The following is a 288,358-nucleotide window of genomic DNA, read 5'->3' as shown; positions in this document are numbered from 1 at the left end:
CGTGAGGTCTCCACAGTACATCGATGTTGTCGCCAGTGGTCGGCGGAAGGTGCACGTGCCCGTCGACCTGGGACCGGACCGCAGCGACGCACGGATGCACGCCAAGACCGTAGGATCCTACGCAGTGCCGTAGGGGACCGAACCGCCACTTCCCAGCAAATTAGGGACACTGTTGCTCCTGGGGTATCGGCGAGGACCATTCGCAACCGTCTCCATGAAGCTGGGCTACGGTCCCGCACACCGTTAGGCCGTCTTCCGCTCACGCCCCAACATCGTGCAGCCCGCCTCCAGTGGTGTCGCGACAGGCGTGAATGGAGGGACGAATGGAGACGTGTCGTCTTCAGCGATGAGAGTCGCTTCTGCCTTGGTGCCAATGATTGTCGTATGCGTGTTTGGCGCCGTGCAGGTGAGCGCCACAATCAGGACTGCATACGACCGAGGCACACAGGGCCAACACCCGGCATCATGGTGTGGGGAGCGATCTCCTACACTGGCCGTACACCACTGGTGATCGTCGAGGGGACACTGAATAGTGCACGGTACATCCAAACTGTCATCGAACCCATCGTTCTACCATTCCTAGACCGGCAAGGGAACTTGCTGTTCCAACAGGACAATGCACGTCCGCATGTATCCCGTGCCACCCAACGTGCTCTAGAAGGTGTAAGTCAACTACCCTGGCCAGCAAGATCTCCGGATCTGTCCCCCATAGAGCATGTTTGGGACTGGATGAAGCGTCGTCTCACGCGGTCTGCACGTCCAGCACGAACGCTGGTCCAACTGAGGCGCCAGGTGGAAATGGCATGGCAAGCCGTTCCACAGGACTACATCCAGCATCTCTACGATCGTCTCCATGGGAGAATAGCAGCCTGCATTGCTGCGAAAGGCGGATATACACTGTACTAGTGCCGACATTGTGCATGCTCTGTTGCCTGTGTCTGTGTCTGTGGTTCTGTCAGTGTGATCATGTGATGTATCTGACCCCAGGAATGTGTCAATAAAATTTCCCCTTCCTGGGACAATGAATTCACGGTGTTCTTATTTCAATTTCCAGGAGTGTATTAATTCAATAATGGGTAAGAACAATTATTCCATTGGCGAAGCTGCATGTTGAGATGTACTGATAAATTCTAAGGTATCATTAGTGCACCTCGTCGTGTAACTTCCTGCATCTACATCTGTATAGATACTCTGCAAATCACATTTAAGTGCCTGGCAGAGGGTTCATCGAACAACGTTCACAATTCTCTATTATTCCAATCTTGTATAGCGCGCAGAAAGAATGAACTCCTATATCTTTCCGTACGAGCTCTGATTTCCCTTATTTTATCGTAGTGATCGTTCCTCCCTAGGTAGGTCGATGTCAAGAAAATATTTTCGCATTCGGAGGAGAAAGTTGGTGATTGGAACTTAGTGAGAAGATTCCGTCGCAACAAAATACACCTTTCTTTTAATGATTTCCTGCCCAAACCTGTATCATTTATGTGACACTCTCTCCCATATTTCACGATAATACAAAACATCCTGCCTTTCTTTGAACTTTCCAATGTACTCCTTCAGTCCTACCTGGTAAGGATCCCACACCATGCAGCAGTATTCTAAAAGAGGACGGACAAGTGTAGTGTAGATAGTCTCCTTAGTAGGTCTGTTAAATTATCTAAGTGTCCTACCAATAAAACGCAGCCTTTGGTTAGCCTTCCCCATGACATTTTCTATGTGTTCTTTCCAATTTAAGTTGTTCATAATTGTAATACCTAGGTATTTAGTTGAATTTAAGGCTTTTAGATTAGACTGATTTATCGTGTAACCGAAGTTTAATGAGTTCCTTTTAGCAGTCATGTGGATGACCTCACACTTTTCATTATTTAGGGTCAATTGCCACTTTTCGCACCATTCAGATATCTTTTCTAAATCGTTTTGCAGTTTGTTTTGATTTTCTGATGACTTTATTAGTCGATAAATGACAGCGTCATCTGCAAACAACCATAGACGGCTGCTCAGATTGTCTCCCAAATCATTTATATAGATAAGGAACAGCAAAGGACCTATAACACTACCTAGGGGAACACCTGAAATCACTTCTGTTTTACTCAATGACTTTCCATCGATTACTACAAACTGTGGCCTCTCTCAGTGGTATTGATTGATTCCTAGACCAAAAATCATTTTTTAGTATCAGAAGATGCTGTTATCTGATTTAATCAAAAAAGTATATTTTTGTTGATATTAACTCTATGGCGTGCAGAAAAAATTAGTATTGAGAAGAAAAACGGTTTGAAATTTTTGTATCATATTATGTTTGCAAAGGCAGCTGATTTCATTTATACATCCCTACATATGAAATCGATTTCAAATTGGACTATAAAGCAGCCCAAATACAAAGACATCCAGTATAATGTTAAATAAGTTGTTTATACTTACCTCCAAAAGGCTCCTTACAAAGATCAACACTTGCAGTAATAATGGTTGTACCCTTATTTCCACAAAATGTGGAAAAAAAACTAAAAACTACAGCAATTTTGGAAAACAAATCAGCTGACGTGAAAGTAGAATATGTTACAACAGTGCTGCCACACTGAACCACCATCCCAAAACCAGGGTCATAGCAATCTGCTTGTGCCACATATATATTTGAAAGTAGGATGGCAGTTAATGCTGTGAGAATAAGAGAAGACAACTGGGATAGTCAAATAGTAGCTGAATGGATGCAATGGGATTCTGTTAACATAGGGTCTGACGATTGTCCATAAATTACATCAAAAGTTTTTGCCCACAAATTCTATAGTTTCCTGTTTGCAATGTCACAAAACTAATAAAGCTTCAGAATAAACATCAATATTTCATACAATTTACAAAAGTACATGTGTTCTTGAGAAATACAAGTTGAATGAAGACAGCAAATACTAGAGAAACAATTGACATTAATAGGTTTCAGCTGAATAGTTCATTAAAATACAACTTTGAGAAATAAATGATAGTAAATACAGTTGAAACTATTTACAATCAAGGCAGATATGATGTAAGAATAGTCACAGTAGATACTGTAAGTTTAAAGCAATTATGAGAACTGTGTCCCAGTAAAAATTTCACAGAATTGTTGACACTTTCGTGACTTGACAGCCTAGCCCGCCACCAGCAGTGGAGGGTGAACTGACAATGTTAGCCAGTTGTACTGGTAAAATTTCAGGAAAAATTCTTAAGCCAAATGTCCTGCCTGAGATAAAAGCCAACAGGCAATATGTCAAATAACCTTGAGGTGGATGCTCGGTTCAGTTACACCAAACAACACCTTATTATCAGGAGTTCATTTATTCACCTCTTTACACAAATAAGGCTTACAAAGAACTGGATGGCAGAACTGCACAAAGATAATGTTTAGCTTAGTTCAAAGACAATACTCAGATCAATACTGGTGTCGACCTCATCGGCGCCACATAGCCCCCCCCCCACCGCGGCAGTATGGAGTACTCTTGAGAGGCCGGGGGGGGGGGGGGGGGGGGGGAGGAGCGACTATGGCGTTGGGAGGGGTGGTCTGCAGGAGCCGGACCACGGTCAACTCAACAGCGTCGTCGGGGAGCTGTGTGGGTAGATGCCGTGAAGGAAGGTCCGGCCACCGGATCTGGAAGTTGGAAGTTGTTGAAGCGCGACATGCGTGCTAGTCTTGCAGCGACAGGTAGGCCGGCGGTTTACGGGAGGAATGGAGCAACGATGACGATGTCTCCGGTGGGACTAGCAAACACACGAAGCATGTCCAGGTCAACGTCGGGCGAGAGGGGAACACATTTCACCAGGTGGCAGGGAATGGTGGAGGTTGTGTCATGAGCACCAGATGAAGGGAAACACACGACGAACAGTGTGCCATCGCGTAGTATTATAGAGATGTTGTGAGTTATGTCCGGGGGGGACAGGCACAGACACCTTGAGCGAGGGCACGTTCAAGATGGGGGGGCGTGAGAAACCTCGACAGGGTGAGGCATGCAACGGAGGAGAGATCGAAGGGATCAGAGAAGGGCCCGGCGGCGAGGGCGTGATCATAGGTAAGCTCGACGTGGGGAATATGTGATCACTTGATGGAGTGTGTGAGACCGGATAAGAGGGCGAGGTCAGAGAAGAGCTCAACGATTGAAGCTGGAAGTGACTGAGTCTGTAGGTCCGATGTGGGGGGAGTGGTCGGAGCGTTGTGAGCCACGACAGTGAGTGGCGTGGTCGTGACCTGAAGGGGGGTAGAAGCGGGCTCGACATGAGCAGCCTTAAGTCTGTTGAGAGAGACTGTAACAGCTGAATCTTTTATCTGGATGTCATAGGTGTTGGCCGAGTGCCGGAGAACTCGGTACGGGCCGGTATATGGAGGTTGGAGGGGAGCACGGACAGTCTCATCTCGGAGCATGACGTACTCGCAATTGTTCAGAGATTTCAGGACGTGAACCTTAGGGTGGGAATAGCTGGCGGGCGGAGGTATGTGGAAGTTGATGAAGTGGCGTCTGACGCGGTCCATGAAGGAAGGTAAGTCAGACTGAGGGAGAGAAGCGGAAGACTCACAAGTTCGCCAGGGAGAACAATGTTCTGGCCGTATATGAACTAGGCTATTGTGCCTTTGAGGTCTTCCTTATAGGTCACACGAGTGCCGAGTAGCACAAGGGGAAGGGCCTCCATCCATAGAGAGTCGTGGCATTGAAGAGCCGCCTTGAAAGTGCGGTGCCAGCGCTCAACTAGCTCGTTACTTTGCGGGTGATATACTGTGGTATGGATGCGCCAGATGCCGCAAATGTTACAAATCTCGTTGAACAGGGCCAACTCAAATTGTCTGCCCTGGTCAGTGGTGATGATGGCTGGACATCCGAAACGCGATACCCATGACTCGACGAAAGCTCAAGCAACAGTTTCTGCCATGATATTGGGAAGGGGAACAGCCTCGACCCAGCGACTTGTTTGGTCGATAGACGACAGAACATAATGAAAGCCGTTAGAGGGGGGGAGAGGGCCGACAATGTCAATACGAATATGCTGGAAACACCCAGGAGGAACCGAAAAGTCGCCGAAGGGGGGGGGGGGGGGGGGCGGGGGTGAAGGCTGCTTTTTAAGGTCGGAGAGGCGCTCGGGACAAAGTCGACATGGTTTACTGGAAATCGGGGGGCCTGGCATGAGGCGAAGCTTGTGAACCGTGCCACTGGTGATGACGGAAATGTTGCTGGCGGCATGGGAGGCGCTTTGTTTACAATGTGAGGTGGGCAGGGCAGGCGAAGCGAGGTCGTGGTGTTCGGAGCCACTCGGCGGATCCAACGGGAGCTGAGACGGTGAAATGTCCCAAGAGTCAACGTGACAAGATGGCCGCTGGCCCGAAGCAGTGGCACCGTGGTCGGGTGAGCTTGGTAGAGCTCATGAATCGTTCGTGAGTCCATTGTCCGAGGGCGCGGCCTGTGGCAGCACGGTAGCGGGCGAAGCACTAGGCATGAGTGCCCTGTTTGTGTTATCAGTGGCGGTCGCATGGCGGTGCGCAGGAGCCGAAGTTGCATAGTTTGAGGTGCTGTCCGCTAGGGGAAGGGTAGGAGCTGTCAGTTCGGGAACACGTGATGTTCATCGCGCATGCGCACTCATGTCTGGCCGAGTGTCAAATGATGCCGTGTTAGGGGGGTGTGGTCCTGTGGAACTGTCAGTACACGTTATGGTAGACTTGATAGCACAGTTGCGACGGGTAGCGGGAAGTAAGCACATGGAGGCTTGATTGCTGGGACTAGAAGCAGATTCGGCGCACTTACTGACCTTGCTTTGTCCTTGCTGCAGTGTCTGTAATTCCTTTGCTGCATCAGAGAGCTGGAACTGAGTTTCGTGGAGCCGGAGTGAGAGCTCGAAGCTTTCCTTGCATAGGCGAGCAACGTTTTCAAGCTTGACAAGGCACTTGGGCGTTGTTTCTTGGAACGTCGTCGACAGAGACGAGCATGCACGGATGAGATGAGCCCGGACTGACGTGTCACAGGGGGGTTTGCTCGACGGAGCACAGGGGAAGTGAGTTTTGGACGGGTGACGAAACACGGTGTTTCACGCTAGGTCTGGTGAAAGTTTGTGGTCTTGCAAGAAGTCAATGCCTTGTATAGGTTCCTCAATATTGCACACTAAAAACATCCACTTGAGTTTGCAGTTTGCGGAGAGTGAGACGACGTGGGAGGTTGAATCCGAGCATTGTAGTTTAGTTGAATTCACAGCTTGCAGTGAAGTATGATGAGGGTGGATGTTCAACGACACTAAGGACGTAGGCAACAGTGAAACATCAGCGCCTGTGTCCATTAGGAAAAAGTATCCCAACGAAATGTCTTTAATACAAAGTCGTCCATAATTATCCGACTGTTCCCAGACAGAATGGAGCACTGGGAGGTGACTGTCATGTTGTGCGCAGGAGGTGGCACCCGGACCTACCTGTGACTGGCGTTTGGGAAGCAGCAGTGTGGTCTGCAGTTCCATGCTGCCTCACCAAACCGTGTGTGGAAGTAACAGTATGGGATGAGGAGCCTTAACCTGAGACTTGCCAGGTAGGCAGTGGCTGGCGAAATAGAGCAGTGATGCATTATGTAGTTTGTCAACAATTGTCATTCGTTTGCTCGAAAGGTTTGGGAGACCTCTGAGCCAGAGCAAAGCGGATGTGGGGAGGTAGTTTATCTGTCCAGATGGCGAGGAGAGCTGTGTCAGAGAGTAGATCGTCGCTGACCAGGACCCGTAGCCGTCTCCAAAGTTGTGAAGGTTTGTCATTGCCTAGTTGCTCGACGTGGAGCACTTGCCTTATTGCTGTCTCAGTTGAGTGCGCAAGCCAACGTAGAACTGTCTTTTTGGCTAGAGTGTACCAGGTAGCTGAGTCTGGGACGTCGACCAGCAATCAAGTCCTACTGGTCGTGCAGGTGGGTGATAAGGCACAGAAGTCTGGTTGATTCGTCCAGTTTGAAATGGTCGAACACTTTGTCCACAATTTTCAACCAGGTTGTTGCCCTGTCGGGATTGAATGGCAGCAGCATCGGTAAGCATTGTAGAACGTTCGGAAGAACAGGGTGAGTTGAATTCATCGGGGAACTGCCTGAAACGAGCTGCTGTTGCTGCAGTAGTCCAGGAGAGTGTGTCTCCAGGGTATGTGGCGACGACGGCTGGCCGGTGGCAGCATGAAGGTGACACGTTGTGGTTGAGCGTGATCCGTCGCGACGTGGAATGCCGACGCGGGTGAGACACCGTAATGTGTCGATTGGCGGTTGTGGAAGTTCAACACATTGCGGGTGTGTTTGGATTGACGTGTCACGGAAGACCGACACGGATGAGGCACCGAGATGTGCCGAGAACAGTAACACAAGTTCGACTGGAGCCGGTGCAGAGGCGACAGATGAGAAAAAGTTCAAAGTTTGAAAACACATGCCAGTCTGCGGAAAACTCGACGTACAATCAGAGTCGGAGCTACCTGTGTAGCAGGGAGGCTGTGGAGGTGGGGGCTGTCCAGAAGCATAGTGAGGAATGTTGGGCGGAATGTGTGAATGTTCACTGTTCATAGTCACTTCACTCATAACGGTGTGCGAGGAAGGTGAATCTCGTGGCACAAAACACTGAGGCGTAGCAGTAGGATGGATATGGAGGTCAGGCACAGATAACAAGCCATTGCTTCTGTTGCAGGCTGAGGTATTGAAGCAGGAAGGCATGTGCTGATGCTGAACCGAGGCAGGTGCGGGCGTGGTCGGATGCTGAGGAGGTTGACCTGTGAACAAAGCAGTTCCGGCCATGTGGCATGAATCCACGTGGTACTGCACGGACTGCGGCGTGGCAAACTGTTGTCCTGGCGGTAGTAGGTTATCCGACGAAGCATTTGCAGAAATCGGCATTGATCCCGCACTGCACGGAGATCCGTCAGAGGTAACTGCACCGTCGATGAGGGAGGGCACATGTGGTGGGAACAAAGGCATCTGATAGCCGGAATCATGCTCACTCCTAACCTCACTTACTGCTGCAGGCACGAAAACGTCTGGCGAAATCAGCATAATCATCGAGTGAGAGGCATCGTGTTGCAGTCCTGGCGGGTGTACATCGCCCGCAACATAATGCGTGTCGATCACAAAATGCAGCGTTAGGCATTGGGCCAAAGCCATTGTTCAAATGTTGTGTTGATGTAATACACATGAAAATAACTGACGCAGAGGCTGCGGACACAATAAAACGGCAAAAACGGAAGACATTACAACTTGGGGTCACCAGTGAGGTGGATGCTCGGGTCAGTTACACCAAACAACACCTTATTATCAGGAATTCATTTATTCACCTCTTTACACAAGTAAGGCTTACAGAAAACTGGTGGCGGAACTGCACAAAGATAATGTTTAGCTTAGTTCAAAAATGATACTCAGATCGATACTGGTGTTGACCTCATCAGTGCCACAGCCTGCTTTGGCAATGGCAGCAGGTGTAGAGACTGAAGTGACAGCTCAAGGTTGGCCTGTATCTATTTATATACCCAGAAGTATTGCTAGTGATATGGGGCACATAATGGTGCTGATCTCTTAAACTGACAATGTCATACTCCATACAGGATATAGTTCATAGAGTTCTAAGGATGGTTAAAAGTAGCAACATCCTTCAATAACTAATATTTGTCGGTTTTTATTGAAATAATCGGCAACCAGTTAACTGGTTTCAGGCACCATGTGCCCTTTTTCGGAAGGCTTATTGCGATAAAGTTGTTATGCATACAATTTATGGTCTTTCCTTCCTGCATTTACTGAAAGGGGGCCAGGTATAGGCAGAAGATCTGAAGATTGGCAGCTGATGTTGTCAGCTTTTTACTGTTACCCCTTTCATTTGTGCAATATGGCAGCAAATACACAGTTCCATACCTATTTTGGTGACAGAATACTTCACCAAAATCAGCACCTGAAATATCTAGGTATTACAATGGACCATACACTGCCCTATAGAAAGGATATGGAAAACTGGCAGTTATATACAAAAGTAGGAGCAACATCCATCATAAGCTGTGTGGAGCAACGTGGGGTTCCACTACTGAAACTGCGCTCTTTAGCTGTAGGACTAGTCTGCTGTCCTGCAGAATGTGGTGCTACGGTGTAGCTCAGTAACACACACACAAATGCTTCATGCACAGCTGAACAGCACAGTGAGAATTATAAGTGGTACTCTAAGATCAACCCCCACAGAGTGACTGCCCATATTGAACAACGTTTTGTCCACTGGTCCTCAACAAAAAGCAGCTCTTCTCAGTGAGTTTAAACATGTATGAGGCAACTCGAAACTCCCAGTCCATCAATATATGGTTATCCTAGAATGAAACTGGATTTGATCAAGAAAACCATCTGTGGAATTGTACATGTCTCAGTTCAGTTTAACAGAATAATGGGAATGAGACTGGACAGAGGCTGGTCTTCTGCATTGCCAGTACTTGCTCTGCATAAGGCAGAAACCAAATAACCATATCATAAATAAATAATACTGAAAGAGTGATTACAAATGGAGGTGTATCTAACTAGCCATCAGTGTAATGTTCACACCTAACAACAGGAGGGAGTAATGGACTGAATATGACATGTAAAATGGCCTGCAGATCAACAGAGAATTAGCCTCTAACATGAGCCCTGGGTTAAATAGCAAAGTAACAGCATGTGTACTGATGAGGCAAGAAAATACAAGTCATTGGGTAATGAATACAACACAATTTATTCGTAAAAGACCTACAAATACAAGTTACCAAAATAATCATGCCCAGTCTGAAAGCTAGTGACAGTATCCAGAGAAGCATGAAAACTAACCAGAGCACATATGACAGGTAAACAAAGTTTGCTGTGAGGTACGTCTGTTGTAATGCAGAGCCATGCCATGGTGATCCTGTGCCTCTGGGAAAGCTGCACCACTTCCTCGCCCATGTCTGAAAAACTGCCTTCCTACTTTTTTTTTTTTTTTTTAATAAAAATGAATCATCATTGAAAAACATTATGTACATGAACTATATTGGGATGCAAGAAATAAAATGTATCATTACAAAAAATATTACTGATTGATTGTGTAAATTCTGCTATAAAACAAAGTCCATGTCTTCTTGTTTATTGGAGCTACTGTGCATTAATTTTAGTATGATGTATAATAAAGAACAGATTTTATTTGCTTCTCATAGATTATAAATGGTGCATAAATTATTAGTTACACCTAAGTGAAAAGGGCCTGTAAATAACAGTTGAGAAAATATCAATTTTCAATATTTGAATTTTTATTACAACTTCACTTTGAATTTCCTTTCTTTGAGCAAAGTAAATTCATTGATTATGTAATTGAAATCACATTTAGCTGTTCACATTTGAAAATTTGCTTTCACCTACACCCACTCTCGAACTTAACTAGTTTCTTATCATATTTCAACGATACACACACATAAAAGACTGTAGTAATTGGCAAGCTTTTGGAGCCAGTGGCTCCTTCTTCAGACAGAAGGGTTGAAGAGGAAGGAAGAAGGATGAAGGAAAAGGACTGGAGAGGTCTAGAAAAAGGAGTAGATTTCAGGAAAGTCACCCACAATCAGGGGAGACTTACTGTACAGGATGAGAAAGAAAGACTGATTGTTGGGGGACTGCATCAGACAGGATTTGAAAACCAGAGCTTAAAGATGGAAGACAGGGTAATATGCAAGACACAGATTACTACTAAAACATTGTGCACAAGTTAATAAGCGCAAAAAGCTAAGTGCATTGTACGTAACAGAGGTGGGAGGGGGGTAGTGAAAAATAGACAGGAAAGACAGTGAAAGATGTAGGAAAACTAAAATGGAGTGAAGCAAAGAGAATTACAGTGAAGGAATGCTGAGATGAAAGAAATTAACGTAAATTAAGACCAGGTGGGTGGCGAGAACCAAGGACATGTTGTAGCACTAGTTCTCACCTGTGGAGTTCTGAGAAACTGGGGTCTGGAGGAAGAATCCAGATGGCACATATGGTGAAACAGGCACCGAGGTCATGAATTTCATGTTTTAGAGCATCCTCTATATAGTGAGTTGCCAGTATGCACCGCTGCCACTGCCCATTCATCCAAATTGATAAATTGGTGGTAGTCATGCCAATGTAGAAGGCTGAACAGTGTACATAATAGCTGGTATATAACGTGTCTCCCTTTGATTGTATATGTTTTGCCAGTTACAGGGCTATTGCAGGTGGTGGTAGGAGGGTGCATAGGGCAAAGTCTTGCAGTGGGGATGGTCACAGGGGTAGGAGCTGTTCTGCGCTCATAGGCAGCACACCGCGCCTGGTATATGTGGTGCTTGGGGACCACAGCACAGCTATGACACCTGAGAATGGGCTAATAACAGTCTGAAATCGGTTGTGTGAAAATAAGGTAATTTACAACTCAAGCGGTATTTTCAACCTCTACTATAATGCTCAGTTGCAGATGTTCTGCCAACAGGATTGTTTCTATAATATGTTCAGGAGACCACTGTTTTAACTCTGTGCACTCTGTAATGTAGACTAGAGCATCCCATGTGCTCTTATTTAAATCACCCCCATTAGAGTGGTGAGCATCCACAGAGAATTACAAGAGTCGTTCCAGGAACAATGAGGCTGCTAACCAACAGTTATGGTATACAGGGTGATTATAATTAAAGTTAAACTTTCAAAACGCTATAGAAATAACAACATTGGTCAGAATGACATCAAATTGCAACAGAATATTATCAGGGAAGGGGGAAAACATATGGCAGAAGAAAAATATAAAAATAGTGTGAAAATTGATCAATAGATGGCGCTGTATGCATCAGAATGCATAAATGAAAACACCTGTCATGCACATAACCCATTGAAGTTGGTATAAATACGCTGGGTCCATGGTCTTTCCTCCTTTTGCATCTGCGACATTTGCCATGGCTGTCTCAATGTAGGACGGCACTCTGCTTGTGAAGCCATATTACAAGAATGACGACTGTGCACGCATCACTCAGCAGAAGTTCTGGACACTGAAGGGTTTGAAAAAAGGCATTGGGTCCGATGACTGCCGTGGGTCTGGAGAAAATGATTCGGAACTTCGAAAAGATGGGTTCTTTTGGTGTGCAACCTGGTATAGGGAGGAAACAAATTGATCTGACATCAGTGGAAGTGGTGGCCACAGCAATGCAGGAGGAGATGAATGGTGGCATGCAAATGTGTAGTGCACGGAGAATTGCCCCAACATAGGATATACCTGTGAGCACGGTGCTAAAATTCCTACGAAACATTCTTCTTTGCTATCCATTCTTAATTATCCAGGTACACAAGTTGCTTCCTGCTGGCCTGCCAGCAAGAGAAACCTTTGCTTTAGAATTTATTGCTCACATGGAAGTGGACAATGATTGGCTGTGGGAGGTTTTGTGGACAGGTGAAGCCCACTTCCATCTGATAGGATATGTCAATACACAGAATTGTAGAATATCAGCAATAGAAAATCCACACACAAAGCAACCACTATGACTACATCCTTAAAACATTGCTGTGTAGTGTGGGTTTATGGCATCATTTATCATAGGGTCATATTTTTTCGAGGAGACATGTGCTTCTGGTCACGTTACCTGTGCCGTCACTGGTAAGTGCTATGAGTGTCTTATGCCCAACCACATCGTTCCAGCTCTCCAACAGTCTGGATGTGTGGGTGGGATCATTTTCATGCTAGATGGCACACCTCCGCTCATTGCAAATCCAGTTAAGCAGCTTCTGAAGCGCCATTTCAGAAATGCTAGAATTATCAGCCACCATTTTCATACAGCCTGGATGTCCCGATCACCTGTTCTTAATCCGTGTTACTTCTGGCTGTGGGACTATCTAAAAGATGTGTTCAGTGTTCCGACTGCAAACTTAGCTGCATTGAAGGCATGCATTGCACAACAGATTCTGAACGTGATGCCGGAAACACTTTGATCAGTCATGGAGCATGCTGTTTCTCAGTTTCAACTTGTTGCAGAAAATGGTAGATAGCATAGTGAACATGTTTTGCACCAGTCACATGGAAATTAATAATCCAATTTGATTTTGATTGGTGCTTTGGTTTTTGGTCTCATGACAATTAAAAACTGATGTGATTGATACTTTTTACCCAGTTTTTGGCCTCAGGACAATTATAAACTGTTGCGATTGATGCTTTTTGTATAGTTTTTGGCTCCAGGACAATTAAAAACCGTTGTGATTGCTTTTTATACAGTTTTTGGCCTCAGGACAATAAAAAACTTATGAGGGTGATTCTTTTTATGTGGTTTTTGGCCTCAGGACAATTAAAAACCAATTTTTCCCATCCAATGTGATATGACCTTGCCGTGGTAGATGGGCTTATGTAACTAACAGTATCACAATTGTACATCCATGCACACTGAATAATACAGTTTGTTTAACATCAAATGTACACCTTAGGCATTGTTGTATGATTCATTTCTCATTTGTAGTCAACCACTATTAAATTATGGTGCTTACAGTGCCATCTATTGCTACATTTTGTAACTATTTGTTTTTCCTCTGCCATTTGTTTTCCCCCTTCTTCGATAATATTCTGTTGCAATTTGACATCATTCTGACTAGAGGTGTTATTTCTACAGTGGTTTGAGTTTAACTTTAATTATAATCACCCTGTCCATTGAAACAAAAAGTGTGGTCTCATTTAAATAAGCATTACAATACAAAACTATTCTTTGCATGATATTTTTTAATCTCTTCAGGGTGGACTGTTTCCATCATCATTTCGCTCAATTTGTTTATAAATGAATCACTGTCATCATCAAAATCATTGTCTCTCTCATTTACACATAGACATTCCTCTAAAACTCTACAGTCTCTTCCTCAGAAAGGCTTGTGTATAGAACTAGCCATTTCATACCTATTAACTTGTACACAATAATTACATGCTTCCTCTGAACACAGCTGCTACAGTTTCACACCGAGTTAACACAGGGTTCCCTATATGGCAGTATTAGTTCCTTGTATGTAATATAAAGCAAAGCACATCATACCTGTGACATTGTACACTGTGAAGTCATGGTTCGAGCTGCATGCAATATTCCAATTAGTCTTCTTCTCTACTGGCAGAACTTGAAAGCAGCAACTGGTTGCAGAACTGCTTGTTGTGACAGTAACATTGTCATCTGTTGACAGTGAGCAACATTCATTCAGTCTGCTGCACCTGAAATTGAACAACTTAATTTAGAGACATTTCTTGTGGGGGCTCAAACTTGGTTAAACATTCTACATTAGACACAGTGTACAAATGTTAGTAAGGCCACTGAGATTATCAGACACCATGCAGCCCAGAGTGAAGACAATGCACTGGAATACACCAGCAACCATCCTTGTCACCATTACAGCGCCAGGCAGAATAAACGCTGGAGACTTTCACAACAACACTATAGTGAGTTCCAACAAGCCTAAACTTACTTCTGGAGGAGGTGGAGCAGATATTACAACACAAACATAATATTCAATCATTTTATTAAACTTAGAACAATGTAAAATACTTAACTTTGAGACAATCCAAGTACACAGGAATGCCTATGTATTTGTTACTGTTGCTGTACTTGATAACTTATCATTTGACATAACACAGAATGATAATCCCTTGTGGCAAACCAAGATTCTTCTTGACAGCAGTCAATATTTTCGCTATCGTACAGGTTTGTACATTCAGTGTTTCTCTGCTACACCCTGCACTCATACTCAGTTAATGAAATTTAAAACTGCAACACAACCCTAAGATATGTTCACTTTTGCTAAGGCAACTCTATACCATCACATTCTCACTAAAATTAAATAAAATTACCTAAATTTTATATATGATTGCATAAGGATACTTGATGAGGGTAATTTACTCCTACCTGTCTGCATCTGGAAATATTTCATTATTGCCTGGAGAAAGGTAGGAGGCAACCTTACTTTATCATTTTAGCTACATCTTTTGCTCTTGATTGATGGTAATTTTTTTAAGAAACTGCATACGGGTAAACATCAAAGAAAAAATTAATTAAACAATTTTAATTAAAATAGCTGTGCACAGTATGAAGTGGCAACCTGCAGCACATTTCATTTATTTATACATTATATTGTATAAAATATACTTTTTATTAGTAAACTGGATGAGGGAATGTCCTTTTAAGTGGGATCTTAAACTAAGAGCTATCATTCAAGGCATTATATGACAAGATATTAAAAACAGATGAAATTTTGTAATCTTTATAAGATCCATTTTCCATTTCACTTATTATTCTATCAAATACTTTGAAATATCCTAGCTCCAACAATTTACCAGTGACGATCAAATATGCTTCACATTGATCCATCTCTTCAGGCATCCTCCTCACCTTCCTCAACCTTTTAACAACAATATATTTCTTCATGAAACTGCTTGGATGGAATGACACTGTGACAATGGGACGTGTTTACAGTTGGAGGCCGAGTGATGGGCTTTTTCCTGTGGACATCGGCAGGCGAACTCACCTTTCTCTGTCATACAGCCTCATCCTTTATACTGGTACCTCCATAGAAACCACAGAGTTACAGCATATGATATGACATGTTGTGGGGGGAAGGGGGGATGTATGTCACTTACAGTGCTGCTCTTGTGTAAAGCTTCCTGGTTGGTGTGTTGTGCTATTGGTTACTACATCTCTTACTATCTTTCAGACAGAGCACATGGACGGAAGTGCCTCTATTTGTGTTTCTTGAGTATTAGACAAAGGGATGCTGCCTTTTTCTGCCATTGTGAAGTCAGTGCTGGTTGAGAGACTAGATAAGGGATCCACAACGTTGTCCATGCTTACAAGAGTTATGTTCAACAGAGGTCTGGAAGCATAGGAATTGAGTGAGTTCAGTCAGCCTTCTGGAGATAGCTCTGGTATGACAAAAGGGACCATGTAATTGGTCTCCTGGAGTGGGCCTCTGTAGGCCCTGACGCAATGGCAAAGGGTGCTGTTGAAGTGGTGGCAAAAGGTTTGTCTACATCCAATGGCATATCTAAGGGGGGGGGGGGGGTGCTTCTGATCACCTTAAGGCCTCCCTCCCCCCCCTTCCCCAAAATGTGAAATTATAGACATGTTTTTATTACATACCTGCACACAGTATCATAATACCAAAGTAGAAAACAAGGGCTAACAATGCCTCTGCTTCAGTATGTGAAGTGGGTTGTATGCTGCTACAATATGCCAATAACAGATTGTTTCCAAACGAATCTCCACACAAAAGAGAATCACTAATAACTGGTGTGGTTGTACATTGTGAGCTTTTTTTTTTTTAAGTATTAAAGCTTATTTATTTAAGTAACATGCTCCATTACATAGTAACATTACTTGTTTTCAGATTGCTTTTAGTAACATTATCAGTGTAACTTCCATGGTGAATTAAATACAAAGTTTACAAGCTCAGTCTCAGCATATTAATGTTAATGAATACAGAAAAAATGCACATTATAGAGGTGGGACACATTGTTGGAGCATGCACTGACCAGGAAATGTTCTAGTTTGTTTCATACACAACACTCTGTACTACCAAATTTTAAATTGTTGATAGAACAATGTCTTGAAAACTGTGTAATTGAAGCTAGTGTAGTGTAGTTTTGAGAGCTAACACAATACATCACAAAACAAAAAATGGAAACATTTTAAACTACTTCTCCAAAAGATGATGACTAGAAGAAATTCTGTCTTCTCAGGCTGGACAGTTGCCACTGCTGCTGTTTCCAAACAATAGAAGCATTATTGCTAATTCAAAACGACCTTTGTTGGTCCTGAAGGAAAATCAACATATTTCATTGACACATCAAGGCCTGACAGTCTGCCACCAGGCTGTAAGTATGATAGAAGTGATTGTTTGCTATCAAATAATGAAAAAGTTGATGACCACACGGAACTAAAACATTTCCTAAACCTTTTAGCACTCAACACAAGTTACAGGATTCCCTTCACTTTACAAAAGTGGCCAATATTAAATGCAATATCAGTAGCCTGGATAAATATTTTTGGCTAGTATATTCTCCCAAAGAGAATGCTGTCTTTTGTAAGCACTCTGCAATTTTCATAAGACAAATTCAGGTAAAGTTGGTCATCAAAGTATTGGAGCCCTGTTAACCTCACAAGTTTTTGAAGCTACATTCATGTGAGCAACAGTTAACATAAGGCTGCTGTAACTGATGGTGACAATTCTGTTCACATCATGATGAACAAGAGAAAAGATATAAAACATTGCCTGGACCAAGGCAAGTTAGAAAAAGGGGGGGGGGGGGGAGGGGGGAATTGCATAGTCCCTATCATTGAGGCAGTTATTCAGTTATTCTCTGTGTACATAAGGAGATTGCATTAAGGGGACACAGGGACTTCAGGTTATTCAAGTTGACAAACAAGATGAGAAGAACATGGGTAGCTTTCACAACATTCTAAAATATTGTGCAAAAAGTGATGAGAACCTACAAGCAAGTTTGGAAGGAACTGGTAAATGTAACAAGTACATTAGTGCCCCAGTCCCAAATCAGATCATCAGTTGTATCACTAATCAATATCAGGAAGGATTGTTCAGCACATTAATGATAATTAAGGTTTCATGTTTCTTGTGGATGAAACTGCCGGTATAGAGCAACTTTCTCTTTGTGCCCATTATATTTTCTCAGACCTCAATATTCATAAAGATTTACTGCAATTTGTTCCAGTGTTTGATGTGACTGGCAAAGAATTAGATGGATCAATAATTGAAAACTTTGGTTTTGGTTTTGATGTGTCGTTTTCATGAAGACAGGGCTATGACACTGCTGCATCCTTCTCGGAAAAGGCCCATGGGGCTCATGAATTCATACAACAAGACTACCATTTAGCTATATACTCTCATTGTTTAGATCATCATTTGAATTTGGTCATCACTGACACATAAACATTCACTACAAACACTGGAAATGGCACGTAATTTCATTGTAATACCAAAGGGTAGGCAAATATGAAATGATACCCTTGAATTATTAACTGATGCAATGTACTACACTCACTAGATGAATTGAGTGTCTTTTCAGCACACAAGACTTCAATGAAATATAAGGTTGTGTTGTTTCAACTCTGGGGAAGTTTCAAGAATTTGACAACAAGGTCACATCCCACAATGCCATGATTCTGTTAGCAGCCATTACAAAGGGAGATTTTGTCATCTGCTCTGTTATACTTTCTGAACTGTTTGCACTGGGTGAGTCCATCTGTCATCAATTTTAGTACCAAGATGTAGATTTTACAGAGTTAATCAAGAGAACTATTAGTAATGAAGGAAAATGCTGGTGATATGTTCAGCTGGCTTTTCTTAGAATCCAATGAATTAGCTTCAGCCAGAGGAGTTGAAATCAAGCAGACACACATTTCTACCAAGCAAGCATATCATGGATATCAGGATACTGGTGATTAAGTCTTTGTTCATACACTTTCTGGATGCCTCCATTAGTTCACTGCAAGATCAGTTCTTGACACATTGTGAACTTTTTAGCAGTTTTAATTGCCTTCTACCACAAAAAACTCAAGATACAGGTATCATCGATGGAGTTACAAAACTCCATTCATTTTATGTTTCAGATCCATTAGTTGCCACTTTAAGAATGACAATGGCTGAGTTAAAACTCTTTCGTCAGTAAGTGAGTCCACTGGAGCAGTTGCCTCAAAACACAATGGAAGCTTTATCTGTCTGCAACAATCAGATCTATCCTAATGTGTTTTGGTTTCTGCAGCTCTTGGCAACTCTACCAATGACAACAGCCACAAATGAGCACAGTTTCCGTGCTCTTAAAAGAAGTGAGACATGACTAAGAAATACAACTAGCTAGACATATCTGAATGGGCTCACCATAATGATGATTCATTGATAAGAAAGGATTGATGTCCAAAGTGTAACAAGTGATGTGCCAAAGCAAAGAGACCACCATCTTCCTTTTATATTTCAAATTTCTAGTAAATGGTTTAATAATTAGTTCTGTTTATAAATATTAAAGTATCAGACAAATGCAGATTTTATATACTTCAAAGTAAATTAACATAGCACTAGACTATAAAAATAGGCAGGTAATAGAATTGGTGAAGAGAATTCTCTTAGTAAATGGATGATGTTTTATTAAAATAATTCAAATTTCATAGCTTCAGTAAATTGTTTTCATGATGTTATTAGTGTTCTAATTATACAAATGTAAACCAGTGATGCACTTTACTTTTATAATTATAGACATTAAATTAGTATGGATTAATAAATTTAACCTTCAGTTTGAACTATTGTAAAATGAAAGGCGCCTCACCCCCAACCACCAAAAATCAAAACTGTAAATATGCCACTGTCTACATATATAAACATACTCCACAAGCCATTGTATAGTGCGTGGCAGAGGGTACCTTGTACCAATACTAATCTTTTCCTTTTCTGTTCTACTTGCAAACAGAGTAAGGGGAAAATTACTGTCTGCATGCCTTCATACAAGCCCTAGTTTCTCATATCTTATCTTAATGATCATTACATGAAATATACATTAGTGGCAGTAGAATCATTCTGTAGCCAACTTCAAATGCCAGTTCTTTAAATTTTCTCAGTAGTTTTTTACGGCATTGGATGGATGAAGGAACACCACTTTAGAAGGCCTGAGGAGGATCTTGGGTAGTGCTACCTATCATCATACCCTGACATGAGGGACATCCTACCCAAGATCCTTGCCACCCTAAAGTGGTGTTCCATTGCTGATGCATCCAGCACTTCCTCTTCCAGTCCTGCTACAGGCTTATTCCACCCCATCAGAGGCTGGGCTACCTGTTAAAGAAGCCATGTCATATACCAGCTGTGCTGCAATCATAGCACATCTTTTTATATTGGTATGATGATTAAACAGCTATCCACCAGAATGAACAGCCACTGCTAAACTGTGGCCAAGAGCTTGGTAGACCACCCTGTGGCCCAACGTAACATGCTTGGTTTCAATGGCTGCTTCACAACCCAGACTATCTGGATCATCCCCTTCACCACCTGCTTTTCTGAACTGCACAGATGGGAGCCATCCTTACAACACTTTCTCCACTACTGAAATTATCCTGGCCTCAATCTATGCTAACCTTCTGTCCCCCCCCCCCCCTTTCACCTTCTTCCTATTCATGTCCCCTCACCTTCATTGTGTGCTGACCTCTGCCAATGCACCCACCTGTTTTCCCCCTTCCCTGGGCCTAACTCCACCCCCCCCCCCCTCCCCCGGCACTCTTCTCATGCCTCCATCTGCTTCTTTCACTCTCCAACTCTCCACCAGACAGTGCTCTTCTCTCCCACTTTCTGTACGCTGCTATCCCTCCCTCTTCCTTCCCCCATTCCAGAGTGCCACACAACTTGATAGTTGCAGTTTGTTCTGAGCTGCCAGAGATGGCAGTCATGTGTGTTTGAGGTGCGCTTGCTTGTGTGAATTTGTGTGTTTTCTTTTGTGAGGAAGGCTTTGGCCAAAAGCTAAATGCGTTACAGTATTTCCATTGTGCCTGTCTGCAACTTGACACGTCATCTTTATGGTCGGAAGCAATCTATCCTTTTCGCAATATTGTTGAACCTACCTGTAAAAAATTTAATATCAAACTTCTGAATTGCTTCAGTGTCTCCCTTAAATCTGGCTGGATGGGGTCCAAAACACTCAAGCAATACCTGAGAATGGATTACACTAGTGTTCCACATGCAGTCTCTTTTACACATGAGCTAAATGTGCCTGAAATTGCCCCAATAAACCAAAGTAATCTATTCAAGTCACCTACTACCATCCTTACATGCTCATTCCATTTTATATCACTCTGCAACAATACACCCAGATAGTTAATTGTTGTAACTGTATCAAGCAGCACTTTAACATATTTTTCCTACTCATTTGCATTAAATTACTTTTTTCTACATTTAGTGCAAGGTGCTATTCTCAGATCAACTAGAAATTTTGTCTAAGTCATCTTGTATCCTACTAAAGTCACTTGACAATGACACCTTGCTGTACACCACAGCTTCATCAGCAAACTGGGACACTACTGATGGTATCCACTCTCTTTCAAGGACAACATGCTGGGTTTTCTTACTTAAGAAGTCTTTGAGAGACATATCTGAGGACCTATTCAATATGCTCAGACCTTCATTAACAGCCTGCAGTGGGGCACTGTGTCAAATGTTTTCTAGAAATCTAGGGCTATGGAATCTGCCTGTTACCCATCATCTATGGTTCAAAGGATATCAAGTGAGGAATGCATAAGTTGAATCAACCAATGGAAAGTCTGTGATGGAATAACAACAATATTATGAAAGGGATAGATTGCTACTTACCATATAGCAGAGATGCTGAACTGTAGACAGGCACAATGAAAAAGTTTCTGTACATTTAAGCTTTTGACTAAACAGATTTCTTCCAAAATAGACAACACACACACAAGCACCATTCTCACATACATGACCATGTTCTCTGGGCTCTGTGGGTGGGCTGCTACTGCACCTGGTAGGAGCAGCAGTCTGTGGTTGGTAATAGGGGTAAGGAGGAGGCATGGGGCTGGGAGGAGGAGGGGGGAGTCTACTGCTGTGTAGGGACATGGTGGGGACAGGACAGGGCTGTTAGGGGTGTCAGAAGGATTTTTTTTTTTTTTTTTTTTTTTGAGGGGGGAGGAGAAAAGTGGTAAAAAAACTAGTGGATGCATGGGCTGAGTAGGAGACTATGTGTGCTGCAGTGGGAGCAGGGAAGGGGATAGGTAGGTGGAGGATAGAGACTAGGGAAGTTGATGCCAGGGGGTTTATAGGAATGATAGGAATGTACAATATATTGCAGGGAGAGCTTCCACTTGCACCGATCAGAAAAACTGGTGTTGTTAGGAAGGATCCACATGGCACAGACTATGAAGCACTCACTGTAGTGAAACACATTGTGTTGGGCAGCACATTCAGCAACTGAGTGGTCCAGAGGGCCTTGGCCACAGTTTGATGGTGGCCACTCATGCGAACAGAAGAACGTGTAGAAAGCAGCACAGTGGCTGCAGCTTAGCTTGTAGAGCACATGGCTGCTTTCACAGGTAGCCCAGCCTTTGACTGAACAGGAGATGCCTATGACTGGACAGGAACAGGTGGTGGTGGGAGGATATACGGGACAAATATTGCATCTAGGTCTATTGCAGGGATGTGAGGGAGGGGATGGGAACAGTGTTGAATACAGAAGGACCAGGATAATGCCTAGGTTTGGTGGGTGGCAGAACACCACTGTCCACATTTCAAGGCTTGAATCCCAGACAGAGAATGTGATTAAGTACTTCAGTCCTGACTGGTACTGAATGAAGAGAGCAGTGCTCTTTGTGGCCGGATGGTGGGAATGTAGGATTTGGTATGGACTGAAGAGAGGATAATTCCACCCTGTGAAGACCTCAGTGAAACCTTTTGTCTATTTGGAAAGGAACTGCTCATCACTACCAATATGACAACCAAGGGTGGCAAGGCTGTAAGGGTTAGAGGTCTCGATACGGAATGTGTGACAGCTGTCAAAGTGTAGGAATTACTGGTGATTGGTAGTAAGCTGAGCTTTGCATTAGCAACACTTTCTAAATCTGAGCTGATTTGTAGACAGAAGCTTTTTGGGCTCATGGAAATTCATTATATTCAAACTCAGAATATGTTCAAGAATTCCGCAGTGAATCAAAGTAAAGGATATTGGTTTGTAACTTTGCATTTCCATTCCTTTACCTCACGTTATATACGCGTGTCACCTGCACTACTTTTGAGTCACTTGGAACTTTGGGCTGGGTGAGAGATTCATGATGAATGCAAGCTAAGTAAGGCACCAGTGCCATAGGGCAATGTCTGTAAAACCAAATTAGGATTCCACCCAGACTTGGCAATGCTTTTGTTTGTATCTCTGTGCCAGGGATGCCTATTACTATGTCTTCCCTATGGGAATGTCTTATATTACCACACCAGACTGGTCAGTGAATGGCTGGATTAAGCCTATGACCAGCATGGCAACTGTACATTGAATCAGAATTTTCTGAAGTACTCCTCAGATCTTTCCCTAAAGTATAATGGTGAAAGTCATTGTATCCTTATGCATTGATCTTTTACAGACACATGACTTTCTACTAACTTTAGTTTGTCAACATTTGCATGTTCTTTTTTGAAGCAATAGTGCAGTAGTCTCTGCTTACTCATCATTTTCTGAATTTTGTTATTAAACCCTGGTGAGTCCTTTCCATCCTTAATCCATTTACTTGACACATACTTGCCCAGAGCATGATTTACATTCAGTTTCAACTTTGCCCATAATTCCTTTATGAACATTGTATTGGAACTAAGTAATGTCTAGCCATTATCTAAGTGAGATGCTAACAACTGTGTAACTGCTCCTTCTAGCAAAACTATCTCCTAGCCTTCTTCATGGATTTATTAACTTTAGGAACCATTGTCACTCTTGACATCATGTTCACTATCTTTGTCTCCATATTGATATGTCAATAAGGTCAAGCCTGTGTGTTGCTACAAGGTTCAAAATATATCCATTGCATGTGGGATGTCAAAGTGGTTGCTCAAGGCGGTTTTCAGAAAATATATGCAAAATTACTTCACAAAGCTGTCTGTCAGTTTTCACTCTACAATGAATCCATAGATGCTCCAGCCTATACTCAGTAGGTCATAGTCACTTACATTTAATACTACATGATCTGAGTATTCTACATCTACATCTACATCCATACTCCGCAAGCCACCTGACGGTGTGTGACGGAGGGTACCCTGAGTACCTCTATCGGTTCTCCCTTCTATTCCAGTCTCATATTGTTCATGGAAAGAAGGATTGTTGGTATGCTTCTGTGTGGGCTCTAATCTCTCTGATTTTATCCTCATGGTCTCTTTGCGAGATATACGTAGGAGGGAGCAATATACTGCTTGACTCTTCGGTGAAGGTATGTTCTCAAAACTTTAACAAAAGCCCGTACCGAGCTACTGAGCATCTCTCCTGCAGAGTCTTTCACTGGAGTTTATCTATCATCTCCATAACACTTTCGCGATTACTAAATGATCCTGTAACGAAGTGCGCTGCTCTCTGTTGGATCTTCTCTATGCCTTCTATCAACCCTATCTGGTACGGATCCCACACTGCTGAGCAGTATTCAAGCAGTGGGCCAACAAGCATACTGTAACCTACTTCCTTTGTTTTCGGATTGCATTTCCTTAGGATTCTTCCAATGAACCTCAGTCTGACATCTGCTTTACCGACGATCAACTTTATATGATCATTCCATTTTAAATCACTCCTAATGCGTACTCCCAGATAATTTATGGAATTAACTGCTTCCAGTTGCTGACCTGCTATTTTGTAGCTAAATGATAAGGGATCTATCTTTCTATGTATTTGCAGCACATTCCACTTATCTACAGTGAGATTCAATTGCCATTCCCTGCACCATGCGTCAATTCGCTGCAGATCCTCCTGCATTTCATTACAATTTCCATTGTTACAACCTCTCGATACACCACAGCGTCATCTGCAAAAAGCCTCAGTGAACTTCCGATGTTATCCACAAGATCATTTATGTATATTGTGAGTAGTAATGGTCCTATGACACTCCCCTGCGGCACACCTGAAATCACTCTTGCTTCGGAAGACTTCTCTCCATTGAGAATGACATGCTGCGTTCTGTTATCTAGGAACTCTTCAATCCAATCACACAATTGTTCTGATAGTCCATATGCTCTTACTTTGTTCATTAAACGACTGTGGGGAACTGTATCAAATGCCTTGCGGAAGTCAAGAAACACGGCATCTACCTGTGAACCCGTGTCTATGGCCCTCTGAGTCTCGTGGACGAATAGCGCGAGCTGGGTTTCACACGACCGTCTTTTTCGAAACCCATGCTGATTCCTACAGAGTAGATTTCTAATCTCCAGAAAAGTCATTATACTCTAACATAATACGTGTTCCAAAATTCTACAACTGATCGACATTAGAGATATAGGTCTATAGTTCTTCACATCTGTTCGACGTCCCTTCTTGGAAACGGGGATGACCTGTGCCCTTTTCCAATCCTTTGGAACGCTATGCTCTTCTAGAGACCTATGGTACACTGCTGCAAGAAGGGGGGCAAGTTCCTTTGCGTACTCTGTGTAAAATCGAACTGGTATCCCATCAGGTCCAGCGCCCTTTCCTCTTTTGAGCGATTTTAATTGTTTCTCTATCCCTCTGTCGTCTATTTCGATATCTACCATTTTGTCATCTGTACGACAATCTAGAGAAGGAACTACAGTGCAGTCTTCCTCTGTGAAACAGCTTTGGAAAAACACATTTAGTATTTTGGCCTTTAGTCTGTCATCCTCTGTTTCAGTACCATTTTGGTCACAGAGTGTCTGGACATTTTGTTTTGATCCACCTACGGCTTTGACATAAGACCAAAATTTCTTAGGATTTTCTGCCAAGTCAGCACATACAACTTTACTTTTGAATTCATTGAACACCTCTCGCATAGCCCTCCTCACACTCCTTTTCGCTTCGCGTAGTTTTTGTTTGTCTGCAAGGCTTTGGCTATGTTTATGTTTGCTGTGAAGTTCCCTTTGCTTCCGCAGCAGTTTTCCAACTCAGTTGCTGTGCCACGGTGGCTCTTTTCCATCTCTTATGACCTTGCTTGGCACATACTCATCTAACACATATTGTATGATGGTTTTGAACTTTGTCCACTGATCCTCAACACTAGCTATACTTGCAACAAAACTTTTGTGTTGAGCCATCAGGTACTCTGTAATCTGCTTTTTGTCATTTTTGCTAAACAGAAAAATCTTCCTACCCTTTTTAATATTTCTATTTATGGCTGAAATCATTGATGCCGTAACCGCTTTATGATTGCTGATTCCCTGTTCTGCATTAACTGTTTCAAATAGTTCGGGTCTGTTTGTCACCAGAAGGTCTAATATGTTATTGCCACAAGTCGGTTCTCTGTTTAACTGCTCAAGGTAGTTTTCAGATAAAGCACTTAAAAAAATTTCACTGGATTCTTTGTCCCTGCCACCTGTTATGAACGTTTGAGCCTCCCAGTCTATATCCGGCAAATTAAAATCTCCACCCAGAACTATAACATGGTGGGGAAATCTACTCGAAATATTTTCCAAATTATCCTTCAGGTGCTCAGCCACAACAGCTGCTGAGCCAGGGGGCCTATAGAGACATCAAATTACCATGTCTGAGCCTGCTTTAACCGTGACCTTCACCCAAATCATTTCACATTTCGGATCTCCGTCAATTTCCTTCGATACTATTGCACTTCTTATCGCTATAAACATGCCTCCCCCTTCACTGTCCAGCCTGTCTCTGCGGTATACATTCCAATCTGAGTTTAGGATTTCATTACTGTTTACGTCTGGTTTCAGCCAACTTTCTGTCCCTAGTACTATTTGGGCGTTGTGACTGTTTATTAATGAGAGCAGTTCTGGGACCTTTCTATAGATGCTCCTGCAGTTTACTATTAGCACATTAATATTGTTATTCCCTGTTGCATTTTGCCGACTCCTACCTTGCCGCATCTCAGGAGGCATCTTGTCGGGACTAGGGAGGGAATTCTCTAACCTAAAAAACCCCCATGTGCACTCCACACGTACTCTGCTACCCTTGTAGCTACTTCTGGCGTGTAGTGCACGCCTGACCTGTTCAGGGGGACCCTAAATTTCTCCACCCGATAGCGGAGGTCGAGAAATTTGCACCCCAGATCTCCGCAGAATCGTCTGAGCCTCTGGTTTAAGCCATCCACTCGGCTCCAAACCAGAGGACCACGATCGGTTCTGGGAACGATACTACAAATAGTTAACTCTGATTCCACCCCACAACCGAGGCTTTCCGCCTTCACCAATTCCGCCAACTGCCTGTACAAACTGAGGATGACCTCTGAACCCAGACGGCAGGAGCCATTGGTGCCGACATGAGCAACAATTTGCAGTCGGGTGCATCCAGTGCTCTCTATCACCGCCGGCAGGGCCTCCTCCACACCTCGGATGAGACACCCCAGCAAGCAAACAGAGTGAACACTGGCGTTCTTGCCTGACCTTTCCGCTGTTTCCCTAAGGGGCTCCATCACCCGCCTAACATTGGAGCTCCCAATAACTAATAAACCCCTCCCCCCGTGTGCCTACTCGGACCTTGCTGAAGATGCAGCCACATGTCCACTCACAGGCAGAGTGGGTGATGCCACACGGCCAGCCTCCACATTTACCCTCTGCCTTGTGCACCGCGAATGCCGCTGAACCCGCCACTCCCCTTGGGGAGAGGGTGGCTCAATCGCGCCCGGTACCAACGAAGAGGTCTCGACAGCAGGGACAGTGGGTGAAGCATGTAACACCCGGGGTGTACCACACGATGCACCAGACCCCCCACTGCCGCTACACTCCGGGGCAGCAGCCTGAAGACGGCTGACTATGGCCATCAACAAGCTCAGCTGTTCGCGAACAGTGGCCAGCTCCTCCTGCGTCCGTACACAGCAGTCACACATCCTATCCATCCTAAGGAATCAATTTACTATAGAGAGTTAATCAACTTTTAACTAGACTGCTAATTCACTAAAGGCAGCTGATTGTTGACTAAACTGTGATTGCTAGCCACTTCTTGTAGAAAACAATGAAAATAGCACTACTTGTCTCTGGACTGTATTGAAAACAAACACTAGTACTAATGGCACTATGGTTGACTAAAGGGACTCTCTGACTGTATTCAAAACAAACACGAAATCTATGGAACACTATTACTAGCCACTGAGCCTAGACTTTCTTTGAATGATTCTAAAACTCTCTGTGGAATTGGGAGGCCAGTTAAAACATTTGATCATTGAGTTCATCTAGGCCCATTACTTAAGTCCAAATAACTTCACAGTTAAACCCAATTTCAATGTCATTAGGCACAATATTTCTCTTGACTGCAGAGAATACTCCCATTCTGTGAGGTCTAATTTGTCCTTAGGAGATTTATTCCATGCCTTGCTAAATATTTCAGAGCTTTCTACTTCAGCCGTCTCTTGGTTCTGAAAATAATTCATGGACAGCAACTTTACTGGAGGGCAGTAAATTCAAGAATTTCATTACAAATACTTCAACAAGTTACCATTAAAATTTTGACAGAAAAATTGTCTTTATTTTGTACACTGATTTTGCTCTCTGCAAATCAACTGGTGAGTGTTTATCGGTGGACCAAAAACTAATACCTAACCTAAAAAAAAAAGCCATGTGAACTCCACAAATACTTTGCTACCAGAGTAGTTGGCTCCATTTTTTATTGCACCTTTGACCTATCAAGGGGAGTCTGACAATTCTCCACCCCAAAATGCAGGCTGACAAATCTAAAGCCAAGACCATCTGAAATCAACAGAGCCTTTGATTGAGACCCTCCACTCAGCTCTACACCAAAGGATCTCGATCAACTCTGGATACAATTATGCAGATTCTGAGCGCTGCTTGCACCCCACAAGTAAGACCAGTAGTCCCTTAAATCTGCTGACAGCCTCAGAACTCAAGCAACAAATGTCATTGGTGCTGATGTGAGCCTCAGATTACTGCACCCCGCACACCCTCAATAGCCACAGGCAAGGCCTCTTCCACATCTCGAATGAGTGCAACCCCCCACCCCCCACCCCCTCCCTGCCCAGCAGCAACCACACATTGGATTTCTTTCCAGTCCTGATGCTATTTCCCTTAGAGGTTCCACAGCATGCCTGAATGGGTGAGGCAAGATGGCCAGCCTCCACATTGATTGTCTCGAGTGACACAAACACATTATGTCTCACCAGTTGCCCTGTGTTGAGGATGGATCCTCCATATTGTATGGAAGGCTCTTTGAATGCTGTTATCCTGTGGTACTGGGGCACCCTTGAGCATCCACCACCTTACCTGTGAGTAGGTGCAGGTGGGTAGGTTACTCACCAGGTGCCCCTGCTGCACACTTACTTCGAATGTGCGAGCCACTTTGCCACCTCCTCCTGTCTCCACTTGGCCAGGATTGTACAGTTGCTTAGGGTACTGCCCAGATGCCTGACTGCCCACGTGTCAGCTGTTTACCCACATCTGCTCATGAGTGCCCAGCTGGAACAGCCTGTTGTGTGGCATTGGGTATTGTCTGGTAAGGACTCAATTTTGGAGCCAACACAAGGAAAAGCTCTCTCCATCAACAGAGAGAGAGAATATGGCAGCCACATGTCTCTCCGTTGATCAGGGGCCCATCCAGATTGTTGGCAAAAGCTAATTGCCTATACGGCAATGTACTGTCGTCAGGTCACAAAGTATTGATTGCAACAGGTGAAGAGTTAGGGGCCACCAACTATCCAGAAGCTCTGCTGCAGTTTTATTATATGCTGATGCAGCCCTGTAGTTTAGCCTGTGCCAACACTGCCCATTGGAACATGGCTGCTGGGAAGCACCGCTCAGCTCACTCACAGGCTGACACAACTAATAGGCTGCCTACCAGGTAAGCATTCTGCACCTGTGTGAACCTCTTAGCTACCCCTGCTCATGGTTCTGAGACCAGGACAGCCCAGTCATATACATCTCTGCCCAGCTGCCTCTCTGCCCATGTGTCAGCTATTTGATGACCCCTGCCCACAGGCAGACACTTTAGTTGGAATAGTCTACTGTAGGAGCTTGAAAAGACAGGTAGAGCATCTTAAGTGGGTACAGATTAGGCAGCTGCTTTCATCTTTCCTTCAGAAGTACTAAGTATATGCTCAAATTCATCATATGTTTGAGTTTGGAATGGGGGTGTCAATAAATGCATGATACTACATTGTGTGCAGAAATCCGAGAAGACTGATGTAAACTGAGGGCTGTTATTGTGCTTGGGGGTTCCTCTATGGTAAAAAATTACCCCAAAGCCTGGGTAGCTGTTTCTGAAATGATGTGGCGATGACTGATGTACAGAAATTTAAAGTAGGTGTTTACAATGATGATCCTCCTTGATCTGAGAAATGGACCAGGAGAAACCAACATGGATGAGTCTCACAGGTCTTCTGGTGGGTTGGTCATGACGAAAAAATGTTTGTTGGTTTCTGACGGACACAGTGTAAGTAAATATTTCTATATCAAAGTGGATTTACTATATTATTACCAAATTAATACAGCAGTTGCTGATGTGAATTACTGCATTCCTTTGTAAATAAGAAAGGTCTGATTTGCCTTCTGCTTTTTGTCACTTCTCTTCCAGTTCTCTCTTGCAGCAGCAGATTAGCATATAAACATCCTTGGAGTTACACCTAAAAAGTTTGGTAATAATTACTACTTTTGTCCAAGTTTCATTTTTAGATCACTGTTGTTACCTTTTGTTACTAATTATATGAAAAAGTTATTCTATTTCATTGTAACTGAGGTGGCTGAGTGATTCAAAGTGCTACAGTCTGGAACCGGGCAACCGCTACGGTCGCAGGTTCGAATCCTGCCTTGGGCATGGATGTGTGTGATGTCCTTAGGTTAGTTAGGTTTAGGTAGTTCTAAGTTCTAGGGGACTGATGACCTTAGCAGTTAAGTCACAGTACTCAGAGCCATTTGAACTGTTGTAACTGAAGCTGGAACGAGATCATTTTGGTGATGTATCAGTTTGTGCACCAATTGCATGCCATTACATGCAGATTTGCACACACAGAAAAGTCAAACCTTTGCAATGTAAATTTATCATACCAAGTACAATTCTTGTTGCTCAATGTAACTCATCTTAGCTACTTGCCAACTATGATTCACAGCCAGACAACCAGCAAACCAGGTAATTCAATTAATTACATCAGACCATTAGAAGTCTTAATACATTGTTATTACTCTGTTCAGTAATGCTTTTCATAATTTTTTTTTGGTGGGGTGAGTTATATTGGCTATATTACAACAGGATTTTTCTTTAACATGACCACATACATGATAAATTGTAGGAAACTAATTTTCTCTGCCACATAATTATAGTTATTCTTTATTTCTTCATGGAAACAATTCATGGAGTATGATGAGACAATAATACATTAACACTAACAATACCAAGGCATTTTCCATAATGGAAATTTCCAGGGGAAGGTGGGGGGCTACTTTATGATCACCCCAAAAAAAAAATTAAAAAATACAAAATTCGTTAATTATTGTTGAATTATATTAACAACTTACATTTTAAAGAGATATTGTTGTGTAAGTAGGGTGCAGAACCCAAAAATATCTTTTAGCACACACTTGCAATATCAACACCTCCCAATAAAGTGTACTACTGACTTCATGACAACCACAAAACATTTTAAAAATTCAAAATTCGTTCATTTTTGTTCACTTTTACTCTCAAAACACTTCTTAAAGAGATATTGATGTGTGAGTATGGCCCTGAAGCTCAAAATACTGAATATGACATTCATTGGGGAAAGTGACATCTACTACTGAGATTTAAATATTTGGGGTGAAATTTAACTAAACATTTAAAACGCATATGGAATCTGATAAAAAAATTCATTAAAAACTACAAATATGTTTTTCCATTATTTTAAACTATAAAGTAACTGAATAAATTACTTTTGTTTAAATGGTGGGCATAAAGGACTCCCCCCACCGCACCCCTCCCAGTATTGCGAGAGTTGAAGAAGAATGTAAAAATTATATCCATACAGAAGTAACTGAGTAAATGGATAAGGTAGGTAGGAGAAGAGATACTGGCAGAAGTAAAGCTGTGAGTACCGCATTTGAGTCCTGCTTCGGTAGCTCAGTTGGTAGAGCACTTGCCCGCGAAAGGGAAAGGTCCCAAGTTCGAGTCTTGGTCGGGCACACAGTTTTAATCTGCCAGGAAGTTTCATATCAGTGCACACTCCTCTACAGAGTGAAAATCTCATTCTGAACACACAGGGTGTTCATAAAGTCCGGAAACACTTTCAGTTATTTATTGCACAAGTACTAAACACTGTACAGATGTCATACATATCGTATTTTCAAGAGAAACTCTGAAAGTTTTTTTTTACAAACATTTGATATGCGAACCATGAGTGACCTGGCAGATGTCAATACTGTAATCGAATTCTTGCCATACCCGTCCCATGGCATTGTTGACAGTGGCAGTTGCTTCCTGTATTCTCTCCCGGAACTTTGCTACGTCATGTGGTAGAGGTGGTACATACACCAGATCTTTAATATGTCCCCACAGAAAAAAGTCACACGGAGTGAGATCTAGTGATCAGGGAGGACATTTCATGAAACAGCTGTCCCCTTCTGTAGCATGAGCGATCCATTGATGCGGCCATTCCATGTTCAGGTACCCACGAACTTCACGATGAAAATGGGATGAAGCCCCATTCTGCTCAAAGATGAATGGAGAGTCCGATTGCATTTGAGGCATCAGTCATTGCTGCAACATGTCCAAGTAGGAATATCCAGTGACAGTGCTCTCAGCGAAGAAGAATGACTCATACAGTTTTCGACGTGACAAGGCTCAAAAAACATTTACCTTTGGGGAATCACGCTCAAATTCAATGCATTCATGTGGATGCTTTGTACCCCAGATTCGACAATTATGCCTGTTCACTTTCCCATAAGTGTGAAAAGTGGCTCTGTCACTAAAAATTAAGCTATCAACAATGCCATCCCCATCCTCATTCAATTGTTGTAACTGTGAACAAAACTCAAAATACTTCTCTTTGTCGTCATCATTGAGCTTCTGCACTACCTTCAATTTGAATGGTTTCATTGACAACTTCTGTCACACGACTTTCCACACTGTCATTGGAGCCATTTTGAGTTCACAGGATGCATGACACACTGCTTTCTTTGGACTCCTTATGAATGTTTCTCGTATGTGATCCACATTCACTTCACTCACATTGGGACGTCTGCTTCTCTTTGCTGCATACAAGCAACCCGTCATAACAAATTTGTTGTGCCAGTGGTAAATGGCCTTCCTTGTTGGTAGCTTCTTACCGTACTTGGTTCTAAACATCTGTTGAACAGCTGTAGCACACTTGTTTTTGTCGAACTCCAATACACATGAAGCTCACTATGCACCTGAACTCGCCATGTTTGCGACTAGTGCTGACAATTGGCAAATTACCAAACTATGGTGTGGTGGTATACATGAGAAAAAAAGAAACTTTCAGGTTTTCTCTTGAAAATGACATATGTATGATATCTGTACAATGTTTGGTTCTTGTGTATAAATAATTGAAAGTGTTCCAGGGTTTATGTACACCCTGTATATAATGAAACCAGAAAAATTTTAGATGTCTGCACGTCATTGTAAAATAACAGGTAAGGAGGACTTTCCCTCTTCTCCAAGTATAGAGTACTCATACAGAATTTTCCATTTGCTTTAAACTTTTAATGGTGTTTAGACTTAACAATAATCAGTAGCTTAGTTGAGCTAGATGGCTGAAATCATCAAACAAGTGCACTTAATAGTGCTGCAATCCTCGAATGTTGAATTTTGTTGATGCCATATTCGAGAACATTCAGTTGTGTGTCATCATATTTTTGTTTATATAAATTCACATATGTGAATTCTGTCATTTTGTAAATGTTCTGGTAAAGATAAGGAATTCAATTAAGATGGAGTCCAAAAATTTACAGGAGGTAGAATTTACTGATGAGAGTGTTGCACATGCTGTAGATACTTTGGGTGGCAAAAGTAAGTCACATTTGTGAAAAGAAAATTAAAATTTACTGTGATAATCAAGTGTTAAGCTTTTTGTTGTCTTGCAAGTTACTTCATCTGCACTCTGCATGCTGGTCCTTGTTTCTACAAGAGTACTGTTCTGAGGTTATTCCTATTTCTGGTAAGAATAAAATTGTGGCCGATGCTCTGTCACAATAACCTCAGGGATGACCAGAATACACAGAACTTATTGAGTAATCTAATGACTACCATATTCTACTCATGAAAGACAGCTATTATAGACAATTCTACATAGATATGTGCAGCAACATGGCAGAACTACAGAATGCTGACCCACATTGCTTAAACTAAGTCCAATAGGGAAGATAAAACAACACTACACATTGCAAAATATAATATTTGAGGTGATAAAGCAATGCTTGTATCTGTTTTACCATTCTGGTGAGAATTTAGAGTAATATGATGGAATATAGTGAAGCAATTACTTTAGCAATTAGTATTCTGTCTGTTACGTAATGAGAGTAAAATTTGCACACAATGCTATGATTTGTTACTGTGAAGTGTACTTCTGTAGGTTCATTTTTTATATTAGGAGCAAATCAGGTGTTTATTCCTTAGATAATAGAGTAATGAGGTATTTATGCATAACTGAAGTAATGAAGTAATAATGAGAATCGTGTTACGTAGGGTATTAATGGCTAGGGAGCCTGTCTTTGGAGGAGGGTTATTATTGATAATGCACTTCTCTAGATAATAAGGCTATAAATGGAAGGATATGGTGGAACTAACAGAAATGAATGAATAATATAATGCTAATTATATACATGTAAGTGCAGTTTTGTTGTACTGAAAATCTGTTTCAGCTAGGCAACATTTGGTACTATTTATATTTTGTGATGAAAACAGAAAATTAACTAAGAGAATAATATTTTGATGAAGTACTACTCATATACTGCTACATATTGGTTTTACATGTTATTGGAAATTGCTATTTGTGGTATGGTAAGGTAATGGTGATTCATTGAAGAAAAAATATTTTTGCTAATTAACTGGTAACAGAAACTCAAAGGTAATACGAATATTCTGACAAGAGTGGATAATTTAGTGGCATTTTGGGAATTTCATGAGGATAATTTTCTGGTTGAGTGAAGTTAGTAATCCAATTTGTGTGTGTGTGTTTGTGTGTGTGTGTGTGTGTGTGTGTGTGTGTGTGTGTGTGTGTGTGTGTGTGTACGATGTAACTGGACAGGTAAAAAATCTGCTCACTAGGCAGTGACAGGAGAACACACATATAAAAGCTATTACAGTTTTCTAGCTTGCGGAGCCACTGGTTCCTTCTTCTGGCAGAGGGGTTTAAGGGAAGGAAGAGAGTTTTTGGAAAAGAACTGGTGAGGTTTAGGAAAAGGGGTAGAGTTCAGAAAAGTTGCCCAGAACACCAGGTGAGAGAAGACATACTGGATGAGACAAGAAGGAAAGATTGATTGTTGTGGACTCCACCAGAAGAGATTTGAAAACCTGAGATCTTAAAAGTGGAAAATAGGGTAATATGTAAGACAGATATTATTGCTAAAACATTGTACATGAGATAATAAGAGTGAAAAGCTAAGTGTGTTGTATCTGTTAAAGGTGGGAGGGGGACAGCGAAAAATAGACAAGTCAAAAAATGAAAGGTATAGAAAACTAACACGGAGTGGAGAAAGGAGTAGTTACTGTGAAGCAATGCTGAGACAGAAGGAATTAACATAAATTAAGGCCAGGTGGATGGCAAAAACCAACAACATGTCTTAACACCAGTTCTGAGAAACTGGTATTTGGGGAAAGAATCAAGGTGGTTGGTATGCTGAAATAGGTACTGAGGTCATGACTTTCATGCTGTGGGGCATGCTCTGCAGGATATTGTGTGTTGCCAGCATACAACCTCTACCTATGCCAAGCATCCTAACTAATAACTTGGTGGTAGTCATGCCAATGTAAAAGGCCATAAAGTGTTTACACAACAGCTGGTATATGACATCTGTTGTCTCACAGGTGACTCTTCCTTTGATAGTATATCTTTTTCCAGTTGCAGGGCTGGTATAGGAGCTGGCACGAGAATGCAAAGGGCAAATCTTGCAGTGGGGTAGGAGCCCATAAGATAGGGAGATGGGTGCAGAAGAAGCGTAGGGTCTGATAAGGATATTGCAGAGATTGGGAGGGCAACGAAAAGCTATTCTCAGTATGGTGGACAAAATCTCAGACAGAATTCAGGGCATGATTTTAGGAGGTCATAGCCTTGTTGTATTAGCTGATTAATACAGTCAGACCAGGATAATGCCCACTGGCAAGTGGTGTACTAAGTTGTTGTTTGGAGGGATGAGCAGTACCATGACTGGATGTGATGGCCCAGGAAATGTGTTTAGAATTAGGCTGGTGCAGTAATGACATCCAGTGAAGGCTGAGATAATGGTGATGTATTGCTGTATAGAATCTGTATCTGAGCAGATACATTTGCCTCAAATGTCAAGTCTGTATGAGAGGGAACATTTGACATTGAAAAGTTGGCAACTGTAAGAACGTAAGTACTATTGTTTGTTCGTAGATTTAATCTGAACAGAAGTGTGTAGCTGACTTTTTGTGAGGATGTAACTATGTGAAATTTAATTGTGAGGATGTATTTAGAGATTCCAGGAATTTTAATGAGTCAGCCTGACCATGGCTACATATGGCAAAGATGTCATCAATGCTTCTAAAACAAACCAGGGGCTGGAAGCTTATGGATCCCAGGAAAGCCTTCTCCAAATGACCCATGAAAATGTTGTCATAGAAAGGATCCATTCTGGCTCCCATGGCTGCACCCATGATCTGTTTGTATGACTGCTCCTCAAAAGTCAGGTAGTTGTTCACAAGTATAAATTTGATTAAGGTGAGAAGGAAGGATGTCATAGGTTTGGAATCAGGTGAGTGTTAACTGAGGAAATGTTCAACAACAGATTGATCTTGTATGTGGGAAATGTTGGTATACAGGAAGGTGGCATGAATGGTAACAAGTAAGGTGTATGGTGGGAGTGGGACAGGCAAAGATTTCAGATGATCTAGGAAACTGTCGGTGTTTTAATATAGGATGGATATCTTTGTACTACGGGTTGCAAGTCTTGATCAACTAATGGAAGATATATGTTCAGTAGGTGCTTTGAAGCCACCAACTACGGGACAGCCAAGATGGTTGGGTTTGTGGATCTTAGAAGGTAGGTAGAAGGTGGTGGTGTGTGTTTTGGGCTGCGTAAGAATTTTTATGGATTAAGACATTAGTCCTTGTGAGGGGCCTCAGGTTTTAAGGAGGGACTGCAGATCCGTTTTAATCATAGGGATGGGATCTTGATGGAAGATGCTGTATGCAGAAGTGTCAGACAGTTGGCATAGAACTTCCACCTACATACCACCATTGGTCAAGTACCACAGTGGTAGATCCCTTGTACGATGGGAGGATAGTGATGGAGTCATCAGCTTTTGGGGAACGAAGAGCCTGGAGTTCTGCAGAAGACAGGTTGGGGCTAGTTGTAGGGCCTGAGGGAGGCTTCTGAAGCAGTTCTGGATGTGAGGAATTCTTGGAAGGCTAGTAAGGGATAATTTTGAGGTATCAGTGGCGCATCAAGTTGTGATTGTGCCCAGAGGTCAGCTGTTGGAATCATTTGGGAATGGATTGCAAAGCGGTATTTCCAGTAGACATTACATATGAAGGAAAGCAGGTCTTTCACAAAAGCACCATGATTAAATGCAGGTTTAGGGATGAAAGTGAGGTCCTTGAATAATACAGATAATTCATGAGGGGAGAGTACTTTAGATGAGAGACTGAGAACACTGTACTGTTGGGATTGGTTCTTGTGATTATGGGTTATTATTGGTCCAGGAGGCAGTGGTGAAGGCTGGGGGATGTTAAGGAGGTTGTCCAAACTTGGTATGCAGGAGAGGAGTCATGATTGTTAGTGTGGCCGTTTAGGAAGCTGCAGAGGAACAGGAACAAAAACACCACTGTTGAGGTAGTTTGGGAGAAGGTAGGATAGTTAGTTTCAAATACAGCAATCTCTTGCACTTACCCAGCTAATCTGCAAATTTCCACTCCACCAGACTTCTCCCCTTCTACAGAACCCTGCAGTTATCTGCCCCTCATATTTCATTGGATGGTGTCATCTGCCAAGCCAACTTGAAACTGCAACACCATGCCAGACTTCACCTGAAAAATACTATCCCACCTTCTCCTAAATTACCTCAACAGTTTTTCCCTTCCTGTCCCTCTACAGCCACATTGTCAACCACCACTCCTCTTCTACAAACCAAGCTTGGCCAACCCCCTTAATGTCCCCCAGCTTTCACCACTACCCCCCAGACCAAGAATAACTCATAATCACAAGAACCAATCACAACAGTACAGTGTCCTCAGTCTCACATCTCCCAAATTATCTGTGTTATACAGGAGTCTCACTTTCGGCTCTAAATCTCCATTTAGTCATGCTGTTTTGGTGAAGAACATGCTTTCCTTCACACATAACACAAACTGTAAATATCACTTTGCAATCCAATCCCAGACCAAAGTCCAACAGCAAACCTGACATTGAACCCTGCTTTGAACAATTCTGACCATGGTCCACCATCACTACGTCAAAATCATTCGTTAAAAGCCTTCCAAGAATTTCTCATGTCCAAAATTTCTTCATGGCCCTTCCTCAGGTCCCTACTACATGACCCTAACCTGTTCTATGCAGAACTCCAGGTTCTTCATTCTCTAAAAGCTGATGACTCCATCATTATCCTCCAGCTGCCAACGTAACTGACCAACAGGAGTATGTAAGTGGAAGGTATAACCAGCTGTCTGACACCTCTACATACAGCATCTGCCATCAAGATCCATTCCTGTAATTCATTTAGGATGAGTGGGCATAGCAGAAGGTGTATACTGGCAACACACAATATCCTGTTTCAGAGCATGCCTCACAGAATGACAATCATGACCTCAATATCTGTTTCACCACACAAACATCTGTATTCTTCCCCCATACAGCAGTTTCTCAGAACTCCACAGATGGGAACTGGTGTTACAATATGTCCCTGGTTCTTGCCACCTGCCTGGCCTTAATTTATGTTATTTTTTTCAGTCTCAGCAGCTTTTCACAGTAGCTATTCCTTCCTTCACTCCCTTTCAGTTTTCTACACTTTTCATTTTGTGATCTGTCTATTTTTTGCCATCCTCGTCCCAATTCTATCACAAATAATTCAAGTAACTTTTCCCTCTAATTACCCTATGCACAATGTTTCACCAATAATCTCTGTCTAACATGTTACCCTATCTTCTAAATTTGAGCTCTCAGGTTTTCAAATCTCATCTGGTGCAGTCCATAATAATCAGTCTTTCTTTCTCATCATACCTGATAAGTCTCTCCTGAACCAGTGTTCTGGGTGACTCTTCTGAACTCTACCTGTTTCCCTAGTGATACAGATAGCTGTACAATAGGAGCATCCAGGACAGAGGGCTATCTGTTGAGAGGCTGAAGAATGGCAGCAGCGTTTTCAGTAGTTTCAGGAGCAACAGTCTGGATAATTGACTGATCTGGCCTCGTAACATCAACCAAAATGGGATTGCTTTGCTGGTACTGCTAATTGCTAAAGCAAGGGGAAACTACAGCCATAATATTTCCCAATGACATGCAGCTGTACCCTATGGTCAAATGATGATGGCATCCTCTTAGCTAAAATATTTGGAGGTAAAATAGTCCCCTATTATGATCTCCAGTTGGGAACTGCTCTGGAGAATGTCGCCATCAGGAGAAACGAAACTGGCATCCTACAGATCAGAGTGTGGGATATTGGAGTTCCTGATTTAGCAGGTAAGTAGACAATCTATAAATGGAAATGGATAGGTTGAAGTTAGATATAGTGGGCATTAGTGAAGTTCAATGGAAGGGAACAGGACTTCTGGTCAAGCAATAACCGTGAATAAGAAAATAGGAATGTGTCTAAGCTGCTATGAATAGTATAGTAAATGCTTTGTTCATAGCCAAGACAGACACAAAGCTCACACCTTCCATAGCAGTACAGGTTTATATGCCAACTAGCTCTGCAGATGATGAAGAGATTGAAGAAATGTATGATGGGATAAAAGAAATTATGCAGATAGTTAAGTGAGACAAAAATGTAATTGTGATGGGGGACTGGAATCCAATAACAGGAAAAGAAAGAGAAAGAAAAATAGTAGGTGAATTTGGAGTGGGGGGAATGACAGAGGAAGCCAATTAGTAGAATTTTGCACAGAGCATAATTTAATCATCATTAACACTTGGCTTAAGAAACATGAAAGAAGGTTGAATATGTGGAAGAGACCTGGAGAAACTAGAGGGTTTTGGATTGATTATATAATGGTTTGAAAGAGATTTAGAAATCAGATTTTAAGTTGTGAGACATTTCCAGGGGTAGATGTGGACTATGACCATAATTTATTGATTAGCAACTGTAATTTAAAGTTGAACAAATTGCAAAGAGGTGCGAAATTAAGGAGATCAGACTTGGATAAGTTGAAAGAGCCAGAGATTCTTGAGAGTTTAAGCAGGAGCACTGTAGAATGGTCAACTACAATAGGGAAAAGGAATAGTAGAAGACAAATCGATAGTTTTAAGAGATAAAATGGTGAAAGTAGCAGAGGATAAAATAGGTAAAACGACTAGGCCTAGTAAAAATCTTTGAATAATACTTGAGATATTGAATTTAATTCCCTCCTGGGTTGCCGCCTTGTCAGAGGTACCTTCAATGCCATGTGGGAGGGCTTGAGTGTTCTGTTGAAGTCAAGAGCTGTGCTGGCAGTAGCTTAAGTCGCCCAAGCTGGAGTGGTCTTGACAGAGGAGCCAAAGAAAGTGTGTCCCACAACATAGGACACCGAGACCTCTAGGTGCATAGTGAAGCCAACTTCCCCAAAGTTGAGACTTAGCTATGGCATGCATGCACAAGGACAGGGAATTTGTTATACAGAGTAACTGTAGTTTTGTATATGTTTGTGAAATAAAGTAGTGGTAAACTGTAATATTCATGTTTACAGTACATAGACATTTTGTGCAAAGTACGGATTTAAAACACACACACATGATTAACATATATTTTTCATTCATAAATGCAATGTGAGTGTCCTTCCTCACGTCCATGAAATTGCAAGCATGACCAGAACTCAAATTTGAAGTGTCGCCATTCAGTGTCCCACTTCTCCTCAGTTTCACTCAGATGCTTTGTTTTTCTCCAAAATAATGCATAATCTCCATTACCGATATTTCAGTCAGAGCACAACTACAGAAAAATATAAACAATTCTAACTGATCCAGATGCATGGTTTACCTATTCAGTTTCTATTATTACAAATACAAGGTGATTCATGAAGATATGCAAATATTTTAATATGTTATCCTACAAGTAAAACTAAGGAAAAAGTTCACATAAACGTAGGTCTGGAAATGTTTAGTTACTGAGTTATGGCTAATAAAAGATTTTGCCTCAAATTTAGCAACTTTGCTAATACGAAGCCATTGCAATAGTGTATGAGGTTAAAGTAAAGCACAATTTTCATTTATTTTGTTGTTGTTAGTCTAGTGAATCTAACAAAACATGTCCCAGACATGTATTTGCAGTAGTTTTGCAGAACATCCAGAGAAGCAAAGATTATTATACAAGTAAATTTGTTTACTTTCCATTAACAATGTAGAAACTTTTATGTCATTGTTGGCAACCATTATTGAGTTGTTTCAGTCATTTCCTAACATTGAAATTAGTTAGTTTTCTGTATTATTCAGTAACATCATTTTTCCAAAATTAAATTCTCTACAACTTCTGTTGAAAACTTTGTGCAATTGTCTGGAATTTCAAAAACAAATTGGACCAAGTAGTTAATAAATTAAAAATTTTACGAAATTACCTCTTTGCTTCTCTGGATGTTCCTGAAAACTGATATAGATACACATCTGGAACATGTTTTATTAGATTCACCAGATGAATAACAACAAAATAAATTGAAATTGTGCTTTACTTTAACCTTGTACAGATTTGCGATGGCTTCATATTAGCAAAGTTGCTAAATTTCAGGCAAAATCTTTTATTAGCCATAACTCTGTAACTAAAAATTTACGGACCTATGTTAATATGAAATTTTTTATTTTTTTTTTACTTGTAGAATAAAGAAATTAAAATATTTTCTTACCTTTGTGAATCACCCAGTATATGATTAAATAATTTGTTTCAGATAGTAAAACTTATTCATATAAACAAGTTCTTAGTAGCTCCAATGCCTCATTGTAGCATTGGGGATGCATGTAGTGTATGTGGAGTCAAGGATTACAAGATACTATGCTAATCAAGTGATTACTAATTACAGTAGCTTTGACAGTGGAAAATCCAGGACAGAATGTAACAATATTATGAGAAGCAAAGTTGCTACTCACCATATAGTGGAGATGCTGAGTCACAGATAGGCACAACAAAAGGCCATTGGCCGAAAGCTTTAAGGGTGAAAATCTTTTTTTTGTGCCTATTTGCCACTCCGCATCTCTGCTCTATGGTGAGTAGCAACTTTCCTTCTCATAATATTGTTACAGTAGATTTGATTATTTTGTTAATTCATCAAGTAGCATTCAGAATATAATATTATACATGTCAGATAGAATAAAATTGTTTTCTTCTCCTTCTTCCAACCTTACACTCCTTATTCAAAAACATTAACCAATAAACTGACAGATAGTGGTTGCATGTACATCAGTCTTATATGTTCCTTTTACTATGAAATTTTACTTATATAATGACAAGTGTTTCCTTATGTGAAGATATTCCACTGATAAATCATGTTCAATCAAGTATAATCCTTCCTAGTACATCACATCCTCATTCTCCAGTCAACATAATGCACATAAGTGATCAAGCATGTTTGTACAACAAATAGCATAGTACTGATTATCATAACAATAACGAGATAACTGAGCGTGTCTAATAATAATAATGACAGACAAACAGGTATAAACAGTGTGCACCATACTGCATATTTTTTTGTTCCATGAAGGAGAGTTAACATAAGTATTATTCATCTAAGCTTATGACTTCAAAATATGTAACTAACATTTGTGTAGGATTTTATGTGCATGTCCATCAACCATAACATTATGAACAATGACCTCCTGTCAATATAAACCTATACAGGTAATATCAGTGTCATCTGGTGAGGAATGACTGCTAGTTAGGTACACACATGGTTCATGTATGAGGGTCATTCAATAAGTAATTCCCCACATTTAAAAAAAAAAAAAAGATGTTAATATACATAGACAAACATCCTTGTTCATGCTTCACATTTGATGTTTGTTCTGTCTGCTGGTGAAGCTACGAATCCTTCTGGCAGATAGCAGATGAAATACATCAACAAGTCCAGCTTCCAATGCTGCTGTGTAGCAACATTTTACTAGGTCACTCCAAAAATCTGTGAAGCAGAGTGCATGTGAAAGGGGGGTAAGCTGATCAAGTGTACAATGAATTCTGAAGGGTGCAAAGTGAAAAGTGTACAATCCAAGATCACTGCACACTTTGAATGAGGATGACTTGGATCAAAGGGTGGAGTACTGCTAGTGGTCTGAATGCATGCTTCATGAGGATGGATGGTTTATAGGGATGGTTATCTGGCCTGATGAGATGCAATTCAAATGAAATGTACCATGAACCACACAACTGTATGTACTGGACTCCTAAAAATCCTCATGTCCAAGTTGACAAACATGTTAATCTACTGGGTATTAATGTGTGGTGTGTTCTGTTATTGTGCAATTTAATTGGCCCCTTCTTCTTTGAAGGTACTGTAAATTGTGAATGTATCTTCATATGCTGCAAACATTGATTTTACCTTCCATTTGAAAGATGTTTGGAAATGAAAGAACAAGATGGTGCTCATCCTTAGTACCACAGAGATGTCAGACCCTACTTGGATGAAAATCTATCTGGATGATGGAAAGGTTGAAGAGGAACTATTGAGTAACCACCATGGTCTCCAGACTTCTCATCTCCTGACCTCTACCTATGGTGGACCTTGAAAAATGAAGTTTATTAACAGAAGCCAGATGCACTGAACGAGCTACGAGAAACCACTGAGGCATCCTGTGCAGTTTGACACAGGCAATATTGACAGCCATAGTTTGGTCAACAATTCAGCAGCATCAATGTTGTTTGGCTGCTAATAGTGCTCACATTAGACACATAAAATAACAATATTTTAAATGGTATGTAATTTTGTTCCGTTAATATTGACTATCAAAGAGAGTCTACATTTTTCTAGACCCCTCTTCATACAAAATAGATTCATGCATAGACTACTTCCTATACTTTAGAATGACTGAATAATCCTTCTCTATTCCAAATAAAGGTGGTCTGATATAAATTGTAGATAAATAGTACAAGTGTATTTTTTTAGTATGACAATGGTGTAATAGTTCAAAGTTTTCATAGCATGACATTTATAACACAAGCAATATCTGTAGTTATGATTAAAGAATTAATATAGTACATCTCATGATTGTATGTATGCATGTAAATATCTACATTCAACTTACATAAAATTTTGTGTAAGTGTGCAATAGTGAGTGTCGAAGTAATAATAATTTCAAACATTTTATTATGTGGTTTTAAGGATAATAAATGTGGTAGTACACTAAGTATGGTCCTTGAAGCATCTTTGTGTGTGCACTGTTTTGGTAAGGTGTGAATGAAATATTTTGTTGCAAGTAACTTTAATCCACTCATTTGCACTTACAAGGGAACCCCATTACAATAAAATTACGTGTGTGTTTTACTTGAAGTTAGCCATAACAGGGAGAAGACATGCTTTGTTGGTGCTGCACATTTTAGTAATTTTGACTGAGATACACTTATACTGCAGTGTTGTACAGGACAGAATGAAAGAACAAAGAATAATGTGACGCTAGAAACTGAAGTTTTTGTAATATGAATTAAATGGCTAGGGACCTAAAGTTTGCCTCACACTGGACGCATAAAGGTCATGCATCCTCCTGGGGGCTTACTTTGGCTTTTACAAAAGCATACAAAATTACTTGTATTCATCAATATTAAGTTACTACTCTTCTGTAATGACAGAACTTATTTACCAATTTTAGTTTGAAACTTACATGGTTTTAACTGTATTATATTTCTTAACCCAAATAAGTTTCTTCATTTTGGATAAAGTTGCGTATAAGCATTTGAATGAGGAATCTGTAATATTTCAAATAGTTCAATGTAATTATTAGAAAAATTTCTTAATTTCCCCTCTGTCTGCCCTTGATTTTTCATTTGTCTTCATAAAAACAAGGTTACCTGTCTTAAATTATGTCACTTTCAACCATGGAGGTAGATTTTTACCTCCATGCTTTCAACTACCTATCATGTCTCTGCTTCCTGTTATTACATTGTTCCTCCATGTTTTTCCTAAACACTTCTTCTCTTTCTTGTGCAGTAAGATTTTTGCATGCATGGAATTCTATCATTTCATTTATTAAATTAGTGGGTTACTTGCTATACATGATCCCATAAGGTGAAAACGATTTAAAATATCTTTGAAACTACTTATATATTCAATGCAGTTCTTATGCTCTTTACTGCAGTAGGCCCTACATAATCTCCCAATTTCCCTCATGTATCATTTAGCAGGGTTTCTTAATGGATGACATGCTGATATTAATGTGTGCTTTATATTTTCCTCTTCTATAAATTCTTTTTATTTATTTATTTATTTATTTATTTAGTCCTTCTAATCCTACATGTATAGAATATATACAAGGATGTTGGACGTGGTTCAGTCTGTACAATATAGAATTCAGTTTGTATTGCACACTTAAGAACTAGATATTTAAGTAATTTAGCAAAGAATCATATATACAACAAACATTAGAGAAAACATAGAAAGTAGAGTGATCATAACGCATCTTTATTTTTGTTGTTTGCTTTCTAGGTACTCTGTCAGGCTGTAAAAGCAATGATCAATCAAATATGCCTTTAGTTCAGCCTTAAAACTACTGATTTTACTTCCTGATTTAATATGGTTAGGCAGATTATTGTAAATTTTTATCCCAATATGAAGACTGCCTTTTTGGCACAATGATGTTCTCACCTGTTTCATATGAAGATCAAATTTTTGTCTTGTTTTGCATGCACGTATATCTTCATTTTTTAATACGATATCTGGGTGTCTATCAATATATTATTCTATGAAAACTGATGTTTTGTAGATAAAAATGCAAGGAAGAGGAAGAACTGACAATTTTTTTAATATGGGTCTGTTTACCCCTTCAATAATTCTTAATATTCTCTTTTGCATCCTGAAAAGTTTAATATTTCTTGTTGCATTGCCACAGAAGATTATGCCATATTTAATTACAGAATGCACATAGGAGTAGTATACATTTAACAGTCTGCCTTTGCTGCAACAAGTTTCTAAGACCCTTATCAAGTAGCACGTTTGCTCAGTTTTCTTTGCAAATTTTCAGTGTGTACCTCCCATTTTGTGTTGTTCTGGAGCCAGAGTCCAAGAAATTTTGTGCTGTCAACACTTTCAAGAACTCTGTCCCTAGTTCTATTTGTATTTTTGGGTGGTGCCTTCCTTTTACCAGAAGTCAATTGCTACTGTATTTTCTTTGTTTATAATTAGCTTGTATAGCTGAACCACTGTTCTACAGTATTCATTGTTTGGATAGTGGAATATTTTGGTTTTTCTTCTGTTTTGCCACTAATAAGGAAGCTTGTATCATCTGCAAATTGGATGGTAGTTTGGAAATACTTGTTGTATGTAAAATCATTGACGTAGAGGAGAAACAGAATGGGGTCCTAATACTGATCCTTGAGGGACGCCGTATTTTACATTTTCACATCCTGAATAGTAGTAGCTGATTTTATTATGGTCAGTATAATGCACTTCAACCATCTCTTTGTAACCACATAGATATGTCCTCAACCACTCATTGGATATACCTCTAATTCCTAATTGGTCAAGCTTCTGCAGTAGGGCATTATGGTCAATGACATCAAAAGCTTTGAATATATCAAGACATATGCCCATCACAAGCTCACTCGTATCCAGTTTAGCATAAATTTCATTAAGAAATTCAGATATGGCACTCTCAGTTGAATAGCTGGTGAGGTAGAGAGAATTTTGTGTTTATTTAGGAAATCAGACAATCTCTTATTTAAAAAAATTTCTAAAATTTCTGAAAATACAGGCAGTAGAGCTATTGGTCTATAATTTGAAACACATTCTAGATTTCCTTTTTTGATCAGTGGTTTCAGTTTTGCTGTTTTTAAACATGAAGGGGAGGTTCCTGATGCCTGTGAGCTGTTGCTCAAGTGTGTCAAGGGTTCAGCTAAGGCAAGACAGCATTTTATTTTTTTTAATAATCACATCTGGTATTCCATCAATTCTGCATGAGTGCCCTGTTTTCAAGGTTTTTATAACTGATAAAATTTCTTCAGTATTTTTGGGTGAAAGGAACAGTGATATAGACACGTTTCTCATGCTATTGCATGATGGAGGTGATATTTTGTTGTTTTATTACAGTCCACTCACCAACTGTTCACTTATGTTTGCAAAATATTTGTTGAAGGTCTCTGCAATTTTTGTTGGGCAAGAAGTCATTTGCCCTTCATAACATAAGTTAATATTTTTGTATTGTTTGGTTTCACTTGCTTGATTTTTTATAACTTCCCATATAGCTTTAGACTTGTTTTTCGAATTTTCAATGTATTTGTCTTTTGCCATTGTTTCAGCTTTCCTTATGACATTTTTAAGGATCCTCTTGTAATTCTTCAGGTACAAATGAAATTCATGAGGCATGTTCTGTCTTTGCTATATTGTGTAATCTTCCCTTCTCTGCATAAGAGATTCTAATACCTGTTGTAATACATTTGTTCTTTTTGAAGTTAAGTTGACATTTTTATTTTTTAATGGAAATGAAGCTTCAAAGTATGACATCAAGGTTTTCATGAATTTTTCAATCCTTTTGTTGGTATTTTCACAAGTATACACTTCAAACTAGGTTTCTTCACTTAGTCTCTGTATAAAAATGTTTGTTAGTTTGTTACTGAATTTTCTTGTTTCTTTTACAAATTCCTCTTTCTCATTTGTTTCGCTTGGGGTGAGTAAAGCAATAAATTGTGCATAGTGATGACTGAAGCCAGTATTAATATTTCCAGCACAGAATTTGTCATTTACATTTGTGTTTATTAATATCTGATCAATTGTTGAGCTTGTTGTTGGTGTAACTCTTGTAGGAGAATCTGTGGTGGCTTTTATGTTATATGTTTCCAGTAGGGCCATTAAGCTTTGCTGGTCTTTTGAGGTTTCTTGAAAAATCAATATTAAAATCTCCACATATGATCACTGTTTTGTTGAAGTTTTTATAGTATTGTATTTATAGCTGCTTCTAGTTGATGACAGAAATCATTGAAGTTCCCATCAGGGCTCCTATATCTACAAATGATTATTAATTTTAATGCAGAGAGTTCAACTGTGGATACTTCAAAAACTTTCTCTTCAGTTAACAGTTCAATGGGGTTTATGCTACAATATTTAATACCATGACTGGATGTAATTCTAAAGAATGATGATGATAGATTGAAGTCTGCAAGTTTTGTGACTGACATTGCATCTTTAGGCAGCCAGTGTTCAGTTATACACATTAGATAAGTGTTTTTTAGCTCATCGGTACATAAAACGTCAAGTTTACTTAATTTGTTTAGCAGTGCTTGGACATTTTGATGAATCAGCATGAAATTAAAAGATTTGTTAGACTTTGTCATATTGTCAGACTCTGGCATATTTAATTGTTCACTTACCTTTATCTTGTCAATAAAAATCATTCAGGTGTTTTCCATGATTTACAAGTTAACTGAGCTCCATTATCCAAAAGAATAGCCTTTTGGATTCCTAAGGTCCCAAAGTAGCCCTTTTCTATTTATTGTGTTGTGCTTTTATTGGTTGCTTTCTTTATATGATATACTTTTGTGAAATGAGAAACTAAGTCGACCATAACACACATCTAACAGTAACCTCCATTTGATTTTGGCAACTGCACAAACAAGTCAACTCCCACCAGTTCCATCTGCTTCTTCGGGACAGAGATTCTGCATGTATCCTCTACTAATTTGTTTACTGACCTATGCATGTTGGCATGTGTCCCATGGCTAAAATTTTTCTAACTCTTGATTTGAGTTGTAAAAGATATAAATTTTCTTGAATCTTCTGGATTCACTTTAAGGCTCTACAGTGTCCATAACTTCCCTGTACATATATTATAAGACCATCCATATATTGTTCTGGCCAATACAGCTTCCATTTATCACTATCTGGATTATTCCTCCTAAATAATGCTCCAATGTAAACATTATGACATCGCTCCATCTTCTCCTTTCCTTTCCATTGTATTTACAAGCTTCTAATTTTCATCATGATTTCATCCTAATTTCTTTTTCATTTTTAATTCCTTTCATATACATAATTCTGAAATCCCTCTCTTCTTGATTCCTACTCTCTTCACATCCACTGCCCACTGGTAACGTAGATAATTCATCAGCTATAAGATTTTCCTTCCCTTTTATATATTTAATTGCATAGTCAAACTGTTCAAAAAAAAAGTGCCCGCCTTGTAGTTCTACTGTAATATAAATTTCATTCCCGCAAATAACTTAATGACTTGTGACTAGAATATGTTACAGCTTTATGCCACAGTAAATTATTTATAAACTTGGCAAACACTCAATGTACTGCTAATAACTCTTTCTCAGTCACAGAGTAATTCCTCTCATGCTTCTGTAATGTTCTACTTTCAAATGCTATAGTACGATGTTCTGTTGTACAGTTTACTACTTTCTCTAGAAATAAGTATGTTCTCACTCCACTATTACTACTGCCTGGCATAAGGCAAAATGGTAATGCCAAGTCTCGTCTGTGCAAAATTCTGCTACCATATAGCTATCCCTTTATTTCATTAAAAGCTTGCTGACATTATTATAAAATTTTTGTTGAGGATGGCAGAATGAGGGTTGATGCAGCTGGTTCCCCAGTTTTCTGTCAGTCTTTTAAAGAGGAACATATCTGCCTTTTCTATGCTCTGAGAGAAGCATTTTTCTGCTGGTTCCCTTCTTTTCTCTGCTACTGCAGGGTACACTGCTTTCCTAAAACAAACTCCATAGGTCAGGAAAGTTTTGACATTTCATTTATATACAGTGACACATTTATGTATTCCGACACAGTTATATGGTTTGACACTGTGTGAAATTCTTTCCTCACTGACATTGAATGTAAAGTTTAAGCGAGTTGCAAGTTATGAATCATAAATGTTGAAAATTGTCCACAGCTTTCCCACATGTAGCAACTACAAGAAAATAAAACTTGTGGACTTGCACACGATAGTCTACGACAATCAGGTGACACGTGGCAGACCATCTGTGATAAAATCATTACTGAGAATTCTGTGATACGGAAGCAGTCTGCCACTTCTATGAAACTGTCAGGGGCAGCATGAAAAAAATCAATCCCAAATTGGTCCATATGAACAAAACACTAAATCTCTGCCACTAATGCTCAGCAAGATTTTTGCAGGTGCCTGGAATCACTGTTCGGCGGAAGCATGTGATACAGACTCACCAGTGTCATCTTCTCTGCAACTGCACATGTGCAGGGTACTGTCACCGGGCCTCATGCCAAGTCCCATCTTCAAGCCCATACAGCACAAAAGACGCACTATAAAACACTATCTCACTCGGGTGAGCATGTCAGTCATTCAGTGCTTGTGCAAAAAGTATTGCTCAGGGAGCTCTTTCTACATCTACATCTATGCTCTGCAAACCACCATGTGGTGCATGGCAGAGGGTACATCCCATTGTACCAGTTATTAGGATTTCTTTCCATTCCGTTCATGTATGGAGCATGGGAAGCATAACTGTTCGAATGCCTCTGACTGTTCAGTAATTATTCTAATCTTACAATCCCATGTGAGTGATACATAGGGGATTTTAGTATATTCCTATAGTCATCATTTATAACTGGTTCTAGAAACTTTGTTAATAGACTTACTCGGGATAGTTTACATCCATCTTCAAGAGTCTTTCCATCGGATGCTTCTTGCTGAAAAAACCCCGAGGCTGCCATAAGGCAGTACATGGTGGATACAGATTCTGCTACTTCAGTCCACTTTGCTAATGGCCAATCTGTGTCATCTGCCATTGTTATCTGCTGAAGCAGATGTGTGGCGAGCACACATGCAATTTAGGGTGTCACCACAACACATGTAAACAATAAATAGGTATGCACAGTATAAGGCTAACACAAAATTATTTGCTTTACATTATTTCTGGATACTCATGGATCACCATTAATAGAAAATGTCTGGATTATTATCTGTAACAGCAAGCACTAACCAATAGGTACAGCTTGGGAGACTAGGTATATATATTTTAGGCCTGTGCAGGAAGGGGGGCTATTGGAAAAATTACTAAAGTAATACTATGGATTGTATCATATCCTTTGTCAATTGACAATTGCGACATACAAAAATGAAGATTAAGACTATTGATAAAGAGGGAAAAACCACAGAGACTTCATCCACATTCTCTCTATGAGAGTCTTGAGTCACAGGCTGACAATGAAAGCTTCTTGGTCAAGAAAACTGAAGACCAGCTCAATGATTGTGAAGTTTCAAATGAGGAGCTACCTCTGATATTCATCATAGTGAAGAGAATGTAGCAACATATCCAGAATGTGAGAATTGGCTAGTGCTGCCATATAGTGGTCCATTGACAAAATCTAGTTCCAAGATGTTGTAGTCAGCCCTAGTGAGCACTTATAAAACAGAGGATCACTGTGTTCTTAGTAGAGGGTGCAGAGCTGAGAGCTGTGCCACTAGTATTTTTAGTTCCCTGAACCACAGCCAGCACAATTATGATTGTGTGTGTAATCCAGTCTAGGTAGTGACATTGATATACAATAAAGTAGGATCTTTGTGACAGTGGCTTGAGGACTTCGAGATAGTGACTTGACTGTGCAACAGACCCTAGCTGCATATCCTGTTAAACCCTCAGAGTCTCATAGTTCAATGTCTTGATGAAATACCTGATAACTGTTAAACAGTTGTGCAAATGATGTACACTACACAACTGTTGCAGTTAAGTGGCTCTATCCACATTTATTAGCACTGTAAATGGTGTGATGGCCAGGTATAGTTTGACATTCACATGCTTTATACTGGTAGAGAATTTACACTACAGTCGCCAAACATAAACATAGTAACACTGTCTCAGTGACATGGCACAATAATCAGTGAACACAATAACAGCTTGACATAATGCTACAATAACAAAAAGAGTATTGTATATAAAAATGTTTCCAATAATATAACATCACTTTTTTCGCATGATATCTTGCAAACCATGGATGAAGGGTAACAGACGGATGCCATATTCCTTGACTTCTGGAAAGTGTTTGACTCAGTGCCCCACTGCAGACTCCTAACTAAGGTACGAGCATATGGGATTGGTTCCCAAGTATGTGAGTGGCTCGAAGACTTCTTAAGTAATAGAAACCAGTATGTTGTCCTCGATGGTGAGTGTTCATCGGAGGTGAGGGTATCATCTGGAGTGCCCCAGGGAAGTGTGGTAGGTCTGCTGTTGTTTTCTATCTACATCAATGATCTTTTGGATAGGGTGGATAGCAATGTGCAGCTGTTTGCTGATGATGCTGTGGTGTACGGGAAGCTGTCGTCGTTGAGTGACTGTATGAGGATACAAGATGAATTGAACAGGATTTGTGATTGGTGTAAAGAATGGCAGCTAACTCTAAATATAGATAAATGTAAATTAATGTAGATGAATAGGAAAAAGAATCCTGTAATGTTTGAATACTCCATTAGTAGTGTAGCACTTGACACAGTCACATCAATTAAATATTTGGGCGTAACATTGCAGAGCGATATGAAGTGGGACAAGCATGTAATGGCAGTTGTGGGGAAGGCGGATAGTCGTCTTCGGTTCATTGGTAGAATTTTGGGAAGATGTGGTTCATCTGTAAAGGAGACTGCTTATAAAACACTACTACAACCTATTCTCGAGTACTGCTTGAGCGTTTGGGATCCCCATCAAGATGGATTGAGGGAGGATATAGAAGCAATTCAGAGGCGGGCTGCTAGATTTGTTACTGGTAGGTTTGACCATCACGCGAGTGTTACAGAAATCCTTCAGGAACTCGGGTGGGAGTCTCTAGAGGAAAGGAGGCGTTCTTTTCGTGAATCGCTACTGAGGAAATTTAGAGAACCAGCATTTGAGGCTGACTGCAGTACAATTTTACTGCCGCCAACTTACATTTCGCGGAAAGACCACAAAGATAAGAGAGTTTAGGGCTCATACAGAGGCATATAGGCAGTCACTTTTGCCTCATTCTGTTTGGGAGTGGAACAGGGAGAGAAGATGTTAGTTGTAGTACGAGGTACCCTCCGCCGCGCACCGTATGGTGGATTGCAGAGTATGTATGTAGATGTAGAATCAACAGATGAAACTATAATTGTACAGATCCAGATATTAAGTGGCAAATATTTGAATCCATACTTTTTGTGAACCAGCTACACAGAGATGTTGTGTGTTTGATAGTTAACCATGGACTTCATTTGTGAGAGAGTAACATAAACATGTTAGCACTCTGATCAACTGCCTCAGACTTAGAGCAGACTTTCACATACACACGTAGATGTTGTGTGATGACTAGAGCACTCAGGATGGTCATTTTGTGGTGAACTCCCAACTATTTAAAAAGTGACATGTGAAAAAAACAGTTTCTGTGGATTGATTCACAAGAAATTTCCCATAGTGAACTGTAGTATTATGTTCAATTATATCTAATTTTTTCTAATTTTTGATTAGCAAAGTTCTCATGAAAACTAAACACACTACAAGATCAGCACATTAAAAAATAAAAACATTGTAACAAAGCAGATGGCTCTTTTCCATCTGTTATGTTTTTCTCTCCCCCCCCCCCCCCCCCCCAACTCCCTCCACCCAATATTGTTTCTCTCTTTTCTTCATTTTTTTCTTTTTCTCTCTTGATTAATTTTCATATAATCATTTATATAGATCATATACTGCAGATAAAAATCTTGAATATTTACTCAGGACCTAGTCAACTTAACTTTAGTGCCTGTTACAGTCCTTTGTTATTTAGAAACCGTAAGCGTTATTACCTTATCTAAAAAAAACTGTGCTACTTACAGTCATGAGTAATTTCAAATTTGTTGTCATTGTACACTTTTAAACATACGCTGATTACTAATTTCCTAATAGTGTACGTGAAAAAGGCATGCAAATAACTGTAGCAGTTATACAGCTAATTATGAAGATTTGTGAGTAAGATTGCACTCATTTAATAATTAACTTCTTGAGTTAAAACATTACTACTGCAACTGAAACTCATATTTCTGCAAACTAGGCAGCATAATTCGATAGAAATTATTGTTGTATCTAAAAGCCCTCATTCAAACAAATCTTATTCTTCTATTCATTTACTCAGAAACATAAATCTTTAATTGCAATTTGTAAAAAGCCAATGAGCAGCAATAGCTAAATTTCATTCTAAGTATTGTAATCTTATATAAGAAACATTCTGGAAACCATTTTGGTCAGTCTTTGGAAAATAATGCCACAAGCAAGATCTGTGCCCAAAATTACTGGACAATGTACTGCAAACAAATCAGTACAAGTTACAGGTAAGAAAATGTACCATAATTTATCAAACATTTCATATCCACAGGTTTATTTAATAATTCAGAGACAGTTGTAAATGTTTAGTTAGTATTATGGAATGTGCCATACTTCAATAAATTTCACAGTGTCAAAAGTATCAGACTTTGAATTGTGTGTTTCCAAATTATACTTACTGTGCACAGTTTATTCATTTTGATATGATTGTCTGCTTGGAAGAACAGTGTGATTAGTGACTGTGTTAATGATTTACTTGCCACACATTAATTATTGTAAATCAGCTCATCTATGTTAGGTTACTGCACTCGATCAATCATGTTACTGGACTTGAGCTGAGTGTAGTATGCATAATTTATGTAGATGAGACTCAAACTGGTCATAAAGCATAGGTTATTCCACACTGGAGTGTAAGTAAAGTGTTTGAACTACAAATCTGGTGTAGCCTACATCACTGGCAATAGCCTACCTTTGAAAACCGCTTTTCAGCCAGATTCGAAAGAGTGTAGTATGTGGTTAGCTGTTTATCTGTGCATAATTTACATAGATGAGACTCAATCTGGTTATAAAGTATAGGTTATTCCACACTGAAGTGTAAGGAGAGTGTTTGAAATACAAATCTGGAGTAACCTACATTACTGACAATAGCCTACCTTTGACAATCAATTTTTAGCCACATTCAGTGGAGACGCAGCTGCCAATAGCACATTTGTACAGGTAATGGTTATGCTTTATTTATTTATTTACTTAGCATCCTTGTATCTCATCATTATAAAAGTGATATAGGATTTGTCATACATTGCCTTACATGGAAAATAGGACATGAAAAGATTTACAAATAAAATACTATTACATATAACTTGGAACCATATGCATAACAACATTCATAATATGCTAAATTAGAATAATAAATGAATACAATTTAGTTTTCAATGAGCATTTTGGGTCATTATGATGAAGGAAATAAGCTACTGTATATTGAATGCTGGTGATTTAAGTATTCCTTGACACTATAAAAACTCTTGCTAATTAACTTTTTTTAAGTTCTTTTTTGAATATGTGGAATTTTGGTATACTTTTAATTTCCTTTGGTAGCGCACTAAATAAAATTTTTGGCTGATAAAGAACACTTTTTTGATACATAGCTTTTGTGTGACTTTCTCTATGAAAGTCGTCTTTATCTCTCGTTTTTTAGTTATGAACTTGACTGTTTGACAAAGAATGTTCCTGGTGTGCCTTCATAAAACATATGCTTTCATAAATGTAGATACATGGTAGATTCATGATTTGTAGTTCCTTGAAAACTTATTTAGATGATTCTCTCTGTGTCATACCTCTGATTATCCTTATTGCCCTCTTTTGTAGCACAAATGAGTGTTTGGCCAAACTGGTATTCCCCCAAAATATTATACCATTCTTAGTGTACTATGTACGAGTGCAAAGCATAAAATAACACTGCATCAACACTACAGAATTGTTTTAGTATTCTAAGAACATCACAACACTGACTTAATTTTTTGTTTAACATTTCTGTGTGTTTCTCCCACACTAAATATTCATCTAGCCATAATCCTAGAAATTTAGTATGGAGGAGTTTGCTCTATCTTACACTGCCCAAGTTCTACAGTTAGGTCAGATTTTACTTTGTTTGTTATATGTCTGAACTTCATCCAAACTGTTTTTTTTTTTTTTTTTTTTTTTCGTTCACAATTAATATGTTGTTTGTAAACCACATGTTTGCTTCTTCTGTAGCCGCCGAGTGAGATCACAGGTATTTTCTTCGTCTGCTAAAATAACTTATTTAAGAGGAAATAGTGTCAAATTTAAATTTTCTTCGTTTTTTATACTTGCTGTAGTGTCCGTTCTTGTCACACAACTGAATATTAGCGTCCAAGCAGCGCTTGTTCTTGAAAAACCTTGTCCTTTAGCTGAAGTCCCGATAATCGCGACATAACCCGAAATTTTGCGTGACATAAACACAAAAAATTCTGTTAAAGTTTTCTTGATAGTGCAAAATTCGTTTGAAACAAGACAGCTACTAGTTTCATCAGTGTCTATTGTCGCAATAAAAGTGTAATTAAACGTTTCTAAATCGTATTTAACTAACACATTTCGTATTGTTTACTAGTTAGATATACGCGATATAGGCCTAAAAATCTGACCAAACACTCCTGATAGCGCAAATTCTCTAAAACCAAATTAAATACAAATTCATTCTTCTCTCATTGTATCTCTTAATCAGTACAAAAACAACCACCACCGCACATAAGACCTTTGTGTCGTTTTTTGTTTACACACAGCCAATCCCGCGTCCTTGACAAATTAAAAACTTTCTTTAAACTTAATTATTCTTTCGAAACTGACCATGAGTAAGAAATGTGGGAGCTGCTATAGTGTAGTGAATAGAGGGATTTGTTGCCAATGTTTCACTGGGGGGATGCAGTGGGGAGAATGTTGGGACAACAGAAGAGGCTCTCTCCTGGAACTGCAGAGTATGCAGTAGGAACATTTTGATTGGGGAACGGGAAAGGAAAGTCTGTGCCCTTCAGGCAAAGTTGGAGGAAGCAAGGAAGGAACTCATAAGGATCAAGGGAGATAGGGGGAGGAGGGTGGTTGGAAACTGGCAGCTGGTAGGAGAACAGGAAGAAAAAGAATGCGATCTGACAGTTTTATTATCAGTACCAAAAACAGGTATCTACCACTGCCATAGTTAAGTGGAGAAGAGCTTCTGGTAGAACAAGGAGCAGGAAATGTGCAGCACACTTCAACGGAGGCCAAGAAGCCTAGGAATGTACAAAGTCTTAGTAAGAAGAAAGTGCTGCTGTTAGGTAGTAGCCATGGGCGAGATGTAGGCCCTTAGTTAGAGGAAAGTTTAGGGGCACCGTACCAGGCCACTAATATCTTCAAGCCAAATGCAGGGCTAAGGACCGAGGGTCTTTATGTAAGGACTTTACAAAAGAGAACCGTCTAGTGATAATGGGTGGGGTGGGAAACGGTTTGAACAGGGATGGGGTTTATGGCATAGGTGGTGACCTGGACAAGATAGCTTCCCTGACTCACGGCACCAAAGTACACTTTGTTGAGCTGTTTTGGCGTAATGGTCATCCACACCTTGATGGAGCTGTGAAGCGAATCAATGTGGAGTTAGGGATGGCTTTGAGGACAGCCAACTTGCTCACGTTTCTGTGGTGCCCGTCGGGACTATCGACAGGTGGGGTTTCACTAGGCATGGCCTACACTTAAACAGGACTAGGAAGGGAAGATTGGTACAGCACTTTAAAAAATAGTGAATCAATCACTCACAAGACAGGTTTTAACACCTCAAAATAAAATACAACTATTAGAAGTTGAGGTCCAATCTTTGAACAGCACAATAGTTTGTATTAGTGAGCACTGGTGTAGAGACACAGAAATCCAACATGTAGTATTATCATTGTATGAAAAGGCAAACTCTTACTGCAGAACTACTTTAACGGGTGGAGGATCATGCATTTATATCAGAAAAGGAACACAGTTCAAATCACGACATGACCTCAGAACAGTAAGTGAAGACAAACACTTAGAAATATCAGCTATTCAATTAACAGGGCTTGATATCACCAAGAAATTAATCATTTTGTGTGTGTATAGATCACTTTTTTCAATAAGTTAACAGAAGTTCTAGATAAAGTCACAAGTACAAAGATCAACAAAATTCTGTGTGGGGACATTAACGTCAACACTAATATCATAAATGAATCCAGCAGCACCTTCATAAACATCCTTCAAAGTTTTGGCATGTCCCTATTGGTCAATAGTGGAACAAGGGTTACCGCAAAGACTTCATCAGTAATTGACCATGTGGCCACAAATATGGACAGGAAAAATATGATATAGCTGTAAAAGATCTCAGACTATCAGACCATCTCTGTCAAATAACAACAGTAAAATCAGGCATCGAATCATTCTCTAAACTACAAGCCTACAAACGACATCTATCAGAAATCAAAATAAAAGATTTTTCAAAAGAATTAGAAAAACAGAGCTGGGATGAAGTGCATAAGGAAACCAATGTGAATATTAAATTCTCTAAACTCTCCACATTGTTTAAATTGAACTTTGAAAAGGCATTTCCAAAAGTATGCATGTCTGTATCAACATCTATCAAAAACCAATGGATAACAGCAGGTATTAAGAAGTCTTTCCAAACACTTAAACACCTCAGTTCCATGAAAAAGATTCGCAATGATCCATAAATTCTATCATAGATACAAAAAGATCTATAGGAAGGTGCTGATTGTTGCAAAAAGTTATTTAATGACAAGATAATATATAATGCAAAGAATAAAATCAAAGCAGTCTGGGATGTTATAAAAAAGGAAACGGGGAGAGACAAACAAATGCAGAATAACATACTGCTAAGGGAGGGGTATAAGGTAATAAATGATGCACAACACTTAGCAAACTATTTTCAAGTATTGCAGAGAAGGTACTGCAAAAATTCCCCCAAACAAATATAAAACATCTGTAAATAATGTTGCACTAAATACAATGATGTTACTTCCAAACCACAGAGAATGAATCAATAAAACTGGCAAGAGTTATATCATTGCTTAAGAAAGGTAATGCAGGAGACATAGAAAATTACTAGCCCATTTCCCTGCTGTCACCATTCTCAAAAATAATAGAAGCAATTATGAAAGACAGATTAATGAATTACCTGAATAAATACAATCTTTTAAGCAAATCACAGTTTGGTTTCTGAAGTGGCAAAAATATGGAGTCAGCCATAGTTTAATTCACAAAAGTTGTACTTGATGCTCTTGATAAAGATGAGTGTCTCACAGGCATATTTTTGGATCTTTCTAAGGTGTTTGATACAGTCGACCACAAGATTCTATTAAATAAATTAGAAGCATTAGGAATAAGAGGGGTGGCTAATAACTGATTTTGATCATACCTAACAGATAGGGTACAAAGAGCAGAGAAAACACATACTTCAAATAGATCTAAACATTTAGTAAAGCACGTATCAGAACCAAAATACATTAATATAGGTGTTCTGCAAGGTAGCATATTAGGACCAATACTGTTCCTGATATACATCAATGACTTTCCCAGTAGTGTTACTCATGGTGAAAAAATTCTCTTTGCTGATGGCACCAATATTATAGTCACTGAGAAAACAAGTGAACTCCTTGCCAAGAAAGCAAATGAAGCTCTCAAAGAAGTTTATGATTGGACAATAAGCACAAAAGTAACATTGAACATAAAGAAAACTAATGCCATGAATTTCAGTTTGAAGAGAAAAAATGACTATGTTAAATTAAATGTAGATGGCACCTCCATAGACTGTGTAACAAATGCAAAGTTTCTAGGAATGAATATTAATTCTCAGTTGACGTGGTGTGAACACACAAAGGTTCTTGTAAACAGAATTTCATCAGCATGTTATGCCCTTAGAATCCTATCATCAGTGTGTAACATGCAGTGTCTCTTAGTTACATATTATTCATATGTACACTCAGTTCTTAGCTATGGCCTTCTTTTTGGGGGAACAAATGCACAAAAATATCAACACAATTTTCAAACTCCAGAAAAGAGTCATAAGATTTATTTTTTTATTTATCAATCCGTGGACATTTTCATATGTATAGATGTTGTCAGTTTGTGTACATTCATATATTTATACAGTTTGTTGTTAGGTGTAGTTAAATATTGTGAGATATAAGTTACTTACAATCATTTTTGCTCCTTATCAAAACATTACATATAGTTAAATATCGTGAAACAAAAGTTATTTACAATCATTTTGTACTAAGGAATTCACTTATAGTGTAAAAGCAGTGTTCTTACAAAAACAATTCAAGATTTTTCATAAAGCGGTACATGTTATCTGTTTCTTTTATTTTCTGCGGCTAAGTGTATAACATGTTGTGGATATCTTTTTCGAGAGTTTCATAGCATGTTAATTCCATTTCATTTGGCTGTCAATGTGCAACTCTAAGAATTTTGTTGTAGGTACTTCATCTATGAGATATTAGCTCGTTTCAAATTTAAGGGACTCTGTTTTCTGTTCATTCTAATGCATATTGTATTTGTCTTCTTTATGTTGAGAGCTACTTTGTTTTCCTGAGACCATTTAGCAACATCCCTCAGCACTTCAGTAGAATTTTCCAGCATTTGTGCTGGTGTATTACTTACTGGTGATTAATATGTTGCTGCCATCAGCAAACAATATCTTCTCTCCATGGCTGATATGTTGTGGGAAATCATTTATATACACCAGAAACAATACTGGGCCCAGTATACTACCTTGAGGGACCCCAATATTGATATCTTGTGGATCAGATATATGTTTTCCAATGTACTTTGATCCAGTGGAGACATGTGTGATCTCTACTAACTGTACTTTGTTTTCTAGATATGAACGAAACCATTTGAGAACCACTCCCCTTACTCCTAATGCCTCTAACTTATGCAACAGCTTCTGATGGTCAACTGTACCAAATGCCTTAGACAGGTGTAGGAAAAGGCCAGTTCTCATTTATTGCTTCTAAAACTGTTTTTGTAAATTGTGCTATTGCAGATTCTGTACCTCTACCAGGCCTGAAACCATGCTGGTCATTGCAGGGGAGGTTGAATTTACTTAGATAGCTCAATCGCCTGTTTTTCTTAATAACCAAAAATATTAGTTGAGCTCATTGTAAAGATCTGTGCAAAACACTGCTGATTTTAACAGCTCCATGTGAATACATTTACCAGTCAGTTGTACTCGTAAAAAAATGGTAATTACTGCACAAACAGCTCTGTCCATATCCATATAACAAGAGATAGGCTCAACTTACATTTACCAAGAAAAAATAAACATAAATCTCAAAACAGCATTTTCTATCAAGGAATAAAACTGTAGAATAAATTACCAAAAGAGATTAAAGAAATTGCAAAAATACACTTATTTAAAAAGGCAGCTAAAAAGTACCTGTTATGCAATAAATTTTACGCATGAACAGAGTAGGGGTTTGATAAAAAATGTTATACAAATAAATAATAATAATAATGATTGTAAAATATCCATCATTCCACATAACACCATCACTTTATGTTTTTCCCTTCTTTTTTCCTCTCTAGAAATACTTACCCCCAAGCTATGAATAGCACAATACTAATACCTCTTCTTCTTTCTGAGCTCAACATCTCACTCATTATGGAGAGATGCTGACTCAGTTTTTCAGGATAGCAAATGGGAAGTTGCAGTACAGAAAATGGCCCAGAGATCATCAGTGTGTGTGTGTGTGTGTGTGTGTGCGGGGAGGGGGGGAGTGGTGAGTGAAATGTTATGTTTAGTGTGTGCAGTGACTGAAAGTGAGATACGAGTGAACAGTGTGGCATTACATTATTTAATAAGTTATTTGTTGTAAAAAAACATATTGTATACCAAGAGTAAATATAATGATTGTCTCTAACTAGAAGTCTGTAAATATATGTGTGTACGAATTATCTTATTTTAAATTGACCTAAATTTGTAAGTATTTTGACATGTCCTATATCCTTGTAAAAAGAGATCTACAGGTGAATAAAGCTGCTGCTACTACTACTACTACGACAACAACTACTACTACTACTACCACCACTACTATGACTCTCTCTGCCCGCCCGGTTGGCCATGCAGTCTAATGCACAGCTTTCCGGGCGGGAAGGAGCGCCTGGTCCCCGGCACAAATCCGCCCGGCAGATTTGTGTCAAGGTCCGTAGAGCCAGCCATTCTGTGGATGGTTTTTAGGCGGTTTTCCATCTGCCTCAGTGAATGCGGGCTGGTTCCCCTTATTATGCCTCAGTTACACTACATCAGCAATTGCTGTGCAAACAAGTTCTCCACGTATGCGTACACCACTATTACTCTACCATGCAAACATAGGGGTTACACTCTCCTGGTGTGAGACATTCCCTAGGGGGGTCCACTGGGGGCTGAACTGCACAGCAACCCTGGGTTCTGTGTTGGACGGCGGGGCGGTGAAGTGGACTGCGGTAGTCGTCGTGGGGTTGTGGACCACTGCCGTTGCGGTGGAGACGGAGCCTCTCCATCGTTTCTAGGTCTCCGGTTAACATACAATACAATACAATGACTGTCTCCAGCAAGTCAGTTTCATTCGTAGCTTTGACAAACAGACTGGTGTCATTGGCAAACAATAGTGTATCTGCTGTTGATATATGGCTTGGAATATCATTTATAAATGTTAGGAACAGCAATGGCCCCAGTACAGACCCCTGCGGCATGCCATACCTGACTCGTTGATATGCCGATAAGTAGACTTTACCCGCATGCATCTCTACCTTCTGATACCAATTAGAAAGATAGGATTTGAACCAATCATGTGCTACTCCACAAACCCAGTAGCTATATAGTTTCCCGAGCAGTAAATTATGGTCAATGACATCGAATGCCTTAGACAGGTCCAAAAACAGGTCACAGTTTAATTCATTTTTGTGTAGAGAATTTATGATTAGTTTTAAAAAGTTATAAATTGCTATGTCAGTTGACCTATTTTTCCTAAAACTATTAACTACAATTTGATTTTTATTAAGAAAATGAGACAGTCTTTCATGCATTGCTCTTTCAATTACTTTTGAAAATCCAGATAACAATTATATAGGCCAGTATTTGATAACATCAGACTGGTCACCCTTCTTGTAAATAGGCTTGACAATCGATTTCTTTAGTTTTTCTTGGAAGATTCCTGTGCTAAAAGACATGTTAATCATGTCAGCAAGTGGGAACTCTATGTATCTTGCACTGGTCTTTATTACTTTGTCTGAAATCCCATCACAGCCACATGTCATTTTATTTTTTAACTGATTTAAGGCATTTTGTACCCCTAATGCAGTGGGTATAGAAACATGGTTTTATCATTCATGGGTAGTTGCACTCTGGAGCTGAAATCACATCTTCCTTGAATTAGTTTTGTTGCGATATTTGTGTAATGTTTGTTGAATATGTTGGCTATCTGTAGTGGGTCCTCAACTGTTTTCCCTTCACTTTTAATTACAACAATGCTGTTTTTACTTTTTTGTTTACCTATGCTCCTATTTATTACTTCTCAGGTTGATTTTATTTTGTTAATACCTTTCCTGACATATGAGTCATTATTTAGTTTCTTAGCCGCTATTATAACTTTTTTATATACTTTCCTGTATAATTTCACATATGGTTTTAATCCAACAGTATTTTTTGCAGATATTTTTAACTTTTTCAGAGTGTCTGCAGATTTTTTTATCCCCTGTGCTACCCATGTCTTTGTTTTGGTTTTAATTCTGACTTGTTTAATAGGAAATGCAATATCATAACAATGCCAATAACTTGCTAAGAATGACTCAAATTTTTTTTTATCTACATCACAGGTTGAATATGTGCCCCAAGTTATATTTTTTAACATGTGATTAAAAACCTTTATGCTGTCTTCATTTACAAATCTTTTCTCTCTGTATCTTTCATATACCACTGGATCTTTAATGGATATATTATATAATGTTAACATGCCTGCCTTATGATCCGAGAACCCCTGTATCTATTACTTCAGTGATATGCTCACACTTATTCTTATTGACAAGTACGTGATCAGTTATTGTTTCAGACCCATTTAAACATGTAGTGTCTTCTGTTACTGTTGCTGTCATATTATAAGATACTAACAGATTGGTCAGTTGTTGTTGTTTAATTCAGTTAGTTTTAAAACAGTTATACTAACAACAACAAATGCAGAAACAGCTCCATCAACTGCAGAGCCAGCCCTAATACCAGCAGGAAAATCTACAGCTAAAGCAATGGAACCATCATTAGCAACAGCAGAACCATCCACAATAGCAGCAGAATCAACTCCAACATTAGCAGAAGTAGTACTGTCAAGTAAAAAAACTTCAGACAGCAGACGAAAGCCAGTGCCTCGATCCCATCTAAATGACTTTTTAGTGAAAACCAGAAAGCGGAGGAAGCCCACAAGAGAAACAGAGCTATGACCTTATTTAAGTTGAAAAAGCAGAGAAATCTACAACAAGGTGTTTACTACTTTAAAATAATCCACCAGAATGTACAGGGCTTGAGCAAAAACTATGAACAATTAGACGTGTTTGTAAATGAAACTATGCCTGATGTGATTGGTATTAGTGAACACAGGTTATCTGATACCAAATTAGAACTTTTTAAACCTCTAAACATGGTACTAGTTAATAAATTTTGCAGCTCTTCTATCAGAGATGGGGGTGTGGGGGGTGTGTCAATGTATGTAAAAAGCACAGCTGATTTAGCAGCATTTCAAGGTTGTAAAATTCCCTGATGGTGATCTATATATGCACACAATAAACATTTACAGTTTTTAAAATCATATTCACAGTATTCAAAGTCTTTTTCTATGCATTTCACATTACTGTATTTAATTTCTTTTGCATCAAGACCTGTCCTAACATATATGCACGTACCACCACCCTTACTATTAACTCTACAAAACATACTTATCATTTCAAATTCATGAATAACAGCAGTACATGACTGTCTCGCTTTCAGCCAATGTTAATTTACACATAACACTGCAGTTTCTTTTAAATAGTCATTTAGAAGGACTTCTATTTCACCTAGCTTGCTGTCCAAACCCTGTACATTTTGATAGAAAACTGTTAACATATTTTTGTTTTTTGATTTCAGTGCACCATTTACCTTATTATTTGTGTGATGCTGCCTGCCAATAAAAAACTTGGAGATGTTTTGGTGGAGCCGTTTTTCTTCTGAGTCGAAGTCTAATGTTGCATTCTGATATTTCTTCAGCTGGTGGTGGTGTGGATGGTGTTTCATCTTCTACTGATGAATATTCTTGCAATGATTTTTGTCCAACTGTAGTAGATTCTGCTGCTGGTGTGGGAGAGGTACCCCCTTCTGTGAACTTCATTAGCATTGATAAAGGAGCTGGAACGACATCTGCTAAATCATTTTGCCTGTTGACTGGTTCTGTTGTACTAGTAGTGGATTTTGCTGCTTTTGTAGATTTTGGTGGCCTTAGTGGATGAGCTGGAACAACATCTTGCCTGGTTACTGCTTCTAGCATTCGGCTAATTTCTTGGCACAGGAACTTCTTGCCCATTTTATTAAAATGCATGCCATACCTTGTATAGCAATTTCTTTCTATGGAATACACACTTAAGCAACGTGCATTTTGATAGGACTTGCATATTTTCAAGTATTGCCTATTGGCTTTTTTTTATTTACACGTGACCAATCCGGAAGATCATGCCTACGTGGAATCCCAACAACAATCCTTAATAGTGTTTATTACTGTCTTAAGATTTTGTGTTGCATTGGATAGTTTGTTTATAAAGTCGTCGTTTGCTCCTGCAATGGTTAAAATATCTTCTTCACTTTTTATGTTTTCGGTAATTTGTTGCGTACAGGCTCCTGGTCTGACAAAGCTATTAGCTTCCACACAGTAGTCATACAGTAATATTTCTGCAATGCCACGACCACAACTACGGAATATATGTTTACATCACTTTTATTTTTGTGCATATCATTAATACTGTGGTGTCTACTTACTTGCATTTTCTGTTTACAGTCCTTATTGTCACATTTTCCCATGGATTTCACATTTATGTTTGACACTGATGCTTCTGTTTCATGGCTCACACAGTCGCTGGATGTCATGTTGACAAGTTCATTGCAACATTTTATTTCATAGCACTAGTCTCATTACAATAATTTGTATCACGCAAAATATCGTGTTTGAGCACTTCCTGTTTATTGAATTTGTTAGTCAGTTCACTTATTAATGATTTTGCATTCCTTAGTTCATTTTTCATTGTTCTGAGTTTTTCACTTAACTTTTTACGATCACATGGTTTCAAGAGAGCGTTCCTGAAGTTATCTGGCTTAGGCCTATCTAATAGAAAGCACTCATTACACTTCCAGCTTTTTGCTCTAGATCTTGTTTTAACACATAAGTAATGAAATTTATGTCCACATTTTGCACAATTTACTCCTTTTTCTACCCTCTTTTTACAGTAGCAAGGTTTATTCCACACTGTTTCCATCGTTTCATGCATATTAGTACTGGAGGAAACCATTGTACACTAACCTTGCATAAGAACTCGATATTTACCACAGTTTATGTCAGATCACTGAAGGAGGCGGTGATAATCCTGATAATCCCTTCGTACACAGTAAGATAAGTTCATATTTAAAGGAATATACTATTACAAGTACCTATTTTTAAAACAGTTGGTGCATCTTGTTTTTGGAGATCTACAGTGACAATATCTTGTAACAGTGCAATGGACTTAAGAAATATTTACAGCATAAGTGATGAAGTTATTGTTGGACTATAACAATGTATTATTGTGTAGCATAGAGACTAACTGAAATTTCTTGTGGACAGTGGGCAGAATGGTGCACAGACAGTTTTTGGTAGGACAGTGAAATTTTTATTATTTGGATTTACATGCAGAAGCAGGAGTCATTACAGAAATAAGTTTGACAAATGAGGAACACAGTACTGCCTTACATCATCATGGTTGACTCCATCTTGAACAGTTACCAATCAGCATGCAACTGACATCACAGCCAGGAGCATGACAGTCAAACAGCATGAGGCAGAACAGATGTAAAACAATGGAGAGCTAAGCCAACACAAAGAATTCAAGCTGCAGTAGTTAGCAGATGATGCAATGGCAGCCTCCATTGCTGAAGAAAATAATTAAGGATAATTGATATTTGCAACTATTCATAAAAATGTGTGACAGTTAGAGCAAAGACACTGTGCAAGATGGTGATGGTCAGAGAATGAACACTGAAAACAGAGAAGAGGAAACTAAGGTACTTAGGGGAGAAATGGAGGAATTTCATTTAGTAGATGAACATGAAGTGTTGATTAAAGATGAACCTGAATATGATGTGGATGTCTAGGGCTTCACACACTGCTGACTATAGTGTATATGAAGAAGTAAATAGTTCTGACTTTGTGAAACAAGTTAACATTAGACAAAACTCATGTCATAAAAGTCAAGAAGTGGGGTAAGGAATAAGTAGGACGAGGGATAAAAATCAGGCTTTGTTTAAGTTTTTGGAAAGAATGAGGAATGACTTGGGAAGAATAAGGGATGGCATAAATTCAAAAATAGACACAAGTAGCAGTAATTTAAATTCAAAAATAGGCACAAGTAGATGTGACATTAAAAAAGAATTCAAAAAGGAAATTGTTAGTGTAAGAATGATGTCAAAGAAACTAAAATAGAAATTAGTGTAAGTAATACTGTTCTTACAAAATTAAATAAGAAAACAGAGGATGTTGTAGTTTATTGTGAGAAAACAGTAAAGAAAGTAGTGGAGGAGAGTGAAGTTAAAAATGATTAAAAATAACAAATGTGTTGTTTGAGACTTATGTAAAAATAATTTACAAGAATTTCTGTTCTAACAATAGAGGTGATCTGGAAACTCAAATTGATCAGATCAAAACAGATTTAGAGAATAATTTAGAAACAGAGATAGAAAATAAATGTACAGCTGTTATTGAAAAGGAAAGGGGAAAGGTACATGAAAATGTAGATTCTAAGCTTGTTGAAATTCAAAGAAGTTTCATCAACGTGCAAAGTGGAAAACAAGATTTGTTGCACTGTGAAATTTATCTTGTTTTGTTAGTTATAAAAAATTTAGTAATTTTGAATCATGTGGGTGAGCATGTACTGTTGACTTCATTAGGGAATTTGATGATTTACCCAAAAATTCACCAGAGTAGGAAAACATGTCATTTGTCATAGTATTTTTGAAAGCAGATTTGCAGAATCATGAAATCCACAGGAATAATTTAGGGAGACATTTATGAAGGAACATTGGCCAATGAAGGAACAGGAGAAGCTGGTAAGTAAATTTTGGGGAGCAGAGAAATATGATGCTTGAAAAGATATTGTGAAAGGTTTCTGTCAGTATTTGGTTCAGAGGCTCAAATGTTTGGATGATAAAATAAATGATACATACACTATTGTAAGTCTGAAAAATAGACTGCCTCAAAGGATTAAATAAGTACTTATACCAGCTCTAAGAGATGATAGTGCTGACTTTCTGGTTTATGCAAGAGAAGTGGAATGTGTTATAACAAATGTAGAATGCAATTGGATGGGATGAAGATGATAGTAACCATTCAGGGAGGGATTATCATGTAAATATGATGAACAGGGCAGATTTGGGGAAGAATAATGATGGTCCTATGAATAATAGGGTGGACAATTGTCCAAGTGCATGCAGAAGTTGTAGAAGGAATTCTAGAGACAGAAACACTGGAAATAATGACAACTTTGGGTCAGACCAATTAAACTAGATTTTGCTCCATGTGGGGATCGCATGTGGGCAATACACAGGTAAGAGTCACTTGTAAACAGTTTCATTTATTTATTAATGTATTTATATTTTTGCATGTAGTCATCAATATGATGGCTTTTGCAAACAACAGATACAGTTACAAACATAAAATACATTTAGATCTTAGCCTTACAGGTAGTAATTAAACAGTAAATTGAAGCTTGTCAAAGTACATTACACTTACACATATTAATACAGCCAATTATTTTTTTATACATTATTTTGCAGCTTTTAAATTTAACCATTTAAAATTCTTTGAATGAACAGAGACACTTTTCAATTAAGAATTCTTTTAGTTTTGATTTGAATAGTTTTTTTATTACTGTTTTTCATGGACTCTGGCAGTTTATTATACCATATCAGTCCATTAGTATATGGGCTCTGGTCCATCATTTTTAATCTTGTTCTTTGTCGGTAATAATTCTCTTTGGATCTGGTGTACTGTAACTCTGAGAATGTGGATATTAATAGTAATAATGAGGTAAGTGAAAAATGTAGAAGTGTTTCCAATAGTGTGGGAAGAAGTGGGCATAACGACAGAGCTAGTTAGTGAAATAGGAACTGTTTCAGCTGTCCAGTATACTGGTGAAGAGGAGAAAGAAGAGTTGTTTGAATTTATGCTTGCTATTGAATGCAATATGGTAAGCAAAGAAGAAAGTAAATGATGTAAATGAACAGTGTAGCGATGAAGAAGAGTTAGAAAATAATGAGAATCATGCTATTTGTCACTTAGCTGCAAATGAAAATAGGTTTGGTGATAAAGATGATAGTTTTTCTAGAGAAAGGATTAATGAGGATTTGTTACATGACTATGACACAGTGTTAAGTAATAAGCAAGTATGGCATCCTGTGATTATGGAAAATATCCAAGGTATACCTGTTAGATGTTTTTGGGGAGCGGCAGTGAATTAAATGGTATTTCTCAAGTATTTTTTGTCAATTACAGATAGAGAAGGAGTAGCTGTAATGCAAGTTTCAGCAATAAGAATTATAAGTGCTGCTGGAAAGATATCAAAAAGTACTAAGCAATAAGTGTTGTTGACAGCTGAATTAGTAAGGCAGTAATTAAATCGTAATTTCTTGCTGATATCGTATCTCAGCACTGACACAGTTTTGAGTAGGCCTACAGAGTTTTTATGTAAATGGTGTGTAACAGTTGATTTTGCCAGTGGAATGTCTCATTTTATATGTAATGAAATTGTGTATGAAACATCATGTTTAGAGAAAATGGGTGCAGGAATACATAACAGAATGGACTTGCCATTACGATATTTAGCTACTGAACATATCACAGTTGAGTCAGAAGAGGAGAGAATTAGATTAGAACTAAGGAGGAGAATCCAGAACACTGAAGATATAATAGCAAATCAAAATAATAATTTGGAGGGGATTTTGTTGCAAAATAGTAGGGCATTTTCAAACAAACCTGGCTTAGTAAAAGACTGTGAGTGTAAATCACAATTTAAGAAACATGAAATGTTTTTCAGAAAAACATTTATTATTCCTTTTGCTACAAAGGAAGCTGTAAAAAATGAAATTAGGAAAAGGCTTGAGTGCAGTGATATTGAATGGACAAACAGTAGATCGTTAATCCTGTGGTAGTTGTAAAAAAAAAACAGAAATGGAGGCATTAGAGTTGTGCTGGATGCTAAGAAATTGAAAGAAATAGTGGTGAGAGAAAATGACAGACCAGCAAATGTGATGATATTTTGTAAAAATCAATGGATGAAGATTTTTAACTTCTTGTGATGTAACTTGTGGGTATTGGAGCAGCAGCCTGGCAAAGGAATTGAGCCATTGTACAGCTTTTCTATGTGAAGACAAGTGTTACTAATGCTGTGTGGTACCCTTTGGTTTAAATTTGTTTGTTTTTGTTTTCATTAGGGCCACTAATAAAGTGCTAGGAGATGAGTTAGTTAAAACTGTAACTGTATATATTGATGAAATTTTTGTGGCTAGCTCTGAGTGGTTTGAGCATTACGAAATTTTGGACAAAGTATTGATAGCTGTGTACGGAGTGAGGGGGGGGGCAGCATGAAATTAAAGCTAAGCAAGTCTCAATATGTAAAAAGGGAAATTTCATTTTTGAGTCTTAAAATTAATGAGGAAGCTATACATCCAGACCAAAAAAACTGAGTGCTATTGCTGATTTTCCATCACCTAGAAATAAGGAAAAACTGAAAGCTATGTTTGCCTTTTCAGGTATTGTAAAAAAATATGTAACAGACGATTCATTCAACCATCCATGTATGGGAAATTTGTTGAAAGAGAATGAAACATGGAATTGGACTGAAGAATGTGATGAAGCTTTTCAAAGTTTAAAGGAGTCAGTCAACAGTAAATTGCTTTACTGTTCTGAACTTTCACTACCATTTTGTATGAGCACAAACTAAAGTTTTTGTGGCTTGAGGAGGCAGGGGCAGGGGTTGAAATTTTTCAGTTAGTACAGACTGACACAGGGATGGAACACAGCAGAGTTGCATTCACAAGCTCAACATTACTTGCACAGAAAAGGATTATTATATTTCAGTACTGGAAGCTTTGGCAATTATTCTTGGATTTAAAAAGTTTAAATATTATTTACTGGGACACAGAACTATAGTATACACAGCCCATAAAGGTTTGAGTTTTCTGCAACAGTGTAGGTTGAAACAGCCAAGGTTATCTCCAACCTACAAAATTATGTCCAACAATTTGATCTGAAATTTGACATATTAAAGGAAAAGACAATTTTGTAGCTGATGCCTTCTCTAGGACGCCAACAGAAAGAAATCAAGTTTTAAGAGAGGTTAGGATTGAGACAAACCTTCTGCTTGAGAAAGAAACCATTAGCATAAACAGCTGTTGGTTAAAAATTTTCAACAATCAGTAAAAATTTCAACTCTGCCCAATCTTATCTCAGTCAATGTGAAATGTCAGCTATCTTTATTGCATCAAAATATTCAAGGACTGAGAAATAAAATTAATGAATTTATGGGAACAGGATACAAATAGCGGTATACGGAATAAACTGGCCTCACTAATATCTGCACATACATATATTTTGACAATTATCATATACGTGCACACAGTACAAGGTATAAGAACAGACTGAATTAATATGGCGGCTCAGATGAGCGACTTGAGTCCCAAAGATTAATTTTGTCTATGGTCGATATGACCTATCAATGCCAAACAGCGTGCTCCCCCCCCCCCCCCCCCCCCGCACTACAGAGTACCGCGCGTGAGTCTTAACGGAAAACGTTAACGCTGTTGGTGGTCGTACAAGCTGGTAGACACACGACCGGGACCTCCATCCCAACTGGGGCGCGGTGCGGAGGCAGAGCGATGGGAGACAGGTCCACCTCGAAGTTGTTGAGCCAGCGACGACGGACAATGTGGCGGCCAGCCGGAGAGCAGGTGGGTTGAATGGTGGATGACAGGGTGTATCATCCATCCTTGCTGGCTCAGTGACTTCGAGGTGGACCTGCCTCCCATCGCTCCATCTCCGCACCCCGTCCCGGTCAGGGTGGAGGTCCCAGTCATGCGTCTACCAGCTCATACAACCACCAACAATGTCGATGTCCACATGGTTTTCCATTAAGACTCACATGTGGTACTCTGTACTGCGGAGGGGGGAGGGGGGCGGAGGGGGGGGGAGGGGGGGCAGGCTGTTTTGTGGCATCGATGTATGTGTGATAGACAAGTCAGCACCAGTGCCGACTAGGAAAATGAGCTGTGATAAAATGTCAGTCACATACAAATGACCGCTTGGCCAGACAGACAAGAGGATGCCTGTGAGGTTCCCCCTAGCACTAGGCATCTTTTAGGCCCTGCGGTTGGTGTTTGGATGCTGGCAAGGTAATCGGCACTTCTTGGCATTATCGCCAAAAATCTTATGGTACCAGCAGCACGGATGAGCCGGATGTGGTGGTGGTGGTGGTGGTGGTGGTGACTACGGCAGCGGAAGAGGCTTGTCTTCCTTGATTTGTTCCAGTGTGTATACCAGCACGTATGGTGTGTGGGTGATCCTGGAGTGCTCGGACGGTGGAGAGAGCAAGTAGATACTGCCAGGTGATGTAGTAGGTGTGGAGGTGGAGTGAGCCCTGCATCTGCCAGCTGACGGCCGGTAAGCAGGAGCAGTTGTGCCAACTAGCGGCGAGTGGTGAGCTGGTTGGTGTTGTTGTAGCAATGAATACAGTTGGTCTGCAATGCGGAGACGAGAGCAGATTGACTCAAAGGAGTGTGGTAGCAGGTGGTTCTGTAGGTCGGTAGGCAATTTGGCAGACCACACCACAAAATGACGTCCGGCATGGTATTCTCACTTGCAAGTAACCGAAGGCAGTGCCAGAGTTGTGATGGAGTTTGGTTCCCCGGGTGTTCGTCGTACAAGAGCTTGATGATTAATTCTTGTGGTGAGCAGGGAAGTCATTCCATGATCACTAACTCGTACTTCGGTGGAGGCGGTGGTGAGAGGAGCTGATCGCAAATTAAGTCCGGAGGTGCGTGACGAGACACAGGAATTTAGAGTTGTCGTTGGACACATGATGCTATTCGAAAAGATGCTCAACAAGTGTAAACCACGATACAGGGTTATTTTCATATAAAGGTGGCAGCTTCGGCAGGTGACCTGGGGGAGGGGACAAAGGCGAGTTTGGTGTCCCTTGGAAAACTGGCTGGTCCATGGCAGGAGAGGTTGTAAAGCAGGCCAGCACAACAGGCCTGGGTGTGTTACTGGCAAGAACATCCATAGCAATGACAGGTTGCATTGTCCTTGACGTGTCACGAAAACATGATGCAGCTGGCGCGGTCGGTACTGTTGGAATGAGCGGTTGCGCGATACGTGTAGGGATCCCGTAAACTGGACCCTAGGCTATAGGTAGTGATTTGAATTTGCCCACCTTGGAAATAACACAGAAGGCCAGTGCGACAGACACAGGTGGAGCTGTGGGAGAGGTGAGCGGCTGAGCGGTCAGAACCAGGCCCCCTGTGAGTGTGCAGTGTGGGGCGGCAGGGGGGGGGGGGGGGGCGGGGTTGGTAACACGTATGACAAAAGTGTAAGTTCATCTAAAAAGAAAGATGATGAAACTTACCAAACAAAAGCGCTGGCAGGTCGATAGACACACAAACAAACACAAACATACACACAAAATTCTAGCTTTCGCAACCAATGGTTGCCTCGTCAGGAAAGAGGGAAGGAGAAGGAAAGACAAAAGGATATGGGTTTTAAGGGAGAGGGTAAGGAGTCATTCCAATCCCGGGAGCGGAAAGACTTACCTTAGGGGGAAAAAAGGACAGGTATACACTCGCACACACTCACATATCCATCCACACATACACAGACACAAGCAGACAAAATGTCTGCTTGTGTCTGTGTATGTGTGGATGGATATGTGTGTGTGTGCGAGTGTATACCTGTCCTTTTTTCCCCCTAAGGTAAGTCTTTCCGCTCCCGGGATTGGAATGACTCCTTACCCTCTCCCTTAAAACCCATATCCTTTTGTCTTTCCTTCTCCTTCCCTCTTTCCTGACGAGGCAACCATTGGTTGCGAAAGCTAGAATTTTGTGTGTATGTTTGTGTTTGTTTGTGTGTCTATCGACCTGCCAGCGCTTTTGTTTGGTAAGTTTCATCATCTTTCTTTTTAGATATATTTTTCCCACGTGGAATGTTTCCCTCTATTATATTCATATCATTAATTAAAAGTGTAAGTTCTCCGCGCATGCTGAAAATACACCCCATGGGGTCGGACTATAAATTACCAGAGGAACTTGTGGTGTGGTAAGACGCTCCTGGAAGGTGAAACACCGAAAGATGCACTCAAACCCACATGGTCAAAGAGTTGAGCAACAGGTCTGGAGGGTGAGCAAGGAGAATTTTGCACATGAAAATGACCCTTGTTAGTCTGAAAATGAGGCAAAACTGCAACAGGTCGCGATTGATAGTGGCCAGGTGTGTTTTGCACAAATGATGGCGTTGCACAAGGTACGACAGTAACTGTTTTTCTGACCTGTTGAGAGTCAAAGTATGTGTGCAAATGTAGATCGCTTTGAACATTATATGATTGATCAGTAGGTACCCAGTTCTGAATATTATCCACTTCACATGTTGGCGAGCACAGTCCGGCAACATGAAACCCGAGTCCATTGTTTGAGTTACAGTGTAGCACTCGACCGTTGTAGAACAAAAAAGTTTGTGGTTAATTTGGTTGCAGATTGTGAATCAGTATGGAGTAATGGAGAGCTAGCCATTGGTGAAGGACTGAAGGGGCCCGGCAGTCATAGTTGGGCTTCCAAATCTTCGAACAAAGCATTGGGTGGAGTGGCCATGGTGGCATGTGCATAACTTGTTGATTTAAACCATCCGGCATGGAAGTTACAGAAGACGTAGAAACTTTGGGGTCACCAGTATGGGAAAAGGATACAAATAATGGTATAAAGAATAAACTATCCCCAATAATATCTGCACATACATATATTTTGTCAATTATCATACACATGCACACAGTACAAAGTAAAAGAACAGACTGAATTAACGTGGCGGCTCAGATGAGCGACGTGAGTCCCAAAGATGAATGTTATCTATGGTCAATATAACCTATCGACGCGACAAATTAATTATCTGCATAGATGAATTAGAGTCATCAAACCTAGCTGACATAATCTGCCTCTCTGAACATCATGTGACCACTGGTATAGAACTCTTAAGTTTTACAGGATTTAGGTTAGCATCTCACTTTTATGGAGCAGAAATGGAGAAAGGAGGATTTGCCACATTCATCAGGAACTGTCATAAATTTAAAAACATAGACATTCATAAATTTTGCCTAGAACAGCATATGCAAGCATGTGCAACAGAAGTATAATTTCATAAAAATCCTTCATAATATTAAGTGTATACTTTGCACCTGTAGGTAACTTTGATCCAAACCAAATTGAAGCTGTACTGGCCATTTAACAACCAGAAACAAAGAAATAGTGGTTGCTGGTGACTTCATTGTAGATTTCCTTAAAGACTCCCACAATAAGAACTTAGTAACTCTATCATTCAACTTAAATCTCACTGTAAAATTCCCAACTAGGGTAGCCAACTGCTGACAAACAGCCATTGATAGTATCTTTATAGAAAAGTCTAATGAACAAAATTATATTACAAAACCAATATCAATGGCCTCTCAGACCATGACATGCAATTCCTTCTGTTAAATGTTAATACCGAACAGGAAATAAAATCTGTTAAATCTGAACTCAAGAGGGTAATCAATAAGCCAAAATTGATTATTTTAAAACACTCCTCAGAGACATTCACTGGAGTGATGTTTACAGTGTTCATGGCATGAATGAAAAATACAATACTTTTGCTAATAAAGTGCTTACCTTATTTGAACAATGTTTTCCCCCAAAACTAACCAAGGTTAAAGCAAAAAAAGAAAACTGTATCTGTCAATCCGAAACAGTTCTGATGCTGATTCTCTAGCACATTACAAGAAATACTGCAAAATATTAAAGCCTGTAATACAGACATCAAAGCAAATGTATTACAAGGAAAAGATAGTCATAACAGATAACAAATTAAAGACAACATAGGATATGGTGAAGGAAGAGGCCGGTAGAACCAGACATGAAGAGGGACAAACAGCATTAAGAGTAAAGGATACATTGGTGACAGATGTGTATAGTGTTGCAGAACTTTTTCACAAATATTTGATAACTGTTACTGAAAAGATGGGGTTGTCATGTTCTGTAGATGCTGCCATGGGATACCTCAGACCAGACATTTCAAGTAATTTCCATAATATGAATTTAACCCTCACTACCCGAGCAGAAGTAGTGTCCATCATAAAATCTTTAAAATCAAAAACATCTAGTGGGTATGATGAAATATCAACAAAGTTAATTAAAGAATGTGATTCTGACTTAAGTAACATATTAAGCTATCTGTGTAACCAGCAGTTTATCAGTGGAATATTTCCTGAATGGTTGGAATATGCTGAAGTTAAGCCACTGTTTAAGGAGGGAGATAAAGAAATAGTGTCAAATTTCTGTCCAATTTCACTTTTGCCAGTATTCTCAAAAATTTTAGAAAAGGTAATGTACAATCAGCTTTATAACCATCTTATCACAAATAACATACTGTCAAAGGGTTCTGATATTGAGAAGGCTATCTACATTTACAGTGAAAATGTACCCAATTCATTAGATACAAAATTGCAGGCAACTGGTATATTTTGTGATCTGTCAAAAGGCATTTGACTGTGTAAATCGCAATATCCTTTTAAGTAAATTAGAATGTTACAGTGTAAAAGGAAATGCTGCAAAATGGTTCAAATCTTATATATCTGGGAGGAAACAAAGGGCGTTATTAGGAAAGAGACATGTATTAAGCTGTCAGGCATCATCCAACTGGGAACTAATTACATGTGGTGTCCCACAAGGTTCCATCTTAGGGCCCTTACTTTTTCTCGTGTATACCAATCACCTTTCATCAGTAACATTACAAGATGCCAAGTTTGTTCTGTTTGCTGATGATACAAACATTGCAATAAATAGCAACTCAAATGCAGTCTTAGAAAGATCAGCTAATAAAATATTTGTGGACATTAATCACTGGTTCCCAGCCAATTCTTTGTCACTAAACATTGGGGAAACACACTACATGCAGTTCAGAACTTGTAAGGGGTATCCCATGAGTGTATGCCTAACATATGATGACAAGCAGATAGAAGAAGTGGACAGTGTTAAATTCTTGGGATTACAGCTTGATAATAAATTCAACTGGGAGGAACACACCACAGAACCACTGAAACGTCCAAATAAATCTCTATTTGCAATGTGTATTCTGTCGGACATAGGTGATATAAAAATGAAAAAGCTGGCATATTATGCTTACTTTCACTCCATAATGTCATATGGGATTATTTTTTGGGGTAATTCATCAAGCCAAGCTAAAGTTTTCTGGGCACAAAAATGTGCAATAAGAGTTATGCATGGTGTGAACTCAAGAACATCCTGCAGAGGCCTGTTTAGCGAATTAGGGATACTAACTACTGCTTCAAATTATATTTATTCCTTAATTAAATTTGTCAAAAATATATCATTTTTTCAAACCAACAGCTCAGTTAATGGAATAATCTTCACAAAGATTTAAAGTCACTTACTCCTGTACAAAAAGGTGTGCATTATTCAGGAACAGACATTTTCAATAGCTTGCCAGTAGCTATAAAAAGTTTAACAACCAACGAAGTTCAGTTTAAGAGAAGCCTAAATGATTTATTGGTGGCTAATTTCTTCTACTCCACTGATGAATTTCTCAGTAGAACCTACTGATTTTGTGCTGTGCGTGTGTGTGTGTGTGTGTGTGTGTGTGTGTGTGTGTGTGTGTGTGTGTGTGCACCATTTCAGTGGAGTAATGTGTTCATTGTAAATAAGTATTGTAGTAGTTGTGTTATATGTTTATTACCTTATAAATAAAAAAAAACATCTTTTTTTCAAATTTTAAATTCAGTGCATTACTGCAATCTTAGTAAATGAGTGTTGTAAAATGATCCTTTCATATAGTGTTCATTAAAAAAATGATGATCATTCCACTTGGGACCTGTGGAAGGTATATTAGCTTAATTGTTTTAGTTGTAAATATCTGTCATGTATTATTGTTTTTCTACATCCTGGAGGACCTCCTCACTATGGATCAATTGGAATTAAAGTAAATCTAATCTAGAAGTAATAATGTCAATACCAAGGACAATGGAAGTAAGATTAGGTTATTCTATATTCAGGCGATAAAAGATGAAAAATTTATTAGGAGGATTTATAAACATATGAGAAGGGAACAAAACAAGAATCCAAATTTAAGACTAGTTTACAGTATTACAGTTCTGATGGGGAACCAGAAGCGAAACAGTATTTGGAAATAGCCGGTAGCTGTGGTTGAGTAGAATGTTGTACAGACACTTTGGTTAAATATTCCACACTTTATTGCCATGAACATAAACCAAAGGTATACAAGCAAAGCTATCATGATATGTGGAGTTTGAGAGACAAGCAGGAACTGGTGATCAAAGATTGTGAACTTGGGCTATAGATAAACCATGTCCATAGTTGCTGTGGTTGTTATGTTGGCCAGCATCAATACTGACGGTTGATGTTGCCACAGGCTCCCCCTCTCTAGTGCAGGGTACCATGTAGCAGGTAGGGAGGTGGGTGGTTCACATCTATTTGTAGTCCCATTGGAATGGTGGGTGGTGGAAGGGTCTGCATAGCAAGAACGGGGAGTGTCACCGTCAGCAATGTTTGTGATGTGTGGAATTGTCTCCAGTCCTGGTGTCGAAGTTGCTGTATTGGGGCAGATATCCGTGTCAGAATGGTTGAGAATGGGAGAGGTAGAGCTAGGAGGGTTGGAGAGGTTGATGTTCTCCTCTGCTGTTAGCACCCAGGCTGGTTTAAGCCAGTGGATTGATACAGTTGTCATTTGTCCTTCTGCAGTATTGAGAATGTTTGATCCCCCATCAGAATACTTTGTATGGGCCAGTTACATGAGAGCATCCACTTAGCCTGTTGTGGATGAAGGTTGGTTGTAGCCCATACATGCAGCAGGGGGGGGGGGGGGGGGATCAGGAGTTATTGATGTGGTGTCAGACATTCTGTTGTAACTTGGGTAGCTCTGTGGTTGTAAGTAGTGCCTTAGCCCCTTACGGATAAAGGTTGGTTGTAACCCATGAGCATGCGGAGGAAGGGGGGTGGTATCAGGGAGTCGTCAATGTGGTGTCAGACATTCTGTTCTAACGTGGGTAGCTCTGTAGTTGTAAGTAGTGGGAAGAGAAATTCTGCTGGGAGGGTAAAGCATTCACTGTACAACACCTTTGCAAGTGATGACTTGAAGTCATCCTTGCACGTTGCTCGGGTGCCCAGCAGAACTCAGAGTAGAGCATTCATCCGTTGTGTGTCGTGGCACATTAAGGAGGCCTTCAAAGTCCTGTGCCACCTTTCCACCATCCCACTCTATGGATGGTAGGCTGTTGTATGGAACCACTGCACTCAGCATGGTTTGCACAGCTCAGTGAAGAGTGCACATTCAAATTGTCGGCCCTGGTCAATTATGATGGACAGGTGCAACCGAAATATGAAATCCATCTGTTAGTGAAGGCCCATGTCATTGATTCAGCTGTTATGTGATGTAAGAGGGTTACTTCGATCCTGTGGGTTGTGTGGTCAGTGCCTGCTAAGATTTATTTGTAGCTTTTGTACTTCGGTAGGAAGCCAACAAGGTCCAAGTGTATGTGCTAGAAGCATCCTTTAGATACCATGGAGGTGCCATGTGAACAGAACGTGTGTCATCTGGTCTTATTGGGCTGGTATAGAACACATGCCCTTGCCCATTTCCTGCAGTCTACTTTAACCACTGGCCAAACAAAACATTCTGTAACAAGTGTTGTAGTGGGGCAAACCATAGTGCAGGACAGGTTATGAAGGCTGTCAAAAATTGATTTTCTGAATGGGACTGCAACAGTAAAGATGATCTTCCCTGCAATATGTCACACCAAACTGCGATGTGAAAGTCAGAGAACTTTATTTGCTTGAGTTGTAGATGTGTGTACTGCTTTTCTAGGAGTTCATGTGAATGTTCATCATGTTCATGTGAATTCGCTATGTCTTCATAGTTGAAAAGGGTACTGGTGGCTTGGATACGGGACATGTAGTCTGCCACCACAATCTCCCCCCCCCCCCCCTCCCTCCACCACCAGTTTGGATGTATCACCCCATCTGAAGTAATGGGCCAATACATCTGAACTAGGATTGTGAATGACTTTTTCCGAGGGTGATGGCTGGTGAAAAATGTGAGAGGGCAACCCTCAGTGCATTCTCTGAAATACTTCACTGCTTCATACAGGGCAAGTAGTTGATGGTCGTATACTGACCACAATTTTTGCAGTCCCTTCAATTTGCATGAGAAGAATCACAAGGGTAGGTGTATGCCATTAACAGTTTGCTGCAGGACAGTGCCGATGGCAATTTTACTAGCTTCAGCAGTGATTGTCAAGAGGGTCATTGGTGAGGGGTGACAGCGTAGCTCAGCATCATGTTCTCACCTGTTTGAGAAAATCTTAGAGAGGATCTGATTCAAGTGCTATTTATGTGAACCTGGCCAGCTAATGAGTCCTATTTGTGTGAATCAGGCTGGCTAGTGTTTTCATCTTGCCAGTACTATGTCAGAAACCAAAACTAGTTGGTCTACTCACCTGCCACCATGAAGCAACAGTGAATTCACTGACCTGCTTTTCTCATCCAGTCAGCTTTTATGGACCCCCCTGTTGTAGCTGACAGGTGACTCAAATTCATTTTTCAGAAGCAGTGGCAGGTGCATTTTGCTTCACTTTGTACCTATGTGCAAAGATGATGAAACAGATCAATAAATAACATCAGTACCTTTCCATCTTTAAGTATTTTTGTCTTGTAACATGTTCCATGGTGATGTTAATAATTCACTGATTTTTAGCTATTAACTGTAGAGGTGATAAGGAGAAAGGGACCTATTTCTTCTTATTATACACCATTTTTATTTTCTTTACATGTCTAGTTCTGCAGGAAGAAATTGCGAAACTAATCTCCATTGTCATGGAACAATTCATTACATGAAACTACACCAGTAAAGTTAATAAGTAAAGCAAAATTTATACAAATACTAATTTGATAGTAAGCTGCTGAGATATATTAGCATACTCAACAATGTAACACATGCATTTGCTAAAATTTTTCCAGGAAGTCTGCAACATAATAGAGGTAGTGAACCATGAGAAAATTCCTCAATTTAGACTTGAAAGTGTGATGATTACTACCATTTTTTTTTTAAATTCTTGTTGTAGCTTATTGAAAAAGGATGCAGAAGAATAATGTACATCTTTCTGCCCAAGAATCAAATGATGTGATCCAAATGCAGATTGGATTTCTGTCTAGCATTAACTGAGTGAAAGCTGACTTGTGTATCAAAAACTGTAAAACAAATTGTGATCTAGCATCAATTTATTTTCTATGAGCCATGAACATATATCTTGAACTGCATTATTTGATACATTGCCTGTGTCCCAATTAACGTCCCTCACTACCAAGGCAGTGTCATCAGCAAACAGAAATATTTTAGAATCACCTCACAGCCATTCTCATTAGTGTGGAGAACAATTTTTTTGCTGTCTGTTCTTAAAGCATGAGAGAAAATTATTGTGAGCTACTATTCTTATTTCATAATGGTCCAACTTCTGCAGTTGTATTTTGTGATCAACATAATCAAATGCTTTAGATAAATCAAGGAAGATGCCTGATCTTCACAACTATTTATTTAAGCTTTCCAAAGCATCACAGGGAAAAGAGAACACAGCATTTTCAGTTGTTGAACCACTTATAAAATCAAACTATATCTCTGACAGCAAATTATGTGGACTGAAACAATCAATTATCCTTATACAGTGTGATTCTTATTAATGTTAAAAAAACACATAGTAATGTAGATGATACTAGGACAAGTAATTTAATACAAGGCATATGGCACCACAAATGTCAGGAAATACACCAAAAGTGGATAACAGATGTGGAACATGTGAAGTCACATCCAAAATACAGAGGTTATTTTCAAGTGAGGGCATGAAAGGATGAATGAGCAATGTAATATTTGCATTCAAGCAAAAGGTGCAAATTTTGAATACTTTTTGTAAATGTAATCTGTTGTAAATGTAGAAGCCTCAAAATTATTCTCCTCACTGTAACCAAGCAAAAGCTGTTCTTATTTTGTGCCTCTTTCCTTTTCCCCTTCTTTTTTTGTTTACAGACATTATGTAGTAAAGAAACATAGGACAGTTACTGGTAATGATGCAACTGAGAAACTTCTCCTAATTTACCTGTGATATAATACAATAGGTTTTTGTCATACTGCGGTTTGCAATAAATCAGCAGAGTTTGTGAGAGCAGTAAATAAATTAATACCTCAATGTAAACAAATAATTGTCTCACATAATGAAAAAAAGTACTGCCTTCTAGACACATGACTCAAACCCTGAGCACCACATGCGAGTCATGCACATAGGCACAGAGCCCCACAGACATGAATACTTGACTTGGGTCAGAATGATCAGGTGGGACAGACCAGTAGGTTCAACCTCTGCACATGTCCTGAAGTAAGACGTCTGGTGACGTCACATGCTGAGTATTTGCCACCCACTTTTGGTGTATTTCCTGACATTTGTGGACCTGTGTGTCTTGTATTATATTACTTGTCTTAGCACCACCTACATCATTTCAGAGGTTTTTCAATGTTAATAAGAATCACCCTGTTATACAGCCTTTTCAATAACTTTTGCAAACACTGACAGTATAGAAATAGGTCTGAAACTGTCTACATTATCACTATAAAGCAGTTTCACAGAAAACTAGCAATTCCTAAAGGAAAAATTGCACATTTGCCTAAGTACAGAGTTAACATAGTGTTTTTTGTGTCCTGCTAGATACTCCATCATATCTATGAGAATCATTAGTCTTCAGCAATTTAATCACTTACTGAACATCCCCCCCCCCCCCCCCTTGTCAGTATCATGGAGATGTATTTCAGATAGCAGTCTTGGAAAGCCATTTCCTAAGAAAGTTACACGATTCACTCTAGAAATTCAGTTTTCGTTCAGTTCACCTGCTATATTCAGAAAATGGTTGTTAAATGATGCAAATGTATCTGACTTAGCATAAACAAAAACTTTTTACTACATAATGATTTTACATCTTCTACCTTGTGCTGTTGACCAGGCACTTTCTTCACGACTGATCATATTGTTAATTTTATCCTGAGAATTAGCTAATCTGTTTGTATACCACATGATTTTGATTTTCTCATAACATTTTTAAGAATCTTACTGTACTGTTTGTAATGGGCTACTGCAGCTTGATTATGACTATTTCTAACATTTTGATACAATTTCCACTTTCTTCTACGTTGAATCCTTATTCCACTAGTCAGCCACCCATGTCGCATGTTAGTGTTAATGCCCTATTTCAAATATTCTAATGGAAATCAACTTTCAAAGAGCATGAGAAATGCATCCAGGAAAGCACTGTATTTATCATAAATGTTTTCAGCATTATAAACATACTGTCACTTTTGTTCTGTAATTAGGTTTTAAAAAAATATCTGTCCCACTGAATAATTCTCAATAGTTTGTAATAATATATAACGTGTAAGTGTGCACAAATTCCTTTTAATGTTAAAATTTGTCTCTCATGGTCTGAAAGTATGTTTAACTAATGAAAAGTGTCTCTAGTAATGAAGAATAAATAGAAATGCTGTCTACAGTTGAGCTACTGTTCCCCTATGCTCTGGCTGGAAAGAATAGTCTGCATCAGATGCCACATGTAAATAATTTTTGGTGCTCTCTATAAAGTAAACCCTGGACTCTCTCTAGTTTGAAGAGACATGTCCTGAAATTAGAGTTAGTGGAACTATATATAAATATAATTTAAAGTTAGTTTCACTAAGTCCAATTGTTCCTGCACAACATTCAATGACCTGTTCAGTGCAGTGCTTTGATATGTCAATATATTCAAATGGAATACCATTTTTTATGTTTTTAGCCACTCTCTCACTCCGCAAAGAGCTCCTTGAAAAATAGACACCTAATCTGTATCTCAGTAAATGAAGCCTATGAATTGCCACAATGTTTAAATGATGCAATGATATACCAATCATATCAGAGCCAAAGTCTATAACAAGTCACTAACTTTATTTTTTAACACCACTTATATTTTGGTGAAATATGCCAATCTCTTCATTACTTTGATACCTGACCTTTTTTGAAGGTGGTTCCTTTGTTAGACTTGTCTTAAGCAAGTATAATTAGTAGCTAAGTTCAAGCTCAAAAAAGTGCAGTTCTAACACCAATTACTAGAGGAATTTTACTTTGAGTGATCCTACCACTCTCACCATTCTATGAGGCAAATAAAAGGGGCTTTGATGAGTGGATACAATTGGACATGAATGTATGCGTATAACCACATCCTGTAATGCACACACCATGTGCACACCCACCTCGTGATCCACTCTGGTTCAGAGCATAGTGCAGTTTGTGTGAGTGTGAGTGGAGTAGAGCAAAGGAGATGATGGTGCTCACAGTGGAGCAGCAGGTGCTCATTTCAGAAAGTTACATGGCAACAAAGTCATGAAATAATGTGGTAAGTTCTTTGCTGAGAAGTTTAACGGTGTCAAAGTGCCAGCAAAGAGTGGCAAGCAGTACTTAGTCCAAAAATGGTGTCAGACAGGATCTGTTTTGAACAAGCCAAAAAACATTCCAGATCATGCTCACACACCAAAACTGTAGCTGCAGTTTACCATAAAGTGCTTCAGAGTCCTACCAAATCAATCCAACATCTGTCGCAAGAGACCAGCATATCACACCAATCATACGGACGAATACTCCGCCTGGACCTGCAGTCTGGTCACTACCCTAGCTGGCCACTCAGGTCACCTGATCTGTCAGAGTACGGTTACTTTGTGTGGAGGAGCCCTTAAGTCTAAGGTGTATTACAACATCCCTCATAGTCGTCTAGAACTGCAGCAGAATATTTCAGATGAGACTGCAGCTTTGATCCACTTTCAGCAACTTGCAGACCAGGGACTGAAAGAGCCAGGAGATGAATGGTGGTCACTTTCAACATTCGCTATAATCAGGTTAGTACTATATTTCCTTTCCTCTGCTGCTTTTCTTTGTACCCTAGAACTCTATTCTCCAGGTCACTTTTATTTGTCCCACTCTGTATAAGTTTTGCCAGCCTCCCCATCCCATACCTGTTGAGGTGCAAGCCATTCCTGGTGAAACCTGATCTATCGACAGACTCAACTGGCACCACTGCAATGTGAGCCATAACCTCCATCATAAGTGCCTCCTCAAGTACCTGTTAATAATCCTAACAGCTCTATTTTTTTTAAGATGAAGCTAATCATGAAGCTGAAATAAGTGCAAGAGGTGCACATTTGTGGCCCCAGCTTAAGTAGCTATCTTCTACAGATCACCGCTTATGTCACACTCCCTGTCCCTAAGAAGAATATTCCCTGGTCCATCTACAATCACTATCAGATCCTTTTTTGTGAAAGTACTAACATAGGGTGTCCATTTGTCCCATTTTTCCTGGGACAGTCCCGTTTTTTACCCAAATGTCCCGCTGTCCCGAAAGGTTTTTTGGGGACACTCAAATGTACTGTTTTTTTGTGATTCCGCTTGGCTAGAGTATTTTATGCTACTGGTTGTTTGACTTGCTATTAACTGCGCAATTATTTACGCTAGGAAGTGTGTGATGACTTTCAGCATACCCCAAACATGTACCAAACCTTCAAAAATCACAAGTAATTTTAAATGCACTATAGGTTACAAATAACAACGAAGATTCTTCTCTTCCAAATTGATCCACTGAATCCGTCCTTTCAGTCCAGCGATACTCTCCACCACTGATACTTGTTCCCTGGCTTTTGTCACCACACTGTTAATGTTTTGCACTGTGCGATCACTGTTTCATTATGCCAAAACGAAAGTGTAATTTTAACAGCAATATAAAAAGTGAGTTTCCTTTTATCACTGGTAGTAGAGAAACTGTAGAATGTATGCTGTGCAGATCAAAATTTTCTATTAGTCATGGTGGAAGGTCTGACATTGTGAATCACATTAAGACGAAGAAACATCGCATGAGTGATCAAACGAAAAGAGCAAATAAATGCGTGAGTGACTACTATGCGGACTTAAAATCAGTAACAGAAATGGATAGGCAGTTGGCAGCACAAGAAGCTACGTTTGCATACCACAGTGCAATGCATAACCATAGCTTTAAGTCAATGGACTGAACTACAGCAGTTATTAAAAAACATTTCAATCCTAAATTCACATGTGGACACACAAAATGTAATGCAATCATTTCAAATGTTATTGCACCGTATGCAGCACAGCAGGTTTTAAATTAACTGAAAAGTGCTCGATTCATTTCTGTAATGATTGCTACATTGAATCATCTGGATTTGAAGTTGGTTCCTCTCCTTATCAGGTATTTTCAACTTGAAAATGGCATCAGGCTGAAAGTGCTCGAATTCGTTAATTTAGCTGGTGAAACTTCAGATTTACTTCAGAATTATGTGCTGGAGGTTTTAAAGAAATAGGATCTTGAGGGAAAGGTGATTGCAGTTTCTGCAGACAACACTAACTCCAATTTTGGTGGTAAGCATAGGAAAGCAAAAAACAATTTGTTCTATAAACTGTAACAGAACACAGTGAATAATATAGTAGGTGTTGGCTTTCCAGCACATGTGGTGCACAATTCTTCACAAACTGGCTCAGATCGCCTACCCATTGACTGCCAATTAATTGTAAACAAAATCTACCAGCATTTCCACATATATAGAGTAAGGGTTGAATCTCTGAAGTCATTCTGTAAGTTCACTGAAACTGAATACAAAACTGTACTTGGGCACAGCAAGACAAGGTGGCTATCTCTGCTACCAGCATTCGAAAGAATTGTTGAGATATTTCCTGCTTTGAAATCATATTTCATTTCCCTTGATAAGTGTCCTGTTATCCTTAAACAATTCTTCGATAACCCTGTGTCTATTGTTCTTCTACATTTTCTTGTTAGCCAGCTAAAACCTTTCTCCAGAACAATTAAATGTGTTGAGAAACAAGAAATCACAATAGTGGAAGTTTATCAAGAAATAAACAAATTATTGGGCAAGTTACAATGTAGAAAATCTGAAAGATTTCTCACATCCCTTGTACATGAGACTCTAAGAAAGCTGGAAGAAGAGGGTGAAATTACTGTAGAAAAATTTCATATTTATGCTGACATCTATGACTCTTGCATTGAGTATATTAAAGAGTGGTGTTAACCATTTCTCACACCTTTTAAAGCATTTGACTTGGTTAATACTGAAAAGGAGCAGCTACAGTGGAAGGATATTCAGGACTGTTGTGTTTTTGTTAAAGTATTGTACCAAATTTTCCTGTTGATGAAGACGAACTGTTCAATGAATCTTCACGTGCACAGAACTTCATAAAAAGTGAAGAAGGAGACAAAGAAAGTGTTAGTGCAATGTGGTGTAAAATATTTGCTTATTTCAAGAGTAAAAACATTAACATGAAAAACATGACTCACTTGGTGGAGTTTTGTCTGGCAATTCCTGGGTCAAATGCTGCTGTGGAACGTGTGTTTTCATTAGTGAACTCTTTGTGGTCAGATGAAAAAAACAGAATGAAAGTTGAAACAGTGAGGGCCTTGCTCATTGTCAAAACACACTTTAATGGTGTATCGTGTACTGACTTTTATCATACAATTTCAAATGAAAATGCACTTCTTGATAAATTACATAAAAGTGAAAAGTACGGTGATAGTGTGGCAGAATAATTGTAAAAAGTGATTTGGGATCATCTGAGTGCACGTTGTAAAGGTAAACTTGTATGTGTATTAAATTTAGTCAATACAATATTTACGTCCCGTTTTTTTTCTTCAGTGTCCCAGGTTTTTCTCTAATTTATTTTAAATGTCCCCTTTTTCAATGAAAATGAAATGGATACCCTATACTAACATAACTCTGCTATGTGCAGCTGAGGTTATGTCACCCATGGAAGCAGTCAAGACACCTGCAGTACAGGTCAGATCATCTACCACACAAGCCTGCCCACCTACGGAAGATGCCAGGTTACCTCCAATGGAAGACCTTACATTGGCACCAGAGAATACCACACTGGCAGCAATAGACCCTACATTGGCAGCAGAAGAGACCACACTGGCAGTAGAGTAGCCCACATTGGCAGCAGAGCAGCCTACATTGGCAGTGGAGGACACAACATTGGCATTAAAGGACCCTGAATTGGCAGCTGAGGACTGTACATTGGTAGTGAAGGACCCTATATTGGCAGAGGCGGCCCCTGCATTGGAAGTGGATGGCCCTACATTGGCAGTGGAGGATCCTATATCAGAATTGGAGAACCCTACATTGGCAGCTGAGGACCCTGCACCAGCACTGGAGGACCTTCTATTGGCAGTGCAAAACCCTACATTGGCAGTGGAAGTCCATGCATCGGCAGTGCACGACCCTACATCAGCGGTGGAGGACACTATGGGAAACCTACATTGGCAGTGGAGGACCCTACAGTAGTAGTGGGGGGCCCTACATCGACAGCTGAGGACACTAGACTAGTAGTGGAGGAGCCTACATCGGCACTGGAGGAGCCTACATAGGCACTGGCAACAGAAAACCCTTCACTGCCAACCAGAGGCCTGATACCACCAGCAATAGAAGAAAAAGATCTTTCACTGGCGGCAGAAGATCCATCCTCACCAGTATTGTATTTGTATTGTATTGTAGCATAAGAGTGCACTACAGAAAAGACCTGCAAGGAACAGAAGGGCTGTAGCGCTCAAGGATTTTCAGCACCCCGCCTCAAAACTGCATTTTAAGCTATAATATCCAAGAGTTCAAGAATTTCAAGTTGTAGTTAATGATGCCACTACTGAGCATATGTGCATTATGGAGCACTGGTCCATAAATCTTGAATGAGGTATTGTTAACATTAACCATTATAATTTGGCTAGTCAGTTCTGTAAAAGGTATGACAAAAGTATAGGAGTTTGTATTTTTCTTAAAACTAATGTTGAATATAAAAGGAGGTGTGTCACAGAATCATTGAGTTCTGAAAGGTAATTTGTAGTTGGTGCTGTTCAGTTCCATGGGGAGGTAGAAGACACAATAGTAATAACAGTATACAGATCACCTAGTGGAGACAAAAACTCCATCATTAATAAACTAGAGTCTCTACTGGATTTTATGTTTACTAAAAAAGCTACAATAATTGACTGTGGAGACTTTGATAGAAACTTCCTTTTGCCTTCCACGGGCAAGAGCTCTACCAACTCAGCTACCCAAGTACGACTCACAACCTGCCCTCACAGCTTTACTTCTGCCATTACCTTGTCTTGCAGGGAAGCTTCTGTAAAGTTTGGAAGGTAGGAGATGAGGTACTGGTGGAAGTAAAGCTGTGAAGATGGATTGTGAGTCATGCTTGGGTAGCTCAGTTGGCAGAGCACTTGCCCGTGGAAGGCAAAAGGAAGTTTCATATCAGTGCACACTCTGCTGCAGAGTGAAAATTTCAATCTTTCATTCTTTAATGAAATTTGTCGCAAGTAATATATTTCTGTTTCCAAACAATAGCTCAACATTTAGTATCAAAACTAGGAATAAGAACAATCTACACAAATATCTAATATCAGTTACCTTGGTCCATAAAGGGGTCCAATATTCAGGAACACATTTTCAATAAACTGCCAGCAACCATTCTGGATTAAAAACTTAGTTTCAGATAAAGCATGGTTTAAACAGGGTTTGAAAGAATTTTTGATAGGCAACTCCTCCTACTCTCTAGATGAATATCTTAGCAAGGACTGTCAGACTAGCTTAAGTAAAAATGTGTGTTAGATTTAGCTCTGACAGCACTTGATTACAACAGTCAAAATGAGGTATTTTGTGTATTATAAATTCTTTAAAAGTGCATAATAATGTTTCATTCTGACAGTGTATCAATCCTGTAAATGTTAGCAGTTCAATTTTACTGTAATGTATTTTGACAAGCTCCTGACAAATGACCAGGGTAATAAGTATTATATTCAAATGTTTTATGTTTTTTATGCTGTACTTTCTGACATGTTCCACGCCCATGAGAATTGTCTCAGTTTTGGGGCTGTGGAACGAAAACTGAATCTAATCTAATCTTTATAAAACAGGAGAAAGGGATAATGTAGACAATTTCATACCTATTTCTATGCATCAGTATTGATTGAAGTTATTGAAAATCATGTGTATGTAAGGATAACTGATCATTGTATTTCACATAATTTGCTATCAAATGAACAGTTCGGTTTCAGAAGTGTTTTAACAACTGAAAATGCTATTTTCCATTGATTCTGTGAGGTACTGGATGGATTAAATAAAAGGTTTTTTAATATTAGGCATCTTTTCTGATTTAACAAGGTGTTTGATTGTGTGGATCACAAAATATTGCTCCAGAAGTTGGACCATTATGGAATATGCGGAGTAGCTCACAATTGGTTTACCTCTTACTTTAACAACAGACAGTAAAAGGTCATTATCCACAGTGTTAAGAATGGCTATGATGTAGGGTCTGAGTGGGGCATGGTCAAATGGGATGCCTGAGGGATCAGTGTTGGGGCCTCTCCTGTTTCTTATTTATACAAATGATATGCCCTCTAGTATTACAGGTGAATCTAAAATATTTCTGTTTGCTGATGACACTAGCTTGGTAGTAAAGGATGTTGTGTGCAACATTGGCACTGTTTCAAATACTGCAGTTCATGACATAAGTTCAGGGCTTGTAGGAAATGAATTAACACTTAAATCACAGTAAGACTCAGTTTTTACATTTTCCAACACACAATTTGACAAAATGTGATGTTTTAATTTCACAGAGTGGGCATATGATCAGTGAAGCTGAACAGTTCAAATTTCTTGATATTCAGATAGATCGTAAACTGCTGTGGAAAGCCCACATTCAGAATCTTGTTCAAACACTTAATGCTGCAATCTTTACTATTCAAACGATACCTGAAGTAAGTGGTAGTTTGACATGACAAGTAGTCTACTTTGCTGATTTTCATCCGCTTATGATGTATGCTATTATATTTTGGGGTTACTGTTCCCATTCTCAGGGACATTTTTGGCTCAGAAACAGGTGGGCCACACGGGATTAGCAGAGCGGTCTAAGGCGCTGCAGTCATGGACTGTGCAGCTGGTCCCGGAGGAGGTTCGAGTCCTCCCTCGGGCATGGGTGTGTGTGTTTGTCCTTAGGATAATTTAGGTTAAGTAGTGTGTAAGCTTAGGGACTGATGACCTTAGCAGTTAAGTCCCATAATATTTCACACACATTTGAACATTTTTGAGAAACAGGTGGTTTGGGCAATGTGTGGTGTAAGTTCATGAACCTCTCGTCAACTCCTGTTCACTTGTCTGAGTATTCTGAAATTGGCCTCTCAATATATGTATTCTTCACTGTCATTTCGTGTTAACAGTATCAGCTTATTCCCAATAATTAGCAGCTTTCAATCAGTTAATACTATCTGAATTTGTATCGCACTTAGTTGACTCTTGTGCAGAAAGGTGTGCAGTATACTGCTGCATTCATTTTCAGTAAGCTACCACAAGAATTCAAAAATCATAGCTGCAATACATGTGCTTTCAAATCAAAGCTGAAGAGATTCCTTATGTGTCACTCCTTCTATTCTGTCAAGGAGTATCTCGAAAAATTAAGCTGATTCCTGTGTTATATAGTTGATTGTGTTTGCATAAATATATGGCTTGTCTTTTTTTGGATTCACGAACAGTTTATTTTATCTGTTACTACTTTTATGTTGTAATTTCAAGTATTGACAAGTACCATGACCTTGGAGCGAAAAAAAAAGTCTTGGCTGTTGAAGGACGAACACTGGTATATATCCATCAGAGAATGAAGAATGTGTATGTCTGTCAAAAACCACAGTTGTGGAATGGTGTGCCAGGTTCATGATAACGCATGTCCCATACTGCAAATGTCGTAATGCAACAGTTGTGCCCACTCAAGTGGGAGATAGTTGGGCACGCACACTATAGTTCTGATCTCTCCCCAGATGATTAGCACACCCTTGGTTCTTAAAAAATGTTTTGAACGGTTGACAGTTCCTGTTGGATGAGGATGTGCAGCAGGCAGTTATAGACTTCTTCACGCACCAGAACACAGTGTCGTACCAATTGTGTATCTTCATCCTGGTGCATCGTAGGATGACAGCCTAAATGCTCACAGTGATTTTGCCCGATTAGCATACCGATTCTGGACTGTGCAGCCTTTGAACTTTTTGATCACTCCTTATAAATTACTTATGTGAGCCGAGGGCTTTGCAATTTGTAAAGCAGTGTGAATTACAAGTGACACTGGTACTTCATCTACACCTGCTGAAATTTTGCATTGCAAGGTTTCAGTTACCATACCTACTTCATGTTCACTAGTTGAAATTCTGTATGCTGTTGTATGATGCTCAAAGTTGATCTTGATTTGTGACATTTAAGATTGGTGTTTGGGAGTATTTATAAAGTAATAATTTATATAATTTCTCAAACCTCTTTTACCAATATTATTGTTATCAGTATTTCTAAGTGTGATTTCCTGCTCTTTTTCTCTCTTACTTGTTTCATGTTTTAGAATTTCCTGTACAGATTTAGATTTTATGACTGACTGTCTAATTATTATATCAGTTCTAAGTATTTTGCCTTTGCAATTACGTCCGATATATTTTCTTATAAGTTTTTGCAGAAGGGGACCTTTGTATTTTTCAGTCAAGAACTGAGCCTTTTTAGAGTCCTGCAGGAAATCTTAATGTCTGATGTAATATGGGTACTATTTGCGTGATGCGACACGAATGGAATCTGGTCAGTTTCTTTGGAAAACAAATTTCAAAATTAGTCATGATTACTGAAGAGAAACCATTGTAAGCCTTGTTAGTACCTGATTGTGAAAGCACTTCTAACCATGAATTATCACTTTTGACTATCTACAAAAATAGCACACTTTCCTGTAGGGATGTTTCATCTATAAGCATATCGTACATCCCTTTCTTTTACCGGTGTAGTTCAGATTGAAAGGGTGAGGGCGATGTAATCAGACAGTCCTAATTCAGTATTAATAATTTCTATCTCTGTGGTGTTCACATTTGAAAATATGTTGTCTGTAAAACTTTCTGTTCTATTTGTCATTCTTATGGGGTTATTTATAAGAGAAAACATGTTGAAGCTGTGCAGTACACCAAATAATAACCTCTTTAATGCAAAATCATTCACATGCTTTCTATCAAAGTCTCCACAGTCAATTATTGTAGCTTTTTTAGTAAACATAAAATCCAGTAGAGACTCTAGTTTATTAATGATGGAGTTTTTGTCTCCACTAGGTGATCTGTATACTGTTATTACTATTGTGTCTTCTACCTCCCCATGGAACTGAACAGCACCAACTTCAAATTACCTTTCAGAACTCAATGATTCTGTGACACACCTCCTTTTATATTCAACATTAGTTTTAAGAAAAATGCAAACTTCTGTACTTTTGTCATACCTTTTACAGAACTGACTAGCCAAATTATAATGGTTAATGTTAACAATACCTCATTCAAAATTTATGGACCAGTGCTCCATAATGCACATACGCTCTATAGTGGCATCATTAACTGCAACTTGAAATTCAAAAGATTCATATCTAGAACTCTTGGATATTATAGCTTAAAATCCAGTTTTGAGGTGGGGTGCTGAAAATCCTTGAGTGCTACAGCCTTTCTGTCCTTGCAGGTCTTTTCTGTAGTGCACTCTTATGCTACAATGGAAAATAGCTTTTTCAGTTGTTAAAACACTTCTGAAACCGAACTGTTCATTTGACAGCAAAATATGAGAAATACAATGATCAAATATCCTTACATACACACGATTTTCAATAACGTCCATCAATACTGATGCATAGAAATAGGTATGAAATTGCCTACATTATCCCTTTCTCCTGTTTTATAAAGATTAGATTAGATTCAGTTTTCATTCCACAGACCCAAAACTGAGATGATTCTCACGGGCGTGGAACATGTCAGAAAGTACTGCACAAAAGCATAAAACATTTGAATATAATACTTATTACCCTGGTCATTTGTCAGGAGCTTGTCAAAATACGTTACAGTAAAATTGAACTGCTAACATTTACAGGATTGATACACTGTCAGAACGAAACATTATTGTGCACTTTTAATGAATTTATAATACACAAAATTCCTCATTTTGACTGTTGTAATCAAGTGCTGTCAGAGCTAAATCTAACACACATTTTTACTTAAGCTAGTCTGACAGTCCTTGCTAAGATATTCATCTAGAGAGTAGGAGGAGTTGCCTATCAAAAATTCTTTCAAACCCTGTTTAAACCATGCTTTATCTGAAACTAAGTTTTTAATCCAGAATGGTTGCTGGCAGTTTATTGAAAATGTGTTCCTGAATATTGGACCCCTTTATGGACCAAGGTAACTGATATTAGATATTTATATAGATTGTTCTTATTCCTAGTTGTTGTTGTTGTTGTGGTCTTCAGTCCTGAGACTGGTTTGATGCAGCTCTCCATGCTACTCTATCCTGTGCAAGCTTCTTCATCTCCCAGTACCTACTGCAACCTACATCCTTCTGTATCTGTTTAGTGTATTCATCTCTTGGGCTCCCCCTACGATTTTTACCCTCCACGCTGCCCTCCAATACTAAATTGGTGATCCCTTGATGCCTCAGAACATGTCCTACCAACCGATCCCTTCTACTGGTCAAGTTGTGCCACAAGCTTCTCTTCTCCCCAATCCTATTCAATACTTCCTCATTAGTTATGTGATCTACCCATCTAATCTTCAGCATTCTTCTGTAGCACCACATTTCAAAAGCTTCTATTCTCTTCTTGTCCAAACTATTTACCGTCCATGTTTCACTTCCATACATGGCTACACTCCATACAAATACTTTCAGAAATGACTTCCTGACACTTAAATCTATACTCGAAGTTAACAAATTTCTCTTCTTCAGAAACGCTTTCCTTGCCATTGCCAGTCTACATTTTATATCCTCTCTACTTCGACCATCATCAGTTATTTTGCTCCCCAAATAGCAAAACTCCTTTACTATTTTAAGCGTCTTATTTCCTAATCTAATATTCTCAACATCACCCGACTTAATTCGACTACATTCCATAATACTCGTTTTGCTTTTTGATGTTCATCTCATATCCTCCCTTCAAGACACTGTCCATCCCGTTCAACTGCTCTTCCAAGTCCTTTGCTGTCTCTGACAGAATTACAATGTCATCGGCGAACCTCAAAGTTTTTATTTCTTCTCCATGGATTTTAATACCTACTCCGAATTTTTCTTTTGTTTCCTTTACTGCTTGCTCAATATACAGATTGAATAACACCGGGGAGAGGCTACAACCCTGTCTTACTCCTTTCCCAACCACTGCTTCCCTTTCATGTCCCTCGACTCTTATAACTGCCATCTGGTTTCTGTACAAATTGTAAATAGCCTTTCGCTCCCTGTATTTTACCCCTGCCACCTTCAGAATCTGAAAGAAAGTATTCCAGTCAGTATTGTCAAAAGCTTTCTCTAAGTCTACAAATGCTAGAAACGTAGGTTTGCCTTTCCTTAATCTTTCTTCTAAGATAAGTCGTAAGGTCAGTATTGCCTCACGTGTTCCAGTATTTCTACGGAATCAAAACTGATCTTCCCCGAGGTCGGCTTCTACTAGTTTTTCCATTCACCTGTAAAGAATTCATGTTAGTATTTTGCAGCTGTGGCTTATAAAACTGATTGTTCGGTAATTTTCACATCTATCAACACCTGCTTTCTTTGGGATTGGTATTATTATATTCTTCTTGAAGTCTGAGGGTACTTCGCCTGTTTCATACATCTTGCTCACCAGATGGTAGAGTTTTGTCAGGACTGGCTCTCCCAAGACTGTCAGTCCTAGTATTGATACTAAATATTGAGCTATTGTTTGGAAACAGAAATATATTACTTGCGACAAATTCCATTACAGAATGAAAGAATGAAATTTTCACTCTGCAGCAGAGTGTGCACTGATATGAAACTTCCTTTTGCCTTTCACGGGCAAGAGCTCTACCAACTCAGCTACCCAAGCACGACTCACGACCTGTCCTCACAGCTTTACTTCTGCCATTACCTTGTCTTGCAGGGAAGCTTCTGTAAAGTTTGGAAGGTAGGAGATGAGGTACTGGTGGAAGTAAAGCTGTGAAGATGGATTGTGAGTCGTGCTTGAGTAGCTCAGTTGGCAGAGCACTTGCCCGAGAAAGGCAAAAGGTCCCGAATTCAAGTCGCAGTCTAGCTAACAGTTTTAATCTGCCAGGAAGTTTCATTAAGGAATAAATATATTGAGAAGCAATGTTTAGAATACAAAGTTCCTTGAATGGGTTTCTACATAATGTTCTTGAATTTACACCACAAATGATTCTTATTACACGCTTTTGTGTGCTAAAATCTTTTGCTCAGTTTGATGAGTTACCCCAGAATATAAAAACAAAAATTGCGTCATTGGCCAGGAGGTCTCTTACGGAGCAGGTCTGGCCACCTTGGTGCAGGTCGTATTACATTCGACACCACATCAGGCGACCTGCGCGCCGGATGGGGATGAAATGATGATTAAGACAACACAACACTCAGTTCCTGAGCAAGGAAAATCCATAACCCAACCAGGTATCGAACCCGGGCCCCTGAGGACAGCAGTCCATCACACTGACCTTTCAGTTATCGAGGTGGACACCCTATAATATGATCATTTATGACATAATATAATGAAAGCAAGCAAAGTATGCAAGTTTTTTTATACTGTATTTATATCTCCTACATCTGACATCATTCTCGTTGCAAATACAGACTTGTTCAGGTGCTTCAGCAACTCTGTGGTATGCTCTCCCCAACTAAATTTGTTATCGAGTTATAATCCCAGAAATTTAACATTGTGAACCTCTTTGATCTGCATGTCTTCATACATTATACATATGCTGGAAGGAAATCTCTTACAGGTTCTGAACTGCATATAGTGGGTGCTTTCAGAGTTTTATGGCAGTGAATTAGCTTTGTGAAACATTTATTAATATCAATATTCTTGAAATAAAAACAGTTTCTTAAAATTGTGGCAACTCCTCCTTTCTCCATATTTTCTCTACGGAAGTAAGGAGCTAACGTGAATCCTGTAAAATTTAACATATCTATACCAGTCGTCACATGATGTTCAGAGAGGCATATTATTTCAACTGATTTGCTCAACTCTAATTCCTCTACAGAAATAAGCAACTCATTAGGCTTACCCCTTAGTCCTAGGATATTCTGATGCAATAAGGATAACTGATTTTGTGCATTGGCTGAATTACAACTTAATTTTTTCTGTCAGTTTTTGAATATCCCTAGTTTCTGTAAGAGGCTGTCTGCATTAACTGTGTACATTTAAATTTGCTTTCTGGCTGCCTGTTTTTTTACTGTGATTGTCTGATGTCAACAACTACCACCCAATCTCTCTTCTGACTGCCTTATCCAAAATTCTAGAAAAAGTAATGTATTGTAGAGTAGCTTCACACCCTTGTAAAAATAAAGTTTTAACAAAATGTCAGTTTGGTTTCCAGAAGGGTTTTTCAGAGGAAAATGCTATATAACTTTCACTAATGAAATATTATATGCTCTGAGTAACCGGAAGTCACCTGTTGGGATTTTTTGTGATCCATCAAAGGCGTTTGATGGTGTAAATTATGGAATAGTTCAACATAAGTTGAAATAAGCAGTTCACATAATATGCAAAAAACTGGTGATTTCTCAAACTGGGGAACGATCAAGAATGGCGTGCCACAAGGTTCGGTCTTGGGTCCTCTGCTGTTCTTAATATATATTAATGACTTGCCATTATATATTCACAAAGATGCAAAGCTGGTACTTTTTGCCAATGATACAAGTATAGCTATCACACCCAACAGACACGAATTAACTGGTGACATTGTAAATGAAGTTTTTCAGAAAATCATTTAGTGGTTCTCTGCAAATGGGCTCTCATTACACTTTGACAAAACACAGTATATACAGTTCCACACAGTAAATGGAATGACACCATTAATAAATATAGACTTTGATCAGAAATTGTTAGCTAAGGTAGAATATTCCAAATTTCTAGGTGTATGCATTGATGAGGGGTTGAACTGGAAAAAACACACTGAGGATCTGCTGAAACGTTTGAGTTCAGTTACTTATACTATTAGGGTCATTGCAAATTTTGGCAATATACATCTGAGTAAATTAGCTTACCACACCTATTTTCATTCTCTGCTTTCGTATGGCATCATATTCTGGGGTAACTCATCATAGAGTAAAAGAGTGTTCATTGCACAAAAGTGTGTAATCAGAATAATTGCTGGAGCTCATCCAAGATCATCCTGCAGACACTTATTTAAAGAGCTATAGATCTTCACTGTAGCATCACAATATATATATTCACTTATGTAATTTGTTATTAACAATTGGAACGAATTCAAAAGTAATACCAGTGTACATGGCTACAACACTAGGAGAAAGAATGATCTTCACTACTCAAGGTTATATCTAACTTTGGCTCAGAAGGGGGTAAATTATGCTTCCACAAAAGTCTTTGGTCACTTACCTAATAGCATCAAAAGTCTGACAGATAGCCATATAGCCTTTAACAGGAAATTAAAAGAATTTCTTAATGGCAACTACCTCTCCTCATTAGATGAATTTTTGGATGTAGTAAGTGGGTAATTTCCCCAACCCCCACAAAAAAAATTAAAAATATTAAGTGTCATGTAATATTTTGTGTAATGTAATATCTTGTATGGACACGTTTTATTAACCTGACATGTTCCACATCATTACAAAGTGTCATATTCATGATCTATGGAACACGTACTAATCTAATCTAATCTAGTCATTTTCTGCCTGTCTCTGAACATCTTTTATTTCTGCCCTCCCTATTAACTGAAGGAAAGAATAATAGCACATTCGTCCAGTTTGGATGCATTTTGTACAATATTGCCATAGTTCACATTTCTGCATTTACCACATGCTTCTTGGAAATACATAAATGCCACACTAATCCCATGCCCACCTCTCAGTGTTTACACATCCACAGTGGAGTTGCACTATGTTGCATAAATGCTGCCACAATGCCCTCAGAGGGAAACTATTTGTTCATTCCTTATATCATTCACTAGGGAGTGTTCCCCCACAAATTAAAACTTAAGGAAGTGCTATTTTTATTCAAGAGTGTTAATAGGCATGAAGCTGAAAATTAAGGAGTCATATCTCTCCTCTCAGCATTCTCTGAAGTATTTGAGAGGTTAATGGAACAAAAATTGCAAGCTACTGAATAGCAATTAACATAGCTTTCAAACGTGTAGAAGTATAGAAACAGCAATAATGAATTACACAAACAAAACAATTAGATAACAACAATAGTGCTGTAGGAGTTAATTTAGATCTTTCTAAAGCTATTGATACTATCAGTCACAAAATTCTTTCAGACAAATTGGAGGCAGTGGGAATAAAAGGGATAGGAAACAAGTGGTTTCAGTCATATTTGAAAAATAGATTGTGGACTGTGGAAATGACTTCAGCTCATTCTAATGATAAAATCAGATTACTATCTGATGCAAAGAAAGGTAAAATAGTGCACCACAGGGTAGTGTGGTAGGCCCCCTTCTGTTGCTCACATATATGAATTAAGTATATGCATCAGAAACTACACCTAACATCATGTTTGCAGATGACTCTAGTGTAATAATATGTGATGTTAAGGAATCGCTGTCTACAACAACTGATCAAGTCCTCAAGTCCTTACATCCATGGTTCAATGCCAACAGGCTGACCTTTAAAGAGAAGAAAACAGATTACATTCTAGTTGGAAAAAATGAATCAATACCAAGATCTCCAATTGTTACCAAGCAGAAATAAGTTAGAAATGATATGGTGCGCAAAACTTTTAGCAGCGCATGTGGAACACAACTTAAACTGGAAAGACCGTGTAACAAAAGTCTCTCAGAAACTCAGTTCTGCATATTTTGCTCTGAGGATCACTTCCAAAGTATGCTCCTGAAAGATGCTAAAAGGGCTTAGTGTGGTCCCTTGTAGCCTATGGAACAGTTTTTGGAGTAAAACTAACATTCAATTAAATGAAATTTTTATGTAGCTGGTACAGATACGACCTACTCAAATTTTCTCACATAGCTCCACAAGGGCTCACTGCAAGTCCCTATTTAGAAATCTGTGTGAGTTACTGTGTGCTTCCTCTACATATACAAATGTGTGTTGATGACAAGACATGGAGTCCTTCAAAATAATAGTGCTCACTACAGCTATAACACCCAGAACTGAGGGTCCTTCATGTAGAGCAGGCGAAAACAACTCACACTCAAAACAATGCAAGCCAGTTTGGTGTCATTCCTTATAATGCATTGCCATCATAATTAAAAAGGTTGAAGAAGGAAATTACTTTTAGAGAAGTGAGAAGTGTTTCTACAGTGTAAACGAATATGTTAGCTTCTATATTACTGATAATGCTTCTTGCACATTTTATAATCTCTATTTGGACTAAGTATATGTCGTATGCTTTCCAAATCAAGGACGGACAAAGTGTATAAGCCATTGTTAATGCACTGGACTCACGTTTGGCAAGAGCGGGATTCATGACTTCACCCCCCCCCCACCCCCCCGCCCTGAAATCTGGCCATACTGACTTGAGTTTTACATGTTTTCCCACACTGTTAAGAGAAATGCTGGGTTGGGTTCCTCAAGAAGGTCATTGGCGATTTCCTGTCCTATGCTACCTACTTTGTATATGTATTTATTATTCCTGTAATGTGTCAAACATTTCCGATACTGTTGTGCTGAATGGTCTAAGAACGAATAAATAAACGAATGTTGCCCGTCACCTGAACCAATCTTGCATTCTGGTGACATGGTATTCACTCCCCAACACTTCCTGCAACTATTAACCATCTCTACCGTGATAAACATATAACAGCAGAACCTTCTTTTCTACTTGAATTCACCACTGACTTAGTCTCATTCATTGTTAAGGTCTGCTGCATGTTTCCTTCAGCTGCAGTAGACTCCCGTCCACTAAACTCTGACAGGTGGTCTCATCAATTGGTGTTACGCGAAGTGAAACTGTTGGAATGTGGAAAGTCAAAAACTAACGGTACTGCCCTTTTAGGCATGCCTTGTAGTATTATATTAGCTATTTGATTTTTGAGAGGCATTTGATCTTTCTTTCATTACCGTTAACATTTTACGTCCCTAGTAACGTATCTAATAAACAATATCGTGTCAACCTCTTACCAAGCAGTGTATTCAGGCACCTACACACTAGAAGAGGTCATGTGGACGTATTGTTCGGGAAAGGGTATGATACGTACATTACAAGTAAGAATACGGTACACACAAAGTTTTTTATAATTATAGATCTAAGTTTGTCAACAAAATGCACTGACAAGTTGCTCGTTCAGATCTTTAGGTCGCTTCTTGATTTCAAGCATAAACATTTCATGCTCCCCTTTATATACTTTGTACACTCTCCGTCTGCGTTGTCCGCCTGTCAGCCGCTCGACTCACGGCAGCACGCGCGTTAATTCCACCACTACTCGCTAGATGCCATCACATTCAGCCGGCTTTCCGCTGAACCAGTAATCCCAGAGATGCAGTGGAATTGTTGACAGTCAGTTGTGTGGAGGCAGAGGGAACACGAGTGCGGCAGGAAGAAGTTTGTGTTGAGTTGCTAATTGTTCCTGTAGTAGAAGTGACAGCCACATAATTACTTGTGTTAATATTTTACTCGAAGAGTACAAACTTATTTCTACAGGTGTGTGTAGGGTCATGAATTTGCTGTGTGTAGAACGTCTCGAGGACGACCAACGTGCGGAAAGGGACAGCGTCATTTACGACGATTCACGCGTTTTCAAAAATCTTTTAGAAGAAGAAAAGAACAGCATTCCGCCGATAAATTATTTCGTCAAGATCCAGAAAGATATTAAACCCTTCATGAGGAAAATTGTGGCTACTTGGATGATGGAAGTGAGTACACTATGGATTATTGCATTTTAGTTAATTGCTTTTACGTTGTTTTTTTTTTTAATTAAGTAATCAGTCTCTTTCTACAGTCATTACAGGGATATCTCCAGTCTTTAGTTCAAGAATGCAGTGTGTGTTGTGTGCAACAGCCGTGTCGCACTTCCTGTGGCTTTATTTACATATTCTCTGTGTGTGTGTCTGTGGATTGAGATTTTGTTTTATTGCTAGGCTCCCACAATGACCCTGCTGAACAGTTAAATAATTTAATTAAACTCTTTCACGATGACCTTACCGCTCATTTAAAAGGGGTAAAAGATAATTTATTGATATTATTTTTGTCTTAAAATTGCGTTGCGTTGTTAGTTGCCAAATGACAACTGTTCATCGTCTGCAGTGTAATTATGGTAAACATAGCAAAATTTGGCAATTTATTCAAAAGTAGATTACTCCTTGAAATCTTTCAATGCTCTCGACTATTGATGATTTGTTGTCGAATTACGTCCCCACAAATCATGCTAGTTACAAGCGGTAATATCATTTTTGCATTCTGGAAGAACTTGTGTGTCCATAGTGGTGGAACTTTGGCCGTATAGTGTGAGACAAGTATACAGCAGTCTTGCGGAATTGTTCAGTGCGGCAATTGAATACTGTTTGAGTAAACGAGGCTTAATCATTTTGTTCTTTACATTAATGCACGTCAGTTAAAGAATTTTTCGGAGAACTTTCTTAAATTCTCCTTTTTTATTATTCGGATACAAATTCTTAGAGAAACAGGGATTTCTAATATCGCCATCGTGCCGAGGAATGCTCGCTGCGTGGAAGGCTCGCAACAACTGAGATTGTCACGCGTTATCACACGATAAGCAACAATAGCCTGTGCGCGTAAGTCGAGCTGGTTCATAATCTATGCTGAGTACTTATCTCGTTACAGTGTATTCTAAAACAATAAAATATTCTGCAACATACAGGTTATTGGTTAGTTACAGTCATACATCGAGAATCCAGACACTTGCGCTATTTAGTGAATGCGTAGTATTCATAGATTCGGTGTCAGCTTTTCGCTCCCAAATGATTTTAGGATTTTCGTGTTTATTTCTCAACATTTGCTCATTTACATAGAGAAGTTAATCGGATCTCGCAACATCGCTTAGAACTCCGAACACAAACATAAACAAATATTCTATTGGAACAACCCCTTCTTGGTCAGTTTCTTTTTATTAATTTATGGAAAATTTGCAGCGCCTAGCAAGTCAGCCACATAATTCTTCAGTATGATAAATGTTTTTAATTAGTGGTTACGTGCTAATATTGGTTTTAGTTATGGTATCCTTATGCAGTCTTACATTTTAGGTTTTCTTGGCAGCCCCTCCTTCGCCTTTAAAACCGGTAGCGAAACCTGTTGCTTACATCCGCGCAATATTCACCAATGCAAAACGGTGGTGAAAGGGGGGTGGGGGTGTCCAGTACGTAACTTTTGAATACCCACCTTGCGTGTTTAGGCATCGGTAAAAACTCGCGCAACATATCAAAATTCAAATTGCGATAGAGTTATTGGCGACTTCTGAACATGATACGCAAGTTCCGCTTCTTCAACAGATCATGTACCGAACATGGAAAATGAAACCTGATAAATGTCGGGAAGAATTCATTTATCGAGAACTCTTCATGTACTGTGAGCTGTACCTTGCGATGTGCTAAAACTTGTGTGATTACAGCGCGTCAATTTAGAACTGTGCGATGCTTGTCCATGCATGATCTTAGTTTTTATTTTATAATTATTGTATTTTTGCTTGCTTCGCGTGTGCATTAAAATTAACAAATAGGGTACAGAAAGTAATGGAGTATGACGGCTTCATGATTGGGTGGGTATGTACATCTACATGGATACTCTGCAAATCACATTTAAGTGCCTGGCAGAGGGTTCATAGAACCACCTTCACAATTCTCTATTATTCCAATCTCGCATAGCGCGCGGAAAGAATGAACGCCTATATCTTTCCGTACGAGCTGTTATTTCCCTTATTTTATCGTGGTGATCGTTCCTCCCTATGCAGGTCGGTGTCAACAAAATATTTTCGCATTCGGAGGAGAAATTTGGTGATTGAAATTTCGCGAGAAGATTCCGTCGCTACGAAAAACGCCTTTCTTTTAATGATGTCCAGCCCAAATCCTGTATCATTTCTGTGACACTCTCTCCCATATTTCGCGATAATACAAAACGTGCTGCCTTCTTTGAACCTTTTTGATGTACCCCGTCAGTCCTATCTGGTAAGGGTCTCACACCGCGCAACTGTATTCTAAAAGAGGACGGACAAGCGTAATGTAGGCAGTCTCCGTAGTAGGTCTGTTACATTTTCTAACATTAAGTGTACTGCCAATAAAATGCAGTCTTTGATTAGCCATCCCCACAACATTTTCTATGTATTCCTTCCAATTTAAGTTGTTCGTAATTGTAATACCTAGGTATTTAGCTGAATTTACAGCTTTTAGATTAGACTGATTTATCGTGTAACCGAAGTTTGAGTTACTTTTAGCACTCATGTGGCTGACTTCACTATTTTCGTTATTTAGGGTCAACTGCCACTTTATGCACCATTCAGATATTTTTTCTAAATATTTTGTAGTTTGTTTTGATCTACTGATGACATTAGTCGATAAACGTCAGCGTCATCAGCAAACAACCGAAGACGGCTGCTCTGATTGTCTCCCAAATCGTTTATACAGATAAGGCACAGCAAAGGGCTATAACACTACATTGGGGAACACCAGAAATCACTTCTGTTTTACTCGATGACTTACAGTCAGTTACTACGAACTGTGACCTCTCTGACAGGAAATCACAAATCCAGTCAAATAACTGAGACTATATTCCATAAGCACGCAATTTCACTACGAGCCGCTTGTGTGGTGCAGTGTCAAAAGCCTTCCGGAAATCCAGAAGTACGGAATCGACCTGAAATCCCTTGCCAGTAGCACTCAACACATCATGCGGATAAAGAGCTAGTTGTGTTTCACAGGAACGTAGTTTTCTGAACCCATGTTGACTGTGTGTCAAGAGACCGTTTTCTCAGAGGTAATTCCTAACGTTCTGACACAACATTTGTTCCAAAATCCTGCTGCATATCGACGTTAACGACATGGACCTGTAATTTAGTGGATTACTCGTACTATCTTTCTTGAATATTGGTGTGACCTGTGCAAGTTTCCAGTCTTTGGGTACGGATCTTTCGTCCAGCAAACGGTTGTATGTGATTGTTAAGTATGGGGCTAATGCATCAGCATACTCCAAAAGGAACCTAATTGGTATACAGTCTGGACCAGAAGACTTGCTTTTATTAAGTGATGTAAGTTGCTTCACTACTCTGAGGATATTTATTTCTACGTTACTGATGTTGGCAGCTGTTCTCGATTCGAATTCTGGAATATTTACTTCGTCATCTTTCGTGAAGGCATTTCGGAAGGCGGTGTTTAATAAATCTGCTTTGGCAGCACTGCCTTCGATAATATCTCCATTGCTATCGCGCAGAGAAGCCATTGATTGTTTCTTGCCGCTAACATAATTCGCCTACGACCAGAATTGCTTTAGATTTTCTGCCAGGTTTCGAGACAAAGTTTCGTTGTGGAAACTGTTATAAGCATCTCGCATTGAAGTCCGTGCTGAATTTCGAGCTTCTGTAAAAGATCGCCAATCTTGGGGATTTTGCGTCTGTTTAAATTTGTCATATTTGTTTCGTTGTTTCTTCAAGTGTTCTAACCCGTTTTGTGTACCAAAGAGGATCAGCTCCATCGTTTGTTAATTTATTTAGTATAAATCTCTCAATTGCTGCCGATACTATTTCTTTGAATTCAAGCCACATCTGGTGTACACTTGTATTATTAATTTGGAATGAGTGGAGATTCTCTCTCAGGAAGGCGTCAAGTGAATTTTTATCTGCTTTTTTTGAATAGGTGTATTTTTCGCTTATTTTTCGAGGCTTTGGGGATTACAATATTCAATCCTGCTACGACAACCCTGCCTGAATCGGTTTTGAAGCTCGTTATTAACTCAGGATTATTTGTTGCTAAGAGGTCAAGTGTGTTTTCACAACAGTTTATTTATTATTCGCGTGGGCTCATGAACTAACTGCTCGAAATAATTTTCAGAGAATGCGTTTAGTACAATGTAGGATGATATTTTATGCGTACCTCCGGGATTAAGCATGTATTTGCGCCCTGTTCCTCATCTACATAAACGATTTGGGAGACAATCTGAGCAGCCGTCTTCTGTTGTTTGCATAGGACGCTGTCGTTTATCGACTAAAAATGTCATCAGTAGCCGGCCGGTGTGGCCGTGCGGTTCTAAGCGCGTCAGTTTGGAACCGCGTGACCACTACGGTCGCAGGTTCGAATCCTGCCTCGGGCATGGATGTGTGTGATGTCCTTAGGTTAGTTAGGTTTAAGTAGTTCTAAGTTCTAGAGGACTGATGACCTCAGTAGTTAAGTCCTATAGTGCTCAGAACCATTTGAACCATTTTTTTTGTCATCAGTAGATCAAAACAAACTGCAAAATAGCAAAATATTTATAAAAAATATATGAATGGTGCATAAAGTGGCAGTTGACCCTAAATAACGAAAACTGTGAAGTCAGCCACGTGAGTGCTAAAAGGAACTCGTTAAACTTCGGTTACACGATAAATCAGTCTAATCTAAAAGCTGTAAATTCAGCTAAATACCTAGGTATTACAATTGCGAACAACTTAAATTGGAAAGCACACATAGAAAATGTTGTAGGGAAGGCTAACCAAAGACTGCGTTTTATTGGCAGGACACTTAGAAAATGTAACAGACCTACTACGGAGACTGCCTACACTACGCTTGTCCGTCCTCTCTTAGAATACTGCTGCGCGGTGTGGGATCCTTACCATATAGGACTGACGGAGTACATCGAAAAAGTCCAAGGAAAGGCTGCACGTTTTGTATTATAGCGAAATATTGGAGAGAGTGTCACAGAAATGATACAGGATTTGGGCTAGAAATCATTAAAAGAAAGGCGTTTTTCGTTGCGACGGTATCTTCTCACGAAATTCCAATCACCAACTTTCTCCTCCGAATGCGAAAATATTTTGTTGACACCGACCTACATAGGGAGGAACGATCACCACGATAAAATAAGGGAAATTAGAGTTCGTTCTGAAAGATATAGGTGTTCAATCTTAACGCGCGCTATGCGAGATCGGAGTAATAGAGAATTGTGAAGATGGTTCGATGAACCCTCTGCCAGGCACTTAAATGTGATTTGCAGAGTATCCATGTAGATGTAGAACATGTTGTTGTTGTGGTCTTCAGTCCTGGGACTGGTTTGATGCAGCTCTCCATGCTACTCTATCCTGTGCAAGCTTCTTCATCTCCCAGTACCTACTGCAGCCTACATCCTTCTGAATCTGCTTAGTGTATTCATCTCTTGGTCTCCCTCTACGATTTTTACCCTCCACGCTGCCCTCCAATACTAAATTGGTGATCCCTCGATGTCTCAGAACATGTCCTACCAACCGATCCCTTTTTCTAGTCAAGTTGTGCCACAAGCTCCTCTTCTCCCCAATTCTATTCAATACCTCCTCATTAGTTATGTGATCTACCCATCTAATCTTCAGAATTCTTCTGTAGCACCACATTTCGAAAGCTTCTATTCCATTCTCTTCTTGTCTAACCTATTTATCGTCCAAGTTTCACTTCCATACATGGCTACACTCCATACAAATACTTTCAGAAACGACTTCCTGACACTTAAATCCACACTCGATGTTAACAAATTTTTCTTCTTCAGAAACGCTTTCCTTGCCTTTGCCAGTCTACATTTTATATCCTCTCTACTTCGACCATCATCAGTTATTTTGCTCCCCAAATAGCAAAACTCCTTTACTACTTTAAGTGTCTCATTTCCTAATCTAATTCCATCAGCATCACCCGACTTAATTCGGCTACATTCCATTATTCTCGTTTTGCTTTTGTTGATGTTCATCTCATATCCTCCCTTCAAGACACTGTCCATTCCATTCAACTGCTCTTCCAAGTCCTTTGCTGTCCTGACAGAATTACAATGTCATCGGCGAACCTCAAAGTTTTTATTTCTTCTCCATGGATTTTAATTCCTACTCCAAACTTTTCTTATGTTTCCCTTATTGCTTGCTCAATATACAGATTGAATAACATCGGGGATAGGCTACAACCCTGTCTCACTCCCTTCCCAACCACTGCTTCTCTTTTATACCCCTCAACTCTTATAACTGCCATTTGGTTTCTGTACAAATCATAAATAGCCTTTCGCTCACTGTATTTTACCCCTGCCACCTTCAGAATCTGAAAGAAAGTAATCCAGTCAGTATTGTCAAAAGCTTTCTCTAAGTCTACAAATGCTAGAAACGTAGGTTTGCCTTTCCTTAATCTTTCTTCTAAGATAAGTCGTAGGGTCAGTATTGCCTCACGTGTTCCAACATTTCTACGGAATCCAGACTGATCTTCCCCGAGGTCGGCTTCTATCAGTTTTTCCATTCGCCTGTAAAGAATTCGAGTTAGTATTTTGCAGCTGTGACTTATTAAACCGATAGTTCGGTAATTTTCACATCTGTCAACACCTGCTTTCTTTGGAATTGGAATTATTATATTCTTCTTGAAGTCTGAGGGTATTTCGCCTGTCTCATACATCTTGCTCACCAGATGGTAGAGTTTTGTCAGGATTGGCTCTCCCAAGGCTGTCAGTAGTTCTAATGGAATGTTGTCTACTCTGGGGGCCATGTTTCGACTCAGGTTTTTCAGTGCTCTGTCAAACTCTTCACGCAGTATCGTATCTCCCATTTCATCGTCATCTACATCCTCTTCCATTTCCATAATATTGTCAAGTATATCGCTCTTGTATAGACCCTCTATATACTCCTTCCACTTTTCTGCTTTCCCTTCTTTGCTTAGAACTGGGTTTCCATCTGAGCTCTTGATATTCATACAAGTGGTTCTCCTTTCTCCAAAGGTCTTTTTAATTTTCCTGTAGGCAGTATCTATCTTACCCCTAGTGAGATAAGCCTCTACATCCTTACATTTGTCCTCTAGCCATCCCTGCTTAGCCATTTTGCATTTCCTGTCGATCTCATTTTTGAGACGTTTGTATTCCTTTTTGCCTGCTTCATTTACTGCATTTTTATATTTTCTCCTTTCATCAATTAAATTCAATATTTCTTTTGTTACCCAAGGATTTCTACTAGCCCTCGTCTTTTTACCTATTTGATCCTCTGCTGCCTTCAATATTTCTTCCCTCAAAGTTACCCATTCTTCTTCTACTGTATTTCTTTCCCCCATTCCTGTCAGTTGTTCCCTTATGCTCTCCCTGAAACTCTGTAAAACCTCTGGTTCTTTCAGTTTATCCAGGTCCCATCTCCTTAAATTCCTACCTTTTTGCAGTTTCTTCAGTTTTAATCTACAGTTCATAACCAATAGAACATATCGAGGGTAAATTAATGTCACCACCAACTATTATCGAATGAGTCGGGTGCGTGTTTTCTTTGAACCTTTCAGCAACTGTATCTTCTGAATTGGGAGGTCGGTAAAAGGATCCAGTTATTATTTTATTCCCAGTGACCTCTGCCCATACTAACTCACAGAAAGTATCTCCTTCAATTTCGCGACAAGTTAAACTACTTCTAACAGCAACAAACACGCCATCGCCAACTGTATTTACTCTATCCTTTCGGAACATCTTTAGTTTCTTAGCTAAAAATTTCGGCTGAGCTTATATCCTGCTTTCGCCAGCTTTTAGCGTCTATAACGATTTGAGCATCAGTGCTTTCTATTAGCGCTTGGAGCTCTGGTACTTTCCTAACACAGCTACGTCAGTTTACAACTGTTATACCAATGGTTCCTGTATCTACGTTCTTCCTGTGTTCAGTCTGCACCCTTTGTGACTGAAGTCCTTGCCGGCCGGAGTGACCGAGCGGTTCTAGGTGCTACAGTCTGGAACCGCGCGACCGATACGGTCGCAGGTCCGAATCCTGCCTCGGGCATGGATGTGTGTGGTGTCCTTAGGTTAGTTTGATTTAAGTAATTCTAAGTTCTGGGGGACTGATGGCCTCAGATGTAAAGTCCCATAGTGCTCAGAGCCATTTGAACTGAAGCCCTTCTTCTATTTTCCCGAGACCCTCTAACCTAAAAAACCGTCCAGTCTACGCCACACAGCCCCTGCTACCCGTGTAGCCGCCTCTTGCGTAGAGTGGACACCTGACCTATTGAGCGGAACCCGAAACTCAACCACCCTTTGGCGCAAGTCGAGGAATCTGCAGCCTACACGGTCGCAGAACCGTCTGAGCCTCTGATTCAGACCCTCCACTCGGCTCTGTACCAGAGGTCCGCAATCGATACTGTCGACTACGCTGCAAATGGTCAGCTCTGCTTTCATCTTGCATAGGAGTAAACTACGTAAAATGAAGCTGTTTTTGCGCGATAAAATACAGCTGGATAATATGAAAAATGAGTGTTTACATGCTGTAGATTGCCAAGCAGCCACGAATCATGACATGAAAGCTTTAATAACGCAAGAGTGTGCTGAGTAGAACGAGGACACACTGGGCGATATAGTACGAAAAACTTGTGCACCAGTTAGTCGCCTCATAATGCATAAAGAGGGCATCAGTTTTCAAGTTCTTTCGGATCATTTTTCAACGGCGGACGATTTATTTATTTATTTGACGCAGAATTTCAATTTTTGTGCAAGTAGGATTAATGCATTAATTTATTGAAATGAGTGCCTTGATGGTGGCATGTAATATATTGGCAACTGTTACCCTGACTGGAGCAGACAGTTTTGGCGGATAGTGTTTTTTGATTGAGGCCAAACTGTGCAAGTCTCACGCAGGGTATTCGCAGCCTTTAGCAAAAGGCATCGTGAATCATTGAGAGGATATCAGAAGCGTCTCCGGGTGGTTCTGTTTATTGGCAAGACTACGGAAGTTGGATATCGAAATACGGGAGACCAGTGTACCAGCCGGCCGCTGTGGCCGAGCGGTTCTAGGCGCTTCAGTCCAGAACCGCGCTGCTGCTACGGTCGCAGGTTCGCATCCTGCCTCGGGCATGGATGTATGTGATGTCCTTAGGTTAGTTAGGTTTAAGTAGTTCTAAGTCTAGGGGACCGATGAATTCAGATGTTAATTCCCATAGTGCTTAGAGCTATTTGAACCATTTTGAACCAGTGTACCTAGGGCCATCTTGTATCTAGAGCCACATACATTATTTGAGAAAAAATTAAGGATATTCAGTGTTTTGGTACTCAATTGGTTGGCAACAACAATTGGACACTCCACAATAGAAGGGAATTTGGCAACGAGTGAGATAGGTGGACCACTTTCATCTTTTCGCCATACTAAAGTAAAATTTTCTTTGTTACTGCTTTTTTTTTTCTTCTTCTGAGGTAAGCACTATCAATTTCTACAATGTGTACCATACAACTTAGAATTTATGTATCATCATCATCATCAGTGTTCTGCCAGAAGGCAGGTTTTCACATGGTAAGATGTTTGGTCTTCTGCCATCCTCTTTGGACCTGCATAATTTCCACTTCCATTTATGTCGTCTTATCATCTGGTATCTCTTTCTTCCTCTCAGTCTTCTCCCACAAACCAATCCTTCCAAAGCATCTGCTAGCAAGCACTCCCTTCTCAGTGAATGTCCCAACCAGTTCTTTTTCCTTTTTCTTACAACTTTCAGCAGACATCTTCTCTCACCAACCCTTTCCAATACTCTTTCATCGCTCACTCATTCCATCCAGCTTATTCTCTTCATTCTCATCCACATCCACATCTGAAATGCTTCTAACCTTTTTGCATCCTCTCGTCTCAGCGTCCATGTTTCTGACCCATATAGTGCTACGCTCCAGACAAAACATTTGCCTAGCCTTTTCCGTAGACCGTTATCTAATTTGCCACATAAGAGTCTCCTCTTACTGTTGAATGCCCCCTTCGCGTATGGCAATTCGAGTTTTCACCTCCTGGTGACGTCTCAAGTCTTCAGTTATTGTACTTCCAAGAGATTTAAATACACTTACTTGGCTAATGGTAGATTGTCCTATTTTAATATTGGACAGTCTGAGTCTTGTACTGATGACCATACTCTTTGTTTTTGCTGTGTTTATTTGCATCCCATATTCCACACAAGCTTCATTCAGATCTTTCAGCATGTTATTCACTGTCGGCTCACTTTCTGCCACTAATACCATGTCATCAGCAAATCTCATACATTCAATTCTCTTTCCACCAATACATATTCCTCTTTTCCCATTTAACACTTTCGCAATAATTTCTTCAAGGTATGCGTTAAACAACAGTGGGGAAAGTTAACAACCTTGTCTAACACTTTGTCCAATGCTGCTTCCTTCTGACATTTCATTTCCAATCCTTATCCTTCCTTTCTGGTGTAAATATAGATTTTGTATCACTCGTCTCTCTTTCCAGTCTACTCCTTTCCTCTTCAAAATATCCATCAGCTTGTTGCACTGATCTCTGTCAAAAGCCTTTTCTAAATCTATAGAAACAGCAAAGATTTCTCTACCTTTTTCCGTATCTTTCCATATAGTTCTTAACAGGCCAATAACATCTCTTGTTCCTTTTCCTCTTCTAAATCCGAACTGCTCCTCTGCAATCCCTCTATCCATCTTACCATATAGCCTTCTATTCAACTCTCTCAGCAAGACTTTAGCTGCATGAGTAATTAGACTGATGCGCCTAAGCTCTTCACATTTTTTAGTGTTTCTCTTTTTCTCTATTGGTATGATAACTGTTGCAAGGAAGTCCTCAGGCCATTCCCCTTTGTCATATATCTCGTTACAGAGGTAGAGTATTTCTTTTCTTGCCTTGTTTCCCAGACTCTTCTACAGTCCTGCTGGCAAATCATCAATTCCACATGCCTTCCTATTCTTCGTCTCATTCAGCGCCTGTTTCTCCACTAATATACTGCTAAATCCTACACAATAATATTTATAGCGGCTATACGGACGCCACTAAGTAGCGTAGTAACCGTTCGATTTTAAGTATTTTATTGCTCAGTTTTCTCGCTGTGATTCTAGACTACGTTCTGTCTTGAAGACTAGTCTTAACTAGATTCTAATAAAAATAAGCAAGCAAATTATGTTTCTTTAAAACAAATCCATCGCAGTCGATTAAAGATTAACAAATTTACACTAAAAATACACATTTTGAATAATCTTACGTGTGACTGCCGCGGGGGGGGGGGGGGGGGGGGGCGTGGCCGTGTGAGGCGGTCGAGCTAAATCTCCCAACGTGGGAATGGGGTCAAAGGGAAGGGGGTCGAAAAAACGCCGTAATTGGCTCACGTAATTAATTAACCCCCCCCCCCCCCTAGTCTCCTTACTTCTCTTTGACTGAATGCCAACGTCTCAGAAGCTGTATTATTCCGGCCAGGACACAGATTCTGCTAATCTGTCGGTCGAATGACTCGGGTAACGGTGGTAGAAAGCTCTTCCAAAGATAAATAACGACGTCCATGCATAGGTTTTTTCAACTTCGGGAATAAGTCTAATTCTGGTGGATTCATGTCGGAACGTTAGAGAGGATGCGACTACACTCCCCATCCGCACTCGTGCAGTTTTCGGGCTACAGTATTGCCGATATGCGGGCGAGTATTCCCAGCCTCGAGCAACTGAGGTCGGGTTTTGTGCATTTTTCTGCGCAGGTTTTGCATGAAATTTCGACAATGCACTGCTGAGACACGTGTTCCTCATTTGACTTCCTGTCATGATGACTGCTTGGTGATCATAAGCAAAAGTTATTTTATTGAGCGCGTCGAAATTATTTGGACGTGGAGAATCTGAAGCTCTCCACTCATTGGACTGTGATTTCAACTCCTATTCAAAGTCTCTAATCCACGTTTCATCAGTAGTGAGAATTCGACGCAAGAACCCTTGACCTCCGCGGTTTAATCGTTGTTTGAGCAAAGGTGCAATGTCCAGGTGTTCCTGCTTCTTTTCAGCAGTAAAAACAGAGTGGGACCCATATCGCAGATTTTTTTTTTCTTTTTCAAGTCATTTGTCAGAATACGGAATACTGATGTCGGGGGAATTCCCGTGGTTTCAGAGTGTTCTTCAGGAGTCACATAGCGATCTTCTTCAAGAGCATATGCCACAAGTTTCACACCTCGGTCACCTCTTGACGTTTTTGGCCTTCTTGGTTTTGGATTGTCGCCAATGGTCGGGTTTTTCCCGCTTACCGCTTCGATCTCGATGTAAGAGTACGACCTGTGGTCTTAAACAGCTACGGTACCCGAGACGCCTGCAGGGTCCCATTCTACCAATCGCCAATTTTATGTTAGGGAACACAGCGCAAAAACACGGGCTCTACCTCAAGCTGCCAACTACATCTGACGTAATTTTCGTTGTTGTTGCATCGAATAATTCATAGTAATACCAACCTGTGCAATATTTATGAAACGTCCATCGTATTGCGCACAATAAAGAACTATTTATGTCCAAATTCTCTTCCTTTTTTGGTCCAGTAGTTTTAAGCTAACCTCCAAAATCTGTACCAACAAGTTTTCTTGTAATTTTTTGGGTAGAAATAGTTCGTTTGGAAAATAACTTTGACACATATTATAAACCGCTTTTCCCCTAATGTATAATAATAATAATAATAATAATAATAATAATAATGTCTGAGAAAAGAAAGAAACAACAATAATAATAATTATTCAAGTAAAGGTTACATAATGGTTATAGGAACAAAGCTGCGACCCTAGGTACAAATACGTATGGCTCTAGCTACAAAATTCCTGGCTCTTCTTGCCTCGTTCCGCAATGTAGATGTAGTCTACACCGATGGTTCTGTGGTCGATGGGCGCACTGGGTTTGCTTTCCTCCACGGCGAGCACGTTGAGCAGCATTCCCTGCCTTGTGGGAGCAGTGTTTTCACTGCGGAGCTGGTTGCTCTTTATCGTGAACTCGCTCACCTTTTCTCCTGCCCTGGGGAGTCATTTGTCGTATGCAGTGACTCCCTGAGTGGATTGCAAGCACTCGACCAGTGTTTTTCTCGGGACCCTTTGGTGCGCGGTATTAGAGATGCTGTTTTTGCTCTCGCCGAGTGTGGTCGTTCAGCGACGTTTGTGTGGACCCGGGGCCACATCGGCATTCCAGAAACGAACGTGTCGATCGGTTGGCCAAGCAGGCCACCACTTCGCCACCCCTGGAGCTTGGTCTCGTGGAAAGAGACCTCCGGTCAGCCCTACATCGCAACGTCCGCGATGTCTGGAGCTCTGAATGGTCTGCCTTGAACAAGCCAAATAAGCTCCGCACGGTAAAGTCGTCCACGGCCGTATGGAACTCATCCTTGAGGAGCACGCGTAGGGACTCAGTTGTTCTCCGCCGTCTCCGAATTGGACATACGCGGTTGACCCACAGCTATCTCCTTCGCCTTGAGAATCCGCCCAAGTGTCGCTGTGATGCAGGGCTGACAGTGGTCCATCTTCTGATGGACTGCCCCCTTGCGGCAGTCCTTTAATTTACCAGCTGCACTTCCTTTAATTCTAGGTGACGATGCCTCTATAGCTGACTCAGTTTTACGTTTTATCCGTGCAGCTGGGTTTTTTCACCCACTCTAGTGCTGGTGCTCTCGCATGATTTCTCAGGCTACACCCACTCCAGCGACTTTTAATTGTGACGTGGATACCAAAATCGTGTCTTTTACGGTAACAAGTTGTGTTGGTACCTCTATCAACGCTTTCCAGCTGGAGGTTCTTCGTTTGTAGTTGAGTGGTTGACCTTTTACCTGATCCATCAACCACTGTAGTCTGTTTTACGCTAGTCGACTATTTGCTCTGCTGCTTTTAAGTGTCCTCAGTTTTGTGTTATTGCGGTGTTCATTTTAGCTCTGTTCCCCTTGGTGTTCCCTCCCTCTGGGTGCAGCGGTTACGCTTTTACTGTATAGGCCTTTTACAAGTATGTCTGTTTGGAACAGGGGACTGATGACCTCGATGTTTAGCCCCCATCAAACCCCAAAACCAACCAACCATCTGGATACAAGGCCAGTTTGAAAGCAGGGCCGCATGCAAGGAAATAGACAACTTTTTTTAAAAAAAATAATGCAGTTTCAGTTAAATAAAAATACTTAAATTTATACAGAATTACAACCGTAGTTTGTACTGGGATATTTTTAATTTTTCAAAAAAATTGAGCTGATTATTTTTTGTAATGGATCATAAAAAGTACCCTGGTATCCACTGCATTTGTTTAGATATACTTTTCAATTGCATTGTTGGCGTCTTAAGCCCGAAGACTGGTGTGAAGCAGCACTCCCCGCTAGTCGATTCTGTGCAAACTTCCTCACCGTAGCATAACCTACATCCATTTGAACCTGCTTAACGGTAGTCCGCTGCTCACGGACTAGTTGCCTCTTGATTGAGGGGTTTCGGGTTGGAGATTCTCGTCGTCCGGGGACTGGCGTTTGTGTTGTCCTCTTCTCACTTTCATCGACGCGCAAGGTGCCTACTCTGCTCAAACCCTGGTCGTCCTCTACCATGTCCATCCCACGTACTTCCCTTTATTACCATGTTGGCTATTTCCGTTCGCCACAGCTTCCGGGAACTACTAATTTCTTGTTAGAAGAGATCTTTAACAGCGAAATGATTGCCTATATACCCATCTAAGATATTGCCTGAAACTTCTCTATTGGAGCCCAGTCGCTTCTATTAGATCCGTCGCAGGCGATATCGCTGCAATTGGCCTCTCACGTAGACCCAGCCACACTCCAATGATTTGCCAAGCAATCTCAACCATTATTACGCAACTGTGTCGACGTTCTGCGTGGAAAATGAACTGTGTTCAGCAGCAGTGGCAATTTATCTCCATATATTCAGTAATATTTGCTAATAATAAACGTAAAAAGAAACGAATTGGCAACTCCGGCCTCGAGGTCTCAGAATGCTTCGTGGTATTTGAATAACTGTAAATTCTAACGTAAAGTTCAGCGTGGTCAAAGCTAAACTGAACGAACTTGTTTTGAACCGCATTTCTTGGTAACGGTGGTTTACTTAACACAAAGTACAGGTACTGTGTTGCCTTTTTCACAGGCGCCAAGTGGTTTGTGTACATCTTTCCAATATGCTATTGAAATTCGTTTTTAATTTACTGGTTCTCAGTTCCTTTTTCATTCATTAGTATTCTAGTTTAACAGGAAGTGACTTTACAATTCTTTTTGCCGCCTCGAAGTGTCTATAGAAACATTGTTAACATCAGCTCTGCTGATTACCTACTATTGTTAGCGGACATGAAAATGCAAGGGACTTGAGGAAAGCAGGATAATAGATCTCCCATGACTATTTAAATTACAGTGTCAACTAAATAATACACTGCATAATTCTGTTTAGAAGTTACAACTCGGAAGTTAAAAACTGTAGTAAAGAATGTTGTTTTGTAAATAACTCAGTCATCAGAAGGAGTCTAATGTATTTTGACTATTACTATGAACTTCCTGTTAATTCAACTTCTATAGTATAAGCTTCAAAATTCTAATGACTGCAAAATCGAAGGGTGTATTTTGTATTACTTTTTAATATAAATGGCACCTCCGACCTCAACATCTCCGTGTGTTTCGTGGTAGGCCTATCTGATTAACTGTAAATTCGAACGTAACGTTATTACTCAACGTCGGCAAAGCTAAACAAAACTAAATTACACAACCACATGTTGCAACTGCTCGGGCTCATTCACTACCCACCTGCAAAGGGGGTTGGTAGTGAAGGGTTGCATTTGCGCCCCTAATGCTGAGTCATATATTGGCTAGCCTTCGAACAGCAGTGAATTCAATACACCCCATTGTCTATACCACAACTTTGCGCAAAATGAGGTACACTATACAAGTTCAGATTGAAACTTATGAATTAAAAAAAAAAAAACACTCCTAACTTTGTGGCCATGCATTTTTAAATTCACAAATAGATCCGATCTGGATAATTAATATTCGGTGCAATTCGTACTCATGGTTTATTGTCTCGCACCTACGCATTTTCATGTTGTTCCTTCACAATTTATTCACATACACTGGCGTCCATGCTTTGGCACTTTGCCTTCCCGAACTTACCACCACAACGGACAGAGACCCCCTTTTCCCGCTCATATCCCCAGTCCTGAGTCGGGTCACGTGACACTACATTAATAAAAATAATTCCTAAACATGGTCACAATTCGTTTACAGTTTTCATAAGATTTAAATACTTACACCTAAATACGTTATATAATTTTACACACTTTTAAACGTGCGGTTCTAGGCGCTGCAGTCTGGCCCCGCGAGACCGCTACGGTCGCAGGTTCGAATCCTGCCTCGGGCATGTATGTGTGTGATGTCCTTAGGTTAGTTAGGTTTAACTAGTTCTAAGTTCTAGGGGCCTAACGACCTCAGAAGTTGAGTCCCATAGTGCTCAGAGCCATTTGAACCATTTTGAACACCTCACTATGGGACTTAACATCTGTGGTCATCAGTCCCCTAGAACTTAGAACCACTTAAACCTAACTAACCTAAAGACGTCACACACATCCATGCCCGAGGCAGGATTCGAACCTGCGACCGCAGCGGTCACGCCGTTCCAGACTGAAGCGCCTAGAACCGCACGGGCACACCGCCCCCCCCCCCCCCCAATAGGCTCACCATTCTTTGGTGAGTTCGTGCTTGGCTACCGTGGGGCCCCAGTCTTTGCAGCACATTTTGCTATATGTCTATCCTGCTGCTATTTTTTCCCCTCCCTTGGGTACATTTCTTGGGTGTTTTCGGAAATGCGTTCTGCAGTTTCGGGAGCCCGACATCGGAATAGTCCTTCGTCTGGTTTTTCGTTCTTTTTTCCTTTTTCGTCTCTCCCTTTCCTCTGTTTTGGCGTTTGAGCTCTCTCTTTGTTTCTTCTTCCTCCCTGTGCACTCCTGAAGGCCGGCCCATGCGTTTGATGCGTAAAGGTGGTTGGATTACGCGTAATTCCTAGTCCTTGGTCGACAGGTACGGTTCGCACATACTCCCTGGTACAGGCCAGACACAGGGAGAGGTGGTTGCCTGAGCTTTTATCTTACAAATAGCCCATTGGTCCCTCTGTCTGCAGTTCCGAAGGTGTTACCCTAGGTAACAATCACTTAAGGCTCGTGAGCCCGTCGCCCCCCCCCCCACCCCACCCCCTCCTTCCTCACCGGCATCCTCCTGAGAGGTCCCTCAGTCGGAAGGTGCGCGCCTTCGGAGACTGGCAATCAAGGAGGATTTTTTCACAATGAGCCAATCATCTTCATCTCTGTCTACATCTACTAAACACAAAGAGAATGAGGAAGATTAAACGACTATTTCAGGCGCACATCGGTTCCTCGTTGTCTCATACTGAAGGAGGTCAGTCTTTTGCTGTGGTTAATCCGTTTATTATTTAGAAAGATTCTGATGCAGTTGCAGGTCGTATGAAATCCTGATCTCGCTTACGTAAAGGAACTTTGCTTCTGGAGACCAGTTGTGATTTTTCAAGCCCAACAACTGCTTACAGCTTCACTCCTCCACAGCTATCATGTTCGTGTCGAGGAACAGTATATACTGAACTCTTTGCATGGTGTCATTTACACTCAGCTGTTTGATGGTGTGACTGAGGGAGAAATCCAACATTGTCTCTTTGATCGGGGCGTCACTGCTGTCCATTGGGTAACGAAAAAGGTTGATGCAAACTAATACCTCCACGCATTCTTTTTCTCACATTTGATCGGGTAGTGCTTCCAGCGAATATTACGGAATCACAGTCCGACCCTATTCCAAACTCGATGCGTTGCTACCAGTGTCAATGTAATAACCACACTCACGTGTCGTGTCAAAACATGGCCAAATGTGTTACTTGTGGTAGAGATACTCATGAGGGTGATTGCTCGCCTCCTTCGCCCCGACCGAGCGAGGTGGCGCAGTGGTTAGCACACTGGACTCGCATTCGGGAGGACGACAGTTCAATCCCGCGTCCGGCCATCCTGATTTAGGTTTTCCGTGATTTCCCTAAATCGCTTCAGGCAAATGCCGGGATGGTTCCTTAGAAAGGGCACGGCCGATTTCCTTCCCCATTCTTCCCTAATCCGAGCTTGTGCTCCGTCTCTAATGACCTCGATGTCGACTGGACGTTAAACACTAATCTCCTCCTCCTCCTCCTCCTCCTCCTCCCTTCACCCCGCTGTATTAATTGTAATGGCGACCATGCCGCCTCATCCCATTAGTGCCCCGTGTATCTCGAGGAGCAGATCATCCGGGAGAAGGAAAAAGTACTCTACATGTCGCTCGCATGTTGTTGGCTAGCCGAAAGCCTTGCATTTTACCATGTGGCACTTACCAGTACCTCGCCTTCTTTGCTATAGCCATTAACCCTACTATGGACAGTCTCCCACCAGTCATCTCCAGCTCCCTCTTCGTCGACGATTGTGCGATATATTGCAGTTCTTCACGGACCTATGTTCTTCAGCGATGTCTGGAGCATCTTTCTTGCAGAGCGTCGATTATGGCTGTTGCTTTTGCACTGACGAAGCTGTTTGTATGAATTTCTTCCATCATCTTTAGATCTTGGGCCTGTTGCTCTTCCATTCGCTGGAACTACGAAATTCCTGGGGCTCATGCTTCAAGGGAATTTTCTTGGTCCTTCCATCTGTCTTATCTAGCCGCACAATGTGCCCGGACCTTCAGTGTCCTGTGTGCCCTAAGCGTTACTTCCTGGGGAGAGGATAGGACCACCTTCCTCCGATTATGCCTATCCCTTGTCCGTTCGAAACTAGACTACGTATGTTTGGTTTATACGTCTGCACGTCCGTTCATCTTGTGCCGTCTTAGCACAATCCACCATCGTGGAATATGTTTGGCCTCTGGCCGAGTTGAGGGTCTCTATGCAACAGCTGACGAACTACCACTGTCTTACCGGCGTGATGTCCTCCTCGGCGGATACGCATGGCGTTTGTCTTCCATACCCACCCTTCTTCTCTTTTAGCTCACCGAGTCCACTTCGGTTGTTGCTCCGGCAGCTTAACTTTACGCTACCTGCTACGTTCCTGATAGGTGTGAACCCTTCACCGCCTTGTCTTCGTGCGGCGGTCATCAACCTTTGACGATTCGCCATTTCCTGGCCCAATGTAGCAATATGACGGACATTTAATCTTGGATTAGGGGACTTCCGCATTCTCTATGGCGTTTTTTGTGGACCTTTCTTCAAGGAGAAGTCCTTGTTTCTAGCTCTTTCCTTCTGTCGGTTGGGCCTTATGACCTCAGTTGTTCTTGCCCTCTAAAACAAAACAAAAAACTAATTTGTACACTGAGTTCGTGAGGTAATATCCTAACCGGTCATCAGTTACTGAGACTATTGGTAGACATTTATTCTTGAGACCACCAATACGGAAGAAACCAAATTGGGATACCATGCTTAAGACATGCATAAATACCAGGCATCATTAAGTAATTGCGAGTACGTTGTTGTACTTCTCAATAACTGGTAATAATGTTTACTGCAGCTTCATCTCATTGAAGTTTGGATTTGTGGCGATACGTGCCGGTACCTCTGACGGAATAACAGCGTTAAAACAATGTTTGAAGAAGTCTAAATTATTAAATAGCCGGAAGATCTCAGTATCAGAATCTCTTCTTCTTTACAAATCAAGCGCTATATGTAATTAGCTGCCTCTACGCAGTCGTTTTATGCAACCCGCAGTGTTACACTTGGCCTTCAAAAAGCACAGGCGAGATTTTCATATCCCCACGCTCGCTACGCGCAAACTGTTAGTCGTGCAGAAATAATGAACAGGGCCTTTTTCTAGGAAATGTAATGTGGTTGAATTTTGTTCTGGGATAAGTTTTCGCTGGAGGCTACGGTTTTAGAGTTATTCAAGAAAAAAAGAAATTACAACACAGACCTTCAGACGCACGTCATTCACACATTCATGCCTCATCGGTCAGAATATCTAGTATGCTGTTCGTGGCACTCCCTCCTACCACTGTACAAAAATTTCCGACTACACGAATTATTCTCGATATGCGACTGTTTTGGGTCTTCATTGACTGTCTTTCTTACGCTACCGGCGTAGTGGATCACTTACATTTTACCTAACAGATTTGTGAGTTTTGACAGCATCAAATAAGCAGTTACATCGTTGTATGAGTCAGGCGTTCTGACTACTGATAGAACTGTCAGCGTAATTTTCGCGTGACGTTAAGAAAGTCTTTTTCTTTAGTTACTGTCACTATCACGTTTAAATTAATGAAATAGCGACTATGCTGGTGGCGTAATAGCCCAATCACTAGAGACCAAAAAACTTCGAATATGGGAATAGTTCGTCTAGTCGGAATCTTTTGTACTGTGGTAGGAGGGAGTGCCACGAATAACTTACTAGAAATCCTGACCGGCGAGGGATTAGTACGGGGATGGAGCCCCGTTTTAATGTAAATTTTGTGCGTCTTAAGGTCAATTTTGTGCGATTTGCTTGAATAGCTCGAAAACCGTGTCGTCCATCGAGAACGTATCACAGTACAAAGTTAAACTACAGCAAATTTCCAATTTAAAAAAAAGGTCCTGTCCGTTGTTTCTGCAGTGCCAATAGTTTGCGCGTAGCGAACGATAGAACATGAAAATCTCGTGCATGATTTTTGAAGGCCAGCCATAACATTAGGGGCTGCATAAAGCGACAACGACAGGGGCAGCTGAATGACCCTGTGTCTACGCAAGGTGTTTCTTATTAATTTTTGAAAACCTCCGAAGCGACGTAGAAGACGCTGAGGCAAGTAAATTGAGACGCATGGGTTCGCAAATGTCGGGAAGTACTTCAGAAGTGTATGACAAATGATCATGTGAGGTACCTCGCCGCACGTGCAGGGGTTGAGTCTATATAGGTCTGTCGCGCCTGATCATCCCAATCCAAGTTAGCATTCACGTCCGTGTGGTTCTGGGCCCACGCGTGCCACTTCTGCGCATAGACCTCAGGGTTCGAGTATTGCTTCCGGCAGGCAGCATTTTGTTTTTAATCCGTTGCTTTAGGCAGTTTCCACTGAGATAAGATTTATTATTTTATTTACCGATCTCGCGGTCTCCGCAGGTTTATTGCAAAATACAGTACAAAAAAAGCCATATCGTACTGCGTCACAAGTAAATGAATAAAAGCATCCAATCTGCGTCAGACCTACGTTTTCTTTATTAAATAATGTCTGTGAACAAAAAAAGAAGGGACAAAATGAATGAAACACAAAATAACTGCGTGTACTTGGGTACAGCAGCGAGGTTTATTCTTTTGTAACTTCTGCATTTACAACAGATAACATTTACAAAAGCTGTTCGACGCACAGTTTGCAAGTATTCCATCGCTCAACCCTGCAGGTGCAGCTAGTTGTGTTATCTGGTGACGTCACATGTTCAGCATTTTTCAACCATTCTCCGTGTATTTCCATACTTTTGCCTTTTGTCTTATGTTAAATTACTTGTCTCAGCGTCATCTACATACGTCGCTTCGGGGGTTTATAATTGTTGATAAGAATTACCCTGTAATATACCCCTTATTTTACGTGCTTCCCATAGAAAAACACTACCGTTACACTTCTGCTTTAGTATTCTATAATATGCTACATATTGGTAAACAATCTGTATTTTTAATGAGACTGCTACTCATTAGTTACTAGCGTCGCTCTCAGTTGATTTGTGTCTAACCCTGATGTGTTGTGTCTACGTAGACGTAGCCCAATTTAATTAATTTGCTATAAAAGTCAATTTAAAAATATTTATGCAATTAATAGCTATAGTACCAGCTGTTTGTAGATTTAAGAGAAGATTAAAGTAAATTATTTATTTTCGAATGAGTATACAGTAGTTTGCAGTTTTATTGTTAACTCACCAATCGTCCATTAAAAGCAAGGTCCATGCGATGAGGCTTTTACTACCGCCTAATCCAATCTAATTTTAACATGAGATCGTACGATGAAATTTTCCTCTCCTACAAGAAACGGATCTTTAGCTACCGTATAAATTGTGCCCCGAGATATGTGGAATGCGCATTTGCAGCTGTAAAGAATAAATGGAGAATATTTCACAGACCTACCAATGTTAAGCGGAACTTTATAGAGGTATCAAAAAATATTGCTGTGTACTTCACAACTACTGCCGTTCCAGAGATGATTAAACTTGAAACACACCTTGAGGATACAAAGGCTATGTAATCTGGAAAATGAAATCCCGTGAACCCAAGGAATAAGTTCATTTGACAGTAGGTGTAGTATTTTCGCTGATTACTTTATAGGAAATGCTGGTAAAGTATCATGGCAAGACAAATGTATGTACAATATCGAATCAAAACTCCTTCAGCCGTCGAAATTTCCAGTTATTTTACTTGAGGAACCAGTTTCAGCGCTACATTAGGCCAGCTTCAGATCCCATGACCGACATGTAGGAAGAATCCCGCTTCTGGTCCAGTCAAAATAGAGACCAGCATTCAGTGACTGGTATCCGTAGACTTCTTCTTAACATAGCGATCCCTTTGATCTCCACTTGCCGACTATACCGCAGTTAATAACAACTGTAGTGAACACTTATTACCGAACGTGAAAGGCTATTTAATTTAAATCAGTATTGAAATATGTGCAGTCAAGTATTGTGGCTGCAGTAGAATAAAGCACGGCTTACACTGTAGTTTTGAACAGAATTTACGTTAAACTGGAGATTTGTTCGCTCAGGTAAAAGGGCTCTCGTCAGGGAGCAAAGCATTTTCTGCTTAGCGCAATTTTAAGTTCTGTATGACCAAATTCGAGTAAAAACGTCACCGCTAGAACAGAAACAGAAAATTGTTGAACTTTGATACCTATATCGTTTTTGTCCTGATAGGTTTTTCAGAAAACGCACAGAACTTTTCACATAGCTGAAACCAAATGACTGTTTTTAATCCTCGTACGATGTCTCCCTTATTTCAGGATACGTTTTCATCTCTTAATGAACAATTCCATTGCAAATAGGCTGCCTCCATGGCGGCTGACAGCAGCTGTTGCTAGAGTTGCGAACACGTGTGCACTGCCCTATTCACCAACGACGGCTGCTTCGCTGCGATCGGCGATATCGTTGCCATGCAGCAGCGGTTAAGCTACGTTTTCATGTATTATGTTCATTATAAAAGTAGACCTAATGTAAGCATTACACCATGTAGTCTTCTGCGTTTGCTTGGATCTCATTGGGTATCATTTCACGTGTAGCGGACGCCAAGCTGTGTCCAGTACAGTCAAGTACGGCCGCAGGATACGTATGCTGTGTTACACGCACGTATGCTGTGTTACACGCACATAGACAGAGCGATATTGCAGGACAACAGTTTTTCCGGCGCAGTTAACTTGTACAGCACTGGCGAGCCAGTTGGTCCAGCTAAACTGCATGATGTGAGCAGTTGCAGTTCAGACGTAAAAAGAGACGAGCAGAGAAACAATGTAGCTTCGAATGTCATTTAATTTTTACGGAGAATGAAATAATAATCGGCAAAACTCCAGCACTACCGCACGCTTCTTGGGCGACCAGACGGAAAGCATAAAATCCGCACTTCCTCACCTAACATAATATTCTAATTACAAACAAGAGTGATGAAAGTTCTTGACTTAAACGCACGATAATTTTTCTGAGCGAGCTATGTGTGATGCAAAAGCATGCTGCTGGGATTTCGCCGTATTATTGAATACTGAAGCCACTGAAGGTATTAATTATAGTTGGTCGGTTGATAATCTCTTAAGTCTTTTTTTATCCGATCCGAGAAATACATTTCAGTTCTGGAACTGTCATCTGCCACTTGATAACGAGCCGATCAACAACAGAATGCACGGAGCCATCCAAGCGCCACATTTTCTCCTCCTCTTTCATGACGTGCCGTTCTGTATCCCACCAGCGCTAGACAGTGACACGTGAAAAAGCTGCTCGCGTTAGTTCCAGCACAACTGGTAACTTAACAGTCCTGTTATTTCTCGCGACAAACCCCCTAACTTGGCTCCAGATCAGTTCGGTTGGGTTCATGTTGCAATGGTACAGTGGCAAATGTACAAGGGTCACTCCAAAATAAATGCACACTATTTTTGTAAAAATACGGTTTTCATTTTGCGTGAGTGAAAGTTTTACAGTGTCCAGATACATCCTTCCCGCTTGTTTTCAAACTTAGTTCAACCTGTTCCCGTGAGTGGCGACGTCACAGCATGTCTTCAAGATGGCTACTACACTTAACGTTGGTCAGAAGCAACGTGCTGTCACAGAATTCCTGTGCTGTGAAAACGAGACAGTGGGAAACATCCACAAGAGGTTGAAAAAGGTGTATGGAGATGCTGCTGTCGATCGCAGTACAGTTAGTCGGTGGGCAAGCAGGTTACGTGATGAAAGCGGGCACGGCAATATTGAGGACTGTCGCAGCGGCAGGCCTCGTACTGCACACACTCCAGGCAATGTGCAGAGAGTTAACAAATTGGTGACTGCTGACAGACGCATCACAGTGAAAGAATTGTCACGCTACTTTGGAGCCGGCCGAAGTGGCCGTGCGGTTAAAGGCGCTGCAGTCTGGAACCGCAAGCCCGCTACGGTCGCAGGTTCGAATCCTGCCTCGGGCATGGATGTTTGTGATGTCCTTAGGTTAGTTAGGTTTAACTAGTTCTAAGTTCTAGGGGACTAATGACCTCAGCAGTTGAGTCCCATAGTGCTCAGAGCCATTTGAACCATTTCGCTACTTTGGGACAGGGGAAGGAAGTGTTTGCAGAATACTGAAAGTGTTGGCATTAAAAAAGGTTTGTGCCAGGTCGATTCCCAGGATGTTGACAGTGGCTCACAAAGAAACAAGAAAAACGGTATGCAGCGAACTTCTGGAACAGTACGAGACCGGTGGAGATGAATTTCTTGGAAGAATTGTGACAGTTGCTGAAAAATGGCTCCACCATTTTTCACCAGAGACGAAGAGGCAATCAATGGAGTGGCATCATGCAAATTCACAAAAAAAAGATCATAACCACACCTTCTACTGGAAAAGTTATGGCTACGGAATTTTTCGATTCAGAGGGACTCTTCCTTGTGGACATCATGCCAAGTGGAACCACCATAAATCCTGGTGTACATGAGACGACACTGAAGAAACTTCAAGCTCGACTGAGTCGTGTTCGACCACATCGGCAAAAGCAGGATGTTTTGCTGTTGCACGACAATGCATGGCCACATGTCGGTCAAAAAACCATGGAAGCGATCACAAACCTTGGATGGACAACACTGAAAACACCCGTCTTACAGTCCTGACCTGGCTCCATGTGACTATCATCTCTTTGGGAAACTGAAAGACTCTCTTCGTGGAACAAGGTTTCAAGATGATGACTCCCTTGTGCACGCTGCCAAACAGTGGCTTCAACGGGTTGGTCCAGAATTTTACCGTGCGGATATACAGTCGCTGGTTCCAAGATGGCGTAAGGCAGTTGAGAGGGATGGAAATTATGTAGAGAAATGAAAATATTGTTCCTAAAGGATGTATCTACACACTGTAAAACTTTCAAACATGTAGAATAAAGTATGGATTAAAAAAATAGTGTGCATTTCTTTTGGAGTGACCCTCGAAATAATGAAGCATTTGTATGGTGTGCTCAATGCTGTGAAAATGATTGTTTTTCATGTTTCTACCCGCTACAGGTTCTGCTATACATCCAGTGTGTATTTGTACCTCAGCTGTATCAAGTACATTCCTCGGAGAACTTCAAAGCCAGTTTTTTTCTGTAAACTACTGAAAAACATTAGAAACAAACTTTTTGTCGGCACTTTTTTACCGTGTTCCACACGCTTGTTCCACTGCGGAGCCAGAAGTAGACTCAGCCATTTTCGTACTGTGTATTAACTACATAATTAGGGTTGACTTACAAGAGCGTAACAATACCAGAGTACGGCTTCTGACCAATCATTGCGTTTGTGTCTGTTTACATTAGGTTTGGTTTTATGATGAACAGAATATAGCTGCGGGAATTTCCGCAACGTGCTGCGTAAAACGCGTGCGAGACGGCGTACGTCACTCACACAATGCGAACATACCAGACCGTTTCCCTAGGTCGCGGGCAACACAGTGCAACTGCGAGCTTTGCGTGCGTCGGGAGAAGTCTGCCCCGCACGTCGCAGCGATGTGCTTGGTTGGTGGAGTGGGGGAAGTCGACCTGAGCACCAGCAAACTACTAGCCGACAGCTGCAGTATTTTTGTTTCGCGCGCACAGGCGGCAACACTTAAGAAGCTGATTCTTGCCATGTTAACTACTGAAACGTTACCAGAAATGTCGGCTGACCGCTTCTCTGCCTCAGAGTTTGAGTTGAGGCTTATCGAGTTGGTATCTGAACAGCAGATTTTGTTGAACATGGCCGACGGCGAGTTGAAAAACTAAACGTAAAAGGAGTTAATTTGGGCAGTAGTAGCAAGAAAAATGAATGAAAGGTGTAAGAACAAACGCCTTTAATTATGTCTAATGTAATTCACTTTTAAATATATTTGTACTGAGCCTTTAACCAGCGTTATAATGAGTTTGATGTTGTTGTTATTGTGATCAATACCGTGAACGACGATTGATACAGCCCGTTGAAGTAATCAATGATTCCGCTCCTCACAGTGATTTCTCAGCTTTGGTGTACCGCCGTCACCTACCAAGGTATCATGTTGCACTTGGCCAGCTAATTAATTTCTGATACGTCTGCGTTTAAGGGAAGTGGAAACTAGCATTTCTCCCCATCGCCGAGCAACTGTTTTGTTACTAAAATGTCATACGCTCGTTCTTCACGATGTGAAAAAATTTGTGTGACTGCTTTGCTCTTCGTGAGTACTCTTCCCAAAAATATACAGTCTTCGTCCTCTTCCCAGACTCCCATGTACCTTCAGAGTGCCAAAATTAACAATTTTTTTTTTAATCGATTACTGCGCTGCGAGGTTTCTTTTGTTGCCTCCGCTGCTACTGTCGCGTCGCACTGCACCACACCTTTAATAGCAAAATGTTCTTCCCAGCGCACTGGAAATCGCGTCGCGCCAATGAACCGCATTAACGCTGCTCTTGTCTGTGGGAAATTGTGCCACCCTCAGACTTCCGACAAACTGTAAAAATGAATTCCAAGCCTTCTGAAACCTTTCCTCGTTTCGATCATCTCCCTTCCCCCACAAAAAGTGTCAAGGGATAAAGTTTATCGCTTACATCTCGGATGCTGGTTTGCTAAAAATTCTATGACACGTGACAGTTTAATTTATTATTTTACTGTTACTGACTCTATTGGCCAGAAAGTTTGCACACGTTATCGACTTGAACTACTGAAGCCTGTTGTAAAATTATGTTGTTGTATGACACACAGTTTATGAAATGTGGCATATAAATATTGAGTGGCTCGCAAACGTAAGTTTTCTTAAAAGCTCAAATATCTATTTGAATAGCACAGAATTTTCATTGACTTAAAAAATGGTGTCCGAAGATAGTTCTCGTCTCACTCTATCATGTACAGTTGTCAAATTATAACATACACCGTCCTTTTTTACGTTCTGACGCGCACCAATCCGCGCCAAGAAAAACGTTTCACGTAACGTCCTGCGGCCCACATGTGACAGCGAAAGACGCAAGCGTGTCCCGCAGTACGCGGCGATAAATTTTAGCACCTAGGAAAACGTAGCTTTAACGAAGACAGTTCTCTCGCGGCGAGTTCGCAGCGTCAAATCCAAATCGTGCACGACTCCATTTTTTTCACATGCACTGCTGAAACCCGCGAGAAAATGGTGCTGCGAGCTAGCGATAATAAACAGCTGTGTGCATCGAGCCTCAGTCACACAAAGATAACGTGTCCTGACTGACGCTGGCAAATGGTGTACCGCCGCAACAATTGCGCTGCAGATGCAAGCTGCTAATGAGATTCCGGTCGCTTGCACGGGGCGACAGCTGACGCAACAGCAGCAGCCGCTCTTGCCTGTGTGGCGTCCCTTGCGGCTGTAGGCCCCAGCCATCCGCTGCGACCTGAGACCCACCGACAGGTCGCGTTCTGTCTACCAGTTCTACATCTACATGATTACTCTGCAATTCACATTTAAGTGCTTGGCAGAGGGTTCATCAAACCACAATCATACTATCTCTCTACCATTCCACTCCCGAACAGCGCGCGGGAAAGACGAACACCCAAACCTTTCTGTTCGAGCTCTGATTCGTCTTATTTTATTTTGATGATCATTCCTACCTATGTAGGTTGGGCTCAACAAAATATTTTCGCATTCGGAAGAGAAAGTTGGTGACTGAAATCTCGTAAATAGATCTCGCCGCGACGAAAAACGTCTTTGCTTTAATGACTTCCATCCCAACTCGCGTATCATATCTGCCACATTCTCTCCCCTATTACGTGATAATACAAAACGAGCTGCCCGTTTTTGCACCCTTTCGATGTCCTCCGTCGATCCCACCTGGTAAGGATCCCACACCGCGCAGCAATATTCTAACAGAGGACGAACGAGTGTAGTGTAAGCTGTCTCTTTAGTGGACTTGTTGCATCTTCTAAGTGTCCTGCCAATGAAACGCAACCTTTGGCTCGCCTTCCCCACCATATTATCTATGTGGTCTTTCCAACTGAAGTTGTTCGTAATTTTTACACCCAGGTACTTAGTTGAATTGACAGCCTTGAGAATTGTACCATTTATCAAGTAATCTAATTCCGACGAATTTCTTTTGGAACTCATGTGGGTCACCTCACACTTTTCGTTATTTAGCGTCAACTGCCACCTGCCACACCATACAGCAATCTTTTCTAAAACGCTTTGCAACTGATACTGGTCTTCGGATGACCTTACTAGACGGTAAATTACAGCATCATCTGCGAACAACCTAAGAGAACTGCTTAGGTTGTCACCCAGGTCATTTGTATAGATAAGGAACAGCAGAGGTCCCAGGACACTTCCCTGGGAAACACCTGATATCACTTCAGTTTTACTCGGTGATTTTCCGTCTATTACTACGAACTGCGATCTTCCTGACAGGAAATCACGAATCCAGTCGCACAACTGAGACGATACCCCATAGGCCCGCAGCTTGATTAGAAGTCGCTTGTGAGGGACGGTGTAAAAAGTTTTCCGGAAATCTAGAAATACGGAATGAACTTGAGATCCTCTGTCGATAGTGGCCATTACTTCGTGCGAATAAAGAGCTAGCTGCGTTGCACAAGAACGATGTTTTCTGAAACCATGCTGATTACGTATCAATAGATCGTTCCCTTCGAGGTTATTCACAATGTTTAAATACAGTATATGCTCCAAAACACTACTGCAAACAGACGTCAATGATATAGGTCTGTAGTTCGATGGATTACTCCTACTACCCTTCTTAAACACTAGTGCGACCTGCGCAATTTTCCAATCTGTAGGTACAGATCTATCGGTGAGCGAGCGATTGTATATGATTGCTAAGTAGGGAGCTATTGTATCAGCGTAATCTGAAAGGAACCTAATCGGTATACAATCTGGACCTGAAGACTTGCCCGTATCAAGCGATTTGAGTTGCTTCGCAACCCCTAAGGTATCTACTTCTAAGAAATTCATGCTAGTAGCTGTTCGTGTTTCAAATTCTGGAATATTCCATTCGTCTTCCCTAGTGAAGGAATTTCGGAAAACTGCGTTCAATAACTCCGCTTTAGCTGCACAGTCGTCGGTAACAGTACCATAGGCACTGCGCAGCGAAGGTATTGACTGCGTCTTGCCGCTTGTCTACTTTACATACGACCAGAATTTCTTCGGATTTTCTACCAAATTTCGAGACAATGTTTCGTTGTGGAACCTATTACAGGCATCTCGCATTGAAGTCCGTGCCAAATTTCCCGCGTCTGTAAATTTTTGCCAATCTTCGGGATTTCGCGTTCTTCTGAACTTCGCATGCTTTTTCCGTTGCCTCTGCAACAGCGTTCGGACCTGTGGCTAAGTATTTTGTGAGGCTGGAAAGTGGGTTGGCAGAACAGCAAAATCATATGCGGTTCCCTTTATATGTGTCAATTTCATAATTTGATTATCGTATATTGATGTTATTTTTGGTAGTTGTACTTTTAAATTCCTCCGAAACCCAATAAAGCTAATGCGCCACCGCTGACTTGCTCACACTATCCAGCAATCCCACTTCTCGCAGTGTTTACTGAAAGTCGTTTAATGTTCTATTTGTAGTTATGTATCATTTTTTCCAATAACGTAATTGTCGAAGACGATCATGTGGCTGGAATCATGTGGTGCAAAGAAATCTGTGCTATAATTACCACTTCTTCATGAAAAGAGCGCAGCAAGTGGCTTTTGTCATACCTTCCAATAAACCATTATGCAGCCATTCAACGTTGTTTCATTCTTATCGGTCATTAGTTGCATTTATTGTGCATGTTTACAGTAAAATAATTAATAAATTATAGTTTCATCTTTCTATCATCGACGAGTATATTAAACATGTTTGGCGGTATTCAGCCATCGATCACTGTGGGAATACCTCAGAAATAATATCATTGCGGATTTTCGTACATATTTGGTCTGTTTTGTCTTTAGTTATTGGATCTTATCTTACATGCAACGAAATTAGACAGTTTGTTAAATTGCGTCAGAGGAAGGCAAGATGTAACATGTCAACAACAGCAGAAATGTAAGATTTTCTGAAAATGTGTCACTGTCAACGGTTCACTTATTAAAAATGGTTAACGCGTTTGGGAAAAGCTAAATCGTTAACTTTCTTGCAATTCCTACTGGTCATGTAACCCCCATGTATTGTTATCGTAACGCAGAGGCGAAAATAAATACCGAAGAAAAGGTCTAACAAAGGGTTTTGGTGTTGGGCGTAATTATCGTATGCCGGCGGAATATATACTCTAATGTGGAACAAATTTATGTTGGGAAAAAAAATTAGTTCCAATTTTGGCTACCAGGGTCAAATCTGGCACTGTGAATGCAAGAAACAGATATAGAAATATCTCCATATGTAACGGGTTAGAAATGGGACGTGGACAGAAAAGAGAAAACAAATGAGAAAGGCATAATGTTGATTTTATTATTAAGTGCCTCTTTCATTTGTTCAGTCTGAGCACCGGAGACGTCGACGAGATGCTGCACAGCGCGATTTTCACCTGGTGGCCAAAATATGAATTAACATTTTTCCAGAGTAAATCGCTTCCGCATTAACGGATGAGCAACATCTACTAACAAGGGAACCTCCCCATCGCACCCCCCTCAGATTTAGTTATAAGTTGGCACAGTGGATAGGCCTTGATAAACTGAACACAGATCAATTGAGAAAACAGGAAGAAGTTGTGTGGAACTGTGAAAAAAGAAGCAAAATATACAAACTGAGTAGTCAATGGGCCACATAAGCACCATAATGGACTCTGTGAGATCAGGAGCGCCGTGGTCCCGTGGTAGCGTGAGCAGCTGGAGAACGAGAGGTCCTTGGTTCTTCCTCGACTGAAAATTTTACTTTCTTTATTTTTGCATAGTTATTATCTGTCCGTTCGTTCATTGACATCTCTGTTCACTGTAATAAGTTTAGTGTCTGTGTTTTGCGACCGCATCGCAAAACCGTGCGATTAGTAGACGAAAGGACGTGCCTCTCCAATGGGAACAGAAAACATTTGTCGCAAGGTCATAGGTCAGCCGATTCCTCCACAGGAAAACACATCTGATATATTCTATACGACACTGGCAACGGCATGTGCGTCACATGACAGGAATATATTGTCGACCCACCTAACTTGTACACTTGGCGAATGGGTAAAAAGATTCTTCTACCTTGCCCGATTTAGGTTTTCTTGTGGATGTGATAATCACTCCCAAAAAGTGATGAAAACATAAGAGTTTGTCACATAAACTGAAAATAAAAAATTAAACTTTTCACTCGATGGAAGATTTGAACCTAGGACCTTTCGTTCCGCAGCTGCTCACGTTACCACGAGACCACGGCGCTCCTGCGTTCCTATCGTCCTTAATGTTGGATATCTTCCCTTGAACTATTCAGTTTGTATATTTTGCTTATTTTTTCACAGTTCCACACAACTTCTTCCTGTTTTCTCAATTGATCTGTGTTCAGTTTTTCAAGGCCTATCCACTGTGCCAACTTATAACTACATCTGAGGGAGGTGCGATGGGGAGGTTCCCTTGTAAGTGATGAGCAACATCTATTAAGTTTCGCTGCCATACAATACTTACAGCCCACACTGGATCTCCGTGAGAAGGTGCACTTTAATTATAACCAACCGGTATTTTACGGTAATAGTTGTATCCAGTGATTTCTCGCCAGTGGTGTAATAGGACGGTAATAGGTCCCTTTACCTATTTATGCGCAATACTTTACATTTATTCATATTATGGGTCAACAATCCTTGCAGGCATTCTTGCATTTTGCGCAGTCTTCTGACGTTTCTGCCTTATGCGCGTTAGCACTAGTCCCACGAAGGCCAATGAAGGATAGCCGGTGAATTCGGCCGAACTTTGCTAACCAACGTATTGGCGTTTGGCCTCTCATCCTCACCAAACCAAAGGGGTGGGGCCAAGGGATTTGGCCGTGTGGAATCCAAATTGCCTCTGACAAACAGTCGAGGTTTCTCCCGTTCTGTTATTGTTATAAAGTAGCGTCCTAATTACAATTTCACCGGCCGCTATTAGGAAGGAAGGAGAGGATATACTAATCATCGCATGTGCAGCATTTATTTTACTGCAAGAAGCTGATCATCAGAAAGGAAAGAAGAAGAAAAAGAAGAAGAAGCGACGCTTCGGCAAATAGGCACACCGACCATCTAACGTTCTCCACTAGGTCCTTAATGTAAATTGTAAATAGCAGCTGGCCTGTAGCAGTCCTTTGGGGTACTCCCAAAATTACCTTTACATTTGTCGGTTTTGATCCGTTATAAACGAGGTATGGAGCGACACAACCTGAATTGACATGGGGTTATACGGAAACAAAAGACGCAAAAACTGGCCAACAGATAGCACTGGACCGCAACACTTCAGTTGCGCTGCATTGGAATCTTGTATAGGTAAACTGTCAGATTCTCCATAACATGACATTATAAACAACTAATGGATAGCGCTCCATCCCATATTGCCGCCCATGTGAAAGATCTCTTGCGCACATCGTTTGGTGAGGACCGCGTGCCTCCGCACGCTACGTCCGTTCTGCTGGGCCTGCCAGGCCCCTTGGCCTCAAACCGCGTGATTATTGGTTGTGTGGTTACCGCGATCGTCCGATATAATTAGGGACCCTCAAAGGCAATATCCCACAGCAGTTTTCGCCATGCCTACTGAAGTACTGTACTACGATGTTGGCTTCATGGTCCCTCTAATACTGGTATTGTAGATAAGAAGAAATTTAGAAATGGATATTAAGTTCAACGAGAAGAAACAAAACCTTACAGGTTCGCTATGACATCGTAATGATCAGAGACAGCAAAGGACTTGGAACAACAACCGAATGGAATTGATAGACTTGGGGAAAAAAAGGAAGACGAACATCAGCAAAGATGATGGGAAGTAGTCGAATTAGATCATGCTGAAGGAATTAGATCAAGGACTGAGACACTACAGGTGGTAGAGGAGTTCTGTTATTTAATCAGCAAAATAACTGTCGATGCGGAAGTTGAAAGAATAGCACACTGGCTATAGCAGAAGATGAATTTGTTAACTTGTAGTATAAATTTAAATGTTAGGAAATCTTTTGTATAGGTGTTTGTATTGTACTGAAACGTGGCTGATAAGGTGGTTCAGACAGTATAGTAGTGCCATAGATGAATGCTGAAAATTAGATGCATACATCGAGTAACAAATCTGGTAGTGGATGGATTGGGGGAGGGGGAGGGGGGGGGGGAGAAGAGGTTTATGTCACAACGTACGTAAGAAAAGTGATCTATTGATTGATAGACCACACCCTAAGGCATGAAGGATCGTTAGTTAGGGAATGGTGGGAAGTGGAGAGGGGGGCGGGGGGGGGGGGGGGTGGAAATTGTGCAGGAAGACGGAGACATGTTTACAATAAGCAAGTTGAAATCGATAATTGGATGTAGGTGACAGTATTTATTCAGAGATAAAAAAGGCTTGTACAGGATATACAAACATGCTTCAAACCAGTCTTCCGCCGTCAATTGCGAACGGAAGAAAGGAAGATAGTTGTACCAGAAGTACTCTCCGCTACACACCGTAAGGTGGCTTGAAAATATATATCTAGATGTAAATTTTGAAAGGTTCATCATTGGAAATAAGTAAATGACGAATTATAAAATTGAATGCAGACAGTTTCTTATGGCATTGTGTGCATCTGTGGAGCCAGTCAAGTAATGCAGTTGCTGTGGCTTGGCTTCTTCACATGTTGGAATTGAGATATAGGCGTGATTATCTGGCGTGCTGACATCATCAAAGAATCATGGGATTTCCTGAACCCCCGGAATCAGCTATTTCTTCCCCCAGCCAGCACTTTGACAAATACTGAGAAGGTATATCTCGAATTCTAATACATATCTAATTTTCTTCCTGTAAAATATGTACTTTATGGCTTTAACAATTAATTCCTTCCTGCAGTTCTAGGCAAAAGCATTCAGAGATTTTAATTTTAAATCTTATTTCCGCCATGACACCATTGTTAAAGCGTTCATCACTTCCTGTGTGTATGTGTGTAGGTCGGCAGCTGTTCAGCACCACATTCTTGCAAAATTTTTTGTACATAACTCTTAGGTTTACAACTTTTGTAAATGAGTGTCCATTAAATGTAGTTACTAAGTCAGTTTCAAACTCGACAAACGGCTGTTTTGTGTAAGGTGAACAATGAACAGTCCAGCATATTTAGATACAATATAAAGATCCATTTTAAGCCGATCCAGATGACAGTGGAGCTTTATAAACACGATTTTTGTCGCTTTATGAACGCGATTTTTCGTGAATCCTCTAATGTAGTAAACTTTCTCGATTCTGTTGATTTCGGCCAGTACTCCACCATGTGACCGATCTCCTTTTTACAGTCAAATCAGATATTTTGTGATATTCCCCAGCCATAGCCAAATTTCTCAAAACACTGTTTTTGAAGTAATATGCAAACGTTGCTTGCACACTGGCAGTAGTTTGTTCTCTTTTTCCAACAGCAGTTTTTATTCTACATTGATGACAGTTGTTTTCTCAATATGCTCCAGTTTTCTTCTTATGATTTCAGAGTCCTCCATTTCCAGTTTCCTTTTGAGTACGAATAACTCATTAACTGCACTGAAAATGGTATTGTCTTTAACACGGAGTGGTTTAAATCTGTTCGACACATTGATTGTTTTTCTTAGGATTTGTTATACAACATTGTGTCAATTGTTCCTAATTTTACAATATCTGTATCTGGCCATATTGTGGAGGACAGTGCCCTAACTGAGAAAAATAAGTTTCCCTTGCTTTAGCATAACACTCGTATCGTCTTTGTTGGCATCAGTGTTAAGTTTATAGGTGGATACTTAAAACATTATGCAGACAGAAGCTACCCTTGGTCATGAGTATGTGGAGGACTTACTTGTACACCAGTCAGTTTTCGGGTGTTCTTATTACCCTAGTACACAAACTACAGATCGTTGTTTAATACCACGCAGCATAGGTCTTTAAGTTCTGTCAATTGACGCAACATGGAAGCAGTTGGCATACAATGGAGCAAATTTTAAATACTGTTTGTTGGTGTCTAACACACTTTAACACATTTGCACAGAGTCAAACACAGTATCCATTCTGTAATTTTGTATTATAGCATCCAGCCGGGGGTAATACTGTATTCTTTAGCCAAGGAAGAACTAAAAGTTTCTCGTAGTCTCATGTCTGGATGCTTTATGAGATCTCTAAGGTATTTACCGATGACTTTGTTCATTCCCGAGCTTGTGATTTGAAATAAAGTTTTGTTATATATCTGTATGGTTGGAGATTTACCACCTTATAACAGTCATTCCCAGCTGTCTTATCGTTCTCCACAATCACACTGCTGTTTCCCTGGCATTCACCTTCTATGTAGAAGTTGTAGTTTGATATTAGGTAGCTGCACATCTCCGTTCTGTTAAAAATCCCAGCAAAATCTCGCGCCAAATCCAAAAGGTAACAGTCATCTACACAAGGCTGTTCCAATATTCTAGGTAGCTCTTCCACTGCAACATCCATTTTAACGACGGGTAATTCCACTTTATATGCTATAACCACAGGATTTGTATATTTCTTCGAAATTGTTTCCATTGATTCCTTACCGTTTTTTCCCAATATTCTGTTTGCTGTCACATTGTCATTCTGATGTGGGAGAAATGGCAGCTTCGTCTTGATACCATGTCCAAAATTGTCGAGGTTCTCCTGTAATAATGACAAATTAAAGAATTCGTCTGTTGGTCTTGTCTTCCTCCCCAATAACTGAGGTATGTTTAGCACTTTTGGAGGAATTCATATTGACACTTTCCACTACGACAGAAGATCAGCTGCGATTTTCTGGCTTCCTTTTATACTCTAAAGATCTAAGATAACGACACTTATGGTCATGTGACCTCGTGGTTATACATTCTAAATTTGGTTTTACTTGCAACCCAGTTGTTTACTCCTAGCATAGTTACGCCATTTTTGTGACAGATATCCGTGGGAGGGAGGTAGACTGCCTGTTGCGAATACCATCCTTAATGAGTGGGATACTACAGCACTATACTATACCATCTGCAAATGTACTGATACTATTCCGTCCATAAGAATGATAATTGCAAGGGGCAGTCTCCCTCCCTCCCCACGAACATCCCAGGATGCCCGGAGCTGACTTCTATATTGTCGTAAATAGCCCGACAGATCTGAGCTGTAGTGTGACGTCATAGAGCCAGTGCAAGTATTCTAGCTCTGGAGCAGTGCACCAGAATTCTACGCTGTTATAAACACCCCAACAGATCTGAAGTGGATTATGATATGGAGCCCGTAGTAGTATGCCTTGTCAGGCAGCATGACAATGCAGAATTTTGAATTTCCCGCCAATTTATACACTTAGGACAACAGCTCTACATCCATTGGAAACACATTAGTCAAGTTGGGCTATTTTTTAATTTCTCGTCAAAAATTTGAATATCCCTTCATTTTGACATTCCTGTCATTTTATAGATAGGGCAATGGGCCTTTGTCAGAGGGGGTGGTGGTCAGGATTGAGGAAATCCCATGTCTCACGAGGTCAGCACGCCCGAAAAACACAGCAGAACATCTCTTGTTATCCTAATCCTGTCGACGGGGATATCTGGAACAGCCAAGCAATAGGTGATCTAGACGCGGCTTTTTAATTCTGAATGAAGCAGGATGAGACATGCCACCGCGTCTCCGCAGAAAAGTAGGTCAGTGAGCCCCGCCTGCTGCGAACGCGTCACAAAAACCAGCTAGTTCCAGCGCCGGGCTGCAAGGGAAAAAAATGTATCGGAACGCGTTTTCTTCTGCCACCACGAAAAGCGACAGCGGAGTGCGACGTACTGAACCGCGATAAGCTACAGGGCTACACGTTAGTTGGAGAGGAACGAAGTTAGTACACTGTCCTAACACATGAGCGTTAACATCGACAGGGCCCTTGCATACAGGAGAGGAATCGTAAATTTGGGGGGGGGGGGGTGGTAGTAGTATTTACATTGAATAAAACGTTATATATAAAAGTATCCAGTTTATTGGTTACAGAGATACACATTTTAGAATGTAATGAAAACACTCACAGAAGATTTTTAGAGAATGCGAATGATTAAGTTCAAAATTGATTTTCATAAATTCCACCTTCGACTTCCACGCACTTTCGAATTCTCTTAACAGCAACGCGTTTAGCTCTTGTGAAGTCGTCTCGGTGTCAATTCGTCTGGTGTCGTCTGCTTGTCGTCTTCGCCTCTTGAGCATCCCTACAGGCAAAAATCTACAGGGTTAAAGCCATCCTCAAGCGGGACAAGTTAGCATACGTTGACGTGGAGCTGTAAAAGTTTTTGTACCTCACTTCCTCTTATGTCACGTTGAGAAGACATTGCAGCGCGTAAAACAAAATAAGTTCTGCGATGTTTTGGCACGTGCCACGCAAAGTTGAAGCAATAAGAAGCAAGATCTCACTCTGCGCTACAAGGAGAACATGTGAGACGCCATGTTGCATTTGTGTCTTCTTGGTTGAAGCCGGTATTTGGTGGGTTTTATATGATAACTTACTAAGAAAATGCATCGTCACTACACAACTAGTCGTCATAAAATGACGGGAAACGTCAAATTGGTGGTTAAAGAGTTTTCGTATTTAGTTATTTTAGAATTACAGCTTGCACATTGTGAAAATGTGCCGCTTTAAGCCAACGCACAGTGATGATTCAGCAAACGCGCTGTTCTTGGTAGGATTTTTTTTATAATTAAATGTCAGTTATTAATATCGGCGATTAAAGCCTTCAGGAGATCGACAGATAAAACTGAATAGTCGTGTGATATAAAAGTTCAGTATATATTTTGACAGCTTGTCGCCAGTGTACGCTCATGCATAATTTATGACGATTGACAAGCACAAACCCCGCAGAAAAACAAATAGAAAGTGTATTCAACACTAGAAAAATAGAAATATACATAAAACGTGTTCTGTCTCGGAAACAATTCCGAATAGGGCACATGTTCATGTGGAGTCCTTTGTTTCAAATGAGCGTTCGTGTCATATCCCTGAATATTGACCATTCCTCGTCGGACACCGTGTATAATGCAACATTGTGCGAATACCACGATGGAAGTCAATGGTAAACATAAATCCTCTTGGAAAATTGTAGGTTCAAACTGGGATGATAAACCACAAGTAATAAAACTTATAGCATTGGCAGTTTGCTATTGTGCCAGGAGAATAGCACAAATCTGCGTATGCTGCCAAGGTGAGGCGCACATTGGGACAGTGGCTTGTAAACTGCGCCCTAAAAAGCTCGATGAAAGTTCCACTATTCCTCCTGTCCGAACTCCGTAACTTGTCCAGCAGGTAGTTGAGCTGAGAATGCTTGCGTGGTTTACGGATGAGGACTGGAGGTGCTTCAACAAAGAACTGAATGCCAAAATTTGTATGATTGGGAGTGATCTAATTATATTTAACGTCGGAGGTTCAAAAATAGTTCAAATGGCTCTGAGCACTATGGGACTTAACTTCTGAGGTCATCAGTCCCCTAGAACTTAGAACTACTTAAATCTAACTAACCTAAGGACATCACACACATCCATGCCTGAGGCAGGATTCGAACGTGCGACCGTAGCGATCGCTCGGTTCCAGACTGAAGCGCCTAGAACCGCTCGGCCACTACAGCCGGCCTACGTCGGAGGCAATCACTAAGTTTTTACTTAAACCAGATCTTCAGAATCTACAAGGAGAACATAAAAATTGAATTACAAATTCAGAATTGAAACCTCTTATCTCTTCTACTTCACACAGCGGGCATTAAATTTTAACTATGGATCAGCATATGGCACTAGAAATGTACGTAAGATGTATTATAATGCTAACTAAAAGGCCCAGGTTATGACTGTGCAAGACGTTGAGAGAGGAAAAAAAAAAAACAATCACAACACATTATCATACCTGATATGATGTAGAAAAACAGCCGGCATTCAAAACGGCTTCCAGTCGTCTCGGACTGGATAAATACGGGTCCTGTATAGTTTTCAAGAAAATGTAATACCATCGTTTCTGCGCCGGCCGCTGTGGCCGAGCGGTTCTAGGCGCTTCAGTCCGGAGCCGCACTGCTGCTACAGTCGGAGGTTCGAATCCTGCCTCGGGCATGGATGTGTGTGATGTCCTTAGTTTAGTTAGGTTTAATTAGTTCTAGTCTAGTCTAGGGGACGTATGGCCTCAGATGTTAAGTCCCATAGTGCTTAGGGCCATTTGAAACATTTTTTAAAAGTAAGTTCGTTATCTGGCCCAGAATGCCCAGTTATAACCTACTCACCGTGTTAGTTTCCTCTTCAGAATAAGATTGTGATCTAAGATCGAGATTTGCCATTTTTTCACAAGTGAATGCCGTTGTAAGATATTGACTGAATATTGTGATCCAATACACAGTCATATGATGTCTTGTAGTTTTCCTGCTTTGCCCAATCCTGCTTCCTAATATGTGCACGGCCTATAAAGTTGTTATGAGCGAAACATGCAGAATCGTTACTGGATGTCTGTAACCTATTTATTCATGTTGGTATTCTGATTGCTATGGGTTTATCTATCTATTATCATTCTTTATTTGTAGTTCACTGTTGCTATTTGAGTTAAAATATTGTCATTTGGAGATAGTGAGTGGAACTCGGGCGCTAGAATATGGAGTGTCTAGTGGAGAAATCGGAATATTTCATACATTCTTGTGTTTGAGTTGAATAGAGGAATGACGGCAGTGGAGGCTTCAGAAACATTTACGCCGTGTATGGGGATAATGCCGTTGGAAAGAACATGACAAGAAAATGGTTTTCTCGTTTTAATGAGGATCATTTAGACATTTGTGACACACTATGTTCAGGACATTCAGTGTTTTATGAAGACCGTTTAAATGCATTAATCCGCACTGGTCCACATGAGTGTACTCGAGAATTGGCAAATGTGATGAACTGTGAACATTCCACCATTGTACAACATTTGCATGCAATGGGGAAGGTTCAAAAATCGGATGTGTGGGAACTGCATGCTCTAAGCCAGAATCACGAAAATCAGCAGGTAGCCTTATGTGCACCTCTGCTTGCTCATCATCAGTTGGCTCATGAACAACACTGGCCATTCTTTCCTGGTGCCTGCCGGCCGAAGTGGCCGTGCGGTTCTAGGCGCTGCAGTCTGGAACCGCGAGACCGCTACGGTCGCAGGTTAGAATCCTGCCTCGGGCATGGATGTGTGTGATGTCCTTAGGTTAGTTAGGTTTAACTAGTTCTAAGTTCTAGGGGACTAATGACCTCAGAAGTTGAGTCCCATAGTGCTCAGAGCCATTTATCCTGGTGCCTTTATGGTAACATCACGAAAAGAAAAGAATGTTTGAGCCCAAACAGAGCAGCAACTGCTCGTACTAAGACCTGCACACATTCATGAAAGATAATGTTATGCATGTGGTGGAACAGCAATGGTGTGATGTATTATGAATTGGTTCCCCCAAAGTGTAATCATCACTTGTGAGATTTATTGTAAAAGATTGAGACATCTTGCAGATGCAATTCAAGAACAGGTACCAGGAAGACTGTGTTAAGTGATGCATCTCTACGAGAACGCCCTCTTGCGTTCTGCTAGACTGACGAAAAACACTATAGAGAAGTTAGTTTGGGAAATCATTCTGGACCTACCTTATTCACCTAATCCTGTGCCCTCAGATTTTAACCTATTCCGCTCTCTGTCAATTAACCTCCACAGAACTTCCTTTCCGGACGAAGATGCACTCCGGACAGGCCTCGACGAGTTTTTTGCCTCAAAACCATGTGATTCTGCAGCTGCAGAATCGGAAAGCTACCTCTGCGTTGGCAGACTGTTATAAATGTGAAACAAACTAACACAGCCCAAACAGGCCTCGAAGACCCAATGGTACCGACCAGCTGCCGTGTCATCCTCAGCCCTTAGGTGTTACCAGATGCAGATACGAAGGGGTATGTGGTCAGCACTCCGCTCTCCCAGGTGACAGGTGCCACTACTTCTTCATCAAGTAGCTCCTCAATTGGCCTCACAAGGACTGAGTGCACCCCTCTTGCCAACAGCATTTGGTAGACCCAGAAGTGACCCATCAAAGCGCCGGCCGCTGTGGCCGAGCGGCTCTAGGCGCTTCAGTCGGGAACCGCACTCCTGCTACCGCCGCAGGTTCGAATCCTGCCTCGGGCATGGATGTGTGATGTCCTTAGGTTAGTTAGGTTTAAGTAGTTCTTAGTCTAGGGGACTGATGACCGCAGATGTTAAGTTCCATAGTGCTCAGAGCAATTTTTGACCCATCAAAGTGCTAGCCAAGCCAGACAGTGCTTAACTTCAGTGCTGTGACGGGCTATAAATGTGAAAGAGAATATATTATTAATGACTGAAGTGTCTGTTTTGTGTATCTGTTGTGTTTATTAAATTTATGGAAAAACGCTATGAGCTTGTGCACCAATCTGACATAAAAGTTAAACGGGGGAACTAGTAATGTGCACAAGTGGAAATTAAACACGTATTGTAACTTTTTTAAAAATATTAGTTTTATTATTTTTCATATATGCAAGCGTGTTACACACACTTGTTACACTTTCATCACAACTATTCGCCATATTGGAGTATTTGGTAAACAAATGTCTTTTTGTAGACATTAAATATAGGATGTGTAATGGCCTGTGTTCACATGCTGGTATGCAGTCATCCAACTTGACACCCACACAAACTTTGTCACATTATACATTGCACCACGACACTGAAAGCATTTTTTAACACTATTGGTTACCTGAAATACTATTCAGTATGTAGCAAAACACACCACATCGTATACACTCGCTTTGATTGTAACACTTCGCTTTTTTTTTTTTTTTAACATGTGCTAAGCGTATTTCTTGATTTACTTGTTTGTGCTGTAGTGCCGAACACTGTAATTATTGGAATGGTTCAAAAAATGGTTCAAATGGCTCTGAGCACTATGGGACTTAACATCTCAGGTCATCAGTCCCCGAGAACTTAGAACTACTTAAACCTAACTAACCTAAGGACATCACACACAACCATGCCCCCCCCCCCCCCCCCAGGGGGTCCACAACTCTTTTGTGGACACGTGCGTAGCGAGCACGGGACCCAGAGCTAATGTGGCCCTCCTTCCTTTCCGGGCTGCATACCTTCCCTTTCCTTCCCTTTCCGCATCCCTCCCCGTCCCCCATCTTCGCCCCCCCCCCTCACCTCTGGCTCTTTCCTTCCCTTTCTCCCCCTCTGGGAGTATGGTTTGTGCCTACGTCCGGAGACGGACGCTCGAAACTGTTCCAAATTCCTTGCTTTCTAGACTTGCAAGTCCTCGTCCTTCCTCTGTCCTTCTCTTTTCCTTCCCTCTTCTCCTTGCCCTTTTCTCCGCTGCGGCGTTTGAGACCCCCTCTTCTTTCCTTTCCCTTTCTCTTTTTTCCTCCCTGTGCGTGTCTGAAGGCCGACCCACGCACTTCCATGCGTAGCTGGTGACGGGGTAACGCGTAATTCCCCGCCCCGGGTAGACAGGTAGGACACGTACGTACCCCCTGGTAACGGCCAGGCCCAGGGATGGGTGATTACCCGAGCTGATACCTTCCGAAAGTGCCGATTGGTCCCTCCGTCCGTTTGTCGGGAGGTGTGACCTGAGGTGTGAACAATCACCTAAGGCGGGTGTGCCCTCGGTGAGGGCCCCCACAAGGGAGGAGCTCGCCATCGGAGACGCCGGTAATGGGGGATTCTTCCGCAATGGTTTCCTCACCTTCCACTATGTCTGCTCACAAACGTAAGTTCACTGAGTCTCAGCCACAGACGGTTCTTCCATCGTTGCCACAGTTCCTTGTTGTTTCTCGGTCTGACGAAGGTCACGACTTTTCCACGGTCAACCCTTTCATTATTCAGAAAGGTGTTGACGCAATTGCGGGTCCTGTAAAGTCTTGTTCCAGATTACGGAATGGCACCCTGTTGTTAGAAACACACAGTGCCTTCCAGGCTCAAAAATTGCTGCATACTTCTCTGCTCCACACCTTCCCTGTCCGGGTGGAACCGCACCGTACCTTAAATTCCTCGCGTGGAGTCGTTTATACACGCTCCCTCGATGGATTGTCTGACGAAGAAATTCAGCACTACCTGTCTGACCAGGGCGTCACGGCTGTTCATCGGGTTATGAAAAAGGTTGACTCGAACATCATTCCAACCCGCACTGTCTTCATGACATTTGACAAAGTTCAACTCCCATCAAAAATCAAAGCAGGCTATGAGATAATTTCCGTTCGCCCTTATGTCCCAAACCCTACGCGTTGCTATCGATGTCAGCGGTTCAATCACACCAGCCAGTCCTGTTCCAATCCGGCCAAATGTGTTACGTGTGGCAAGGATGCCCATGAGGGTGCTTGTCCACCTCCATCCCCTCGCTGCATCAACTGTATGGGTGACCACGCTGCTTCCTCTCGAGATTGCCCCGTTTTTAAGGACGAAAAGCTCATCCAGGAAATAAGAGTGAAGGAAAAGGTGTCGACCTTCGCTGCTCGAAAGTTACTCGCCAGTCGACAGCCCACCGTGCCTCAGAAAGGAAAATACAGCACTGTCCTTGCTTCTCCTCGGCCAACAAAGGAGGCGGCCACGCAGACTTGCGACCTCACATTTAGTACCACGGTCGTCAGATCGGCCAGCGCAAAGATCGCCCGTTCAACCTCACCACTTTCGCCTGCCCACTCTATGGCTCACCCTTCGTCGGGTTCTGCTAAATCTCGGGCCCAAAAGTCAGACGCCAAGTCTTCGAAAAAAGAGCATTCTCGTGAAGAGTTTTTACGTACTGCAACTTCACAACCATCGGTTCCTCCTTCATCTAAACATCATACTTCCAAGAAGGCTACGAAGAAACACAGTTCCTCTCCTTCTCCGCCAAGGCGTGTCCCATCTACAGCACCACCTGGCGGAAATCGCCCTCGGCCATCTTCCGTGTCGCCGAGGCGCACTGCTGGTGGCCGGTCAACTGGCCGATCGTTGGTGGCAGGAGCTGCTCCTGACCAACCTATGGATCAGGATCTTCTGCCTTCGACTGAATGCCATTCCATGCTGTCGGTCGCAAGCTCTGAGCAGTCGTTGAGTTGACAGCACCCTTGGTCACGTTCCTCCATTTTCTGTTCACCCTATGTCCACTATCCACTGGAATATCCGCGGCATTCGCGCCAATCGGGATGAATTGTCGATCCTCCTACGATCCTACTCGCCGGTCATCTTCTGTCTTCAGGAAACAAAGCTGCGTCCCCATGACTGCTTTGTTCTCCCTCATTTTCAGTCCGTCCGATATGACCTCCCCTCTGTTGAAGGCACTCCAGCACATGGAGGACTCATGATTCTGCTCCATGATACTCTCCATTATCACCCAATCCCCTTAAACAGTTCCTTCCAAGCTGTCGCCGTCCGTCTTTCCCTTTCTGGATACACGTTCTCTCTTTGTACGGTATACATTCCATCGTCTACACCAATGGCACGAGCTGATCTCCTTCATCTTCTTGATCAGCTTCCACCCCCCTATTTGCTGGTTGGGGACTTCAATGCCCACCACCCGCTTTGGGGCTCTCCACATCCTTGTCCACGTGGCTCACTATTGCTAGACGTCTTCCACCAAGCGGATCTAGTCTGCCTCAAAACTGGGGCCCCCACATTTTTGTCTGCCTCCACGACAAATTTATCTCATTTGGACCTTGCGGTCGGTACTGTTCCGCTAGCTCGGCGCTTCGAATGGTTCGCCCTTGATGATACACACTCGAGTGACCACTTTCCATGTGTTCTTAGACTGCAGCCTCAACTGCCATATATGCGCTCGCGACGCTGGAAGTTTGCCCAAGCCGATTGGACACTTTTTTCGTCTCTAGCGACATTCGATGACCGTCGCTTTCCCAGCGTCGACGATGAGGTCACACAAGTTACCGACGTTATTCTCACAGCTGCGGAACGTTCAATACCACGCACCTCCGAATTGCCCCGGCGCCCCCCAGTTCCTTGGTGGAACGAGGCATGCCGTGACGCAATACGTGAGCGGCGACGTGCTCTTCGCATTTTCCGTCACCATCCAACTTTGGCCAACTGTATCCGATATAAGCAGCTCCGTGCGCGATGCCGTCGCGTCATCCGCGATAGCAAGAAGGCAAGCTGGAAATTCTTTATTAGCTCATTTAACACCTTCACTCCCTCCTCGAAAGTTTGGAGTCGGCTTCGACGGTTCTCAGGCGCGCCTAGTTTCTCCCCGGTCTCTGGGCTCACTGTCGCGCATGATACATTAGTGGACCCCGTCGCAATTTCTAACTCGTTGGGTCAGCACTTTGCTGAGATTTCGAGCTCTTCAAATTACCCGCCAGCGTTTCTCCCGAAGAAACGTGCAGCGGAAGTGCGACATCTTGCTTTCTCCTCTCAAAATCACGAAAGCTACAATACTGTTTTCTCCATGCGGGAACTCCGACATGCCCTCTCTTCTTCTCGCTCCTCCGCCCCAGGACCGGATGGTATCCATGTCCAAATTTTGCTGCATTTATCAACCCATAGCCTGCGTTACCTCCTTCGCCTTTATAACCGAATTTGGACCGACAGTACCTTTCCCAGGCGATGGCGGGAAGCTATTGTCGTTCCCGTTCCGAAACCTGGAAAGGACAAACATCTCCCCTCTAGCTATCGCCCCATTTCTCTCAAGAGTAGTGTCTGTAAGGTTTTGGAGCGTATGGTGAATTACCGTTTAGCTTGGTGGCTGGAATCCCGCAGTCTTTTAACACCAGCCAAATGCGGATTCCGAAAGCATCGTTCTGCCGTTGACCATCTTGTTGCTCTCTCCACTTATATCATGAACAATTTTCTCCGGAAACGCCAAACGGTAGCAATATTTTTTGATCTGGAGAGAGCATACGATACGTGTTGGAGGACAGGCATCCTCCGCACACTGTTCTCTTGGGGCTTTCGAGGCCGGCTGCCCCTTTTTCTTCGCGAATTTATGGCAGAGCGCACATTTAGGGTGCGGGTGAACACTACTCTCTCCCGTACTTTCTCCCAAGAAAACGGGGTACCCCAGGGCTCCGTGCTGAGTGTTGTACTGTTTGCCATCGCCATTAATTCAATTATGGATTGTCTCCTTCCTGATGTCTCGGGCTCCCTCTTTGTGGACGATTTTGCGATCTACTACAGCTCTCAACGGACCAGCCTTCTTGAAAGACGTCCTCAAGGATGTCTCGATCGCCTCCACTCGTGGAGCATCGAAACCGGCTTCCGTTTCTCACCCAGTAAGACCGTTTGTGTTAATTTTTGGCGACGTAAGGAGTTTCTTCCGCCCTCCTTACATCTAAGTCCTGTCAACCTTCCGTTTTCCGACGTCGCTAAATTCTTGGGTCTTATGTTTGACAGAAAACTGTGCTGGTCCTCCCACGTTTCCTATCTTTCGGCTCGCTGTCTGCGTTCCCTTAACACCCTCCGTGTCCTGAATGGTACCTCCTGCGGAGCGGACCGAGTGGTCCTTCTCCGCCTCTATCGCGCCTTAGTGCGCTCGAAATTGGATTATGGAAGCATAGTCTACTCCTCTGCTCGGCCGTCTATTCTTCGGCGTCTCGACTCTATCCACCACCGTGGATTACGTTTAGTGTCTGGAGCTTTTTACACCAGCCCTGTGGAAAGCCTTTATGCTGAGACTGCTGAACCGCCGCTGTCCAATCGGCGGGCAGTCCTTTTGAGTCGTTATGCTAGCCATCTGTCTTCCATGCCTGCTAATCCAGCCCATGACCCTTTTTTCGACGCCTCCTTTGATGTCGGGTATGCAGGCCGCTCCTCCTCCCTACTACCCCCGGGAGTCCGCTTCCGTCAACTGCTCCATTCTCTTTCCTTCCGCTTTCCTAAAACCTTCTTGACAACTTGGGGTACAGTACCGCCTTGGCTCCGTCCCCGGATCGACTTGCTCAGAGACCTATGTCAATTTCCCAAGGATGGTACCCCTACACTTGTTTACCGTCGGGCATTTGCTGCTCTATGTGCACAAATGACGGACGCCACATTTATTTACACCGACGGCTCGAAAACATCGTTAGGTGTAGGGAGTGCCTATATTGTTGGCGACATCCCAAATCACTCTCGGCTTCCCGACCAGTGTTCGGTTTATACTGCGGAGCTTTACGCTGTTCTCCAGGCTGTCCACTACATCCGCCGCCATCAGCGGATACAGTACGTAATCTGCTCAGATTCTCTCAGCTCTCTCCTAAGTCTCCAAGCTCTTTACCCTGTGCACCCTCTGGTCCACCGGATTCAGGACTGTCTGCGCTTGCTCCACCTGGGGGGCGTCTCAGTGGCGTTCCTCTGGCTCCCGGGACACGCTGGTATCTGTGGGAATGAGGCGGCCGATATAGCGGCCAAGGCTGCAGTCTCTCTTCCTCGGCCAGCTATTCAGTCTCTTCCGTTTACCGATCTACGGAGCGGTTTATGTCGCCAAGTTGCTCATTTATGGCATGCGCATTGGTCAACACTTCCCCATAATAAATTGCGGGAAGTGAAAGCCCTTCCTTGCGCTTGGACCTCTTCCTCCCGAACGCGTCGTCGGGAGGAGGTAATTTTAGCTAGACTCCGGATAGGGCACTGTCTTTTTAGTCATCGACATCTTTTAAGCGGTGATCCTCCCCCACTCTGTCCCCACTGCTCTCAGCTGTGGACGGTCAGACACCTTTTAATTGAATGCCCCTATTTTAATCCGTTACGCTCCCGTCTACAGCTATCGCCTGATCTATCGTCGATTTTAGCAGATGACACGCGCTCAGCCGACCGCGTTCTACAGTTTATTAGTGACAGTGAAATGACGTCTGTCATTTGAAGCTTTTTTTGGGGACAACCAACCCCTTTCTATAGTGGATTTTTAAGCATTCCTTCTGCCTTTAGTTTCTCAAATTTTATGACTTTGTTCCCATTGCTGCTGATTTTAAATTTTGTTTTTTTCCTGTTTTCTACGTCACGGGCTGGGCGCTAATGACCATAGAAGTTTTGCGCCCTAAAACCACAAAAAAAAAACCAACCATGCCCGAGGCAGAATTCGAACCTGCGTCCGTAGCGGTCGCGCGGTTCCAGACTGAAGCGCCTAGAACCGCTCGGCCACCAGAGGCCGGCTATTGGAATGGTAAAATGACTGCTGCTGAGTAAAACATTTATGTTGACCTCGTGTTGGATGTATGCAGTGACGAGTTGACTCTCAATGTATGACAGATTTTCGCTTAAGCATCTCCACTCTGTTCTGTGAGGACAGATCGTAAGTCGTCCTTCGGTAGCTCAGTTAGTACACATGCCTGTGAAAGGTAAAGGTCCAAAGTTCGAGTTTCGGAATTTTAACGTGACTGGAAGTTTCAATGATACAGCAGTGAGAACTTAGACTGCACATCGGTACACCTGCGAATGCCTGGCAGACTTTCAAAAGTAGATATACAGAATTCTGTAGAGGTTGGTGTTTCCACATCTACTGTTGTGGGTTGCAATGTAGAATGGGTGATGCCTGTTGGACGCTCCAGTGGCTGCTAATAAAACATCATTAACACACTAACATTAATTAAGGCCGTTACACACGCTTCAGTTTAGTGCCCGACCGACCATTTTCGTGTCAACCAGTCAACCACACCTGTCCCGACCGACTGCTTTCAGAGCCTACAGCGCCACCATGTATCGCTGGCCGACTGCTCTCAAAGATCGTAGCGCTACCCTGTTCCTATCGCTGGTAGCGAGATTAAAAAAAAAAATGTTCAAATGTCTGTGAAATCTTATGGGACTTAACTGCTAAGGTCATCAGTCCCTAAGCTTAGACACTACTTAACCTAAATTATCCTAAGGACAACCCATGCCCGAGGAAGGATTCGAACCTCCGCCGGGACCAGCCGCACAGTCCATGACTGCAGCGCCTTAGACCGCTCGGCAAGGTAGCGAGTTATTTACAGTAAGTTCGGGGGGCTATGTTCTATGAGGCACCGCTTGGTTTTACTCAGAAACAAAAACTAGGGTATGCTTTGTCTGTTGTAGAGACAATAAACCAAAGTCGAAAGAAAGCTGTGGGCAAAGAAGTGCTTAATGCAGGGCAAAGAAGTGTTTAATGCAAGGAAAGAAATTCACCTACTCTCAAGTACGTAATGATTTTCGTAATTATCTGAGAGTTGATGAAACATATTCTTTTCGGAGCTGCTGAATATCATCAAACCATTCTTAACTATAGCCTCGTGATGACTGGGTGTTGTGTGATGTCCTTAGGTTAGTTGGGTTTAAGTAATTCTGCAGGCCGGAGTGGCCGTGCGGTTCTAGGCGCTACAGTCTGGAGGCGAGCGACCGCTACGGTCGCAGGTTCGAATCCTGCCTCGGGCATGGATGTGTGTGATGTCCTTAGGTTAGTTAGGTTTAATTAGTTCTAAGTTCTAGGCGACTGATGACCTCAGAAGTTAAGTCGCATAGTGCTCAGAGCCATTTTTTTAAAGTAGATCTAAGTTCTAGGGGACTGATGACCATAGATGTTAAGTCTACATAGTGCTCAGAGCCATTTGAACCATCTTAAAGTATAAAGAACACAATCATGAGAGAGGATGTAAACTGCGAGGAGACGCTGTTAGCTGCATTACGGTTTCTGACCAGTGGCGAAAGTCACGAGGAGGAAGGAAAGAAATTCACCTACTCTCAAGTACGTAATGATTTTCGTAATTATCTGAGAGTTGATGAAACATATTCTTTTCGGAGCTGCTGAATATCATCAAACCATTCTTAACTATAGCCTCGTGATGACTGGGTGTTGTGTGATGTCAGTGCTCGCCTCTTGCGATACAGGGGAAAAATTTTTTTTCAGTTGCCAAGCTTATTATTTCAGCGCGCTTCACTCTCACTCTGCTCCTTCAAATAATTCGCCTCAGATTTGAGTCTAGGAGTTCCTAGAACAGTCTTGCCAAACTTTTACAAAGAAAGTTTACATTGTAGATTTTAATTTTTCGCCTTCGTTCCATTTGAACTCGAATCCATAGTTCCTCCACTTAGTCACAATATTACTCTCCAGAGTGAAGCTCACTGAGCAGCTTATGTGACTGTTATCTACAATTTCTAACTCAGTACTTACTTACTGGCATAATCGTTTTTTATAGTCCACCCACACTGAAATCTCTCTCTCTCTCTCTCTCTCTCTCTCTCTCTCTCCCCCTCCCTCCCTCCCTCCTTATTGATAAGCCAATTAACTTCTCTCGTTCCCACACCGAAACATTACCCTGTTAAATCATCATATAATGTAAAATAAAATCGCAAAGTTCTTCCTCCTCACCAAGTCATTCCACAACAAATGGTTTCATTTAGTTATTTCCATTGTTCGGTATCTTAACGTGACTGTCAGGCGGCTTTTAACCAGCTGTGTCAGTATTTCATCTGTAACTTTCTCCGAACCAAATGTTTCCCATACATTTCCCAAAGACACACGTCCGTAAAACTACGCTTATGCAAAAGCTGCTTCTGGTACTACCACATACAGCACACTGCAGTCACCTCTTATTTTACATCTAAAAGCGCGCACACACACACACACACACACACACACACACACACACACTCCGCCTTGCAGTATCATTTATTGTTACACACTTTCTAGTGCTCTTCGGCACTTTACCGCTGAATTATCTCTGTGATGTCGAACGCAGTTTACGTTGTTCTACTTTCATAATAATATTTCTTACAACGATTTAAAATGCACACTTGTCGCCCTTGACTGAAATAATGCCTCCCCGAGTTTGCCTGTGCATTTAAGAACAATTAAACGATGTTTATTCGTACTCCCATGACGGGTAACATTGCAAGTATCGTCACATTTACCCTTATCCTCAGCCACACATTTCTGAAAGGATCCGGCCTTCTAGGCTCGATTATTGGCTTCTAGATTATTGGCCTTAAAGGATTTTTTTCTTCTCTTCTTCACCACCCTCTATGGAGAGGGCTGCGCCGCCGCCAAAACTGACGATGAATCTGCGTCCTTCAGAAATAAATGTCTGCCCTACTTAATTGTGCACAACATAAGTATCATGTTCCATTCTTCATAATACTTGCAATAAAGTCACCATCTGCAGTTCCACTCTGCACGATCCAAGTGGCATATGTACAGGGTTATTACAAATGATTGTAGCGATTTCACAGCTCTACAATAACTTTATTATTTGAGATATTTTCACAATGCTTTGCACACACATACAAAAACTCGAAAAGTTTTTTTAGGCATTCACAAATGTTCGATTTGTTCCCCTTTAATGATTCGGCAGACATCAAGCCGATAATAAAGTTCCTCCCACACTCGGCGCAGCATGTCCCCATCAATGAGTTCGAAAGCATCGTTGATGCGAGCTCGCAGTTCTGGCACGTTTCTTGGTAGAGGAGGTTTAAACACTGAATCTTTCACATAACCCCACAGAAAGAAATAGCATGGGGTTAAGTCGGGAGAGTATGGAGACCATGACATGAATTGCTGATCATGATCTCCACCACGACCGATCCATCGGTTTTCCACAGGGTGTCGGGGCTTGTAGCAATTGTAAACGGTAAGGCTTCTGCTTTAGCCTTTTCCGTAAGATTTTCCAAACCGTCGGCTGTGGTACGTTTAGCTCCCTGCTTGCTTTATTCGTCGACTTCCGCGGGCTACACGTGAAACTTGCCCGCACGCGTTCAACCGTTTCTTCGCTCACTGCAGGCCGACCCGTTGATTTCCCCTTACAGAGGCATCCAGAAGCTTTAAACTGCGCATACCATCGCCGAATGGAGTTAGCAGTTGGTGGATCTTTGTTGAACTTCGTCCTGAAGTGTCGTTGCACTGTTATGACTGACTGATGTGAATGCATTTCAAGCACGACATACGCTTTCTCGGCTCCTGTCGCCATTTTGACTCACTGCGCTCTCGAGCGCTCTGGCGGCAGAAACCTGAAGTGCGGCTTCAGCCGAACAAAACTTTGAGTTTTTCTACGTGTCTGTAGTGTGTCGTGACCATGAATGGAGTTACAGTGAATTTATGAAATCGCTTCAATCATTTGTAATAGCCCTGTACTTCTCCGCACATCTGGCGCAGGTTTCACAGCATCAGTACTACTACCACCCAATGGCACAGATCACTGTTAGGCAACCGGCGGCCTGCGAGCCGTATTTGGCCCGCTGTTAGTTTCAGTCCAACCCGTGGAAGAAATTCAGGTGGGGGGAGGGAGGGAGAGAGAGAGAGAGAGAGAGAGAGAGAGAGAGAGAGAGAGAGAGAGGAGACGAGACACTCGCGCTGTACTCCTCCCAGCACAAATTTTCGGACATCTCATGACACAGATCAGTAAAAGTCCGCATTTTTCCAATTTGGCTTCTGCATATACAGCCAATAATCACGGCCGTTAATGATAGTTGATGAATGACGCAACCAGCCACAAATACTTTTTAAAACGTTTTATTTCTTAGCCATAATCGGTTTCGGGTCACTTTGCTCATCTTCAGGTTTCCAATATTTTCAGTTAAATAGATGTTTTGATCAACAGCATGCCGTCTGCAGTCAGTTATGTAATGAGAGCAAAATTTGTAAATCGTCAACGGCGGATTAGCTTGTGCTAATGCTAATGGTAGCTACTGATCACCTATTTCACATCATTGTTAAAAGAAAGGAACCGGGTTGTTTCAAACACGTTATAATGTCTGCGATGCCGTCACAAAAGAGCGCTTCGATGGATAGTAAGATTTTCACGGAATGTTTATGAAAGTTTCTGCACCCCCTGTAAAAGCTTAAAGAGTGGCAAAAGGGATGAAACGTTATTGTTCCTGGACAGCGTACCAGCTCAACCATCATCTGATAACGAAAAGGACGATTTCATAAAAGCGACATTTCTTCCATTTCCTCCACGTAAAGTAAACTGGTTATTACAGCACATGAATCCAGACGTTAGTAAGACTTTCAAAAGTTATTACAGAGAAGAATTGATACGCAAGTTATTGTTGGTAAGAAAAGGGAGGAGAAAGTTTGGTATGATATTATAAATATATTGGGTTGAAAAATACGTCTTACATGATCAGAACAGCATGGGGTAGTGTAAAGAAACAAAATCTTTAAAAAAAGCCTGGAATAAATTTTTGGGTGTATTGGGAAGTTCTCAAAGTCCAATTGAAAACGATGATCAGAATTATATGTCCGGAAAGTTCAATATGCCACAAGAACTCAGTGACTATGACTGTGATGAAGACAACATTCAGTATCAAGAACGCAGATCCAGGGCAGCAGACCATGCAGGAAAGCGAAATTGCAAACCTCGTCACTGATAAAGCTGATGTCGCCAGCATCTCCTCTGCTAATGGTCCAGAAAATGAAGATGAAAATACATCGCCGGCCGCGGTGGTCTAGCGGTTCTAGGCGCTCAGTCCGGAACCGCGCGACTGCTACGGTCGCAGGTTCGACTCCTGCCTCGGGTATGGATGTGTGTGATGTCCATAGGTTAGTTAGGTTTAAGTAGTTCTAAGTTCTAGGGGACTGATGACCACAGATGTTAAGTCCCATAGTGCTCAGAGCCATTTGAACCATTTTTTTTTAATACATCAGCTGGTTCTGAAGGATTTACTTGCTTAGATGCTGCCTTTCGACGGATTAAGTCTGAAGATAAAAGCTACGAGTGTGAAATAACTGCCCGGAAAAAAGTGCGTGACGTAGCTGCTCATAAACAGGTAGGCGTGCATTGACCAACCAAAATTAAAGATTGAGTGTTAATTCTATAAATATGTACTGCATATGCAAAATGCGTATGTAAAACACATTTTTTGTGTACTAGGTACTACATACATTCGTGCTGTACTTGCCTTTGTAATAATAAGAGATTCGTGTTATGAAAGTATGTAATTTTTATTGATAAGTTGGTAAATAAAAGTATACGGTTAGATTATCCGAATACTCTGGTTTTCCAAACACCAAAAATCTCCCAATTAGTTCGGATGATCGACGCTCTACTGCAATTCCAGGATCGATTGGTTTAGCTGTGTCAGCGCTAGTACGGCGTATCGGGGAAGCATATGAGCTAGGCACACATGCATTCGTTTCAACGACGATTTCAATTTTCGTTATTTTCTGTTAAAGCTGCTGTCTCTGCATTCATAGGCTGTATTTGCCTACACATACCCGCATGGCTCGTTCGCATCTGAGCTATTAGCGCTACCAAAGGTCGCAACGCTTCCAGGTCATAAGTGGTTGACAATCTAACTAATACAAAATATGGTTCAGATGGCTCTGAGCACTATGGGACTTAACATCTGAGGTCATCAGTCCCGTAGAACTTAGAACTACTTAAACCTAACCAACCTAAGGACATCACACACATCCATGCCCGAGGCAGGATTCGAACCGGCGACTGCAGCGGTCACGCGGTTCCAGACTATAGCGCCTAGATCCGCTTGGCCACACTGGCCGGCTAACTATTACATAAAACCTAAAAACAACAAGAGAGAGACGACGATGCACACATTTGGATACACGACTTGCAGACATTTATTACAACATGATTTTCCACCTCAAAGGCTACTCGTAGCTGTCATTAGCACATACTTAAACACAATAAATCATACTTCTTGCCCGTAACTAACTGCATTGCCCATTCCAAACGGTACAAGTTGACATACGCAATCTTTGAGCTTCATCGGTTCTCATTTCCTTCATCCTATACACGCAAATTTTAAAAACAGTCGAATTTTCACAATTCTTGCAGTCAAACAAAAGCAAAACAAAAAAATTACGCTCACCATACTGCATGTCGCCAAATCTGCTATCCTATAGTAGTCTAGCCATTTTCTTAAAGGATGGCAGCGGGCACGTTTCCTCTGTCACCAAAATATAGTGTGTACATGAAGTTCTTACGCCAAATGTACAGGCCAGGGTTGTAACGTCTACTTGTTGTGGGTTGCAGTGTGGAGTGCGTTGATGCTCGTAATGTTCCAGCAGACGCTGATAAAAGTTCTAATGAAACTAACATATATTGTTCCAAAATACATGTCTGCGAACCGTAATGGGTTGTTAGAAGTGGCGCCTGCCACGCTTAAGGGGCTCCGGAAAGGCTCAAAATCATGAAAAGTTCAATTTTTACTTTTTTGGGTTTTCTGAATCTGCAGACTATTACCTTTTAATAGATATATAATTTATTCAATTCCGAACACTACAACTATTTTTAAATTTTTTTTTGAAATGTGTTCTACATGGGCGTGACCCACTGTGGCGCTGTTAAACTGCTGTCAAATGGTGTTATTATTAACGTCCGTGTTCATCAGGTACATTTTAGTGATGTGAGATAAAGTATGTGTTGTGGCTAACCTGTGATGGTTCAATATATATCGCTGGTGTGATTGTCGATTGTTTCATGTTTATTTACTCTGTCGTTATCTCGAAAATATTCGTAATTAATTCTGTTTCTTGAGTCTCTGTTTTGTTGAAGTATAATAATGAGTAAAAGTAAAGTTATTAGAAATCCTCTGAAGGCTTTTAAGAAAAGGAGAAATGTTGGAAAGCCAAAGGTATGTGTTATTACTGTAAACAATAAAGACGATAACCAAGTGAGTGAACCTAACCTCTCAAGTGCACCTGCCCATAGCAGTCAAAGTGGGAAAGAAAATACTTCACAGAAGAAGCTTGGTTCAATGAGTGAAAACTATGAATGTTTTATGGGCGAATCGGATGTGAATGAAATATTTGATATGTCGCTTCTCAAAGGAATTTTTTCAAACTGTGTTAGATGTATTCATTGTAGTGAAGTTGGTCTGGAACTCTCCATAATAAAGCACGTAGGACTTGCTAGTGAAATACAAGTGAAATGTGATAAGTGTTCATACATGACCACCTTTTGGAACAGTGTTGCAGTAACTGCAACTGAAGAAAATGGTAGCAAAATCTACGAACACAACAACGAGCGATGCTTGCTTTAGACAAGGAACGCCTTCGGGCTGCAGACAGGGCTGTAAAGAGTCTAGAAATACAAGCAAGAGTAAACAGGAGGAGGAACAAGAGGAAGCTGGAGGAGGAATTTGCAGAGGATGAAGATAATCCATCCTACGGACCTGGAATGCACTAAAAAGTTAATCCAATCTTTGTCGCTCGATTCCCAAAACTTTTATTTTCTCATACTAATTACATGTTTTCTAAGGATCTTCCAAACATATTTGTTTCAAACTTTCAGTAAATGTTACACAGTACCTTCTGCATAATTTAACACAGCCTTTTTCCAAAAAACTGTATATTTTTGAATATATAAATAAAAAATTGCAAAAAAATGTTGTGAATTTTCATTACAATTGGAAAAAAAATCATCTTTAATAACTGAACTAAAATTTTGTAAAATCCCTGTGTTAAGTTGTAGCCCATATTCCAATAAATAATCTGTAAAAAGTTCAACTTCCTACCTCGAATACTTTGTGAGGAAAGATGTAATTTATAAGCGTTATTTTAACATTGCAAGTATAGGGCGTTCCGGAGCCCCTTAAAAGCGCTGACGCTCTCGCGCACTACTCTGTCTCGGATGCTGCAGCAGTCGGGTCGCTGGCTGCTTCTCGGCCAGTGTTGTCCACACGGCCTCAGGCCGTAACAGCTTGGGGGAGTTGGGAGCCAGGGCGCTCTCACTGACAACGTGGACACTGCCGCTGTGAGCTCCACTTGCTCTTCACGGAGTGTGTGAAGTTACGTTGAGCCAAGTTGTGGTCTCTGACAAGAGTATGGCCCACAGCATCAAAGGAAAGCAGGTTGTGGCCATAGCACACCCCCCACGGTTAAGGCTATTGACCGCTATCTGGACCCTCTGGTTAGGCCTTCAGAAGGCCTGTTGGCTGATGTCACCCACAGGTCTTGAACGGCAGCACTGTCTCTTACAGTTGCAATGCACTCCATGTAGGACTCTGTTTCATCAGAGATGGCCTCGATGAGCAGAGGATAGTCCAACACGGGTCGCTCTCCTGAGCTGGATTCTTACAGAAGAGTATCCTACTACTGGAACAGGAATAATAATTATACAGGATCTGTGTTGCATACGTTACTATTAAGAGACAACCGTGACTTCACTTGGCCTGCGTTTCTCTACCTGTCAGCTTTCCGAACACTCCAGGTGCAACTGAAATCTGTCTCACCCTTGGCTTTCAGAAGCAATGGTGGACATATTTTGCAGTGTCAGTATTCTGAGTAGTTATTCTTGCATCCGAATTACACCTTCTTACTTCATTCTGCGTGGTCAACACAATGAAGACACCCTCCTCCCTCTGTGTGGCCATTCTGATGTATTGGTGCTTTGGGCCCCTACAACATCAGCAGGCCTTCCTTGTTTGCAGTCTGCCCAGCTGTTCAATACCGACCTGCTCTGCCGACCTCTTATGTTACCAGGGGAAGACTTCTAGAATTTTACTCGATTGCTAAGTCTTTATTTCTGTGCGTTTCATCACATCAGAAGTTGTAAATATGAAAAGAGCACACCAGAAGTTGGAAATGTGAAAAGACAAATCTGCATTTTCTGAACACCTAATAAAGCATAGACATGAACCATCTAACATAGAACAGAACATGAAATTATTAGGATGAACAATTACAACAAAAAACTCGCTAACATAACAGTGAAACTTTCACAGAAAGTAATAAGTGACCAAATTAATATAAGTAATAACTCGTCGATCATGTTAGCCACTAAAACAATAACAAAAGGAGATACAGAACATAACCAGACTACCTAGGAACAAATGCCCCCCTACACACACACACACACACACACACACACAAAACACACACACACACACACACACACACACACGATATTAAATCACACAGACGCAGCGGCGCAGAACACAAATGAAAAACACGGAGTGACAGATGCAACACTACATACTGTAAACACAACAAACCAAAACACAGTGAACAGTGGAAGAGACGTGGTCGTAGGTTGTGTTCCAAAAATGAACAGCACAGAGACAGAAGTGATGACACTTTCTGCAGGACCTGACCATCATTTTGCAGGACGATGCTCAAGCACGTACAGTGCAAGTTGTTACTGCTTTGTTTGACTGATGGGGCTGCTAAGTGCTATATCCCCTACTGCACTCCCCTGATTTAAGCCCTCGTAAGTTCAACTCCGTTTCTAAACTGAAGGAAACACATCACGGCATTCGCTTCAGAACTGCTACAAATTCGTCGGGCATTAGACCGCGCCGCTCGAACTGTCAACACAACTGGCACTGCTATGAGTAACCTAAGACTTCCACATCGCTGGGAGTGGGTTATACACAATGCTGGTGACTACTTTGATGGTCAGTAAAGCTTTGAAACACTTATCTATTTTGTAAGAGCTGTAAATAAATAGTTGCAACTATTAGAGTTCCAACCTTCGTACATAGGCAACATCATTGTAACGTTCACAGGAAGTTTTTCCCTTGGGGAAGAATTAATGACTAACTAGGTTCCTCAGGCTGCCATTGGTGGGTTATCGTCATAGACATAAAGGACGTGTAGATAGCTGGATGTGAGAGAGAGTGGGAACATTATCAAAATGTTATTGTTTTCCGCACACATAGCTTCTTGATAGTTATTTCCATTCCTCCTGTAGAGAATGGCAGCGAATGGATAGAAACGGTTTGCTTTGCAGAAATTTGAGAGGAATGTGACACGGCATAATGTCCCTGAAGATTGCACCTTCAAATGTTACTTGGATAAAAATACACTTATTTTTTGTCTGTTGGTGGTTGTTTTTTAAAATCTCAAATTGACCTGTTTGAGACAGTGTCGCCCATCTTCAGATCTGTTAAACAAAAAAAAAAAAATGATTGTTTGGTTGTACCTCTGTGTTTACAGTATTGCAGAGCTCAGTTTTTTCTACCTAATTAAAATACAAACTTAACGTAACGTATCGTTTCCCTTAGTTACAGAATAAGCACTGTTACCGGAACACTATCAGTTACACTCTCAGATACTAAAGCCAAACTTGTACGTCATCGCCTTATATTAAAATTTATGAGAAATATGATATGTCTAAAAAACCGTAGTGTTAATGAGCGCCCTCTCTCTACACGTACTACCGGGTTTAGGATTACAGTCTTGAAATAATCTGCATTAGTGACTGTTCCGCATCCATCCGGAGGCAACAAAAATTTTATTTTCAGCATTTCACATAATTACTGACAGATTTAAATAGGTATAATCTTATGTTACAAGTTTAACGTAATAAAGCAAGTATTAGAAACTGCTGTTTGCCTTGAGGCAGCGTAACTGATGGCGCCAAATAATCGGACTATGTTTATCCTATTTTGGATACTGTGATCACTTAGCGACTTCCAACAAACATTACGCACAATTTCAAACTTTGTAAAAACTTTTTCTCGCTAACACCCATCACAAAATGATCGAAGGACAAAGCTTGATCGTTTACTACACAGCAAGACTTCATCATCAGACAGGACGTTTTAATTTATTTCTTCTTTGCTGCCAATACTATTCACAACAAAGTTTGGAGACAGTAGTCACACACACTACTGAATGAACCTGCAAAATTATATCATCGTACGACACATAGTTCAGGAAACACGTCATAGACATTTAGATGCGAGAAAAACTTGTTTTTGTTTAAAATTAAAATCAAATTACCTAGACTATATTCATCTAGTGTTTCATAATAAGGGCACTCATAGACTTACATCGAACGTTAAGCGTTATTTCAAACTTGTTCAAACGTTTTCCGCTTACACGCTTAACGACAAATATTGAATACATTAACTCACTTGTAAAGTAATCAGACGTTTGAAGCTGTTTGTACATGGGACTTCGATTCTGTAAAGAATCGGAGGTTTACTGATTTATACCTGCTAAATTCCAGAGTATTATTCTCATTATTATTATTATTATTATTATTTATTATTATTTTAGTATCCAGGACAGTACAGTACATTTATTTAAAACATGCCTACAATATACGAGGCTTAGTACATGTCAAACTGATTTTGAGGTCCAGAATCCAGCAAACTTGATTGGTGGAACAGTTGCTGAAAACAGATCCGCCAGGGTGCAGGCTTCAGGGAAGTGCGAGCAAACACAGGGGTTTTCAGAATCTTGAAGTTACCGCCGGCCGTGTCGCCGAGCGTTGCGATGTCCTTAGGTCAGTTAGGTTTAAGTAGTTCTAAGTACATGGGACTGATGACCTCAGATGTTAAGTGCCATAGTGCTTAGAGCCATTTGAAGTTATCCACAAGCGCAGATTGCAGCTCCAGTAATGTAGCTCCGCCGCTGCAAGTTTTGTTTGCACCATCTCACTCCAGTTCGCAATGTGTTCAGAGTCTTGCACGTCTGGTAGGGTAGTTCAGCCGCGGGCTCTTACTTCAGGTATTTTCTGTTATTTCCTGTTGCCTTGTTACATCACACTTATGTTCGTCAACCGGAAGGTGATGATGCAGTGACTTCAGTTGTTCGAAGAAAGCTGTTTCTCGACTTCAGTTTAGGATATGAGACTTCGCTTCCAGACTTGGGATGCCTGGAATCATTTCCCATGTTTTTTTTCTTCTTAGCCCCTGCCGCTGTTCTTCGTTAAATATATAGAAGAGTGCTATGCCTATAAAATGCAGATTGTGTCAGCTGAGTTGGTCGTAGACAGCAGAGCATTAAACAATCATAACAGAAGATTTCATAGATCTACAAACAATGTGCCCGACCCTCGTTTCCATTAAACTGTCGTAGAGGGAAGTGCGTAAAGGCCGGGCCGAAAGTAGCTCCAAAGTGCGGTTTTTACCGTCGTGTCAAACGCTTGAGTGCGCGGTGGATTCCGCAGCAGATGTGTGGTAAAAGCGTCCCGTCCCAACACAGTGCACTGGTAAAGATCAAAACCAATTGAAACTGGGCCACACTCCCAGATACCGGTCAGTTTGATATAACCAAGACAGCGACCGACTGGCGGAAAATATTTTCTACAAAAAGGGTTGCGGAAAAATCCGTGCCAACATGTGTGTCAGATTTTGGTATGGTCTGTTTTTCCTCGTCTTTAATTTTTTCTCAGTCCCAGAGTATTCCATGCATGCTTTTCAGTAACTGAATTAACGTTTGTTACAGGTATGTCAGGAGCTGCAGACGGCAGCAGCAGTGTTCCCGCAAGCAGTGAACCTGCTGGACCGCTTCCTCTGTGGTACCTGCGTGCGCCGGACGCAGCTCCAAGCACTCGCCTGCGCCTGCTTGCTCATCGCCGCCAAGCTGAGGCAGTGCTGCCTGCCAGTTACCGTGCTGTGCCATTTCACAGACAACAGTGTGCCGCCCGAGGAGATCACCGTACGTCACAATACAGTATGTCGTGGTGGTGGTGCTGGTGTGGTGCTTGACTCACTTGTATAAGCTAGTAAATGGCAACTGACTGGACTGGAGTCTGAACTTCCGCACAAGTAGTCCACGATTTTACTGGGGCTTGGTACTTCTCTTTTTATTTATTTATTTATTTATTTAATGCTTCAACCCAATTAATAACTTGCTACTCCGAGCGATAGTTCACTGCATCATTCAAATCGCAAAAAGCGTTTGTAATTAAGATACTACACTGACGTGGCAGAAGTCATGGGGTACCTCCCCATATCGTGTTGGACGTCCTTTGCCCGGCGTGGTAAACGGAAATGAGTGTTTGGCGTCAGTGGCCGGGAGGCCCCTTCCGGGCAGGTCCGGCCGCCTTAGTGCAGGTCTTATTACATTCGACGCCACATTGGGCGACCTGCGCCCCGGATGGAGAGGAAATGATGATGAAGACAACACAACACTCTGAGCGGAGAAAATCCACGACCCAGCCATGAATCGAACCCGGGCCCGTAGGACGGCAATCCGTCACGCTGACCACTCAGCTATCGGGACGGACGCCCGGCGTGGTGCAGCAATTCGACGTGGTATGGACTCAACAAGTCGCAGGAAGTCTCCCACACAAATATTGAGCCAAGCTGCTTCTACAGCCGTCCGTAACTGCAATAGTGTAGCCGGTACAGGATTTTGTGCACGAACTCAAAAATGTTCAAATGTGTGTGAAATCTTATGGGACTTAACTGCTAAGGTCATCAGTCCCTAAGCTTACACACTACTTAACCTAAATTATCCTAAGGACAAACACACACACCCATGCCCGAGGGAGGACTCGAACCTCCGCCGGAACCAGCCGCACAGTCCACGACTGCAGCGCCCTAGACCGCTCGGCTAATCCCGCGCGGCTGCACGAACTAACCTTTCCATTATGGCCCATAAATTTTCGATGGAATGCATGTTGCGCCATCAGGGTGACCAAATAATTTGCTCAAATTGCTCAGAATGTTCTTCGAACCAGTCAGGAACAATTGTGGCGCGATGCAGTACACATTATCACCTATAAAAATTCCGTCGTTGTGTGGGAACATAAAGTCCATGAACGGATACAAATGGTCACCAAGTGTCCGAGCATAACCATTTCCAGTCAGTGATGTGTTCAGTTGAACCAGAAGACTCGGTCCATTCAGTGTAAACACAGTCCACACCATTACGGAGCCTCCTCAAGCTTGCACAGTGCTTTGTTGACAACTTGGGTCCATGGCTTTGTAGGGTCCACGCCACACACTAACCCTGCCATCAGCTTTGACCCTCTGAAATCGGGACAAAACTGACAAGGCCACGGTTTTCCCAGTCGTCGAGGGTCCGACTGATATGCTCACGAGCCCAGGAGAGGCGCTGCAGGCGATGTCATGCTGTTGGCAAAGGCACTCAAGTCGATAGTCTGCTTCCATACCTCATTAATGCCAAATTTCGCTGCGCAGTTTCAGTGAATATGTTTTTTCGTACGTCCCGGATTCCACGCAGTGTTGCTTGTCTGTTAACATTGACAACTCTACACAAACTCCACCGGTCTCGGACGTTAACTGAAGGCCATCGGTTGTTGTGTTGTCCGTGGTGAGAGGTAATGCCTGAAATTTGGTATTCTCAGCAGTCTCTTGACACTGTGGATCTCAGAATATTGAATTCACTAATGATTTCTGCAATGGAATGTCCCAAGCGTGTAGCTGCAACTGCCATTCCATGTTAAACTTCTAACCTACAGTCATGGCCTGTGCAGCTGGTCCCCGCGGAGGTTCGAGTCCTCCTTCGGGCATATGTGTGTGTGTGTGTGTGTGTGTGTGTGTGTGTGTGTGTGTGTGTGTGTGTGTGTGTGTGTGTGTGTGTGTTTATCCTTTGGGTAATTTAGGTTAAGTAGCGTGTAAGCTTAGGGACTGATGACCTTACAAGGGAACCTCCTCATCGCACCCCCCTCAGATTTAGTTATAAGTTGGCACAGTGGATGGGCCTTGAAAAACTGAGAGCAGATCAATCGAGAAAACAGGAAGAAGTTGTGTGGAACTATGAAAAAATAAGCAAAATATACAAACTGAGTAGTCCATGCGAAATACAGGCAACATCAAGGAGAATGTGAGCTCAGGAGCGCCGTGGTCCCGTGGTTAGCGTGAGCAGCTGCGGAACGAGAGGTCCTTCGTTCAAGTCTTCCCTCGACTGAAAAGTTTAATTTTTTATTTTCAGACAATTATCAAAGTTCAGACACTCGCACATAATCAACTTTGCTCTCCAAAATTCCAGGACAGATTTAGTTATAAGTTGGCACAGTGGATAGGCCTTGAAAAATTGCTTGGACATATGCAGGATTTGACGGTCTGCACACGGAAAGATTTGAAAACGTTAAAAACATATGTTTTGACAGAGCACAGGGAAAACTGTGCGACTGTGAAACTGTTGCATTCATTTGTTGCAGTTTATGTGACAGACTCTTATGTTTTTATCACTTTTTTGGGAGTGATTATCACATCCACAAGAAAACCTAAATCGGGCAAGATAGAAGAGTCTTTTTACCCATTCGCCAAGTGTACAAGTTAGGTGGGTCGACAACATATTCCTGTCATGTGACCCACATGCCGTCACCAGTGTCGTATAGAATATATCAGACGTATTTTTCTGTGGAGGAATCGGATGAGCTATGACCTTGCGATCAAATGTTTTCGGTTCCCATTGGAGACGCACGTCCTTTCGTCTATTAATCGCACGGTTTTGCAGTGCGATCGCAAAACACAGACACTAAACTTATTACAGTGAACAGAGACGTCAATGAACGAACGGACAGATCATAACTTAGCGAAAATAAAAAAAAGTAAACTTTACACTCGAAGGAAGACTTGAACCAAGGACCTCTCGTTCCGCAGGTGCTCACGCTAACCACGGAACCACGGTGCTCCTGAGCTCACCCTATCCTAGATGTTGCCTATCTTACGCATGGACTACTCAGTCTGCATATTTTGTTTATTTTTTTCATAGTTCCACACAACTTCTTCCTGTTTTCTCGATTGATCTGTTCTCAGTTTTTCAAGGCCTATCCACTGTGCCAACTTATAACTAAATCTGAGGGGGGTGCGATGGGGAGGTTCCCTTGTTAGCAGTTTTAAGTCCCATAAGATTTCACACACATTTGAAAATTTTTTAAACTTCTATTAATTCCCGTCATGAGGCCATAATCATGTCGGAAACCTTTCCACATCAATCCTCTGGGTACAAATGACAATTCTGAAATGCACGACCCTTTTATACCTTGTGTACCCAACACTGCCGCCATCTGTATATGTACTTATAGCTATCCCACGACTTTTGTCTCCTCAGTGTATGCATCATATGACTCTCGCTGTCCAGTATCATTTTTATGTGAATGTATATAGTATTTATTAATGAATTTTGCCTGCATCAAATTATGTTAGTGTATGAACAGATATTTTTAAAAAATGGCAGAGGGTATCTAAATATAATGGATTATTTGATGTATATAATAAGTTTTTATTCAGAGACAGTTACTACGCACGGAATGAGTGAATATAAATTGTCACAAGCCCTAATACTGCCTAAATGGTGGACTTCTAATTGTTTACGGGGACATGCTGAAAAGTGATGATTCGAAATTATGTGAAAATGGTTAAAGCTTTATTAACATTCTACATGTTCGCAGCCCCTGCCACTAGAGCGTTCGAATTGGACATGTAGGTATGTAACATAACTATGTCAGTGCGCGAGAAAAAGCGTGCTGAAATCGAGTTTCTAACCCCACAAAACGTCCGCACATGGGGCACCCTCTCCTTCAACATGAAGACGTCGACCACACTCCAGAGCTGCCACATCAGCAACAGTACGACGCCTAGGGTTCACTGCCATCACTCATCCTCCATACATTCCCGAGATGCCCCCATTCGATTTTCATCTGTTTTCAAAACTTAAAGAATGTAATCGAGAACTTCACTTTGAAAGTGATGATGAAGCGGTGCAAGCAGAAGTGTGGTTGTGGCCCTGTCAACGAAGTCAAACATTCTACAGTGACAGTTGTTGTTGTTGTTGTTGTTGTGGTCTTCAGTCCTGAGACTGGTTTGATGGAGCTCTCCATGCTACTCTAACCTGTGCAAGCTTCTTCAGCTCCCAGTGCCTACTGCAGCCTACATCCTTCTGAATCTGCTTAGTGTATTCATCTCTTGGTCTTCATATACGATTTTTACCCTCCACGCTGCCCTCCAATGCTAAATTTGTGATCCCTTGATGCCTCAGAACATGTCCTACCAACCGGTCCCTTCTTCTTGTCAAGTTGTGCCACAAACTCCTCCCCAATTCTATTCAATACCTCCTCATTAGTTATGTGATCTACCCATCTAATCTTCACCATTCTTCTGTAGCACCACATTTCGAAAGCTTCTATTCTCTTCTTGTCCAAACTATTTATCGTCCATGTTTCACTTCCATACATGGCTACACTCCATACAAATACTTTCAGAAACGACTTCCTGACACTTAAATCTATACTCCATGTTAACAAATTTCTCTTCTTCCCCATTGCCAGTCTACATTTTATATCCTCTCTACTTCGACAATCATCAATTATTTTGCTCCCCAAATAGCAAAACTCCTTTACTACTTTAAGTCCTTTCCTAATATAATTCCCTCAGCATCACCCGACTTAATTCGACTACATTCCATTATCCTCGTTTTGCTTTTGTTTATGTTCATCTTATACCCTCCTTTCAAGACAATGTCCATTCCGTTCAACTGCTCTTCCAAGTCCTTTCCAGTCTCTGACAGAATTACAACGTCATCAGCGAACATCAACGTTTTTATTTCTTCTCCATGGACTTTAACACCTACTCCGAATTTTTCTTTTGTTTCCTATACTGCTTGCTCAATATACAGATTGAATAACATCGGGGACAGGCTACAACCCGGTCTCACTCCCTTCCCAACCACTGCTTCCCTTTCATGCCTCTCGACTCTTATAACTGCCATCTGGTTTCCGTGCAAATTGTAAATAGCCTTTCGCTCCCTGTATTTTACCCCTTCCACCTTCAGAATTTGAAAGAGAGTATTCCAGTCAACATTGTCAAAAGCTTTCTCTAAGTCTACAAATGCTAGAAACGTAGGTTTGCCTTTCCTTAATCTATTTTCTAAGATAAGTCGTAGGGTCAGTATTGCCTCACGTGTTCCAAAATTTCTGCGGAATCCAAACTGATCTTCGCCGAGGTCGGCTTCTAGCAGTTTTTCCATTCGTCTGTAAAGAATTCGCGTTAGCATTTTGCAGCTGTGACTTATTAAACTGATAGTTCGGTAATTTTCACATCTGTCAACACCTGCTTTCTTTGGGATTGGAATTATTATATTCTTCTTGAAGTCTGAGGGTATTTCGCCTGTCTCATACATCTTGCTCACCAGATGGAGTTTTGTCATGACTGGCCCTCCCAAGGCCGTCAGTAGTTCCAATGGAATGTTGTCTACTCCCGGGGCCTTGTTTCGACTCGGGTCTTTCAGTGGTCTGTCAAACTCTTCACACAGTATCTTATCTCCCATTTCATCTTCATCCTCTTCCATTTCCATAATATTGTCCTCATGTACATCTCCCTTGTCTAGACCCTCTGTATACTCCTTCCACCTTTCTGTTTTGCCTTCTTTGCTTAGAACTGGGTTCCCATCTGAGCTCTTAATATTCATACAAGTGGCTCTCTTTTCTCCAAAGGTCTGTTTAATTTTCCTGTAGCCAGTATCTATCTTACACCTAGTGAGATAAGCCTCTACATCCTTACATTTGTCCTCTAGCCATCCCTGCTTAGCTATTTTGCACTTCCTGTCGATCTCATTTTTGAGACGCGGCGACAGTATCAACAAACTCGTCTCTCGTTGCGAGAAATGTCTGGCTGTGTTGAGAAATAAATATGTGGACATGAAGAACAAAGATGTAGAACATTAATAAAGTTTATTTAAAAAGCATTATGCGTTTTCACATCAAAAATTCGGAGGTATTACTTTTCAGCATGTCCCGTATGTAGTGTTTTATACTCTTGGACAGTCATAAGCACATAAACATTTACACATATTAGAGTTAACTGGATTCGTTGACCCTTATCTTGGAATGTAATGTGACGTATAGATCTGTAGTAAGCCTGCTATTTAAAATACGATCGACCCAATGTGTGTGTGTGTTCCTTTTATACACCTCTTTATATCATAAAACATGAACAAATTGCTTTCCCAACGTTTATTTTGTACTGTCGACCGGCAGCAAGCATGCGCCAACGGTCGTCATCTGAACTACTACTACTATTTCGATCGCGCTTTAACACGCGTTACATCTGAAACGAGTCCTCATCTTCCCCCACGACCCACCCACCCGCCCATTCCCCTCCCCCTAGCCCACCCTCCCTATTTTACTTTGCTCTTCCTAATTTTTTTTCATCTGCCGCAATATGCGCTGCCACGAAAACGCCCACTAGGGCTGGCTGCATTATTTTAGTACGGGGAACATTTTTCATTCCACAAGCAGTTCCGTTCCATGTGAGCAGTAACAAACTTGCACGTATAGTCATTCCCACGACCCGTGTTGCTGATCCGCAAGAAACAGTTGACCTTAAAAGAGATCGATAGTTGAGCTCTGTAATGTGCTCTACTAAAGAAACGGCGATCGGATCACATCTGTTCAGTGGCGCGTCATTTGTGTTTGGGGTATGGGAAGCTACCTGACTACTAACAAAGTTACTTAACCGGGCTAACTAAACTGTTTTAGCAAACTACTTGACTAAGCAATGTTGTCTCTCGTATTAACCATCCTTACGATCTATAGCGTGCTGTCTTCTTGTGTGAGGTGTAGTGATTGGCTTTAGTCTCGGAAGCGACTAAATGGGTGGAAGTAACCAATGACAGTGGTCATGGTTTGTCGAAGCTGAACATCTCTAGATGGGTGTGGGAATTTGTGAGCAGTATGCTGAATAATACTCTTCTGATTCTGGTGTTGCAAGCACGCCGTACGGAAAATCAGTCATCCTCGGAAGTCATAATGTTAATACCATATGAGACCATCCGCAGCCTTGATAATGGCCTCAGTTTGGGGTGGAGAGAGCTCACAAGTTATAGCAGGTAACAAAAATATGGAAACACCATAATACGTTATAAGAAAACCGTTGGCATACAAAACAGCTACTACTATTCAAGGAATGGATAAATACAGGTCATCTGTGGTTTTTCAAAGGAATCTTATATCATTCTTCCTGCAAAATAGTGATGCTTTCAGGTAACAATCATGGAGGTGGATAGCGATCACCCACTCTTCTGTCCAACATAAGCTACAAAGGCTCAATAATATTGAGATTTGGTGACTGTAGTGACCGGGGAAGGTAAGACAATTTATCATCGTGCTCAAAAAACCTGTTCTGGACGATGCGAGCTATACGAACAAGGGTTCTTTTGTCTGGGAACACAGCATCGCTATTTTTATACAAACGTTATATCATGGAAGAGACTTCATCAGCCAAAATGGTCATATTATCCTTGGGAGTAATGCGACCTTGCGGTAACCATGGGGCCAGCAAAATACCACGATATGCCTGTCCAAATCACCTAACTCCCTCCAGGTTTCATTCTTGGGTGTCACGCAAACTCGGCCATCAGTTGGAAACAGCGTGTGCCAAGGCCCATACGACCAAATGACATTCTTACATTGCCCCATAATCCTCCAGGTTTTAAGGCCTCTGGCATCACGTTTTTTGCTACGGTCATTTGCGTCACTGATTTGCTTTGGAACCAGCTCGCGCTGCAATTCCCTGCTCCTTCCTGTTTTGGTGCTGTCAGGGTTCGCGTGTGCGACATTTAGTTGTGCTGTGACTTTTGCAGCTATCTTAGTCTTACTTCGCGTCACAATCCTCTTGGATGCCCGTCTGTCGCAGTCACTCAAAACACACTTTCGTCCACGTCGCGACTAAGCGGATGATGATTTTTCCGCTGTCCCTGCAAGCGGTGCAAATCTTCGATATGATACATCTCAAAACACCAGATATTTAAATCTGCCTTGGTTACAAAAGCACCCACCATATGAGGGTCAATAATTTGCCCATGTTTGAAGATTTCGAAGTCATTTACACTATGTATCAAAAGTATCCGGAGACCCCAAAAAAATAAGTTTTTCATATTACGTGCATTGTGCTGCTACCTACTGCAAGGTACTCCATACCAGCGAACTCATTAGTCATTAGACGTCGTGAGAGAGCAGAATAGGGCTCTGCGGAACTCACGGACTTCGAACGTGGGCAGGTGATTGCGTGTCACTTGTGTCATATATCTGCACGCGAGATTTCCACACTCCTAAACATCCCTAGGTCCACTGTTTCTGATTGGGCCGAAGTGGAAACGTGAGGGGACACGTACAGCACAAAAGCGTACAGGCCGACCTCGTCTGTCGACTGACAGAGACCGCCTACCGTTGAAGAGGGTCGTAATGGGTAATTGGCAGACATCTATACAGACCTTCACACAGGAATTCCAAACTGCATCAGCATCCACTGCAAGTACTATAACAGTTAGGCGGGAGGTGAGCGGCTGCTCATAAGCCGCACATCACGCCAGTAAATGGCAAACGTTGTGTGGAGTGACGAATCACGGTACACAATGTTGCGAAAATTTGGAGGCAGAGGTGTTATCGTGTCGTCGTGTTTTTCATGGAGGGGGCTTGCACCCATGGTTGTTTTGCGTAGCACTATCACAGCACAGGCCTACATTGATGTTTTAAGGACCTTCTTGCTTCCCACTGTTGAAGAGCAACAATTCAGGGATGGCGAATGCCTCTTTCAACACGATCGAGCACCTGTTCATAATGCACGTCCTTTGGCCGAGTGGTTACACGACGATAACATCCCTGTAATGGACTGGCCTGCACAGAGTTCTGACCTGAATCCTACAAAACACCTTTGAGATGTTTTGGAACGCTGACTTCATGCCAGGCATCACCGACCGACATCGATACCTCTCCTCAGTGCAGCACTCCGTGAAGAATGGGCTGTCATTTCCCCCAAGAGACCTTCCAGCACCTGACTGAACTATACCTGCGAGAGATGGAGGGCGCCACGAATTTGTAAGTCATTTTCAGCCAGGTTTCCGGATACTTTTGATCAAATATTGTAGCTCCGACATAATTCACTCACAGCTATACAGAACACTGTTCTGACCGCAACTGACGCAATCTCGTACTGAGAAACGTTCCAGAGATGGCGTTCATTGCCAAGTAGAACAGCACAATCTGCAGGCTTGGTTGGCTGAAATCTGTATTTATGATCGAGCTTGCATTTCTCGCGGTGTTTCCATATTTTAGTCACACCACTGTAGTTCAGGTATTGGCGCTCGTAAAGCCCCCAATTGCATTGATGTTGATAGTCCACTTTCACCTGCTGTTCCAAATAGTCTCAGCCATATTCTGTAGTGTAACATCGGGTGATTAAGCGTGCAAGTGGAGATGGAATGGGATACTCGTGTAGTCTTCGAACCAGGAATGTGTGTGTGCAGCGTTGTGAACTTACTGTCTTAGGAATATGGGATGGTGTGCAGCATACTCATCGTGGAAGTATTAGGTCTACAACGTTGCTTCCGCCATTTTGCAATAGACAGCAGTAGTGTAGTGGCAAGTGGAGTTCGGTTGGTTGGTCATAGGTGTAATATAATAAACTTAATGCCATAAAAATATTAGGTTATTCTCGATTTAGTACGTCAACTTACTTACCCATTTCTCGCCATTTGCGGGAAGTTTTAATTTTCTGCTTTGACATGAAAAAATCTGCGGCTGTGGCTCTTAAAATGCTAGGTAAGACCAATGGTGAGGGAACTTTTTTATTGGAAGGACGTGCAGAGAATATTTTCAACGCCTTAGGAACGGTGATTTTGATGTCGAAGACCGGCATGGCGGTGGAAGACAGAACGTTTTCGTAGCTGCTGAAACAGACGAAGACAGCCACAGGACATCATTATCGAAAGCAACTGATGCGTTGGAGCCCAACACTGAAACACAATACAGCGATAGACACGTAAAGATAATTTTGCAGCAAGTCAGTTCTCGACCCCATGTCGCAAAACCCGTCAAAATAAACATGGAAACGTTGAAATGAGAAGTCTTTTCCCTCCCGCCGTATTCTCCATACGTTGCTCTCTCTGACTACCACCTTTTTCTATCAGTGGCATACAGTCTGGCTGACCAGCACTTCCGATCATATGAACAAGTGCAAAATTGAATCGATTCACGGATCCCCACAAAAGACGTCCAGTTCTTCCGCCACCGGATTCGTATGCTATCCGAAAGATGAGAGAATGTAGTGGCCAGCGATGGGCAATACTATGAATCATAATTTTTTATAAGTTTTTCACAATAAAGCCCCGAACCTCGAGAAAAAACGGCGGAAGCAAAGTTGTAGACTTAGTATAAAAGAAGTGCAACACTTGATCATAACGAATGTTGGGCACTGGCGTGCAGAAAGTAAGAACGAAGGCAACTCTCGCATGATGTGTCGTTGCCAAGTAAGAAAGCTCGATTAAGCTTAGACCATACATCCAAATAGCAGTTGCAGTATTTGGCAGAAGTCATCTGAAAGAAATGCGCTAAGAGACAAACGGAAATGACAAAATGTTCAAATGTGTGTGAAATCTTATGGGACTTAAGTGCTAAGGTCATCAGTTCCTAAGCTTACACACTACTTAACCTAAATTACTCTAAGGATAAACACACACACACACACACACACACACACACACACACACACACACACACACACACACATGCCCGAGGAAGGACTCGAACCTCCGCCGGGACCAGCCGCACAGTCCATGACTGCAGCGCCTTAGACCCGGAAATGACACTTTTATTCAAAAGCAATAGATACAATCAAGTCACCGAGATCTGTAACGGTCCCCTGGACTTTACAAAAGATGGGAAATGGTTCTTAATACTATGTGGGAGCACCACAGACTGCAGTGCATGCTCTGCAACGTGTTTCCACGCTGGACATAACAGTGGTAAGGAGTTCGTGTGGTAGGATGTTCCATTCCTCCACCAGCGCTGTGGTCTGCTGCTGGATAGTCGTTGGTGCATGTGGATCTACTGCAATACCTCTTCACAACGGTTCCCAGGGTGCTCGATGGGGTATACGTTGGGGTAACGGGAGGGCCAGTCCATACGCCGAATGTCCTCTGGCTCAAAGAGCTGCACCACTTGTCCAGTTCGATACAGTCGCACATTGTCGTCCATAAAAAAATTGAGTATGGCTGAATCCACATTTGAAAAGACGCACATGGGGAAGGAGTGAAGAGTCACTGTAAGGACCAGGGAGTCAACTAATGTGTTCAACGGTAAACCTCCCGATACCATATCAGCCGGACCTTCAAAAGGTTATGTTCGACATGTAAGGTGCAATATTTGTGGTTTACTTATTCTATGGTTGAAGACAACTGTGTAAGTTGCAATGACATGTTTAATGTCGCAATATTAGCACAAAAATACACGCTTTTACACATTTTTCAATGTGACAACATAAAACAGTTGCCAGGATAATGCATCTCGTCAACATCAAAAAGTTAAATAATCCTAAACACAATAATATTAAATAATAACTCTCAGAAGGTTAAATTATCCTAAACATGACAATATTAAAGTTTAACTAGAATTTTCGTTACAAAATTGTTCCTACACTTATGATGTTGGTCAGTACTACGAAAATCGTCCGATTCCAGTACAAAGTTCGGTGCTATAATTAGGATGACAATCAAGTCTACGGTTGATGGTTAATTATGTGACAAAATTGAGCAAAAGATTACCCAAGGTCTCTCAAGTTTACAGTGGACGCAAGCTGGTGAACAAACAAGTTTACGCCTCTGCACGCGGTATTTACCTTAAGCTGCGAGGAGCAGTCGTCTGCTAGGCTGCTCTCTTCCGATGAAGTTCCTATAAAACTAATTACACCTTTGCTGAATTTTCCAGCAGAAACATTCGCTATGTTTCTCGTTATGTGAGAGAACATGTACTCATCTCTAGTCTTAGAATATGGCGATATACACGCGCATGGTTGGAGCAGAGTGCATATTATACTGCCCTCTCAGTTCTCGCAAGAACAATTAACTAATTGGCTGGTTCGTTTCTCCACAGTTGGAGCTAAACGATACTAGAGTTAATTTCCAGCTGGATATCAGCCGCTGTGAACGCAGTGTTCACACAATTACTCCCCTGCGTCGTACAGAGCGTTATGCGCTCCATTCTGCACTTCACGCCAGTTCAGACAATAGTCCACGAAAATTTCCATCTTGTCTTACTCATAGCCGAACTGTCTCCCAACCTGGGTTCTTTCGTTCATCACGTCACGGCTTTTTTCGACCAAAAGGAGCATTCCTCTTATTTTGTGAAAACACTCTTTTCCAATCGCAAGTCCCATACCATTAAATTGCGTCGAAACTTCGTGTACCACTCGCTGGACAAGTGAACGAAAATGCGTCAATGGTCTTGTTTCGTATCCATTTGGAATTCCGAAACGCAGTTTTCTGAAAGCTTTCTTTCCTGTCCTTCCTCAGATCGGCCGTGATACTCGCTCTCCCCGTGTGAGTCGCCTGGTCGGTCGTTGACTTTCCGTCTGGGACACCCCTTTAAGTGGTTTCCGTGGTACCCCCTGTAGCACGGCCTTGCCTCTGCATCGTCCCTCTGAATTACAATCCAAATGCCTCTTGCTGCTTGTTTCACCTTCTGCTCAAACATGCATTATAGGAACGGAGTGTTAATTACCATCGATTGAATGTCTTCCCTTTTTGCATTACATACTGCTAGGCAAATTTGCTCGTTACCACCAAATTAAGTTAGGTGGCGTGCCATATTCACCTTCCTGTTGCGTTGTATAAAGCTCTCGTGTAAGGTCCGTATCTGACCTTCACTTATTCTGCCATCATACAGACAATGCTGCTGGGTGCGTTACATGTTCCTACCTCTCCCCCTGTATGTCCAACGTTGTCGAACGTGATCGTTTTGGTGGTTGAGGATGTTAATATGGGGAGACGTAATGCTGCATGGGCGTACTGACCTCCAAACATGGCTCACTCACCAGTCAACGTTACCGTGACACTTTACTCCTTCACCGTGTGCATCTTATGAGTGCTGTGCTTTCGGCCCTGACTTCATTTTTATGCCTTACAACAGGCAACCACATCAAACTGGACAGGTGGAAGAGCTCTTGGAACGAGAGGATATTGGGCGAATGAACTGGCGTGCCCACTCTCCTGACTTAAATCCCATCGGGCGCATGTGTGATGCATTGAGGTGACGTATTGCAGCGCGTCCACAGGCACCGACGACCTTCCAGCAGCTGACCGAGCTTACCAACCCTGTGGCCAGCATGGGAGCATGTAGCAGAGCTTGCTTGCCGTTTGTGGCGATCGCATACCCTATTAAAAAACGATGTCTCTCCTTTTGTAATGTCTGCGGGACCATCATAAATTGCAGTGACTTCACTGTAATTACTGTCTGTGAATAAAAGTGTCGTTTCTGTTCATCTCATTGCGTATTTCTTTCCGTTGCCTTATGTACTACACTGCAGCTGTTATTTATAAGTATGGTCAAGGTTCATGGAGCTATGCTGGCAGTGATACATCGATGCGTAAGTTACTTACTGTCTTAAGATTTTTCGCCAGTGTAAACAAAAAGTCCTGGTTTTAGTCCAAAAAGTGGGTACAGGACACAACTTGCAGCTCCTGCAAAAGGCAGCTGGTTCGGTCTTCGAAATATTGTGCATAAAATAGTAACAGCAACCTGGCTAAATCCGCGGAAGCAAATCATTAGTCTGTTGCGCCGAGAGGACCTGAGAGATCACATCCTGCTTATAGTTCATAGTATCTTGGATGAGTAAGCCCACGTCATGGTACGAGCTACACCCATGGCCAGAACCAAACACTCCACACACTGAATTAAAAGCCTCATTGGGCCGTCCGTGTACACAAGGCCTTGCATCACTTCAGAGGAGGAGAAATCGGGCTTCGTCGTAGCACATTAAACGCCACCAGTTTCTGTTTTGGCCAAACCTTTGTACCACTGTGAGCAATGGCCTTTCCCGAGGTACCGGACTCCAAATGTCCATCACATGCAGTTCACTTCGCAATGTTCACTCGGAACCTGGGTGGTACGGACCTGTATTCTAAAGTGTCACGACGCGTGTGAGTAGCATTAAGCGTAGCTGTGCATCGTACTGAGGTAACATTCGACGTTTAAAATTACGAGAGCTTCGCTACTTAGGGATCACAAATCACTTTATTTCCGAAGTATGTTTGGTTGCAGGTTCGCCTAAATGATTGGTAGATGGAGCATGAGCACAAATAATTTTATGTACAAGTAGTAAAAATTCCAATTAAAGTTTGTTCGTAGTAACAGCGCAGTTGATTGTCCGTTGCTATAAGAACAGGAGGTAAGAGAATACTATCGCGCTCATGGTGGTGGAAAAAAAGGAGTTGTTATTGCATCACACATATGAAGCTGGCGTCCGTCATCTTACATGGCCCAAAACGTAAGGGACGCCGAATTTATATTTGCATGGCTCACCGTCGTGATACTTCCCCAAGACGTTACTCTGACATGTCCGTGCCTTGTTTCGACCGTTCATTTTTTACGGGTGTACTAATCGATCCGATCATAATCTAAAGTTTAAGGAAATCACGCTTCATTCGCAAGTAAAGCCTTTAAAGCAATATTTTCTTTTGTATACATGAATTGTGATTGCGCTGTTTACTTTTATCATAATGGTTTTATTTCTGTCATTTGATTTTAGATTTCCTTTACTTCACTCAGTGCCCGTTCTTTCTCTTCTTTTTTGTGTTTTTTATTACGCCCCAAAGTGCGAACGCTTCGCCATCCGAACCACACTGTACGAACGGTCTGGTCCCCGCACAACACACGACTACGTAACCGCACTGATTGGTGGTGCAGCATCTCATGCCCTAGATCCCTCCCGCCGATAATTATTTATTGTTCACATTTCCTCCCTCTTTAAAAAAACTTCTGGCTAGAGAAGCCGGAGATAGCAGTTGTGTGTGTGTGTGTGTGTGTGTGTGTGTGTGTGTGTGTGTGTGTGCGCGCGCGCGCGCTTTGGTTCCTTGCTGAGGAAGGCTGTGGCTGAAAACTTATGTGAACACACTTTTCATCGTGCCTGCATGTTGCTCAGCCTGTGTAGCAATCTGTCCGCTACGCAGTATAGTTGTTGCCTCGTGAAGTATGTTGTAAATAATCCACTCTTTTAACAAGAACAATGATGTTCACAATTACAGAAGGAAAAAATTACATTCATGACGCCACATTAAGTCTGTCTATAGGACAAACAGGGGTTCACAATGGCAACTAAGTTTTGATCACTTACCCATTGTTGTAAAATGCCTGACCGACAGCAGACTAAAATTTGAAGCTCAACTGAAAACGTTTCTTTTAAACTACTCCTCCTATTCCGCAAAAACCGATTATTCCAGAGTGTGCGCCGGCCGCAGTGGCCGAGCGGTTCTAGGCGCTTCAGTCCGGCACCGCGCGACTGCTACGGTCGCAGGTTCGAATCCTGCCTCGGGCATGGATGTGTGTGATGTCCTTAGGTTAGTTAGGTTTAAGTAGTTCTAAGTTCTAGGAGACTGATGACCTCAGAAGTTGGGTCCCCCATAGTGCTCAGAGCTAATTGCACCATTTTTTGCATAGGCAGTTCTGTTTCTTTGCCAATAATATCTCACTTAATTGACATGCACAAGATACGATAACACGGCTTGCTACTTCCCTCCATGTGCACAAAGAACGCATAGATACGTTTTTTGCAAACGTAAACATTAAAAATGTTGCACGAGTTGAAGCTAAAAAAGTAACGAACAAGAAGCAGTACCAATAAGCAAACAAGCGCTGGTTTTGAGTTCCAGCTTCATTTGATATCGATACAAACAATGTAAAAGTGGAATTAAATGCATTACGAAAGCATCCTTTTCACGTCACATCGTTCTCTTCTTGGTTATTCAAAACGTATTAACAAAAACAAGTTACAATAGCGAGGACAAATGTTTCGTATTACTTGAGGAAATACGCATGCCAGAACAGAAACACGTTCGACATTGACTTCCTTACACTGTTATTCGTATAAGCACTGTAATTTTAGAATTGCAAAGAGCTGTTGCGAGCACACGACAGAAATAATGAAGCAATCGTAAAAAGCAGTCGCGAATGTTGTGGGCTGTTTAAGACGGCGGCAGGCCCCGCCCACTACGGCTTTATAACGTACAGCGTAAGTGTATAGCGTCGTCTCCTTTCGTTTTTTACCTGCATGGCCGCGCTGCAACTTTCATTAATCTCAGCGCATTGATCAGTTATTCTCGATTAAATCCAAATCTGGTTTTTAAGATTTGTTCTCACTATTATCACATTCTGCAGGTTTAATTAGAGTACTTTTCACTGATAGGAAATTCATAACTCCTTTCCTTTCAAAAATTATTAAATGGCTTATTGTTTATCGCAGTGTACTACACGCGCAATGTATTAAAAAACTTAGTCAAGTCCTCATATAGCCACACTGCCTACTGCAGCTTCACTGGTGCTCGATCCGACGCCATAAGTAAACTGAAGTACCAAAGAAGCTGGTATAGGCTTGCGTATTCAAATACAGAGATATGTAAACAGGCAGAATACGGCGCTTCGGCCGGCAACGCCCATGTACGACAACAAGTGTCTGGCGCAGTTGTTAGATCTGTTACTGCTGCTACAATAGCAGGTTATAAAGATTAAAGTGAGTTTGAACGTGGTGTTATAGTCGGCACACGAGCAATGGGACACAGTATCTCTGAGTTGAAGTGAGGATTTTCCCGTACGACCTTTTCACAACTGTACCGTGAATATCAGGAATCCGGTAAAACATCCAGTCTCCGACATCGCTGCGGCCGGAAAAAGATCCTGCAAGAACGGGACCAACGACGACTGAAGAGAATTGTTCAATGTGACAGAAGTACAACCATCCCGCAAACTATTGCAGATTTCAGTGCGGAGCCATCAACAAGTGTCAGCGTTCGAACCATTCAACGAAACATCATTGATATGGGATTTCAGAGCCGAAGGCTCGCTCATGTACCCTTGATGACAGCACGACACAGAGCTTTAAGCCTTGCCTGAGGCCGTCAACACTGACATTGGACTGTTGATGACTGGAAACATGTTGCCTGGTCGCACGAGTCTCGTTTCAAGTTGTATCGAGCGGATGGACGTGTACGAGTATGGAGACAACCTCATGAATCCATGGACCCTGCATGTCAGCAGTGGACAGTTCAAGCTGGTGGAGGCTCTGTAATGATGTGGGACGTGTGCAGTTGGAGTGATATGGAACCCCTGATATGTCTAGGTACGACTCTTGACAGGTACGTAAGCATCCTCTCTGATCACCTGCATGCGTTCATGTCCACTGTGCATTCCGACGAACTTGGACAATTCCAACAGGTCAATGTGACACCCCACACGTCCAGAATTGCTACAGAGTGGCCTCAGGAAAACTCTTCTGGCCATCAAACTACCCAGACATGAACATTATTGAGCATATCTGGGATGACTTTGAACGTAGTGTTCAGAAGAGATCTCGACCCTCCCGTACTCTTACGGATTTATGGACAGCCCTGGAGGATTCATGGTATCAGTTCCCTCCAGCACTACTTCAGACATTAGCCGAGTCCATACCACGTAGTGTTGCGGCACTTCTGCGTGCTCGCTGGGACCCTAGACTATATTAGGCACGTGTACCATTTTCTTTGGCTTTTCAGTGTGTTTTATGACTTTGAATATCTCGCTCAGTTTTTTTGCAAGAAAGCCAGATATTATTTTAAACAATTTCTTAAATCCCCCGAGTCGTTATGTCCTTCAACCTTTTGTCAAAACCTATATACCTTTTCCTTCTTTTTTGAAGAGACAGGCCAACGTATTTTTTTGTTTTATTTCAAATACAGCACTTACTGCGTCCTCTCCTACGTATCAGAAAGATTGTTTTCGGATAGTTTGATTTATTGTGGTGTTCAGTTTCCAGGGGCAACGTTCGACAGCATTCGTGGTCCTGTGCCGGTGGTTAAAAACATTCCACATTTCAGTATACTAAGATTTTTCATTCGCTGATTGACTACATAGTCTGCGAATTTCTCGGTTACAACCACGCTTCATCAACACTTTGGTGGAAGATGTGCCACTGCAGTTTGCATCCAGCAAAACAATCGGATTTCGTTTCTATGCTTTTATTCCTCTGTTAATCCCAATTCTTGTATTTTCCTTCGTTTCTTCTTCTTTGTTTCCTATCAAAGTGTATTAGCGCTCTGTTCGTCCATTTGGTGTTGATCTTCATCACAGCTTTGTGCTCCCTAATGATGTCTCGGCACCTAACTCTACATCTTCCTCTCGTCCCACCAATTATTCTGCGGAATGCTATTTTAGGTAGTCTATTTTTCGTTATTCTTGCTATGTGGCCTGTCTTGTTCAATCACCTCTTCTTTAGCACCTCGACGAAGTTATGTTGTTTGTACAGCTATCTTAATTCTTCATTTTATTTTTATCCTCCATTCCACATCGTTTTCGTCACATACCTGTCCAAAAATTATTCTTTTTCTTTCGAATATTAAGTTTTTTTTCATCTTTCTTTCTGAGCTAGAGCGATCAAATTTCTTCAAAGTGAATCCGTCGACAGCCAAGGGTGCATCACTTTGGATTTTCTTACTCATGACCACATATTCTGCCTTCTTTTCAATAACATGTAATCCTGTTTCCTCAGTTATTTTGCATTATTCTGTTATATCCTGCTTTAGAACTACTTATCAGTGTTACGTCATCTGTGCAGTCAAGGCTAGTAAAGTTCACCTCCTGTATATTTGAATCCCTTGTGGATTAGTTTTACTAACTTCTCTACCGATTAAATAAAATAGGTGAAATGGCGTTCCCTTGTCTCATTTCAATAAACGCCATAAAATTTTCAGTTTTTCCTATAGGTGTCTGCATACTACGTAGTTCCATCTATACAGATTTTAAATAAACTGATTAGCTTTGACGGTATTTCAAACTCCCTCATTATAATTAGGGGTGTCCGTCAGTGTATGCTGTCATAGGCTTTTTTTGAAATCTAAAAATATGTGGGCAAATGCATTGAATGCGCACACCTTCTCAGTTATTTATCTTGGAGTGCATAAATGATCTAATGTGGATCTACTTCTGCGGAAACTGCTTTGTCTTCAGTTATTGTAGTCACCTGTTCATTAGGTACATGCATAGGATTTTACAAGTGACATCCAGTTAAGAAATTTCTCTGTAGTAATCGCAAACAAGGTGATAATTCTTCTTAAATACGGGGCATATAATTGCTGTTCCAAATTGTTTCTATTAAAGACTGTAGTTCTCATTCCAGCTGCGGTCGTCCGTTCTTTAGCAGCTCAGAGTATATCTGGTCTTCACAACAAGCCTTGTTATTCTTTAATTTCTTTATTGTTTGCTGTATTTAATTTAGCGATAGGGTGCTGACTCTGACGTCACCTGTACCAGGTTCTTCAGATTTAAACCAAACTGTATGCTTTGTGTTTGAATTACTTCGAACAACTGTCAGATGTCTCGTCTATGAGAACAGTTTCAATTTCACGCATAATTTTTTCCTCTTCTTCACAACCGAAAACCAGGATCAGGCCTAACGTGAATTTTCAAAAATCTATTGACTTCACTTAATTTCTAAATGTCTTCGAACACTTGAATCACCGAACTAGTACCAGGGTTCTGGATCGTCCCAGTAGCTTCCTTTCTTGCTTAGCACGTTGCTGTCGTGGAGCTCTAAGCGCTATGGGACTTAATATCTGAGGTCATTTAAGTCCCCTAGACTTAGAACTACTTAAACCTAACTGACCTAAGGACATCACACACATCCATGCCCGAGGCAGGATTCGAACCTGTGACCGTAGCAGCAGCGCAGTTCCGGACTGATGCGCCTAGAACCGCTCGGCCACAGCGGCCGGCTCTTGAAATTCCTCTTTGGAAAACAAGCACTGTCTTTTCTTCGTGGACATTCGCTGCAGTTAGGCATTCGTTTATTACTCTGCACATCTGCTTTGTCAGGTGGGCAAGAAGGTAGATGTTCAGCCATGATTGTGCCAGTGCCATTCGTACACTCATTTTCTAGTGCATTCGGTAGCGATGACTGTCGTTCAGAAGACACATGGCTTCCCATTCGTTGTTATGATTATTTCAATTACAGTGTATAGAACGCAAGTACCTTAGACCTACGAAACTATATGGAAACGAAGGTTGTCGGTAAGGGCAGTTACTGCCTGACTCACCGTGACAACACATCCACTGCTGGTGAACGACTGGCGTTAATCAGCAATGGGCGAGGCTCTGGTCGTAAGTCCCATGGTACCTGCGACACATACAGAAGGATGTGAAACATCATGGTCGGAAAGTTGACGTAGCCACAACTCCTTACCAGTTGAACAAAATCTACAGCAGTGGTTCCTAGCCTTACTGAGACCATACCCCCTGAGTGTAATAAGATACTAGGTAGTACAAACCCCCCTCTACCCTAACCCTCCACCGCCAGTAACTTAAGAATAAAAAAAGAATTTACCTTTTTATTTTTAAAATGACGAAAGAGAAATGATATTTCGTTTTGTAGCTGATTTATTAAATCAGTCAGTGAGACAGTTGGTACAGCTTATTTGCAACAACGTTTTTATGTATAATGATGAAGCAATTGTCAGTGCATAGCGAGTATTACCTACAGCTCCTTCTCAGAAAAGAGCTCTAACTATCCACATAGAGGGTAAAGACTGCTTCTGCACCACTTCTCTACCATCCGACACACAACGGAGGGGTATCTGTTGAGAGGCCAGACAAACGTGTGGTTCCTGAAGAGGGGCAGCAGCCTTTTCAGTAGTTGCAAGGGCAACAGTCTGGATGATTGACTGATCTGGCCTTGTAACAATAACCAAAACGGCCTTGCTGTGCTGGTACTGCGAACGGCGAAAGCAAGGGGAAACTACAGCCGTAATTTTTCCCGAGGGCATGCAGCTTTACAGTATGGCATGGAGAGCTGCATCAAACCAGTCTCAGGACTGAAGACCACAACAACAACACCTGTTGTTCACAAATCCCTCGTTACTTCTAACTGACAGAAGTTGAAGACTTCAGGCTGTCAGTAATTTGCGTCAGACCACTGTCACTGATAATTAATAATAATAAAATCTGTGAAGAAGCAGTTACAGAAAGAACAAAACAGTGGAAGAAATGGAAATGTTCTGGGAAGCCTGAACACGTTGATGCATTTAGTATGCAAAGGAAAGAAACAGCAAGAATAATAAATAGTGCTAAAAGATCTTTTGAGAAATCACAACTTTTTGACATACAAAACAACTTTGTAAAAAATAACTCCCGGAATTTATATCAGATTTTTAAAAGTCATCTAAGAGGCTACCAAGCTCCAAGTACTTGCTTCACAGGTGAAAATGGTAAAGTAGGCCTAATCAACAGATAGAATTGTGAAATACTGAGAAAGTACTTTGAAAAATTATTGAACTGTGAAGAACCAAGCTGTAAGCTAGAATTTCCAGATCTCAATGAAAATGCAGAAGCAGATCCACCACCTACAGCTGAAGAAATTAAAAAAGCAATAAGTACTGTGAAAAACAACAAAACCAGTGGAGAAGACTCAATTACAGCTGAACTTATTAGTCTTAACCAAAAATTATAAGTAACCTTCAACTCATGTTTGAAGAAATATGGGAAACTGAAAAGATACCAGAAGATTGAAAAGTGGCTCTCATCCATCACTTGCACAAGAAAGGTGGTAAGTAAAATGTAAATAACTACAGAGGTATATCTTTGTTGCCAGTGGGTTATAAAATATTTTCAACAATACTGCTAAACCAGGTGGAAGCAAAACTTGATAGCCAATTGGAAGAATATCAGAGTGGATTTAGAAAGGGCAAATCTTGCTCAGGACAGATTTTCAACTAGAAAGCGCATAATTCGTCACAGACTTACAAACTCCAAAGATATATTTGTAACATTTATAGATTTTAAAATGGCATTTGACACGGTTGGCAGTGAAACACTAGATAAAGTGATCAGAGAATTTGGCATCAAATCTAAATTAGCAAACCTTATTCGTAAAACGCTCATAGACACCAAATCAAAAGTAAAGTTTCAGGGTAAAATATCGAAGGCATTCAACATAAAAACATGTGTAAGGCTCCTCTTTTAACTGCGTACTAGAGAAAATAGTAAGAGAATGGAAACAAAAACTAAAAGAAGAGAAGCTATCACCAATCAGACTGGGAAGTAAAAACAAAGACATTGCAATTCACTGTTTAGCATTTGCAAATGATTTTGCCATTCTTTCTGAAGACCTAACAAATGCTAGAATACAAATCAGTCTCTTAGAAGAAATAGCCAACAAAGCACGTTTAAGAATGTCTGTAGAAAAAAACAAAGTTTATGACAAACATAAAAAATGCTCCGGAATCCCTAGCAACAGATATTCAGATAAAGAGGGTAAATAATTTAAATATTTGGGAGAAATCCAAGAAAATGGCTTAGAAAAATTCGCTATACATCTACATCTACATCTATACTCCGCGAGCCACCTTACGGTGTGTGGCGGAGGGTACTTATTGTACCACTATCTGATCCCCCCTTCCCTGTTCCATTCACAAATTGTGCGTGGGAAGAACGACTGCTTGTAAGTCTCCGTATTTGCTCTAATTTCTCGGATCTTTTCGTTGTGATCATTACGCGAGATATATGTGGGCGGTAGTAATATGTTGCCCATCTCTTCCCGGAATGTGCTCTCTCGTAATTTCGATAATAAACCTCTCCGTATTGCGTAACGCCTTTCTTGAAGTGTCCGCCACTGGAGCTTGGTCAGCATCTCCGTAACGCTCTCGCGCTGACTAAATGTCCCCATGACGAATCGCGCTGCTTTTCGCTGGATCATGTCTATCTCTTCTATTAATCCAACCTGGTAAGGGTCCCATACTGATGAGCAATACTCAAGAATCGGACGAACAAGCGTTTTGTAAGCTACTTCTTTCGTCGATGAGTCACATTTTCTTAGAATTCTTCCTATGAATCTCAACCTGGCGCCTGCTTTTCCCACTATTTGTTTTATGTGATCATTCCACTTCAGATCGCTCCGGATAGTAACTCCTAAGTATTTTACGGTCGTTACCGCTTCCAATGATTTACCACCTATGGCATAATCGTACTGGAATGGATTTCTGCCCCTATGTATGCGCATTATATTACATTTATCTACGTTTAGGGAAAGCTGCCAGCTGTCGCACCATGCATTAATCCTCTGCAGGTCCTCCTGGAGTACGTACGAGTCTTCTGATGTTGCTACTTTCTTGTAGACAACCGTGTCATCTGCAAATAGCCTCACGGAGCTACCGATGTTGTCAACTAAGTCATTTATGTATATTGTAAACAATAAAGGTCCTATCACGCTTCCCTGCGGTACTCCCGAAATTACCTCTACATCTGCAGATTTTGAACCGTTTCTATAGAAGAAAGAGTACATACAATGGAGAGAGGTTATGGAATAACTAGGAGTGTCTACAACAAAAGGTGTCTGTCTAAAAATTTGAAGATACAGCACTACCACACAGTAGTAAAACCAGAATGTCTTTATGCAAGTGAATGTTTAGCAGTGAACTACAAATTACACAAACTTGATATTCTAGAAACAAAAATCATTCGAAAAATACTTGGACCACCAAAAAATACAGAAGTATGGAAATTAAGAAGCAATGAAGAAGTTTATCATAACATAGAAAACATAAATGAAACACTACGAAAGAGGCGACTGCTTGTTTTTGGACGCTTATACAGAATGAACAGCAACAGTAATTGTTGTTGGCGTGTATGTATATTTTCGATGTGACAGGAGATACAATTTCTTCCTCTTTCCGTGGTATTTCACAGTTTTATGCTGTTTTATAGTGGTCAGCCATTGGTGGGAAATAAGGGTAATTTTAGTCAATTTACAAGTTTTTGGCTGTTTCATCAACACTCGATTCTACACCAAGTCGTCCTGCCACCATAGGGAGGTAATAGTAGTGGGCAATTAAGAAATCTTAATCTCTGCTGGGTTGTATGGCTAGTTTAACTGTGTGTGTGTGTGTGTGTGTGTGTGTGTGTGTGTGTGTGTCGTCGTTAGTTGTTCTGCCTTTGGTCCAAGTGAGGGGGTAGTGGTGTCTCTCAGGTTAAGGTCCCGGTGTTCTTTGCAGGTGTTGTGGGCTATTGTGGGCTCTGGTTGAATATGTTTTAAATTGGGTCATCTGCTCATTGTGTTGTTGTCAGGATGTGTTCCATGTCTGGGCTTTTGGTTAGTATGTGTCTTCCGTAATTTGCTCAAGTTCAATCAGTCCGGTTTGCAGCGGCTTCACCAGTGAAGCCTCGGCAGTCTGGAGATGCTGCTTAAGACTAAGAATCGTATTTCGTTAGAGTAACGTCGTCGCTACTGGTTTATGTATACCCCGTGAAGGGGCTCCGGCATATTCTGTCACGGGTCTAATTGACGTCTTTTACGTGTGATTTGCGGTTTGGTTGTCGTATCCGTGAAACAGTCCTTGGACTCGTCTGATTTCTTGTCTTGCTCAGTAGAATGTTAGATGCGTTTTCCAGATTTGGTATTTGTCTAAGTGTGCACACAGGCACTTAGCGGCATCACTAAGTCTCAGTGGTGAGTCCTAGAGCTTCAGCTGTAAGTCATCTGCGTTTTGTTGTTTCTTAGCCGGGTGTCTGTCTGATTTGTTTTGCATGGGTTTGGCTGGATTCTCCACCTAGCTATCAAGTTCTCAAGTCGTCGTAGGTAGGTCTGTGTGGTTGAGTTCTTTACACCAGTAGGCGGCGCCGTCAGCGCGGACTCCAACGGTTTCTAAGGGGGCTGCTCCCGAGGGCACGTGGCCGACTTACACTATGTGATCAAAAGTATCCGGACACCTGGCTGAAAAAGACTTACAAATTCGTGGCGCCCTCCATCGGTAATGCTGGAACTCAATAGGGTGTTGGCCCACCCTTAGCCTTGATGACAGCTTCCACCTTCGCAGGTATAGTTCAGTCAGGTGCTGGAAGGTTTCTTGCGGAATGGCAGCCCATTGTTCACGTAGTGCTGCACTGAGGAGATGTATCGATGTCGGTCGGTGAGCCTTGGCACGAATCGGTGTTCCAAAACAACCCAAAGGTGTTTTATAGGATTCAGATCAGGACTCTGCGCAGGCCAGTCCATAACAGGGATGTTATTGTCGAGTAACCACTCCGCCATAGGCCGTGCATTGTGAACAGGTGCTCGATCGTGTTGAAAGATGCAATCGCTATCCCCGAATTGCTCTTCAACAGTGGGAAGCAAGAAGGCGATTCAAACATCAATGTAGGCTTGTGCTGTGATAGTCGCGCGTAAAACAACAAGGAGTGCAATCTCCTTCCATGAAAAAAAAGACCACACCATAACATCAACGCCACCAAATTGTTGGCACTACACACGCTGGCAGATGACGTTCACCGGTCGTTCGCCATACCCACATCCTGCCATCGGATCGCTACATTTTGTACCGTGATTCGTCACTCCACACAACGTTTTTCCACTGTTCAGTCGTGCAATGTTTACGCTTCTTACACCAAGCGAGGTGTCGTTTGCCATTTACCGTCGTGATGTGTGGCTTATGAGCAGCCGCTCGACCATGAAATCCAAGTTTTCTCACCTCCCGCCTAATTGTCATAGTACTTGCAGTGGATCCTGATGCTGTTTGGATTTTCTGTGTGATGGTCTGGAAAGATGTCTGCTTATTGCCAATTACGTCCCTCTTCAACTGTCGGCGGTCTCTGTCAGTGAACAGGCGAGGTCGGCCTGTACGCTTTTGTGCTGTACGTGTCCCTTCACGTTTCCACTTCACTATGTCATCGAAAACAGTAAACCTAGGGATGTTTAGGAGTGTGGAAATCTCGCGTACAGATGTATGACACAAGTGAAACCCAATCACCTGACCACTTTCGAAGTCCGTGAGTTCCGCAGAGCCCCCATTCTGCTCTCTCACGATGTCTAATGGCTACTCGGGTCGCAGATATGGAGTACCTGGCAGTAGATGGCAGCACAATGCACCTAATATGAAAAAAGTATTCTTTTGGGAGGGTGTCCGGATACTTTCGATAAGAGTGTACATCCCCTCCCACCGCGAGCTGCTCCCTCCGTAGTCCGCGCCCGAAGGCGCGCAGTGGCAGCCGCCGTGACGCTTCCGTCGATGTCTATGGTATCGTCGATGTACGAGGGTCGGTCAAAAAGTAATGCCTCCCATTTTTTTTCTACTTAAAGAAATTAAGTTAAGTGAAAAATTTGAATTTGGCGCCATTCCTCAAACCTTCTTCTGCAATCCACTGCAGTAGTAACTTTCTGTGTCAACAGGTGGCAGCACAGCAGAAGTTTGTAAGATGGCCGACATCGATGTTCGTTTGAGACAGCGTTGTGTGATTGAATTCTTGAATGCAGAAGGTGAAACGCCCATACGCATTCATGAAAGACTGAAGAAGGTGTATGGTGTTGTGACAGTGGATGTCAGCACTGTTAGACGATGGGTTCGTCGTTGTAAGGAAGCTGAAGGGCAAACACCGTTGACTGACGAAAAGCGGAGCGGCAGGCCGGTGAGTGCAGTGACTCCACACAACATTCAGCAAGTTGATGACATCATTCGTGGTGACCGTCGGGTGACTGCAGATGAAGTGTGTCGCATTATTTCTCTTAGTAAAGGCAGTGTGATCACGATTATTAAACAATTGGGGTACTCAAAAGTTTGTGCACGGTGGGTTCCAAGAATGTTAACCGATCAGAATAAAGAGGCAAGGAAAACAATAGCCTCCCAACACTTGCAGCGCTTCCGTTTGGAGGGAGATGAGTTTCTGAAAAAAATTGTGACCGGGGACGAAACATGGGTGCATTTTTTTGAACCCGAATCAAAGAGGCAGTCAATGGAGTGACGTCACACAAGCTCGCCGAGGAAGAAAAAATTCAAAACTGTGCGATCGGCAGGGAAAGTTATGGCAACAGTTTTCTGGGATACAGAGGGTGTGATTCTGGTTGATTTTTTTGGAGCAGGGATGCACAATAAATTCTGTTCAATACGTCACAACCCTCAACAAACTTAAAGCACGTCTTCAGCGAGTTCGCCCAACAAAATCAATGGCAGATGTTCTTCTTTTGCATGACAATGCAAGACCACACACCAGTCGTCACACCTCTGACGAGATTGTCAAAATTGGATGGGAAGTTTTGCCTCATCCCCCATACAGCCCTGACCTGGCACCATCAGACTTCCATCTGTTCGGGCCACTAAAAGAAGCTCATCGTGGGATTCATTTTGAAGATGCGGAGGCCGTCAAAACATCCGTGCGTCAATGGCTTAGGAAGCAGAGCTGTGATTTTTACCGTGCTGGGATACATGCCCTTGTTCAAAGATGGACCAAAACTGTAGAGATGGGCGGAGATTACATTGAAAAATGACAAAATGATCCTCAATGTTGTGGTTTTCAACCTATGTAATTGCATTTAAATTTCCTGACAATTAAACGTAGAAAAAAAATAGGAGGCATTACTTTTTGACTGACTCTCGTAGTTCCTCTGCGCGCCCTGATCGCCAGGGCATTATGTTGGCTGACTGTCTTCTTACTCAGATCCGTCCTGGTTCCCAAGCCTTGCTGACATTATAGTCGCAGTCCCGATTGATAAGATTATCCCTAGTGCGAATTTCGGTAGTTTCTCTGGCGACTCTATTCCTCGTTGTCCGCGGTCTTGATAGCAGTGCTGAAAAACAACTGGTAGTTCTTTTGAAAGTTCACCAGAATCCCAAATTGTCGTCCTTTTAAGACATTTTTCATTTCGGAGAAAGGAAGCCACAAGGACTCAGTTCAGGTACGTGGGCTTTGGAAGAACAGGAAAGCCTTTTGAGGTAAAAAATTCTGTGATGGAAGTGGCCAGTGACATGGGGCATTGTTGTGATGGAGCATCACTTGTCTGCAGTACCCGCTTTCACTCGATTCACTTATTTTCTTCGCCTTTCAAGGACTCTTTGTAAAACAATTAGTTGGCAGTTTGACCTGGAGTAACAGTATCACGCACATATTCGACTTTTCGTCGGTTTTTCAAGTTGGTCTCCCTGAGTGAGGTTCGTCTTCAAATGTTCTCGGCCTTGGAAAAATTATTTGTGCCATCGAAAAATGTGTGCTCTCTATTAGTAATGTCCCCCTAGGGGTGTTTCAAGTTTACAGAGATCATACTCACGTATTCCCCAAGCTTAACACAAAACTTAGTGGCATAATCTTCGTTGATCCATTATGGACCATGGGACAACGGCTGGCAAGTATTTCCTGATGCAATAATTTACCAACAGCCGTATGTATTGTAGAAATTTATTTTATGAACTTCTTATTTGCTACCAGTTTCGGCATTATATCGATGCCATCTTCAGGCCCCACACGTCATAGTCATGAAATCGCTATACACGGAAGGTGCCATGTAACTGGATCCGTGAATCAAATCGTTATGCAACAGCTGTGTCGCCTGGTAACCAAGAGCTGTTGCATAACGATTTGATTCACGGATCCAGTTATATGGCACCTTCCGTGTATAGCGATTTCATGACTATGACGTGTGGGGCCTGAAGATGGCATCGATATAATGCCGAAACTGGTAGCAAATAAGAAGTTCATAAAATAAATTTCTACAATACATACGGCTGTTGGTAAATTATTGCATCAAGAAAAATTAGTGGCATAATGTTGCTCTAAATTACGCTGTTCCATTTTCGTAACACATAACAGAACTTCACTGAAGGCGCTCTCAAAAACACATGACGGCTATACGGAACTGAAATTCAGATTCAGCATCTGGAAAGGATGAACACAGCAGTTCCCACAAATTGAACAACACAGCGCTGTCGTAGCGTTGTCAGTCTCATAACTTTTCTCACATACCTCGTATATGACACACACTGGCCTTACGCAAACAAGGGTCATCTCTGACACTCTCCAATAATGCCCGTGTTTTATTGAGCGGGCAAGAGACAGTCTTACGCAATGCTTTTTCAGTATACATCCGACTATCCCGTCTTCTAACCTGTGATTTAATCACTTAAGTATGTTTCCTGGACGAATGTATTCCCAAAATTTCATTATTGTATATTATTTTTAATGTGTTTATTTATTTCTTCACTGGTGTTGAGTTTTTTTTTTTGTGTAGTCACTATTACAGTCTTGTGAGATTGTGAGCCGGCCGCGGTAGTCGTGCGGTTCTAGGCGCTTCAGTCCGGAGCCACGCTGCTGCTACGGTCGCAGGTTCGAATCCTGCCCCGGGCATGGATGTGTGTGATGTCCTTAGGTTAGTTAGGTTTAATTAGTTCTAAGTTCTAGGGGACTGATGACCACAGCAGTTGAGTCCCATAGTGCTCAGAGCCATTTTGAGATTGTGATAACAGTTACACTACTGCCCATTAAAATTGCTACACCAAGAAGAAATGCAGATGATAAACGGGTATTCATTGGTCAAATATATTATACTAGAACTGACATGTGATTACATTTTCACACAATTTGGGTGCATAGATCCTGAGAAATCAGAGCCCAGAACAACCACTTCTGGCCGTAATAATGGCCTTGATACGTCTCGGCATTGAGTCAAACAGAGCTTGGATGGCGTGTGCAGGTACAGCTGCCCATGCAGCTCCAACAAGATACCACAGTTCATCAAGAGTAGTGACTGGCGTGTTGTGACGAGCCAGTTGCTCGGCCACCATTGACCACACGTTTTCAGTTGGTGAGAGATCTGGAGACTGTGCTGGCCAGGGCAGCAGTCGAACGTTAACTGTATCCAGAAAGACACGTATAGGACCTGCAACATGCGGTCGTGCACTATCCTGCTGAAATGTAGGGTTTCGCAGAGATCGAATTAAGGGTAGAGCCACATCTGAAGTGTAACGTCCACTGTTCAAAGTGCCGCCAATGCGAACAAGAGGTGACCGAGACGTGTAACCAATGGCAGGCACCCCCTACCATCACGCCGGGTGATACGCCAGTATGGCAATGATGAATACACGCTTCCAATGTGCGTTCACCGCGATGTCGCCAAACACGGATGCGACCATCACGATGCTGTAAACAGAACCTGGATTCACCCGAAAAAATGGCGTTTTGCCGTTCGTGCACCCAGGTTCGTCGTTGAGTACACCATCGCAGGCGCTCCTATCTGTGATGCAGCGTCAAGGGTAACCGCAGCCACGGTCTCTGAGCTGATAGTTCATGCTGCTGCAAACGTCGTCGAACTGTTCGTGCGGATGATAAACCTCAATCGTGATAGGCTACAATCCGACCTTTATCAAAGTCGGAAACGTGATGGTACGCATTTCTCCTCCTTACGCGAAGCATCACAACTGCTGTTTCTGTATGAGAAATCGGTTGGAAACTTTCCTCATGTCAGCACGTTGTAGGTGTCGCCACCGGCGCCAACCTTCTGTGAATGCTCTGAAAAGCTAATCATTTGCAAATCACAGCATCTTCTTCCTGTCGGTTAAATTTCGCGTCTGTAGCACGTCATCTTCGTGGTGTAGTAATTTTAATGGCCAGTAGTGTATGATCGTATAAAAAGAATTTAGTTTCCTGACTGACATAAATGCAGCATTTTAGTTTCTACAGCTCAGGAAATTTCATTTTACCCCGCAGGGGGGTAATGACGCCGAGGTTGGGAACCACTGATCTACAGCGCTCCAAAACAGCGAGCGACCTTTTTCGAAGGAGTGACCATTATGTTTTCGTTGTGTTGGTGTTGGCAGGCCCTGGAGCTGGTGGTGCTGTCGCGCCTGCAGTGGCGAGCCTCCGCGGTGACGGCCGTGGACGTGCTGGAGCAGCTGGTGCCCCGCCTGCCCTGGGCAGCCGCGCTGCGCCGGCACGCGCTCTCCGTGGCCGCCCTCTGCTGCACCGGTCAGTCTGCGCCGCGCATCACAGCGCTCGCCTGCACTGTTCCGTCAGGAGTCTCACAAACACCGCATAACGTAGACAATAACGCGAAATCTGCGATTTTTGGGCAGTAACATGAAATTGGCGGTTTTTATGAGATATCGCGACGTTTGGCTTTTTTCCACATTCCCCTAGAAAAGTGTTGTAAATCTGAGGGTGACAGTTTACTTTACAGTTACAGAATGCGGAAATTGGCTTGTGACTCTCGTCACTTCGGGGAGTTCAGTATGATCTTATCCCTCTAACGGTAAGGTGAAGTTTCCGGACACAAACGGTAAGGTGGGGTTGGATCAGAGCCCACCCTCCAAATATCGATTTTTCGGGGTAAAATAAAAAATGAATAATGGAAAAAAGTTTTATTATCAATTAAACACATATTATATTTGTTATAACAAGTGTTTTATTTTTATAGTCAATAAGTAAGAATATAAAGTACTTTGGAAGAAAATAGGAACTTGATTACAAAAAAATACCTTAATAGAAATATTCTCTATAAAATTATTGAAAACATAGTAAAAATCAATAGATTAAGTCATAAACTAGGAACTCGAGTGCTTCAGAATTTCTGAAGATGGGAACTAAATGAGAAACATCTCTTACTACTTGTAGAAAATAATTATAGTGTCACAGTTTCGAAATATAAAGTTCTCAATAATAAATGTCTTTGTACACATAATGTAATAGGTGGTTTCTGAACAGTTTTCTGCATCGATATTGTCGCCATCCTCTGACTCGGCCTCCTGTCGGAGAAACTCGTTGTATATCTCCTCAGAAGTTGATGCGCCATTTTAGTAAGATACTAGAAGAGAAAACAAAACTTAGATGTAATGTAAACATCAATATGGGGTTGAATGCTCCCTACAAAAGAAACTAATAAGTGTGACGTAAACAGTAAGGTGGGGTCGGATCCAGCCCGAGTGCGGGTAATGTAGGTTTCGGATAGAGGGGGTAGCTGCAGGTCACTCACAAGACTGACTTGGCCTCCTCGGCGTTCTCGGCGCGACTGGCTGGTAGGGTAGCTGGAACCACAGCGCTCTCAGAAAAGGGAGTTATAAACAAAACAGGCTCGCTGGGGTCAGATCCAACCCAAACCTTACCGTTAGAGGGTTAAAGTAACATGTAATTTCATGCGTAAATAATTTTGACTGTAGATGTGACGTCATACGAACTACATTCCAGTAACAGTCGGCGAGGTGACATTTCGCGACACTTGTACACAACCTATCGTATAAAACTGTCGCGTTTTTAGACACATTTACTACAGTGCATCAGTTAAACTAGATGTTTTCATAGTATACAAGTACAAATATGAGAAACACCAAATACGAGGGTCACTTCAAAAGAAATGTACACTATTTGTTTTTAAATCCATCTTATATTCTACATGTTCGAAAGCTTTACAGTGTGTAGATACATCCTTTAGGAACAATCTTTTCATTTCTCCACATAATTGCCATCCCTCTCAACTGCCTTACGCCATCTTGGAACCAGCGCCTTTATATCCGCACGGTAAAATTCTGGACCAACCTGTTGGAGCCACTGTTTGGCAGCGTACACAAGGGAGTCATCCTCTTCAAACCTTGTTCCACGAAGAGAGTCTTTCAGTTTCCCAAAGAGATGATAGTCACACGGAGCCAGGTGAGGACTGTAAGGCGGGTGTTTCAGTGTTGTCCATCCGAGTTTTGTGATCGCTTCCATGGTTTTTGACTAACATGTTGCCGTGCATTGTCGTGCAACAGCAAAACATCCTGCTTTTGCCTATGTGGTCGAACACGACCCAGTCGAGCTTAAAGTTTCTTCAGTGTCGTCTCATGTGCATCAGAGTTTATGGTGGTTCCACTTAGCATGATGTCCACAAGCAAGGGTCCTTCGGAATCTAAAAACACTGTAGCCATAACTTTTCCAGCAGAAGGTGTGGTTTTGAATTTTGTTTTTTTTTTTCTTGGGTGGATTTGCATGATGCCACTCCATTGATTGCCTCTTCGTCTCTGGTGAAAAATGATGGAGCCGTGTTTCAGCACCTGTCACAATTCTTCCAAGAAATTCATCTCTACCATTCTCGCACTGTTCCAAAAGTTCGCTGCATACCGTTTTTATTGTTTCTTTCTGAGCCACTGTCAACATCCTGGGAACCCACCTGACTCAAACCTTTTTTAACGCCAACACTTTCAGTATTCTGCAAACACTTCCATCCCCTGTCCCAATGTAGCGTGACAATTCGTTCACTGTGATGCATCTGTCAGCAGTCACCAATTCGTTAACTCTCTGCACATTGTCTAGAGTGTGTGCAGTAAGAGGCCTGCCGATGCGAGGACAGTCCTCAATATTGCCGCCTCCTCTTTCATCACGTAACCTGCTTGCCCACCGACTAACTGTACTGCGATCGACAGCAGCATCTCCATACACCTTTTTCAACCTCTTGTGGATGTTTCCCACTGTCTCATTTTCACAGCACAGGAATTCTATGACAGCACGTTGCTTCTGACGAACGTCAAGTGTAGCAGCTGTTTTGAATTCATGCTGTGACGGCGCAACTCACGGGAACAGGTTGAACTAAGTTTGAAAGCAAGCGGGAAGGGTGTATCTACACACTGTAAGACCTTCACACATGCAGAATGAAAACTGTATTTTTACAAAAATAGTGTGCATTTCTTTTGGAGTGACCATCGTAAACACTTCATTTTCGCGAACACGTAAATCAACATGGCGTCTGATACTTTCCAACATGTAACATATCTCGTAGCCAGATAAATTAGGAAGTCACATGTGTATTACAAGAGCTGCAGTGGGAGAGGAAATGACTGAATAATTACAAAATGAGAAATGTTTTGAATAAGACTCCCAATGTAGCTAATTCCACAGAATTCGCAGTTGGATAGTAACAAACTGGATGATGTGCGATAAAATATGTCGTACTTAAAATAAATCGGACTGCATATTCTGAAATAAATAAAGTGTCGAATCACACAGTACTACGCTGATGGCGCGTAATCATCACATCGAACATTTGCTTCACAGCAGTAGTGAATATCTGAAACACAAAATGCGGTTATGCAAATACTTATGGATACAGAACATGTATATTTAATTATGATGATGGCAATTAACTTTCGTTTCACTTATTCATGTTACCTGTTGCTGACAAAAGTAATGTCCACTTTACTCTTCCGTATCAAGCTTGCATTCGGTACTGACCGGTTTCAACTATTTGCTTTTCTGTATGTATTAGTTGTACAGTAACAGTGACATGTTTACTAATGAGAAGCTGTCAGTATATGAAAGCAATAGGAGAATGGTACAACAAAGCTAAGAGTAACAAAATAGACGTCTTGTTTTTAAGATAGCAGAAGAGAGAAAGACGAGTCTGAAGGTTTGGAAGATGGATCATTTGTTTAACATAAAAAAGACGACTTGAAATAGCACATTAACATTACTATGTGTATACCACAGCTGTTTCATAATTGAATCGATAAAAAATTAGTTAATATGTTACAAACATAACCTATGTCCCAACGTACACAACAGTTCATGTTATCACCACACTTTGTTCACGAAAATAGTTAACGTAATTTTGAATAAATATTGAAATAAATATTTTCATTGTTCTATTTTACCACATGAAACACGTAAGAATGACATCACATTTCCTGCGTTGTGTTTTGTTGATACGATTTTCTTGATGTCTAATTCCATTTCGAACCATGTGCACAACGACTGTATTATTGTCAGTTTATTTCGGATAAATGGCAGCGTCGGTCGTAAAGATTGAAATCCTTTATTTTACAGTTCAAATTCCGCCAGTGCAAACTATTCGAACCTTTTAGGCCCGTATCATAGTAATAGAACATTTTCCATGAGGTGTAACATGTACTGTGATGATTACTGCCAACAGGTATCCTCACTTTTACTGCATACAATAATTTTGAAATACAGAAGAACATATCTTGTGACCTCAGCAGTTGCAGATCCAACATAGTGCCCTGTTGTCGGAATTCATCGTCTTACCCGAGGCATAGCACGAGCCTCTTACAATCAACAGCACGGAAATGCTATTTCTGAGTGAGAAAGTGGACTGCGCGCAATTGCGCTGAAGTGCTGCCCATTAGCATATCCACGCAATTTCACGTAAGCTGCATGCCGCAAAAAATTTTAGTGGCCACAGGTGATATTGCACAATGCCAACTCAGAAGTTGGTTGTCATTTGAGGCAAACATGGAGTATGGATTTTCATCACTCCAAACATGGCTGCTGCGCCAGCTGTAAAACCATTGAGGTTGAAAGATGCGTCATCCGTTGATCCATTGATAGAATGGGATTGTAGGTTCGAAAATAGTTGGCGCGAATGCTTGCACACGTTGCTTGAGATATGTGATTGCTACTCCATCAGTACACTCCACACTGTATTCTCCGAAGTCTGAATTTTTCTTGCATGTTGGCGAGTACTTGCTAATGAATCTGGCACCAGATGCTGGATTTACGTATTCTTAAATTCTGCTTTGAGAACAACGTTGTGTAAAAACAGTTGGTAAGTTGTCTGTGGTTTGAATGACCGTCTCCGGTAACCGGCTGCCCACAAGTTGGAAATCCACACGGGTAGTATGTACAGCGGAGCAGGCGACCCCTCCAGTACTGTGAGCGTGACGGGCTAAAGGGATACACTAGCTGGGGATAAGACCTGAGGTACATCGCGCATGCCCACTAAGGCAAACAGGGCAGGCGGGTGATTTTCCATCCCACATTGTGGGCAGAATGTTGTCTATCCATGGCCATAACTTTCTTCCAACTCGTTTTACGGCTGTTATGAAACGTTAAAACGAGTTGGAAGAAAGTTATGGCCATGGATAGCCAACATTCTGCCCACAAGGTGGGATAGCAAAGGACTTGGAAGAGCTGTTGAACGGAATGGACAGTGTCTTGAAAGGAGGATATAAGATGAACATCAACAAAAGGAAAACGAGGATAATACAATGTAGTCGAATTAAGTCGGGTGATGCTGAGGGAATTAGATTAGGAAATGAGACACTTAAAAGTAGTAAAGGAGTTTTGCTATTTGGGGAGCAAAATATCTGATGATGGTCGAAGAAGAGAGAATATAAAATGTAGACCGCCAATGGCAAGGAAAGCCTTTCTGAAGAAGAGAAATTTGTTAACATGGAGTATAGATTTAAGTGTCAGGAAGTCGTTTCTGAAAGTATTTGCATGGAGTGTAGCCATGTATGGAAGTGAAACGTGGACGATAAATAGTTTGGACAAGAAGAGAATAGAAGCTTTCGAAATGTGGTGCTACAGAAGAATGCTGAAGATTAGATGGGTAGATCACATGAGTAATGAGGAGGTATTGAATAGAATTGGGGAGAAGAGGAATTTGTGGCACAACTTGACTAAAGGAAGGGATCGGTTGGTAGGACATGTCCTGAGGCATCAAGTGATCACCAATTTAGTATTGGAGGGCAGCGTGGAGGGTAAAAATTGTGGACGGAGACCAAGAGATGAATACACTAAGCAGATTCAGAAGGATGTAGGTTGCAGTAGGTACTGGGAGATGAAGAAGCTTGCACAGGATAGAGTAGCATGGAGAGCTGCATCAATCCAGTCTCAGGACTGAAGACAACAACAACAACAACAACATCAATGAAACGTTACTCCGTCCGATCGTTTGACTTTGGAAACTGCGTACTGCTTCACCACAATCTAAATGCATTTCTGCATGCTGTAACGAATTGTGCTGCCCTCGGATTTTCCGCGGTGAGATGCATGAATAAAATATTCTCCGTTTACAAGTCGCGTCACTTCGAACAAAACCCTCGAGCTTTCGATACCTTTCCCCGCCGTTGCCTTCAGGTTTAAAATCACACTGCCGAGGCTGACACGATGTTCTGATTATATAGATACAATGGCAGTGTCCAGAGAAGGTCGGAGTGACGCATGTGCGGAAGGCAAGTTGGGCAGCTCCTAGCAGCTCCGTCTCGCCGCGGGACCGAGTGACGTCATGTATAGTGCGAGGGGCTGGCGCTACGTTTGAAACTGACGCGCCCGCGCCTCTACAAGCGTCAACCCAACGACTTTGAGCGAAAGCAATGTCCAAAGCCAACATAGCAAGGGAGAAAGCCCAAAAGCTTTCAGGTGCCAGCGACGAAAGACGCCTCATGAATCGGCCAAGCCAGCTGTTTCCTTCTGTTCTGGCATAACATCAAACGCCGGCACGTCGGTATGTAACGTAACAGCAGAGAAGGCTGTGAGACGATGTCAGCCAATAGAACGCTGACTAGGGCGACACCACGGCATGAGCGGCACCTACGAGGGTCGCTTCAAAAGAAATGCACACTATTTTTGTAAAAATACAGTTTTCATTCTGCACGTGTGAAAGTTTTGCAGTGTGTAGATACATCCTTCCCACTCGTTTTCAAACTTAGTTCAACCTGTTTCCGTGAGTGGCGCCGTCACAGCATGTTTTCAGGATGGCTGCTACACTTGACGTTCGTCAGAAGCAACGTGCTGTCATAGAATTCCTGTGCTGTGAAAACGAGACAGTGGGAAACATCCACAAGAGGTTGAAAAAGGTGTATGGAGATGCTGCTGTCGATCGCAGTACAGTCAGTCGGTGGGCAAGCAGGTTACGTGATGAAAGCGGGCACGGCAATTGAGGATTGTGTTCGCTGCGACAGGCCTCGTACTGCACACACTCCAGACAAGTGTTAACGAACTGGTGACTGCTGACAGACGCATCACAGTGAACGAATTGTCACGCTACGCTAGGATAGGGGAAGTGTTTGCAGAATATTGAAAGTGTTGGCGTTAAAAAAGGTTTGTGTCAGGTGGATTTCAGGATGTTGACAGTGGCTCACAAAGAGACAAGAAAAACGGTATGCAGCGAACCTTTGGAACAGTACGAGAATGGCCTCTGAAGAGGAGATGAATTTCTTGAAAGAATTGTGATAGGTGACGAAACATGGCTCCATCATTTTTCACTAGAGACGAAGAGCCAATCAGTGGAGTGGCATTATGCAAATTCACCCAAGAAAAAAAAATTCAAAACCACACCTTATGCTGGAAAAGTTATGGCTACGGTGTTTTTCGATTCCGAAGGACTCTTGCTTGTGGACACCATGCCAAGTGGAACCACCATAAATTCTGATGCATATGTGACGACACTGAAGAAACTTCAAAATCGACTGAGTCGTGTTCGACCACATCTGCAAAAGCAGATGCACGATAATGCACGGCCACATGTCAGTCAAAAAACCATGGAAGCGATCACACAACTCGGATGGACAACACTGAAACACCCGCCTTACATTCCTGACCTGGCTCCATGTGACTCATCTCTTTGGGAAACTGAAAGACTCTCTTCGTGGAACAAGGTTTGAAGATGATGACTCCCTTGTGCACGCTGCCAAACAGTGGCTCCAACAGGTTGGTCCAGGATTTTACCGTGCGGATATACAGGCGCTGGTTCCAAGATGGCATAAGGCAGTTCAAATGGTTCAAATGGCTCTGAGCACTATGGGACTCAACTGCTGAGGTCATTAGTCCCCTAGAACTTAGAACTAGTTAAACCTAACTAACCTAAGGACATCACAAACATCCATGCCCGAGGCAGGATTCGAACCTGCGACCGTAGAGGTCTTACGGTTCCAGACTGCAGAGCCTTTAACCGCACGGCCACTTCGGCCGGCATATAAGGCAGTTGAGAGGGATGGAAATTACGTAGAGAAATGAAAATATTGTTCCTAAAGGATGTATCTACACACTGTAAAGCTTTCAAACATGTAGAATAAAAGATGGATTTAAAAAAGTAATAGTGTGCATTTCTTATGGAGTGACCCTCGTATATTCTCTTCGTCAATGTGATGTCGGCGCTGCATCCCGTCTGAACCAATAATGAGATACATGCAAGCGCCAAATCGACGCAAGTGTCGCTTCGCGCCGCATGATATTGTGTTTTACGGGGTTTTTAGCGGCAGTAGACGGTGGGCGCGAGGCGAGATCGTCCGTTGACTTGGCGCTTGCTTGCATCTTCGTTCAGGTACAGATGGCTTGCAGCGCCAACATCACATTGACGAAGAGAATGTCTCACAGCCTTCTCTGCTGTCACATTCCATGCCGACGTGCCTGCGCTTGATGTTAGTCTGGAACACCTTCCATATTGTCGAGCAACTACTACCAACAGAGATCGCATGCTGAAGAGACTGAGACCGTGTTCCGGCTCGTATCCAAGGCAACATATGTCTAAGAGATCCTGGCTGTATGTTGTTCCCTGTGGTAGCATTTACGTAAGTCAAACTATTCGCACTGTTGCTGAGCGTTGTGCAACGCATTCACGACGAATCAGACAAATTTGCCAAGGAAACTGGCATAAAATACAATTAGAAAATACGAGAGTTTTGGCTCGCACACCATTATACTGGGATTCTGTTGCAAGATAATCGGTCGAAATTAGATTAAACAGCAACAGTTTTAACAGAGATCAGGTGTACGCAATTAGTGGGGTCGACAGCGTGGCTTGACCAACACCTTCTGTATGTTAGAAGGTGTTGGCTTGACGCGGGCGCGGCAGATTCAAACGTGGCGCCGGCTCCTAGCGCCATGTGACGTCACTGAGTTTCGCGCGGGCCTACGAGAAATACGAGACCCCGCAACGAACTTGTGACGTCACACAAGTCGGGTTGTCCGCCACACTTCGCGAACTCCGTGCGGGCCCACAGGAAGTCAATATGTAATTATAAAGGACGCACTACAGGTCTTAACTTCGTTTTCTTCTATCGAGATCTTGAATCAAATGCGCAGACAAGAATTATTAAAGACGTCCGAAATATTTACTCGCTGCCCCCGTAGACGGCTGCTGGCTCTCGTGGACTGGCAGAGGCACAAGCTGTGAAATAATCTGAGATTTAAAGAAGGCATTAATTATTCCAAAGAAGGCAGGTGCTTGACACGGTGAATATTACCTAACTATCAGTCACGTTGAAAAAATAAGAGTACGAAGACCAATTACAGAAAAGTGGAAAAAGATGGTAGAATGCACTCGGGTAAGATTAGTTTGGATTCCGAAGAAATATAGGAACACGTCGGGCAATATTGGCGCTAAGACGTATCGTAGAACATTGGTTAACGAAAGGCAAGCCTGCTTTGTAGATGCAGCTTTTAACAATGTAGATGTAGCTTTTATCAATGTTTACCAAAATATAGTCTTCGAAATTTTGAAGGTGGTAGGATAAAATACAACAAACGAAACATTATTTACAACTTGTACAAAAACCAGACTGCAGTTGTAAAGAATCGAAGGGCATGAAAGGGAAGCAGTGCTTGAGTGAGCAGAAAAGGAAACCGAGGAGAAATTAGGACGGTGAATTTAAGTTCAAGGAAAATAAATAAAAACTTTACGGTTTGTCGGTGAGATTGTAATTCCGCTATAGACAGCAATGGACTTAAAAGGGGAGTTGTTCGAAATAGTGTGTCGTGAAAAGAGATTGTAAGACGAACATAAAGAGAAGCAAAATAAGGGTGATGGAACGTAGTCAAATTAAATCAGGTAAGGCTGAGGAATTAGATTAATAAATGAAACGCTAAAAGGAATAAGAGTTTTGTTTTGCTGTTTTATCAACAGTATAACTGACGGTGGCCGAACTAGACGATATAAAAAGTAAACTGGCTATAACACGAAAATCATTTCTGAAAAAGAGGAATTTGTTAGTATCCAGTATAAATTTAAGCGTTAGGAAGTGTTTTCTGAAGGCATTTGTGTCAAGTGTAGCCTTGTAGGGAAGTGAAATGTGGACAAAAATAGAAGCTTTTGAAATGTAATGCTACAGGCGTATTTTGAAGATTAGACGGGTGGACATAGTAGCTAATGAAGAAGCACTGAATCTAATTAGAGAAAAGTAGTTTCTGGCACAACTTGACTAAAAGAAGTGATCTGTTGATGGGGCATGTCCTGAGATATGAAGAAAACGCCAGTTTGGTAATGGAGCGATGTGTGGGAGAATAATGCGGAATAAGACAGTAAGCAGGTTCAGGTGTAATTTGTGCTCGCTGCCACAGGTTAGACTACCATGAAGAGCTGCCTCAAATTAGTCTTTGGAAGGAAGACTAAAATATCATATTTTCTAATAAAGTGGCAACTCGACTATTCGATTGACTTCATTGGTGTGGGGAAACTTTCAGAACCTTTCTGTCTGGAGACTCGTGCAAAGAAGAATAGCAATGAAGTGCAGGCATTTTGCGGCGGGTAGAGTCGGCGATCGAGACTTATCGGAGGCACGCTCTCTCGGACGCTGGAATCCTTAGAGATAAACTCAAGTGCTGGCGACCATTTTATCTGTTGTCCTGCGAGAAAGCGTTCCAGCGCCACACCTTGTTTGCATTGTTCGAGATCGCAGGGGTGCCGACATGAGCTTAGGTAACCAGCTCGCTTATTGCGCATAAACGGAGTCAGATCAGAAATTTACTTAAGAAATCTGATAAACTTGGAGATATTGAAAAGCAGATGGCTAAAAATACTACAGGACCTCTTAATTGACTCTGGATATAGTTTATTAAGCCAGTGAAAGCACGCAAATATGCTATGTGCCAATCACCATGCTTTGCCTAGCTACGTTTTGTGGCCAAGTTTGATGTAAGTGGAGGTGACTCAATAACTTAACGGACATTTTAGTTAGTTGAATGTTTGGACGAAGAACTGTAGCTGCGGGGAAGAGCGTGACATTCTGAAAAAATACATCCAATCAGTATGAAAATGGTCCATGGAGTTGCTGAAGTTTTTTCTCCACGGAAAAGACAGATACACAAAGAATAGGTTGCACTCCCGACTGATAAAGAAGTTCTGATGATGGTCTGCAGCTGGATTCTCGAATCAAATTCTGAAAGGTTTCTTTACAAATGAGAATCTAGGGGTGTTGCCCCATTTAATTCTTACACCGTTGTAAAGACGAGTGGTATAGATAAGTCGGTGCTGTTGAGAAATAGCTGAACTCGCTAAAGCTGGACAAAGATCCAGGGGCGATTAAATCTTTGTCACATTCTATTTGCGGCTGATTTAACAATAATCTCCCGAACAAAAAGCCGTAGCCAGTAGTTGGAAGAAAGCATAGGCCACGCTCATCTACAAGAAAGGTAGCAGAAGTGATCCACAAAACTACCTTCCAATATACTTGGCATCCATTTGTTGTCGAATCTTAGAACATATTCTGAGCACAAATGTGATAAGGTATCTCAAAGAGATTGATTTCCATGCCAGCCAGCGTGGATTCAGAAAAAAATCAGTCACGCGAAATCCAACTCGCTCTTTCCTCGTAAGGTATCCTGAAAGCTATGGAGCCGAGCAAGTCTAGTAGATGCAGTATTTCTTAACTTCCGAAAAGCATTTAACTCAGTCCTCCAAGTACGCTTGTTACGGAAAATAACATCGCATAGGGTATCCAGCAGAATTTTAGACTAGACTGAAGAAGTTACCTTGGATGGAGAGTCATCGACTTCGCTTGTGTCCCAGGAAGTACGTTAGGAAATGCATGTTGTTTTTTAACGACCTGGCAGCTTGTAACAGAGCCTCAAATGTTTCAAAGATGACGCAGTTATCTATACTGGAGTACTGTGTGATAAAAGCTGTACAAATATTCATTCGGATCTTGATAAAAATTTCGAACTTGTGCGAAGACTGGAAACTTGGTTTAAATTTACAGAAACAGAAAATTTTGCACGTTACAAAACGAAAACACGTAATATTCTATGACTAAAGTATCGATGAGCCACAGTTGGAATTCGGTAAGTGATACAAATACATGGGGGTAACTGTTTGTAGGGATATGAAATGGAACAAACACATTGGTTCCGTTGTCTAGGTAAAGCACGTGGCAGACTTCGGTTATTGGTAGAATACTAGGGAAATGCAATCAGTCTTACAAATTGCTCGATATTGGTCAAGTGTATGGAGCCTGTAACAAATAGGAATAACAGGGGATATGGGAAGTATACAGATGTGGTAGCATGGATGGTCTCAGGTTCGTTTGACCAATGTGAGGTTATCACAACGGCATTGAACAAACTGCACTAGCAGACACTTGAAGATAGACGCAAATTATCCAGAGAATGCATGCGTCCAAACGTTTTCAAGAACCAGCTTCAAATGGTTCCCTACGTATCGCAAGGATCGTGAGGAAAAGATTAAATTAATTACAGCGCGCACAGAGGCTTTTAAGCGATCATTTTTCAGCGTGCTCCATAGTGAATGGAACTGGAGAAAGCCCTAAAAACTGATAAAATGAGGACTACCCAGTGCAGCATACACTTCTCGGTTGTGTGCAGAGCATGGATATACAGTGCGCAACAAAATCAGAAGATCACTTATTCAGAACCACGTAATTGTCTCCCATTCTGACAAATAAGTTTGAAATGCGTCCAAAAATGCTTACAACCTGCCTCTGTGATGGTGCAAACGGGTGGCATTCTGCGACGTCACCGTTGGGCTTCAAACAGCAAGATGTCGACTCATGGAATAAAAAATGTCACATTCAGAAGTTCATGTGAGCCTTGCGGTGGGTTCAGGATGTCACATTGGCACCAAATTTCACCACAATTTTCTCCAATGCACGTGTCACACGGTTGGAAGTTCGTCAACCCCCCCCCCCCTCTTACCCGCATTTCACCACTTCCTTTTGACGCCTCAGCGATGGAGGTCAGAACCACGACAACTAGCAGTGACATCATACGATTTTCTTTTGGATGGCCGAAGAAAATATTTCATACACACCGCTGCTCAGAATCGACGTTTATGAAGGTGGCATAGTGCCTCAATGAAACCACCGCTTCACATGGGGTGTTCATTCCCGCACATTTCGCGGTCGAAAAGTAAAGTTCACAGTGCAATGAAAACGAAAACCTTCTTGACAACATTCGACGCTGCTGCCACCCCGTGGGCATTTCATCCCTCTAAGGGCATCGTGGGTCTGCAACACTATTGAACGTGATCTGACCCACCCCCTTTGGAGTGTAGCACGACAGCAAGTTTTGCTCTGCTGTACAGCTTGGACTCATTTAGACTATTAAAAACCATTGGACGAAATCTGAACGTGATCCGGAGTAGCAAAGTGTTCATATGCTTTTTCATGTCTACTTCTTTGTGCCCCCCTATGACATGGTCATGGGAAAGGGGGTGTGGCGCTATGATGCAGCATGTGCGTGCATAAAACGGCATCGGGTCCCTCTAAGACACCCCAGTCCGGCAACACCCTCGGTACCACCCACACACCTTAGTTGAGTACGTTACAAATGTACCTGTCAGAGACTTCGATACACATTCAGCCTCGTGGCTGCTGTAGTGCCTGAGGGTTAGGCAGTCCCTTCGACATCGCTGAGGTGGTGTTTGCCTGCCTGCAGGCGTCAGAGCAGTCGCAGGGCAGAATGTGTGTGTGTCTGACAGCTAGATACGTATGTAGCGTGCTTAACTGAGGGGCATAGGTGGGAGAGGTGTTGCCGAACTTGGGGGAATCTTAGAGAGACCGTATGCCGTTTTATTCACGCACATCTTAATGTTGCACCTCTCCCCCCTGATCACGCCATAGTAGGACGGAGCTCCTGAAGTGTCGTAGGGGTTTGAAGACGTGCAGCGATACGTCGACCGAGAGCATCGCAGACGCGCTCGGTGGGGTTTAGGTTTGTATAACAGGCAGGCCACTCCATTCACCTGATATTTCCTGTTTCAAGGTACTCCTCCAAGATGGCAGCTCTGAGGGGCCGTGCGTTACCATCTTTCAGGAGGAAGGTGGGACCCACTGCACCCCTGAAAAGGGGGACATACTGGTGCAAAATGACGTCCCGATACACCTGACCTATTACAGATCCTCTGTCAAAGACACGCAGGGGTGTATGTGCACCAATCATAATCCCACCCCACACCATCAAACCACGACCTCCATACAGGTTAATTTCGAGGACATTAATAAGTTGGTATCTGGTTCCTGGTTCACGCCAGATGAAAACCCGGCGAGAATCACTGTTCAGACTATACCTGGACTCGTCCGTGAACATAACCTGGGACCACTGTCCAATCAACATGTACTGTGTTCTTGACGCCAGGTTTTACTGGCTCTCATGTGACTAGGGGCCAGTGGAATGCACCTTGCCGGTCTCCGGGCGAATGAACCATGTCTGTTCAGTCGTCTGTAGACAGTGTGTCTGGAGACAACTGTTCCAGTGGCTGCGGTAAGGTCCCGAGCAAGGCTACCTGCAGTACTCCCAGACCATCTGCGGGCACTGATAGTGAGATATCGGTCTTCTAGTGGTGTTGTACACTGTGGACGTCCCGTACTGTAGCGCCTGGACACATTTGCTCTCTGGTGGAATTTGCCATACTCTTGAAATCACACTTTGTGGCACACGGAGGGCCCGTGCTACGAGCTGCTGTGTTTGAGCAGCCTCCAGTCGCCCTAGTATTCCACCCCTAATAACGTCATCAATACGTGTTCTTTGAGCCATTTTCAACACACAGTCACCATTAGCACGTCTGAAAACGTCTGCACACTTACTCGCTGCACCGTACTTTGACATGCAACAACACTCCTCTGCGCATGTGGACAGCTGCCAGCGCCACCGTGCGACGACCGCAGGTCAGATGCACCTCATGGTCATACCCCGACGTGTTTTAAATCTGCTAACCACCCACAAGAGCGTTGTCTCACCATGCATCAGCATTATCCTTAATTTATGAGCATGAGTGTAGATACTCGCAAACCCTCCCACCAAAACCTATAGGTCCTGTTGGCCTAGAATCATCAAATCTGACAAAAAGGAAGGTTTCACAGTACAACCAAAGTAAAAATCCGAAAACTGTAAATTTGTAATTGTCATAAAAATATTTTTGTCGTTTGTTATCCGTTTTCAAACTTGAAACATTCTCGAAAATCTTGGAATCCCGGCGACCGATATCTTGCCAATATCAATATCGATAACAGGCAAGAAATTCTAGATTACCAGGATGGATGGACTGTTCATATAAAGAATTAAGTTTTTACGGAACCCTCAGAGCGCTACTGCAACTCGCATTTGGCCAATTTTTATTCTAACAAGGAGACGGCATGACCGTGGGGTCGGGGATTTGTTTAAAATTTTGTGCGGTGAAATAGGACCCCTAACACCTCACGTGGTTAAAATATTAGGACGCACTACCCGGAAAATTCCGGGAAAAATTGATCCAAAAGTTTCTTAGATGCCTTATGAGTATAAAATGTTAGTCCATTGCTGAGCCGCCATCTGGCTTAGATGGTTAGGGCTCGGACTCATACGACAGAGATCTCGGGTTCGATTCCTTTTCTCGTACTTTTTTTATTTCTTCTGTTTCATTTTCTTTTGTTACTCCACCCATTATTCAGAAAGTTTTCCAAGCCTACATTATATTTAACAAATTAGTTACATTATTGAATAAAAATTATTTTCTTTTTGTCCAACAACACAATTCATGGCGGTGGGTTTTCCTTTTTTCATTGTAAATTATATGCGGTAAAACATTGGGTTTTTAATCAGAATAACAAAGTCTATTTGGAAACATTCAATTTTTATACGTATAATATTTATAAACAAGAACCGCAGTGGTAATTACCGTAAAAACAAACAAAGCAATAATTTTTGTGACATCTTGCGCAACATATAAAAGCGGAGTTCTTACAATTACAGGGCGTTTGCAATAAATGTGTACAAAAACATGCCCCATTAACATTTACGAAAATGTTTCGAGTTTCTTATAATTTTGAGGCAAACCAGGCATATTGAATCAAGTCTCGGAATATTGGTGACGATAATTGATGTTGAATTATAGAATGAATTTTTATACAATCTTCCCGGGTATTAATTTCACGATTCTCCTGTAACAATGCGCTGCAATTTTGCAAGCGCTTTATGAAATTTTTAACTTGCCTGTAAAAGTAAACATCACAAGATTGCACCAAAGAAGTGCATTTTGGAGGTATGACTTCTACAGACCAAGTTGGCATATTTTCGTCATCTTGAATAATTGCGTCATATATCTCCGGATTCGTTTGACCTCCGCAAGAGCCAATGAGAAGTAAATATTTTTCTCCCCGACGTAAGATTTCAACATTTCCGGAGAAAATCCATGTGGAAAACAGTTATTAATTTTCCGGACTTCGATGATGTTACGATGACGTTCGTATAAGTATTGGCATAGCCATCTATTAATTTGTGAATACGAGGTCCGAAATGACCGGTCGCTTCTTGTAAGCGTATGAAGACATGTGGGAGCAGTTTTCCGGATAATGTTATTGGATATTGTGCGGTGTACGAATGCGTCACTTTATTCAAAGCCGACTTTATTACGAAATCTGTTTTACTCCCTTTTTCAGTGAGAGTCCCGTTGAAAACAGCTTGATGTCATCCTGAAACAATAGTATTTTTAATATTAAACAATATTCGAATGTGTATGTAAATATCTTTCTCTATAATTAAATTTTAATTGATATATTTTACATCGGTAAAAACATTTTGTACTCAGAAAACATGTGTTTACCTGTTTGGTCAGTATTTATCACATAATCCTCATGATATTTATGGATTAAACGTCGCGTCTGCCGACGAAAGGTCTCCGCAGGCGCCTGGATGTCCTCCATTGACGCCGCTTCTTTTTTCGAAACCGGTTTCGTGATCTTGCGCTGTGAAATTCTGTGCTTCTGTTTAAAGGCCGTGACCCATCGATCAGACGCCTTGAATTTGAAACTGACGAATTGTGCAGCCGCAGCCAATGCCCGTTGCTGTAAATTTCTTGTCGTGACTTGCTGATATTGCTGTCTTGCTTCCACAAAACGGTTGTCGGTCCACGAATCTATCACCTCAAATTTATCCATTTGCGTACCACCACTTTTAGTATCTTTCTCCCATTCTGAAAGATATTCTTTTCTCTTCAGTTGAATATATATATATATTCCAATGTCGCCAAGTACCATGTGGGGTGCGCTTTAGCAATATTCACGACTTTGACTTTGTAGGCAATGGGAATCATGTCACTTTTTAATCTTACCGGTGACGGTTTATACTAGTCTAGAGACGAATCACTTTGTGGCACTTCGAACTGTTCATCGTTCTCCTCACATTCTTCGCAATCCTCATGAGCGTGAATTAATTCCTCTTCAGTTACGAATGTTTTTTCATCCAATAGTTCCAGTGTATTATTATAAAGTTCTCTGACCAATAACATAGCATCGCGAGAGATTTCTCCCGAAGATGTCGATGCAATTAAATTATTTTCCATCAACAGCTTTTCATAATACACCACTGCAACCTTCAATCGTAATTTTGATAGATCACTATGAATGGATTCTTCAGGAATTTCTTCTCCTATCCCAGATGAGCCAGCTACTTCTTCAGTCGACATGTTTAACCTCGGATCGGAATTGTTGTTGTTGTGGTCTTCAGTCCTGAGACTGGTTTGATGCAGCTCTCCATGCTACCCTATCCTGTGCAAGTTTCTTCATCTCCGAGTACCTACTGCAGCCTACATCCTTCTGAATCTGCTTAGTGTATTCATCTCTTGGTCTCCCTCTACGATTTTTACCCTCCACGCTGCCCTCCAATACTAAACTGGTGATCCCTTGATGCCTCATAACATGTCCTACCAACCGATCCCTTCTTCTGGTCAAGTTGTGCCACAAACTTCTCTTCTCCCCAATTCTATTCAATACCTCCTCATTAGTTATGTGATCTACCCATCTAATCTTCAGCATTCTTCTGTAGCACCACATTTCGAAAGCTTCTATTTTATTCTCTTCTTGTCTAAACTATTTATCGTCCACGTTTCACTTCCATACATGGCTACACTCCATACAAATACTTTCAGAAACGACTTCCTGACACTTAAACCTATACTCGATGTTAACAAATTTCTCTTGTTCAGAAATGCTTTCCTTGGCATTGGCAGTCTACATTTTATACCCTCTCTACTTCGACCGTCATCAGTTATTTTGCTCCCCAAATAGTAGAACTCCTTTACTACTTTAAGGGTCTCATTTCCTAATCTAATTCCCTCAGCGTCACCCGACTTAATTCGACTACATTCCATTATCCTCGTTTTGCTTTTGTTGATGTTCATCTTATATCCTCCTCTCAAGACACTACCCATTCCGTTCAACTGCTCTTCCAAGTCCTTTGCTGCCTCTGACAGAATTGCAATGTCATCGGCGAACCCTAAAGTTTTTATTTCTTCTCCATGGATTTTAATACCTACTCCGATTTTTTCTTTTGTTTCCTTTACTGCTTGCTCAATATACAGATTGAACAACATCGGGGAGAGGCTACAACCTGTCTCATTCCCTTCCCAACCACTGCTTCTCTTTTATACCCCTCAACTCTTATAACTGCCACCTGGTTTCTGTACAAATTGTAAATAGCTTTTCGCTCCCTGTATTTTACCCCTGGCACCTTCAGAATTTGAAAGAGAGTATTCCAGTCAACATTGTCAAAAGCTTTCTCTAAGTCTACAAATGCTAGCTCCTAAGATAAGTCGTAGGGTCAGTATTGCCTCACGTGTTCCAATATTTCTACGGAATCCAAACTGATCTTCCCCGAGGTCGGTTTCTACTAGTTTTTCCATTCGTCTGTAAAGAATCTGTGGTAGTATTTTGCAGCCGTGATTTATTAAACTGATAGTTCGGTAATTTTCACGTATGTCAACACCTGCTTGCCTTGGGATTGGAGTTATTATATTCTTCTTGAAGTGTGAGGGTATTTCGCCTGTCTCATACATCTTGCTCACCAGATGGTAGAGTTTTGTCGGGACTGGCTCTCCCAAGGCCGTCAGTAGTTCTAGTGGAATGTTGTCTACTCCCGGAGCTTTGTCGCGACTCAGGATCGGAATAACACGTTGAAATTTGAAACAGGCACGTCTCTTCACGACGAAATCTAAAAACAAACTGCCGTTTACTTCTCACTGCTCGCGCACAATCCTATGCGTTGATGACCGTTATAATCCCAAGGGGACCCTCACAAAGCCCCTTTAAACCCTGAAACCTCATAAAACGAAATAGAACAATGAGCACGAATATTTTTCAGGGAATTAAAAACTTTACGTTCTTGAGCTAAAATAATGTATTAAAAATAATGTAGGTTTGAGAAACTTTTTGAATAATTGGTGGAATAACAAAACAAAATGAAACAGGAGGAATCGAACGCGAGACCTCTGTCGTATGAGTCCGAGCCCTAACCATCTAGGCCAGACGGCGGCTCGGCAATGGCCTTAACATTTTATACTCATAAGGCATGTAAGAAACTTTGGGTCGATTTTTCCCGGGATTTTCCGTGTAGTGCGTCCTAATATTTTAACCACGTGAGGTGTTAGGGGTCCTCTTTCACCACACAAAATTTCGGACAAATCCCTGACGCCACGGTCGTGCCGTCTCCTTGTAAGTTATGTTTTTTTTTTATATAGACACAAATTAGGAGAATAAAACGATTATTCTGTGAAATGTCAGACGTAAAGGCCGAATTGTCGTCTTGAAACTCATTGTTACTTCGGTGGTTCATTCTGTAAAGAAAGCTCATGTCTTAAGAGATTTGCAGTGTGGTGACTTTAAAGATTTCACTGAACTCAGCTAGGCATGCCTGACAGGACTTGTGCCAGGCGCGCCTACTGAATAATCGAAGGACGTCGATCGGCAAGCTTTAACAGCGGGCGAGGTCAGTGCACCGTGGCTACGCGCCTTTTATGCCCGTCGGCGTCGCCATTAGCTGCCTCGTGGCGCGTGGCGGCTGCCGTGTTGTCAGAGGGGTGCAGTTATTTGTTCAGCAGATAGCAGAGCGCAGCGCGGGTAGGGCCCGGCTGGGTGTGGCGCAGCCGCCTCGAAGCGCGCCTTAGATCGCCCGCATTGTGGCTTTAAACTTTTTTCTGCCTCCGCCTCGGGACCTTTAAACGCCGCTACCTGAGCAGGACCTTTAAACTCCGCTACCTGCGCAGCTGGACCTTTAAACTTCCTCTCCCGGGCTGACGAGCTTCCCCTTTAAACTGGTCCAACAGGATTGTTTGGGCAGCTGGCGGCGAGCTTTAGGGGAGAACAATGTCTTTCCGTTTACACGCCAGAAAATGTACAGCACAGGATAGTCGATATTTGAAAAACGATTTACGCTCTCGTGTTAAAGTGTTACATTGAATCCATTTTGCTAGCCTCATCAAACTTCGCCTTTTCGAGCGTCGATTGCTTTGCGCGAATGTTGCCTGCAAATCAGATGCTCCGATTTCATCAACACGATAAAATGAGGTTTTATCAGTACTTTTGTAATTTTATTATAAACAGAGAGTACGATTTCCATATGGACGTTGGTAAACGCAGGCGGGAACTGTTCAAGAAGAAATGTTGAAAAATCTTATCCACACCAATGCACTGAGACGATAAAATCACTAGATAGCGATATGCACATCACAGATGTCGGTAGTATCGAGTACCCAAGATATAAAGAGGCAGTGCAATCTGGGACCTGTTGTTTTGTACTCAGGTTCAAGATGGTTCAAATGGATCTAAGCACTATGGGACTTAAAATCTGAGGTCATCAGTCCCCTGGACTTAGAACTACTTAAACCTAACTAACCTAAGGACATCACACACATCCATGCCCGAGGCAGGATTCGAATCTGCGACCGTAGCAGCCGCGTGGTTCCGGACTGTAGCGCCTAGAACCGCTCAGCCACACCGGCTGGCTGTACTCACAAGGGAACCTCCCCATCGCACCGCCCTCAGATTTAGTTATAAGTTGGCACAGTGGATAGGCCTTGAAAAACTGAACACAGATCAATCGAGAAAACAGGAAGAAGTTGTGTGGAACTACGAAAAAAATAAGCAAAATATACAAACTGAGTAGTCCATGCGCAAGATGGGCAACATCAAGGATTATGTCAGTAGCGCCGTGGTCCCGTGGTTAGCGTGAGCAACTGCGGAGCGAGAGGTCCTTGGTTCAAGTCTTCCCTCGAGTGAAAAGTTTACTTCCTTTATTTTTGCAAAGTTATGATCTGTCCGTTCGTTCATTGACGTCTCTGTTAACTGTAATAAGTTTAGTGTCTGTGTTTTGCGACCGCACCGCAAAACCGTGCGATTAGTAGACGAAACGACGTGCCTCTCCAATGGGAACCGAAAACATTTGCTGGATTCATATTGCCCACGGAATACATCTCACGTATTTAATGCACTCTCGTCCAAAGTAGCGAACAGTCAACTGCCAGCCAGGGAGCCTCGTTAGCAGGAATACTGTCTCTTCCGTGCGCTGTAGTCGACTGACGTCGTGTGTTTCGATGTTTGTTTAGGTGTAGCGTCCCCATACTACGGCGCAGTTACCTCGCATAGGACGGACGGACAGATAACAATTGTCTGAAAATAAAAAAATTAAACTTTTTACTCGAGGAAAGACTTGAACCAAGGACCTCTCGTTCGGCAGCTGCTCACGCTAACCACGGGACCACGGCTCTCCTAAGCTGACGCTCTCCTTGATGTTACCTATCTTGCGCATGGACTACTCAGTTTGTATATTTTGCTTATTTTTGTCATAGTTCCACACAACTTCTTCCTGTTTTCTCGATTGATCTGTGTTCAGTTTTCCAAGGCCTATCCACTGTGCCAACTTATAACTAAATCTGAGGGGGGTGCGATGGGGAGGTTCCCATGTCAGGTGATTCATAGAAAAAGGTCCCCGACGAGTTTATGACCGCACGACGGGAACTAACAGACTTCGAACGCGGGGTGTAGTTGGAGCTAGACGTATAGGGTATTCCATTTTGGAAATCGCTACGGAATTCGGTATTCCGAGTTCCACATTGCCAAGAGCGTGTCGTGAATACCAAATTTGAGGCACTGTATATGTGCGCACGTGAATGCAAAATGACACCGCAGAAATTTACAATCTGTGCACCACGACCTAAATACTTTACGGACACCTTATTCTGCGAACGTCAACGCTATCTAAAATGTGAAAAAGGAACTAGAAAGGCGCCAGAGACAGCACATCCTAATTAGCGAGGCGCAGTTGAAAGAAATACTTCCTCAGGAAGCAAGCAAGTTTGTTTTGTCGACATTGCGCATGTTGGAGACTGTTAGCTGCCATAGTAGGGACCACTGTGTAAAAAGAGTACAACAGTGGCCTTGTTCAAATAGGCAGAGCATTTGCCTTCGTTGAGTGTGGGAAATCACGCAGACTGTAAAAGGCCAGACTGGCATCTGAAGCTCCTTCTTCCCGGTGCATCCAGTCAAGTTTCTTTAATAACTGTTACCTCGCTGCCAGCCGGTGTGGCCGAGCGGTTCTAGGCGCTACAGCCTCGAACCGCGCGACCGCTACGGTCGCAGGTTCGTATCCTGCCTCGGGCATGGATGCGTGTGGTGTCCTTAGGTTAGTTAGGTTTAAGTAGTTCTAAGTTCTAGGGGACTGATAACCTCAGAAGTTAAGTCCCATAGTGCTCAGGGCCATTTGAACCATTTGCCTGGTAGTCTTTCGGAAGTTGCATGGAATTGTGCAACTACTCTGTCCATAAACAAGCCTTTTAGAGCAACTATCCTGGTGTTCACTTGAAGTGATTCGGGGAAAAAGCCGCAATTCTAACTGAATGCCAAACAGGGTGGTGAAACGAAAAAGCCACGGTTGTTAACACTTTGTTATTATTCTCCACACCAAGGAAATCAACTCCTTCAGAAGGAATTTTAGGAAAACAAAAGTGCAGGATAATTGTGAATCTGGGAGTGGCAAGGTTCAAATGGTTCAAATGGCTCTGAGCACTATGCGACTTAACTTCTGAGGTCATCAGTCGCCTAGAACTTAGAACTAATTAAACCTAACTAACCTAAGGACATCACACACATCCATGCCCGAGGCACGATTCGAAACTGCGACCGTAGCGGTCGCTCGGTTCTAGACTGTAGCGCCCAGAACCGCACGGAGTGGTAAGGTATATATGTAAACGCGCATTGTGGTACTGTCAGTTGTTTGGTGGACCCAAAAAAAATAAAACACTGAATCTTGCTAATTTAGTGTGGCACTCACACTCCCTCGTACATGTTTCTGCAGAATGCCCGCCCATAATACTCGGCAGGACGAAATGGTAACGCGGCCGTAGTATGAACGAATGTCGCGTGACAAGGTACAGCCGTGTTTCAATTCAAAGTAGCGCGCCTTGTTACTTCGCAATGCGAGCGTGATAAGCGATCACGAAACTGGACACTGAGACTAGCAAAGAAACTCTGAGAAACTGTTCATCTTTGGGATTCGATTTTTAAAAGGTGCCGGAATAAGTCATTTATTTTTTACACACTGTGAGTAAATGTTGGGAGTAACAGTGCCCAACGAGTATTGTCAAACTAGTGCTGTTTCATCGTTGTGAATTCAGTGTTTCGTTTCGTGATTATTTCTCACCTGACTATAACAGGACTGTAATGTAGAAACGCACAAAAAATAAAAACAAGCAGAGAGATGGAAAGCCGAACTCATGGCACTGATTAAGGAGCGCTAACTTTCTCCCCTTCATTACACTGACAAATTTTGCAACAAAAAGGGTTCCTACCTGCCACCGCTATACCAATTAGACCTAAACCGCCGCCTCCTTAAGAAATCGAACTCCCATGTGTAAAATAGCCTTCTACTTTTGAATAATTTACAAATGTGTTAACGTGTTAGATAGTTGATGTTAACATGTGAGAAAGTTTAGGAAAGTTTTAAAATTGTCCTTAACGTTTGTCGGAAGTCACAAACTGCCTTTATTACGAAACACTGTATGAATTCAGTGTTGGTAATTTGCATTCAGTTTTAAACAAAAGTTACTTTTCTCACGCATCTCAGTGTTCGACGTCATACCTGGTGAACTGTGTCTTTCACAATGATACAATGTTGCAAGTGCGTTCAGTGGTATACATGCATACGACTTGCAAAATGTTTTGCGAGTAGAGTTCAAAAAATGGCTCTGAGCACTATAAGACGTAACATCTGAGGTCATCAGTCCCCTAGAACTTATAGCTACTTAAACCTAACCAACCTAAGGACATCACACACATCCATGTTCGAGGTAGGATTCGAACCTGCGACCGTAGCGGTCGCGCGGTTCCAGACTGAGGCGCATAGGACCGCTCGGCCACATCGGCCGGCCGCGAGTAGAGTGACTAGTAAAGAAGTAATACATTAGAACGTCATGTTAGATGTTGAAGTTCTATTGCATGAACAGCGGAAATGCAATAAGCGATAAACTTTCTTCCTCTCATAATTTTGTGGCCGATGTCAGCGAGAAATCATTTCGTAAAGGTTTGATATTATGTGTAAAGTTCGTTGGAAGTCCCTAAGCACTCTCATTCACAAATACTGGTGGAATAAAGTGCAGGCACTTGGGCAACGTCAGTAGAGTAGATTATGAGTAGCATATGACCGAATTTGAAGTTTTTAAATTCGGTCAGTAATTATGCGAATAAATATCAAATTTCTATTGCCCCTATAAGCCGATGGGTAGGCAACCTGTAAGCGGGATTACTTGTAAATTCCTGTATACCTGTAGTTGCTTAGTGATATAGAAGCTGTAGAACTGGTGTGAAGTTTTCCAAATAATCTGGTTCTCAGTCGTAATAAGCAAATCTCACTTGCTAACCTGAAAAAATAACCGCTGTTGCTTTTGATGTTAATGAACAAACGAAATGGTCACCTTGCCTGGTGCAAGCATTTTGATCTAACTTTTCTTCGCTGACTCGCTCATCAATTTTGCTACTTTTGAATTAAGGTGGCTTTTCAGGAGGCCTCACATTACCGGGTGGACTTCCTTCCAGACCTTTCCAGGGTAGGAAAAGTTTGCAGTAGTTGCCCGGAAACCCGAGACCTCGGCATTACAACCTAGGATCGCTAAATAGTAGCCCACACCGCGACTTGCTTTTGTAGCAGTCATTTTCGCTTTTAGTGTGGTGTATTAGAAGGCCTCAAAGGCCGGGTGTCACATCAAAAACGTGTGTGATGACTAATGGAGGAGAGATACTGTGACGGTTGGTTGGTTGGTTGGTTGGTCGGTCGGTTGATTTGGGGGAGGGGAGAAAACAGCAAGGTCATCGGTTTAGGGAAGGATGAGGAAGGAAATCGGCCATGCCCTTTCAAATGAACCATCCCGGCATTTGCCTCAAACGTTTAGCAAAATCACGGAAAACCTAAATGAGGCTGGCCGGACGCGGATTTGAACCGTCGTCCTCCAAATGCCAGTCCAGTGTGCTAACCACTGCGCCACCTTGCTCGATAGGTAATACGTATGCCGGCCTGAAACAGCCGGTAGAGGTATGCGACCATTATTATTAATAAAATTGATTGTTTGCGACTACTTACCTTTTCAAAAATGCAAACAAGTACTATCTGATTTTTTTTTGTGCATTTATTCCAATATAATAAAATCAGTAGGCATAGATTCGAACAAAAAGTTGGCATTATCATCCCCGACTGAAACGGCAGTCGACTAATCAGTCGTAATCTCTGTGGGAAATAGCGACATCTATATTTATATTCTGCAAACCACTTTGAAGTGCGTGGCAGAGGTTACGCCCCACTGTAACAGTTATTAGGGCATTTTCCCGTTTCATTCACTTATGGAGCGTGGGAAGAGTGCAGTTTAAATGCATCTTAGCGCACTGTAATTACCCTTGTCCTCCAGATCTCTACGGGAGCGATACGTATGATATAACCGTGGAGATATTATTTAAAGGCAGTTTTTGAAGCTTTGTAAGTAGGCTTTATAAATTTTTTTTCAATCTTCAAGGGGTTCAGTTTCTTCAGTATCTCTGTGACACTCCCCCTACGCCCAGACAAACCTGTGATCATTCGTGCTGTCTATTTCAGTACACGTTCAATATTCAGCGTTAGTCGTATTTGGTACGGGTTCCACATACTAGAGCAGTGTACCAGGATGGGTCGCACTAAGCTATGTGATATTTCCGTTTCATATTCATGATTCCCAAAGTATTTAAACTAATTTCTTATAGGTGAATGGAAAAACTGGTAGATGCCCACCTCGGGGAAGATCGGTTTGGGTTCTGGAGAAATGCAGGAACATGCGAGGCAATACTGACCCTATGACTTGCCTTAGAAGATAGGTTAAGAAAAGGCAAACTTACGATTATAGCATTTGTAGACCACAGAAAGCTTTAAACAATGCTGACTGGACACACTCTTTGAAATTCCGAAAGTAGCAGGGCTAAAGTACAGGGAGCAAAAGGCTATTTACAACGTGTACAGAAACTAGACGACAGTTATAAGAGTCAAGGTGCATGAAAAGGAGCACAGATTGAGCAGAGAGTGAGATTATCTCAGACGCTATTCAATCTGTACATTGAGCAAGGAAAATTTTGAGAAGGTATTGAAGTTCAAGAAGAAGAAATATAAACTTTGTGGTTTGTGGATGACATTGTAATTCTGTCAGAGACCGTAAAAGACTTGAAAGAGCAGTTAAACGGAACGGAAAATGTCATGAAAGGAAGTAATAAGATGAACACCAACAAAAGCAAACAAGGATAATGGAATATAGTCGAATTAAACCAGGTTGTTCTGAGGGAATTAGATTAGGAAAAGAGAGTCTTAAAAGTAGTAGATTAGTTTTGCTATTTGGGGCGGCAAAATAATTAATGATGGGCGGAGTAGAGAGGACATAGCCTAAAATGTACACTGGCAAAGACAAGAAAAAGCGTTTCTGAAGAAGAGAACTTTGTTAACATCGAATATAACTTTAAGTGTTAGGAAGTATTTCTGAAGGTATTTGTGTGGAGTATAGGCATGTGTGGAAATGAAACATGGACGATGAACGTTTTAAACAAGAAGAGAATAGGAGCTATTGAGGTGTGGTGTTACAGAAGACTGCTGAAGATTAGATGGGTAGATCACGTAACTAATAGGAGGTACTGAATAGCATTGGGGAGAAATTTCTGGTGCAATTTGACTAGAAGAAGGGATCGGTTGATAAGACACATTCCGAGATATCAAGGGATCAACAGTTTAGCACTGGAGGGAAGCGTGGAGGATAAAAATCATAGAGGGAGACACAGAGATGAATACAGTAAGCAGATTCTGAAGAATGTGGGTTGCAGTTGTTAATCAGAGATGAAGAGGCTTGCACAGAATGGAATATCTTGGAGAGCTGATCCAACTCTTCGGACTGAAGACGACGACGACGACGACGACGACGACAACAACAACAACAACAACAGCAGCACCATTCATATTTGGCACATTCAGGTTTTAACATGAGGTGACCGGTTCCAAATGTGACTGATTATTGTAGTCATAAGGTACTAACATTCTGCGTTTTGTGAACAGCGCACTTTTACATTTCTGAATACTTAACACAAACTGCTTGTCTTTGCAGCACTCCGAAATTTTGTGTGTGTCGCCTTTTTTTGGATAGAATAACACAATAGGTAACTGCATGCTCTGCAAAAATTCTGACATTACTATTAATATTGTCTCCCAGGTGATTAATATACAACATCAACAACAAGAGACTCTACACATTATTGTGTTCTGTACGTTTTGTATCTGTTCTTGTTGTAAATGTTGTAATATATATATCCAAGAAAATGTATCCACTATTCCAAAGTCCATAACTTGCAAACTAATTGACGGAGTTGTCTCATTTTTGGTGAAAGTGTAGCTTAAAGTCCAACTTAAAGATATCACTGTAGGTGTTCGAAATGGTCACCATTAACATCCACACACAAACAATGCCCCCGAACTGAAGCACGAACTACTGACTTCAACGTGTTCATTTGGATATTTGCACATGAATGTACGATGGATTCTCGAAGTTCACCCAATGTGCGTGGCTTTTGTCGATAAACGACGTCCTTTAGTGTTCCCACAGGTAAAAGTCCAGAGGAGTTAGGTCTGGGGAGCGTGGTGGATATTCCACAGCACCTCTATGACCTATTCATCTTCCTGGTAGATTTTCGTCGAGATACGCCCTAACACGATTTTGGCAGTGGGCTGGGGCACCATCTTGTTGAAAGTAAACTCTTCCGTCTCCATACAAGTCACGGATGGCAGGTAAAATGGACGTCTGAAGCTTCTGAAGGTACACCTCACCGGTAACTGTGCCGTCAATGAAGAATGGCCCAATCAAGCCCCGGTAAGACAACCAACCCACACCACACATTTACTCCTGGCAAATTCACGGCTTTGTCCACATGGACGTTCGCGATTTTTGGCAGCCCAGTAGATGCAATTGTGGCGATTTACTGTGCCATTGTGTTTGAACTGTGCCTTATCAGGCCACAGTCATCTCTGAGAACTCTTCATCGTTGAGCACCATGTTAGTAAACCACTCGCAGTACTTCATTCTACGATCTGGGTCGCCCTCGTTCATTACGCTGTCTTCAAAATTCGCCAAACACTTGAGCGACTCACTCCAGTTTCACGGGCACACTGTCTCACAGGCTTCTGTGGTGAACAAGTGAATTGTTGTAGTAAACGACTGGAGTTAGGTGGACTTGCTAGTGTTATAGGTAGTCCAGATCGTTGTTTGCGTACATCTTTAACACAGCCATCGGCATTCAAATGCGACGAATCGTTAAACGTGTCGGTGGCTCTGTTTGATACTCATTTTGCCATTGCCGTTGAACCTCATTAATGTTTCGTAGTTAAAATACCACTTCAAAACTGACTTCCTTTCATCGAATGTAAGCCTTGCGCCAGCCATGTTTACTCGAGTAACGAAGTGCAACAAGGAAACCTCCCCATCGAACCCCCCCCCCCTCTCAGATTTAGTTATAAGTTGGCACAGTGGATAGGCCTTGGAAAACTGAACACAGATCAATCGAGAAAACAGGAAGAAGTTGTGTGGAACTATGAAAAAAATAAGCAAAATATACAAACTGAGTAGTCCATGTGCAAAATAGGCAACATCAGGGTAGGGTGAGCTTAAGCGTGCCGTGGTCCCGTGGTTAGTGGAGCAGTTGCGGAACGAGAGGTCCTTGGTTCAAGTCTTCCCTCGAGTGAAAAGTCTAATTTCTTATTTTCAGACAATTATCAAAGTTCAGGCACTCACACATAATCAACTTCGCTCTGTAAAATTCCAGGACATGTTCAGATTTGCTTAGACATATGCAGGATTTGACGGTCTACACACTGAAAAATTTGAAAACGTTAAAAACATGTTTTGACACAGCACAGGGAAAACTGTGCGACTGTGAAACTGTTGCATTCATTTGTTGCAGTTTATGTGACAAACTCTTATGTTTTCATCACTTTTTTGGGAGTGATTATCACATGCACAAGAAAACCTAAATCGGGCAAGATAGAAAAATCTTTTTACCCAGTCGCCAAGTGTACAAGTTAGGTGGGTCGACAGAATATTCCTGTCATGCGACGCACATGCCGTCACCAGTGTCGTATAGAATATATCAGACGTGTTTTCCTGTGGAGGAATCGGTTGACCTATGACCTTGCGATCAAATGTTTTCGGTTCCCATTGGAGAGGCACGTCCTTTCGTCTACTAATCGCACGGTTTTGCGGTGCGGTCGCAAAACACAGATACTAAACTTATTACAGTGAACAGAGACGTCAATGAACGAACGGACAGATCGTAACTTTGCGAAAATAAAGAAAGTAAACTTTTCACTCGAGGGAAGACTAGAACCAAAGACCTCTCGTTCCGCAGCTGCTCACGCTAACCACAGGACCACAGCGCTCTTGAGCTCATACTATCCTGGATGTTGCCTATCTTGAGCATGAACTACTCAGTTTGTATATTTTGCTTATTTTTTTCATAGTTCCACACAACTTCTCCCTTTTTTTCTCGATTGATTGTGTTCAGTTTTTCAAGGCCTATCCACTGTGCCAACTTATAACTAAATCTGAGGGGGGTGCGATGGGGAGGTTACCTTATAAGAACAAAACACTGATTATCTGGCGACTGTCATCAGACAAAACAAAACAACGCAATACAACGCTTGTGTGGCGATTGCCGGAACTACAAACTATTAGACTACCAAAAATGAGACAACTCCGTCGATTAGTTTGCCAGTTATGGACTTTTAAACAGTGGATATATAAGCCCCGCGGCGGATGTGGCGACATTGATTACGTGAGCAGCGGAAGGATAAAACGTAAGGGGGTGCCGAGTGCAACCCTGTGACGCAGGCTAATGAATAGGAATGGACGCCAAGGGCAGGAGAGCGGATGCCTGGTGTGGGAAGCGTGTCGGCTGCAGCGTCAAATGCGGCGCAGCGAGGCCCGCGACAATACGTGCATTGAGAGCGGCCTGTGACGTATGCGGAGGCAGCTGCGGCCAGAGAAAGGAAAGGTGGAGGGGAGGGGGTTGAGCTCGCCACACAGCTGGGGGCGGCAGGTGGGCAGGCGGCGGCTGCCCGCATTGCGCAGCATGCGGGGCTTCTGGACCACGCGAGTCGCGACTTGCAGTTCAAGGCTGGCGCGGGCAGGTTGGCGCTGGACGTGGTCCTGCAAGGCAGGCTGCGAACGGACTGAAAGTATCGAAATAAACAGCAATTTTACTGTCACTGTTTATTTCCACAACCGCGTTTCAAAGATTTGAACTTCCATCATCAGGTGGATCGACCTGCGTGTGTTGTCACTACGTAGGAGCAGCCTTTTGGCACTGTCTAGAAGAGAAACAAAGCATTAAGACACTAAGGAATTAGTAACATTAGCTGCCAGTGGGCATTGATTTAAATCAATAGGGAAAGTTAAAATTTGGTGCCGGACCAGAATTGGGATCAGTCTTCTGCTTACTACGTACATGCGCTAATTGCTGCGCCATCCAGACGTAGTGATCATTGCAACTGCATAAACTACTCTAGTACGCCTCCCGCCAGACCTAAATTCACCACTTAATCCACATACTACTGATGTCCGGATGTACTCTACGCTCGAGCTGTTACGGGAATAGGCGAAATGCCTCGATTAATGAAGAGAACGGGAAAGGAGAACATCATTAGTCTGTGGATAAGTTAAGAATTTGGGTATAACAGGAGCTGCAACTGCAATGGCCACTGTGTGCGGATGACGCAGTGGCTAGTGCATCTCCCAGGTAAGCGGGAGACCCGGATTCGAATCCCGAAACCGCGCTGCTGCTACGGTCGCAGGTTCGAATCCTGCCTCGGGCATGGACGTGTGTGATGTCCTTAGGTTAGTTAGGCTTAAGTAGTTCTAAGTTCTAGGGGACTGATGACCCCAGAAGTTAAGTCGCATAGTGCTCAGAGCTATTTTTGAACCATTCGAATCCCGAGCCGGGACAAATGGCTTGCTCCTTTGATATAAATCAATGCTCACTGGGAGCTAATGTCTTAACTTACTTTCTGTCTTGGTTCATAGTGGCTGCAGGATCAACACTATTTCAGAATATGGCTCTGTGGAGATCTTAAATTAAAACTGAACGTAAACGTGAATTTATAGATAAGAAACTAAAATATAATACCCCCACTAGACACAGGTTCCTTTCTCTGTCCCGGGTTCGATCGCGGTTGAGCGCCCCACAAGCCAAATATCCATAATCATCATCCTTTCTCTGACGTAAAACATCACATACAAACTGTCACGCAACCGAACGTAACCCTAATGCCCTCTTTCTTTGACAAAGGTCTTCAGCGTCGCGCAAAAAGGGGTTTGCACAGTCATGAACTATTTCGTCGTAGTTCGTTCAGAAAAGCTTCCATGTAGTAACAGAGGAACCACATATCAACTGAGAAATTGCTATTTTTAATGCTGTTAATTTCATAGTTCCCAGTCAGTAAATGGGGGAATCATTTTTCCAGTACGAAAACGAAATGTGATTAAACAAATATTCCTCCTTCTAAGATTAACATACAACAATAAAATGTCAGTGCAATGTAATGTACTCGAATACAGTTCATATTAACCGAGCCGTAATCGTATCATTGAAAATTCTTAAACATGTGAAATGAATTGTGGCCTAATGTATTTAAGTTCAAATGGAGCTTATTAAGAGCGTATCTGCACTCTTGCCAAGTACTTTCTGATGCTTTACGGATTTTAGACTCATTTTAGTACAATAAAAACTAGGCACGATTTTTACATTCTGGCGCATTAGCCGCTATTTATTATTTTAAAAGATCTTTTGGCATTGTCCTTGCTTCTATACCTTGTATGTACCTATCAAGTTTCTCTTTCCCGACTGTAACATTTAGACCGCTAGCAGTCTAGCATGTCTGCTGTGGCGCTTTCTTCAGTATGTGGATATCTTAATTTACAGACAAATAAATATCCAGACCGACATAAAAAGGTCACAAGAAAAGTTAAGTTTTTTTATAATATAAGACTAAAACAGTTCACCATGTGAGTACTGGGATGGACTACTATGTTACACGAACGAAAGTGCTTGTGTATGTGTGGGTCAGAAGGGAAGGAGTCAATGCGTTGTGGGGAATATCCATACTACATCTATACTAACCTACAGGGGAATGGTCGATATTCAGGGATATGACAGGCGCGGTCATTCGAAGCAATAAAGTCTAGAAAACTTGGGCTCTAAAATGCGTACCTTCTGAGCTATGAGCACTTGTTCAGTAGAAGAAATTTTTCGTAGTAGCGAAGATGAAAAAGTCCCGATAGATCGTCAGGTATGCAATTTAAAGACCACGTTTGCTCCATACTGCGTACCACCTCAAAATATGGAAAGCATATAGCTTGCAGTAGAAGAGACTTGTTTCTAAGTATCAAATATGTAATACCCATAGCTCTTCGGGTATTCATTTTAGAGCCCATGACTTTTTTGCCACGAATGATCATTTCTGTCACATCCCTAAATATTGATCATTCCTCCTGGGGCACCCTATATAAAGCGGAATCGTTGTCTTAAATCTCGAAAAGTTCTTGACAGAATTACTTCAACTCTTCACACGATACTCATAATAAACGTTAGGGCGCTCCTTCTCTTCAGACTACCTCAATAGAGAGGCACAGTCAACCATTTAGCAGCAAGCACGTAAGCAAGGATTATTGGCTAATGATGCAACCTGAATCGTCAGAATTTTTGTAATGTATTGAAGTAGACAGTATCATTTTGGTGAAGTAATAGAACGTAAGGAATACCATTCAATCGACACTGTAGTCACCAGAGAATGCAATCCTGTGTACACAAATTACAAATCCACTATATCCAGCTGGCTTTCCGCCACACAATTTCAGGCTTATAGTCGGAGTTCCTGTAATACTGTTAGGCAATTTCAATCCTCCGAAACTTCGTTAGGGTACCCGTTTGCAGATTGAAAGTGTGAGAAGTAATCTCATTGAAGCTTCTATACTCACAGGTTCAGTAGCTGAGGAGGCCGTTGTCATACCCCTTATACCAGTAATTCTAACAGATTTACTCGTTCATTTCAAGCGACTTCGAATCCCAAGAGGCGGCCGGTGTCGCCGAGCGGTTTTAGGCGCTTCAGTCTGGAACCGCGCGACCGCTACCGTCGCAGGTTCCAATCATGCCTCGGGCATAGATGTGTGTGATGCTCTTAGGTTAGTTAGGATTAAGTAGTTCTAAGTTCTAGTAAGTAGTTCTAAGTTCTAGGGAATAGGAAAATAGGAATGCGAATAAGCTACTACAAACAGCATAGTGAACGCATTATTGTGGCCAAGATAGATACGAAGCCCACGCCTACTACAGTAGTACAAGTTTATATGCCAACTAGCTCTGCAGATGACGAAGAAATTGAAGAAATGTATGATGAAATAAAAGAAATTATTCAGATTGTGAAGGGAGACGAAAATTTAATAGTCATGGGTGACTGGAATTCGAGTGTAGGAAAAGGGAGAGAAGGAAACATAGTAGGTGAATATGGATTGGGGGACAGAAATGAAAGAGGAAGCCGCCTGGTCGAATTTTGCACAGAGCACAACATAATCATAACTAACACTTGGTTTAAGAATCATGAAAGAAGGTTGTATACATGGAAGAACCCTGGAGATACTAAAAGGTATCAGATAGATTATATAATGGTAAGACAGAGATTTAGGAACCAGGTTTTAAATTGTAAGACATTTACAGCGGCAGATGTGGACTCTGACCACAATCTATTGGTTATGACCTGTAGATTAAAACTGAAGAAACTGCAAAAAGGTGGGAATTTAAGGAGATGGGACCTGGATAAACTAAAAGAACCAGAGGTTGTACAGAGATTCAGGGAGAGCATAAGGGAGCAATTGACAGGAATGGGGGAAATAAATACAGTAGAAGAAGAATGGGTAGCTTTGAGGGATGAAGTAGTGAAGGCAGCAGAGGATCAAGTAGGTAAAAAGACGAGGGCTAGTGGAAATCCTTGGGTAACAGAAGAAATATTGAATTTAATTGATGAAAGGAGAAAATATAAAAATGCAGTAAGTGAAACAGGCAAAAAGGAATACAAACGTCTCAAAAATGAGATCGACAGGAAGTGCAAAATGGCTAAGCAGGGATGGCTAGAGGACAAATGTAAGGATGTAGAGGCCTATCTCACTAGGGGTAAGATAGATACCGCCTACAGGAAAATTAAAGAGACCTTTGGAGATAAGAGAACGACGTGTATGAATATCAAGAGCTCAGATGGAAACCCAGTTCTAAGCAAAGAAGGGAAAGCAGAAAGGTGGAAGGAGTATATAGAGGGTCTATACAAGGGCGATGTACTTGAGGACAATATTATGGAAATGGAAGAGGATGCAGATGAAGATGAAATGGGAGATATGATACTGCGTGAAGAGTTTGACAGAGCACTGAAAGACCTGAGTCGAAACAAGGCCCCCGGAGTAGACAATATTCCATTGGAACTACTGACGGCCGTGGGAGAGCCAGTCCTGACAAAACTCTACCATCTGGTGAGCAAGATGTATGAAACAGGCAAAATACCCTCAGACTTCAAGAAGAATATAATAATTCCAATCCCAAAGAAAGCAGGTGTTGACAGATGTGAAAATTACCGAACTATCAGCTTAATAAGTCACAGCTGCAAAATATTAACACGAATTCTTTACAGACGAATGGAAAAACTAGTAGAAGCCAACCTCGGGGAAGATCAGTTTGGATTCCGTAGAAACACTGGAACACGTGAGGCAATACTGACCTTACGACTTATCTTAGAAGAAAGATTAAGGAAAGGCAAACCTACATTTCTAGCATTTGTAGACTTAGAGAAAGCTTTTGACAATGTTGACTGGAATACTCTCTTTCAAATTCTAAAGGTGGCAGGGGTAAAATACAGGGAGCGAAAGGCTATTTACAATTTGTACAGAAACCAGATGGCAGTTATAAGAGTCGAGGGGCACGAAAGGGAAGCAGTGGTTGGGAAGGGAGTAAGACAGGGTTGTAGCCTCTCCCCGATGTTGTTCAATCTGTATATTGAGCAAGCAGTAAAGGAAACAAAAGAAAAATTCGGAGTAGGTATTAAAATTCATGGAGAAGAAATAAAAACTTTGAGGTTCGCCGATGACATTGTAATTCTGTCAGAGACAGCAAAGGACTTGGAAGAGCAGTTGAATGGAATGGACAGTGTCTTGAAAGGAGGATATAAGATGAACATCAACAAAAGCAAAACAAGGATAATGGAATGTAGTCTAATTAAGTCGGGTGATGCTGAGGGAATTAGATTAGGAAATGAGGCACTTAAAGTAGTAAAGGAGTTTTGCTATTTGGGGAGCAAAATAACTGATGATGGTCGAAGTAGAGAGGATATAAAATGTAGGCTGGCAATGGCAAGGAAAGCGTTTCTGAAGAAGAGAAATTTGTTAACATCCAGTATTGATTTAAGTGTCAGGAATTCATTTCTGAAAGTATTCGTATGGAGTGTAGCCATGTATGGAAGTGAAACATGGACGATAAATAGTTTGAACAAGAAGAGAATAGAAGCTTTCGAAATGTGGTGCTACAGAAGAATGCTGAAGATTAGATGGGTAGATCACATAACTAATGAGGAAGTATTGAATAGGATTGGGGAGAAGAGAAGTTTGTGGCACAACTTGACCAGAAGAAGGGATCGGTTGGTAGGACATGTTCTGAGGCATCAAGGGATCACCAATTTAGTATTGGAGGGCAGCGTGGAGGGTAAAATTCGTAGAGGGAGACCAAGAGATGAATACACTAAGCAGATTCAGAAGGATGTAGGTTGCAGTAGGTACTGGGAGATGAAAAAGCTTGCACAGGATAGAGTAGCATGGAGGGCTGCATCAAACCAGTCTCAGGACTGAAGACCACAACAACAACAACAAGTTCTAGGGGACTGCTGACCTCAGATGTTAAGTCCCATAGTGCTCAGAGCCATTTTTGATTCCCAAGAAATATTTAGTTTTCAATAACAACAAAAAATACTCAAGGCTGGACATTAAAATTCTTTGTAATTGTTTCCAGAATGAATTTTTCTTTCTGTAGCGGAGGGCCGCTGATACGAAACTTTTTGGCTGATTAAATGTGTGTGCTGGACTGGGACTCGAACTAGGGAATCTCGCAAAGGTCAGAGTGTTTTTCGCATGCTCAGTTATACGTTTCCCTTTCACATACTGGTACGTAGTGCAGAAAACTGGTTCATAGCATTACCTGACATAACTCGTGGGGATACCTCAGCTGACGACATGTGTCCAATTCCCTTAAATGTTTAGCAATTCCAAAGCATTGCCGGATTTGCTAGCCTACTTACATACTCCACAAGGCCATTATTCAGCTAATGACAGAGGATAAGTTTTTACCAGTATAATTGAGTTTTTGCGTGTTGGGTGAGAAAGGGGGGGGGAGACGGATTAATGGCTTTAAACCTCTGTACGCACCCTAATCTCATCGCCTTATTCTCACGATTCCTGCATGAGGTATGTCGGACAGTGTTCCTCGCTTACAGGTTCCGTGAATTACCCAACAGGGTTTCGTGAGGATAATATCGTTATGATGCCAATTTAAGATTTCCGAGCACTCCCTGTTCACCGATCTTTTGCGGTCCTGCCAGTGCGACTCTGAAATCGTTCCGTATCTGTTGGCAGCCCTACTTAATAAGGATTCCAAAAGCTGGAAGAATTGGTAAATATGAAATTTAAATAAAAATACTGTATGTCCAGAACGAATTTTTCACTCTGCAAAGGCGTTTGCGCTGATATGAAAGGTCCTTGCAGATTTAAAATTGTGTCCGGGATCGAGGATCGAACTCGGGACTTTTGCCTTACGCGGCCAATTGTTGTACCAATTGAGATACCCAAGCACGACTCGCTATCCTGCCCCACAGCTTTAGATATTGGTGGAATTAAAGCTATGAAGACGGATCTTGAGTCACGCTTGGATAGTTGGTGAAGCAATCGCCCGTGTATGACGAAGGTCCAGATTTCGAGTCTCGGTCCAGCACACAGTTTTAGTGTGCCAGAAAGTTTCAAAAATAAAGTAACTTGCTACCAATGAGAATCGAACTAGCGACCTCACGAATACAAGATTAATGCGCTACGACCTCAAATATCACGATCTGTTAAAATAATCGGAATGTTTCGTACTCTCAGCGCTCCAGATTCTTCAGATTTTCAACGGCGGTCTTTGGGCGTTTGCTTGAGAACTGATGTGCTGGCGCTGACCGTAAAATCCCGTAATTATGAAAAAAGAAATCAGAGTCCGTAACGTTCCCTTGTTACTCATCAGGCAGTTTTTTCTTATTGATGTCATCTGTGCTATATTACCTGATTTAATGTGATGTCTACCTAACATACACCGTCTGTTCTGAGACATTTTATTCCCGCTGTAGACGCGACGTTGTCGTAGTGGTGATAGCCGCACAGGACACCTCCATGGTTTCATGTAGCTCGTTCAGTGTAGCTCGCTTCTGTAGATAAACTTCATTTTCGGAGGTCCCCTACCGGTAGAAATCGAGAAGTGTAAGGTGTGGAAACCGCGGTGGGTACTCAACAGCTCCTCTTCGACCAATCCATCGTCGAGGTAGATTGTCATCCAAGTAGGCTCTGACATCTCTGTGGTAGTGAGGCGAAGAGCCATCTTGTGGTAGGTAAAAATCTTTCATTTCCAAACATCTCTCGGATTGCAGGTAAAATCTCTGTTGGCGGCGTATGAAGGTATACCGCACCAGTTACGGTACCTTCAACGAAGAGTGGAATAATCAAACTGCGCGATGACAGACCACACCACAAATTAGCACCCTCTAAATTAACATGTTTGTCCACGTGAACGCGAGGATTTTCAGAAGCCCAGTACACGCAGTTGCTCGGTTTGAATTGCGCCTCGTCAGAGCACATACCCACTCCCGCGAACCATTCATCCTCGCGAAGCCTGCCTGCAAACCACTCGCAGTACTCCAGCCTTCGATCCAGTTCATCCTCGTTCATAGCGTGGAGCGATCTTGGAGTGTACGCTTTCCACTTTGCAGACTTAAGGATTCGTCGTATGCCTGATCGGCTTACCTCGCTTTGGTTCAAATGGCTCTGAACACTATGGGACTCAACTGCTCAGGTCATCAGTCCCAACTTACAACTACTTAAACCTAACTAACCTAAGGACATCACACACGCCCAAGGCAGGATTCGAACCTGCGACGTAGCGGTCGCGCGGTTGCAGACTGAAGCGCCTAGAACCGCTCGGCCACACCTCGCTTTCAAGTGCACCCTGTTTCACAGATTTTTGAGGTGACCTAGTAAAATGTTAAGACACACAGCAGCGCTGGAAGCTGGACTTGATGTTTTTGGTCGGCCAGACCTTTCCTTATTCACATCCTGATCAGTACCGCCGGCGTCAGATTTATCCCGAATACGATAAATTGTTGTACCTCTTGGTGGCTAAGTTCCGTACACATTACCCCATTGCCGTTGTACCTTTGTCGTGTTTTCGCAGTTCCGGTACCACCTCAGTATGGCCTTGCATTACTCAATTGACAGTCTTAATTCATTCATTGCTTTACTGTCATCTGCTGGAAAACCAGGGCAGAGGCGTATTAAGAAAACAATGGAATACGCTAGCGCGCAAAATTGCAACAATATGCCATTTTGTTTCAAATATATTAACAATCTAAGAATATATGTAGGATGATTGTTATTAACATTTAAAAACTCCTGAGGTGACGTAGATGGTGCCGAGAGAATTAATTTTCTGTAAGACATATGGGGTCAGAAATGTCGAGAAATACTTCAAAAAACGGATGAGAAATGTTGAACATATGACATCAGATTACGTACCTCTGCGCCCTTGCAGCTGTTGGGCTTCGGTCTGAAGGGACGATAGAGGGATGCATGTGAGCAAACGGTGCAAATTTCGAACACCTTTTGTAAATGTGATCTGTTGTAAACGTAGAAGTTTCACAGTTCTTGTCCTTTCTGTAACCAAATTATAGCTGTCCTTATTTTGTGTTTCTTCCCTTTTGCCCCTTTTTTTGTTTACAAACATTATTTATTGAACAAAACATAGCTCATTTACTGGTAATGAAACAGTTCGGAAGCTAATACTCGGGGTGGCCGAGTGGTTATAGGCGCTTCAGTCTGGAACCACGCGACCGCTACGGTCGCAGGTTCGAATCCTGCCTCGGGCATGGATGTCTGTGATGTCCATAAGTTAGTTAGGTTTAAGTAGTTGTAAGTTCTAGGGGACTGATGACCTCGGATGTTACGTCCCATAGTGCTCAGAGCCAAGCTAATACTCATTTCCTTATGGCGCAATGCTAAGAAAATGTGACTCATCGACGAAAGAAGTAGCTTACAAAACGCTTGTTCGTCCGATTCTTGAGTATTGCTCATCAGTATGGGACCCTTACCAGGTTGGATTAATAGAAGAGATAGACATGATCCAGCGAAAAGCAGCGCGATTCGTCATGGGGACATTTAGTCAGCGCGAGAGCGTTACGGAGATGCTGAACAAGCTCCAGTGGCGGACACTTCAAGAAAGGCGTTACGCAATACGGAGAGGTTTATTATCGAAATTACGAGAGAGCACATTCCGGGAAGAGATGGGCAACATATTACTACCGCCCACATATATCTCGCGTAATGATCACAACGAAAAGATCCGAGAAATTAGAGCAAATACGGAGACTTACAAGCAGTCGTTCTTCCCACGCACAATTCGTGAATGGAACAGGGAAGGGGGGATCAGATAGTGGTACAATAAGTACCCTCCGCCACACACCGTAAGGTGGCTCGCGGAGTATAGATGTAGATGTAGATGTAGGTAGGTTGTACTTTGTAATAAACCAGCGGAGACCGCGGGGCCGGTGAGTAAAATAATAAATCTTACCTCAGTGTAAACGCTTGTCTAATGAAATGAAAAAATTGCTGGCTGCCAGATGCAAGACTCTAACCGCGGGCCCGGCGCGCTCAAGTCCAGCACGTGGACACAGAGTTACACCGACGGGAATACTTCGGTAGGGATGATCAAGTGCCACAGACTGATAGGCTCAACCGCTGCATGTGCGGCAAAGTACGTCATCTGGTGACGTCACATGTTCAACATTTCTCATCCACTTTTGGGGTGTTTCCGGACACTTATATTGATTAGATGGTGTAGACTCCTTGCTAGCCTTGTTCGAAAGTAAACTCCTCTCTTCGGGGCCGCTGACCAGAAAAACATTTGTGGTGTGCTTCTCTGGATGTTAAACGTAGTGGTTTCCATGGTATGCGCAATAGTTCGACTTCGGACCTAAGCGATGTCTTCAACTGCTGCCAGTATTTCTGCTATGTGTACTCGCTGTCTGGGCTCCAGCCAAGAAAACTACTGGGTCTGACGTGCATAAAACCGAAAGTTCCGCTGAGCACTTAAAAGCACGTCATTAGTGAATAATGCCGTCAAAACCTATGTTAACTGTGTTAACGTAAGTACGTCAGACGTTGTGGTCCAGATGCCGTTTACGCAGTGTCTGCATTTGGCAGGTCATTGAAGCTTCCTTATCGATGCGTGTAAAGTTGTGTGTCGTTTTGGGACGTCAGGGGCTGCGGAGTATCTGTGCAACGTCAGTGGTTGGCGGGTTAGCCGGATCGCAGGGACTGCGGCGAGCCGGCATGTGTACATTAGATAGGTCGTTCGCGAACTGACGGGTCCAAATGAACGGTTCATCGAGATGAACGGAAGGAGCTAGGAACGAAATCTAAGGAACGGTCGTTCATAGTTAACTTCGGTCGCGGCTTTGTACAGTTCCCAGGAACGGGAAACGTCGGTCTCGGTCCCGCAACGGCACGTCGACCGGTCTCGTTCCAGCCTCGGTCCCGTTCGGCCGGACTCGTCCTTCTTCGCCACCTGTTGCAGTTCCACTGCCGACTGCTCATAGTTCAGTATCGTGGTGTTGTTCGTTTCGTTCGTTGCGCACACTAATTCTACTTCTGTTTCAAAACTTCTTTGAACTCTGAACTTCTGGTTCTTTTTGTATTCTATTCAGCGTCCACGAACGGTAATTAAAATGTATTTTATAATTACGTAAATTACATAAAAATTACGTGGTATGAAATACATACATCTTTTCAGGTAACAAAGTGGCATATCAGCTTACTTCACTATTTCGATAAACAACAGAAGAATTACTTGTAAAAAGGCAAGATAATTTTGTTATTACACATAGAAAGGACGTCAGCACGGCACACACGAGAGGCCATTTTCCGTCTTTTTTATGCGAGGTAAAAGAGCATGTTCATTGTTATGGAATCCTGCTCTCCATAATCGAGTGTCTGGTGTCACATTTTGTAAAGAGAATATAACACTTTCTACAATATTATTTCAGTGGTACAGGTTGGCGCACGAAAAATCGGCACTGGACTGCTCATTGTCGCCCATAAATCGTCATCTATTGTTTCGAAGTTGTTGTTTGCATTAGCTTATTTGTTGTTTCTTCACTGCCTAGTTATTACATGTTTATCTATTCTGCACGTAGCGGTCAACAAATCGTGCGTAATTGGCGAGGAAGGTTATTCGTGGGCGCCACCTTATATTATTCCACTGCGACAGCCACATAACGCTTCAGTTGGCTAAACGAGAGGTTTTTTAGAATCACTGAAAGTTACATGTGTGTGAGAATTCTGTTATGAATAAAAACTCTGTACTCCAGGGGGAACCAAGTGCTCCCTCTTGGCGCCATCCATTTTCAGTCACCTATGCTACTAATTTTCAATTTTTGATAAGAACCATATACCAATCACAAATGAACGGTGAACAAGTAAAAATGAATGGTTCCCAAAAAAAAGAGCGATCACCAGTGAACTAGTTCCCAAGGATGAACGAGTTTGCCCATCTCTAGTGCGTACAAGAGCGCCTGGTGACGTCACAGCAACAGCAAAAACTGCGGCAAGGCAGTGGTGCCTAGTGTCACAGGCGGAGATTTTTTGTGTTCTCTCTCTCTCTCTCTCTCTCTCTCTCTCTCTCTCTCTCTCTACCTTCTTCGTCCTCCTCTCTTTGTCCATCTCCTTCGCCCTCTCTCTTTTTTTTTCTCTTCCTCCCCCCCCCCTCTCTCTCCTTATCCCCCCTTCCCCCTGCTCGCTGATCTTGAGCCTTATTTGTTGTTATTGCAAATGGAACATTGATTGGGAATCGAAGTCGTTTAAAATAAATGGTTAGATCGGTTTGAATCATTATCATACCGGTTGCGAGAGAACTCTCCTGCTGTTGGATCTATGAGGATAGTAGCTTCATTGACAGTATTTCGCATAGTTTTAATCTGCAAACTGGTAGGATTACAAAATTTCAGACGATTCAGATTCCTTAGTGTATTCTAACGATACACCGTTAAGCTGTACAACTTTACTGTTTCCTTTTAAAACCGACAGCGAAGAACATAAAGAAACAGCACATAATTCTGTGCACAATTTTTGTTTAAAATAATATATAAGGAAAAAGAACATGTATGGAGGAAACAGTTTGTCTAATGATGAAGTCTTCTCTAGTTATAACTTTGCCTGAAGATGACGAAACGTTGCCCCAGATTTACGCCTTGACTCGGCTGATAACCGGAGAAGACTTCATCATCAATATTCGCCCGAGAAGGCCTGCACGCCCATATAATTTGTCTAATGTTTCAAATGCCCTGCTATCGTAGTTAAAACTGACTGCGAGAAAAAAAAAATCATACATTATCACATCACAGCATTTTCTTACGCTTGGGCGGTTTTAACATAAAACCATTACATTCTTGTTATAGGAAAGTCCTGTATCTGTATGAATGTTTATTTCAGTATCGTGTAAAATTTGCAGTAAATCGATCAAGAACGTTTCGAGATTTTTTGTAACAACATCAAAAATCGACTAGTCTTTATATATGTATATTTATATACTGTATATATCAAGGAAATGTGTAACCTGTGTCCGTCCGAACGTTTATTAGACTGTCGTGTAAAAGTATTAAGTAAATCGGTCAAGTACTTCTCGAGATTTTTGGTAACGGCGTTAAAAGACTTGTCGTTATATAGTAGTAAAGACGCGTTCTTGTTACACCCACCTGCAATTTGCTTGTGACTTCATAGAAAGAGTGTAATGTAAACACGATTCGGAAAGTCGGCCTGAGACAAGTGAAATGAATTCGTATTGTTATTTAAGTTTGGAAAGAAAGCACCCACATAACTACAGAGTACGTAACCCTTTACTAAAGGTGCGTTCAAAAAGAAACGACCCGGGTACTGTAAAATGAAAACTGTTGACAGAATAGTAATGTCCCAAACTTGCCGCTAAAGACGCACAAGCGCTCGACGATACAATGACCACGCGCATGCGTCGACCGTCCACAGCATTGCTGAAAACAATGAAATCGAGGCTTCAGAAAAAGAGAGAAGAGGTGTTGTGCGTTTCCTGACAGTGGAAGGAGTGTTGGGAACGGAAATTCAGTGAAGACTGGCGCAAGCGTCTGGAGAGGTTTGCAACGGTCAAGGTGTGCCACAACCGATTCAGGGAAGGACGGGTGTTGTTGGTCTATGATGCACGGTCTCGAATGCCACACCGCATTACCGATGCCATTGCCAGCAGGTTGACACCATCATTACCAAAGGCCGGCTAGTTACGGTTAGAGATGGGCAAAACTGTTCTTTTCAGAGATCGGATCAGAACTGTTCACTCCCTGAAATGAATTAGCTCTTTTTCATGACTCACCACTCATTTACAATAGAAAATAAATGGAAGGCACATTGCCCTTTAAACTTGGTTTATTCCACTACTATACCTGTATTTTGATCTTATTTGATCCTATTTTGAAGTAACACAGATAATGAGTAAGAATTTTGTATTGTTTATTGAAATTTCCATGATATGACAAAGTTTTTGATTATTGATTTATTTTGCACTATCGTGGTTTTTTCGGTGATCGGAAAATGTTGTAACTTCAGATTTACATTAACAATATATTTGGCTACAATGTATTAAAATTTCATTAACCTCATACAAATACATCGCAAGCCATATATTTTTAAAGTGAACGTTTCCTTCCGAAGACGCCTAAAATCGCAAAATCCGTACCAGAATAAGAAAAAAACTATAAATTTGACTGTAAAACGAAAGTGCTGCATATAGCCTTACGCAGAATAAAACGAGGAAAATATTGGTGTATCACATTTTGCGATACGTTTATCGGTTCGCTCGTAATTAAAGCGTAAATTCGAGTGTCCATAATAAAAATCCTATAGTAAGAGGAGTCGTCAGGAACCTAATCTAATCAGTTTAAACAAATAAAAATAAAATAAAAACAAATGATGTATACATAACATAATAATGTAATATACGTAGCGGTATTACTACGAAGAACAATATCCAGTAGAGACGAACTCCGATGCAGAGCCGCTGAGTCGAGCAGGTCGAGCCGCGAGCTGTATTACTGCGTGAGCCGAGACCGCAGAGACCAGAGTGACACCTGAGTCGCTTTGCTCAACGCTCTGGCTAGAGTCGAGACGGTGGAGTGAGCGTTGAGCGGGCGAGTTCCGAGGGTGGGGGGAGCGGTGAACTCACCCGCTCCGAGACAAATCGTCTGTTCTCTTGCGAGCAGGTTGTTGCAAGTAGTTCCTATGTTATCCGCTAGGTGGCTCTCTGTCCTGTTGCTCGCATCAACTGCCCAGAGGGCAGGACGTGCGACTGAAACGATCGCCGACAGAGTGCGATGCGAAGTCAAGCTGCGCCAGACACTGCGCGCGGCAGACGACGCACAGAGACGGCACGGCATATGTGAAACACAAAATCCAATGGGGCACTGCACAATGCAGGCAGCCAAGGTAGAAGCAGGGCAGAGGCCGGCGCTGGCTGTGTTGTGTGGCGTGCACTGTGCTGTGACCAGCAGAGGCGCCGCTGATATGCTCCGTCCGTCTCTCTCTCTCTCTCTCTCTCTCTCTCTCTCTCTCTCTCTCTCTCTGCCGTCGGAAACGTTTGGAGCTACCGTTCTTTTTTTCTGAATCACTGATTGTTCACTCCTTTGAAAGATTCAACTCTATGAATTAGTTCAAGAGTGCATCCCCCATCTCTAGTTACGGTAGCAGCTATTGGCGCAGCGGCCGGATTGAGCGGAGGAAGTGTTCCCGCCATCATTAAGGACAGAGCGCAGTGTCGGTATGTGTGCGTCCCGTGAGTGCGTCACAATCTTCACCCACCAAGTGAAATAGGTCGAATGGGAGCTTGTCTTGAATATCTGCAGCGCTATGCCGAAGAAAGGAATAAGTTCCATTTCCGGAACAAGATATTGTTTCATCATTTCCAACTCGACTCAAAACGACATTCTAAACAGTAAGCATGCAGGATCGCCGTCAGCCAAAAAGCACTACACCACATTGCTCTTGTATTGAAGCCTCCATTTGACTGCTGGTTGCAACGGGCGGGCGATGCGTGCGTTTTCTCGTGCTCTTTCGTTATGTTGATTTGCGAACATACCCTCTAGCGGCGAGTTTGGGACCTAAGCGTTCTAATAGGGTCCACTCTCGCTGACAATGACATTACCATCCTTTCAGTGGTTTTCGTTTTACAGCCTCCCGCGCGTTTCTTCTTGAATGCACAGTCTAGTTTCACTTTTTGTATCTAGACCAAACCATTTGTTGCTGAGTAAATACTACGAACTATTTTTTGTTATTTATGTCAACAATAGTCGTTTGACTGGTTTTACGTGGATCGCCACGACTATTTGTACTGCGACAATCTCGTCTTCTCAGAGTAGCACTTGCAGCCAACGTGCTCAACTATTTCTTAAATATATTCGAACCCCTGTCCTCCCCCTGAAGTTTTTACCCTCTACAAATCCTTCAAATACAAGTTTGTCTCGGATATTTTACGATATGACTTAGCATCTTGTCTTCGCATCTTGTAGCTGTTGTCCATACCGTCCTATCCTCGCCAGTCCTGCGGAGTACATCCTCAGTTCTTATCACTCCACCTGATTACCAACTTCCAGCAGCAGAACATCATTCCAAACACTTCGATTCTCTGCTTTTCCGGATTTCCCACTGTCTGTGATTCACTACCGAAGAATGCTGTGCTCCAAACGTACAAAGAATGCTGTGCTCCAAAAGTACATTCGTAGAAATAAGACAGTGCAGTGCCTGAGTTATTCTGATGACGATACAAAGTTCCTTTGGACATGCATGCTGTAGAATGGAATGACGACAATAAAAATTTATGCCGGACCGGGACTCGAACCAGGATTTTCCCGCTTATCCCGAGCGGTCGCCTTACCATGTGATTATCCGTGAACGACTCACGGCAAACTTCCATATGTCGTCAGCCATGCGTCTACGACCTGTATTCGTACATCCATCATGTACTGTATATTCCGGTACAGGTCAGACATACTCGAAAGTCACTTTCCCGGTATGGGCAGATAAATACAATATTGCAGTGCCTGTGGTATCTTGATTATGCTGCAAGGTCCCTTTGGACATGCATTCAATGTATTACATTCACTGTATTCAATGTATTCTCAGAAATGTGTTCCTCAAATTAAGGCCGATGTTTGATATCAGTACAAGGGATAGGCAAAATAATGTGAACACTTGTACTTACTTGGGAATGGTTTATTAAAAAGATAATGTTTTCGTGTTTTGTGTAGGCTCTCATGACTGTTGAAACAGTTGCTCTTGAAGCATTCAATAAGTTGGCTGTCTTGTTTACTGATGCTCCAGCTAATCGGGCCCCCACAATCTGCCCTCTTCTGAACTCTGTTAGGTCTTTCACTGCACATCGACGTCTGCCTCTGGATGCAAAACCGAAGTGTGCACTACTCGCAAGCTAACTGCGCTGATGCCTAGTCCGTACTGAGCACGCACAGTCCAGCGCGACGAGTGAATTACCTGCGTTGTTGACCGTCAAACACAACCATCTCATTACTACCACTGTTCACACAATTTTTCCTATCTTTTGGCAGGAATGGCCTCTTCGCCTGTGCTATTTACATCATCCTTGTTTCGTCGATCACGTGTTACTCTGCATCCAAGGTAGCAGAATTCCTGCTCTTCATCTACTTCTTGGTCACCAATTTTGATAAGTTTTTCGTTAATCTCTTTCTGCTGCTCATTACTTTTGTCTTTCATTGCTTTACAGTCAACTCATATTCAGACAGATCAATTCCATTCAACAAGCCCAGCTATTTCTTTTTCACTTTCATGGAGAATAGTTGTCATAAGTGAAATTCTTCATTGATATCCTTTCAACCCGAATTTTAATCCCGCTCCTGAACCTTCCCTTTTTCCATTGCGGATTTTTTGGTGTCTAGAATGGCAAACCACCTCCGCTAGGACCTTGCCTAGTCGGCGGTGCGAGTCTCCCGCATCGTCCCCTACACTCCTCGGAATATGGATCATCATCATCATCAGACTGAACACTGGCAGCGAAAGACTGCACCCCTATCTTACACTCTTTTAATCCTAGCACTTGGTTCTGTCCTCCATTCTTCCCTCTTGATTTTACTACATACTGTATGTTACCCGTATTTCTTTAAAGCTTACACCTACTTTCTCGAAAATGTAGAAATTTTTTCTCGGCAGAAAAATCTTAAGAAAATGTATCATTTCTGCCCAAGTCTTGCTTGCATTGTCAAGTACAACGCTAGTACCGCGTCTCTAGTGCCTTTACGTTTCCTAAAACCAAACCGGTCTTCATCCAAGACATTTTCAGTTTTATTTTCCAGTGTCCTGTGTATTATTCTTGTCAGCAACTTGGATGCGTGAGATGTCAAGCTGATTATATGGTAGTTCTCACACTGTCATTGCTGTCTTTGGGATTGTATTGATATTTTTGCGAAAGTCTGATCGTATATCGCTGATAGATTCTACAAAGCAACTTGAAGAGTATGTCCGTACGTCTTCAGTTGAATCGCCTATTGTGTTATTCTTTACTGCGGTATTTACAGCCTTGCAGAACTTCAAACACTCGACACCATTCCTCAGTATATCAGTTCCCTAGTTCCTTCCGGGCGATTCTCTTAAACTCCCGCCAATTCTTCATCATTATTTAATTGTAGTCTGAATATACACCTGCTCCATTGTACACCTTACAAACCACTATCTAATTTCGGAATCTGTCTCTGCATGACGTAATACAACTGGAATATTTCCGTGTCTTCAGATTTTTAAACTGTTTATTTGCTATTACTAGCTGAAACTTCTTGCAGAGCTCCCATCTTCCTCCCTGTAATTTCTACTACCGAGCCCATGTTCTCCCACAACTATGTATTCTATTCCTTCCTATACTAAGGCGCTCCAAACCTTATGATAGTTAGATTTTCATCTCTCTTTACATACTGTCTGCCCGTTCCGATGTCGTCATATACATTTTTGGGTCTCCGTCTTCTGCCTATCTCCCGTTATACCATTTTCTGCTCGTGTTGATATTACCCTATACTCGCCTGACCACAAATCTTTGTCGTCTTTCCATTCCATATCAGGACTATTGAAATTCTTAAAAACATCGGGAACCAACATATCGATATTTAAAAAGAAATCAATAATAGCCCTCGATACATCGAAAAAATTATTGATTTATCGACTGAAAAAATATCGACGCACCGTCCAAAAAAAAAAAAATATCGGCTGCACATTGTAAATATATTGCCAGTGTTAGAGCTGTATATTTAAGAACTGATTTATTATTAGATATTCTGTACATAAACAAGCTAGCTCTGCTTATCCCCCGTAAAGCAAGAATTGAAAGTAAAACGATGCACTTTCACACTTGGCGAAGACCGCTTTGCTAACAATGGTCACTGCAAGTAAGTGGCACAATAAAAGGTATCCGATGAGTCCATCGTTCGGTTTCGTCACATATAGGATTTGTCTGGAACACTTCATGTCGACTTCGCTGGTGTTATTTCTGCAAGCACCAGCGACATAGCAGTATTTTAGTGTCAGAATTGCGCGGTGAAGCTAAACGTTGTTGTTTCTGTTAGTAGCGGCGATTACGTCGGCATATCCCTGCTAAAGACCCGCCCACCGCAAAGACCAATCTTTTCATTTAGATTTTTGTTCATCAGGAAGCCGCGCTAACCGTGGCGAGGCGTCGAAGGCCGCGCGGCTACCCTGCGCGGCACACTGGAAAGCCGTGCGGCTTTACAAAGCTCCCAGAACCACCTTGACTCACTTCCTACACGTCCGCTTTCCAAAAGGTGGTTATTCAGTCTTTTGACAGGTGGTCAGATTATTGTAACTTGATAGTCGTTTCCGTCTCGCTCCATTTGCGAACGGAACAGGAAAGGGAATAAAAGACACCCTCTGCCATGCGCCGTACGGTGGTTTGTGGAGTATACGGGGTGTAAACGGTATAAGGCGCCAAAATTATACAGAAGGCACATCTCGCAATGCTTGACAAAAGTGTCTAGTAACATGTTTGCGTATTTCCTACGGTTGTCCCAGAAAAAAACAGTTCGTCTCAGGATAATGGTTTTGGAAAAGTATATACTTGGCCGTGCACGTACCTAAGCAATCGGTTCCTGTTATTGCCCGCTGCGCGTATTGACATCGCGAGCGTAAATCGTAAACACATAGCCAACTGCGGCCTGAGTGGCTGTGTCATTGTAATACACCGAGCGACGACAGTAGTCGAGTAACCTGTGCAGATGTTATTGCAACTCTGTTCGCTGTTAGGATGGAAAGGAGATTTACTATAGCTGAACTATGCGATATGCATTTAACTTATGGCGAGGCAAAAGGTGTTGCGAGGGCAGCTGTACGAATTTATCGAGAACACTTCCCACAACGACGACTTCCTGCACGAAAGACATTTGCTGCTGTGCACCAAAGGTTTGTGTCATTGTAATTCTCTACTTGTATGCGATTATTATGCATTTACATCTTAATAAAGTACAGTAGTTATCTGCACCTTTGTAAATTTTCGTCCGTATGCGAAACGTATCTTCTGTTCTGATACGCTTTCCGTTTTTGTTACATCATGACAGAATACAACTGACGAGTATGTATTTAATTTCCTTAGATTGAGAGATACTAGCTCTTTACTGCCCCGCACAGAAGGCAGAGGTCCACAACGCGCCGATCGTACATTGGAAGCTGAGGAAAGACTTCTGGACCGCATCCAGAAGGATCCTTCTCAGAGTACTAGAAGCATCGCCCGCCACGTGGGTATATCGCACACTGTCAAATGGCTCTGAGCACTATGGGACTTAACATCTATGGTCATCAGTCCCCTAGAACTTAGAACTAATTAAACCTAACTAACCTAAGGACATCACACAACACCCAGTCATCACGAGGCAGAGAAAATCCCTGACCCCGCCGGGAATCGAACCCGGGAACCCGGGCGCGGGAAGCGAGAACGCTATCGCACGACCACGAACTGCGGACTCGCACACTGTCGTTCATCGTACTTTGCAAGAGGAGCGTCTGCGGCCTTACTACATTCAACGCATACAAGCATTGGAAGAACAAGATTTCCCTCCACGACGTGAATTCTCAAGAGTGGTTTTTGTTACACAGTGCGCAGCATGATTTTGTCAACAAAATACTCGTCACAGATGAAGCGTGTTTCACTCGCGACGGAATAACTAATTTCCATAACATGCACACGTGGAGTGTACACAATCCTCGCCACGTGGTGGCGACACGTTTTCAGCGACGATTTTCCGTACATGTGTGGGCGGGTATGCTCGATAATTACATTATTGGGCCCTATGTTTTACCTGCATGTTTGACTGGTAACTATTACCGAACGTTTCTAGAGGAAACATTGTTACCAACGTTGTTAGAAGACATTCCGTTGTGCATACGTCATAACATGTGGTTCCTCAACGATGGTGCTCCACCCCACATTGGTCATAGAGTACGCAGATTTTTGGGTAGTCGATTTCCAGGACGATGGATCGTGCGTTCGGGTCCACGTCGATGGCCAGCACGCAGCCCTGATTTAAATCCACTGGATTTTTACTTTTGGGGCCATATGAAGTAACTTGTTTATACTGAGCCAGTAAATAATGTGGACGAACTGACGCAGAAGATTTTAGATGCTGCCAATACCATAAAGGCCAATGTGCATGTGTGTGAACCAGTGCAACGAAACTGGGTTCGCCGTAATGAAGCATGTGTAGAAGCGAATGGTGGTCATTTAGAACATTTATTGTAATATTGGTGTAAGAGGAAATGAAGTAGTGGGTTTTCTTTTCGTTACGATGTTGTTGTACAGAAGGAAAATAATGTGAATTTAGTATTCGTTATGGCATTGCAGTAAAAAGGTGAAACAGTTGATGTAATTAATGCACAACTATCTACTTGGTGATTGATTGAATTTGTACTAATGGAAATACATTGTGTTTGATATTAGCTTGTCATTACTACTACGACCTTCGTTATCGAATTGTTGAGAAAGAGACTGGTTGTATTCAATTCACGTAAAGCGAATTACACATTCTTGACAACCCAAAAACCGTTTACATTCCTTTTTTCGGTACCACCTGATTATCACACCACGTCGTTGTACACGTCTAATGATTTCAATCCTCTGGCCGCCCCGTCATTGTAGGCAATAAGCTCGGCACGCCGTGTACTGTCGGTTGACTACGTAAACAGAAATGCGTATACTATCTATCCTACGAACATTGGGTTTTAATAATACAAAAATAAAGTACATACAAGAAAATGTCATTACTTTTTTGTCAAGCACACCGAGATGTACCATCTGTATAATTTTGGCGCCTTATACCGTTTACACCCTGTATAAGTTACTGATCAGTGCGCTATCCTCCTTTAATAATCTTGTCTTTCAAGATTTTAAACACGGCTGAAACGTATTCTTGATGTTTGCTGTTTGTGATTTTCGATGTGTATGTGTGGGTAATTGACTAGTATGTTTTTATTCACAACGACAGATAGTTTCGTTTTACTTAACATTTTGGTCGTTCTCGCTGGTATGTATTTCACCGCCTACGTTACGCGAGATTCTCGCGCATTACAGTAGTGCCCTCTCTCGTTAGATGTGTTCCATAGCGCAAGCTTCATCTGTTTGAGACTAGGACACAGGTAAATTGGTTCCATATTTTCTATTTTAGATAAATGTTTTTAAATGGTCTGATATGTTTTATTTATTAAGACAGATGATTTGAGTTAGCACAACTTCTGACAGTTTTGATGCGCTTATGTGGGTATCCATAGATTTTAATATGCGCGTGTGTCTGGCACATACCACAAGTGCCCTCTCTCGGCGAAACCATCTGCCCTAGTGCTTTCACACTCTTGTCTCGATAGTTCATAGGCGAAGTACTGGTGCTAAACTGTTCGTATTGACCTTGTGCCCATGATCATGTTGTACAAATGGAGATGATGTCTTAATTATTGACGACGCCTTTGGCACAATTGTTTTATTAATCTCCATTGCATGATGTAATTTTAGTAAGTAACTAAAAGATTTTGTGCCTGTATTACTCTGGTAATTTCACTGTTACTTTAGCTTTAGTGTTTCTCATTTCTGATAGGCTGTAGAGCAGCGTACTAAGCTGCTGCCAGCCCACCCCCTTCGGGGGAATTGAAAATCAATAAATGAAAAAAAAAATCATTTCTGATGCTAAGGTTTTGCTAATGAAAGTGTCTTCCTGTTCAGGATTTTTTACTTCTGATGAAGGTATATTTATATATACCGAAACCTTGGTCAAGAATTTTAATAAATTTTTATCCTGCAACTATTTTGGCTGTCACCCTTTATCGTGAAGAATCTTGTCATTTATGGTGGTCACACTTCAGTGGTTGCGGTAGTGAAAAGGGGGTGGGGGGCAGCGTTTCCTACGACTCGGGGTCGTAGTGCAGGAGAAAAAGCTGGCCCCGGCTGAGATGCGGCAGTAGATATAACTGCATCGGCTGGACAGGAAGGCGGCGTTAGCGGGCGGAAGGAAGCGCCGGCAATTAGGAGTTCGGCGCGCCATGTGGCCCGACGGTCTGGTGTGGCGAGCTGGCTGCGAGGGTTGCCAGCCCCCTGCTCTGCCGCAAACGTAAACTGCTGCTGCTGCTGCTGCTGCTGCTAGTATTGCTGCCAATTTTAGTTCTAAACTAGACCCGACCCGACTCGACTCGGCTTCGCGCGGGTGGCACTGCGAGTAGGGCTGGGCAAACGATACTCGCGTTCGAACGGGCTCGAGATTTCCTGATTCGCCGCAGCGCCCTATACAGTATCGAGTTGTTCGACCAATCACGTAACATTTGATTCGCGCGGTACGAGTGCAAGGGATATGCAAGAAACTACGAACTAGCGACAACAATAAACTAAAGCCGTCGGCTCACGGACCGTGCTGTCGAACGTTAACGGTGAGCGTGCCAAGTTCAACGTGCTGCTGAACGCTCAGGAATGATGCGACTTGTGCATACGGTACGTGGGCCCCAACGTGGTATACGCGATCTAAACGCACTCCTGCGGCAGTTGAGGGATGTTTCTAGTTCGTAAATCACACTGTTTACTCAACGGGCGCGCGTAAAATTCCGTTAGCTCTATTAAAACGCACATTTCCACCATCGTCCACGAAAAGGAAAGTACCATGTCCAATCAATAAGGACACAGGCTTATAAAAATGCCATTACAAATAGTGCGTTACAAATTTGGAATACTTCTCCGCATAAGATAAACATTATTTCGTCATTCCTACATTTTACTAAAACCCCAGTCAGTCTTACTTAATCACTGTTCCTACCCAACAGCAGAATCTTTGCAACATGTGAATTACGAAGCGTAAAAGAAAAAGGAGCAAAATATCTTTATAGAAGTAGCGCAAGCTGTCCTGTAGATTAAGCCAATCGAACAAAGTCACCCCTCAATAAAAGGTGAACTTATATTTACATAACATCAAATATTATAGTATATACATATATTAAACTAATAATAAAGTATCAGAACCTAATAAAAACGCTAATTGTAGGAAATAAAATTTAGGAGAGTCAATACGCGAACCTCCGCCCCAACTATCAAATCAATACGAGACAATGACGCTACTCATTACGCTAATCCAACAACAAACATCCACACTTCGCTAGTAATCAAAGTATGTTACCCGTTGCAGAAAACCTTATCGTAGATATGTTACTAATTGAAATTTAATTATAACAAATTGTACCAAGAACAATGTGTTTTGGGTGGGTCTTCCGTGTGTCACTGCCTTCAAATAGCCTACTCTCATAAGACGCAAGTTACAATAATTCTTTTGCCATGAATATGATGATTCTCGTTATTTTATTGGAACGAATCACACAGTTAACAACGGGTTTTCCAATGGTTCTGAATTTGCTGGTGCTCAGAAACTGCATATATACATATAAGCTTGAAATGAATGCCAATATGGCGCCTCACAACTCTGTACTGAAGGGAGACGGCGTGCTTGTGACGTAGGTGGCGTTGTGCCATCTCATTGGTCAACGCTCAGACGCACGCTCAGAATATCTGACATGCCAGAAATTGCTCTGCACGTTCGGAAAGACTCCCGAACGTGCTATTCCACGCTATGGCGTCAGAAACTCGGCACATTCAACGTTCGGATGGACGGTCCGTGTGCCGACGGCTTAAGGCTCTGCATAAATTTCTGTTTCGTGAAACAGTGGAGGAAACCGAAACAAATCCTACCATTGCACAAACTCCTATTGCGTTTGAACAATTTTACAATATGCGTTCCCATACAGTATGTATGCGTTTCCATACAGTATGGATATACACTGGCGCCCAAACTTAAAGCAACAAATGTAAATTTTCCAAGGTTCCGTTTATTTTGCTACAAAACAGTGTAAAAACAGGTTATAGTAAAGTAAAAACAATTTATCGAATATAAACCTAATCAAATGCAACATGCATTACGGTAGACAAAAATGTTCTTTGTTTTTTCAACTTAACGGATTTGCACACACACACACATTCCGACAAGTAGTTAATGTGCTCAGTATGGAGTGAGACAATCTCTGGCAGCAGTACAGCCCCTGCAACGACGGGGCATGCTGTGAATGATGTCATCAACCTCTTGTTGAGGCAATAACGCCCATTGTTCGTGCAGAGCTGCTCGCAGGTCTTGGAGAGTCGTTGGTGGATGCTAACGTGATGCATCCCGTCTCCCTATCGCATCCCATACGTGCGTTGTGGGATTCAAGTTGGGAGAGAGAGCGGACCACGCTATGCGTGCAGTATCTTTCGTTTCCAAGAAAACATCAACCACTTGTGCTCCATGAGGTCGAGAAGTATCGTCTATCAGGACGAAGTCAAGACCCACAGTACAGCCGGCCGGAGTGGCCGAGCTGTTCTAGGCGCTACAGTCTGGAGCCGCGCGACTGCTACGGTCGCAGGTTCGAATTCTGCGTCGGGCATGGATGTGTGTGATGTCCTTAGGTTAGTTAAATTTAAGTAGTTCTGGGTTCTAGGGGACTGATGACCTCAGAAGTGAAGTCCCATAGTGCTCAGAGCAATTTGAACCATTTTGAACCCACAGTACATCGCAACAACCGCACGTGAGGTACCAAGATCTCGTCACGATGCCTGACAGCAGTTAAACATTTGCGATGCACCCGTACAATTTCATGAAGAGGTGTTAGAGTGGTCAGCATAATCCCTGCCCACAGCATTAGGGATCCTCCTCGATATCGCTCTCCTTCCCGAAATCGTGTTCCACGTTACCTCCAGATGGTAATCCGTCGAGACCCGCCCTCCACACCAAATCGAGGCTCATCTGTGAAAAGAAATGGTTCAAATGGCTCTGAGCACTATGCGACTTCTGACGTCATCAGTCGCCTAGAACTTAGAACTAATTAAACCTAACAACCTAAGGACATCACGCACATCCATGCCCGAGGCAGGATTCGTAGCGGTCACGCGGTTCCAGACTGAAGCGCCTTTAACCGCACGGCCACACCGGCCGGCATCTGTGAAAAGAACATTGGCCCAGTGTCTAGGTGGCATGTTGACATCTCCACTCTAGACGTTACCGTCTGTAAAGACGCGTCAGAGGTCTACATACAGCAAGTCTCCGACAGTAAATACCAATGTGTTGAAGCCTCCTGTACGCCGTTTGCTTCGATCCAACACGTCCACCGAGCGAGGTGGCGCAGTGGTTAGCACACTGACTCGCATTCGGGAGGACGACGGTTCAATCCCGCGTCCGACCATCCTGATTTAGGTTTTCCGTGATTTCCCTAAATCGCTCCAGGCAAATGCCGGGATGGTTCCTTTGAAAGGGCACGGCCAACTTCCATCCCCGTCCTTACCTAATCCGATGAGACCGATGACCTCGCTGTTTGGTCTCTTCCCCCAACCAACCAACCAATCGAACACGTCCAATGGATGAAGCGAGGTCAGATGCCAGTTGCCAGTTGCCGTGCAGTACTAAGGCGGTACCGTTGTCCTTTTACAGCCAAAAACTGTCCTCTATTTTTGATATCACAAGTGGTTGGCCCTGCCCTGATCTTTGGGTTACAGTTTCGGTCTCTATAAACTGCCACCACGTGCCAGAAACAACTGAACGATTCACATTAAGACATCGGGCCACATCAGTTTGTGGCTGGCCTTCCATTCTTCGACTGCACCGCCCGTGGCTGAGTACACGGCGACTGTGGATGTGAGACTACCCGGCAAACACTAGCCCATTTGAGAGGTGCCCTGGTGTTGTTGCCGTGTTTGTCCGTTGACAGAAATGCCGTCTTCCGTGCAGAACACGCTTGTACGGACATCAGTTGCCGGCCGGAGTGGCCGAGCGGTTCTAGGCGCTACAGTCTGGAACCGCGCGACCGCTACGGTGGCAGGTTCGAATCCTGCCTCGGGCATGGATGTGTGTGATGTCCTTAGGTTAGTTAGGTTTAATTAGTTCTAAGTTCTAGGGACTGATGACCTCAGAAGTTAAGTCCCATAGTGCTCAGAGCCATTTGAACCATTTGAACTTACATCAGTTGACAGTCTGTTTGTTTATATCGTGAATTAGGCACTGGACGTGAAAATAGCTGTTTGTTGCATTAATTTTGGACACCAGTGTATGTATGGATATAAGAAACTTTCATACCGATTTTTAAGTAAAGGTAAGCAACATTCAGATGAAAGAATCAAGACAACTAATCAAGAACTAAATACCGAACAAACTATATCGTAATAAAGTGACTGTAATTTTTATCGCGAGAATAAAATAAAGCGGAATGAGCAATCATGGAGATAGTGGCATCAAACAAGACTAAATCGCGAGACGATCGAACACTAAATCATGAAGGCAATCTTATTTATTGATTAGATTCTGTTATTACGCGAGACGTGCACCCTCGAAAATATTTTAGTGCGTGTTTGATAGTTATTTTTATTGTTAAACGCCATAGCGTATTAAAAGCGCTAAGACAGGTCGTTGTAATAGTACCAACAAAAGGCAACTAGATCGCAGGCCGATCGAAAGGTCGAATAAAACCCGAGATTTCCCGAACTGTGACGTAAATTGTTCGAGTCTTGTTCACACACAGCCCTAACTAGGAGATGTTGCTGTAAAATACCGGGAATGATGGTGTCACAGAGTTAGAACGCATGCTGGGACCACGTTGATTTTTTTCTATCACCTCTTCTATCAATCACAGTTGCTTGTAGTCTGGTTTCCCTGAACACTCTGGAGCTTTAATAATAGGGACCAAAAATGCTTAATTCAATGTCGTTGGAAATTGTTGGGTACTTTACAAGACCTTCAGCTGAACTAATGCTCATTGTCTCCTCCCGCAATTTAAGAACAATGTCCTCAGTGTCTTCCAAATGCTCGCTATAATATTTCACGGCCTCTAGCCACGTTCCCCAGCGAATAATTGCGGTTTGTGGCGGAAGTGGTACGTTGTGAAGTTCCTCTCGAAATAACTGGATTCATTTTGGTACCTTAATAAAAATCTTTTTGATGGTTGAGACTAGCTTATATACTTGTGGAAATTCGAGTCGTATCGTCTCAGCTACACGATTCATGGCATGGGCAAGACATTGTGATATGGAGCAAGGCTGGGTAAAATACTTTCAACAATTTAACAGCAGCAGTCATGTATGCGGCTGCATCAGTGTAGATTACAAGTGCTTTATTTTCATCTAGAATGTTGGGGAAAAGTAATGTGAGGGCTTAATTAACAAAGTGAGCAATTGTTTCCTGGTTAGTCTTTTTTAGCTCCTTGCTGCAGATCAGATGAGATACAGAGCGAGTGTCAGGATGTTACTTTCCAACAATCAAATTAGCCACATACCGACCTTGTCTGTCAGTTGTCTCATCGACAGAGATCCACATGTTTGAATCGTCTGTATATTCCCTCATCCTGCTCAATATATAGAAACCATATTTTTGCTGTCGCATGTGTCTGGTCCAAGTTAACTAGGGAAAAACATTGGCATTACTGTTCTCTGAGTAGGCGTAGCAGGTAAAAGGTTGACATTTTACTTACGTCTTTGTTGCACACATTGCAGTGAGTAACTCTTCCGTCTGTAGAGAAATCAGTAAATTTTTGTAACCACTGACAAATCGGAGATGATTTGGAGCTGGCTACATTCGGCATGCTTGATTTTCCACAAATACACTGTCGCTGTGCAATATTTCACCACATCCGAACAGCACGCTGACCCACTGAATGAAGACTGCAGCCCGCATCTCGTGGTCGTGCGGTAGCGTTCTCGCTTCCCACGCCAGGGTTCCCGGGTTCGATTCCCGGCGGGGTCAGGGATTTTCTCTGCCTCGTGATGGCTGGGTGTTGTGTGCTGTCCTTAGGTTAGTTAGGTTTAAGTAGTTCTAAGTTCTAGGGGACTGATGACCACAGATGTTAAGTCCCATAGTGCTCAGAGCCATTTGAACCATTTTTGAAGACTGCAGGTGTTCTGATTCGGCTGTTCTGACAAGACAGGGAGGCGCCGGAGGCAGATCACAAGGCCCCTCCGTGCCCTGCCGGCCCATTTGACGGTTCACTGCGACAGACAATGCTCTGCGGAGCAGGGCGGGTTGTAACGGCCTAGCGTATGCTGCCGTCGTCCGACTCACAATTGGCGTTCACGCACGCAAACAAACCAGTTATCATTCCGTTACTGTTTTCTAAGTAGCGATGAAGACCAGGAGAGTAGTTTTAGTCATAGAAATTTTACTTGACTGGATTTTTAAAAATTAGATGCAGTCAGGTTCTAATATGAAATTAGGTATTTTTAGGATTTTAAATGAGGTACAGTCAGGTTCTAACATGAAATTAGGTATTTTAGGTACTATAAAATTACAATTTTCGATAAGATATTTGCGTAATTCTTAGCTGGGAATACGACAAAAGAATGTTAGTCATAAAAAATTTATTTAATTGGATTTTTAAAATTTAAGTACAAACAAGTACTAATCTGAAATTAGGTAGCTTTAGGTGTTATAAGACTAGCGTTTTCGATCATAAATTGGCGTAAATTGTGTATGTACAACTTTTATTGCCTTCATTTAATCAGGAACAAAATAGGTTTTTACCTAAAATACGAGGTGTAGTGATAACGTGACAGATCTTGATTTCTCATTTATGATCCAGAAACTAAGCGCCAGTCCATGCATTGGAAGGGCCTAACATCACAGTGAGTGGAAAAGGCTTGAACGAGCGAATTTAGATTCAAAACGATGATGGTTTTTGTCACTATTCAAGGAATTGTGTATCTTCACTGGGATCCTGAAGGTCAAACTCTTAATCAACACTACTACTTGAGGTTCTTGCTCCATTTCATGGGAAAATAAGGAAAAAAGACCCGAATTGTGGGAGAAAAAGTAATGGGTTCTCCATAAAGACTATGCACCGGCTCATACCGCATTACCTGTTAAGAGGTTTCTAATTAAGTACAGCTTTCCATCGTTAGACCGCCCACCTCACTCACTTAATCTAGAACCATCTCACTTGATCTATATCTGTTCCCGAAGGTCAATTCTACATTAAACGGAAGAAGATTTCAGTCCATTGCAGAAGTGAAAGAAAAAGCGGCCTATCTCATCAAGGAGATCACTGAGGAAGACTGTCAGCACTGTTTCCATCAATGAAAACACGCATGGAGTGTTATAGGGACAGAGAAGGGGAGTATATTGAGGGTGACAATAACTAAATATCAATGTTTTTTGAGATAAAATGTTTTACAGCAATAGTCTCGTTATTTTATACCCACACCTCTGAAGTATCTATGGCCGGACGACTTGTATCTCTAAATTTGTTTACAGGTCACTGCGTAGAGCTATGCATAAAATTCAGAAAATAGTGCTAGATATTTATCAATAGTTTCAGATAACTTAAACGATTTAAGCAGCGCACACCACGTACATTTCTTTGGAGGCGTGAATGTTGTCTGTTCAATATTTAATTGGCGTCTGGAATGACATCTCATACCAATGATTATTTAGTATGTTTACAACCAATGTGAATATTCTAGGCTAATTGTGTGTGTGTGTGTGTGTGTGTGTGTGTGTGTGTGTGTGTTTGTGATAATACAGACGAAATAAAACAAGAAAAAGTCCAGTAAACATGGGTTCTAAAATGCATACCTTACGAGCTACGAGCACTTCGGTACTGTGAAGCAAATCTCTTGAAATGCAAGATCATTGCTTTCCATATTTTGAGAGGTGATAATATGGAATAAGACTAAAAAACGTCGGGTAAACAAGGGCTCTAAGAGCACACCATACGAACTATGGGCTCCTGTTCGTCTTCGGTACTGTGAAACATTTCTCCTCTACTGATCAAGTGCACATAGCTCCTTAGTAATACATTTTAATTCCCTTGTTTACCAGGCATTTTCTTTCTTGTTTTGGTTCATACTACCACCCCTGAAAGTTTGTCAGTGAAGTTACTGGTTCATCGTGTGAATTTGTCTTAATGGACATGGCTTTTGGTATCACCCCGTACAATTTTAATTACTGGCATATCATGTATCGGAAGATGCGAGAATGGATCGTCACTGAAGGCCAGAAATAAAACAAAGTAAAAAAGAAAGGGAAAAATCAACGTGATGACTGATGTAGGCACGTAGCCCGTGACACGAGGGCGAGTTGCGATTGCTAATCTGAGGGAAGCAGAGACTGACAATCTGAAATAGTTGTCATTTTAGGATACGCCTCCACCAACCATCTATGGAAGGCCTTGGAAACTTCCTGTAGTCATCTGCAAGAAATTGCTGACTCCCGTTCTATACGCTGCTTTTTCAGGATGCTCGTGCCGTTGTCTATTTTCTTCTCTAAGAAACTCGCTAATCCACTAACGCTTATGAGCGACGTTGCTACTGTTCAGTTGGTGCACGTTATGCATTGCTGCACACGAATTGTAGTAAACTATCGAAAAAAGTATGATAACAAAAGTACCTTTTCCGCCAGAGGAGATTCGTTTAGCAGTGTGAAAAAGTGCCCTAAGACATCTCAATATGTTCAGTGGCACCCTTACTGATTCCGCTGCGCCAACCACGTTGTGCTTGTTGTTGGTATACGAAAGAAACACGAGCGTTTGCACATTCGCAATGTGGCCATGGCTACTTCGCATCGTACAGATCTGTGCGTTGAAGTCTTGTCATTCACAGCTAGATGGCAATGGCATCGTTTTCACGGGCCCCCGGGGTCGGGAGATTAATTCATCATAATTCAGCCAATTTGCACGAAGTATTTATAATTTATGCAAAGAAAACTTCATAAATTATCTGTTTGTGAAATCCCTTCAGTAGTTCCTGTAGCCCGAACATACACGTAGAACAGCGACAGGGGACTTGAAATACAGAGCCATGACCATAACTGCGAATGGAAAGGGTGTAAAAGATACTAAGATTGGACAAGGGAAATATGTTATTCGACAATTGAACATAATATCGTTCTGTTTGTATATTTAGGAGAAATAGTTAATATTTGAAGGGGGGGGGGGGGTAGCGTAGTCCAAAAAATCATTTGAATCTTATGGATTACCTGCTCCTCAAAGATGTTGAATCCTCTGTAAGTTACAAGGATGTACTTCAGAGGCACTGCATACCTAATGTCCGTCATATTGTTGCATGTGGAACACCGTACATGTGGAAAGAAATTCTGCGTGTACTAATAGCTCTACGTTCTAGCAACTGAATCATGACTTCTACTTCATCCACAGTCTGTTCATTTGCAGATTCAGATGCTATACAAGGTCCAGAATGAGATTTTCACTCTGCAGCGAAGTGTGCGCTGATACGAAACTTTCTGGCAGATTAAAACTGTGTGCCGGACCGAGCCTCGAACTCGGGATCTTTGCCTTTCGCGGGCAAGTGCTCTACCAACTGAGCTACCTAAGCACGACTCACGACCCGTCCTCACAGCATTACTTCCACCAGTACCTCGTCTCCTACCTTCCAAACTTTACAGAACCTCTCCTGCGAACCTTGCAGAACTAGCACTCCTGGAAGAAAGCTCACACTCCGCTGTAGAGTGGAAAAATTTCATTCTAAAAACAACCCCCAGGCTGCACGGTACGTACACAGCAGAGACAATGATTTCAGACCTCTGTATGCTAAAGCCCCCATTAGACGCACATTAATAATACGCAATATTTTCTGATGCACTCTAATATTGAACATGTAAGGTGATGGGGGGGGGGGGGGGATTGAGTGGTTGCGCAATGATATAGAAAACAAATACTTTCGACATACACTCAGGTGCCAGAAGTCATGGAGTACCCCTGATATAGTATCGGATCTCCATTTGCCCGGCCTGCTGCAGCAATATGGCGTGGCATGGACTCAGCCAGTCGGAAACCCCTGTAGGAAATATTGAGCCATGCTGCCTCTATATCTGTACATAATTGCGGAAGTGTTGTCGGTGCAGTATTTTGTGCACGAACTGACCACTCGATTATGTCCCATAAAAGTTCGATGGTATTCATGTCGGGCGATCTGGGTGGCCAAATCATTCGCGCGAATTGCCCAGAATCGTCTTCATATCAGCCGCGAGCAACTGTGGCCCAGTGACATAGTGCACTGTCATCCATGAAAAATCCATCGTTGTCTGGTAACATGAAGTCTATGAATGGCTGCAAATGGTCTCCTAAAAACCGAACAGAACCATTTCCAGTCAATGATCGGTTCAGTTGGGCCAGAGGAGTCAGTCCATTCCATGTAAATATAGTCCACAACATTATCGAGCAACCATCAACTTAGACAGTGCCTTTTGACAACTTGGGTCCTTGGCTTGGTGAAGTCTGCACCACACTCAAACCGTACCAACTGAAATCGCGACTCTTCTGACGAAGCCACGGTTTTCCATCCGTGTAGGGTCCAACCGATATGGTCGAGAGCAAGGGAGAGGCACTGCAGGTGATGTCTTGCTGTTAGAAAAGGCACTGGCATCAGTCGTCTGCGGTGCCCATTAACGCCAAATTTCGCAGCACTGTCCTAACGGATACGTTCATCGTACGTCCCACATTAATTTCTGCGGTTATTTCACGCCGTGTTGTTTGCCCCTTACAAGGGAACCTCCCCATCGCACCCCCTCCAGATTTAGTTATAAGTTGGCACAGTGGATAGGCCTTGAAAAACTGAACACAGATCAATCGAGAAAACAGGAAGAAGTTGTGTGGAACTATGAAAAGATAAGCAAAATATACAAACCGAGTAGTCCATGCGCAAGATAGGCAATATCTAGGCAAATGTGAACAGAGGAGCGCTGTGGTCCCGTGGTTTGCATGATCAGCTGCGGAACGAAAGGTCCTTGGTTCAAGCCTTCCCTCGAGTGAAAATTTTAATTTTTTATTTTCGGTTTACATGACAAACTCTTATGTTTTCATCACTTTTTTGGGAGTGACTATCACATCCACAAGAAAACCTAAATCGGGCAAGGTAGAAGAATCTTTTTACCCATTCGCAAAGCGTACAAGTTAGGTGGGTCGACAACATATTCCTGTCGTGTGACGCACATGCCGTCACCAGTGTCGTATAGAATATATCAGACGTGTTTTCCTGTGGAGGAATCGGTTGACCTATGACCTTGCGATCAACTGTTTTCGGTTCCCATTGGAGAGGCACGTCCTTTCGTCTACTAATCGCACAGTACTGTGGTGCGGTCGAAAAACACAGACACTAAACTTATTACAGTGAACAGAGACGTCAATGAACGAACGGACAGATCATAACTTTGCGAAAATAAAGAAAGTAAAATTTTCACTCGAGTGAAGACTTGAACCCAGGACCTTTCGTATCGCAGCTGCTCACGCTACCCACGGGACCACGGCGCTCCTGAGTTCACACTGTCCTTGATGTTGCCTATCTTGCGCATGGGCTATTCAGTTTGTATATTTTGCTTATTTTTTCATAGTTCCACACAACTTCTTCCTGTTTTCTCGATTGATCTGTGTTCAGTTTTTCAAGGCCTATCCACGGTGCCATCTTATAACTAAATGTGAGGGGGGTGCGATGGGGAGGTTCCCTTATTAGCACTGACAGCTCTACGCCGTCAGCCAGTGCGTTGTCCGTGATGAGAGGTAATACAAAGTTACGAATGAAAAGGTGTATAGATATTTATCTCTATGTATACATTACTTAGCCGAATATAAACATTTAGTGAGCGTATTATTGCATGAGAAGTTTCGATAACTATGTTTCAAATACAGTAAGGTGACACTGTACTTCTTCATTTCAGTACCAAGGTATGGTAGCGTAACAGATAAGCGCTGACTTGGTGGAACTGACTCTCAATTTATTATTATGTTTTTCTATGGTGGAGATGGGGGCGTCAGCAGAAATTTAACTGGTGTGTGGGGGACGGGGGGACGGGAGGGGGGGGGGCGCCAGCAAGTGACTGTGTATGGGAAGAACCATTTCCAGTAATGTTTCGAATGATGGACCATCAACACACAAAAAGTTACGATAGTCTTGTTTTTCGTTCAACCTCAATTATCTCAACAACTCACCATGACTGATCTCTTACGCTCCTTGGACCAGTTTTTCGTCCATATTTTTTTTCTGCTTGCAACAAAGTAGAGCAATTATCAACAATAGCAGAGTTTTTGCTGTCCACCATCCCGAGTCACAATATTATCGCACAGTATTATTGACAACACTATAAGCAGTTTAGGGAGAATGTGAACAATATATTGCGGAATATCATTGACCTTTTAAGGGGCCCATGAGATGGGCAATGTTTCCAGTGGCCGCCGTCGCTTTCCACCGGACCAAGTACGCCCTCATCAAACTCAAGCCAGCGGCGAATCCGTGGAGCGTCACAGTGAGTGCGCCTTGTTGCGATCGTGCCAGTTCTTCGCAGCCGTTGTAGTTGGACTGGATGCAAAGGTTATGTTATGTCAGAATTACAACAAGGACTGAAGCGACGCTATCTTCTTGAGTCTGTGTGCGTTCCGTGAAGTAAACTGTACATTCTGGACATAGGTTTCACATCAGGACTTTATGTATTAAACCTCTCTATAACCCCAGAAACCTGTAAAGGAATTGTGAAACACCGTCTATGACTGTTGGAGGCTCCTCCATTATTATAAAGGTCAGTGAAAACACGAGTAGACTCTCCTGAATCTGGCACTCTGCGGGTAGGGACTCGGCTACCGTATTCTCTCTAAGCATCAGCAGCGTTCCATTACAAAAACAGGACACAAATACCATGTCGTCATACTCAGCATTTATAAATACATGGGGACATGCTTAAACGATACAATAGAATTGGCCAACAAATCAGTCGCACTTGAAAAATTCAATTATGTTAACTCAAGCACAACTTCACTAGAATGACAGTGTGTAACTAAACCTATAGTAATTGGGGTACCAACACGTGAAATGAAAACTTATCTCTGTAACCAATAAAAGTTCGATATAGTGAATGACTGGAAACGAATGATTCGGAGTGATGAATCATGCTATACTCTTTAGCAATCCGATGGAACGTCAATTTCCATCATGTGGAGTGCAACAGTGAAGTACTGGGGAAATGGTGCTACGGTATGGAGGGGTTTCTCGTGGGTCGCCTCATTCTGTTTAATATAACGCTAAAAACGGAAGGATAGGATCAAATGTTACAACACTGTGTGTAGCATACGATACAGGAACATTTCTGAGTCGATTAATGGTTGTATCTGCATAACAGTGCATCGTCATAAACCTATATATGTGAGGCAGTGGTTTGTGGACACACAACACTCCAGAAACAGACTAGTCTGTTCACATACTCCTCGCCTGGACCCAACGGAGCACCTTTGCGACCAATTAGAACGTCGATTTCGCTCCAAACCCCAGCTTACAACATCACTACTTTCTCTGGTTTCAGCTCGAAGAGTGTCCTCCAGACATCCAAGCATCTCACTGGAACTCTCCCCACCAGAGTTAAAAACGTCATGTCCACTAATAGGGCTCGGGTGTACTGCTCTTGGCCGGCCATTGTGACCGAGCGGTTCTAGGCGCTTCAATTTGGAGCCGCGCGACCGCTACGGTCGCAGGTTCGAATCCTGCCTCGGGCATGGATGTGTGTGATGTCCTTAGGTTAGTTAGGTTTAAGTAGTTCTAAGTTCTAGGGGACTGATGACCTCAGCTGTGAAGTCCCATATTGCTCAGAGCCATCTGAACCATTTTTACTGTTTTTGTTGATCGCATTCACCGTAAGCTGTATCGCGCATCTAAATACAGGGTGAAAAGTATTTAAACCGACAAACTCTGAGAGATTGTAGGGGATATCAAAACAAACATTTTTCCCTTATGTCATTTTATCCTATGAGGAGTATTTAAACCGGTAGAGGAAGATTTCTCTGGTGGCAAAATTAACTAAAATAACAAAAACTTTTCCATTTTTTTATTATCAAGAGACAACACTTCAACACAACCCAATTTCAATTACAGTAGATTTTCAAAAATGCTTCCATTGACATGTTACCAAAGGTTACACCGTCGGATCATGTTCTGTCTGACACGGGCAAAAACCCCAGGAGTATCCTGAATTGTTCCTGCTGCTGCTACTACTATCCGGGCAAACAGATCCTCTTCTGATGCAACAGGAGTTGCGTAAACAAGGTTGCGCATCTCTCCTCACACAAAAAAAAGTCCAGAGGGGACATATCGAGGGATCGAGCAGGCCGTGGGACAGGACCACCTCTGCCACTCCACGTTTCTATGAACCGTCGGTCCAGGAATCGACGCACACGACGACTGAAATGTGCCGGCGCCCCGTCATGTTGGAACCACATGCGTTGTCTTGAAGAGAACGGGACGTCTTCCAGCAATTCTGGCAATGCTCTGGCGAGAAAACTGTAATAGTGCCTGCCACTTAATGGCCTAGGTAGCAGATACAGCCCAATTAAACAGTCCCCAACAACACCGACCCACACATTAACCAAGTACCGCACTTGATGAGCGCCAGTAACTGTGGCATGTGGATTATCACACTCCAAACAAGCGAATTGTGCATGTTTAAGACTCCATCACGCCCGAACATTGCTTCATCGGTAAACAACACAGAGGATGGAAATGTAGGACGCATTTCACACTGTTCCAGGTACCATTGCGAAAATTGTGCTCTGGTGGATAATCAACTGGCTCCAGGTTGTGGACGCGCTGTAAGTGAAATGGACGTAACGATTGCTCTCGAAGGACTGTTCTTACATTCGTCTGATTCGTCCCCATGTTATGTGCAATTGCACGAGTGCTGATTGAAGGATTCCGCTCCACATGCTGCAAGACAGCTTCCTCAAATTGCAGCGTTCTTACCCTGGGACGGCATCCCTGTCCAGGTAATCTGCTAAATGACCCGGTCTCCCGCAGACGTTGGTACACAGCAGCAAAGGTCGTATGATGCGGGATACGGCGATTAGGATATTGTTGTTGATAAACCCGCTGTGCAGCTCGTCCGTTGTGATGTGCTACGTAGTACCCACCAACCATATCAGTGTACTCACTCCAGGTGTATCGCTCCATTAGTAAACAGAGACAATGCACTACTACGCTGGTGGACAGCAGTTGCCTACAACTGAAGAGCGTATTATGCCCTCTAACAACTGAACATCGTAATACGCCCTCTAACAACTGAACATCGTAATACGCCCTCTAACAACTGAACATCGTAATACGCCCTCTAACAACTGAAGAGTGTAATACAGCCTCCACCGGTTTAAATAATCCTCATAGGAAAAAATGACATTAGGGAAAAATATTTGTTTTGATGTCCCCTACAACCTCCCAGAGTTTGTCGGTTTAAATACTTTTCACCCTGTATACAGAAGAATTACGCAGTTACAAGATAGCCTCCTGCTACCATTTTTCGCACTATCCGACACCTATCGGTTCTTTCATATTGAGACTCATGCAATAGGCAGAACAATCGCCTAATCCTATCGCTTTTCCTACTGAAGGAAAAGCTGTAGATAGGTGATAGACTGATCACAGCACAGCTACTTTAGGCGCTGCAGATGGCAGTCGCGTGGAAGTTACTAACCTCTTCAGAGATGATTTCCTGTGAGGAAGGAGACCTTGTTTTTCATCAGTTCATTCCCGGGCCTAGTGCTCATAAATTTCACAGGATAATTTATTGCAGTGAATACGCAGTGATGAACGCCCCGCCAGAAGACCGGCGATGTAATGACCTTGCTGCGGTGATAACCTTCCACGTTTCCTTGGTCGGACACCTGCCCCGTCGCAGTCTTCCACGTGGGATTATGCGGGCGTCAGCCGGTGGGCAGGTGCCGACAGCTCGCCCAAGCCGCGCTCCCCTTGCTTCTAGCTGTGGTGCTCTGGATGAAGCTGTTGCGACTACTCGACTAGGTACTGCCAGTAGCTCGCTATTTACCTCAGACAGTGGCTAGATTGGACTATGTAAAAAATTGGAGTGTGAAAAAACTTGAGACTTCGTACGGGCACTCATGACCGCCCCACAAACGACACATCATCATACCTGTCACATTGGCAGCTGCCCGGATAAAGCCGTCGGCACAAGGACCGTGCATCCGAACGTTGAGCGTTGAGCGTGCCGAGTTTCTGACGTCATAGCGTGAAACAGCAGTTCTGGAGGCTTTCCGAACGTGCAGAACAATATATGGCATGTCAGATATTCTGAGCGTGCGTCTGAGCGTTGATCAATGAGATGGCACAACGCCACCTACGTCACACGCATGCCGTCTCCCTTCAGTACAGCGTTGTGCGGCGCCATATTGGCATTCATTTCAAGCCAATATGTATATTTGCCATTTCTGAGCACCAGCAAATTGAGAATCACTGGAAAACCCGTTGTTAACTGTGTGATTCGTTCCAATAAAATAACGAGAAACATCATATTCGTGGCAAAAGAATTATTGTAACTTGCGTATTATGAGAGTAGGCTATTTGAAGGCAGCGACACACTGAAGATCCACCCAAAACGCATTGTTCTTGGTACAATTTGTTATAATTATATTGCAATTAGTAACATATGTACGATTAAGGTTTTCAACAGTCTAGTATACTATGATTAGATGTCAGGGTTGTGTTGTTGGGTCAGCATAACGTGTAGCGTCACTGACTTGCAATGAGTAAGACTGACCTTGGGGTTTTAGTAAAATGTAGGAATGACGAAATAATGTTTATCTTATGCGGAGAAGTATTCCAAATTTGTACCGCACTATTTGTAATGGCATTTTTATAAGCCTGTGTCCTTATTGATTGGACATGGTACTTTCCTTTTCGTGGACGATGGTGGAAATGTGCGTTTTAATGGAGCTAACGTGGGAATTTTACGCGCGCCCGTTGAGTAAACAGTGTGAGTTACGAACTAGAAACATCCCTCAACTGCCGCTGGATTGCGTTGTGATCGCGTAGACCACGTTGGGGCCCACGTACGTATGCACAAGTCGCATCATTCCTGAGCGTTCAGCAGCACGTTGAACTTGGCACGCTCAACGTTAACGTTCGACAGCACGGTCCGTGAGCCGACGGCTTAAGGGTTTAGCTCGTGAACGAGGTGGCTCGGTCGTGCTCGCAGCGGAAGGAAAATCGGTGAAGTGGAACCACGTGCTATGAAGACTATGCATTAGAAGTAACGTTTAGAGAACACAAATTTTGTCATTATGGTATTCATCTTTGCATTTTCTTGCCCCTTTTGCTTACAAACATCGTAGTATCGGAAAATAGGCATTCTTTACTAACGTTGAGCGAACTCTTTGTCTGCTGTAATAATACTCAATTTATGAAGTTATTTCAGGACTGTTCCGTGGTAGGTATTATACAGTCCCATGAGTAGTATTCAATATTCAGGGATGTGACAAAAACTGTCCTTCGAAGCAAAAAGTCTATTAAATGTTGGCTTTTTTTTCGATGCTGGAAAACAAGTATCTCTTACCACAAACTCTTTGCTTTCTATGTCTACAGAGGCGTTACTAAGGACCAAAACAAGAAAAATTGATCAGTAAACAAAGGCTCTAAGGTACACACCTTAAGAGCTATGAGTACTTGTTCATCTTCGCTACATCTCATCTACCGACAAAGTGTTCATAGCTCCTAAGGTACGCGTGTTAGAGCCCATGTGTACCAGACTTTTGTGCTTCGAATGATCATACTTGTCATATCCTTGAATATTGACCATTCCTTTTGGGACACTGTATTCTGTTGTATGTGACGTACGAGTAACGCTTCGCGCCCCTTCTTTGGTATGGAACATGATCCGCAGGACTACAAGTATTGCTTTATCACAATCTGAAATTAAAAATAGTTTTCATACATAAAAATAATGGATTGGATTGTTTTGGGGGAGGAGACTAGACAGCGAGGTCATCAGTCTCATCGGATTAGGGAAGGAAGTCGGCCGTGCCCTTTCAAAGGAACCATCCCGGCATTTGCCTGGAGCGATTTAGGGAAATCACGGAAAACCTAAATCAGGATGGCCGGACGCGGGATTGAACCGTCATCCTCCCGAATGCGAGTCCTGTGTGCTAACCACTGCGCCACCTCGCTCGGTCTAAAAGTATACAAATTTTTCGATAATGACACGAAAAACACTGGTTATTCTTTTAATGGGGATACGCTAACACTTGGACCCTACCTTCGCTAAATAAGAAGTATTACTCGGGTCTTTCAATGAAGTCGAAGGAAAGCTGTTTCTAAATCTGTTATCGAAATCTACGTTTTAACTTCCGTAACAACTTTTTTTGTCGTGACAGATCAGGTGACATTCCCAAACTTTCGTCCATAATTAAGCTTTCCTGCTTTATATGGAACCGAAATAACTAGTTTTATAATTTTAATACCTCGGAAACTACCATTTTGGGTTGCATTTAAACTATCAATTGTGTAATGAATAAAAAATTGTCGTGGGACTAGGGCCACCCGCCGGGTAGAACGATCGCCGGGTGCAAGTCTTTCGATTTGACGCCTCTTCGGCGACTTGCGCGTCAATGGGGATGAAATGATTGATTAGGACAACGCAACACCCAGTCCCTGAGCGGAGAAAATCTCCGACTCAGCCGGGAATCGAACCCGGGCCCTTAGGATTGACATTCTGTCGCGCTGACCACTTTTTTAATCTCATTTGGTTCTATTTTGTTCGTTGTGTATGTTCGGGGCGGACGTCTCATGACACCCGTTCAGGTTGTTCGTTGATCCGTTCACTCAGTTTTTTTTATTTTTTCTTTATTACAGAGGGTAGCTAACCCTCTGACCGAATACGCTGAGCTACCGTGCCGGCATACCACTCAGCTACCGGGGGCGGACGTGGTTTGAATAAGAAGCGAAGTATTGCAGTCAGTTTCGACCTGGAAGTTTGGTAAATACACCCTTACTCTACTTGATGGTATGGAGGAGGGTGCGAGATGGATGGCCCGACGCCTCAGTGTTTCGAGACGAGTGCTGCATCCTTTTACATGTAATTTACGACACAGAGCACTAAAACTTGTTGTTCTGGATAATGACACATTGCAGAAGGTAAGCAAAACACTGGCGCATATGTCTTTGGCGTTCCGTGGGTTCTGTGTGTCAATTTCCGTGTGTCGCATAGTACACGCGGGTAGCGAAGAGGGTAAAAAGTCACTGAGAATGGGCTGTATCTGTCTCGAAAAGAACGTGGCGAGCACTGCACACTCTTTGCTCAGGTACTGGACTAACCAGACCGATTATATGGGATGAAGAGAGAAATGTTCTGTTGCATACCGATATTAGAGATTGTTCTTGATGACGTTAAAGTGCAGGATTATAATCACTCTGCACAATTTCAAATAAATTCAGCAAAACAGACATATGTGTCAGTTAACCTTCAGTGACTGTCGTTGACCATACTTGTCAAAGAGTAACATAAATTTTAGAATAAGGTACTTGAACACCTACAGCACTGAAAAGTAGAAATGCATTCACCATATTTGAAAACCACCTGAAATAACAGAATTGCCATTTTACTTGAATAAAAAACCAGGAAGCAATAGTAATAATTCTTAGACAGATAATGACCACCCAGTACAACTCGAAAAAGATGCCTTACAGTAACTTTAAAGATAAAATTCACCACCCTTCTAACCTGAACAAATTATTTTTTGAGGTGATAATTTACGACTAAAATTCCGTAAAAGATTTTGGCTACTTGTGTTTGCAACAAAGCTGCGAGCTATATCCTGATGATAGTTTTCATCCTCAGGATGCACAAACTCGTCCTTCCTTGGATTAAACTAATGAGCTGAAACGTCCCCTTAGAAAAATTATGAATGACTGTGCTGGTAAACTTCTACGTTATTTGATTTTCAAGCAGCTGAACAAAACTCAACGTACTCAGACAGTTTCCCTCTTTACTTACTCTGATCATCACTAAACTGACATACAATATTTTTAGCGCAACGCAATCTGACTTTCAATAATCCCAACAAAAGAATGGCCCTGACTAACAATAACCTACACCTTCCATGAATCACTTACCTCACAAAAATCTTCGTTGCTCTAACTACTGCGATACAGCGAGCGCCAATACTTCCAGCTAAATAAAAGATTTTAACTACTGAAGGCACTAACTACTGATAGGCATAGTTGGCAAATGAAAGATTTTGATAGAGGACAAAAAATGTATTTACCTTAATAATGTTATATCAAGTCATGACATCCATCTTTACAAATTTCCTTTTTCTGGCGGACACACGTCCAGATCGTCCGCTTATAGTAACCTCTAAAAACTCTGGCATTTCTCTCTCCACATCCACCACTATTGGCGGCTCACCTCCAACTGCGCAACGCTACACGCTGTTCACATCCAACTGCCCCAACACTACAATAGCGAATATTCCAACAATGCCAACCAGCCACAGACTGCACACAACAGTCAGTGATTTTCATACAGAGCGCTACGTGGCGTTACCAACATAAAAACCTAAACAGCCCACTTACAGAGTTTCTCACAATCGATATTTCATATGTGATAGCGTCGGCAGACTTTACCCAAGAAAACAGTCTGATTTGAATTTCACCGGTTGTTATCCAAAGTCTGTAGGTTCTGGTCCCGAGATGTTCTGTAGTGTGACCGCGCACTTAAAAGCAAAATGAACACCAGCGAACCGCGCGCTTAATGGCGTACTGATTTGAAAAGATCTGCCGATTTCGCCCGTCGGCGGAATCCACCGATGCGGTGCCACTGTGACCAGGGTTCGGCACCTCGTTCGTCTGACATTACATGACGCACAGTGCTAATAAAATTCCCAGGATAGCTTCTATGAAGCTTGGAAGGCAGGAGACGAAGTAATGGCGGAATTAAAGCTGTGAGGACGGGTCGTGGGCCGTGCTTGGGTAGCTCAGTTGGTAGAGCACTCGCCCGGAAATGCAAATATCCCGAGTTCGAGTCTCGGTCCGGCACACAGTTTTAATCTGCCAGGAAGTTTCAAATAAGTAGTAGCTTTAAAGGATTGTCAACGAATTTCCGAGCAGGAACCCGCAACCCGCTTGCGTGCTGCGCCAGTTGTCTGCCACCGGCTATGTGCCTCGCTGCACCTCGTGGTTGCGACGCTGTAGCGACGGGCTCAAAGGGACGAGCCTGAAGGCTCAGATGACAGATCAACTACCACAAGTAAAGATAAACTCGTGATTCACTAGGAAGCATCGTTTACATCGGAGCAAATGTAAGCGAGCGGGCATACCTGTTTCACGCGATATAACGCTATTTATAGGATAAGATTATTTTGCACGGCGAGTACGCTACTTCTGACGAAGCAAGAAAATGATGTAATGAAAGGCGGTTGTTGTTGTTGTGGTCTTCAGTCTGGTTTGATGCAGCTCTCCATGCTACTCTCTCCTGTGCAAGCTTCTTCATCTCCCAGTACCTACTGCAACCTACATCCTTCTGAATCTGTTAGTGTATTCACCTCTTGGTCTCCCTCTACGATTTTTACCCTCCGCGCTGCCCTCCAATACTAAATTGGTGATCCCTTGATGTCTCAGAACATGTCTTACCAACCAATCCCTTCTTCTAGTCAAGTTGTGCCACAAATTTCTCTTCTCCTCAATTCTATTCAATACCTCCTCATTAGTTATGTGATCTACCCATCTAATCTTTAACATTCTTCTGTAGCACCACATTTCGAAAGCTTCTATTCTCTTTTTGTCTAAACTACTTATCGTCCACGTTTCACTTCCATACATGGCTACACTCCATACAAATACACTACTGGCCATTAAATTGCTACACCAAGAAGAATTGCAGATGATAAACGGGTATTCATTGGACAAATTTTATACTAGAACTGACATATGATTACATTTTCACGCAATTTGGGTGCATAGATCCTGAGAAATCAGTACCCGGAACAACCACCTCTGGCCATAATAACGGCCTTGATACGCCTGGGCATTGAGTCAAACAGAGAGTGGATGGCGTGTACAGGTACAGCTGCCCATGCAGCTTCAACACGATACCACAATTCACCAAGAGTAGTGACTGGCGTATTGTGACAAGCCAGTTGCTCGACCACCATTGACCAGACGTTTTCAATTGGTGAGATATCTGGAGAATGTGCTGGCCAGGACAGCAGTCGAACATTTTCTGTATCCAGATAGGCCCGCACAGGACCTGCAACATGCGGTCGTGCATTATCCTGCTAGAATGTAGGGTTTCGCAAGGATCGAATGAAGGGTCGTAACACGTCTGTAATGTAACGTCTACTGTTCAAAGTACCGTCAATGCGACCAAGAGGTGACAGAGACGTGTAACCAATGGCACCCCATACCATCACGTCGGGTGATACGCCAGTATGGCGATGACGAATACGCGCTTCGAATGTGCGTTCACCGCGATGTCGCCAAACACGGATGTGACCATCACGATGCTGTAAACAGAACCTGGATTTATCCGGAAAAATGACGTTTTGCCATTCGTGCACCCAGGTTCGTCGTTGAGTACACCATCGCAGGCGGTCCTGTCTGTGATGCAGCGTCAAGGGTAACCGCAGCCATGGTCGCCGAACTGATAATCCATGTTGCGGCAAACGTCGTCGAACTGTTGGTGCAGATGGTTGTTGCCTTGCAAACGTCCCCATCTGCTGACTCAGGGATCGAGACGTGTCTGCACGATCCGTTACAGCCATGCGGATAAGATGCCTGTCATCTCGACTGCTAGTGATACGAGTACGTCGGGATCCAGCACGGCATTCCGTATTACCCTCCTGAACCCACCGATTCCATATTCTGCTAACAGTCATCGGATCTCGACCAACGCTTGCAGCAATGTCGCGATACGATAAACCGCAATCGCGATAGGCTACAATCCGACCTTTATCAAAGTCGGAAACGAGGCATCACAACAACGTTTCACCAGGCAACACTGGTCAACTGCTGTTTGTGTATAAGAAATGGGTTGAAAACATTCCACATGCCAGCACGTTGTAGTTGTCGCCACCGGCGCCAACCTTGTGTGAATGCTGTGAAAAGCTAATCATTTGCATATCACAGCATCTTCTCCCTGTCGGTTAAATTTCGCATCTGTAGCACGTCATCCTCGTGGTGTAGCAATTTTAATGGCCAGTAGTGTACAAAGCGTAGCGAGCGTGTTGCGCGGGTTGCGCCCTCGCCTGGAGCTCGATGAAGCCGGCAGCGAATGCCTCCTTCAACATCATGGAGGAGAATATTTCACACTGTCACATTATCAAACGCAATGAACGTCAATTTTTTTCTCTTCACGTTTCCTGAATGTATTTTAGATAGCTGCTTTAATCCCTGCAGCTGCTGCATGCTACCAGTTTCTTTCGGAGTTAACGGTATTTTCGTTTATTAAATGGCTCTAATCCACTACGTACTCCCAGTCCTTACGATTCCATTTCTGTTGCTATTACTGTATCAGTCTGTTGGATGGCAGGCGCCGCTTTCAAATGAATACTTTTATATCTGACCGTAATGAGAAATAATGGCGATGCGCAGGGGTGTAGAGAAGAAAATGCAGCTGTGAAAAGCAAGATACGAGATGCTCGAATACAGAAGCTGATGATATTAGAGACGAGAATATACAAATTGTAATATTTTCAAAGGAAGACGTGTTAAATGAGTTCCGCCGTGAGGCAGCTGCAGCAGCCGGAGGCTGGAATGATGTCACGGTTTAGTCGACTTTCTGCTATGGCCTATGGGGGCAGGTTGTGGGGCAGCGAGCGTGCTTGACGACCATTGAACTGCAGCTGCCTGAGACCCGGCCCTTTACAGCTGTCTTCGGGAGATTTGCCTGTCGCATTTTGAAGTTGGTTTTACGTTGCAGCGCCGGAAATGTGCATTTCGGACAAAGTGTGTTGGCATGTACATCATATTTGGACAAAAACACCCAATGAGAAAAAGATCACGAGGATAAGGAACTATTAACCCTCAATCGGTGTTGTGTTGTGTGAGGATATCCCCTCCAACATTCCAATGCTTATGACGTTGGAATGTTCCATACTGTGCATTTCTGCTTCTCAGTAGCTTTCGTTCAGTTCGTTATGTGCGTTAGTACTGAATGGTCATTGTTGCGGGCTGCTGTTACTTTAATTTATTTGATAAGTATAAGAAGTTGCTGGGCATATGACGTGACCCCAGAACGCAGTTTGCCTTACAAAATCAGTAATTTTCAACACTTTACATTTTGCATTACTTACAGACATATCTCTAGGCGTGGCTATTTCAGGTCCAGATTTTGAAGCTATTGCCACTGCGTGCTTACAGTGATGTTGAAACTGCCAACGAAAGTTATCCTGAAAGCAACAATGTACACTATACTGAATCAGAACTGGATATGTCAGAGAGTGATGAGTGTCAACAAGTTAGTGAAGGAACCAAACAGAACACTTTCTGTAAGCGCAAAGTACTAGGGCCGTTCAGTAAGATTTTTTTCCCTCAGAACACATTTAATGTTAAGTCAGAATTTGATGACGATATATATCAACATGTCTTGTCCATGTCCTAGTTTACTAAGTAGTCTCCATCACGTTCTATGGCCGTACGCAAGCCTTGTGCAAGAGCGTTTACTCCCTGTTGGTAAAAGCTCTTGTCCGGCAGGCGTAGCCATGTTTCCACTGCATGACTTACTCTCTCATCATCTTCAAAGTGTGTTCCCCGTAGAGAATCTTTAATCGGCCCAAAGAGATGCAAATTGGACGTTGCCAGGTCAGCATGTCTGAAGCAGCGGCTGTGACAGGACGTCCCGAGCTTGCCTGACCATTGAGCTCTTTCTGCATTTCCTGAGGTTGTAACTTTCTTTACCCATCGCCAACTGTACTCCTATCAACTGCAGCATCCCCATACACTGCACAAAAACTTTCATGGATGTTCACCACGGTGTCCTTTTCTGCACACAAGAATTCAATAACAACACGGTGCTTGTAACGTAGACGCCATTTTGAGGCTATACTACTGCTCTGCCATCTGCCAGAATGGTTCGAAACTTCACCGGCGCACAGAGCAAACATCAAATTTGAAGCACCAAGTACTTTTGTCTCTGTATATTAATGGCTTTTTTTAAAAAAAAAATGTGGGGATTACTCATTGAACGACCCTCGTAGATAAGTTATCAACGGAGGCGCTCGATCTGCTTAGAATGTGTGGACGAATGAAAATTTGTTCAAGTTCAGGATTTCTGAAATTACCTTAAATTAAAGCTTACCTGAAAATCTTTATTTTGTTTTATATTATGGACACTAATGCACATAATTGTACTAACAGAAGCAACAACCAAAGAGAGTGAACGGTTTGAACTAAATCTACACACCCCAAACGACGTAATGTTTAGTATCAGTTGAAGAGACGAAGTCTGTAAGCAAGTTCGTGATGATGTTTGGCACTCTATTCAAAAATGTCCGTCTTGATGACGTATGCTTAATTACCAAAGATGTAATTCAAAGATTTTTTTAGTAATTAACAGGCACATGGCAATTTGAAGCTGGTGCACAAACGATATATTAATTTTTAAACGGTCCATTGTTATGTTTTAATTTTGTAACGCTGTTTCAATGCCAATAAGTACTAAATAACAAAGGGAGTAGCCTGTACATATTACTTCCCTGTCCAAACGCCTGTGTAAAAAATGTAGTAAGAGTCTGGGATATGTAAATACCCCAAAACAGATTATTTCATAAAACACTCACGGATGGACTTTTCACGTTTTATTTTCGATATAGAATTTTGAACTCTCGTTTCGTCGAGACTGCACAGACAGCCAAAAGACAGCACCAACAGCGAAATAGTGGACAGAAATTGCTGAAATCTTCTCGGAATACCTTCCGAGTGGCAGCGTCACCTGTTAGTAACGTTTCAACGAGTTTCCTATTTGTCATCTTCAGGCGAAGATGTCTGAAGATGAGTGGGAACATCGTTGCTACCAGATGATGATGCCACCAGACTGATATCCCGACAGGATTTCATCGGTGAGAAAGACTTCATTCACGTTTAAAGTGAGTATAAATCTCATGCTTGAAAGGTCAACTGAATTTAGGGAACTCGCAAATAATAATTGTACTATCAGAAGCGACAACCAAAGAGAGTGAACGGTTTGAACTAAATATACACACCCCAAACGACGTAATGTTTTGTATCAGTTGAAGAGACAAAGTCTGTAAGCAAGTTCGTGATGATGTTTGGCACTTTATTCAAAAATGTCCGTCTTTATGACGTATGCTGTAAAATTCGCAATCACTGGTTTAGGCTTATTGCCGTCAGGTCTGTTTCAAACAGAAAAAAACATTGACAAAAATAAGTTCAGTAAGTAACTAACCTGCGAAGAAAAATGCTGCTCTTCTTTGGATCTAGAACCAGATATCACAGGGAACGAGGAGCAGAATCCCATGGGTTGCTAGGACTCCCATGACCAAATGCGTATTTACTTTCAGTATATTGTTTCCATTGAAGTTTTTTGTGTCCTGTCCACACAGCAACCTAAAATTAATCTCGTGATATTCAGTTCAACCATATTTATTGACGTTATCAGTCAAAAGCGAACAACAAATAGCATTTCAAACATTAGAGGACTCAACAACTGAAACCGTATATTCTCTTTTTTTCGATAAGGCACTGAACGGATTAAATAAAAGTTGCGAACAGTCATCGTATCTTTTGAGTAAGACGTTTTTGTTGCACACTAAATATTATTGCAAAAGTTGGACCATTGTGGAAGAAGAGTAGCAGCTCGCAATTGGTTAAGTTGGTTTCTGGTTTCGGGGAAAGGAACCAAACAACGAGGTCATCGGTCCCATCGGGTTAGGGAAGGAAGTCGGCCGAGCCTTTCCAAAGGAGCCATCCCGGCATTTACCTGAAAATATTTAGGGAAAGCAGGGGAAACCTAAATCAGACTGGCCGGATGCGGGTTTGAACTGTCTTCCTCCCGAATGAGATTCCAGTGTGCTAACCATTCGGTTGCAATTGGTTCCCCGTGTAAATACGTTTCCTAATATGACAAAAAAATGACTCTGAGCACTATGGGACTTAACATCTGAGGTCATCAGTCCCCTAGAACTTAGAACTACTTAAACCTTTCTAACCTAAGGACATCACACACATCCATGCCCGAGGCAGGATTCGAACCTGCGACCGTAGCAGTCGCGCGGTTCCAAACTGAAGCGCCTAGAACCGCTCGGCCACCATGGCCGGCCCTAATATGACAGCTAATTCTAAAATACTGTATGTATTTGTTTGTTGTTACTAGTTTTGTAGCGGAGGATAGTGAATGCGATGTAGGCAGTGTATCAAATAGTGCACTTCGAGAGATACGTTCATGACTTCTAGAAAATAAATTGATGCTAAATTACAGAAAGATTTAGTATGTTCTGTTCTTAACATACAATTTTCATTACAGAGAATCGGCATGTAGTTAACGATTCTCAACAATTCACTTTCATAGGTGTTCAGATATTGTAAGCTGTTATGAAAAGCCCATGTTCAGAATATTGTTCAAAAACTGAATGCTGCTATATTTGCCAGTAGTATCGGTAATAAGTGATAGTCAAAGACGAAAAATTAGTCTCTCTTGCGTATTTTCATTCGCTTATGACATGCCATATTATATTCTGAGGTAACTATTCCCATTCACAAAGGGATATTTTGACTCGGATACAGGCGTGTCGAGCAATATAGCTGTAAGCTGATGAACCTCTTGTCGACCTCTGTTCAGGAGTCTGAGAATGCTGAACTTGGCTTCTCAATATTTTTCTTTAATGTTGTTTGTTGCTAACACTACGAGCTTATTCCCAAGAATTAGCCGCTTATATTAATTAATACAGTGTAAAAATTTACTCTCCGTAACCCACCTCCTTGTCTCTTGTGCAGAGTGGCGTGCAGTATTTTGCTGCCTCCGCATTTCCAATGAACTACCAGAAGAACTAAAAATGTTAGCAGTAGACTCAATCCTTGCACTTTTAAATATAAACTGAAGAATTTCGTCATGGCTCACTCCTTCTGTTCTCTTCCTGGTAAAAATTACGTTAATTTCCGTGTTAGGTATTGTTGATTATACTCATATATATACTCGCAGCATGTCTGCGTAGGATACGTGTACATTTTATCTGTTATTTTTCTGGTGTTAATCTCATGTACTGACTCGGTCCAGGACAATGGAGATTTGCTACTCAATTTGGTCGCACAGATGTGAAACATAAAAATTCTCAGCTGTATGCTTAAAGCGAAACAAGAACATTCGTTACAATTGTACATCGTATGTCTAAGTCATTCATTATTTTCTAGGTAAGTTTATTTAGTCGATAAATCTATATCACGAAATTGATGGTTTATGAATTTTTGGAAATTAAGATGTGCATAATACTGAATGCAGTGTTCTTTTTTTAGTTACTTACCACACTACTAAACTTCCTAAAACAGAGCTACTATCGTTCACTCCATTTTGAGATAACTTTTTTCCGCTTCGAAGTTACGCTGGGATTTGTCTCTTGAATAGCCAAAATGCCTTCCCGCACTTGGCATGCCTCATTTTATTCTTTTTCTTTTAGGTTGCTTTTCTTGCTACGGTATTACTGACACCGTAGGTCCAGGCGTCGGAGGTTGTTAAAAATTAAGGCTTGCTTCGTTGTTGTTCTTGATAGTTATATTAAAAATAGGAATAGTAATTGCTTAATCCCTTGAGGAAAGCACTGTCGAAAGTTTTCTGCAAAACAGTGTTACCACGATGAAATGAATTTCATATCGGCATGATTACTTTTTGTCGGATGGCTCTTTACCCTGAATGCATCAGTTCTACATCTACATTTATACTCCGCAAACCACCCAACGGTGTGTGGCGGAGGGCACATTACGTGCCACTGTCATTTCCTTCCTTTCCTATTCCAGTCGCGTATGGTTCGCGGGAAAAACGACTGCCGAAAGCCTCCGTGCGCGCTCGAATTTCTCTAATTTTACATTCGTGATCTTCTCGGGAGGTATAAGTAGGAGGAAGCAATATATTCGATACCTCATCCAGAAACGCACCCTCCCGAAATCTGGCGAGCAAGCTACACCGCGATGCAGAGCGCCTCTCTTGCAGAGTCTGCCACTTGAGTTTGCTAAACGTCTCCGTAACGCTATCACGCTTACCAAATAACCCTGTGACGAAACGCGCCGCTCTTATTTGGATGTTCTCTATCTCATCCGTCAACCCGATCTGGTACGGATCCCACACTGATGAGCAATACTCAAGTATAGGTCGAACGAGTGTTTTGTAAGCCACCTCCTTTGTTGATGGACTACATTTTCTAAAGACTCTCCCAATGAATCTCAACCTGGTACCCGCCTTACCAACAATTTATTTTATATGGTCATTCCACTTCAAATCGTTCCGTACGCATACTCCCAGATATTTTACAGAAGTAACTGCTACCAGTGTTTGTTCCGCTGTCATATAATCGTACAATAAAGGATCCTTCTTTCTATGTATTCGCAATACATTACATTTGTCTATGTTAAGGGTCAGTTGCCACTCCCTGCACTAAGTGCCTATCCGCTGCAGATCTTCCTGCATTTCGCTGCAATTTTCTAATGCTGCAACTTCTCTGTATACTACAGCATCATCCGCGAAAAGCCGCATGGAACTTCCGACACTATCTACTAGGTCGTTTACATTTATTTTGAAAAGCAGTGGTCCCATAACACTTTCCTGGGGCACGCCAGAGGTTACTTTGTCTGTAGACGTCTCTCCATTTGAGAACAACATTCTGTGTACCGTTTGCTAAAAACTCATCAATCCAGCCACACATCTGGTCTGATATTCCGTAGACTCTTACTTTATCAGGCGTCAGTGCGGTACTGTATCGAACACCTTCCGGAAGTCAAGGAAAATGCCATCTACCTGGGAGCCTGTATCTAACATTTTCTGGGTCTAATGAACAAATAAAGCGAGTTGCGTCTCACACGATCGCTGTTTCCGGAATCCATGTTGATTCCTACAGAGTAGATTCTGGGTTTCCAGAAATAACGATACGCGAGCAAAAAACACGTTCTAAAATTCTACAACAGATCGATGTCAGAGATATAGTTTTGCACATCTGCTCGACGACCCTTCTTGAAAACTGGAACTACCTGTGCTCTTTTCCAATCATTTGGAACCTTCTGTTCCTCTAGAGACTTGCGGTACACGGCTGTTAGAAGGGCAAGTTCTTTCGCGTACTCTGTGTAGAATCTAATTGGTATCCCGTCAGGTCCAGTGGACTTTCCTCTGCTTTCCTGACTGTGACAATAGTGGATATCGTAGAAAGCTCGGATTTTCATGGCGAACTAACGCGACAAGTACACATCGAACATTTTATACTACTCGATCAAAACATCCTCGCAAATGCCGTAGGTCATGGACTTGGTCAGTTCACGCAGTTACATAGCAAATTATACGTTAATTGAGTCTTGTCAACTTAAGTAAAAAGTATGTATCAGTCAGTGTTGGTACTATCAGAAGAGCTATAAAACTACTGAATATTCTCCAGATCTGTCGATACTCTCACAATTTCGTAATGAATCATTCTGTGCGTACACTTGTCGGAGAGGTATCGAGCATAGGGCATTCTGTGCGTACACTTGCCGGAGAGGTATAGAGTATAGGGGTGTTAACAATGCAATGTAACCATTTTCTTCATGGTGTTCTTGATTGGCTCTTTTATCCTCGACGAGGATTGGACTACAGAGGAAAGGGGGCTGGGGGTGGGGGTTACCCTTGCAACCCCGCGTGCTAGCGGCGACGAAAACAGCGTGGCGTGAGAGCGGGGTCTGACGCATCGCGTTCCCACAGTGGCTCGGCGCTGCGCAGCTGCCTCTCGTAATGTCGCCTGGCCGCTCCTTGCAGAAGCAAACATTGCGCAAGCGGGCCTCTTCACCGTGCGTATCCAGCTTTGCTCTACTTGGCGAGATTTATCGTTCTCGATTTTGGCACAGACGTCGCGACTCGTGCCACGTACGGACCAATAAATATTTGAGGAGTCAGCGTGTAGATAACTAAGGACAAAAACGTTCCCGTGTATATGTACTTAATGATAGTTCGGTGGTCGTGGATAAGGAGGGTTGACAGATAACCGATCTCCCGTGGCAGAAATTCGAATTTTGTCAGCGCTACGTCAGAATTCGCCGATAGTGTGACTCCTAAAACCAGCAACGCAGGTTTCATTGGGAACGATATTCTGTAGACCCTCTTACATCCTGCATCCCTCAGATTTCGGCTTACTCGTCGGGGGCAGTTCGAACTGCTGTGAAAGGTATTGGCTCACTACCCTACTGATTTTTCGAAAAATTCTAGGTCAAGAGTCCTGATGCAGGTTCCTAACACTGTAAAATCGGAATTTTTATAGGCAACTCAGGCAATCGGTCTAATGGTTTTCACGAAATTGAATAATTGCTTTCGCTCTGTTGCAGATATCCACGAGGAGGAAGGCCGAATGTAAAATCAGTTTTTGAAATACGGTTTCTAGCGGCAAAAGTTATCAAAGGTGTTGATATTCGTAATAAACTTGGTACTGTATATCCACCGAATATGACAAAAGAAGGTGGTCATGTATTAGTGATGTTTGTGAGGATCTAACAACCTTACCACAACAAAGGTCAAAAATTAATTATGATTGTAGTGTTGCTCACGCTGCTAAATATTGCATTTTCGGGCAACAACAAAGTTATATTATGTGGCAGGTGTCATTAGAGCACAGTTAATAAACTCATTTCATGAAATAATGGATAAACTAGGCACTCATCTTTTCGTGTTTCCCACGCTGATCTTGTGAACTCACGGCTCAATCGTCGAAAATCTAGGTAGTGATGATTCCAAGCTCAGATGCAAAGAGGCCTATGTGTTATTCTGCGATATTCAAAAGTTTTATAGATGTGTTTCATAAACCATTCTTGAAGATTAAACATTTGCAAGTTAGGACAATGGTGATGTAAAAAAGTAATCAGCCCTCCGAATTTAAGTTACACTTCTTTTTTATTACTTTTGTTGAAATATCACGTAACTCGTTCTAAAACATCACTTCAAAATATAAAACATACTTGAAAATATCTTCCTCACTGTTAAAGTTCACATTTCATAAACTGACTACAATTCGCGTCTTTCTAACATGACGACCAAAGCTTGACTATCTAATAACCGCTTACGCGCCCAAAAATCAGATTTACAAGTACGTCAAAGATCATAGTGACAAAAGAAAGAATACACATAAGAATAATATCATTGCGATATATACATATCGATGTATCGAAGTACATCTACATTAATGAAATCAAATCCGAATGTTGTCACAGAAATATGTTAACTATTTTACAGAAACACAGTAGAGTATTGCTGGTATCGAGAGGTTGAGGTGAGGTGCCGTAATGGTTACGTAATTCAAGTACCATTACAAGGAGAAGGACGAATGCTCGTGATGACAGTACTGACCGTTAGTCTATGGTCAGTAGCGAACTGGTACAGAAAACTGACGATAAAATTCGGCGTTGAATTTCATAAACTGCCTGACAACTTTCAGCAGATTTCCCGAAGTGTTTCATATGAAACACTGACAATTAAGGTACCGCGTTTCCGTCCTCGTTGGGTTCCAAAACTCCTTTCGTGGACACGAGACTCAACAGATGGCAGCTTCTCTGCACTTCATTTTTCGTTACATGCGAAAGGAAAAGGCCTACTGAATTGTGACCAGTGACGAGCTATGAATTTCCTATTCTAAAGAGTAGACAAAACAGCAGTCAGTTGTGTGGAGTCATACTACCTCACCCATAAACGCAACATTCATTGTCAGCCATAAAGTTTGTGGTTACAGTTGGTTATTGCTTTGGGAATATTGGTGGATTTTATGGAAGGGCGATAAATTCTGAAAACTACTGTGAGACATTAAGGAAACTGAGAAATGCCTCTCAAAACTGGGCCACACATTGCGTGGCAAACAGTGTTCCTTCAGTGAAAGTGTCTTGTTAAATTCATTAGAACTCGGGATGTGCCCGTACAGTCATTTCAGCAGCGGAATGTCACTTATGACGATACGAAAGTAAGGACAACACAATACCCAGTCCTTGAGCAGAGAAAATCACCGACCCGGACGGCGACCGAACTCAGGGCCGTTGGGTTCACGATCCGCTGCAATTGTTCTGGAACGTCCTCTCGACGGTCTAGACTTAAAAGCTAGTTACTCGGTTCTCAATGCTTTGATCCCCCGATTCTGTCAAATGAACTCAATTCTCTGGTGATATAATAAACGCTTAGATAGGTATGGTGATTATGTCGACAGGTTATATGGTTTGGTTTTTAGATTGTTCTAATTCACTCTCAATATTTCAGTACTTTCTTCGTATCCTATTGGAAGTTACCCTCTGTACAGCACTCGTATTTTAGGTACTATTTGCATCTGACAGATCACGCTAGATTTCCCTTTCAGCGTTGCGGTACAAAGTGGTTCTATCGATTACTATTACGAATAATAGCCAGCTACACTGCAGCGTAGCTGGGTATTATTCGTAATAATCCTATCATTAAAAGACATATTTTGCACTGCGAGCCCAAAAGAGCAAAAGTTATTACATGAATGTTCGTACTAAGCTGTTCAGAGTAAGTTTTCCAGCACACTCTTGACTTGCATAGGTGTTTTTATCGGATTCTAAATACTCTTTTGGCAGCAGGAAATCGCTACTTGCCGCCACGCGTGTAATGAAGTTAAAATTACGAACAAGTACGGGTTGTTTACACTGTCAACAAGCTGCTAGCGTCATTGCGAGCTAAGACCGTCGCGCGCATTGTCACCGTACGGCAAAAAGAGGCGTGCACGGGAAGTTATTCGCCGAAATTATGTATACCACAACGACTTCATTAAACAGAAGTCTAAACCCACGGTGCTGGTCAGAAGTGTTTAATAACCACCAGCTGGTGACAACTAAATAAAAATTATGACTCGTAGGTACCAGGAGGAGGGTGCAATAGAGCTTTCGCGCTGCCTCTTTGGAGGCAATTGGGATGGCTGGCACGTGAGTCAGCCCAGGCAGTGCGCAACCGTTTCCTCACTATCGATTTGTCATCTAGGCCTCTACTACTAACAACAGTATACTCTCATGCTCATAAATTAAGGATAACTGCAGAATGTGGTGCCACACAACGTGGCACTATACGAAACTGGCGCTAATGGCATAGGCACATAGGGAACACACACGACACAGGTCTGTAAGTCCACGGTATTAGTGATAAGTTGAGAAAACCGTCCCGAAACACATGTGCTACAAAACGCCACTGTTTCCTGCGCATGTACCCCGACGTCAATATGGTATATGATCACCATGCACACCTTCACAGGCCGAACAAACGGGTTGGCATACTCTGGATCAGGTGGTCGAGCAGCTGCTGGGGTATAGCCTCCCATTCTTGCACCAGTGCTTGTCGGAGCTCCTGAAGTGTCCTACGGGTGTGAAGACGTGCAGCATCCCAGACGTGCTCGATGGGGTTTAGGTCTGGAGAACAGGCAGACCACTCCATTCGCCTGATATCTTCTGTTTCAAGGTACTCCTCCACGATGGCACCGCGATGGGGCCGTGCGTTATCATCCATCAGGAGGAAGGTGGGACCCACTGCACCCCTGAAAAGGCGGACATACTGGTGCAAAATTACATCCCGATACACCTGACCTGTTAGTTCCTCTGTCAAAGACGTGCAGGGATGTACGTACACCAATCATAATCCCACCCCACGCTATCAAACCACAACCTCCATACAGGTTAATTTCAAGGACATTAAGGGGTTGGTATCTGGTTCCTGGTTCACGCCAGATGAAAACTCGGCGAGAATCACTGTTCAGACTATACCTGGACTCGTCCGTGAACATAACCTGGGAACACTGTTCCAATGACCATGTACTGTGTTCTTGACAACAGGCTTTGCAGGCTCTTCTCTAACCAGGGGTCAGTGGAAAGCACCTCGCAGGTCTCCGGGCGAATAAACCATGTATGTTCAGTCGTCTGTAGACTGTGTGTGTGGAGACAACTGTTCCAGTGGCTGCTGTAAGTTGCCGAGCAAGGCTACCTGCAGTACTCCGTGGCCGTCTGCGGGCACTGATGGTGAGGTATCGGTCTTCTTGTGGTGTTGTGCACTGTGGGCGTCCCGTACTGTAGCGCCTGGACACGTTTCCTGTCTGCTGGAATCTTGAGATCACACTTCGTGGCACACGGAGGGCCCGTGCTACGACCTGCTGTGTTTGACCAGCCTCCAGTCGCCCTAGTATCCTACCCATCATCACGTCATCAATATGTGTTCTTTGATCCATTTTCAACACCCAGTCACCATTAGGACGTCTGAAAACGTCTGCACACTTACTCGCTGCACCATACTCTGAAATGGACCAACACACCTCTGCGTATGTGGACTGCTGCCAGCGTCACGGTGCGACGACCGCAGGTCAAATGCACCGCATGGTCATACCCCGAGGTGATTTAAACCCGCAAACCGCCCACCAGAGCGTTGTTTCACCATCCTTAATTTATGAGCATGAGTGTACATATCCCTAGCACCTTAGAGCTGGAAGAAGTTGGATAACGGAACATTTTGAACGTAATCAGGATAAATGGCATCAGATTCTCCTCCCAAGGGGTGCATCAGATCCTCCTCCCCAACTTGTGCTGTCTGAGGTCCGATTATCTTGGTGTGGTGGTGCCGCGCGCCGTCTATCGGTGCATGCCACGGGAATGCAGTCCCAAGGGTTCCGCAAAAATTTGCATCAGTCATGTTTTGGGCCGGTATGTGTGAATTTATGTATCGACGATAATGAGAGGATCGTGTACAGTATTGTTACAGGCTCCTGAAATCTGTAGTTCCGCCCTGCTGCTAACACGACGGCGATGGATTCGTCAGTCGAGGCGAGGCTGTTCACATGACTTCAGTTCTCGAATCGCGAGTTTAGATATCTATCATTCAACTTACAACCGCTCATATGAGTGCACGTTAACGCAAAGTTCACGGGAAAAAAAAGCTCTAAGCGCGGAAAACGCACGTTGACGCGTGTATAGATAGATAGATAGATAGATAGATAGATAGATAGATACATGGCGCCCATGTGTGTTCAGTTGAGGGTGTTTCCGTCGTGAGCAGACGAATTTTCCGTGTTTCTTTTTTCTTTCCTCAGCGTAGATATGTAGTTGAGCTGGATAGGTCCCAAAAACGTCATCCAGCTGGTGAAGAATGACTTTATTGATCATAAAGTATGAAGAGTTTTTGGATTACACTACTGGCCATTAAAATGGCTACACCACGAAGATGACGTGCTACAGACGCGAAATTTAACCGACAGGAAGAAGATGCTGTGATATGCAAATGATTGGCTTTTCAGAGCATTCACACAAGGTTGGCGCCGGTGGCGACACCTACAACGTGCTGACATGAGGAAAGTTTCCAACCGATTTCTCATACACAAACAGCAGTTGACCGGCGTTGGCTGGTGAAACGTTGTTGTGATGCCTCGTGTAAGGAGGAGAAATGCGTACCATCACGTTTCCGACTTTGATAAAGGTCGGATTGTAGCCTATCGGGATTGCGGTTTATCGTACCGCGACATTGCTGCTCGCGTTGGCCGAGATCCAATGACTGTTAGCAGAATATGGAATCGATGGGTTCAGTATGGTAATACGGAACGCCGTGCTGGATCCCGACGGCCTCATATCACTAGCAGTCGAGATGATAGGCATCTTATCCGCATGGCTGTAACGGATCGAGCAGCCACGTCTCGATCCCTGAGTCAACAGGTGGGGACGTTTGCAAGACAACAACTATCTGCACGAACAGTTAGACGACGTTTGCAGCAGCATGGACTGTCAGCTCGGAGACCACGGCTGCATCACAGACAGGAGCACCACTCAACGACGAACCTGGGTGCACGAATGGCAAAACGTCATTTTTTCGGACGAATCCAGGTTTTGTTTACAACATCATGATGGTCGCATCCGCGTTTGGGGACAATCGCGGTGAACGCACACTGGAAGCGTGTATTCGTCATGGCCATACTGGCGTATCACCCGGCGTGATGGTATGGGTTGCTGTTGGGTACACGTCTAGGTCACCTCTCGTTCGCATTGACGGCACTTTGAACAGTGGACGTTTAATTTCAGATGTGTCACGACCCGTGGCTCTACCCTTCATTCGATCCCTGCGAAACCCTACATTTCAGCAGGATAATGCACGACCGCATGTTGCAGGTCCAGTACGGGCCTTTCCGGATACAGAAAACTTTCGACTGCTGCCCTGGCCAGCACATTCTCCAGATCTCTCACCAACTGAAAACATCTGATCAATGGTGGCCGAGCAACTGGCTCGTCAAAACACGCCAGTTACTACTCTCGATGAACTGTGGCATCGTGTTGAAGCTGCATGGGCAGCTGTACCTGTACACGCCATCTACGCTCTATTTGACTCAATGCCCAGGCGTATCAAGGCCGTTATTACGGCCAGAGGTGGTTGTTCCGGGTACTGATATCTCAGGATCTATGCACCCAAATTGCGTGAAAATGTCAGTTCTAGTATAATATATTTGTCCAATGAATACGCGTTCATCATCTGCATTTCTTCTTGGTGTAGCAATTTTAATGGCCAGTAGTGTATTTTCATTGATTAATTTTTTGATATTGTGTGGTTGCGGCCTGAAGAGTGCTTTGTACTGTCTCGACGGTACCGGCGACTAGCAGAGAGTAAAAGCGCGGTATTGTGTTGCAGAGGCGGAGCTGGTGCAGGTGGCGCCGTCGGTGTTGGCGGCGGCGTCGCTGTTGTGCGCGGCGCGGGCCGTGCACGCGGGCGCGGCCTGGCTGCCGGCCGCCGAGGCGGACGCGCTGCGCCTGGCCGGCGTCGCGGCGCCCGCGGCCGAGCGCGTCCTCTCGCTGCTGGCGTGGTCCCCCTCCGCCTCCTCTGCCGCAAAGCCCACCACCGACCGCTGGGACGCCGTGCTCACCGCACTGCCGCTGCCCGGACACTCCTTCTGACACCCCCTTCTCGGCGGAGACTGCTCCCGGCGGTTTCTTACTCGCCCACATCACACGTTCCCCTTACTCGCGCTACACTCCGATGCCGAGTTGATATTTTGACTGAGCCTAACAACGTGCCCGTCAAAATAATTTCTACCGAATTACGTTTTGAGAGTGTAAAACATTTTTCACTCACCTGCCACTCCACCTTCCTTCCACAAAAAAAACCATGTTTGTGCCAACGTGTTGCGAGCGAGTTTAACCTCTGTTGTGTCCTCGTTACAACGACCTAAGCATTTCCAGTGCTACACATTGTCTTTTGAATCAGTTAATTTATTTACTACTTTATAACATGTACTCATTTAAGGTCTTGTTCATTAACATGCTGTAGTTGATTCACTGTTTGCTTAATCTCCTTGTTTCCTTCAGTGATTTTTCTCTCATATTCTCCTTCAGTGTGGTCATTCCAAACTTTATAAATCCTCAATATATGCCAAAACATTTCTCTCTCCATTTCGAGGTCTAAACTGTCGCCATTTTCGGAGCACACTTTCTCAGATACTGCAGGCTCGTCACGTACTGAGCGCGTAGACCGGAGAAACGATTGTGGCTCTAATACTTGGAAAATGTTTTTTATTCCAGTCTGTGATCACAATATCAATTGTTTAGACAATGACCGGTTTCAGTCTGTAATGACATAATGGCATAGTCAAAATATATAAACTTAATCAGCACAGCATCATCACACGGCTCTAAAATAAGGTGTAGAATAGGCCACATTGTCCACATAGTGATTATCGCAATAATCACTATGTGGACGATGTGGCCTATTCTACACCTTATGTTAGATCCGTGTGACGATGCTGTGCTGATTATGTTTATATGTTTTGACGATGCCATTATGGCCTTATCACTTTAGGACATGGTGTAAAAAAGATCTGAGGATGGTCATTACGGACTGAAACCGGTCATCATCTAAACGATTGATATTGTGATCACAGACTGGAATAAAAAACATTTGACAGTACTGAATCGCTGTTTGTGTACGCAATTATGTCACAGTTGGTGAATCTAATACTTGGCTTCAAGCTTTTAATGTTAATTGTAATTAGAAATGATTTTCAGTTCCCGGGATAACAAATCGACCTTCGCGCATCGTGACATTTTAGGTAGATAACTTTTAGAGTCAAAATCTGTGCCCTCAAATATCAAATTAAGTAGGATATTGAACATCTCTATATGTCTAGAAGTTGACAGAGACCGTGAGGCAAATGTCAGCTGGAGAGGGGGGGGGGGGGATGTTGAGTTCTGAATTCTGTTGAAAATAATGGCACTCCTGTATCAGTGCATTTTTTTCAAATTGTCTTTCTTCGATGGGGAGCTGCACATGTCTCAAGAATTTCTTTGTATTGGTTCCACTCATTGTCTATGGGCTAAAACTGATCCAGAGCATGTATTCAGGGATCCTGAGGGCACTAGGGGTGTAGAATTTCTTTCACAGCTTTTATACATTCGCCCACTGTGCCATTTTAATCATTCTCCGCACCTCTCCTTTCCTGTTACACTGCTATCTGATAAGAATTACCTGTCAACTATAGTTCACACTTAATCTTCAAACTACATTAAGGTTAGGCCAGTGATGTGATCTTTGAAGTTTCCAAGCACACCTGATGGAAAATGTATTCCCAACCCGAGATTGATTTCCACAAGGAGATGTTGAATTATATTGCTCTGTTTATGTATTACATCCTGATGCATAGCAAAAGTTACATGGCACAAAGTAGCAGACATCCAGAAATACAAGTAGATGATGAATCTACCATCAGTGACTAAATTTATGGAGTGCCTGTACAAGAATGTTAAGTACAAACATGGCACAGTAGTTTCATTCTTACTTTTTCAGTTGGCTGAAAAAAATAAAGTAATAAGATGTGAAACTATCTTGAAAGAACAATTAAAGCCTACAATAGTGT

At 42.1% G+C, this 288,358-nt stretch overlaps 1 protein-coding gene across 1 annotated transcript; it reads left to right on the top strand.

Moving 5' to 3' along the window:
* Nucleotides 1-102,038: 102,038 nt before the first annotated feature.
* LOC124622854 (G1/S-specific cyclin-D2-like) lies at nt 102,039-286,403 on the top strand. The gene is made up of 4 exons (XM_047148646.1): nt 102,039-102,374; nt 164,040-164,252; nt 195,147-195,294; nt 286,141-286,403. The coding sequence occupies exons 1-4, from the start codon at nt 102,177-102,179 to the stop codon at nt 286,401-286,403; spliced, it is 822 nt and encodes a 273-aa protein (XP_047004602.1). The 5' UTR covers nt 102,039-102,176.
* Nucleotides 286,404-288,358: the final 1,955 nt, after the last annotated feature.

The sequence above is a fragment of the Schistocerca americana genome, chromosome 7, assembly GCF_021461395.2.
Source record: "Schistocerca americana isolate TAMUIC-IGC-003095 chromosome 7, iqSchAmer2.1, whole genome shotgun sequence".
NCBI lineage: Eukaryota > Metazoa > Arthropoda > Insecta > Orthoptera > Acrididae > Schistocerca > Schistocerca americana.
This window is presented reverse-complemented; position numbering and strand designations above follow the sequence as displayed.

What these genes read in the sequence shown, in the direction of transcription:
- LOC124622854 (XM_047148646.1), top strand. Translation starts at nt 102,177, where the DNA reads ATGAATTTGCTGTGTGTAGAACGTCTCGAGGACGACCAACGTGCGGAA. An exon ending in TGGCTACTTGGATGATGGAA is followed by an intron (nt 102,375 to 164,039) that starts GTGAGTACACTA and finishes CGTTTGTTACAG; the next exon opens with GTATGTCAGGAGCTGCAGAC. An exon ending in GGCCGCCCTCTGCTGCACCG is followed by an intron (nt 195,295 to 286,140) that starts GTCAGTCTGCGC and finishes ATTGTGTTGCAG; the next exon opens with AGGCGGAGCTGGTGCAGGTG.